This window comes from Nematostella vectensis, chromosome 15 (assembly GCF_932526225.1).
Source record: "Nematostella vectensis chromosome 15, jaNemVect1.1, whole genome shotgun sequence".
Classification (NCBI taxonomy): Eukaryota; Metazoa; Cnidaria; class Anthozoa; order Actiniaria; family Edwardsiidae; genus Nematostella; species Nematostella vectensis.
In genome coordinates, this window is record NC_064048.1 from 10713431 (window position 1) to 10980473 (window position 267043).

Sequence of the window (267043 nt, forward strand, 5' to 3'; positions counted from 1 at the left end):
AGATTGTTGTGATAAAATAAGAAGTGTTGTGTACTATCTCGATCTGATTAAATAAGCGTTTATGCACCGTCATCTATAATGGATTGAATTGAAGTTGTTCAAAAGTCAAAAGTCTTGCAGTTGTAGATAAAAGCTCTTTTCTTCCGTTTTCTTTTTTGCGAACCGTTTTGTTTATGCGCGATGGAGCTTTCTTTTCGAGGCTGGAATAATGCCTTTCTAAATAACGATAAAAAGACGGTTGTGTTTTTAGCTACAATTAATCTATGCAATGAAACTACGGCAAGTACTCGAATTCTTTTTCAGATTTGATTTTCCGCGCGCTCGAAGGTTTGTTTACACATCCTCCGAAATTGTCTAGAATAAGATTTCTCCTCTACGATGATAGTTTAGGAGATGGACATATTACTGTACACTTTTAGTGTGTTTTTTCTTGAGAGATACGGAGATCTCAAGGTCATTACTCCTTTTTGCTGCGGGTAATAAATTATTTTTGTGCTTCTGTCAAATCTTGAAAATGGCGCCTTTGCGAGTGTGATCCTCTCGCTTACAAAAACGCGTGAGTAAGAACTTCTGCTCCCCGGCTAATATGTGGAAATGGCATGGTTTCGGAGTTTTCCAGCTCAGCCTTTTTTCCGTGAAAGGTGGCGCACAGTCCTTTCTTAGCGTATTATATATAGTATAGATGATACAGGAATTTGTACACTTATTATTTGTCCATCTATCGGAGTCTTTTAAACAAGAGTAGACATCGTGAATAATAATGAAATCACTCGTGTTTTTTTTCACTACTTACTTTCATACATTTCTTGCAGATCCCGACACTATTTTTGCTGGTTTGGTAATATAGATATTTAAGCATGCTCAACTTTTGCTGCAACTAAAACAGTGTTCGCGAGCTACCATTGCCACCAATACAGTGTTCGCGCGCTACCTTGGCCACCAATACAAAGTATTCGCGCGCTACCATGGCCACCAATACAAAGTATTCGCGCGCTACCATGGCCACCAATACAGTATTCGCGCGCTACCACGGCCACAAATACAAAGTGTTCGCGCGCTACCATGGCCACCAATACAAAGTATTCGCGCGCTACCATGGCCACCAATAGAAAGTATTCGCGCGCTACCATGGCCACAAATACAGTGTTCGCGCGCTACCATGGCCACCAAAGCAAAGTATTCGCGCGCTACCATGGCCACCAATACAGTGTTCGCGCGCTACCATGGCCACCAATACAGTGTTCGCGCGCTACCATGGCCACCAATACAAAGTATTCGCGCGCTACCATGGCCACCAATACAAAGTATTCGCGCGCTACCATGGCCACCAATACAGTGTTCGCGCGCTACCATGGCCACCAATACAAAGTATTCGCGCGCTACCATGGCCACCAATACAGTGTTCGCGCGCTACCATGGCCACCAATACAGTGTTCGCGCGCTACCATGGCCACCAATACAGTGTACGCGCGCTACCTTGGCCACCAATACAAAGTATTCGCGCGCTACCATTGCCACCAATACAAAGTATTCGCGCGCTACCATGGCCACCAATACAGTGTTCGCGCGCTACCATGGCCACCAATACAAAGTGTTCGCGCGCTACCATGGCCACCAATACAGTGTACGCGCGCTACCTTGGCCACCAATACAAAGTATTCGCGCGCTACCATTGCCACCAATACAAAGTATTCGCGCGCTACCATGGCCACCAATACAGTGTTCGCGCGCTACCTTGGCCACCAATACAAAGTATTCGCGCGCTACCATGGCCACCAATACAAAGTATTCGCGCGCTACCATGGCCACCAATACAGTATTCGCGCGCTACCACGGCCACAAATACAAAGTGTTCGCGCGCTACCATGGCCACCAATACAAAGTATTCGCGCGCTACCATGGCCACCAATAGAAAGTATTCGCGCGCTACCATGGCCACCAATACAGTGTTCGCGCGCTACCATGGCCACCAAAGCAAAGTATTCGCGCGCTACCATGGCCACCAATACAGTGTTCGCGCGCTACCATGGCCACCAATACAGTGTTCGCGCGCTACCATGGCCACCAATACAAAGTATTCGCGCGCTACCATGGCCACCAATACAAAGTATTCGCGCGCTACCATGGCCACCAATACAGTGTTCGCGCGCTACCATGGCCACCAATACAGTGTTCGCGCGCTACCATGGCCACCAATACAGTGTTCGCGCGCTACCATGGCCACCAATACAGTGTTCGCGCGCTACCATGGCCACCAATACAGTGTACGCGCGCTACCTTGGCCACCAATACAAAGTATTCGCGCGCTACCATTGCCACCAATACAAAGTATTCGCGCGCTACCATGGCCACCAATACAGTGTTCGCGCGCTACCATGGCCACCAATACAAAGTGTTCGCGCGCTACCATGGCCCCCAAAACAAAATGTTCGCGCGCTACCATGGCCACCAATACAGTGTTCGCGCGCTACCATGGCCACCAATACAAAGTATTCGCGCGCTACCATGGCCACCAAAGCAAAGTATTCGCGCGCTACCATGGCCACCAATACAAAGTATTCGCGCGCTACCATGGCCACCAAAACAAAGTGTTCGCGCGCTACCATGGCCACCAATACAGTGTTCGCGCGCTACCATGGCCACCAATACAAAGTGTTCGCGCGCTACCATGGCCCCCAAAACAAAATGTTCGCGCGCTACCATGGCCCCCAATAGAAAGTATTCGCGCGCTACCATGGCCACCAATACAGTATTCGCGCGCTACCATGGCCACCAATACAGTGTTCGCGCGCTACCATGGCCACCAATACAGTGTTCGCGCGCTACCATGGCCAGCAATACAAAGTATTCGCGCGCTAACATGGCAACCAATACAAAGTATTCGCGCGCTACCATGGCCACCAATACAAAGTATCCGCGCGCTACCATGGCCACCAAAGCAAAGTATTCGCGCTACCATGGCCACCAATACAAAGTATTCGCGCGCTACCATGGCCACCAATACAAAGTATTCGCGCGCTACCATGGCCACCAATAGAAAGTATTCGCGCGCTACCATGGCCACCAATACAGTGTTCGGGCGCTACCATGGCCACCAATACAAAGTATTCGCGCGCTACCATGGCCACCAATACAAAGTGTTCGCGCGCTACCATGGCCACCAAAGCAAAGTGTTCGCGCGCTACCATGGCCACCAATAGTGTTCGCGCGCTACCATGGCCACCAATACAGTGTTCGCGCGCTACCATGGCCTCAAAGCAAAGTGTTCGCGCGCTACCATGGCCACCAATACAGTGTTCGCGCGCTACCATGGCCACCAATACAAAGTATTCGCGCGCTACCATGGCCACCAATACAAAGTATTCGCGCGCTACCATGGCCACCAATACAGTGTTCGCGCGCTACCATGGCCACCAATACAGTATTCGCGCGCTACCATGGCCACCAATAGAAAGTATTCGCGCGCTACCATGGCCACCAATACAGTGTTCGCGCGCTACCATGGCCACCAATACAAAGTATTCGCGCGCTACCATGGCCTCCAATACAAAGTATTCGCGCGCTACCATGGCCACCAATACAGTGTTCGCGCGCTACCATGGCCACCAATACAAAGTATTCGCGCGCTACCATGGCCACCAATACAGTGTTCGCGCGCTACCATGGCCACCAATAGAAAGTATTCGCGCGTTACCATGGCCACCAATACAAAGTATTCGCGCGCTACCATGGCCACCAATACAGTGTTCACGCGCTACCATGGCCACCAATACAAAGTATTCGCGCGCTACCATGGCCACCAATACAGTGTTCGCGCGCTACCATGGCCACCAATACAGAGTGTTCGCGCGCTACAATGGCCACCAATACAAAGTATTCGCGCGCTACCATGGCACCCAAAACAAAGTGTTCGCGCGCTACCATGGCCACCAATACAGTGTTCGCGCGCTACCATGGCCACCAAAGCAAAGTGTTCGCGCGCTACCATGGCCACCAATACAAAGTATTCGCGCGCTACCATGGCCACCAAAGCAAAGTGTTCGCGCGCTACCATGGCCACCAATACAAAGTATTCGCGCGCTACCATTGCCACCAATACAGTGTTCGCGCGCTACCATGGCCACCAATACAGTGTTCGCGCGCTACCATGGCCAGCAATACAAAGTATTCGCGCGCTACCATGGCCCCCAAAACAAAGTGTTCGCGCGCTACCATGGCCACCAATACAAAGTATTCGCGCGCTACCATGGCCACCAAAGCAAAGTGTTCGCGCGCTACCATGGCCAGCAATACAAAGTATTCGCGCGCTACCATGGCCACCAATAGAAAGTATTCGCGCGCTACCATGGCCACCAATAGAAAGTATTCGCGCGCTAATATGGCCACCAATACAGTGTTCGCGCGCTACCATGGCCAGCAATACAAAGTATTCGCGCGCTACCATGGCCACCAATAGAAAGTATTCGCGCGCTAATATGGCCACCAATACAGTGTTCGCGCGCTACCATGGCCACCAATAGAAAGTATTCGCGCGCTAATATGGCCACCAATACAGTGTTCGCGCGCTACCATGGCCACCAATACAAAGTATTCGCGCGCTACCATGGCCCCCAAAACAAAGTGTTCGCGCGCTACCATGGCTACCAATACAAAGTATTCGCGCGCTACCATGGCCACCAATACAAGGTATTCGCGCGCTACCATGGCCCCCAAAACAAAGTGTTCGCGCGCTACCATGGCCAGCAATACAAAGTATTCGCGCGCTACCATGGCCACCAATACAAAGTATTCGCGCGCTACCATGGCCCCCAATACAGTGTTCGCGCGTTACCATGGCCACCAATACAGTGTTCGCGCGCTACCATGGCCACCAATACAGTGTTCGCGCGCTACCATGGCCCCCAAAACAAAGTGTTCGCGCGCTACCATGGCCACCAAAGCAAAGTGTTCGCGCGCTACCATGGCCACCAATACAAAGTATTCGCGCGCTACCATGGCCACCAATACAGTGTTCGCGCGCTACCATGGCCACCAATACAAAGTATTCGCGCGCTACCATGGCCACCAATACAAAGTGTTCGCGCGCTACCATGGCCACCAATACAAATTGTTAAAGAGCGTCGCGCGCAGTACAGTATGTTTTTTTCTTTACAATGTTATTAACATATATTATGTGACACCACCCAGACTTTAATGTAAGCCTTTACGACTGTTTATCGTAATGAACAGCAAAGAATGTAATTAGACGGCTCATTACGTCCCTCCACGTATGATAAATAGACTGACACGTCCAGATTCTGTTTGGAAGCGCGGGTGGCGTAGTGCTTGCCTCTCACCTCTGTGTAGGGTCGAGTCCTGGCTCTGACTCGGTGGTTTTTTTTGGCTTGGTATCTAAGTGGGAGGGTTTTCTTTCTTTTGTGCTTTCCAGTCCGTCCAATTTTTAGGGCGCACCCTGCCCCATCCTAAATATATTATCCACCCATACCCCAACCCAACTGTTAACACGAAAGTGAAGGATAAGTGGCACAAACAAAAACTGTATCACCGCTTTGATTTAACAACTTCGATGACGGCACACCTCACATGACTGTTTATACACCCTTGACATGACTGTTTATACATCCACCTACATGACATTCTCCAAGTGTGGTTTTCCGACGATGTTTCAATCATGAGAATGAGTTTTTTCGTCCTTAGTTAAATTTATGGTTATTACATTAAGCGTCGACTGTTCTTACATTAAGTGTTAAGTCCGTTATTACATTATGCGTTATTTTTTTTTACATTAAGCGTTAACTGTTTTATTACATTAAGCGTTGATTTGTTGTTACATCAAGCGTTAGTGTTACATTTAGCGGCGTTTTTTTTTTGTTACATCAAGCGTTAGTGTCACATTTAGCGGCGTTTTTTGTTACATCAAGCGTTAGTGTCACATTTAGCGGCGTTTTTTGTTACATCAAGCGGTGATACACAGCCTCTACAGCAGTTCATACATGTTGTTCCACTTTTGCCAAATCGGAAAATTTCAAACCGTCCCCTGCGGGGACAATCGTGGACAACTCGGTGTCCTTGATCACTGCAAGTGAGTGGTCAGCGGCCGCCACATCCATACTCACAGTCCTCTGCGGCCATCGACAACACAGGCTCTCCCACAAGGCCTTGAAACCCGCACGATAGTTCTTGTTAAACAGGAAATAAACGCAAGGATTTAGCACACTGTACGCGTAACCAAGGAAGAACGCAGCGAACCATGCGCCCCTCATGTGACAAGGAATCAACCAATCCCAGTCGTAGAATAACAAAAGGATTAACACGTGGACTGGTAACCATGACAACGCAAAGGCTGCCACGACGGTGACAGTCATTTTGAGGATCCCTCTTGTGGTGGCGTCTTCGCGCATGCGCTGTTCTGGTAGGACGTCGCCGGGGATGATGCGGTTGCGCAGTAGGTGTAGCGTGCGCGCGTACAGGGCCGTGATGAGGAGTAGGGGAAGGACGTACAGCAAGGTGAACAAGCTCATCTGGTATCTCTTTGTCGTGGACACGTTCTCAAAAGCCGGCTCCCAGGAGCTGTAGCAAAACAACTGGCTGTTTATCTCGTAGAGGCGGAATGTGTAGAGATGAGGGGCGTGAACAGCGGCCGCGATTACCCAGGTTAGCGGTATCACGAGCGCGCGAGCCCGCGCACTCTGGTTCGCTTTCAGCGGATGCGAGACGGCATAGTAGCGGTCTATCGCCATGGCGACTAGGCTCTGTATAGACACGGCTGTGGAGACGTCTAAAAGGAAGTACATGACCTTGCAGAGCACGAGTCCAGTCGTACCCTTCACGAGCCAAATCCGATTGGTACCCGAGAGAATATCGATTATGTTCGTAGGAGCGACGAAGATTGGGATTATGAGATCGGAGCACGCCATGTTGGCTATGAAGTAGTTTGTCGTGGTGTGCATTTGCCGGTTGCGGCAGATGATTGACAACACCAAGCAGTTGCCAATCAGAGACAAGATCATGAGCGTCACGTAACACGTGACTTTTATAGCTGTGATGGCGGCGGACTCGGTGTGGCCACAGGATCCCTGTGTTACGTTGGACGAGCTATTTCCAGTCTCCATCCTATAAGAAAAAAATGTCTTAGGACAAGTCGTCCGCGATTTAACTGCGATTTTCAATGCTGTGCGTGTTCTTGTAATAACATGCAGCTGCGAAAAAACCTTCTGACTTATATTTGGTAGATTTTGATTGTCCAGCCGATATTACTTGTCTTTAAAGACTCGTTTTTGGTCCATTAAGAAAGCAATCAACAAAATAATCAGAATCATCGGAGATAGTTCTGTTTTGTGTTTGTTTTTTGTGCGACCTCCCGAGAGACTTATCGCTCTGTAGTCTTGAGGTTATCGTAACAGCCGACTGGTCATGTCTTGGTAACGCGTACTGTAAACTTGCACCGTGAGAATCCAAGCGATTTAGCCCATCGTTCGCAAAATGTCGAAAGCCACAATAACATTCCAAAGCGCTAGGATCTGAGTATATTTTCCAAGACGGATTGTTGTTGATGATGATGATGATGATTTATTCATGCAAGTTTTCGTATAATTTATCGACTCACACAGTTCAAGGGCGATGGAAAAGAAGAAAAAAGCAGACCAAATATATAGGGGTTGACCGAGGTGTGCAAACGACATACGCGTATCTAAGGGATGACCCGTCTTTGGCAATCTAGCTCAAAAATACATATAGTATTTTGCAGAGCGATAAGTCTCCAGAACAAACAAACAAAACAAAACTACTTCCGATGGTCTTAATTATGTCTTTGATTCTTATCTTGATAGCAGATAGTCTAAAAAAGACCTCCTTAAAATCAAGTCGAGATAAAAATGCTTTCAATAAAACACCTTATCGTAGATTCTCAATGTCAAATCTCCGAAGCCTACGTACAAGGGGCTATTGAAGCTATTGCAGGGGGCATTAGGATTAAGCACGCTCTGGAGCTAGAGTTCCTTATTACCAAAATTAAGATAAAATAACTATAATAGCTCGTAGGGATACCAATAATTTCGCCATCGTTGATAGCCCAAAAGCAAAGCTCGCTGACCACGAAACGATGAAATAATAAGACTGCCCAAATAACGAGGAAAATAAGATGTTTATTATACAGCTTTTGAAAATATATTTCTCATCGCAAAATGTTGTCGTTTGGTGATGTACGACCAAAATCTACCAATGAGAGCGCGCGTAGCACTGAGACTATGATAAACTCTTTAGATGTCGTTTTTCCCCTCAATAAGACAAAATAATAAACAAAGCAGGTTTCCTATGCAGAGATCTGTTTAGCGTGTTTCTTTCCAGGCTAGTTCAGTGGCTAATCGATTGATAAGTGTTTTTCCTCGTATCTGTCTTAGATCATTCTAAATTGGAAGAGGAAGAAATAAAATAAAATGAAATAAACGCACATGTAGCAGACTTTCCTCACTAAAATTAAACAAAACGGGAAATTCATAGAAGAGAAATGACATATGAAAAGTTGTTATTGCCGCTTATTACTTTCAGCGTGCTGGTAAAGAATTTGCCTGCTATTTCAAAAGCGCTAAATTTAAGGCCGATTATAATCACTGGAAAATAAGAAATCTGAGAAAGGTATTATAATAAAAGAGATCCACATCCAGTACATTAAAAGACGTTACCACAAGGGGTAAATTTAGGCGTTTATAGCAAATGAGCGACATCTCCTTTGGGAGATAAAGCCAAAATTCATGTTTCTGATAAACTTTAAAGAAGGTCAATTATTCAAATAATCACGTGACTTTTTCGGAGGCAAACTCCCGCGCGCCCCGACTTTTGGCGGGAAAGCAACAACAACAGAAGGCAACTAACTTATTCAGCGCTTTCGAATCAAGACCATTTAGGACCGCAGCCATTTATCTTGGAGTGAGTCACGTGATTTTTAAAATGTTAAGAAAAAATGAAAACATCAGATATAATTTCAGAAATTTGTTAAGCTGAGTGAATCTCTCTTATTCAGTATGAAATAGGCTGTACGCATGCGCTTGTCTTGTGCTTGTAAAATTCCAGTGAGCTGAAGGAGGTAAGAGCAATTTTGACAGCGCGCGTAGAACCCTGGAGTCCCATGCCCCTCCGAACGCGCGCCACAGGACTCCCGAACTCTATAATTCATATGCCCATCATGTGTAAAATAAAACCTGTAGCCTGATCTAGTAAGCAAACCCTTTCCCGGCTTTTGGGATAGCATATCGATAGCATATCTGATCTGCTATTGTTGACTATTTCGCAAGACAAAACACTTTTTTTTTTCATCTAAATCAAGCTGCTTCTAGTATGGGTCAGCGCACCTAACGCGGGGTTAGAGGTGTTTGTCTTGACAAAAACGAGTCCTTATCCCGAGACTATAGAACGACCCAAGTGGGCGAAAGGCTATCCTTGGTGGACCCAGGATTTCTTTTAGAGGGTGCCTGACCGGGCTCAATTTTTTAGATACCAGAGTCTATTAAGAGCTCTCACTTAACTTCCTTTCCACCCTATGCACCAATTTGCTTGATTTTTTTAAGCTACGAATCCAGCGTCCTTGTGAAGACGTCGTTTATACAAAAACTCAAGTTTTAAGTTATTCGTTGTATTTCGTTTTGCACTCAATCTACTTGGTGGTTGGTTAATTTTGTAAAAAAAAGGGTAAACACAATGAACCATCTTTTTTTCGATGACAGAATGAGTAGCCATCTCAGACATACTGTACGCGACGTGAACCCAGCCATCGCGAACACTACACCACCCTCATCTTTCTTATATACACGCTATTATCATCTGCGGATTTTAAGTTTTTTATTTCTCGTACTGAGAGGCAAATGTTCCAGGCTTCCATCGCTAAGTGCTCTTAGTGAGGATCTTTTAACCCGGGGCGCAGATAACGGACTAATTAAACGCAGTATTTGAATCCATTGGACCTTAAAAATTCTTATAATCTTTTTTTTTTTTATATATATATATATACGACTCCTATTGAAGCCCTTTTAGCCTATCACGGTTCAACAGCAATTCATGATATTACGATATAGGTTGAAATATTACAATTCATGCTCAGAAACAAACGGCATTAGGTGAAGCCAACTTTAATTCAACGACGGCGCGGGGATTTCGAAGGATTTTGAGTTAAACATTACCTCCCCGTTTACTCTACCGCATTTGAGTATCGTTCGTGTATTCTTGTTAGGAGAACGCAAAGCTCTATGGCCAAACCTACCTTCTTAAACCCTCTATAAATCCGGGTAGTTCAGGGTAGATTGTTCCTGCTTGAATCCTACTCAATGAACTTTATCTGTAGAAAAGAAAAAGGAATAAAAACCGCTTTACATCAGTTAAGCTTTCCGTGGCAATGCACGCTGCGTTGCAATATGATATTTGTTTTTCTGGTAAAGTTATACCTTAACTGTCAAACCTGGTCATAATATCTGCGAGGTTCACTAGCGTTTTAAACAAAGCTAAACTAAGCGATTGCAGATGGAGCTAAAGGCAATTTGCGACGTGTATCTGCAAATCCGATGGATTTTAGTTGTATAAGAGGATATGGCTCTCTCATATCTCTATCATCGCTCTAACAATAAGGCAATGCTTGGTAGAGTCAAGTGGAAGATTGACGTGAAACCCTATTAACGGGAATTACACTCTGAATGTCATTCAAGGATTTTTACTGCGATTTGCAATATTCTGCGAGCTCTCGTCAACAAATTTTTATGTTAAACCTTTTTCTGGCTTCCGTCATTCAAACTTATTGAATTACATTTGACACTTTTTCATTGGTCAGCGCCTTGCGGGGAGGTGGCGTGATCGAAAACCGTTTCAGTCCTGGCCAATAAATCTGCCTCAAGGATTTTGAATGACGGAAGCCAGAAGCGATTTAGTGTTGGAAATTTTCAGCCAGAATTAGCAGAACACTGAAAGCTGCAGTAAACCGTGCACACTTTCCATCTTCGACAAGAGCTTTCAGTATAAAAGGGATAAGGCCCTCTGTTTCGTACATCTCAGTTCTACCATTCATTGGCGCCGGTAACTAGCTATTAGGAGCAATTATCTTGAAAGACCCGTTTAGCAGGCAAGCCAACGTCAACGCTAGTGTTATAACTAGAGTCAGGGGGAAAATATTCTAGATAGCTAATACATAAAGACCTGCTTAACGGACACTGGAAAGTTACTTTATGTTGGTATCTTGCACTGAAAAATCTGTTTTTATCGACCACCTATTATTTTTAGACAGAACAACCCATCTTTTAGGTCAGCAATTTTGAAACAAAGTTAATTGCTAATCTTGCTCATTTTAGTTATCAATTTAACCTATCAATGTCGACCATTAAACCCATCTATGTTGACCGTCAAACTTGTCCTTGTCGACCGTCTAACCTATCTTTGCCGACCATCCAAAATATATATGTCAATCATCAAACTTGTCTACGTCGACCGTGAAACCTATCTATGGCGACCGTCAAACCTATCTATGACGACCATCCAAAAATATCTATGTCAACCATCAAACATGTCTATGTCGACCGTCAGCTTGTCTGTTATTATACCTATCTATGTTGACCATCAAACCATCGCCCGGGAAAAGTCACCTCTCGGCTGCGTTATTCTCTCGGTCTGTTTTTGTTCCGATGCGCCCACTCGCCCATACAAAAACGAATACTTGGATACTTAGATATGGAGACGAAGTTCTTATACGGAAAATAAAGTTTTGTCTTCAAACCGTATGCACTAGAGCAATCCCGCAGGTGCTAATATAAGTATGTCGACGCTTAGTCTACGAGCAATGCTGAATGTGTAGTTCCAGAAAATATCCATACCCCCCTCACCCCATTGAGGGGATTGGAAATTCCAAGGGGTATGGGGTTCAGACGCCCAGGAATTTCCAGAGGGGAGAGGGGTAAAATGCCTCTTACTGTATTGATCTTTTTCCGGGTTGGAAATTCCAGAGGGGTGGGGAGTCATCCTCCGACCCCTTCAAAGGGGGGTTATGGATATTATCTGAAACTACACAGTGCGCTAAAACAAGAACATCGTCGTTTAATCTACAACATATCAAACATATTCCCCCCGGATAGTGTCCTTCGTATGTATTGCCTTATATGGGCATAGATGCCCATATTTAGAAGACCTAAAGTTTTCCCGCTCCCCGATCTCCAGAAAACATGGTGAAAAATACTGATTCCTGTCAATTTTAGACTCGCGGCAAAAATTATTAAGCAAAACTTGCTCGCTTGGTCAAATCTTTTTCTTACTAATCCTATAAACTTCTTAGAACCAGGCCTCCAAGAGATTGACCGAGCGGGTTTTAAGGTCACCCAAATATTGATATGGGAATACCGAAGGTGCTAATATATGTATATCGACGCTTAGTCTACGAACAATACCGAATGCGCTAAACAAGTAGGGTCAGTACGGAGCCTTTACAAGCTGCAATTTGATAGGGCAAATGGACAATATCCGCACCTCGACACAAAGAACGAGAAGAATAGAGACAAAAGAACTCCTTTGTAGAACAAAGATAATAGGAGACAAAGCAGCTGCGTACTTACTCAACAAGAACGCATGCACTAGACGACGCACTAGCGAAATAGTCAAAGGGCCTCAATTGTGCTATCCTAGCAAGTAATACAAAGTGCAATAAAGCATCCATTTACATCGACTTATTTAGAGAATTTGGTTAATGAAATATAACAGGTTTGTTTCTAGGTGGTTATTTCGAATATTTAACAATACCATAAATCTTCAACTATTCGTTCTTAAAAGGGCCCAATACTAACGATGTACGGAAGCTCGTCACACTGCTAGCAGAGCAGAGAGTTTGTTTCTATCATTTTACTTATCCGTGTTGCGTCTCTCTTCTTTCGCCTACTTGTTTGTTTGTGACCGCAAAAGAGAACGCGAAAGAACACAGACGCTACACGGATAAGTGAAATGATAGAAACAAATAGGAAGAAAGGCTCTGTTATAGCAGAGTAGAATCTGATGGGGATGACGTTGGTTGTAGGGGTGGTTGTGTGTGTTTGGGGGGGAGGGGGTGGGGGGAAGGGGGGTTGGAGAAACCTTTGTAATCTTGAATTATAAATATCCACGAAAAATCATGCAAACGGGAGTCGGGGAGTGCAAGCACGGGCTATAGGATAGCTAAGTTATCATTTTCTCGAACTTCATTTTTCACAGTGGGTATCAACGCTCCTCTTTGTAATTTCAGTTTTTTTTAGAAAACGTTTAATCAGGTTAGAATGCAAAGTTTAGTATGTTTTTTTATATGGTTTGAATGTATTTAAGCGAGGATAAGCAAACTTTGATCAGTCATGCAATCCGTATAAAAGCGTATCCATCCATACCAAAAAACAAATTCAAAACTACAAAGTTAATGGATAACGCAAAAAGTGTTGCACCATAAAATGTGCTTTGAATTTTATTATATATTGTGATGATACATACAAAATGGAGGTCTTTCGTTGCTAAATCGTGATGTTATTTTTAAGATGAGTATGCCTCTCAAAATAATCGAATATTTTATAACATGAATTTTACTTACCGATCTTGGGATTAACTACGTCTCCAAACTGAAAATTGAGATGGGTGCAATTCCGTATAAAAGGGAATACAATAGTTCAATCTGTTGGTTCCCACAGTGACAGTATAACCATCAGTGCTCTCTTCGATTAATCTCTATAAAAACATATGGAATTCATTCCTTTTTCCAAAAAAATATAATTGTATTCAAAGCGATTTTTACTCGATTTACCTCGCAATGAAAAAAACTTATTATGATCTCTCGTAGCATATTGAGAGGTCTAACTCACTTAATAGCTTAATTAAAGGCTTAAGGTGTACCAGACCTGCTAACGAATTAGCTTCATATCATAATCTACCGACGTATGACGTGCTTTTTGGAAATTGCAGGCAAAAATGGCATAGATATTGTTATCTTAAGTGTATGTGTACTCCTACTAGCCTATTTTCCTGCCTCAGTAATAGCAAAGGGGTTATCTTAAAGGCGGGAAAAAGCTTTTCTAGAGGTAAAAAGGATATGTAATGATTACTGCTTTTAGTTCGGTCGATATACAAACAACTAATTAAAATACAAAAAAATGGGTAGATCATATTCTCACCGAAATCTCCAAAAACAAAGTTCGAAACTTCGCGGCGATCAATAGCTTTGGTATTTTTTTTCAGTTTTCAGCTGAAGACATTTCAATAAAAAAGGGAGCAACAAAAAGCTGTTTGAAAACACCATTACTTTATTAAAGAGTGATTGAAATAAAAAAAAAAACATAAAAAACAATGGGTTGTTCATATTCTCCCCGAGATCATCAACAGCAACAACAATATCGCCAATATCGCCGACCCTCCCCCCCCCCCCCCCCCCCCCCCCCCAATGGAGTGGATTGGAAATTCCGGGGTGTGGGGGTTTCAAACGCTCAGAAATTTCCAGAGGGGAGGGGGGGGGGGTAAAATGCTCTTTTTCCTTAACAGCTACCGTTATAATTTTTTCTTCAGAAATTCAAGAGGGGTGGGAGGTCATACCTCCGACCCCCTCCATGGGGGGGGGGGGGGGGTGGGTATGGATATTTTCTGGAACTACACAATCTTAAGTTTTTTTTAGTTGTCAGCCAAAGATATTTCAATAAAAAAGTGACAGCAATAAAAGGGCCACAAAGCACCGTTTGAAAGTACCATCACTTTACGAAGTGATATCTTCTGTGTGTGGGCAATTGATAAATAATATTTTTAAAGATATGATTGCACTTGTTGTCGTTTGATTTATCTTGATATAGCTCATGAAAAATAAATCAAATCCCCGCATTTTTAGGCAAACAGAAGATAATACTGAAAAAAAAAAACAATTAGACGAAAAGTATTCACTCAGAAGAGCACTTTTGAAGTTTGTACTTTTTTAATATCAAATTTTTTAATTCAAGCAGCAAATCTAAATTGACGTAGTGATCTAATAAACGCACGGGGCGTCCAAGGGGAAGCGTTGCAATAGATAGAGGGCGTTTATTAGAGAGGGGCGTTCTTTACAAACTATAACAATATAGCAAACCCAAGTGTAGTGGGGTTCTCATCTCTGTCAGGATCACGTTAAATTATACCCTGCGTGACATTGAGCAAGTGTCACCCAGTAGAAGCCAAGCTCAGATTAAGCAAGGCAATTTAATTGGATTTCTATGACCGGAATTCCTATGTCGTTTGTTTTTAAGCTGTGAGGGAGGGTAGTGTAGGGGGCAGTTAAATAGAGGGGGGCGTTTATTAGAGAGGGGCGTTCAATAGAAACTTGTAAGCTCGTGGGGGGGGGGGGGGCGTTCATTAGATAGGGAGCGTTAGTTAGATCATTTACGGTAGGAGTGAACGACTTAAATGTTCGAAGCTTTGCTAGTGCTACAAATGCTTTTTTACTAGTGCTGCAAATGATTTTTACTAGTGCTGCAAATGATTTTTACTAGTGCTGCAAATGATTTTTACTAGTGCTGCAAATGATTTTTACTAGTGTTGCAAATGATTTTTACGTGAATCGAGCGCCTGTTCCTGTTCCGTACGCTTTAGCTACCTGTTGAAAGTTGGATCTGACTTCACGAGTAGGTAACTCTAGGTATCATCTAGGTCTAGTGAAACTCTGGTATAGCCAGGTTCAAATCGAGTGCAAAAACGATTGGAATGCTTCCAATCATTGTGATCACGCTTGAAACTTGCCATGCGCACTAGCAAAGCAAGCATCTAGTGTGTTACCTCCGTAGTCAATAACATCCCAAGCGTCTTCTGGTTGGTACGGAACACTAGCAATAGGCTGAAACACCTATTGCAACATCTCAAATCAAAGCTAAAACACTCATGGTATGGAGATCATTCTGGAGAAATAAGTCATTGTTTACTTGCTGTTTCACAGTAACTTGCAATTAGGATGTTTTTTTGTTGTATATTTCCTCATGATTGAATAGTTCTCTTCTGGTTGGTTGTATATATCCTTCCGAATTTATTGCTTCTATTAAGTTTTCGTAGTAAGTTGTGTGTAATACTAATATAGAAATGTGCATCACCCTGCCCTTGGTCATCACTTGTCTTTTGGTACAGCCTCAAGGCCTCTTTGGAATGTTCTATAGCCTACTCGTATTTACCTTGCTGGTAGTGTTTATAACCAATAAGGAGATTTAACTTCCACTGCCCTTGATCATCACTTGTCTTTTGGTACAGCCTCAAGGCCTCTTTGGAATATCCTCTAGCCTCCTCGTATTTACCTTGCTGGTAGTGTTTATAACCAATAAGGAGATGTGCCTTCCACTGCCCTTGATCATCACTTGTCTTTTGGTACAGCCTCAAGGCCTCTTTGGAATGTCCTCTAGCCTCCTCGTATTTACCTTGCTGGTAGTGTGTTTTACCAATAAGGAGATTTGCCTTCCCCTGCCCTTGATCATCACTTGTCTTTTGGTACAGCCTCAAGGCCTCTTTGGAATGTCCTCTAGCCTCCTCGTATTTACCTTGCTGGTAGTGTGTTTTACCAATAAGGAGATGTGCCTTCCCCTGCCCTTGATCATCACTTGTCTTTTGGTACAGCCTCAAGGCCTCTTTGTAATGTCCTATAGCCTCCTCGTATTTACATTGCTGGTAGTGTGTTTTACCAATAAGGAGATGTGCCTCCCCCTGTCCTTGATCATCACTTGTCTTTTGGTACAGCCTCAAGGCCTCTTTGTAATTTCCTATAGCCTCCTCGTATTTACCTTGCTGGTAGTGTGTATTACCAATAAGGAGATGTGCCTCCCCCTGCCCTTGATCATCACTTGTCTTTTGGTACAGCCTCAAGGCCTCTTTGTAATGTCCTCTAGCCTCCTCGTATTTACCTTGCTGGTTGTGTGTATTACCAATAAGGAGATGTGCCTTCCCCTGCCCTTGATCATCACTTGTCTTTTGGTACAGCCTCAAGGCCTCTTTGTAATGTCCTCTAGCCTCCTCGTATTTACCTTGCTGGTCGTGTGTATTACCAATAAGGATATGTGCCTTCCCCTGCCATTGGTCATCACTTGACTTTTGGTACAGCCTCAAGGCCTCTTTGTAATGTCCTCTAGCCTCCTCGTATTTACCTTGCTGGTCGTGTGTATTGCCAATAAGGATATGTGCCTTCCCCTGCCATTGGTCATCACTTGTCTTTTGGTACAGCCTCAAGGCCTCTTTGTAATGTCCTCTAGCATCCTCGTATTTACCTTGCTGGTCGTGTGTATTGCCAATAAGGATATGTGCCTTCCCCTGCCCTTGGTCATCACTTGTCTTTTGGTACAGCCTCAAGGCCTCTTTGTAATATCCTCTAGCCTCCTCGTATTTACCTTGCTGGTTGTGTGTATTGCCAATAAGGAGATGTGCCTTCCCCTGCCCTTGATCATCACTTGTCTTTTGGTACAGCCTCAAGGCCTCTTTGTAATGTCCTATAGCCTCCTCGTATTTACCTTGCTGGTGGTGTGTATTACCAATTTGGAGATGTGCCTTCCCCTGCCCTTGGTCATCACTTGACTTTTGGTACAGCCTCAAGGCCTCTTTGTAATGTCCTCTAGCCTCCTCGTATTTACCTTGCTGGTAGTGTGTTTTACCAATAAGGAGATTTGCCTTCCCCTGCCCTTGATCATCACTTGTCTTTTGGTACAGCCTCAAGGCCTCTTTGGAATGTCCTATAGCCTCCTCGTATTTACCTTGCTGGTGGTGTGTATTACCAATAAGGAGATTTGCCTTCCCCTGCCATTGGTCATCACTTGTCTTTTGGTACAGCCTCAAGGCCTCTTTGTAATGTCCTCTAGCCTCCTCGTATTTACCTTGCTGGTCGTGTGTGATACCAATAAGGAGATGTGCCATTGCCTGCCCTTGATCATCACTTGTCTTTTGGTACAGCCTCAAGGCCTCTTTGTAATGTCCTATAGCCTCCTCGTATTTACCTTGATGGTCGTGTGTGGTACCAATAAGGAGATGTGCTTTCCCCTGCCCTTGATCATCACTTGTCTTTTGGTACAGCCTCAAGGCCTCTTTGGAATGTCCTATAGCCTCCTCGTAGTTATCCATGTCGTAATATTTACGACCCCTGCCCATGAGCTCTTCAGCTTGATCTCTCTCGTCACCAGATTCCCCGTTATGTGTCTCTCTCACCTGCCCGTTGCTTGGTAACGAATGTTGACTGCGCGGCTCTATAACAAACATATATTTAAAAATTAGACTACGAGTTCGAGTTTTCTATGAGTCAAAAGATAGTCAATGAGGCGCGTAGGGGGCGGGACGTTGAAAAGAGGGGGCGTTTATTAGAGAGGGACGTTCAGTACATACTTTTAAGCTTGGGGGAGGGGCGTTCATTAGATAGGAAGCGTTAGTTAGATCATTTACTGTAAAAGTGAACGACTGAAATGTTGAGCTTTAATGTAAGAATAAAGTGAGAATATTTCATTTTGAAACACGTTTTGTGGTTTAATAAGGATGAAATAATGATGAAAAATATAATGGAAAACATAAGTGGATGAAATATAAAGAAATGAAAATGGGCATTAATATAATATATTAAAGAGGTAACCAAAGATTGATGAAATAAAAAAATTAGCTATAAATTTTTCAGAAAATACAGAAAACAACAGCAAAAGGAGGTTGCTGTGAGGTTGCTTGCATGCTTTGTCATGTAAATATCATATGTGGGTATAATCTAATACGCCATAAAAAGAGAGTCGGGCCAGTGACGGAACGCTATAGCTATACACACATCGACCAGTGACGGAACTGTCACGCGGGAAATTACGTGACGGGCCTCGCTATTTCATCATTTTATACAATTTACCGCCAACTTACCTTAGATATATGGTTATCAAAAAGATAACAAATATAGCTATCCTTAACTGAAAATGATTCTTTGCTATAGGACGGTAAACCATTAAATTTTGGCTCCTTAAAATGTTGGTTCGATCCACGTTGCTCTGAAACAAATGTTTTCATTACATAACAACTAGAACAATCGGTTCCTATCCAAAATGATGAGTTTCAAGCTTTGAATTTATTTGTTACTTTCGTTGTTGCCACTGATATATAAAGATCTTTCGAATAAAACGAAAATGTTTGATTGGAAGTCCTCAAGCTATAATGATAAACACAATAGCCTACGTTCTCTTTCCGTACAGAGGAACAGCTATAGCAGCGGCGGATCCACAAACCGGTAGAGATTTAAATTTCTTCTAAAATTTCGATTGTGCCTTTCTGGACGTTCCACCCCCAACAACCCATCCCCCCCCTCCCACACCCCCCACCCTCTCCCCTGGATTCATAACTGAGAGAGGATATGCAAATGATCATGTAAAGACAAGAATATACAAGGGTGCTTCGGACACCGTCGGAAAAATTACCGCAAACTCCAAAGAAATATATTTCTGAAACTCTAAAACAAAGGGAAAATGAAATATTAATAAAAATTCAAAGTAGATTGACATCATATGTTACTATTATGTTACTAATTAGTCCTATTTGGACTTAAGTTCACAAACTTTTATCGGTATAAAATGTGAATGAATGAGTGATAAAAACGTGCCGTGCAAAAACGTAGTTCCATGACATACCTAAAAGGTCTATGAGTTCTTCTAGCCTGCCTCTGAGACCTAAAACTTCTTCAATGCCCGGTTTGAGTTTTAAGAATTCTTCAATGCCCGCTTTCACCTCCTCGTGGTGTCTGGCTGCTGTTGATGCCATATCATGCAACTTCTCAAGAATTTTACCATCTGACGCCACCCACTGTTGTATTACGCTGGTGTAATCTTTAGTTCCGATGGGACGCATCTTATAATCGTCTATTTTAAACTTATTCAACCCTAGCGCACCCAGTGCACTCGAAAGCTTCTCCCAAAAGATTTCAAATTGTGATTCATTGAGACGTATAGTGGTTGAGTGTGCAAAATCATTTCTCAGCATTCTTATCCTTACCAAATTAGCTTCATCAGAGATATTTGCGTCAGGTGGATAAGTGCTCCAGAATGGATCATTGGGAGTCAGGATGCCGCAGATATTTCTGAGCAACGCAGACAACAGAGAAATGTCGAATTGCTTCGACTCTGGATTTCCACTTGCAGGATAGAGCTTACTCCACTGAGTAGATGATAAAATGCCTTTATTCACCAACTGTTGGAGCTGTCTCTGTTTTGTAGTGAGCACCGTGGCAAGCGTGGCCGGGGGGTGTATATTGTCGAAGAACTTTCTAAGCGCAGTCGTTCCTCCCTCCACCAGAAGTTGTTGAAGCCGTAAGTGACGCTCCCGCTCGATGTCGGTAGAATCAGGAACGGAGCAAGCCATTTCTCTAAAAGAAAACGCCAAGATAACATTTTATATGCATAGATATATTGGCAAGGCACACCAATGTACAACGCTTAAAATATCTTACAGGAGACGACACATTAAGACATTCTCATGGTTTTCAGTTTTGGCTCGCTTAGTGCACACCGCGCATGAGCAGTACGGCCTTTAGTTCTATTCTAATTATTAGTTGTATTTTAAAAAGCGTGCACGCGTGAATGAACCCCTCGACTATTATTCATCGGTCCAAATGAGGTTAGGGCCTCCCTCGTGAACTCAATCTAAGTATCTCAAACAAAGGAACTTTTAATATGAGGGTGCTTGCGTGCAGTGCAAGGTAATGCGATGGTGAATAGAATGGTTTTGTTATCCTGCGATAGTATGCCTTCAGAATGTAAATTATTTCCCGAGATAAAATATTTCGGCATCATTGGACCCGAGCTGAAACACCTGTCTACTTTCACAAGGCTGGGGCCGGCTGTACACAGCCCATATCAATATTTGGGCGACCTTCAAACCCACTCGACCGATCTCTTGGAGGCCTAGGTTTAAGGGCACTTCTAGAGAAATGAGATAAATATTTGACCAAGCGACCACGTTTTTACTGCAAGTCTCAAATTGACAGTAATCAGTATTTTTCACCATTATTTCTGGAGATCAAGGAACATTTTTTTTCCTAAATATGGACATCAATGCTAATATAAGGCAATATAAACGAAGGACACTATCCATGGGGAATTTGGTATAACTAGTAACACTTTAAAGACAAGCTGTAGAAAAACTAGATGGTATGACTAGAAAGACTACAGACAAGCTTTAGAATAACTAGGTGGTATAACTAGAAGGATTACAGACAAGCTGTAGCCAGACTAGATAGTCTGCGTATGCGTAGTGTAGACAAGCCATAAATCAACACAAGGTCGAAAAGGTAAATTGAACGCCACAAAAACATTTTTTTTTTCAACCGTGGGGGTATGTTTGATATATGGACAGGGGCGGCGGATGGGGAGGGCCCTGTGCCTTTTAAGCCAATATGGCTATTTTTACATAAACGCGTGTCACAATTTATAAAAATCGTCATTTTTTAAAAAGTTAAAGAAAAAGTTAATGTGTCGTAGAGCATCCTATATACTCGACATTTACATCCAAAACCCTAATACACGCATTAAGAATAGCCCATCCTGGAACTGAGGAACACAAGCTTCTAGTAAGCTCAAATACGTTAAACAAGTCAAACTTAGGGCCGAGAAACAGAAAGATACTATCCATGTCTCGACCGGGAATCGAGCCCTTTCGAGCAGAGGTGAGATGCCCCATACGCTGACACGATAACACACTGGGACACCCGTGATCCCAGCGGTTTGAGCATATTACACACTCTTCGCAATTATGTAACCAAAAGATGGAAGAAGCTAAAATAATTCCTTTTTCGTGCGCTCTGAATCGATAAAATGAGCATTTTCTAGAATTTCTGGAGCAATTTCTGGAGTTAAAGCCACACTTTTGTTTAAAAGAAGTTATTAATACGAGTTGCATGTTTTCTTTGGTAACGGGATTATTGAAACATCAGTCCGTTATAGTTTCAACAGTTAAAGCCACACTTTTGTTTAAAATAAGTTATGAATATAAATTGCATGTTTTCTTTGGTAACGAGATTATTGAATTATCAGTCCCTTATCGTTTCAACAGTTAAAGCCACACTTTTGTTTAAAAGAAGTTATGAATATAAGTTGCATGTTTTTTTGGTAACGGGATTATTGAAACATCAGTCCGTTATCGTTTCAACAGTTAAAGCCACACTTTTGTTAAAAAGAAGTTATGAATATAAGTTGCATGTTTTCTTTGGTAACGGGATTATTGAAACATCAGTCCGTTATCGTTTCAACAGTTAAAGCCACACTTTTGTTAAAAAGAAGTTATGAATATAAGTTGCATGTTTTCTTTGGTAACGGGATTATTGAAACATCAGTCCGTTATAGTTTCAACAGTTAAAGCCACACTTTTGTTTAAAATAAGTTATGAATATAAATTGCATGTTTTCTTTGGTAACGAGATTATTGAATTATCAGTCCCTTATCGTTTCAACAGTTAAAGCCACACTTTTGTTTAAAAGAAGTTATGAATATAAGTTGCATGTTTTTTTGGTAACGGGATTATTGACACATATCAGTCCGTTATCGTTTCCGATCGTACGGTAAAAAAAACTGCGGTCGTTTTTAAACATTGGAACTAGTCTTTCGAGATCAATGCACAGAAAGGACGGTAAAAATGAATGGAGTGGTCGCTTGAAAATAGTTGAAAATAATTCATTGCTGCTGTTCAGACAGCGTGTAACTGCCGACGCAAGATTCTGCATATGCTAATTTCATCAGAATAGTTGGAAGTGTTACGCTCTGACGAGAAATAGCGTTTTGTGCTCAATTCAGCACAAATCGAAATCATCAGTATTGATGCACTAACGGAACTATAGTGTTGCTTTTCATTTATAGATCGTTTATGTTGTTATAAGAAACTGGTAAAGAAGATTAATCATTCTGTGTGGATAATGGCTTGGGGCTACAGCAGCATCGACTAAACAATGTTAACATCGACCAGCGAATGAGTCGCAATGTGACCAAACTTTTTCCTATCAGCAAGTTTTAATAGATCAATTTTGAGATCTCAGATCCATTCGATCCACTGGATCCTAGTGGGGAAGGGTTTATTCTCTTTCAAGGCTTTGCAACGATTGCAATCTTTGAAAGAGAATATACCTTCCCAGCTAGACCGGACAAGATAAGCAATGACACGATCTGTGGCAACTCTCGCATTATTTTGAATTTTGCTGTCAAAACTGTAGTTCCTTCTACCTTTGGGTTGAGAACTATAAGCGGCACCTCTACCTTGCAATCTCAATTCACAGCATGATTTGTAAACTTCATGTAAGAGCAAACAGAAGGCCAAATTCTACTTTATTTCCTGTTTGTTGTGTTGTGATTTTTGTCCAATGAAATTTTAATTCAACATTAATTCTGACGATGTGTGCTTAATACATCATCACTTACCGTAGCAACTTGCTGTAAGACAGTGTGATCCCTTATATGCAAAGCTTTTAAAGTGTCTTTTATACGACAATCAGACAAGGAACAATCTTTGCTGGGTGTGCAGAAACCTTAACTAAAGCTCAACTATTCTAGATCATGCTAGCTCACTGGGGATACACGATGACCACTCCCCCGGCCTCTATTGGTTCCTACAGATCACGTGATGACCTTACTAAAGCTTTATTGGCTCACTGGGGGAGGGGGCGCCCCCAGCTCGCGGCCATAAATCCAAGATGGCGCCCAAAACACGAGAAAACGGGGTTTTCGTCGCCGAAACACCAACAAACGCCTACTTGTAGGCTAGTCTATATTATGCTTAGATTATTATTTTGATTGGGCAAAATTTATTATTTTAAGAATTCAAATTCAGCGAGGAGAATTTCAAAATGATGAAATTGGGAAATGCAATGTATCACTTCAGCTTGGGTTATGATGCTTTGCGGTGAAAAACTATTTCTCCAAGAAACATAGAAATATTGGAATAAATACTTCACAAAGGGTTTAGAGTCTAAAAGTAGATGATCTAGTGGTTGATAAAGGCGAAAATTACTTCAGATTCAGTTGGATTGTACTCAGTCCACGGATCTCGACGAAAATGACGGATTTGGAGCGTTTTGTCGAGTGCGCGCAAAGAAGTAGTCTCCTCGCAGCCGCTAGTTTCGGTCACGCAAGGAGACTCGCAAAGAAGTGGCATTCAGCTATCGAGTTTTCTACACGCTTGTCCCAAATGAGGTAACCATGCGATTACCATGTGATTACCATGTGATTACCATGTGGTTAACATGTGATTACCATGTGATTACCATGCGATTACCATGTGATTACCATGCGATTACTATGTGATTACCATGTGATTACCATGTGATTACCATGTGGTTACCATGTGATTACCATGTGGTTACCATGTGATTACCATGTGATTACCATGTGGTTACCATGTGGTTACTATGTGGTTACCATGTGGTTACCATGTGGTTACCATGTGGTTACCATGTGGTTACCATGTGATTACCATGTGGTTACCATGTGATTACCATGTGGTTACCATGTGTAACTATCAAAAATCAATACATGTGCTTTGTTGACATGCATCATGGGACAACCATTTTTTTTAATTGGGCAGCCATTTTGTTAAGGTACCATTATCCCCCCTACCCTCTCCCCCTTGAATCTTCTTATACAATAAAGCGAATTCCAATAGGTGATCACGTGCCGGTTTGGGTAGTAAACTCTCGCGCTCCGGCGATTGACAGCAAAATAACAACAACAAGCAGCAACTTCTTCGGCGCTTAAAAATAAGCCAGAAGAATTGATTACCATTGAAATATTATATTTTTCCGTCGCTCTCTTGTGCGACGACCACATCAACACCTGCATATCAAACATATTCCCTATGGATAGTGTCCTTCGTTTGTATTGCCTTTTATGGACATTGATGCCCATATTTAGAAGAGAGAAGTTAAACCGCTCCCTGATCTCCAGAAAACATGGTAAAAAATGCTGATTCCTGTCAATTTGAGACTCGCGGCAAGAATTTGTCAAGAAAAAAAAATGATCCCTTTGTCAAATCTTTATCTCACTAATCTTGAAAAGCCCTGAGACCCAGGCCGTCAAGAGATTGACCGAGCAGGTTTGAAGGTCACCCAAATATTCATGTGTTTATTTTCGCGATGGTTTGCCACTCAAAATGTCACGTGATTTTTAGTGCAAATTAGTACAATTAGCTCAACATCCCCTATGTTATTAAAGAAGGCCAATCACGCCGCCATTTTATGCTCCCGCTCAATACCGAGTCACACAAAGCATCCATTTCCACCGGCTAATTCAAGCGAGTAACCAAGATATTTAATCAAATATCGTCAATAACGTATCAGACTTCATTCGTAGACTATTATTTTGAAGAATCCTTGCAAATTAAACGGTGATAAACAATAACATATGAGTGGATGATCGACATTCTTTAAGCTTTTGTTTTCATTGAAAGATTTGTTCTTTCGCTTTTGGTGTGACTGTCGCAGCCATTTTGTTTTTTTCGCTATCTATTTGTTTCATGGGAGGGGAGGGACAGGAGACGGGTGAAAACAGGTAACTGATTGATATATTTACAGCCAACTGACTCCAATAAATAATACATGTCTTGTGACCGGGTGTCAAGCCATTTGCATCTTCGATGACAAATCACCGTCCCAAGCAGGACAAACGTCCAAGCAACTCACATGTGAATCCTCCTACAATGAAGGTAAAAGACTTAGTTTTGCTGAAACATGGATATAGCCATGTCTGTTATATATTATGCGTATGTTTATTTATGGTTTAAGTTCATAAGTACAAGTATTGTTTAGTAAACAAAAGAGCTTGAGTTTCGTGTGAATGACCCGTGACGAGCTTTTGGTCATCAGCCGTTACAGAAAGGTTGACCTTGAATGAAGATTTCACTCCATAAATCACTCAGATCATAAGGCGTGTGATGTTTCAAGCTAGAGAAATGTATTTGGTTATTTCTTAACTCAACTACTAGAGAAAACACTATATTTTCATGTTTCTATTCCAGGATTTTTATAGTTATCTTAGCCCATTGAACTATTTAGAAAAAACACTACCTGCGAATAGAAAAGTGAAGAATAAGGCAGAAATGTTACGTTCTATTTAAGTCCTGACATAACGTAATGTGTTTAAAGAGTACAAAGTACATACCAGCATTCGGACACTCTTGTGACCGGACCGGTCCATATCCGGAACACCATAAAAAGCACCGTTTTACCTTGTAATTAAATACGGGAACAAAAGTGTTTTTTTATACATATATATAGAAATTCTGACGTAAATTAAAAGGACGTCCTTTGGTTCAATCCCATTTAAAACATGGAAGGGATAACTAAAGGTTATATTGTGACTGTATAAATAAAGATCCATATGATCACAATCATATCATCAATCAGTGGCATTCGTTTTTCTAAATGGTCTAAAAGAGCCTGGGGCGAGCGCGCGGGAGACCTGTGGTGTTCTAATAACGCTAGGGCCTGGGCTTTTTTCAAAATGGCGGCCTGCAAAATCGTAGTTAACACAAATTTCTGCAAGTTTACGTGGAAGTTCTCGAGCTACACAGTTCTAGGGCGACAAAAACGCAAGAAGATGATTAAAGCGGATTTCCAAATATGGTGAGCGAGCTTGAAAAACGAAAGTTTTCAAAACAAGATTGATTGATATGGAAATCAATAATTGCACAATTTCCACAATACCTTGTATCAGCATCTCTTTGTCGTAGGTGTAAAGAGTGTCTCTGATATAGTAACTTTATGTGATGTTACACTCTATTACACAGAGCCGGTCAGGCCACGTAAGATTTGGGGGGGGGGGGGGGGGGGGTGACATATTGAGAAAATATTTTTTTGGGAGCACAGCCACGCCCCTACTGGTTATTACCTTATAATTTTTAAAAATATTAAGGGAGAGGGCACATGCTCCCAGTGCCCCATTGTCAGTAACACTGTTATATCTGTAAATGCTTCGAGAGACTCACAAAGGACCTGCATTTTTAGAGATTCACAATTTGATTCACAAAAAGATTCACAAATTTCACAATGACATTCTTTTTTTCCAGAACCTGCGCCTCTTGTTCCTCGTTTTTACAATAACATTCAATTACCCATCATGCATAGAGGGCAAGCACAAGCCAGAGCACCATGCAAAAGGTGAATATTCTATATCTATCCCTATATTCTATTTATATCCCTTTGTTCTATTTGTATCCCTATATTCTATTTATATCCCTGTATTCTATTTATATCCCTATATTCTATTTATATCCCTATATTATATTTATATCCCTATATTCTATTTGTATCCCTTTGTTCTATTAATATCCCTATATTCTGTTTATATCCCTATATTCTGTTTATATCCCTATATTCTATATATATCCCTATATTCTGTTTATATCCCTATGTTCTACTTATATTCCTGTATTCTATTTATATCCCTGTATTCTATTTATATCCATATATTCTGTTTATATCCCTATATTCTATTTATATCCCTATATTCTATTTATATCCCTATATTCTATTAATATCTCTATATTCTATTTATATCCCTATATTCTATTTATACCCCTATATTTTATTTATATCCCTGTATTCTATTTATATCCCTATATTCTATTTATATCCCTATATTCTGTTCATATCCCTGTATTCTATTTATATCCCTATATTCTATTTATATCCCTATATTCTATTCATATCCCTGTATTCTATTTATATCCCTATATTCTATTCATATCCCTATATTATATTTATATCCCTATATTCTATTCATATCCCTATATTCTATTTAGATCCCTATATTCTATTTATATCCCTATATTCTATTTATATCCCTATATATTATTTATATCCCTGTATTCTATTTATATCCATATATTCTATTTTTATCCATATATTCTATTTATATCCCTATGTTCTACTTATATTCCTGTATTCTATTTATATCCCTGTATTCTATTTATATCCCTATATTCTGTTTATATCCCTATATTCTATTTATATCCCTATATTCTATTCATATCCCTAAATTATATTTATATCCCTATATTCTATTCATATATCTATATTCTATTTATATCCCTATATTCTATTTATATCCCTATATATTATTTATATCCCTGTATTCTATTTATATCACTATATATTTTTTATATCCCTATATTCTATTCATATCCCTGTATTCTATTTATATCCCTATTATCTATTTATATCCCTATATTCTATTTATATCCCTATATTCTATTCATATCCCTGTATTCTATTTATATCCCTATATTCTATTTATATCCCTATATTTTATTTATATCCCTATATTCTATTTATATCCCTATATTCTATTTATATCCCTGTATTCTATTTATATCCCTGTATTCTATATATATCCCTATATTATATTTATATCCCTATATTATATTTATATCCCTATATTATATTCATATCCCTATATTCTATTCATATCCCTATATTCTATTTATATCCCTATATTCTATTTATATCCCTATATTCTATTGATATCCCTATATTCTATTTATATCCCTGTATTCTATTTATATCCCTATATTATATTCATATCCCTATATTATATTTATATCCCTATATTATATTTATATCCCTATATTCTATTTATATCCCTATATTCTATTTATATCCCTATATTCTATTTATATCCCTGTATTCTATTTATATCCCTATATTCTATTCATATCCCTATATTCTATTTATATCCCTGTATTCTATTTATATCCCTGTATTCTATTTATATCCCTGTATTATATTTATATCCCTATATTATATTTATATCCCTATATTATATTCATATCCCTATATTATATTCATATCCCTATATTATATTCATATCCCTATATTCTATTCATATCCCTATATTATATTTATATCCCTATATGATATTTATATCCCTATTTTTTGCTCATCATCACATACGTACATGCGATCTTTTAACGATTCTATGTTATTTTGTTGTTTCATTATCACGCACGTGCACGTGCTCGTATTAACACGACCCTGTTAATTCTTAGCTCATCATGGCACACAGAAATGTACTCTTATTACAGTCTGTTTTTTAAGGTCGTCATCAAGCACGTGCGAGCCACGCCCTCTCGAAGAAACAGTTCATTCCCTCCATATACAACGGTTTTAGACGAAGCAAAGCCCCAAGTACGTACTAGGGCAGCCTTCTTCTGGAAATACATCTCCGTTTTACTTCTCAGATTTAAGCAGAAAGTGGTCGCTGTAATCAATCCTGTCAGCACTATAGATTAGATATAATCAACACTTCTCTTTACAGAGCGCTGTGACCCGTCCTGCCAGCACTTCTGTACGCCAGACTGTGATTTCGCCTGCTGCATTCCGGCCCCGCCCAAACCCGCTACCCGGAGGAGAGAGGAGTGTGCTTCCTACTGTCCGCGCTCATGCTACCCGCAGTGTAAGCCTTCCTGTTGCAACGTGAGGCGTTCCTCAGCCTACCGCAGCCACCTTCCCGCCCATTTTGGCTATGTTCGCCCTCCTCCCGCCCTTGTCCAGACAGCTTCCTTCTCTGAATCTACGCCCCCGTCCTGCCCGGCGAACTGTCCCTCATATTGCTATCCTACTTGTTCGTACTCTTGCTGTAGTCCTCGTGCAGCTTCGCTCCGTAATTCCCTTCCAATCCGCCGCACAGAGGATCCATTCCGCCGATTTCAAGGATTGCAGAGCTCATTTCGCGCGGTCGTACCTCAATATGCTCCCGCGGGAATGGCTATTGGTCAGCGGCGGTGTCCAGAGCCATGCGCACGGGATTGTTTCCCAACATGCACTCCGGCATGCTGTCAGTTGCCGGCACAGCAAACTTACTCTCAACAGCCTTACCAATCTTACGCACCCCTCCCCCCAGCTGGTCAATCCGCCTTCATCCCCCCCTCACCAATGAGCGAGGGATCAAGGATCTCAAAGGTCATACTCCCCCACCTCCCTCCCCCTGCGTCTTGTCCGGCCTCCTGCCCTGCGCAGTGCGCCCCTATATGCTCACCCTTCTGCTGTTCAGAAGCCCAACCACCTCCTCCACCCCCACCCCCACCCTCTGAGGGACCGTCATGCCCTGGGAGCTGCGCACAGTCGTGCTACCCACAATGTACTCCGAGCTGTTGCATGACTCAGCCCCCACAATTCCCACAGGGGGCACCAGTGTCCGTTCAAATACCTCCCCAGTCCACCCCTCCACAGTCGACACCCCTTTCGTGTCCAGGCTCCTGCTCGCTCTCGTGCTTCCCACAATGCACCTCCAGCTGTTGCTTACAAAACCAACTCCAGCCACCCCTCCCTCCCGCGCTCCCACCCGCTCTCCCTCCGGCTGCTCCTCTGATAGTACTAATCCCCCGCCCTCCCCCCGTGTGTCCGGCGCCGTGCCCCCCCTCATGTTACCCACAATGCGACAAGGCGTGCTGCTGCATGAAGAGCAAACGGAAGCGGAAGCGATCGATACAGAAAGTGCAAAGCCACCACAAGCGATCATTGGAGGAGGAGCTAGACAGGCGGGCGAATATTGGTATGTGCGCCACGGACAGATGACGTCATCTCCAATCACGTGACTATTTGCCGGAATAATGATATATTTCTGAACATGTGATCATGAGGCGCATGAAAATTGATGAGCAAGATAGCAGGCGACTTGCACACAGAAATCACGTGTGTTTTTTTTGCGTGGAATATTCAAGCCAAAATAAATCGGTGAAATGGCTGTTCCTGTCACTCCAGAGAGGGACGAAAATATAAAACCTTTTAATGAAAGCATGTCCTTTTTGGCAAAAATAATTTCTTGCTGATTTGTAAGCGCTAAATAAGTTTTTTTTTGTTATTTCGCCGTAAAAACCTTGAGCATGCGAGTTACTTAGTGCAAGGTGCTTATTGCAAGTGAAACCAGGATACACATGCAATCTAGAAGAAGACGAAAATGTACGAGTGGAGGAGACTCGATGCTGATTGGTAGAGAATTATTTATAGTACCAAAGACATCATATTGAGAAAAAAAAAAAAAGCATTTTACAAACATTATAAAGCCCGAACCCTGCGTTGACAACATAGCTAGAGGGGTATTTTGTCATTTGTTTGGGTTTGTTAAAAATAAAAATATAGATGGTATTATCGGGTAGAGTTTCTCAGTTATCAAAACGTCGCACATGTGTATCGTGTCACACAACGCTCCATTCAAGCTCCATGTTCGTGTCACGTGTCGTGGCAAGCTTGAGGTTTCACTACTTTCCACCAGTCATCCGGGTACAAATGCTTCAAAATTTCAAACTCTCCTCTCGGAAGACCTATCTCAAACGATCCAAACTTTGTCTTTGGTAACGGCAATTTGACAAGCCACGTCGGGAATGTATGATGTCTACGGTAATGTACGTACAAGAGCCATGGCTCGATACCAGTCCTCCACAATACTCCGCCATAATCTCTAAATAGAAACAAATCCACCTCAAGTTTCCCGCCGATTTTAGTAAAATGGAATTTCCCAGCTTGAGCCAGTCCATTTCTAAATTCGATCCCAGCCGCTTTAAACTTCGCTGAGAATTCCCTGAAGTCTATGCTATCAAAGTCTTCTCTTCGCATACCCATGTCTACGTCATTGTCCCAAGGGAGAGGGGCATCGTAGCGCATTGCCCCGTATATCGACCCGTACATAAGCCAATGTGGCAGTTCCATTGAGTCGAGAATGGTGTGTATTTGGAATGCGAGGTCCATCAAATGCTTCCTTTCATCTTTGCTGAAGTAACATCCAACTCTATTCGTAGTGTACCTGAAACGGTATCTGGTCAACTCGCCACCATAGCCAGCTCGCTACCACCAATGGTCAACTCGCCACCGGTGGGAAGTTAACCATTGGTGGAGGCGAGTTGGTATGTAACATTATACGATGGAAATGAAGTAGCTTGACTAAAAGAAATTAAAGTAGATGAACAAACAAACTATTCAAGAAGTTTAAAATATTTCAGTTTAATGGAGGGGTTCTTGTGTGAGCTATTTGCATAAATAAACTAGTTATTTAGGATATGAGACCTCTAGCATATTGCTGAAAAGGCAAATTTCGTAGCTGCAAAATTCGGCGGTATGTCCAAAAATCCAATATTGAATCTGGGTGGAGGGGGGGGGGGGGTATGGGTATTGACTCTAAGCCTGTCTTTGTCGAGTTATTTAGAGTTAATGCTTCCAAAGCAACATAAGTAAGACTGTAACTTGTCTATACTTTAGCGAAAACAAAAGATTGAGTTATAAACGTCATCCTCTTAGAAAGACCAGGCGCTTACCCTAGGATTGGCTAAAGTGTGTTTGGGTTGGGAGGGGGCGGGGGGTAGTCGTGCGGTCGCACGCTTCTTTACGTTGTTGTTTGGAAGAAAGAAAAACGGTTGAAATATACGAGACAGAACGCATTTCCACAGCTAAAACTCCCTAATAAAGGTAAATATTCGTTACATACCTACTATAGCTGGGGAGCTGCCCAAAAAAGAACAGAACAAGAACCAATGAGAGAAGGGCACACGAGATAAGGCGGTGCCTTATTCGGTACTGGCGGTGCCAGTTCGCTGAGCGACCCGTGTCTTTTTTCATAATCTTCTGCGTATGGTTTAGTAGCATCCTCGAGAAGGATTCCAAGAGGGAACACAAGGCAAACAATCACTTGATAGCTGCTTTGCTTTTATCGCCTGTAAGAGAATTTAATATACAGCTATTTCAAACTAAGCTGCAGAATCTTCTAGAATATCTATAATGCAAGTGCCGTATTCCGCAGTGGTTCATGGGTAATACAAATAGTTGAATCATGGCCTTGGAAAGTCATGGCGATAAATAAGAATAGTCTTTTTTCTAATTCGCTCAGTCAATTCTTTATTAGGACATTACATAACCATATTTGGAAGTCCACTTCCAATCATTTTTTCGCTTTTCATCGTCTTAATGTGCACTAAGAGAATTTAAATTTGTAAATTTGCAGGGATAATTGTTCACTAACGACCTGACGTTTCAGATCATCACATGTTTCCCGCGCACTCGCCCCAGGCTATTTCAGAACAAAAAAAATGACAGTCATTGATTGACATGACAAGCAATCATGAGTGTTTGATTATGTAGCAAAATTAAGATCTTAAAATCTTGATAAGATTTTTAACAATAACAAACTAGTGGCCCATCAACACTCTTTAAGATAGATAGATGTTTTATTGTTATATACATGGCAGCCACTAGGCTGAATTGTGTAAACAGGTAGTAAAGATTACGAAAATTCACAAGTTCTGGAAATTGCACTAGTTCAAACATTACAGTTTTGTACTGGTCCGCGCTCGACCCAGACACCACCACCCGGCTGGACAAGAATCCATTCGCCGAAATTGCACGAACTTAGTAAGTACAGAACAGGAACCATCATTCTTTTCATTACAGCCTCCAAATTCAACTAAACCAAAAACAATTACTTCTACTTACTTATCACTTTCTGTTGCTAACCTACAAGATTCGCTAGGGACAATGTTCGTTTACCTTTTCAATATTATCATGTTATAGAAAAATGTTTAAATCATGCTACAAATTCATTCTTCTTTTATATATTTTTTTTAACAGAGAGTTATTTTCTAGTTCTTTTTGTTGAATATTCAATACACTATATAAATATATAACGTCTAAAATTTCAGTTCGTGTGGCTGGGCCGTTATTTTTGGAGCAAAAATAACGATGTTCTTAAATTTTAGTGTTTATAAAAATATTATGCCCAATGAATTATTAGGAAGAGAAATACACGAATGATCAATAGCAATAATATAAGGTTGTTATTATGAGCACACTTTGGCATTTAAGAAAGCATCAGGACTAAAAAAGAAATATTTTCTGATATTTGAGGCTCGGGCATGTTCTTAGGATGTTCTTAAACATTGACGAAATCTCAGGCTGGACCACGTTCTTATAAAAAGGTTCTTATTAAAAAAATGGGTGTTATCGATATATTCAGATATTGGGATATATTTACTCAGGAAAAACAACAACAAAATATATATAAACATAATTATCTTTTTATCGACCATCTTCTAGTTTAGAGCGAATTATTTAAGCTATTTATCTAATTTTCAAGCATGGACGTTAGTCTACAAAGGAGGAGGCAATGTTATGAAGGTTTAATATTCAGTTTTCACTAGCTGTGAAAATTAGCAAATACGCAAGTTCTGGATATTAAACTAGTTAAAACATTTTATTCGATGTTGAAAATATGCTCCTATTTGTCTTCTTGTGCTCCTGAACGCGTACTCTAGGTAGCCTTTGGTAGCGGCTTTAACAGACGGTGTATCTCATCGTTACATTTGTTTACCTTTACTGTCTACTCCCTTAATTTCATGGCAGAGGAGATTCGTTTTGTATCCTTAAACTCTTTTCAAAGCTTTCCTTTGTCATCTTTAAATTTGCTGACAGTTAATTGTTATCACAAATATTTCAACATAGCTCAGCGATGGAAGCAAAGAGACAACACCCGAAGACCTCGGTTTATCCTTTCGTGTCTGCAGACCGTACTTTTTCGTGTTTTTGATGGGGGATTCGTTCCTGCTTTCTCTTTGCTTACTTTTTTTCGCCGAATGGTTTTAAAAACCGCGCGCTTTCTTTTCCGGAGACGGAAAAATCAAGCGTCCCTGTATTGGACCGACCGACCGACCGACCGATCGATCGATCAATCTTTTTTTAACACAGATTATTTTCATAAAAATTACAATATAAAACTATGCTCTTCCAAACGGCTGTGTATTATTAAAAAAATATATCTTTCTATTTACCTTGAAATTAAGAGATTTTCAAAAATTTTGGTAAGATGTATTTTTTTATATTGTTTGAAAGGCTATTCCACAGGACAGCACCTCTATATTGGAAACCGTGTTTCCCTGTTTTCTTATTTGGTGTGACCACAAACAAACTACCCGACAAATTTCTAAGATTGTACTTATGAATTTGATGCAAATTTATGTATATCTTTGAGAGGTAGTCTGGAGTTCCTCCATTTTGGGTTTTGTACATATTCATTGCTAACTGTTTAGCCCTCCTGGTCTCAAGGTTATCCCATTTTCCTCATTCAGTATATCCCTCGACCGTTGTCATAGGTCGAAAAGGTCAAAGCCCTGGCTGCCCTGTTTTGTAGTATCTGGAGGGTGTTCGACATCCCTTTGCCGCATGTCCTCCATACAGCACTGCAATAATCAAAATATGGCTGTATGAAGGGGTTGTATATTAAAATTCTAGTTTCATGGGGAACAAAATGCCAAGCCTTTCTGAGTGCCCCAACTCCTCCAGATACTTTCTTTACCATTTGGTCAATTTGATTTTTCCAGCTTAGGGTTTGATCTATCTCAACTCCCAGGTTTTTATAGCTTATTTCTCGTTTAAGAAGTTACCCATCTGCCTTCTTTTCAGTGGTGGTAGATTCCTTATGTTATGTGGACTAGCTATTATGGTATATTTTGTTTTGATTACATTTAGGCTCAATTTGTTTGCCTTCAGCCATGTACAGACTTCTCTTAAGTCTTCGTTCATGTTTTTCCCCTAAGGTGCATGGTTCTGCACTTGCCACAGTAAGGCTGGCGTCATCTGCATACATTCGAACGCTAGAGTTTAGATAGCATGCAGGAAGGTCATTGATGTAAACTATAAAGGTATAAATAAAAGCGGTCCTAATATGGATCCTTGTGGTATTCCGCATTTGATTTCACAGTCACCTGACAGAGCCTTGCCAATGCTTGTTTTCTGTTCCCTCTTTGTTAGATAAGAAGAGAACCACTTGATGCTTGTTGTACCATAACTGTATAGGCTGGGTTTGGCTAGCAATATCTCGTGGTTCATATTATTTATCAAATTCTTTTTTTTCAAGTCGGAGAATATAACACTATTTAGCAGACCCTTATCTATGTTTGTATACCATTCATTTGTTGCATCAAGGAGTGCTGTTTGTGTAGAGTGTTGTGGTCTAAAACCCGATTGAGTTTTAGAAAGTAGCTTATGCTCTGTCAGCTAACTGTAGTATTGATTAAAAAAATATGCTTTCAATACTTTTTGTGACTGCTGGTAGAACTGTGATATAGGTCGATATTTGTCGGGATTAGTTATAGCATCCTCCTTATAAATGGGAGTGACCCTGGCAGTTTTTCAATCTTCTGGATTGAAAAGTTCCATTAAAAATAGAATGGTTAAAGATATGAGTTAACGACGGGACAATAATTGATGCTGCCTCTTTCAACAATCTAGTGGACACTCCATCCAGCACACAGGTTTTGTTCAGAGGCAATGCTCTAATAAGCTTATCAACTTCAAAGATGGTTGTTTCTTTGATTTCAAATGGTCTACGTTCTGCTGGCTTTATGTAATTTGTGAACTGTCTTGTTGAAGGAGGCAGTTTAGAAGCTAATACAGGCCCGATTTCGGAGAAATGTGAGTTCAAAACATTGGATATTTTCTCTGGCGTAGTGTGGTCTTTGTTGTTATACTTCAAGTTTTTTAAAGGTTTTGAAGCCTGACTTTTACCTATCAAGGAGTTAATTCCTTTCCATGCTTTCTTGCAGCGATGACTAGAATTTCAACAGAGCGAGTAATCTAGTTTTTTTCGCACACAATTGACCTTTCAGTATTGCCTAATGGTGTTGATAACTTGTTGACAACCATCCAATGGCCTTCGACAGTAATTATTTTAATTGTTTTACCTTTAATGATGTTGATTCGCCAGTGACATTAAGTGTGAAAGCATTTAGAAATGTCTCGTAGCAGTGTTAATTTTCTAGGAAAGTTAGATAATGTCCGCCCGTGTTTTTGAACAAAAGCCATGCAAGGCGCATCAGTGGTACCAAAATCTCAGTAAAAAAACGAGGCATTTTTATAATGATAGAAGTGAAATGGTTATCGCAGACAAAAGTCAGTTGTTTAAAATAGCGTGACTGGTATACTTGTGTAGCAGGGGATATCGGGGACTATTTCCAAAGGTTTCCGAGCGGAGAAAGATTACTTTAACACACAATTTCGACGAGATTTTGCGCTGTGTAATTATCAACACGCTCGATCGCCATTACATAACTGAACATGTCCTGGCAAAGGTGCCTGGCCGGCGCGAGCGCGCTACATGAACGCCTAGGACTTTTCTTAACAAGTGACCGGAAATTGCGCTATGACACTTGCCATGTTATATAAATATCGTGTAATAAAATACACCCTACTTTTATAAGAACCTTTTTTTATAAGAACGTCCAGCCTGAGATTTCACATAATTTTAAGAACATGCTAAGAACATGACAAGGCTCAAATAGCAGCAAAATGTCGAGTTTTGTTTGTGTGGTGTATTCTAAAATGAAGAATCCAATTGTGATTATAATGCACCCTTAAATATTATTGCTACTGATCATTTGTGTGATTATCTTCCTAATAATGCATTGTTTGTCTTTTTTTAATTCATCTTGATCTTTTTGCACAGACCTCGGCCTCGGTCTGTGCAAAAAAGCCCGCGGGCTGAGATTTCCCAGTACGGACCTCGCGCTCGGTTAATAAGTAGTGTATATACACTAAAATTTAAGAACATCTTTAAGAACATCTTCAGCCTTAAATTGCACGTTCTCATAAAAGAAAAAGTGTACAAGAAATTTGCTTCTCAGATCTGTTTGTATTATCGTGGAAATATTTATTTCTGTGATTTTCACAGAGTTTACCCGGAAGTAAGATAATTCCCTGTGTTGCTGTTGCAACTGCGACGTCCATGTTATCGCAAAATATTGCAAAATAACCGCTGTTGTTGGTTTTTATATAATAAATTCCATCAGTGTCTATCATTCGACCACCCAAATACAATTCATTCATCATGAAATCACTTTAACCTGATAAGAACATATTTTAAAATGAAACAGAATAACATTTGCATTTGATGTGAAACAAGAGCATTCCGATACAAATATAGAGAAACACTTTCGTTACGCACCTTTTAGCCTCGATATCCATCAAGAAACTCGATCAAAGAAATTCACAGCAGAATGGGTAATTCTATTATACTTCGCGGACTAAATGAGTGGCAAATCTCCCACATGAAATATTCGCGCCTTCACGGACAAATAAGGAATTGTAGTTTCCTTGAACAAGCGCATTGTGAAGGGATATAAATAAGGGATATTAGAGTTATAAAGTGTTAATGATGAAACAGCTTAGACAAAACAAACGAATTGAATAATTATTCGTAAGCATTGGAGTCTATTATGTGTGGTAAAGCCACGCTGATACAGGTCGCCCGTTTATTTGCTGAAAAATATCCAAACAAAACAGTTTTTTTTTTGCTCTTTTCTAGACATACTAAAAGAAGAAACGCGATTTTTCTTTGTAAAGAGGCTTTGCGAAGTGTGTAAATCAAGTGTTGACTTGGTTATTTCATAACAAACAATAAAAAGAAAAAGCAAGCTAGAAAAAACAGTTTTTTTAAAACAAGATTACGGCCATACCTTCTTGTGGCGTAACGGTCACTCTATAATTTTATTTTTTGTGTTTCTTTAATTTCTAGTTTTCGCGATGTAAACACAGTCAAACATCTGTATGCATGCACTCAATAGGATAATTTGTCAGCGATTCACCAGCCTTAGCTTGAAATATCAATCACGTTCCCAGAGCCCAGTACCTTTCGCAGATCAAGCACGACACGGGCGCAGCAAATTGAACACATTTGTAATAACGGCCTTATTTGTAATAAGGTAGGTCACATTTGTAATAACGGCCTTATTTGTAATAAGGTAGGTCACATTTGTAATAACGGCCTTATTTGTAATAAGGTAGGTCACATTTGTAATAACGGCCGCATTTGTAATAAGATAGGTCACATTTGTAATAGAGAAGGCCACATTTGTAAAAACTAGCTATATCTCTTGAAAGAAACATCGTAGTGCAACCAAACGTGGAAGATGTCATGTAAGTGCATACCTGTCAACTTCCGAAAATCTCAGGGCTTGGAATTTTTTGGGGGTGGGAGGGGAAAAATATCTTTTTTTTGGGGGGGGGGGGTGGGTATACCCTCGCAGGCGTTTGCCGTATAGAAAGCTCTCGCTCACAAATCCACTGAAAATGTCACAAGGGTGTTAGATAAATTGCGCAAGGAAATTATTGTTTTAATTATTTAAATAAGAAAAAAACAGGCAAAACGTCGCATATCAAGAAAATTTAGCCAAAAATTGTCGTTTTTCCAAGACGCGGTCACTTCCATATATTCATTATTTAGAAAATCTGCACGATTCTTGACATTTTTTGGGGCTGCCGTACCGCAGGTGCTTCGCAAACTTTGTGAATTGTCTTCAGATGAGACTAAACAGTGACTGTGGCCATCTTTAGTCAATGGAGAAAGCCTCTGAAAAAAAAAATTCCTCTAAACCCCTAAAACAACAACGGTTTCTTCATATGGATTTTCTATACAATAATTTTTCGTAAGCAATAAATATCGCTAAAACGCTTGAGATCTGGTGCTCAACGCGGGAGGGAGGGAGAAAGGGTCCAAAATCTTGAGGCTCCCCCCAACGGGAAAGGTATGTAAGTGTAAAGGGGGGTGCAACGATATAGACACGTGGGTGATGTCGACACCCCTACCAATTGGTCGACCTATCGATTTGGTGACGTCAAAGATGACGTCACATGTCAAATAAACATCTCGTTGCACACTTACATGACACCTACCAAGTCTGATTTCGTACGATGTTCCATTCATGTGATATTAAAATTTTTGTTTCTTCGCCTCTTTCCCCTGCGTCATTTTCCTCCTCTATTCGCCTCCAGGAACCCCGCATAAAAAAGAAACGATTTTCTTTCTGATGAGAAAAGATGCCTGGTGAGGAGGCTACAGTCAAGAGCCAACTTGGTAATAAAATGCAAAATGGTATTCAGTAGTCTTTGAGGGTTTAACGGTCTACTTACATCTTATAATGAACTTGCCTAATAAATAGCGCGTCAGGGTTTCCTTAATTGCCAAACACTAAAACGTGCTGTATCGTGATACGTTAGCGTGACGTGACCGTTAACATGGAATAACCCAGCATCCGCTGTCTTAACATTAACTGTAGAAAATGATGTTTACAATGGTCTAGCGTTCGGCATGGAATACCGTAAATGTTAAAGAATGTCGATCAACCAATCCTTTATTATTAAAAATACAATGGTTATTTGCAAGAAAACTATCAAATATCAATTTACGAATGATGTCTTATTAGTTATTGACAATAATGACGCGTGCGCTAACAAAACCTGACGGTGCAGATCTTTTTCACAAAGTGACGTCCTTTAACGAGTTGACAAACGCTATGATGAGAGTTGAAATACAGCGTGACGAAAACAGCTCGATTGCGTGCCAGTTAACACCACCAAAATATAAAAGAAATGAGTGTTAATAAATATTAATTTATCTTTAAGTTAATGATTGAACCAGCTATACTGAGTTTCACAAACAAGAATAATTAAAGGCAATAAAAATAAAAGGAAGAAAATCCTAAGATATTAATATAAAACGACGTCATTCTTACCAACGTTGATATAATTGTTTTTGATAGTGTAAAATTGATATAAAACGACGCAATTCTTACCTCTGGTGCTATATAACTGTTTTTGGTAGCTAAAAATTACCCCAGTAATGCAATAAAATCAAACGAAAAAAATCCTTAGATATTAATATAAAACGATGTAATTCTTACCTCCGGTGCTATATAACTGTTTCTGGTAGTTTGAAATTACCCCAGTATTTTCCAATCGCGCTTCTAAGGCTTTCTTCGTTTTGTAACATTTAATACGTATCAGCTTGATTATTCTTTGCGTCTAGCACAACGCTGACTTCTAAACGACACATAGTAAGCTTTATATTGAAACGTGAATAAAGGAACGTGTGAGACATTTTTTTTTTGCAAACCTTAGAAAATATTGCTAAAAACCAGGTCGTGTTACTTTATTTGTGTTACCTTACTGAGCGGCTTTGATGTTTTGTTGGAGACTTAGCAAGAGTTGACGGCCAAAAGCTACAGAGAGGTATACGGCCAATATCTTTGTTTTTCAAATCACATCAGTAGTATGTAAATTTGTAGTTTCCAAAACACTTGAAGCCCTTGTCTCATCCGCCGTCTGGGTCGCATGTAGAAGCTAAGTCGTGGTGTCTATTTATAGCCATGACACCTTCGATGCCTCGAGGGAAGTTATCGCTCAAAGCACAGTTTGAAGGGGTGGGAGGGGAAAGGAAAGGGGGGAAGGGAAAGGGAAAGGGCGTGGTGTAGATGCCTATTCAAATAACATTGAGTTGATAACAGCAGTCAAGCGCGCCCCTTAGGGCCGATTCCTAAGTAATTCTATATACCTTTTTTTTTACTGTTTATCAAATTGACGTCTTGTAATCTCGTCATATCAATATTTGGGTGACCTTCATACCCACACGGCCGACCTCTTGGAGGTCTGGGTCTACGGGCTTTTCAAAATCAGTGATAAAAAGATTTGACCAAGCGATCAAGTTTTTCTAACAAATTTTGGCCGCGAGTCTCAATTTGACAGGAATAAGCATTTTTCACCAAGATTTCTGGAGATCCGGGAGCGAAAAAACTTTAGCTCTATAGGACACTATGTGGGGAATATGTTTGATATGGGTATTTCATTTATGTTTTCGGATGATAATATTTAATCGTCCGTATTTGATGGGCTACTGTTTTATCTTATTTATCGGAAACCGATTTAAGTGAGGGTTAGAAAATGGATGCGAGTGTTCTATGGGATTAAGGGCACGAATTAACAAAAATCAGCGATAGCATTTGATGCATATCTTTGCATTTCAAACGCTGCTCGCCAATATAACTACTCCCGTAACTTCTGTTACAAGTTGTTTTGAGCACAGAGTTTTCATCGAAAAAGTGAATTGTTGCAGGATTCAAGTTACTAATCTTATCTAAAAACACATTGGTTCGATGAAACCACGTTCTCTGTTGTTGTCGATTCAACACGAGTAACACTTATCTTTTTATGAGATTAGCAAATCTAATATAATGATGGTTTTTTTTTATAGAAGTGCTTGGGACGTCCGCTGGGTGCACAACTCCACCAAGAACAAGTCTCTGTCGAATTTCAGCAACATATGTACTTGGCATGATCAGCTTTAGTGCTCAACAAATCCCACAACATCGGGCGTTATTTTTGGGCGTGGGTACGCTGACTTAATGCATTTCGCAAAAAAATTATAATTCTCGTCAAATTAGCAATCTCGTTTGGCGAATGTGACGGTGAGATGGACGGTGTAGGTACAAAACTCTTTTACGATAAATGACTGGAAGTTTACATCCGCTCTGGTAAACGCCCCCTCTACTATTTTTTTGAACATGTGAAATCGGTAGCATTTTACAATATGCCCTTGGCAAAATGTAAGGAACAAATAAGATTCGTTTTCCAGAAAGCGCAAGAGGGTTGCCGCTCAAAATTCAAACGTTTCAGAGATAAATAGTGAGCGTTTGCGAAGGTTTAAAAATACGATTGAGCGAGCTGCTTTCCCACGGTCGTTTTTCATTGGCTGAACTTTTTCTTAAATGTTTACGGTGTTCAAGCCGAATCTGATTGGTCAAAGTTGTTCAGCATGGCCCGCTTTCTGTGTCCTCACTGTAACAAGGCAAATATCAGGGTTCTTTCCTGATTGAAAAAATTCCCATAATGGCGGCCACCTCAAATTATTTCAACGTGAATTGTTATGCTAATGCGTTTTCCAAACGAGACTTTTGATTGGCCGCCAAGAAATAGCCCTTAGCGATCATTCGCTATTTCAGTGTATAATACAGAAGATTTACTATCCTATTATAGTCCATAGGCCAGGCAAGATTTTATTATCATTTCGGGGACTAACAATCACTATGTCCAATGCGAAGAGGACACTGAGAGGGTTTAAAAAAAATGTATGATAGCCATTTTGAAAATGTAGCTAAATTACTTATTTTTATGATTGAAATATAAAAAATGCGATGAAAACGAGGCTCTAGATAAAAAAGCGACGAAATAATGAATAAAATGGTATTTATGAAAAAAACAAACGAAATTCAGAAAGAACAATTAGAACAGACTGCAAATCCAGTCTTTCTCTGCGAAAAGGGATTTATTAGGTGCAAGAGACTTGCTGCTTTTGCAGTGCATTCTGGGTAATCAAGATGGCGGCGGCCATGCAAGGTAATACAATTCTTTTGTTTTCATCGCTATTTTTTTTCTTTTGGACATAAAGCTGTTGGTTTTAACATGGACAGGGATATGTCTGAATGTGTCTTGCATAATAATATTGACATTTAATGCTGCTAACAGTTCAATTGCGATAGAAAAGCGGTCTGAAGTTTGAGCCTAGATGTTGGTCAACGACAGGGTGAACCCTTAACAGATCTTGAGAGACCTCCAGGACTGCAGCACGTTTAGTGCTTCTGCCGCATGAACAATCTTGTGTTTTCGCCCTACGGCCAATACAAAGGGTCATCGTGTACTAATTCCCTCTCAATCGGGTCTTAATTTTAAAGAAATTATAAAAACTTCCGACATTAAATATCTATTTTCAAAGAAAAACTATACCATGAGAATAATTATATTATAAGTATAATGTGTCCACATACTTTCTAGATTTATACTGAATCAATGACATGATTATCGAGAGCCGCTAAGCACTATTTGTATGAGAACCTGTTTTCATCACGTATAGTCATTTATGAAAACGAAATGTCTGCAAGATCAAAGTGGTATTGACAAGGATGAAAAATCTGTGCATTTAACTCAAAATAACTGAACCAATTCTAATAACGTTGATTTTTTATCCTAATTGTGTAGAAATATATATCTCTAGAAATCTATAGTGGTATAAATTCCTTTTTATCTAAAGTATGCATTTTTTTTCGATATTTTAATGATTTGGGAACCCTGTGGTTTTTCATACAAGCCTTGTATCGGGAAATGCGATCCCGCTTTTCGGGGTGCTTGCGTACTTCGATTTTTTTTTAATCTTTGAGTATGTTATAGAGGAACACTTTCTGTGTAAGAAACCGCTAAAAAACCTTGTGCTGCAATTAGTCCGACGTTGGCCCCTTTTTTGACGTAGATTGACCGGACTAAAGAGGTCTCCAAGGATAACGTGGGCTACTTACCGACAATTGATGCACCAGCATCAAATATGTCAACAGTGAGGTCCTTTGCCAGCCGCTTAAGATAAAGGACGCCCTCCATCTTAACACTATCGTAGCTGTCTTTGATCAAGCCCTTAATGCGAAGGCAATTGAGATCAAATGGATAAACAAAGTGAAGTTCGAACACATAGTTCTGAGAATGGGGGCATTCCATACGATCTGTACATTACTAGGGATTTTTGGCAAAAGATTCCGAGACGCTGGAGTGACTGACCTGTGCGTTGAATCGCAAATTCTCGCAGAAGGATCAGTAACTGGGGTCATGGAAGGACGGAGGTACAATCGGGCAGTGCGTATGCATAATCTTGTGTATGAAGCTCTGATGAGACAGGCATGGGGGGCTTCATAGAGGGGATAGGCAAAGAGAAGAAAGCCGTTGTAGAAAACACTAGCAGGGATGAAGAGCTTGTACGATAATGTCTGCGAGTCTGAGTTTAACAAACAAATGAGCGATCAAGCGTTTCACGAGGTTGCAGAACTTTTCAAAAGATACACTCTTTTCCTTCGCAACGATAACGGAAACCTGTCGGCATTCTGGATGAGTTACCTTGACCTTGCCGAGATTCTCCTGGCGCTGGTCCGATCTACAAGAGAAGGTGACTGGGCCTTACATCTGACAGCCATAAGAGATATGATCCCTTGGTGTTTCGCCTATGATAACGTCAATGTAATGTATTTGAGAAAAACCTTAGGATCAAAACGAATAAACAGTAATGGCGGACTCTCGTTGTTTATTGCTGTTACCCAGAAAACCTTGCGGTCATACAAACAGGAATCCCAAACATTACATACTGCCCCACCCAAGTTTACAACTAAAAGATACTTGCTTGCTGAGGCCAGTAAAACTATCAAATTTATACACACAACATGTCAATAAGTAAAAAACAACAACAATGTCCATGACAAGTTCTTGACAAGTTGTCAATCCATCAGATCCGGAAAAATGTACACAGTGTGTGATATGCTGCTTAAAATTAACATACATAGTCTTTGAGGTGAGTAGGTGTGGTTTTGAGTCGAGTACTTCTTCGCAGAGTACTTGCAGGTTCAGAAGCTGGAAGCTCTGTCTTCTTCGGTTCCAATGAAGGTTCTGGAACTGTGATCTCAGGTTCCTTAAATTCCTCTGGAATCTGCTTGGGTACAGTTGTTTGCATTGGAACTTGGGCCAATTCTGTTGAACTCTGAAGATCATTGGCGACTGTGGGTGTGCTTGTCCTCAGGCAAAGATGTTCAACATGTCGTCGAAACACTCCACCTGAACTGAGTTGAACGACATACGAAAACCGGTCCTGACTGTTGAATAATTGTTCCACATAACCACTTTGGACCATATGAAAAATTCTTGACAAATACTGGGTCATTCACTTCTGGATGGTTACTGCAGCAGTACTGGAGTTTGTCTTGAATACCTCGATCCACTTACTATAGGCATCACCGATCACCAGGAACATGTGTCCTTCGAAAGGTCCTGCATAGTCAATATGTATGCGAGACCAAGGTCTAGACGGCCACTCCCACGGATGTAGGGGTGCAGTAGAAGGTGCCTTAGCATTACTTTGGCAGCTTGTGCAATCTTTCACCTTTTGCTCAATATCCGCGTCCAGGCCAGGCCACCAGAAATAGCTTCGGGCTAACATTTTCATGCGAACCATTCCAGGATGTCCATCATGTAGTTCCTGGAGAAGCTTGACTCTTCCTTGAGGAGGAATGACTACGCGAGAGCCCCAGAGTAGACAGCCATCCTGACAGCTAAGTTGGTGCTTTCTATAAGAGTAGGGCTTGAACTCAATGCGATCATTTGAATTGGGCCAACCGGACATTACTTGGTGTCGTACTGCACTAAGAATAGGATCTTTTGAGGTCCAACGCTCAATGTCCTTGACTTTAACGGGTGTGTTGACTTCAAGATGATTCATTACAAACATAATGTCGCCAGGCACTGGAACATTTCTGGTTTCATTTGGCAATGGCAGCCGGCTCAGGCCATCGGCATTACCATTTTTCTGGCCTTCTCGATATACTAAAGTGTATGAGTAGCCTGACAGGAATACCGCCCACCTCAATATGCGTGGTGAGGCTGAGGTCGGTATTTGTTTAGTTGACTGTAGCAGACCCAGCAGGGGTTTGTGATCAGTGTAGATGGTAAAACTCCGTCCATATAAGTATGAGTGGAACTTCCTCACCCCGAACATGATGGCTGCTGCTCCTTTGTCGAGCTGTGAATAGTTCTTTTCGGCTGGGGACAGAGTACGTGAGGCATATGAAATAGGACGTTCAGTCCCATCATCCATCACATGTGAAATAACACAACCAAGACCATATGGTGATGCGTCACAAGCAAGGGTTAACTCTCTTTCCAAGCTGTAATGCACTAGAAGTTGTGAAGAGTGAAGTGTGGACTTGGCTTGGTTCCAAGATTTTTCATGTGCTTCACTCCAGTTCCAAGGTGTGTCTTTGACTAACAGCTGATGTAAAGGAGATAGTATTGTAGTGATGTTAGGTATGTAACAAGCGTAATAGTTAAGCATGCCTAAAAAGGCTTGCAGTTCTTTCAGATTAGAAGGTCTCGGTGACTCTTGAATTGCTTTGATTTTCTCGTCAAGGGGGTGGATACCATCTTTGTCTATGCGGTGTCCCAGGTAAGTGACTTCAGGTGCTTGAAAAATGCACTTCGAACGTTTAAGACGGACGCCAGCTTTGTCCAGACGTGACAGGACTTCTGTTAGACTTTTGAGATGATCTGCTGATGTCTTCCCGGCAATGAGAATATCATCTATTCGTACTACAACATTCGGAATACCCTGCAGTAAATTTTCCATTGTGCGTTGGAAAATCCCAGGGGCTGAGGCAATGCCGTAGCACAGTCTATTGTACTCAAATAGGCCTTTATGAGTGGTGATAGTGGTGTACTTCTTTGATTCTTCATCTAACTCAAGTTGTTGATAAGCTTGACTCAGATCTAGTTTTGTAAACTGCACTCCACCTCCAAGTTGAGCTAGCAGATCCTCTGTTTTAGGAATTGGGTAATTGTCAAGTTTGCTAACTTGGTTCAAAGTAACTTTGAAGTCTCCACAAATGCGTATAGACTCATCAGATTTGACAATGGGCACAATGGGTGTTGCCCATTCCGAAAATTGAACTGGACGAATTGTTCCTTCTTCTAACAAACGGTCCAATTCTCTCCCTACCTTCTGACGTCGTGCATATTCTACCGTGCGAGGTTTGAAGTACTTGGGTTTGGCTTGAGGATCAACGTATATCTTTGCTTTCACTCCTTGAATTGTCCCTAGTCCTTCCTTGAATAAATTTTCATGTTTCTTTAGCAGGTCAGACACATCAGGGGATACAACTTGAACTAGGAAAATCTCTGGCCATGACAACTTAACATGTTGTAACCAATCTCGTCCAAAGAGACTGGGCACCTTGCCTTGTACAACTATAACTGGCAAGTGTTCAAAGAAGTCCTTGTACTTGACTTCCACTACAAGCTTTCCTAAAACTGGAATTGTCTCCCCGGTGTATGTTTTCAAGGTTAGCTTGGTATCTTGCAGATTGAGAGATGAACCCTCAATGTTCTTCAATTGATCAAAAATGTCCTCTCCGATTACTGAAAGTGATGCACCAGTGTCCAGTTCCATTTGAACTTTAAGACCATTTAATTCAACATCTACTACATACGGATTTTGGCGGTTGCCTTGACTGACAGCAAACAATGGATATATATCTTCATCTTCTATTTCTTTATCAGTATCCAAGACATGAATTGCTGGTTTCCCTTGTTTTGGATGGTGGTTTGAATTTGGCTTGGTTGTCTCGGACGACTTTTTTGCTTTTTTGAGACATTTGGCAACAATATGTCCTTTCTTTTTACAATAATGGCACGTGGCCTCCTTGAAACGACATTTTGACGGGTGGTGATTTTTTCCACAACGATAACACTCTTTATTTTCGCTTTTAGAACGCGGTAAGGGCGAAGAACTGACCTTTTTTACAGATGCAGACGTTGAACTTAACGTAGAAGGAGCAGATTGAAGATCGGCCATGTGCTGTGCGGTCGTTTCCATAGACGAAGCAATGTCGTAAGCTTTTTTGAAAGTTAAGTTCTCTTCTGATAGCAAACGCCTTTGGATTCTTTCATTGTTAATTCCAGACACCAGACGATCACGCAGCATATTTTCCAGACTGCCACCAAAATTGCAGTATTCTGCCATGTTTCGTAGAGCCGCTACAAAGTCAGACACGTTCTCCCCGCTCAATCTGAAACGGTTATTGAACTTGTGCCGTTGCACGCTTTTACTCGGTTTTGGGTTGAAATGGCTCTTTACCAAGGTGCACAAGTCAGCATAAGATTTCTCTCCAGGTTTCGCTGGGGCCAGCAGATCAGACATTAATTTGTAGGTTTTTTTCCCTACCGAACTGAGGAGGATTGCACGGCGTATTTTCAAGTCATCGTCAGACGTAGTTACTCCATTTGCTTCAAAATAGAAGTTTAGACGCTCGATATACTGTTCCCATGAATCAGAATCTCTGTCGAATTCGTCTATTTTGCCGTAGGTTGCCATTTCCGAAATCCTCGTCGCCAAAAAATGTAATGTATTTGAGAAAAACCTTAGGATCAAAACGAATAAACAGTAATGGCGGACTCTCGTTGTTTATTGCTGTTACCCAGAAAACCTTGCGGTCATACAAACAGGAATCCCAAACATTACAGTCAACTATTCAAGATACCTCTCATCGTATCTGTCAAAAATGTCTGGTGGATTTTCTGTCCAAGTCGGAGAGGGGAATCCTTTTGGGAAGATACCAGTAGACCAAGCATGTGAAAGACGGTAAACAAGGACACCCAAACATCTGGTGGCACTAAAGGGTTCAGCCTGAAAGCCAAAAGCGGTAAGCAAGTTTTACCTCATTGCGGAATACAGAAGCATGTTCTAACGAAACCTTAAAGAGATCCTTCATATCTGCAGAGCGATTCAAGTTCTCAGCATACTGACCTTCAGCAGAGCAGGATCTCGAAAGATGAAGCTGACGTTCAATCGCTGTCAACGGGTAAACTGGCATCTGAAGAAGTTAAAAGGGATCTTATGTCTGCTCTAGATGTCGGCGAGAAGGCCTTCCGGAAATTTTGGCAAGAGAGGTTGGAGGCAAACCCACCAATAGTCAAGTTCCACGATACCCTGACTAAGGCAAAAGTAAGAGAGAGAGAGAGAGAGAGAGAGAGAGAGAGAGAGAGAGAGAGAGAGAGAGAGAGAGAGAGAGAGAGAGAGAGAGAGAGAGAGAGAGAGAGAGAGAGAGAGAGAGAGAGAGAGAGAGAGAGAGAGAGAGAGAGAACTGGATATACGCACGCTAAGAATGGACCATTCCTTCAAATTTCGCACTTTCAAATTCAAGTTATGGAGGGACAGGCACCGCCCCTCTCCTCTCGCATGATGTAGATGTCAACGTTTTGTGTTAGGGTTAACCCTATTCAGACTGGGGGGGCTCTTTAATCCCCCACTCCTCTCGCATGATGTAGATGTCAACGTTTTATGTTAGGGTTAACCCTATTCAGACTGGGGGGTCCCTTTAAGCCCCCCCCTCCTCTCGCATGATGTAGATGTCAACGTTTTGTGTTAGGGTTAACCCTATTCAGACTGGGGGGGGGGGGGGGCTCTTTAATCCCCCACTCCTCTCGCATGATGTAGATGTCAACGTTTTGTGTTAGGGTTAACCCTATTCAGACTGGGGGGGGGGGGGGGCTCTTTAATCCCCCCCTCCTCTCGCATGATGTAAATGTCAACGTTTTGTTTTAGGGTTAACCCTATTGAGACTGGGGGGTCTCTTTAACCCCCCCCCCCCCTCCTCTCGCATGGTGTAGATGTCAACGTTTTGTGTTAGGATTAACCCTATTCAGACTGGGGGGTCTCTTTAAGCTCCCCCCTCCTCTCACATGATGTAGATGTCAACGTTTTGTGTTAGGGTTAACCCTATTCAGACTGGGGGTTCTCTTTAAGCCCCCCTCCTCTCGCATGATGTAGATGTCAACGTTTTGTGTTAGGGTTAACCCTATTGAGACTGGGGGGTCTCTTTAACCCCCCCCCCCTCCTCTCGCATGGTGTAGATGTCAACGTTTTGTGTTAGGATTAACCCTATTTAGACTGGGGGGTCTCTTTAAGCTCCCCCCTCCTCTCACATGATGTAGATGTCAACGTTTTGTGTTAGGGTTAACCCTATTCAGACTGGGGGGTCTCTTTAAGCTCCCCCCTCCTCTCGCATGATGTAGATGTCAACGTTTTGTGTTAGGGTTAACCCTATTCAGACTGGGGGGTCTCTTTAACCCCCCCCCCCCCTCCTCTCGCATGATGTAGATGTCAACGTTTTGTGTTAGGGTTAACCCTATTCAGACTGGGGGGTCTCTTTAAGCTCCCCCCTCCTCTCACATGATGTAGATGTCAACGTTTTGTGTTAGGGTTAACCCTATTTAGACTGGGGGGGCTCTTTAAGTCCCCCCCTCCTCTCGCATGATGTAGATGTCAACGTTTTGTGTTAGGGTTAAACCTTTTTAGACTGGGAAGGGGGTCTCTTTAACCCCCCCCCCCTCTCGCATGGTGTAGATGTCAACGTTTTGTGTTAGGGTTAACCCTATTCAGACTGGGGGGTCTCTTTAAGCCCCCCCCCCTCCTCTCGCATGATGTAGATGTCAACGTTTTGTGTTAGGGTTAACCCTATTCAGACTGGGGGGTCTCTTTAAGCTCCCCCCTCCTCTCACATGATGTAGATGTCAACGTTTTGTGTTAGGGTTAACCCTATTCAGACTGGGGGGGCTCTTTAAGCCCCCCCCTCTTCTCGCATGATGTAGATGTCAACGTTTCGTGTTAGGGTTAACCCTATTCAGACTGGGGGGGGGGGGGCTCTTTAATCCCCCACTCCTCTCGCATGATGTAGATGTCAACGTTTTGTGTTAGGGTTAACCCTATTCAGACTGGGGGGGCTCTTTAACCCCCCCCCTCCTCTCGCATGATGTAGATGTCAACGTTTTGTGTTAGGGTTAACCCTGTTCAGACTGGGGGGGGGGGGGGGAGGGGGCTCTTTAAGCTCCCCCTCAGGGAAAATTGGTATAACTTCTGAACCATAGAAGCTAAAAGGCTAAAACTTGATGTCTTTTTCAAAAATCTATCTGCGGACGTTTTGATGACATTGACAATTCGAGGAGACGCTCCATGTTACCATGGCCATTACCATGGCCATACCATTTATATTTTGGTCCTGTTTCTCAGATTTAAATGCCTCTTTTGACTTTATAAGTTTGTTTAGGTGACAAGTTTCACAACAGCGCTAGAATTTTTTACCTCGGATATTTGTGGGGGAGGGTTGGGTACATTTTGCTCCCTCGAAGCTTGCTAAAAATGTCACTAGATGTATTAGATAATATTATGCATTTATCATTACTAAGAGCAGTAATACATGCATGCAAATACTTTTTTGTAATGATTACATATTTTTTTTCTTTTGCAAAAATCATAAGAATCCAAAATTTTTCCAAAAAATTGATCATAAACGTTTTTTTTTTGCATTGTAAAGCCGTTAAAAGGTTGATTTTGACATATCTAAATGATGTAAAATGATATCAACCCGATTTCAACCCGATATAATTTAGGCAATATTTGAAAGAATATCTAGACATCGTATTTATTCATTATTACGTCATAATTGATTCGACCACACCTAAAATAGAGCGTGACGATTCGTTGCATGTGGTGATTATTGTGTGTACGTTTGATGGTAATAGCCTAAGCGGTTCATGAAATACTTTTAGCCTCCCCCTCCCCCTCCAGTCACAGACAGCTCAAAATAACCCAGTCTGAATAGTGTTAATGTAATAACTGCCGCTTAATGTAACACTAACGCTTAATTCAGTGTAACACTAACGCTAAATGTAAGAACAAATCAACGCTTAAGGCAATAAAACAGTTAACGCTTAACCCTATTCAGACTGGGGGGGGGAGGGGGGGGGGGGTTAAGCCCCCTTCCGAGAAAATGGCTTTCTGAACAATAGCATAGCTAAGAGGCTAAAACTTTTTTTTTAAGGTAAGTTTTCCTTAAAAAAATGTTTGCGGTGCGTATCGCATGTTTGTGGTGCGTGTCTCATGCATTTCTTAGCATACGCTGCAATAAAAGTAAATACGACTGTTTGTTGTGCAATAAACCTTATTGGATATAGAATTTTATAATCAGCTATTTACAGGTTCCCTTATTCTCATATTATTTGTGAAGTTTGGACCTATTCCAAATCCTTCTAAATCTAGTACAAAGTCTCTAAAGCTTATGGAAATGATGAAGTTTTTGTATTGATAAATATGATGAAAAGGCCTGAATACAAGGGTAAACGAAATAGGCCAATATGATGTCTGTCTGAGTTATCACTCGTTCAATTTCATTGTTTGATGGCCGTTCATAAACAGTGTATGTATCACTAGGGAAGATGGCGCGATAGCTCAATGGAATCGTCTCTATCTCTCACGCAAGAGGACCAGGGTTCGAACCCGGGTCAAGTCAGCTTGGTAGTGTAAAAACCTGAATCTTCATATTGGGCACTGTGAGCCCCTCGTCTTCTCGGATGAGGACATAGAGGTCCCGTCTCTCACCATAACATAGAGGTCCCGTCTCTCACCATAACATAGAGGTCCCGTCTCTCACCATAACATAGAGGTCCCGTCTCTCACCATAACATAGAGATCCTGTCTCTCACCATAACATAGAGGTCCCGTCTCTCACCATAACATAGAGGTCCCGTCTCTCACCATAACATAGAGGTCCCGTCTGTCACCATAACATAGAGGTCCCGTCTCTGACCATAACATAGAGGTCCCGTCTCTCACCATAACATAGAGATCCCGTCTCTCACCATAACATAGAGGTCCCGTCTCTCACCATAACATAGAGGTCCCGTCTCTCACCATAACATAGAGGTCCCGTCTCTCACCATAACATAGAGGTCCCATCTCTCACCATAACATAGAGGTCCCGTCTCTCACCATAACTTAAAAACCTGTATTTGGAAGTGAAAGTACCGCCATGGATGCTGGTTTCATCGTACATATCTTCTTCAAGAGGCAGTTGGTGCAAGAGGACAGGAGACTCTCCACAATAGGGACAGTGGATCCCTCGTCTAACCCCTCGTCTTCTTTTATAAGGGCGTTAACACAGGGTTTTTGTGTCGCACCGCAACTCATTAACCTGTATTGGACGTGAAGGCATCACTATGGACGCTGGTCCCATGGTACGTATCCTATTCTTCTTGCTTTTATGGATAAATAATATAAGATTTTTACTGCCGTTCTCTGCTTGCACAGAATGCATTTTATGAAACAGTTGTATGTTCATAGTATTTCTTGGGACTCAAAGTAATAGCCGGTTTGCACCTGGCAGATTAGTTACTTTTTTGAGTGGCAATTTCAAGCCAAAATATAGATAGACATGGCTGCGCCCGTCACACCTTAGTCTTTCTCAGCGCCAAATAGGTAGGTTTTTGTTGTTATTTTGTCGCAAATGATCCGCGCTTTTTCGCCCAATAACGTTATTTCTTAGTGCGAGTTGCCTATTGTCAATTGGACGTCGTCGTTTCCCTACATGTTTTGTCATCACATAGAATGGGCCCCATTCCTAGTTCGAGTCTCCCCGCTTTGGGAGTTCCCACCTTCAGTACCCACCACAGGGTGCCCAATCCTGTCTAGCTCCAATTCTCCCGGCTCCAGTCTTTGTCTTTGTTGACATGAAAGAATCTTGACAAATTCCCTTCTGAAGGAGCGGTTCAGCGCACCATAGACGAACGGCGTGCACGCACTACTCAGGGCGACAAGGCAGTTCAAAACACGTGCGGCGATTATCGGCACTGAGCCCACAATCGCACGGACGATCAGCAGTGCTACGGAGACAGGCAACCAGCAGATGAGAAATGCGAAAACGAGGGTGAATAAAGTGCGGGTGATTTTCACTTCCTCGACGCTCAGCCTGAGCTCGCTGCGCTGATTTCGCACGTTTAAGGAACTCGTGACGTTGCGTCGATGTTTGCGCACGCGCAGAGATACGGCGGTGTAACAGAATATGATGAGGAGCATGGGGAGAGCGATGAACACCAGGGTGGCGAAGAGCGTGTATGGAGACTGCGCGCGCATGTTGTAGAAACTCATAGAGCAGCCAGCGGTCTGGGAACTAAATGTGAACTGCGCATACCCAAGAACAGACGGTAATAAGCGGACGAGCGCTGGGAAAACCCAAATAAAAGCCAAGAAAATGAAACACTTCCGAACCGTAAAATGTTTTCTGTACACTTTCGGGCGACAGATTCTGAGATAGCGATTCAAGGCAATGAGTGAAATAGTGTATATTGAGACGTACACGAGAAACTTGCTGCAGAATCCGTATAACTGACAACCGAGGCTTCCGTATACCCAGCGCCCGAGAGCAGACGTCCCGGCAGCCATTGGGAGTGTAATGCATGCTGTCAGGAGATCAGTGGTCGAGAGGGCGACCACTAGCATGTTAGTGATACTACGCATGCGCGGGTTGCGATACACGACGATACAGATCAATAGATTTCCTACGAAGATGACGATGTCTAGCGTGACGTATGCAGTGGTTTCTATGACAACCCAGGTTAAGGAGCGAGGTTGTAGCTCCAGTGACATTGCGGGCTCGCTTTGTAACATGGCTTGTTGCTTGGTTCAGTTTTGATTGATTTTTCCGGTTTCCGCTTTTTCCACTTAAAGGATTGTTTGGGTTCTTCTCTTTCCTTCCAAATCTATTGCTCCTCACACCATAGTCCACCGTTATAAACTTTTTAATAACTTCAGATGTCTTCAATGATAATCCCTGTTTAACATAGAAAACTCTATTTTTCCCTTTGATTGTAATCTCTCAACTTCCGTCTTTCTAACTTTTTTTTCCAACGTCCCCTTTATCAGTTCATTTTTGATGTTTCCGAAATTGGCTTATATAACAACTACATTTCTCATCATAATGTCACAATAAGTTTGGTTTCAACCGTAGTTTTAGGCCACTTTATACTGTTTACCTTGATGATATCTTCAACGACACCCAAGTCCAGATATTTGCTTTCTCGATGTCGGTCTAATTGTCTTTGGTTAAATGGGTGAAATCTTATCTACTTTTTTAGTTTGTCATCGACTTTTTCTATCTTCTTTTCTTCTTCTTCCTCTTTTTCTTCTTCTTTTAATCCTTCTTCCCCTTGGTTTACTTCTCTTATTTTAACTATATCTTCTTCCTTCAGATAAAAAGCCCTAAGTCTATTTCCTGAGCGTTATCCAGAGTACTTATCATAACAATGGAAATAGATGGCATTAAATAATCCTTTTTCCCCCGAGGCAAATATAAATACGTCGTGAGAAGTACAAACTCTGCCCGCTATTGTCAAGTTCACCAAAGAAACGACGCGCGTGCCGAAAATCACCCAAATACTCCAAGGAAATCAGGCACTCTCTGACGATGTTAAGAGAAACAAGAGACTTTCAAGGGATTACACCACACGATAATTTGCATGAAATTGGCATCGTTATTTGAGAGGTCTGTTTGTTGGTAAGTATTTAATCTAATTTCTTGACGACGCTTTTGCGTCGAAGCTATCGCGGCAAAATGTTCAATATTTGAAGGTCATTTCTCGGTAGCCTCTCCTTAGCTGAATTTAGTTTTAACTTGTAGTTACGGTAAACACTGGAGTACACCGTTTCTTTGTATTCATGTGTAACCGATTACTACTGTTCTTCCCAAATGTAAGTATTTTCTTTCCTTCCGTTTCTACTCACTTCAAAAGCAAGTTTCTAAAAACCAAGAATTTCTCAGACACTCAATTTCAAATCAATTTACCTCCAAGCACTTTGCTATAATTTCCAGAGTTTCGGGTCACCCTTTTTATCCTCGAAGATTCGCTGGATCGAATTCCTAGAAGATTGTCCTCCTCTTTTCTTAGAAATTCTTCGCGACCACTCTTTCTTATTCTTCCTTACGGAGATATGGCAATGACTCTTGGGTGCGAATACGCACTGCTCTTTGGTTGTTATGTCTTTCCCTCGACGAAACTTCAATTTTAAGTACCACTTTGTTAGGCACTGCAAACTACGTCTCCCTTAAGATCAACCACTTCCTAATTTAAAACCCCAATTGCATTTTATCCAATTATTTTTTCCCACTTCCTTTGATTCTCACGGTTGTTTCTAGCTATATTGTCAAGCATAACCACTAAGCAGGCGATATTTAATTGTGCTTGCATGAAGAAATATCTGATTCCAGTGTTTCTCCGGCATCGTCGTTGATGAACGTTCGGGTTCTTATGAAATCCTAGCTTTCCCTTGGTTTTTGTTTCTCGCCCACGTCTTGAAAACGCCGCATCAATACGCTGAGTGCGAGTAAACGTGATGCGTGATCTCTTAAATACTCTGGGGAAAAAAAAGAGAAACAAATCTTACCATAAAATAAGGGTGCATAGAGCGATTTTTATTAACCTGTATAACGCATTCATTTTATTAAATTCTTTCGATCTCTTGTGTTTTCCAAAGTAGAAATTAATTTTGTTTCAGTTTATTAAACCTTCCATATATACATAGAAAAGCATAACGCATTTATTTTATTACATTATTTTGATCTCTTGTTTTTTCTAAAGTAATTAATTTTGTTTCAGTTTATAAAACCTTCGCTATAATACAGAGAACAGCATTACGCATTTTATTTTATTACATTACTTTGATCTCTTTTGTTTTCTAAAATGATTACTTTTTTAGGGTTATTAAACCTTCGCTGTACAAAGAAACCTTCGCTATTATACAAAGAAAAGTATAACGCATTTAATTTTATGCATTACTTTGATCTCTTGTGTTTTCTAAAGTGATTGATTTTGTTTTAGGGTTTATTAAACCTTCGCTGTACAAAGAAAAGCTATCGGGTATTTTTTATTTGTATGATGTAACTGGTTATAAATTTAAGAATTGCATTCTACGTAAGAATCGGCTGCTTGTAACCAAAAGAGCCTCCTCCCCCCCACATACTCATGGTGTATAAAGCTCCCTCCCTCCCACATACTCATAGTGTATAAAGCTCCCTCCCTCCCACATACTCATGGTGTATAAAGCTCCCTCCCTCCCACATACTCATGGTGTATAAAGCTCCCTCCCTCCCACATACTCATAGTGTATAAAGCTCCCTCCCTCCCACATACTCATGGTGTATAAAGCTCTCTCCCTCCCACATACTCATGGTGTATAAAGCTCCCTTACTCCCACATACTCATGGTGTATAAAGCTCCCTCCCTCCCACATACTCATGGTGTATAAAGCTTCCTCCCACATACTCATGGTGTATAAAGCTCCCTCCCTCCCACATACTCATGGTGTATAAAGCTTCCTCCCACATACTCATGGTGTATAAAGCTCCCTCCCTCCCATATCCTCATGGTGTATAAAGCCCCCTCCCTCCCACATCCTCATGGTGTATAAAGCTCTCTCACTCCCACATCCTCATGGTGTATAAAGCCCCCTCCCTCCCACATCCTCATGGTGTATAAAGCTCTCTCACTCCCACATACTCATGGTGTATAAAGCTCCCTCCCTCCCACATACTCATGGTGTATAAAGCTCCCTCCCACATACTCATGGTGTATAAAGCCCCCTCCCTCCCACATACTCATAGTGTATAAAGCCCCCTCCCCACACATACTCATGGTGTATAAAGCTCCCTCCCTCCCACATACTCATGGTGTATAAAGCTTCCTCCCACATACTCATGGTGTATAAAGCTCCCTCCCTCCCACATCCTCATGGTGTATAAAGCCCCCTCCCTCCCACATCCTCATGGTGTATAAAGCTCTCTCACTCCCACATCATCATGGTGTATAAAGCTCCCTCCCTCCCACATACTCATGGTGTATAAAGCTCCCTCCCTCCCACATACTCATGGTGTATAAAGCTCCCTCCCACATACTCATGGTGTATAAAGCCCCCTCCCTCCCACATACTCATGGTGTATAAAGCTCTCTCCCACCCACATAGTCATGGTGTATAAAGCTCCCTCCCACCCACATACTCATGGTGTATAAAGCTCTCTCCCTCCCACATACTCATGGTGTATAAAGCCCCCTCCCACCCACATCCTCATGGTGTATAAAACTCCCTCCCTCCCACATCCTCATGGTGTATAAAGCTCTCTCACTCCCACATCCTCATGGTGTATAAAGCCCCCTCCCTCCCACATACTCATGGTGTATAAAGCTCCCTCCCACATACTCATGGTGTATAAAGCCCCCTCCCTCCCACATACTCATAGTGTATAAAGCCCCCTCCCTCCCACATACTCATAGTGTATAAAGCCCCCTCCCTCCCACATACTCATAGTGTATAAAGCTCCCTCCCTCCCACATACTCATAGTGTATAAAGCTTCCTCCCACATACTCATGGTGTATAAAGCTCCCTCCCACATACTCATGGTGTATAAAGCCCCCTCCCTCCCACATACTCATAGTGTATAAGGCTCCCTCCCTCCCACATACTCATAGTGTATAAAGCTTCCTCCCACATCCTCATGGTGTATAAATACCCCTCCCTCCCACATACTCATGGTGTATAAAGACCCCTCCCTCCCACATCCTCATGGTGTATAAAGCCCCCTCCCTCCCACATACTCATAGTGTATAAGGCTCCCTCCCTCCCACATACTTATAGTGTATAAAGCTCCCTCCCACATACTCATCGTATATAAAGCTGCGATACTGAAAGGTTTTTGGTTGTATACTAGTTGCAATAAAAGCCAATAGAAAGCAAATGCCTACTTCAGATGAGGCGGCTAGCATTAAAATAGGCAATGTCTATACATAGCGCAACATTAATACAAAACCATTTATTAAATTCAGTGCTAACTTTTATATAATACTTTTTTATTGCTCTCCCGTATTTTTTTCCTTTTTTTACGAATAAGTATTTTACATGCATTGTCTCTTCAATTTACTAATAAAAGAAAAAAGGACATTGGCCTTTTTTCTATTACAATATAGGGGTTGATAATGTGTTGATTATAACACATTTTAGAAACAATATGGAGATGCCAAAAGCAATATGGAGGTAAGTGGGTTACCGCGATTACCATCTCTTTAACCAATCAGATTGCAAGGGATAAGTCCCTTGAGTCTGGTAGTAAAATTTACTCAACAGGAGCCAATCACAATTGACACTTTGGTAAGTAACCCAAACTTAAAACCATATGTTTTCCAAAATGGGCCGATTGCTTCCTTTTTATCTCTTTTTATCTCGAAAATGTGTTTTATACGTTTTTTTCATTGTTATATTTACTATTATTATTGATATTTAATCACAATTACTAAAATGGTGCAATACCAGATGGCAATGGCCATCCACAGGAATCCTGAAGAGGAATCCGACTCCTCAAATCGCTACCTGACTCGCTACCTAACGCCCGGCGTCTGGGCACGACACTACATCCCAGAGTAAAATTGCGAGCAAACAAAGCCGCGAATAGAATATCTAGAGCAGGAAAATTATTATCATCGTCATCGTCATCGTCATCGTCATCGTCACCGTCACCGTCACCGTCACCGTCACCGTCACCGTCATCGTCATCGTCATCGTCATCGTCATCGTCATCGTCATAGTCATCGCCATCATCATCATCATTATGAATTTAGGCTTGGGTCCCCCTGACACCTTATATAAGTGCTCCAAGACTGATATACTATAGCCTTCCTGTAGCCTGTAGATTCCCGGCACGAAAACCCCGAAAACACAGAGTTCGCATATCACGGCCGCTATTTTTCCTCCCCCTCCCCCTACGCAGCGGATAATACAAGATGGCGGCCGTGTGATATGCGAACTCCGTGTTTTCGGGGTTTTCTTGCCGGAAAAACTACTAAAGCCTAGAGGCAGGCTAGATATTACTATTGACAGAAAGTATCAAATATTTTAAAGCGCACTTGAATATAAGTGCCTTTAAACTAGATAAATACTATCCGTGTTATGAAATATACCATACCCGGGAGAGGGCAAACATGGTCTTCAATATCAACCAGATATCAAGCAGAGATTTTAAGGTTCATTTGTAGAGCATAAATCATTCCTGTAAACACGGGATATTTGAGCGGCGTAGTAATTTGGGCGTTTAATTTACAATTTAGAAATATATAATGGTTATGGCATTAAAGCATACAAAGGTATCTAAAGTACCACTATCTGTAATATGTATTTAGAATAATTAATCATAAGTTTAAATCACGACCAACCGACTTTATATCTCAACACGACAGGACTTTTCACTCAAAGAGAATTTTAAATCCTTGTAGGTCGTAATCGACTCAAATTACAATAAAAGTGAGTAATTTGAACTGATTTGCAAATGTTTGTGGTGATTATATACTTACATGCAAGGCGAAGTTGGTCGCCGTTTGATCGAAAAGAACGCGTGAATCAACGGTGGACTGTAGAGAAGAACTGGCTTAGTCTCTTAGAGCAAGGAGCGCTTGGGCGTCTTTGTAAAGAAGCATCTAGAATATTGCTTAAGAAATCGGAAGTTCATATTCCATAAGAGAACAGGCGGCTATTAGCGATAAGAGTCTTTAGATGGCACGCGTAAAACATCTAAAGGAAGTCTCATCTGATTGGTTGACTTTTATTTAGCAAAGAGGTTCTTGTGACTTCATGCAATATTGTGTAAAACATCTTAAGATGCTTCTTTCTGGTTAGCAAGTGTCCGTAACGACTACTTGTTATTGAATAAGGGCAAAAAGTACAGCTTGTCTGAGTAAAACGAAGAAGTCGAAGCAATGGATGGAACATAAAGAGGGCAATTGCCGCTAAATGGCGCTCTTTTGTTTAGTCAGACGAATCCCAAGCACATACGCTTAAATGAGTTAATAGACCTCATGTGTCCTCTGCCTTTGTTATGGCATAACTTAGCTTTCCAGGGTTTGAATAGAAAAAAAAAAATATAAAAAAAGCCTAAAGGGGAAACCCGAGAAAAGAAATTAATAGCGATTGAAGTTAAGATTACTTCTAGCTTTCTGCACGATAGTGACAGAAACAAACGCTTTTAAAAAAGGTCAAGACATATTGATACGCTTTAAAAGAAATTTTAATGTTTTTTAATGTTTTTAAAAAACAAGAGCTGTTAAGTGTAAACCTTCATCAAGATTATCGGTGGTCTAAATGCACAAATACCCTGATAAAGCAACATTCACACCATCTGATAATCTCACAGCTTTGCAAAGTTTGGTGTTGTATTTAATGTGCAAGTTGATTTTTTTAAAAAAAGGCAGCGATCCTTTGATAAACTTTATCAAAGAATCAAAGAATTTGATTATTAACACGGTTAAGTTTTATTTTTCAGTCAAAAATCTGTCAAACAACATCGATCATCTACAAGAGAAAAATATACCCGGAGCTTTTATCTCATTTTAATCCTTGGCTGCTATTGAGTATAAACAGGGCTCCCTGTGTTTTTCATCGGATTATTTTTTAAGCGCACACTTCCTTATTTGTCTCGTTTGCTCGCAGCGTCTAATGTTAACTATCTTTTTTATTCTGTTAATCAACTTTTGCGAAGAGCCCAAAGAGAATTGTCTATTTACGCAAGCTGTTCACGCTGAGCTGGGAGGGATTGAGATATTTAATCTTATAAGATTAATATTGTATTTGAATTATGAAACTTTTTAGTTTCGTTGTTGTAAAAAAAAAAAAAAAAAAACGAAGGCGCGGCTTTTTCGAATTATTGGATTCTGTCCTCATATCTATCTTCTTCATAGTGGGTAAAAGCGTAGAAAAAGGCGAGCTCGTTCACATTTTTAATCAGATAAGTTACTCTGATCAGAAAAAGAAAAACACTCATGATGACAATAAGTTTTGCTTGCTACATTTACATACATGCATAGACTCTTTTTGTAATTTTCGATACTTATGATAGCACTTACTGCGCTAGTAATTTAGATAGATACATGCATATCAGTGCATGTATTTTTACAAACCCTCTCCTGTCCACTCTAGGTGAGCTTTGGATGAGTAACATGCCCTGTTCACGTGCACTATAGGTGAGTAACATGCCCTGTTCACGTGCACTATAGGTGAGTAACATGCCCTGTTCACGTGCTCTATAGGTGAGTAACATGCCCTGTTCACACCGTACACTGTAGTTAGAAAAAAAAGCTCTGTTCACGGTAATGTAGGTGGGTGTTCACGTGCACTATAGGTGAGTAACATGTCCTGTCCACGTGCACTATAGGTGAGTAACAGGCCCTGTTCACGTGCACTATAGGTAAGTAACATGCCCTGTTCACGTGCACCATAAGTGAGTAACAGGCCCTTTTCACGTGCACTATAGGTGAGTAACATGCCCTGTTCACGTGCTCTATAGGTGAGTAACATGCCCTGTTCACGTGCACTATAGGTGAGTAACATGCCCTGTTCACGTGCACTATAGGTGAGTAACAGGCCCTGTTCACGTGCACTATAGGTGAGACACATGCCCTGTTCACGTGCACTATAGGTGAGTAACATGCCCTGTTCACGTGCACTATAGGTGAGTAACAGGCCCTGTTCACGTGCACTATAGGTGAGACACATGCCCTGTTCACGTGCACTATAGGTGAGTAACATGCCCTGTTCACGTGCACTATAGTTGAGTAACATGCCCTGTTCACGTACACTATAGTTGAGTAACATGCCCTGTTCACGTGCACTATAGGTGAGTAACAGGCCCTGTTCACGTACACTATAGTTGAGTAACATGCCCTGTTCACGTACACTATAGTTGAGTAACATGCCCTGTTCACGTGCATTATAGGTGAGTAACATGCCCTGTTAACGTACACTATAGTTGAGTAACATGCCGTGTCCACGTGCACTATAGGTGAGTAACATGCCCTGTTCACGTGCACTAAAGGTGAGTAACATGCCCTGTTCACGTGCACTATAGATAAGTAACATGCAATGTTCACGTGCACTATAGGTAAGTAACATGCCCTGTCCACGTGCACTTTAGGTGAGTAACATGCTCTGTTCACGTGCATTATAGGTGAGTAAAATGCCCTGTTCACGCGTTCATGTCCCTTGAATTGTAACTATTCTGCCTCGGGATCACCAACTAAATTATAGGTGAGTAACATGCCCTGTTCACGTGCACTATAGGTAAGTATTATGCCCTGTTCACGTGCACTATAGTTGAGTAACATGCCCTGTTCACGTACACTATAGTTGAGTAACATGCCCTGTTCACGTGCACTATAGGTGAGTAACAGGCCCTGTTCACGTACACTATAGTTGAGTAACATGCCCTGTTCACGTACACTATAGTTGAGTAACATGCCCTGTTCACGTGCATTATAGGTGAGTAACATGCCCTGTTAACGTACACTATAGTTGAGTAACATGCCGTGTCCACGTGCACTATAGGTGAGTAACATGCCCTGTTCACGTGCACTAAAGGTGAGTAACATGCCCTGTTCACGTGCACTATAGATAAGTAACATGCAATGTTCACGTGCACTATAGGTAAGTAACATGCCCTGTCCACGTGCACTTTAGGTGAGTAACATGCTCTGTTCACGTGCATTATAGGTGAGTAAAATGCCCTGTTCACGCGTTCATGTCCCTTGAATTGTAACTATTCTGCCTCGGGATCACCAACTAAATTATAGGTGAGTAACATGCCCTGTTCACGTGCACTATAGGTAAGTATTATGCCCTGTTCACGTGCACTATAGTTGAGTAACATGTCCCGTTCACGTGCACTATAGGTGAGTAACATGCTCTGTTCACGTGCATTATAGGTGAGTAAAATGCCCTGTTCACGCGTCCATGTCCCTTGAATTGTAACTATTCTGCCTCGGGATCACCAACTAAACTCGGTAAATCGTTTGTTGTCGAAGTTCGACCTTGGGTCCTAACAACTTTACGCGACCAGACATTATAGTCTTTATCTTGAAGTGTGAATGCCCCCGGTAGGATATAGCAGCCTCCTTCATTGTCAACGTACGCCGTGTACTCAAGCATGGGAAAACGGGGAGTTTTCTTAGTGGGTTCCTGTGTCTGTTCTGGCTTAGCATTTTTAGGTTTTACTTGCTGTTTTTCTTGCTTTGCCTTCGCTGTGTTCTCGGCACTTTGAAATTTGTATCTTACTTTTGTTCTTTCATTTATTGCTTTTAGATTCTGTTGTCTTGTCTCTTCGATTTGTTTTTTGCATTCGTCACAATGCGGTCCCTTTGATGATCTTTTTGCTTGCGGAAGATTGTCGATGCTTGGGAAAAATGCGTTTCTTACATCGTTTCTTTTCTCGTATTTAGCACAGAGGAGACTGTTCCCGCCATTTTGCGTTTCACGCTCGCGCGCGAGCTCTTTGCCGCCAATTTGTAATTGTCGCTCGTGTAAGCGCACGGGGCATGTGCAGAATGTTTGTCCATCTTCGTCAGAACTTTCTGACGATTTATACTCCACCGATTCTCTAGTACAAGCCAAATGAAAAGACTTGGCTCTTTCACTTTTCCTGGTTTTACTGCGATTTGATTTACCGTTCTCTGCATTTCCAGAACCGTCTTTCACTTCAACACATTGAACCCTGATAAGATCATTTAATTTCGGCCCATCTTCCTTGGTGCAATACGTCCCAGTCCCGGCTCTTAAAGGAAGCTTTTGTCCAGTCTTATACGCCTTTCTCGGGATTCTATCAAAACTTTGTTGCCTTTTGAGCTGATTCAAATTCTGCTCACTAGAATCAGCTTGAATCAAGTTTGTTATTCCTACGCTGCTTGGACAATTGATCTGAGACAATCTCGACAATGCAAGACCGTCTGGGCTGACTTCAAAAAAGGGCATTTCGCCCTTTGAAATGATTCTTTTCTCTCTTCGAAGATGGTCTTGAAACCCATCTATAACTTTTCCGCCAACATCTCTTGTGTTCTCAATAAAAGGGCCCAAAATAGATGATTTACATTCGAGATACTTTGCCGTATTTAAGCTAGCGTGTTTTGCACGTCTTTGGTAGTCCTTAAGAGTTTCAACTTCCGATTTCTCTTTGCGTAGATCTACGATTTCTTCCTTCAACTTTTGCGTCTTTAGAAAGCGTAAGTGCGATAGCTCTTCCTCTAGTATTTGATTCACGTGGCCAAGTCCGTATCTCGTCACAGGGGCATTGCTCATGTCAAATACTTGGGGAGGGTAATGTTCCATGATAGGTCTTCAGCATAATTTTAGCAGCCAAGTTCAATAAATATCAACTTGTCAACCCCAAGGTAATACATATATAGCGAAACAGATCGCTTTTCCTCTTCTCTTGCGATGAAACGGCCAGATAAATAGTATTAAGGAGTATCAAGGATTGATATATTTCAGATAGAAAAAAAAACAGTCGCTCTTTTTCTTCACCGTCGAGAGAACAAATCAGGGAAATTTTCATAAAAACGACGATTAAAGCCGAAGTAATCCAAAAAGTAGAACAAGTCTCTGCTTCGCTTCCTTTCCAACTAGCACAATAGCCCAGAGATCTGGAGCAAGGCGCCTAATTTAATTCTCGTCCGCTATGCTCGAATTCGCCTGGATTTGACTGAAAGCCGCCTTTGTCAGAATATCCAACTGTTAGGCACGCGCATATGTTTCGATACAAATAATTCTGAGAGAATTATTATGCAGTTGGGAGGGCTTCCGCGTTGGCTGGTGTCTCAATAGAGACCTTTGTACATCCGAAATTTCGTAATGTACATATATCCTCGTCTGCTGCGACAACTTAACAAGAGTCAAGAGCTAACTTCTGAATCTATTAGCGACAAACCATAAGAGAATTCAATTATTCGACCATCGCTAAGCCTCCAGTAATTGTGCTTTCAACTACAACTAATCCCTTTTCAATAAAACTAACTGTTTACTGTAAGGGGACGCCGGTTATGTAAACACAACAAAACAGAGAGTTCTATTGATCAAAAGCGATGAATATTTTTAAGGTGTTGATATGTTTCGTTTGCCAAATAGTACAGTCGAAAAAATGTAAGGGAAAGATAGAATAGACTTTTGCGCTTGAAAATTGAGCATATACATAATGTATAATGGGTGAAATTTTCAATTAGATTTTTGATCATTTGTACAAGTCGTGTACTGTGTCCTTCGTGTTTTGTTTACTTAAGGATTTTAACTAATATTAAGACTGTATGTCTGTAGTGATTATTATGCTGGTGTGAAGTTGGCTTTAAAACTCCACAATGGCATGAGTTTGATTATCGAATCCACGGCTCATTTAAAAAAGAGCGGTCACCGACTATAATAGGATTGCACTAAAAATACTTTTTTTTTAGTACAACTTTTTTAGTATTTTAATCTAAAAAGCCACGTGCATTTTTGGCGCGCGCTTCGGCTTTTGGCAGTAAATAACAACAATAAAAAGCAAATTATTCATCGCTTACAAATCAGCAAGGAAATTTATATGCCAGAAAGGGACTCTTTTTAATGAAATATTTTATTTCCCCTCGCTTACTTGTCGCAGCCATTTCTCTGTGTTTGTTCCACTATAGAAGAGATATGTTTTTTAGTGCATATTTTTTTTCTCAGTTGCCTGTTACATATTCCATATCAATATTTGGGTGACCTTAAATCTCGCTCGGCCAATCTCTTGGAGGCCTGGGTCTAAGGGCTTTTCAAGACTTGTGTGATAAAGATTTGACCAAGCGATAAAGTTTTTTTGACACATTTTTGCCTCGAGTCTCAAATTGAAAGGAATCAGCATTTTTCACCATGTTTTATGGAGATCAGGGAGCGGGTAAACTTTAGCTCTTCTAAATATGGGCATCAATGCCCATATAAGGCAATGCATACGAAGTACACTATCCGTGGGGAATATGTTTGATATGTTTGATCTAACTGTTTTATGGAAGACTGGACCACACGCCAATGCCTGCGCATTGTAAACGAGGGATCCTTGGGACTCGGGCCTATTCTAAATGGCTGCCACAAAAGACAACTACGCTCCTTCCCCTCAACCTTCCTTCCGTTAGCTAGTGAGATAGTGACCAAAGATGTTAAATCATGATGGCTTTTTTGACGATCATTTATGAAGTTATAAATAATTATAAATTGTTAACACAGGAAGCCAAGTACTGTAAAAAGGCGTATAATTATCAATGGCTGCTGTTTCTCTAAACGGTACATAAATGAGCCTGGGTCGAGCGCGCGGTAAGCTGTGACGTTTGGGTCTCGGCCTTTTTATTCATTTTGTTTTCATTATGGCGGCCTGCAATATAGTAGTAGTAATCGTAGTTGAAGTAAACACAACTTCCAATATGTATTGTTCTAATAAGGAATTGACCGAGCGAGGTAGAAAAAAGACACCTTACATAACAAGATTGATATGACACAAATATCTTGATACACCTTTAACCCCAATCATCATCATCATCATCATCATCATCATCATCATCTCTCATCAATCATGTCAATATAATTGAAAATTTTAGCATGTTTATTATTGTTTTTATCAAAGTTAAGCTGTAGCAAATTTTTTTTTCATAGAAATTCTCACGGTTGAAAATCGACCCCGCCCTTTTCAATTGGAAATAAGAATTGGCACAAAGATTGTAGCAACTCGAGCACAGAAAAAATGCTTTGTTACTCACACAAATGGTGTCAACTTTGGCGAGAAGAACTAAACAAATGCTTAACTCAAACACAGACGGTCGATTTTGCATATTCAATTACTTGCAATTTTCCCGTGTTATTAGAATACCCCAAAATTTATATTGTCTATATAAATAAATCAAAAACCTTTTATAATTTACATTTTGAAATAAGAAGGAAAAAGCTCAAAATGAAAAGGAAATGAAAATGTTTCAAAAATATGTTTTGTTGGATGCTGTAGCTTTTTTTCGTGAGATATAAAGCCTTTTTTATAAACAATTAATATTTAAGGTGTTGTTTCATAGAATACTATACTTATGAATGGCTACTACGCACAGGGCTCACGGCCAGAATAGAAGATCTAATAAAGGGCGAATAGCGAAGTTAGAGAAATTAGTTTTGCTGTACAGACATATGCTATATTGGCCAATTAGGACATGGGTTAGTAAGACCGGCAACCATAAATGTCTTTATGAAAAAGTCAGGATATTTGACCAGATTTAGGCAAACTAATGGTCGCTTATAAACCCTGTTAAATCTTCTATAATCAGAGTGAGCCTGGGCTACCTGTGGCCTGTATATCATAATCAAGAAATCCACCGAATTGAGGGAAATTGTTGTTTCCCAAATCAAGTCATTTTAATTTATGATTATAGTTCTTAAAAGAGTTCTGCGGCAGGTTCTATGTTGTTTACTTTATATTTTAAATATTTTATTATGAAAATAAATAAGTAAGTAAGGAGCAGACTGTGTATCTTTTCCCAACATCTGGCATTTTTATTTACAAAAAATAAAAAAGGGGACCACACAGGAACTTACTGACCTGAAGTAATTAAAAAAATCGACACTCGATAAGTCCCCTATTGATAACGCGGTATTAATTAGACAATTATGCAACGTTATGTGGAAGTTTTTCATCGCGAACTATTAGTAGTAGGGTAGGTATGGTAGTAATATAGGCAGGTTATGTTTAACGTTCACGCTAAATTGACCTACGGAACTGAATAGCGGTCCTTCGACGGCCGTCGGATGAATAGAATAGATGCGACGGACGTCGGATAGAATAGATGCGACGGTCGTCGGATGAATAGAAAGATGCGACGGACGTCGGATAGAATAGATGCGACGGTCGTCGGATGAATAGAATAGATGCGACGGCCGTCGGAATAGTCGCAGCTGGACTATACGACGGCGGTCGGAACTGAACGCAAGATAATGTATTCACCCGCAAAATTAGTATTCCCCCGCAACAGCCAGGCTAATTCCATACCTACCCTACTACTACTATTGCCTTGTTTAGGGTTGTACAAAAATGTAGGGCCAGCTTCGAGTAACGAGAGTGCGCGGGCGCCGTAACTATATAATGAATCTATTATCAAAATCCAAAGGTTATTTTTTGATCAAGCATTTGCCCCATTTTCTCTCGTTCCTGCCCCTCCGAAATAGCAGGCAATACCTGAGCTCTGGTTATAAGCTACAGTACTACTATATATCATAGAACGTATTTTTTTATATCAAGCCATTTGCCCCGTTTTCCTTCGTTCTTGTCCCTCCGAAATAGCAGGCAATACACTGACAACAGTCTTCGCCTGAGCTCTAGTTTTCGAGCTACTTCTTCTAATAAAGTTCCTTTTTCTTGACCAGCGGTTGTAGTCATAGAGCTGCAAAGCCACCTCGCCGGGAACAGAGTGCATGCATCCGGTTCGCTTATCGATAACCGCAGGCAAACTTACTTTCGGCTCCGCTCCACTTACTTCCCGCGTTGAATTGATGTTGATTTTGGCAGCTGTCTCTGCTCTTGTGGGGCAATATTGAAGCCTTGGACTTAGGAAAATTAATGCTTCGTTTGCAGTCCTTTTTTGCATATTTTTGTTTTTCTTCGGTGGCTGTTTTGTGAGTTGTTGTCTAGATGTCTCACTCGGCGTAGTTTGTGTTGTTGTTTGCTCGGTTTTCACCGCAGGTAAAGTTAAGCCTTTCGAAACGGAATGATTCTTTCTCACAGCTTGAGAAAATACATTCTTTGGGAAGTTGTATTCATGATTTGGTTTTAATTGCTTCATCTCTGTGTCTTTGTTTTTCAAGCTTATGTTCAGCCTACGCGCTCTTAGTTTACTCAACTCAAACGTCAGAGATTCGCTGTCAGTGAACCGTTCTTTGACAATTCCAAGACCTTTAAGTCTCAATTCTCTTAAATATCCGATAAACTGCCTCTGAGCCGAGAAATCATCTTCTTTTGGGGTGAGCACTTGCTTCAAAATCTCACCACTCGAAGCAGAACTTTTCTCGCTTTTTTCCTCAGCGTCTATTTGCTTCTCTTTTCGTTTCTTCCCTCTACTTTGAAGAAAATTTCTCGCTCGAAAATTTCCCATAAATACACCAGAATTTTCCATCTCTCGCATAGAGCGGCTTCGTATTCCTCTATCTAGTTCATCGCTTGGCAACGACGACGCCAGATCAACAATTCGCAACTTTTTTTCTTCGTTTTTCCCTGCTTTAGGTTTCGTAGCTTCGGTCGAGCTCTGCCCAGCGTCTCTGCTTTTTCGTGAGAAGTACATGTTGGAAGCGATTGGGTTTAGGATTCTGTTTTCCGTCCTCATGCCGAAAGCAAATGGCCCTATTTCAAGACCCTTCTCTGATATTACATACATAGTTGCTCGCCCACAAGGGATTTCGGATTTCGAAAATTCATTCATGGCGACCTACTTACTCACTTCTTGGATAAAATTGAACCGGCGAATTCCTTCCTCGGATATGAGGTCATTTAACAGCGCGTCAAACACATACAAGTCAGACAAAAGATTGTTTTCTTGTCTTTGAAATCCCGCAGATTTTATAATAAATTCAGCGGCTGCGATGCATGTATGTCACTGTGTAAATTGCAATTCACAGATAATTTTCAGCTCGTTGTAAATTAAGCTCTTCACGCATCGGATCTTGTTTCGGGTTGCTTACCCTTTTACTAGGCGAACCTAGAAGTCCTTATTCAGCAGGTTCCCACGGAGAATAATAAATATATTTGCTCTTCTCGACATCCAAAGTCTTCTCTGTACACATATACACGTCTTCGGCCACCCGAATCGCTAAGAACCTTATATTTGATGTCGCTTTAAGAAATTGTCAAAGGGGAGAGAAAGTTCGAAACACGACATGTTGCCCGTGTCTTCTTTAAGCTCAGTCGATTTGTCGTCGCCGGCTTTATCTAGGCTTTCCTGTAGCTTAACGTAAACTTGCCCCTACGTAAATCCACTGGGGGATGGACACATCTGCCAAAACCAGGAGATATTTGATAATTTCACTCTGCGTCTCTACGGCCCACACAGAAAGAAAAAAAAAAACTCAGTTCTACGTCTACGCGTTAGACGATTATCTAAACCTTTCTGTACATGGATTGAAAAATCGCCTGAATAAATAGGTGCATACGGGTGGCTATTACAATAAAGTCACTTAGTCCTATTGTTGCGGGCTATTATCGCCATAAGAACATGTTTATTATCACGAAATTATCGTAGGCTCGATTAGCGGCGTGAATAACTCCTAGTGAGCCGTGAAAAAGAACAAAACGCAGTTGAAAGCTGCTTTTGTTTTGGAATTTGAGCAATTCTTTTGTGCCAAAAATAAATAGACACATTTTAGACTGGTTGTCGCATTTTTACAACGATCCAAATTCAATAAAAAGTGGAACCTTATGACAAAGTCATCCCTTGTGCGTTGGTCGGCGTACTACTGCTTTTTTTATATTTAACCCAAAAAAGCATTCCCTCCTTCCATTCAATACCAGTCTTTAAAAAAAACCGGAAATGTTCCACCTCCTTGAATTCACTCTTTCACTTCATTATTACTTGCGCAACCTGTTGGCAGCGATTATACACCCATTTTAAAAATGCAAACGGCAAAAGGTAGTTCTACGCCCGAAAGGTGCTTATGGGTAATAATTATTCCTAAAACTTAGGGGCTGAATAAAGTCCAGGAAAGTCAGAGCCAAACCGCATAATGGATGGCTCATTGCTTTTGTCCCCTCTCCTCCCCTCTTCCGGCTTCCGGTTCAATTCGCCACTAGAACCCCAATTCACATAAATACTGAAAAAGTAAAAGACAGAGACTCGAGATGCGTGCGGAGGAGGCTAGAGCTGAATAAAGTTCAGGAAAGTCAGAGCCAAACCTATAATGGTTGATTGTATGATATATTCATATTATCTAGCATTTGGTAGAGACACATGGTTTCCTTCGTTCATAGAACTGCCGACTTTAAAAGCACACTAGCATACACACATTGGCACCAGTCGGGACGCTAGCACAGTCTATTACCCGTGCAGTTCGGCAACCATGGACAGCTGTTTCGTCCTTATTAGGACTCATCAGCATGACATAGCCGGTTTGCCTCAGTTAAACTTCATCGGCAAAAAAACTGCAGGGCGACTTCGACTCGAACGAAGTGCTTTAAACCACAGCTTAGATCCATGTGGGATCTAGAGCTGCGACCGGACTAGCGTGATGCCAATAATTGTGCGGATCACGCATGCGACCTTTGCTAGTCTAAAACTCCGTCGGATAGCCAAACTATTCTTGCGAGTATGTATACATAAATGTGGACTTTAAAAGCATACTAGCATACACACATTGGCACCAGTCGGGCCAAGACGGGACGCTAGCACAGTCTATTACCCGTGCAGTTCGGCAACCATGGACAGCTGTTTCGTCCTTATTAGGACTCGTCAGCATGGCATAGCCGGGTTTTTTGCCGATAAAGTTTAACTGATGCAAACCGGCTATGCCATGCGGCTAATAGACTGTGCTAGCGTCCCGTCTTTGCCCGACTGGTGCCATTTGTATGCTAGTGTGCTTTTAAAGTCCACATTTACAGAACTGCCATTTGCAGTTCTGTTCTCTTGCGCTGCGCTTAGACGAACAGAAATAATTTCCAATGTACCACGCACAGGAGTTGGAGAGGACCTGCCAGTAATCTTAATTAAATACTTACATAGCGTAACGCATACATTTATAGTATTATAGAAATATATGGAATATGTGTATTTATCTTACATATCGTAACATTATGTAATGGTATATATAGTAATATACAGAAAATATCATTTTTTTGTTCTTATTGCTCATTTAATTTAAATATTTTATATAATTTTAAACAGAAAAAAAGACTACTGATAGGTGTAAAGTGATGCTAGGGAGGGATGGAGTGGTTTATATATCACATCTTACAAGGCTGTTAAACTTTCGCCATTATCATCAAATGTTATGGATTTGATAAGAAGCTAGAAATCGAAGGTGAGTCCAATCCAAGAGTTCCATAATTATGTTATCGATCTGTTTTTCCTCGATGATTTTCCGAGGCTCAAGCAACGAAGACGCGAGCGTACAGCTATTTGCCTGCACATCGAAACACGTACAAAGTACCTGTTATGGGATACCTGTGTGGGTGGTATCCCTGTGTTGTTGTGACCGTTGTAAAAAGGACTGGGTTCTCGGTACTAGAGACAGAACACGAATAAAACATGGTGTCAGTATACCCACCATTTTTAATTTCAGAAGCAATCGTGAAAAATAAAAAAACAACATGGGCAAATTCGCGTCCTGTGCCCCAGATGATGCAAATGACAGGAGATTAAGCCTCCAACTGAGAGATATTCAGAGACAATAGAGACAACTATGTAATAGCTACAGAAATGAACAAAAAACGAATGCTATTATAGTTGCTACACTATTCACAACCGTGGGAACTGAATGCTACAAAGTTCTCAAGAACCTCACTCTCACAGAGCCATAAAGAGCAGATCCAAAAGCTACTTTAGACAAACTAAGAGAAGAGTTTTAGGCCAAAAAATCATTATTGAAAGATATATCTTCAATTCCACTGTTTTAGAGCCGAATGAAAGCTTTTATCTCTTTCTCTACAAAGTTCAACCTGCCCCCCTAATATTTAAATAATATTTATTTAATTTTTCTATAATGTGCCCCACCCCCCACACCCCCCCCCAATCTTACGTGGCCTGCTAAGGATCTGAAATGATAAGGGACAGGCTTGTGATCGGTATAAAGACACCAGGGAGAGACTCCTCAGAAAAAAGCATCTAACAATCGACTTGGCAATAAACATGTTCCGCACAAGCGAATATGCTGCCATACAACTAAAGAAAATGGAAAACAATTCTAAAACACTGCACTTTACCAAGTTCCACTCTAGGAGCCCCAGAGAAAACAAGGAAATCACCAACTGCAAGTATTTTGGGATGATCACACTGGAGGAAACTGCAAAGCTTATGGCTTGACATGTGCAAAGTGCCACAAAAAGAACCATCTGGCAAAGGTTTGCTTGAGCTCAAAGAGGGAAAGGCCAAGAAGAAATATCAGTACTAACAGGTTCCCAAACAAGCAAGACATTTGCTATACCCTCGAGCCAAACATGTCAGATGATCTAAGCAGTGATGTAAGATATATGTCACCACTGGCTATAAAGATCATTTTTTATCCAAATTTTCACCAGATGATATAAGAAAATATAAGAGTATCATGAGATGGGGAAGATTATTCTAATAATGCATAGTGAGGGGTGCACTATTCTATGAAGATGTATCTATCACGCAATATGCTTTAATGCTTTGCGTGAAAGAAATTGACAATACTGACAGCCTATATTTTTTTATAGATATTTTCTTTACTCTGAGGGGTGGGCGGAAGGAGGTCCCTCCCTCCTTAGATCCACCCCCTAGTCAAATTGTCTGTTTGTCAATTCAAAAATTAAAACTTTTTACCTGATGCTTGTATCACTTTCTATCAGTCCCTGTCTTGTATCGAGTTTCATGGAGAAGTCTTTCTTGTTATCCCTAAGCTACTATTTCTGGTCTCAGATAGTCTCGTATTCATGTACCTGCAGTCTCGCTATCTTCCATTCTAGTCCCGTCATCTTGCTGAGCTCTCATCTCGTCTCTAACTTCCATCACAACCATTGCCATTGTATTCTCACCTATGATCCTCCCGCTCGCTTTATCCAACCTGGCAGTCCAAAAGTCAGGCTGTCCACGCATTGGGATATGCACTAGTAATCTATTCCCTGTCTCAAGTAACAGGCTTCGAAATGGCTCTTTGGAGAATTTTACCCTCAGAGCTTTTTTCATGCGAATTTTCGAAGCATTTTGATCGAGTGCATCACCGACAAGAGTCAAACCATGCTTTGCACTGCCGCTTTTTGAACCTGCAGACTTCGCTACGATACCTTTAGATACTTCCACAGGCCATGAACTCTTAGCGAGACTATCAAATTTACCACCCTTTGTGAAATGTTTCCGGTCTTCTGGTATGAATTTCATTCCTTGGAAATAGTGTTCAACCGAAGGAAAAACGCCTTCTTGCATATCAAGATCTACTTCGTAAAAGTTGGACAGTTTGTTGTAAGGTGCTTTCACTCTTGAGTGAAATATTATAGGAACCTCTGCCATTGCCGTTTACCTGATTTGTCAGTGCTCGCGCAGATTGTCGTGTCTTTCTTTCACCAGTTCGTTTTGATTTGTTTTGTTTCATTTTGTGGTGCAATTTCGCCGCCATCTTGGACGTGAAGAGTCTTGGGGACTGGATTAAGGGGGAGGGGAGGGTAGGGGCTTCTGAAAAAAAGCTTTAAAAAATAAAAGAATTTTAAAAAAGCACGATTGTTTATATTAAAGCTCTCACAAAACAAATATGCAAAGTTTGGCTTGCAAAAAAAAAAAAAAAAAAAAAAGAGGATCGTTGGGTTTTTGACTGTCCAAATAGCCCAGCGCTAGGCCTTCCCCGAGTTATGCTACAATCTGCAACGATTAACGGGGACGATCTCCCTTCACCCTCAATCAGTGTTGGAGGGAGAAAAATTACCTAGGGGCTATTCGCATCATCACATCCTCTAACTAATATTAATCGGGGGGAGAGGGATGGAGGTTATTCGTGTGCGAAGTGTCCCAATTTTATCGTGGATTGTAGCATTTTTTCGGCATTTTTTTGGGGAAACGAGGTTTCTTTTCTTGTAAGAAAAATGGTTGGTCCCTTACCCTCCCCGTCAGATATCAAATGGTCGGTCCCCTACCCTCCCCGTCAGATATCAAATGGTCGGTCCCTTACCCTCCCCGCCAGATATCAAATGGTCGGTCCCTCACCCTCCCCGTCAGATATCAAATGGTCGGTCCCTCACCCTCCCCGTCAGGTATCAAATGGTCGGTCCCTTACCCTCCCCGTCAGATATCAAATGGTCGGTCCCTTACCCTCCCCGTCAGATATCAAATTGTCGGTCCCTTACCCTCCCCGTCAGATATCAAATGGTCGGTCCCTTACCCTCCCCGTCAGATATCAAATGGTCGGTCCCTTACCCTCCCCGTCAGATATCAAATGGTCGGTCCCTTACCCTCCCCGTCAGATATCAAATTGTCGGTCCCTTACCCTCCCCGTCAGATATCAAATGGTCGGTCCCTTACCCTCCCCGTCAGATATCAAATGGTCGGTCCCTTACCCTCCCCGTCAGATATCAAATGGTCGGTCCCTTACCCTCCCCGTCAGATATCAAATGGTCGATCTCTTACCCTCCCCGTCAGATATCAAATGGTCGGTCCCTTACCCTCCCCGTCAGATATCAAATGGTCGGTCCCTTACCCTCCCCGTCAGATATAAAATGGTCGGTCCCTTACACTCCCCGATAAGATATCAAATGGTCGGTCCCTTACCCTCTCCGTCAGATATCAAATGGTCGGTCCCTTCCCTATCAGATATCAAATGGCCAGTCCCTTACACTACCAGATCAGATATCAAATGGTAGTTCCCTTACCCTCCCCGTCAGATATCAAATGGTCGGTCCCTTACCCTCCCATGTCAAATATCAAATGGTCGGTCCCTTACCCTCTCCGTCAGATATCAAATAGTCGGTCCCTCACCCTCCCCGTCAGATATCAAATGGTCGGTCCCTTACCCTCTCCGTCAGATATCAAATGGTCGGTCCCTCACCCTCCCCGTCAGATATCAAATGGTCGGTCCCTTACCCTCCCATGTCAAATATCAAATGGTCGGTTCCTTACACTCCCCTATCAGATATCAAATGGTCGGCCCCTTACCTTCCCCATCAGATATCAAATGGTCGGTCCCTTACCCTCCCATGTCAGACATCAAATGGTCGGTCCCTTACGATAAAAATAAAATAAATATCCATATAAAACAATATATCAATTTCAGTTAATTATATTTAAGATAAATTTCAATGGCGGTATGATACCCTAAAATTTACCAAATTTGAATTAATTGTGAAAAAAAATATTTTCGTCTCAAAGTTACCGTTATTTATCCTTGAAATGTATGCCCTAGTGTAATTTAAATGAAAATATATTTTTTCCTATAGTATTCAGCTTTTAAAAAATGTTGGCGAGCCGTTGCTAGGGGCAACCGGTCTGTTTGCAATTTGTTTTGATCTAGAAGTCGGATTTCAAAGGGCCTATTTCGATGGTGTTTTCGATTTTCTCTTGTTTGGGTTCCCTGTGTTTTATCCACGTGACTGAATAGATCACTAACAAGAGAGTTTACATGCAGTACCTTCCTAAATATCGATCTTCACATTTCAACATCAAATTAAAATACAACCTTCCATTTTACTCTTCAAATATGCCTAAATTCGCTAACCAGAGACGCAAAAAGCGGCGTTTTTGTGGGAACCGCTTTACAGGAAGTCTCAATTTAGAGGAAAGCGAGTATAAGAGAGTTGAAAACAGTCCTAATGAGTCGAAACGAACCGAGTTGTTCGACTGACATGGAGCCTGTTCAAGAAGGCAATCCTGCAAAATCTGCTTCTTTTCGAAAGCTTTCGAAAACCGCTGTCGAGGCAGATACAGTGCCTAAACCTTCCCAATCCACTGCAAAGGTATCTGATGCTAAGGTGACCGGGTATCGTTTCGTGGATATGGTCATTCTTAGCAATATTTTCGCTTTGCTACGATGTGGTGACTGTGGCGAGTTCTGCCTCGTGCTCGGGGAAGACGAGCACAACCGGAAGGGTTGTGCCTCGAAGCTACGTCTAACCTGCCAGAACTGTGACTGGAAGCATATCACTTATACTTCGAAAGTTCAAGGGCAAAGTTATGAAGTGAATCGCAGACCGGTTTACAGCATGAGAATACTCGGAAAGGGACATACTGGAGCCAGAAAGTTATGTTTACTTATGAACATGCCGCCACCACCTACTACGAGGGCATTCACTAAAAACTCGCGCACACTGCTGAAGCATGTAAAGGAAATTGCAACCAAAAGTATGGGTGATTCTGCAAAAGAGCTTAAAGCAGATACATCGGATGGGCCAACCAATTGCGGTGCTTCATTCGATGGCACCTGGCAGAGAAGGGGCTTTTCATCTCTGAACGGCTGTGTCACCGGCATCTCTATTGACACAGGGAAAGTTCTTGATGTAGAGGCCCTTACGGTGTCCTGCAAACAATGCAAGCTGCATGATCATCTAGATAAGGATAGCGAGGAATACAGTTTGTGGAAGGCAGATCACAACGACTGCAAGGCCAACTTCAGGGGTTCTGCACCTGCTATGGAGCCTGAGGGTGTACAGCGAATCTTTAATCGTTCTGTAGAGACCCACAATATCCGTTACACTGAATATTATGGTGATGGCGACTGCAAAAGCTTTAATAGAGTTGAGAAAGTCTATGAGGCTGACAATATTATAGTTAAGAAAAAGGAGTGTATTGGGCACGTACAGAAGAGAGTTGGTGACTCCCTTCGAAAACTGAAACGTGACACCCCAGGTCTAGGCAGCAAAGGCAAGCTAACCGATGCACTCATTGACAAACTACAGAATTATTATGGCATTGCCATACGTTCTAATGTTGGAAACTTGGAGCAGATGCGTAAGGCAATTCATGCTAGTCTTATGCATTGTGCTTCTAATGAAGCCAGAGTGCTGCATGACCACTGCCCGACTGGAAGCACAAGCTGGTGTAAATATCAGAAAGACAAAGCAGACCACACCAATACATTTAAGCACAGTGCTGGTCTGCCATTGGAGATACTGGCCAAGGTAAAGCCAGTATATGTTAGGCTAAGTGAAGCCAGTCTGCTGGGGAAATGCCTACATGGCAAAACACAGAACCAGAATGAGAGTTTGAATGCAATGATTTGGCAGCGAGTGCCCAAGGAGGTGCATGTCGGCAGGGATATTCTGGAATTGGGCTTGTATGATGCTGTATGTCATTTTAACATGGGATACAGCTTTGTACTAAGACTGTTGGAAGCCCTCAAAATCCCTGCCGGCAAATATACGGAAGCAGGCTGTGGCCTTGAGGATACTTCTAGAGTTCGGCTTGCAGAGTATAAAAGTAAGGAGGCATCTTAAAGAAGGAGAAAGGTCCTGAGAGGCAAAAGAAAAAAGAAAGATGACAAGAAGAAGCAAGCTGAGGGCTCTCTGTATGATCCTGGTGGATTTTAGAAAGTATGATCTGAACACTGCCCTCATATTATGAATTTACACATTTACGTTATCTTTAACTTGAGATTTCTCAAATTGTGAGATTTCAGTATATTAGTAATACTCTAACAGTGATATCTTCCAGAGAATTTGTTGGAATTGGCTATTTTTTTCAGGGGATGTGCAGTATATGTATTCTTATACAAAGACCTAAAGGATAAACATTTGCTTTAAATCTCAAATTGAAAATAATTTTCAAACCTGACAAACAAATATCCAAATATTAGTTTCTGACAAAATATTCCTCTAATTTGAAAAATATCACCAGGGTAATTTCTATACTTCATTGTATGCATATGTTGTAGTAAAAGATTTCCTAAAAGTTTGGTGGCTATTGATAAAAAAATAAAGGAGTTGTCACTGTAAGACTGGATACCATGATTTCGGGGTAATTAAGCCCCCCCTGGTTGCCATAGCAACGCAATGTTTTGTCAAGTATGTCAATAAATTTATCTGATCACATAGGTTGTATGTATGTTGGTTAAAAATTATTCTAGTGCTTTTCAAAAAAAGTCACCCCTCAGGGTCTCTAACCACCTTAATGATATTTTTTATTAGATGTAATGATTATTTTCTTATTTTCCAAGTCTTTTAACATGCCAAAATTTAATGACTAAAGGCCTCTGGATGCGACTATGTAACGATATTACTGCCCAAAAAATAAACCTATTTTGTGTGGGCGTGGTTGTCAAGTTAACGGGGACGAATGCTTTTCAGTCGGTCATTGGGGAACTTCATCTCCTCTGGCGTCGCGTACCACCCCGGTTCCTCGGTCTTGACGAGTCCTTTGTACTGAGTCTCGGTGAAGAGTTCCCATTTCTTGGTCTGGTTGATTATGAGGGAAGAGGCGCCTCCGATATCACCCGGGGGAAATAGAGCGGTCACATCCGGGCATCCGTAGTCATCGAACGCCTGGGGAATTTGTAAAAAAATATATATATTTAAGATTGTTAGACTCATTTATTAATCACAGAATAAAAGATCAACGAAAGCAAAGAGGATAAATATTGATCCGTCGGGCAACAAAGATCATCAAATGCATTGAGAATTTTTGAAATGCGATTGAGATTAAGGGAACGAGCAAGGAAAGGAGAAAAAGAGGAAGTAAATAAAGAAAGGAATAAGCAAGAAATAGGGAAATAAGAAGGAGTCAGAAATAAAAATAAGCATGAAGCAAGCAAGTTATCAAAGAAAGGAATGTGGACTTTAAAAGCACACTAGCATACACACATTGGCACCAGTCGGGCCAAGACGGGACGCTAGCACACTCATGTGTGTATGCTAGTGTGCTTTTAAAGTCCACATTTAAAGAAATGAACTCTGCAATCAAAAAAAGGAAGTCGTCCGCAATCAAAGAAAGGAAGTCCACAATCAAAGAAAGCCGAAGCAAGCAGGCAAAATAAGGAAGCAATCAAAGGAAGGAAGTCCACAATCAAAGAAAGGGAGCAAGAAGTCAAAGGAAGGAAGCAATCACTGGAAGGAAGCAATCAGGCAAAGGAAGGATGCAATCAAAGAAACCAAGCAAGGTCAGCAAGCAAAGTAATCAAGAAATAAAAAAAAGAAAGAAAGAAAGCAATTAAAGAATTAAGTAAGCAACCAAGGAAAGAAAGGAAGAAATCGAAGGAAGGAAACAATTAAAGAAAGGAATTAAGCAGGCACTTCAAGAAAAGAAATAAACCAAAAAAAAAAGAAAAGAAACAAGTAAGCAATAAAAAGAAACAATCAAAGAAAGCAAAACGCAAGCGCAGCAATAAGATGTCTACCTTTCGCGATCCACCGTAATACGCATGCTCGAACACAACGGCCGTCTGTCTCGTTGTCGGGACGCTGTAAATGGAGCCTGGGTTAAAATTGAGGTCCAACTCGTCCCCAGGCTCCAATATCTGGATGTTCTTCTGGACAGAGTCTCCAGCCTTAGGGTTGTATTCTTTAGTCTGAGTAAAAGAGAATCAATAAAAATCAGGAACTTAAACTATTCAAAACAATGGTCTGAGAGAGCCTTTAATGAGAGCGCGGGATCCCTGTGGTGTCATAAAACGTTAGGGGCCGGGCCTATTTTTCAATGGTAGCCTGCAATATGTACGTGGAAACCCTCGCCGTACACAGATCCAGGCGCTTACGCATGGGAGGGGGGGGGGGGTGCTCGCAGTCCCCCCCCCTCTTAGCGGCCAAAAAAATGGGGAATTTCTTATTAAGGAACATTTAATTTCTATGTTTTTTCATGTGATACCTATGAACCGTGTGTGTGTGCGTATGACTGGAACCGTGTGTGTGTGCGTATGACTGGATCCGTGTGTGTGTGGGTATGACTGGAACCGTGTGCGTGTGCGCAGAACTGGAACCGTGTGCGTGTGCGTATGACTGGAACCGTGTGTGTGTGTGCTAATGACTGTGCAACTTACGGGAGATGGTCACCAGGGTGTGAGGAATCAACCGGATTTTGTTCGGTGCTGTCTGAATATACCTTGACTTCGCAGCGACGACGTAAAACAATCAATCGCCTCTCGTGGCTGCTAAAGGGGAAGGTTCTTGAGCCTGCACCCCTAGTCCCTTAGCCTGCACCCCCCTAGTCCCTTAGCCTGCACCTCCCTAGTCCCTTAGCCTGCACCCCCCTAGTCCCTTAGCCTGCACCCCCCTAGTCCCTTAGCCTGCACCCCTAGTCCCTTAGCCTGCACCCCCCTAGTCCCTTAGCCTGCACCCCCCTAGTCACTTAGCCTGCACCCCCTAGTCCCTTAGCCTGCACCCCCCTAGTCACTTAGCCTGCACCCCCTAGTCCCTTAGCCTGCACCCCCTACCTGCACCCCCCTAGTCCCTTAGCCTGCACCCCCCTAGTCACTTAGCCTGCATCCCCTAGTCCCTTAGCCTGCACCCCCTAGTCCCTTAGCCTGCACCCCCCTAGTCCCTTAGCCTGCACCCCCCTAGTCCCTTAGCCTGCACCCCCCTAGTCCCTTAGCCTGCACCCCCCTAGTCCCTTAGCCTGCACCCCTAGTCCCTTAGCCTGCACCCCCCTAGTCCCTTAGCCTGCACCCCCCTAGTCACTTAGCCTGCACCCCCTAGTCCCTTAGCCTGCACCCCCCTAGTCCCTTAGCCTGCACCCGCCTAGTCACTTAGCCTGCACCCCCCTAGTCCCTTAGCCTGCACCCCCCTAGTCACTTAGCCTGCATCCCCTAGTCCCTTAGCCTGCACCCCCCTAGTCACTTAGCCTGCACCCCCTAGTCCCTTAGCCTGCACCCCCCTAGTCCCTTAGCCTGCACCCCCCTAGTCACTTAGCCTGCACCCCCCTAGTCACTTAGCCTGCACCCCCTAGTCCCTTAGCCTGCACCCCCTAGTCCCTTAGCCTGCACCCCCCTAGTCCCTTAGCCTGCACCCCCCTAGTCCCTTAGCCTGCACCCCCCTAGTCCCTTAGCCTGCACCCCCCTAGTCCCTTAGCCTGCACCCCCCTAGTCCCTTAGCCTGCACCCCCCTAGTCCCTTAGCCTGCACCCCCCTAGTCCCTTAGCCTGCACCCCCCTTGTCCCTTAGCCTGCACCCCCCTTGTCCCTTAGCCTGCACCCCCCTAGTCCCTTAGCCTGCACCCCCCTTGTCCCTTAGCCTGCACCCCCTAGTCCCTTAGCCTGCACCCCCTACCTGCACCCCCCTAGTCACTTAGCCTGCACCCCCCTAGTCCCTTAGCCTGCACCCCCCTAGTCCCTTAGCCTGCACCCCTAGTCCCTTAGCCTGCACCCCCCTAGTCACATAGCCTGCACCCCCCTAGTCACTTAGCCTGCACCCCCTAGTCCCTTAACCTGCACCCCCCTAGTCACTTAGCCTGCACCCCCCTAGTCACTTAGCCTGCACCCCCTAGTCCCTTAGCCTGCACCCCCTAGTCCCTTAGCCTGCACCCCCCTAGTCCCTTAGCCTGCACCCCCCTAGTTCCTTAGCCTGCACCCCCTAGTCCCTTAGCCTGCACCCCCCTAGTCCCTTAGCCTGCACCCCCTAGTCCCTTAGCCTGCACCCCCTAGTCCCTTAGCCTGCACCCCCTAGTCCCTTAGCCTGCACCCCCTAGTCCCTTAGCCTGCACCCCCTAGTCCCTTAGCCTGCACCCCCTAGTCCCTTAGCCTGCACCCCCCTAGTCCCTTAGCCTGCACCCCCCTAGTCCCTTAGCCTGCACAACCCTAGTCCCTTAGCCTGCACCCCCCTAGTCCCTTAGCCTGCACCCCCCTAGTCCCTTAGCAGGCACCCCCCTTGTCCCTTCTCCCCTGCTTCTTCTCTCACCTTGTAAGCGATCCAATATCCGGCCTTGACACTTGCACTTGTGAACACGACGCCAAGAGTTGTCAAATCTCTGTCGGATTTCTCCAGGTCTTGGCGGAGACCATCGGCAGTAAAAAGTGAAATGTTCACTTCCGACATGATATCGATCTGAAAAAGTTTATTGATAAAATATCCTGCAATGCAGTGTTTTTTAGAGATGTTTGGTAGGAAGTGTTTCTTTTCTTTTATTAAATTGCGGTCGCACATATTAAATAAATTTTTAGTTAAAAGCGGGTATTCGTAGCATGGCACCTGGGTGGGTGGATGAAAAAAGGGTTTGGGGGGGAGGGGGGTTGTTAGTGGAGAGACGATCTTAAGGGCAGAAAAACTGGCTAGAGAGCGAGGAGTGGAATTGTCTGTATGGTTGGGTCTGAATTTGAAAAAAAACGAGTAAAACAGACTTAAAAATTAATCCCAAGGAAATTAAACTCAGAGTTATAAGGGATATCCGGGTATGTGTTGGCGAGGTGCTTTTCTACATTGAAAATCTTATCTATAAGGATCGATAAGGATAAGCGATAGACGTTATCTGATCATTTCTTAGCTTGTACAAAGAGCCAGAAGTCGTGTATGAACGCAGACTTACCAAATAAGAGATTGTTTCTCTTGTTTGTTCCTTCTTGAGCTTGAACTGATTAACCAGTCGTGACGCCTCCTCTAATGATTGTTCCGATAGGCAGGCAGGGCCTCATATACACAACTACGCTCTTTTCCAAGAAACAGAAGGGATGAGAACTGGCTTGAAATTCTTTGAAATCCTTTTGAAGTTTAGCTCGTGATTTTATTGTGACTTTAAATTTAGCTTTCTGCGAAATGCCAAGGGCCGGAAACTATCTGAAGCGGAACAAAGTGACAGAAATACTCGTGGTCGATAAAGAATAACAACACGTCACAGTGGAAGTCACAAGATAATTCAAGCTTGGCAGAAATATCGTTCTGCTGAAAGGCCCTGTCTCTCGCATCCTTTTTATTGTTTTCATAAGATTTTAAGGGATATATAAAATATTGAAATAACTATCTGTCTATATTGCTCGACTAGAGTTTATAGTCGAGCAAACCAATTTTTGAAAATTGAACTCAATTTAATCGTCTCTAGGGGGGGTGGCGGGGGCACGCTTGACCTGGTTGACTGTAATACCTATTTACCAATGTAAATTATTGCGTAAGAAGAAAATATGTAGTAAGCAAGATTACGAAACATCCTCACAGAAAGCCATATCCCTGAATGGTTTGACTGTTTTATTTCTTTGAGCGGAAAAAGCAAATCAAGAAAAGAGAAAAGTAGTGCAGAACGATAACATTCATACTATTTTTTATAAGAACCCTTTTATAAGAACCTTTTTATAAGAACTTTTTATAAGAACCTTTTTATAAGAACCTTTTTATAAGAACCTTTTTTTATAAGAACGTCAGCCTGAGATTTCACCAAATTTTATAAGAACACACTAAGAACATGCCGAGGCTCAGATAGCAGAAAAGATTTTCTTTTTTAGTCCTTGATGCATTCGAAAATGCAGAATTAAATTGTGCTCATAGTAACATGGCTATTATTGCTTTTGATCATTTAGTGTAATTCTCTTCCTAATAATTCATTAAGAACATATATTCAGCCTTAAAGACTTTTTCTTCGTTTGGGAATAGCGCGTAGTCAATCAATCCAAACAATCGAAACCAGACGAATAACCCCCGAAGCTTGTGTCTGACTACGCGCTATTCCCAAACGAGAAAAGGATTTTGGATTCGCCGTGGTCTCGTAACAACTACTTTGGCTGTAAAATGTTAAAAAAAAGAACGGCCCAGCCTCAACTGAAAATTGGACGTTCTTATAAAAAAGAGTGTACAGTACTTACCCGCTTATAAGAACCTAGAATTTATGAACCTGTTAGCCTAGAGAAATACCAATTTAGTACCCCGTTAATGTCACTTTACGCGTGAAAAGGAAATGCCCGCTTTGCAACGAAATGAATACACTAGGCACGACTATGGCAGAATATGGGGGGAGACACACCGATCGAAAGCGAGTTAGCGTGACGTGAAGACTAGCGCGTGACGTAGCAACTGTAGTGTAAGCATATGACCTTTAGGCCTCACTCATCTTCCCTACACTCCGCGTGAAGGATCGGACGAGAGTATTGGCTGGTCCACAAACGCACAAACTCACCTTATAGCAAACAAACCCCGCTTGGGGAAGTCGTCAGACAGAACTTACCGCAGACTCTCGGAGATACTCCACAGTTTATTTCAATAATAAAGCAATGACTAAGTTAATACTTGTTTACAGTTGGTCTCCAAGCTAACACTGCCTGTACACACAAAGAAACCTGTCAGTAAAAGGGAGGGAGGGTGGGCAAATGTTTCTTTTCAGTACCCGTAGCTTATTAAGCGAAAGAGCGAATGAATTTACTTTAGGTGTGGCGCTTTATATAGATAGCGACCAGTGAGGTATCTAACGTGAAACATATTGAGTCATACCTGTGCTACCGTAGCATGATACGCGTACCCGTACAATATGATTTATAAGTGACCTTTGAGCCTGGCTCCGGCTCCATTAACTGAAATTACCGTCCCTGGTGGTGACGGTAATTTTGGATTAAGAACTTGTTTAGCCTAAAATTTGAAACAGGTTCTTATTAAAAAAAAGATGAGCTATTAAGATCTCCCAGCAATGATGAAAATCATGATTATCAAGCAGTAGACTGCATTAACAAATTTGAGCAAGTTAATAAGAGTTAAGATGTATGTTAAGGGGTCTTGGCCACATATTGTACGAAGTCCAGGCCATGATATTTCATGAATCTAGATACCACACTTCTACCAGCCATCAGTATATTTACTTTTCTTTAAAATTAAGAACCTAGTTAAGAACCAAGTAGCCTAGAATTTAAATAGTACCCGTTAAATAAGAACCTGTTTAGGCTAACCTGGGAAAACCTAGGTTCTTATAAGCGGGTGAGTACTGCACAATAGTCAAAGATATCTAGAAACATTCTATGACATCCGTCTTTCTACATTGTTAACTCCAAATCCTGTCCGATAGTTTTCGTGTATAGCTAGCGTAACCAAGTCCCACAAACCGCAAATCCTAGTTCCCAGTCCCTGCTTTAAGACTTTGTCAAAGCCGTCACCCAGGAATCATCATCTCATTCCCAGGCCACTGCACAATGCTCGGCCATGGTAAACATAGTTTAACAAAAAAAAAAGAAAAAAAGGAAATCTTGAAAAGCTTAGAGTGATTTTCATTAGCTCGCGAACTAAACTATAGCGTATTACACTTTATTGTGATCTGATTCTTTGTTCTCCTTTGTTCTCCTACTCACTATATTACCCTTTCACTATCACACTTTGTTTCACGGGTTAATGAAAACCACTCTAATGGCCATTTTAAAACAATATGGTTCGATATACTCTTGAAAATGACTTAATTATCGTCGACAGGGAGAAAAGCCTCCCTGTTGTCGATATTTGGGTTTGTCTGTTATCCCACCTGTATTTTAGCTCTCGTGATTTCGTTATGACGTCATGAAAGTCGAAGGCAGCGAAAAGAAATATGGAGGAAACTATTCATGAAGCATTTCAAGATAAATGAAAGACTTTGGGGGAAATAATGAGAGAGAGAAATAGAAGCTGAGAGACAGGGATTTTAAGGTGAGTGCGTTTTGATCTTTTGTCTTCGCTGGTGGCGAGCACTGAAAACAATGGCTGACATAAAATTTAAATATGACAACCTTGCTTCTGAATCTTTGATTTTAACTGTTAAAGTGGCTACATTTGCAAAGGCAAAGACATTTTCTAAAGTGATGGTAGCTTGTTATAACACAGAGAAATAGTAATATATGAAGACCACTGATTTGAGTGTTTTCTCGCGTGTGTGCGCAGTTCTCTAGTTAGCTTGTGGCCAGTTTATAAGAAAATAAAAGCCGTGAATTTCTCTAAAAGGCACACAATAAACACTGCTTTGTGATGATAAAAATGTGAAATTGATTAGTGATAATCCATTTATATCTCTTTGATACTCATTAGTATTTTGTGAATGAAATATCACTTTGGGACGCTATCTTTCTAAGACAACTTTTTAGATTGTTTTCGTTAAGTACAATTTTACCACAGAAAGATAAAAGCTATTTGCCAATTGGTAAGATAGATACAACCGTCCTAAGATCAGGAGTAAGCGCATAAAAAAATAGTTATTTAACGCGCGTCTTCAAGACAAAAGTCGACAAAAGAGAATGAAATTTCTTTCGCAAAATCATTGACCCTAAACAAACAATAAATTTGGAAATAACAAAACTATTATCGAAAACTGCTCAACTATATTTAACATTCTTTGAAAAACCACTGCACATCTAGAAAATTCTACTGCCCCTTGCACGTGCACTGCACTGCCACTGCACGTTGACAACGAGGGCTAAATCAAATAAACAGTTTTTTCAGCCTTTTTGTGGGCCCTTCTTATTTGTTGCAGTAGCTAACGGAACAATTTTCCATTTCGTGCTGGGTTCGTCCTTATTAGTAAGCCCCAAGACCAAGCTTGCGGAATTTTAAAGAATTTTAAAAATTCTTAAAAGACGAAGTATATTAAAAGCGACTAATCTTTTCACCAAGATTTTAGCATCACTGGTTTCCAGGACAATCATTCAGCGCGCCATGCAGCCTGGCCTGTTCTGGCTACTCCTGCTCTTCTACTCGATACTAGGGGCCTGGGCCGGGCTTACAGGTAAGTTGGCTCTAAAACTAGCGGCCGTTTAGTGTTCAAATAGCAACAAAATTAGTTTTGATACTTCCTTTTATACGAATTAAGTTTATTACCATATTTAAACATATGCACACTATTTCAATTAAGGATGCACCCGCGAATCAATGTATCATGGCCCGCAGTGGGTCGTGGGTAACGTATAAAAGGCTAAATTGGTATCTGAACGCCGTGTGAACGGTACATAAACAAGATTTCTAAGGCTTTCTAAACCTCTGTTTTTTATTTACACAATTTTGTTTGTATTTAATACCCACTAAGCACTGCGGGGTACGACCCATAAATTCTCCAAGTGCAATATTTGAGAATCCAGGTGACGTAACCCGCAGTGCCTCATGAGAATTAAAGAAATAACAGTAATTGCTTTTGAGAAACAAAATTATAACTTTTGTGTATGTAAACATTCACACGTTGTATTTGCGCTCTCGTAATCCAACATCCCAGCAGGCATTGCGGTGATTAGCTCCCAAAATTAAATTAATTTATCGCTTAATATACCTCTCTCCTTCCAGTCGATGTTAATCAAGTTGTCTACATCGGCTTTGATCGCTACAATGGCGAGCATTTATTCGACAACTCCCCCCACCATAACAACGCTACGCTACAAAATGGCACACTTATCAGCAAAATCAGGGGGAGTTGCGGACGGTGCTTGCAGCTTCTTGGGGGAAACGTCAAGTTCAAGGGGAAGTCATTTGAGGGTGAGTAGCCTGTGGTAGATCTACTGTATAGGGTAAGCATGGTGCGCGTACATCCCTCTTCCCAATTTTCTCAAAAAGAGGCCATTTTTAAGCTATAATAACAAATTATCGTCAAATACTACCTATTTCATCACCCCTCCCCCTCCCCGTCAGAAAAAAAAAATTATGCGTCTGCCATATAAGTTTGCTAAATGTTGAAGGTTTATTCTCTGTAGTGTATTAGAAAACATAAAGATTTATATATCTACTATAATTATTATCAAAACATGTTTAAAAGTTGTTGAGGTGGTTCAAAACATGTGACAAATTCAAATGCATGGTATCGAACTACAATAAACCAGAGAATATATTATTTTCATATTATTCGCTATGCTTGATATCTAAGTTTTCCATAAATGTATACTTTGCTTTACTTTGGATAAATAATAAAAAAGTTACAACACTAAAAGCGCAGTATGGCTTCAATGACCAAGTGTAGGTTACCCTCTCCCCGATTTTATGAAAGTGTAACCACACAACGGTCTTCAGTATCTAAAACATGATCAATGTACACAAGTTAATCCAAGTTAACTTGCAGGGGATCTTGTTCCCTTATTTACACCGGTTTTCGTGATATAAGGAATTCGTTCCAGGTACGCTCATTTTCTATTACCACAGGCATTCGCTAGCTCTCGCCCCAATCCCCCTCTAGACGAAGGGCGATATGTTCAACATGTTATCATTCACAGGGATCCCATATATTGCGGTGACGGTGATGATGATGGTACAATTGGTTGACACTAGCGGTACGTTGGATCTGTTCCAGACAATGGGCTCCCCTCCCACATCCTTCAGCAAGTTTGGTAAGCTTTCATTCCTCTACTAGCCATTTCGTAGGCTTTATTTGACTTTCATAATACTAGCTTTCTCAAATCAGCCGATGATAATGGAGGCTTTTTCTTGCACTTGGTATTTTTTCTGGTAATGGCGACTAACAGAGACTAGTGTTAACTACAACAACATAAAATCAAAATCTGCACTTTTGCTCTTACGTGATATTTTCTTAGTAACGGTATAAAACGATAGAAAAACATGGATCATTTGCCTTCCTTGGCCCTTGTTCTAAATTTGTGGTTAGCGGTATTTGTACCTTGATATAAGATCTGGTCATTTACAAGAAATAATCTGCTAGTACGCCTACGCTTTTACGGGAGTTTTCTTAATTTACCCTATGAATTGTCATTTTGAGTTTTCATTTTTTTTACCGATACGCTTATTTAAAAAAAGCACGGATATAACCATTCTATGGTCTTGTCCATTTGAACTTTTTGGAGATCAAAAGCAGTCTCATTTTGTTTAATCATGGTCCATTTCGACAATCTGCGAATAACTGGACGTAACTTGTTGACGAAATGGACGATTACTTGCAGTCTCTTGACCTGGTTGAATATAGTCTTTTCTGTAGCTATGTGGTTAATTTGATAGCGTGTTGTCACCGCTTGATATCTATATTAAGCATAACGGACTTATCGACCGCTTGAAGGGTTTGTTATAAAACCATTGACTCAAAGTGGACTATTATCAACTTTTATTCAAGAAGACCATAATGTATACATACTATTTATATAAATTTTATCCTTGCTACTCCAAAAAAAAGCCCCCACAACTATTCTCCGATGCTCCCCGTAAATTTACCATGCTCTCTGATGCTCTCCGTAAAGTTACCATGCTCTCTGATGCTCTCCGTAAAGTTACCGTGCTCTTTGTGCCCTTCGTAAAGTTACCACACTCTCTGATGCTATCCTTAAATTTACCATACTATCTGATGCTCTCCGTAAAATTACCACGCTCTCTGGTGTTCTCAGTAAAATTACCATTCTCTCTGATGCTTTCCGTAAATTTACCATGCTCTCTGATGCTATCCGTAAATTTACCACTCTCTCTGATGCTTTCCGTAAACTTACCACGCTCTCTGATGCTTCTCGTAAATTTACCATGCTCTCTGATGCTTCTCGTAAATTTACCACGCTCTCTGATGCTTCTCGTAAATTTACCATGCTCTCTGATGCTTCTCGTACCAACAGAGTAAATTTACAGAGAACATCATTACAAGATAAATTTATGAGGAGCATTGAATAGATTCACGAGGAGAATCAGAGCAAGGAAACTTACTGGAAGAATCAGAAGTGCGACGCACTCCGAGCTGCTTATATCGCTGGCGAACGAACAACGCCGACGCGCTAGCCGTGGAACAACATACGGAAATAAAAAATAAATAAATCTGACACACGAAAACCTTCTGGCTGATCCGTAAGAGCTGGATAAGTTGCTTTTTTGTTGTTAATTTGAGCCAACAGCCGGAGTGCGCGCTACTTTGGCACCCAAAAAGTTATGTGATCAAGGTCAGTGCAAGTTGCCCATCATCATTAGCTAGCTAAAGTTAGAGTTCAGGTGCTTCAGGCTTCTGTAGTTGAAAGGTGAAAATCCTAGTCACATGACGGGAGTTGCGTGACAGATGCTTGAGTCTCTGCCGCTGATCTTCTAGGGTTGGTTCTGGGAATAATGCATCTTCGTCTTGTCTCTCATAGCAACATCTAAAAAAACGTTTTTAGAACCAATATCATTTAACTCTTTTTATTAGTAATAATTAACGGGAACTAGGTTTGAGCGTATCCTTCGACCCTGAATGACTGTGTCTCTTCACATTTTATAAACTTATTACATGAGCTTGAATTGTGACATAAGTAGTTTCAATGAAAAAAATATTGTAGACAGTGGTTATCACTCTATCTTTTAGGTTATAAAATCCTACCAACCGCTATCCCTTATTGGGTATTCAAATGTGGATCATGATATCCTAATAGAACAACTGCACATGAAAGTTGTCAGATAAGAGATGTGCAGTATTAAAGAAAATCAGGAAAAACTGAAGAAATGCTTTTCAGTGCTTTTAACACATTGACCCCTCAACCGACCTGTACCGGCTTTGGGAAGTACCCACAACCCAAAAAATTCATAAATGCAAACTAAACACAACAAGATGAAGAAACTCAGGCATCAGTCTAAGGGATAAATGGTCTTGAAGATATGCATCCAACCAAGGTGTTGGCAACTACTCTTAGGCCAAATAATAGCACAGGTTCTTTGACAAATTTCAAATCGAAGAAGGAAAGAAAAGCAGAATCACCCCTCTCAATAAAACGCTCAAAATACAACACAAGGGAGAGAAATCAGCAAACACAGCTCAAGACACAAATAGATACCTTTATTCTGATCCTCCAGGTTCATTTCCATGGCCTCAAAACACAATGTCCACTCTTTGAAGGCTTGTAAAACCACGAAGATGCCTTTACGGATTGAAAAGCATTCTGGGAGATCCAGGGAAAAATTCACGAGGGGAGGGCCAGTCAACACTCCTCTCCCCAAAGTCAGATGTTTTTTTATAAGTCTTTTCACCCCTAAGCCAAACAAATCAATTGCAGGTTATACAGACCCAGAATAGCAGTGTAAACAATTTTGAAATCAATTTGGTTTCAGAAAAGACAGCATTTAGGAGAGCTGTGGTGATTCATTAGAAAATTATTTTCTCATCCAGGCAAAGCCAAACAAGAAATAAATCATCATGAATCCACCTTTGCTTGCAAATATCCATAAGCAAAGCACTCAATTACGCCCCAAAAGACTTCATGAAGTCCTGAGACACTCTCCTAATATGCTCATAGCTGTATTTTTTATGAAAAATACAAGAAACCATCAACTTGTGCTGGCTTCAGTACAACAACGTGGGATTAATATAGGGGACCGCAAAGCACTGTTGGATAGCTTGGATACCGCTGACTAGGTGCAGCTGTGTTTGACTTTGACGGGCTGTATAAAACTCAGAATAGGGGGGGAGGTATCTGTTTTCAGTCTGTTTTTTGTAAATTCAGCTCAAAAATAGCCAGGAGTCAATGGGTTAAGCACTAAGGTTACAAATTGCATGGACCACTCCCATCTATCAATAATTAAAAAGTTGCTGTTGACCACACCTAAAGAGTTAAAATTGATTTTGCTGACAATCACTTATCCCTGTTTGCTTTTATGGGAGTCCCCCCATCTTCTAAATAAACACAAATTAGATTACTGCCGAAAAAACTAATGAAAAAAGTGTCCTCAATTTGATGCAGTCATTTTCATGTACACAGGAAATAATTAAGGAATGCTGAGCATATATCCATTTTTTTCTAGAAAAAACGATCATTATTGTTTTTGTCTATTTTTCAATGCTATAATGATACTTTTTTTATTGAAGATTGAAAAATGTGAGGCAGGCCTTTGAAACTTGTTAGTAGATCTCTGCCTAATAAATACAAAGGCCTATTAAATTATAGCATCCTTTTACAGTAAATGAAAGTCTGTTGTTTACGCAAGTATGAAATGATTTTACCTGGTTTACTTGACGCAAACATCCTGCAGCAAGACTCCTGCCATTCAGTGTTTCTTTTGATTTCATATTATCTTTCTCTAAAGATTTGTGCCAAGTCATTATTATTGATTTATTTAGCTTTGCTTCTTGGCCAATGGTTTACATGGACCATTTTGCATTCATTGACAAATATAAGCCAGTTATATTAATAAATATATGTTTAACTTCATAAATCATAAGAACAGTCCTTGACACATAATAATCATAGTGAATTTTACATATCGCACCTAAATGTATATTAGCTGAGCTGTTCAAGTTTGTCACATTTTCATATATTTGTCCAACTTTGATATATTTGCATCTCCGATGATTTTTAACGGAAAACGCGAAAAATATTTCAAAATATTGAAAGCAGTGTGTATATTGCAAGTTTCTTCGAGGATGTGATTGGTAATTTATAGCGGATGGCATGTTAAATATCTCGGATTCTGATAGATTCTTTTGTCTTTAACGGTTGAGGTTTCCGTCGGACCTCCAGAAGCAGCATGGTAAATTTACGGAGAGCATCAGAGAGCATGGTAAATTTACGAGAAGCACAGAGAGCGTAGTAAATTTACGGAGAGCATCAAAGAGCATGGTAAATTTACGGAGACCATCAGAGAGCATGGTAAATTTACGGGGAGCATCAAAGAGCAGGTGTATAAAATTTGGCCAAATCGTGTATTCATTAAGTTAATGTATAGCATAACCACATGTTATACAAACGGACAAATAAAATAACACTTGTTTCATTTAAAAGAGTTCCGGTTTTGATAGTTGTCAGGATTTTTAACGATATTCACATTCCCAACCGCCCCAAATAGCCATTTTAATAAACATGGCTATAGACTGTGTGATTTTGGCCATTTATCAAGGAACCAGACTCTGGATAAGGTACGCAAAAATGGCTTAGACGAACTAATATTATAAAGGAGCCCTCGATTTAATGAGTAAAGGCCATTTTTAAGAATGTTTGCTAGAAACTATAGCTTAATTACCCCTTCTGAAAGGTGTAACATAGTGCATTTTTAAATGGCATTCCAAAAAAAATAAAAATGCCCGTTTGACTTACTAAAAATAATGAAAGGCCAGATTATTCCCGTTACTTAGCCATTTTCTAAAAAGTGCAGATTTTGATTTTTAGTTGTTTACTTGTTATTAACTTTGCAGTGACATTGTGGCGCATAGCGATCATAAACTCAGTCACCTCTGCCACCAAGATCTAAGCAGAAATAAAATCTGAGATCGGCACGCTCTTTTACCGCGCCTGTTTGCCATACAACAGATCCAGAGACAGATTTATTGTTAGTCACTGTTTAATGACATTATTTGTACATTTTACATATTTACATTTTTCTCTCTAAAACTTTTTATAATTGTAATACTATTCACATAGTTCAGTCTTATCACTGCAAGGTGTTTTATTAATAAGCGATCTAAAGAGTAAAACTTCGCTTTTCAGCCCAATTCCAGCTCCAATCAGACAATGGTCGAGTCAAGTGGTTCCACAGGAACGAAAAAATGAACACGGTGTTTAGTATAATAACGGATATGCCCGTACTGCACCCTGGGAATTGGTACAATGTGGCGGTCACGTACAACGGGCTCACGGGGACCTCACAGGTGAGGAATAAGCTAAACTGCCAGCTCTTCTTACAGACAACCTTTAGTAGGCGGTTAAGCATCACTTACAGACAATCCTAAATAAGCGGACAGACCTACTGACTCGCATCCTTAAATTAGCGGGCAGTTCTTATTTACTAACACTCTTAAAATAAGCTGACAGATCTACTTACAGACATCCTTGGATAAGCTGTAAGCTCTAATTACAGTCAACCTTAAGTAGACGGTAAGCGTTACTTACAGACAACCTTGAATAAGCGAACAGATCTACTTATAGACAACCTTGAATAAGCAGACAGATCTACTTATAGACAACCTTGAATAAGCGAACAGATCTACTTATAGACAACCTTGAATAAGCGGACAGATCTACTTGTAGACAACCTTGAATAAGCAGACAGATCTACTTATAGAGAACCTCGAATAAGCAGACAGATCTACTTATAGACAACCTTGAATAAGCGGACAGATCTAGTTATAGACAACCTTGAATAAGCAGACAGATCTACTTATAGACAACCTTGAATAAGCAGACAGATCTACTTATAGACAACCTTGAATAAGCAGACAGATCTACTTATAGACAACCTTGAATAAGCAGACAGATCTACTTATAGACAACCTTGAATAAGCAGACAGATTTACTTATAGACAACCTTGAATAAGCAGACAGATCTACTTATAGACAACCTTGAATAAGCAGACAGATCTACTTATAGACAACCTTGAATAAGCAGACAGATCTACTTATAGACAACCTTGAATAAGCAGACAGATCTACTTATAGACAACCTTGAATAAGCAGACAGATCTACTTATAGAGAACCTTGAATAAGCAGACAGATCTACTTATAGACAACCTTGAATAAGCGGACAGATCTACTTATAGACAACCTTGAATAAACAGACAGATCTACTTATAGACAACCTTGAATAAGCAGACAGATCTACTTATAGACAACCTTGAATAAGCAGACAGATCTACTTATAGACAACCTTGAATAAGCAGACAGATCTACTTATAGACAACCTTGAATAAGCAGACAGATCTACTTATAGACAACCTTGAATAAGCAGACAGATCTACTTATAGACAACCTTGAATAAGCAGACAGATCTACTTATAGACAACCTTGAATAAACAGACAGATCAACTTATAGACAACCTTGAATAAGCAGACAGATCTACTTATAGACAACCTTGAATAAGCAGACAGATCTACTTATAGACAACCTTGAATAAGCGGACAGATCTACTTATAGACAACCTTGAATAAACAGACAGATCTACTTAATAGACAACCTTGAATAAGCAGACAGATCTACTTATAGACAACCTTGAATAAGCAGAAAGATCTACTTATAGAGAACCTTGAATAAGCAGACAGATCTACTTATAGACAACCTTGAATAAGCAGACAGATCTACTTATAGAGAACCTTGAATAAGCAGACAGATCTACTTGTAGACAACCTTGAATAAGCGGACAGATCTACTTATAGACAACCTTGAATAAGCAGACAGATCTACTTATAGACAACCTTGAATAAGCGGACAGATCTACTTGTAGACAACCTTGAATAAGCAGACAGATCTACTTGTAGACAACCTTGAATAAGCAGACAGATCTACTTGTAGACAACCTTGAATAAGCAGACAGATCTACTTGTAGACAACCTTGAATAAGCAGACAGATCTACTTGTAGACAACCTTGAATAAGCGGACAGATCTACTTGTAGACAACCTTGAATAAGCAGACAGATCTACTTATAGACAACCTTGAATAAGCAGACAGATCTACTTGTAGACAACCTTAGGTAGGCTGTAAGCTCTACTTACTATTGACTCGCATTCTTTAATTAATTCGGACAGTTCTTACTTACTAACACTCAGAAATAGAGGACTGCTCTAGTTCCAACATAAAATAAGCGCGCAAGTCTACTCACAGAGAACCTTAAATAAACAGACAGCTGTCCATCAGAAACACCCATAAGAATGATGACATAGTTCTTCTGCTCAAGGCCTGGGTAGTTTGCTCTTAGCATCGAATATAACTTTTTGCCTTAAACTTTATTAACGTCGCCTTTAATGTATTCTTTTTGGCAAGATGATTAAAGTACTTCTTGCTGGTGATGACGTGACATCATGGATCACGTGACAAAATAGTTTTTTTTTTGCATTTCCGCCGGTGGGGAAAACAGCTTGGACAAAGGTGTTTACTAATTTAGTGTTGACTTTATGTGTGTCATATGATAGCGTTTTAGCATCCGGAATTTTCTCTGCCGTTAACAAGATATTAAATATTTTGTTAAGTCACGTGACCTGCTGCGAAATAAAATGTTGATTTGTGACCGAAGGGCTGAACTTTTCTTGCCGGTTAACACATCAGTGTGCAGACGTGTTTGAAAGGAACAAAAAAACATGCGATGTTTTTTTTTTTTCATAGCGTATCCACCAGCAGAGAATTTTTTGAAATATTGATTTGCAAAAGTCACGTGATCGGCTGGACGTCATCACTCAAAATAAAATATTACCAATCAGCTAACATTGCCGAGTTTGATGTTTTGACCAAAAATGGTGCATTTAAGGTAATGTTAACCCACTTTAAGGGAACTTTCAAAATTTCAGCTGTTTTAGCTTAGGATCCAAGCCTTAATACACTTGAGTGACTATCACCCTTAAATTAGTGGACAACTTTACTGACAGGCAACCTTGATTTTTAATTATTTATTTATTTATTTATTTATTTATTTATTTATTTATTTATTTATTTATTTATTTATTTATTTATTTATTTATTTATTTATTTATTTATTTATTTATTTATTTATTTATTTATTTATTTATTTATTTATTTATTTATTTATTTATTTATTTATTTATTTATTTATTTATTTATTTATTTATTTATTTATTTATTTATTTATTTATTTATTTATTTATTTATTTATTTATTTATTTATTTATTTATTTATTTATTTATTTATTTATTTATTTATTTATTTATTTATTTATTTATTTATTTATTTATTTATTTATTTATTTATTTATTTATTTATTTATTTATTTATTTATTTATTTATTTATTCAAGAGATCAGATTTTACTGCGAAAACTGCATGTCAACTCATCTTTAGTCAACCTACCATTGTCCTTTTTTTTTCACCTGTTCCACCATATTAGCATATAATCAATTTTCCATTTGTCTTCAGATATTCGTTGATGGAAAATTAAAGAAGGAGGAAACCGCTGACCCGGGAGTGTTTCTCTCAACGGACTGGAGCGAGTATGCAGGTAACCAATCCCATGATGCACTACTGCAGCTGTTAAATCCTGAAGTTGGGGACTGGGGCAAACAAGGCCTCTTTATTTCCATGTAATAACGATGTTTCCATGTACTGATGAACTTTAATCTCTTTAGATAAATTTTTTCGTACCCCATGCTTGTCGGTGCATAAAATGTCAAGGCAGCGCGAAATGCTATTAACACTGTCCCATTTGTCTAGAATTTACATCATCACTTCGACGACTATCGATATTATCATTCCCATTTTTATTATCATTATTACTCCGTGATTGCAGGTATCGGTCGCCCGGGCGGTGACCCCAGGTTAAGAGGGTACGTGGACGAGTTTTACGTCTTCAATAAATCCTTAAGTACCATGGAAATGGAGGCGGTGAACAGTGTATGCAAAAGCAGCGTTGTTTTCCATGCGGGATTCGAGCAGAAGAATCACAACGTCTTCAAGGACGACTCGGGTCTTCTTAATGACGTCACGCTGTCTGTTCCTCCCAAATTTCCAGGAAAGAAACAAGAGGACCCAATACGTGAGTAAATACACTGGGATTGGGATTTTTTTCATAAAGCTTGACGTCACTCGTAAATCGCACGCTCTGATTGGTCAAGACTCCTGTGTTACGTGAGGACACACGCACGCGTGCGCTCCAAAAAACTATAGTACTAGATTGTTCCCAAAAACTAAAGTACTAGATTGTTCCCCAAAACTATAGTACTAGATTGTTCCCCAAAACTATAGTACTAGATTGTTCCCCAAAACTATAGTACTAGATTGTTCCCCAAAACTATAGTACTAGATTGTTCCCCAAAACTATAGTACTAGATTGTTCCCCAAAAATATAGTACTAGATTGTTCCCCAAAACTATAGTACTAGATTGTTCCCCAAAACTATAGTACTAGATTGTTCCCCAAAACTATAGTACTAGATTGTTCCAAAAAACTATAGTACTAGATTGTTCCCCAAAACTATAGTACCAGATTGTTCCCCAAAACTATAGTACCAGATTGCTCCCCAAAACTATAGTACTAGATTGTTACCCAAAACTACAGTACTATATTGTTCCCCAAAACTATAGTACTAGATTGTTCCCCAAAAATATAGTACTAGATTGTTCCCCAAAACTATAGTACTAGATTGTTCCCCAAAACTATAGTACCAGATTGCTCCCTAAAACTATAGTACTAGATTGCTCCCCAAAACTATAGTACTAGATTTTTCTCTAAAGCTACAGTACTAGATTGTTCCCCAAAACGTTTTCTGTTCAGGAAGCGCTGTGACTTCTGTGCAATTAATATAGGACAGACGCGCGCAAAAAAATAAGATCTATTTGTTAAGTATATGGGCAGGATAACAGCATCACTTCTACCTGCCAGCTGTTCCTGGTACCTGCGGCGATGGTGTCCAGATCACCGGTCCGATGAACGACCTCAAGCTGGACGGACGGACGTTTAGGAACAAACCAGTAGACGCTGTCACTGTCGCGCTCTGGGTTAACGTCAGTAGCATTGCGGGGAAGCATTTTCTATTCGTCACCATAGGGGGGCACTCACAGCACAAGGTACGCTATTCTTGGTTTGCAAACACGTGACCTTATCGTGTGCAAATTACTTAATTTGACCTGGTTCCCTGGTTTCCTTACAAAAATTCAATATGGCGGCCGCACCACCACCAACCGTAGCGATGTGTATCTTTTTCCGTCTATTATCAGGAGAAAATGGGTACAAGTGATGAGAGAGTCTTAAAGGAAAGAAGCATTTTATGTTTCTCACCCATATGTACCAAAGCTTCGGGTTTGCAAGATACGTTTCCTTTGTTTTCTTGTAAACTACGGACATTGCTACCAGACATTCCTGTTGGGCGATCGAGATCGTTTGTAAACATCTTTCGAAAAACATGTAGGTTTAGATAACTTCTTTATCGCCGAGACACGGAGAAGATAAGGGCTTACTTGAAATATTGTTCTTTTGGCTTTAGTAGATGCATATAGCTGGTAAAGTTTTCATTTACTTTGTCTTCAAGTTTTATTCGCCTCTGCCTTACTCTGGATCAATGGGTAAACAGGATAGTTTTTGGCAATTGAAGTAATTTACTTACCTCTGATAAATATGGATGTAATGGATTTGCTTTTTGCTCACTTTAATATTTAGATGTATAATTTCATTGTGATTCATCTGTGTAATTCATATCAATACTTCATTGGTATTATTTACTTAGGTATGTATGTTTTATATAAGCTTACAGTACACTTGCTGTTTTTTACATTATTTTTTACATTATTTCAAGAATCATCATAGCAATTTGTAAAAGCAAAACTAAGAACATATGTAATAAAAAAAGAAAAATTTAACTTTTAAAAAAGAGATGAAATAACTTACTTGATGAAATTATCGCAGAAAACTAATCTGTTTTGGTGGCTGGTTGTTAGTTTGGATCCCCTCGACCAACCACTCATTCCTGACTTTTTTCTCAATTATTTAATCATTCTAAAATCCTTTGTCATCAAGTGGATATACATATGGGTAATACAAGTCCTTTAAATTTCTCGGGGTCTTCATTACTCACGACTTGACGTGGGAGGTACATTGTGACTCTATAGTGAAAAAAGCAAACCGGCGCCTGTATGCTATAAGGCAGCTAAAGCGCTGTGGCGTGTCTACTGATAACATTATAGTGGTTTATCGCTCCCTTGTGCGATCCACGCTCAAGTACGCAAGCGTCGTTTTCGCAGACCTGCCACGCTACCTTTCTGATTCATTGGAGAGAGTCCAGAAACGCGCCCTCGCCATTATCTATCCGGGCTTGGATTACAAGGAAGCTCTAACTAGGTCATACCTAGCCACCCTTGAAGATCGTCGGACTGATGCCTGCTGCAGGTTTATCTCTTGTTTGACGCCACAAAATCCAGTGTACCGGCTTGTGCAAGACCGCATTGAGGCTACTACCCATAGCTACCAGTTAAGAACGCGCACTGGCAATCACATCAAACCTTTTGCGACCAATAGATTTGGCAACTTTGTCACAAACAAACACGCGCTGGCCTTGGGTATCTGACTGCCCATACTACCTTTATATTTATTATATTGTATCAGATAATCATTATTTATTATATTTGATATTGGAATCCTGTAAATTAGCTTTTAAGGCTACGAGAGGACTAATAAATGAGTATTATTTTTGTACAGCTATAACAATAGTATAACAAAACGGCCCTTTTGTTTGTTTTTGATGAGTTTGTAATCAAACTTTCGAGCGAAATGTGTTTAGACCTCCAACATGGCCGCCGGGTGGTTATGCTAATGAGCGTGACGTCACATGCAAACCAAGAATTGGAGAAATAAATCAATGCGCGGGTTGAACCAAGATCGCGTGATTTTTCGAGTGGCAAGTTCGCGCGCGCTCCGGCTTTCAGAGGCAAAATAACAACAACAAAAAGCGCTTATCGATTAGCAATAAAGTATATGTGCCAGAAAGAGATAATTATTATTTAAAGATTCGATTTTTGAGTAGCTTTTTGGCGTGACCCTCACAACCATTTCTGATTTCATGATTATTTTGTTTTAAGGCCCTGTCACACGTGATTTTTTCCTGCGACTTGAAACAATTTGTTGCAGAAAGTAGAAGAGCTTTCAACTTTTCGTGCGACTTTGAGAAATGCAAAACAAGTTGCAAAGGGGGTGTCACACACGCAAAAAAACGCGCGTGCGACCTGCAACAATTTTTTGCGAGACAGGTCGCAAGAGAAAAAACGTACGTGTGACAGGGCCTTTATTCTGTATTTTCTTTTTTCATATCTCTTTCATATGCAAGCAAAGTATGTTCAAGAAATAAGCGGTTGACAAATTGACTTTTGCTGGGGGGAGGGCATGGTGGTAACTGGCATCCATGTACCTTTATCATGTGGGTCTTTTGTCTCCAAATCTACCACCCCCCCCCCCCCCCCCCCTCGGGTGTCTGCGCTAATTCTGTTCCTTCTGACGTCCCTAGCATGACCAGTACGAGTTTTCCCTTGTTGAGGGAGCTGTTCGCTGGATTCACAAGAATGAATACGAGAAGACGATATTCAGCGTGCTGACGGATCCTATCATAACGGAGAGTAAGAAAAAAAATGCCGTATTTCTTATTCTGCGTTTTCTATTGTTTTACTTATTTTCGCTTCATTTCAAACACATTTGTTTAATTACCATTATTTTCCTATTAAGCTTTCTTCAACTTACTCTTGTCATCCTTCGTCTTTCGCGGCACTTATTTTTAATAGGGCCTAGGACTCCTCGTTTTTCACTACCACAGGTCCTTCCTCCTGCCTGCCCGTTTGAGCTTCGACCATAGAGCTGCCCGGCTGGAACGTAGTTTCGAGCATCTCATTACTTCCATTTCGTGCGCAATAAATGGCGTGCTAACGTCGCATTATCCGTCGAGCTTTTCTAAAACAGCTCGATAATAATGCCACTCTTAATCTAGGGGCGCATTTTTTTACTCGTGATTCCGGAATGAGGATGGTCGGAATAGAAAAAGCGCGCATTCGTTTATCCTGCGTTTCACCTCCGGAATGGAATGAAGGCCATTCCACCCATTCTGCTACCATAATCACTTGAATGCCATTCTGAACCAACCATTCCCATTCCAGAATGAAAGGAAAAAAACGCGCCATAGGCCTTCTATAGACAAGTAAAGTATCATTTTCTTAATAGAGCGCTGGGCGCATATCGTGGGGACATACAACGATGAAAGCAAGAGGGCTAAAATCTACGTCAATGGCAACTTGAATAGGGTGGGGCCAGGGTCCGGACACTTGTCCGAAGATTGGGACGGCTATGCCGGTTTTGGCAAGCATCAGGGAGGAATGATGGATTACGATCTGCTTGACGAGATTTACATGTTCTCGAGGGAGCTGTCGCCGTTCGAGATCAAGATGTTGTATGAGAACTGCAATTTTGGCAACGCGAGGATGCGTAAGTGATGGGTTATGATGATGATAATAATGATAATGACAAAATTGATTTAAAAAAAATTGACTTTTATGGTGATGGTGATGGTGATAATCACCTCATTGTTCTATTTGTATTCTCATTCATCGCCTGTTGTGCATCAATGTGGTGAAATCTTCTGAAATCTTCTAAATGACCCTGATGATATCTACTTTTTTTTCAGCCCCGAATACTTTCCAGAGCGTCGTGTTCTTCGGGTTTGACAGAGATTCTGGTCACACAGTTTTTGATGACTCAGGAAATGAAAACAATGGGCAAATGAGCCAAGACGCTAATGTACTGGAGACCAAGACCTCCTGTGGGAACTGTCTAGTTCTATCTGGAGGTGAGTATCATAGTAATTAAAACAGATAAGCCAATAAGGTAATGTAGAGGAGAACAAGATATCGGGCATTGTTTAGTTCTATCTGGAGGTGAGTATCATAGTAATTAAAACAGATAAGCCATAAGGTAATGTAGAGGAGAACAAGATATCGGGCATTGTTTTGTTCTATCTTGAGGTGAGTATCATAATAATAGACAGATAAGCCAAGAAGGTAATGTAGAGGAGAACAAGATATCGGGCATTGTTTTGTTCTATCTGGAGGTGAGTATCATAATAATGGACAGATAAGCCAAGAAGGTAATGTAGATGAGAACAAGATATCGGGCATTGTTTAGTTCTATCTGGAGGTGAGTATCATAATAATGGACAGATAAGCCAAGACGGTAATGTAGATGAGAACAAGATATCGGACATTGTTTAGTTCTATCTGGAGGTGAGTAACATAATAATGGACAGATAAGCCAAGACGGTAATGTAGATGAGAACAAGATATCGGGCATTGTTTAGTTCCATCTGGAGGTGAGTAACATGATAATGGACAGATAAGCCCAGAAGGTAATGTAGAGGAGAACAAGATATCGGGCATTGTTTTGTTCTATCTGGAAGTGAGTAACATGATAATGGACAGATAAGCCAAGAAGGTAATGTAGAGGAGAACAAGATATCGGGCATTGTTTAGTTCCATCTGGAGGTGAGTAACATGATAATGGACAGATAAGCCAAGAAGGTAATGTAGAGGAGAACAAGATATCGGGCATTGTTTAGTTCTATCTGGAGGTGAGTAACATAATAATGGACAGATAAGCCAAGAAGGTAATGTAGAGGAGAACAAGATATCGGGCATTGTTTAGTTCTATCTGGAGGTGAGTAACATAATAATGGACAGATAAGCCAAGAAGGTAATGTAGATGAGAACAAGATATCGGGCATTGTTTAGTTCTATCTGGAGGTGAGTAACATAATAATGGACAGATAAGCCAAGAAGGTAATGTAGAGGAGAACAAGATATCGGGCATTGTTTAGTTCTATCTGGAGGTGAGTAACATAACAATGGATAGATGACAGCGCTTACCCAGGAGAAGAGAGGTTGCGCAGTCATAGGTATCATATGGAAAAAGCATAGTATTTGGATATTCCTTAAAAAGGAATAACCCGTTTTTCGGCCGCCATTAGGGGGGGGGGGGGGGTGAGAAGGAGGATGCACGCACCCTGCGTACCCCCCTGTGTACGCGCCTGGCAAAAAGCCAAGTACTCGCCTGCCAAATACTCTCGAAAACGGATCCGCATAACTATTATACGGAAAATCCGGGTCCGCGTTTCTGCGCTTTCCTTATATGGTTATCGTCCTTTTCCTTATAAGGCGATTTACTACTGGAAGGCTCTCACATCAAGCGCAAGCCACTTTTCAGCATCACCGTTGCATTATGGGTAAAACTGGAAACCAATCGAGGTGAACAGACAATATTTATGACGTCAAATCCTGGTAACCCTGGCAACCGTCACGTGCAGTACCTGCTTCTGATTATTGATGGCAAGGTCAAGTGGTTTCATAGCAACGAGAAATCCCAGGTGAGTTTTAGAATACAGCCTGTATGGCTGCTGCGTCTTTTCGCTTTTAAAAGTCCGTTGATTCGACATGTTTGAAGTTTGACGCATGCATTAGTAGGCTATCGAATACTACGAAACTTGGATACTCATTTCAATACAGAAAAAAAAATCTTCTTCTCCTCGGTTCAATTCAACCAATCGAATTAAATTGAATCAATCCTCCTTCAACAAACGAATTAAAACTGCTTCAAAATTGATAAAGTTTCTGATAAAATATGAGACATTTCGTGGGTTTAATGAACTACAAGCTGATTAAAGGGGCAGCGTCATGGTAAGAGCTTTGTATAGCTCTCATGCCCTGACACAATGAATTTCAGTCAAATTCTAATATTGACTAATGAGCCCTTGGTACATGTGGGAGACTTAAATTCAAAGGAAATGACCACAAACTGTCAATAGACATATTTTTCAATAAGATATTGCATTGTCTGTTCCACTGTTTGTAGACAATTAAAAGCCTACAATAAACACTGAGACCAGACATGCGCAGTACCATGACGCTGCCCCTTTAATGTTGGTTACATCCCAAATCCAGAGACCCATATCCCGTCTTAGTCTTACTATTAAATAAAAGATAATTGTATCTAAAGTTTTTTTTAAAGCTGTTCTGCTATAAATAAGTTAAGGGTCAGTCTTGAACCCTATAACCTATGAAAATTAAAATTCATATTCGTTGATTATTTGCCACATGTGTGATCATCTTGTATTGATCATTCACATTTATATAAATAATAAAATAAATGGGCTAAGAGCTAGGAAAATATATGGTAATTATGGGCCTGGCTGTTCTTGAAAGTTTTCCCCAAACTATTTAACTCCAGATTCTAGAATGATGCCTTTCTTCCGCAGACCGTATTTAGTGCCGAAACCGAATCCGCGGTTGTGCCCGCGGGCACATGGACTCATATCAGCGGTACCTACACATCGATGGGAGGAAAGTCCCAGATTTTTGTTAACGGGGACCTGAAGAAAGAGGACTTCACCGGCTCGGGAACATTATCACAGGTGCGTCTAAAGCCCCGGCGTTTTAAAGGCCGACTAGATGTGACAGTATTTTTTGCTCAGATAGTCCTGCAAAACATAACAGAGAACCAGGCTTTCCATTTATTATATGAACTAGACTTGGCATTTTGATAACAACAAAAACATTTCAGTTTCCAAACGGCGGGAAGACCAAATAAAAAAAATATTTACCGATCTCATTAATCACATTCCATCTGTTCTTTTAACGGCGTAGGACTGGGGCGGGCGAGTCAGTATTGGAAAGTTTTTCCGTAAGGATGCCGGTAAATGGCTAGAGGAAAGACCGCTGTACGGAGAGATTGACGAGTTTTACATGTTCGACCGCGCCCTACCCCCTACGGAGGTGACACTTCTCATGCAGTCATGTGACTTTAAAAGGTATGTTTATATAAGGAACATAACATATTCTTGCGTGATTACCCCTTAAAGAATGTCGATCAACCACTCCTTGGTTATTGGTTATTGTTTATCATTGAAAATACAACGGTTTATTTGCAAGGAAACTTCAAAATAACAATCTACGAATAAAGTCTGATACGTTATATCTTGGTAACTTGATTGATTTAGCCGATGGAAATGGATTCTTTTGTGACTCAGCATTGAGCGGGAGAATAAAATGTTTGGCCTCCTTTAAGCCCTGTGTTAACAACGCTGTTGTTAACTCGACCAATAACCAATAACCAATAACAGCAAGCGTTCGAAGCTTTGTTATACGCTAAGCTGCAAGACGCCAATCAAACCTCTCTGGGTGAATAAGAACGCACGTTCTAGGCGCTGTTACAAACTTTGCTGCAAGACTCCAAAGTAATTTTCTTGTCCTATCAGAGCGCGCGTTTTAAACACCAACGGGACCTGCTTTATGGCCCTGTCACACGTAGACTTTTCGGCTGCAACTTGTCTCGCAAAAAAAATTGTTGCAGGTCGCACGCGGGCTGTCACACGTGAAGTTTTTCCTGCGACTTGAAACAATTTGTTGCAGAAAGTAGAAGAGCGTTCTAATTTCGTGCGGCTTTGAGGAATGCAAAACAACGTGCGACCTGCAACAGTTTTTTTTTTTTGCGAGGTCGCAAAAGAAAAAACGTACGTGTGACAGGGCCTTTAGGCAAGCTGTTATTTGACATCACTGAGTGCAGAGCTCCGAGACCAAAATGCTACAATAGAGTTCTAGAGTGGCCGATAACACACTATTGAAGCAAACATAGCCTTATCAACAGCTGTTTCTTGAAACAGAACGAAAAATGGCGAGGATTGGATAGAATTTGAAGCGATGAATATTTCAAATTCGTTGTTTGTACGCGCGAGCACTATAATGACGCCATTTCAACAAAGCACGCGCGCGCTGTTTTTGAATTTTATTTTTCAATTCATACGAGCGCGCTCTGTGTTTGATTTCTCAAGTACAATTTTTGCTCTTGTTTTTGTAGAGAATGGACTCCAAACACTTTCCCGAATATTCCTTATAGCTCTTTAACACTCTTTTGTACTTAAAAGTTGTCGTAGTTTTGTCGTACGGCTTTACTTTTAGCATGTTATCTTCCGGCGGTTTACAGACGTCCGCACTCAACGAAGTCTAGTTGTGAATGACGATGACTTGCGTGAGAGTTTGCGAAAAAGGGGGCGAAGCTTTCCCTTTTATAGCGCGCGGTCGTGTTTTGAAGCTCTGTTATAAACTAAGAGGTATGACGTCAAACACTCTCGTCTAATCATAGTGGGCGTTCTAAGTTGAGCAATTGTTTGTGTCACCACAGGACTGTGCTTCACTTTGGGTTTGAAGTGTTTGAAAAAAAGACTGCGTTCGATCAATCAGGTCTCGCTAACAATGGACGCGTCCTGGATGCGACTGGCACGCCCGCGGGCAAGTGCGGCAAGGGCCTCAATATGACCGCAGGCGGAGAGATTGACCTAGACGGGGTCCTTTTTAATATAACGCACTTCAGAGAGAAGCCACAAAAGGCGATATCTGTGACAGCGTGGATCAACCTTGCCACTAACAGGTAAGGAAAGGGAGAAATTACTTAAAGCTGTGACAGCGTGGGCGTGGAAGGTGCGCGTAACCCCTTTTTGTCAAATCACATATGCTGAATCATATTTTGCATATTAATTATAACTGCCTCCACCTGACCCCTGGTAACGCATCTCAGTACTCAACACATAATTAAAACATTTTCAATTTGTACACTCTGCATCTCCGGCTGCAGGCGTTTGGACTAGAACAATTAGCATTCAGACGAAAGCGCGCTGTTTTTATTTCTGAACTACTTTTTCCTTGTTGCTTTTAGAGGTCACCACGAGCTGTTTAACACCATCGGTAGCAGATCCACGCACAAGCATGACCAGTACCATCTCACCGTGGAGGACGGGAAGGTGGTGTGGTACCATCACCAGGAACAGGACCGGAAAGTGTTCGAAGTGCAGACTTTACCAGTCGTGCCAGCAAGGTACAGTTCTTGAAAGTGTTCGAAGTGCAGACTTTACCAGTCCTGCCAGCGAGGTAGAGTTCCTGAAAGTGTTCGAAGTGCAGACTTAACCAGTCGTTCCAGCGAGGTAGAGTTCCTGAAAGTGTTCGAAGTGCAGACTTAACCAGTCGTGCCAGCACGGTAGAGTTCTTGAAAGTGTTCGAAGTGCAGACTTAACCAGTCGTGCCAGCGAGGTAGAGTTCTTGAAAGTGTTCAAAGTGCAGACTTTACCAGTCGTGCCGTGCTCCTTAAAGCCTCATCATCAAAATCAATCATCGTGTGGTGAATTAAATAGTTATAAGTAGTGTTAGACTGATATCGTGAACCGCCAAGGGAATTATGAAACATAGAGTAAGGGTCACGGGACACAGAAGCACCTCAAAATATGTGTGGGGGTGGGGAGGGTGGGGGAGGGCAGCTCTTGCACGGGTGTCAAAATGTATTTTTAAACATCTAAAACAAACGGAAATAGAAGAAAAATATAAGCATTGTAGGTTTAACGAGCCCCATATAAAGCATTCCTGTTTCTATGTCAAGGTAAAATATAGTACTCGAGGTGCAAGACTTGACAAAATGTCGCAGATTGCACACGTTCGAGAGACATGAGATCGCAGAAAAAAAAACTTGATAGATAATAAACTGGCTTCCCCTATTCTAGGAACTGGACGCACATCGCGGCTACATATAGCGCCGAGGAGATGCTCGCCAAGGTTTACGTGAATGGAAAGCTGGTAAAGGAGCGTTCGGCGTACGGGTATCTATCTCAAGATTGGGGTCACTTCGCCGGGGTAGGAAGAAGATTCTACAAGGAAGACGGCTATTTACGAGGAATTCTTGACAACTTCATGATGTTCAACTATGCGTTAGATGAGGAGGAGATAGCCGTACTCTCTGCAGGGGATTGTCCCAAAGGACTTTAAAGAGTATTTCTCAGCCGCCATCTTGTTATCCTAGCAAAATACCAAGTGGGAGAAAGCATCAACTTTCATCGACTGATTTGGTAAAGCTATTGCGATACTTTTGAACAAATTTGGCAAATAATATGTATAAACCTTTGCTTTAAATTGGTATTTTCTTAAATGAGTTTCTAAAATAATTTGTCATCCAATTTTGGATAAAGCAGTAACAAAGGTGTGGCGGACGAGGGGCAGGCGCGTAGACCGGACTGGGCGCATCGCTCAACCCCCTCCCCCTCAGCATATACTTGCAAGGTGCTTGAAAGGGGGAGGGGCTAGGGTACCCCTAAGAATATTCTCAATTCCATAGTCAGGGATTGCAAGGGCGGTGTACTGGAATGCTCGGCTTATGTTTGAGGCCTGAAATAGATTTTTTTAAAGACAAAGGTTTGGCGATCTTTAACGACTTTAATATGTATACAATGTTGGGACTAATAATAAATAGAATTTCTTTAATTTTTAATTTCAGCATAATTGCAATAGTTCTGTACATAATACTAATAGTGCAATAGGCTTTAGGGCTGCTAAACTTAATTTTAAGCGTCACTTAGATCGGCTTGATGTGGGACTAACGGCACCAACGAGCAGAGAAATTATAAATAGGTGACTTGCACTAAAACCTAGTGACTTATTGAGTGTCAAATTCACAGAAATGCCTGCGGCCGTCACGCCAGAGAGACAAAAAATATATATTTCAAGAGAATAAAGCCCTTTATGACAGAGAAACTTTCTGGATGATTCGTGAGGGATGAATTATTTGCATTTTGTTGTTGTTGTTTTACCGCCAAAAGTCGGCGCACGCGTAAGTTTGTTACCAAAAAGTCACGTGATTCTTTATTGCAAGTAGCGTTTTGTTCTTAGAATGAGTGAGTGATGGTTTGCTTCACTTATCCCTATATCTGGATGCCTGTGGTCGTGCCCTCGTGTTGTTTGTGTATCAGTGAAATCAGAGTCCGCTGGTAAGGCCTAACAGGATTGGCTAGATCACCTCATTGTTCTATTGTATTCTCGTTCTTCGTCTGTGGTGCACCAATCCTGGTGGAGAAACCTTCTGAGGGCTGCCCCAGGACCCGACATGTGTTGTTATAGGAATCATCAATGCGGCTTTATGGGTCATTGTCATATTGATGGACTAGTATTGTAAATAAAATCGGAATAACAAAGAGTTTACCTAAATAAAAATCAGTTAAAATATTGAGCTGTGTTATTAGTATAGTAACAGACTGGTCCCGGGCGTTCTTACCGGGTTTCCTGTGTTCAGCCTAGTTCCAGGCATTCTTACCGGGTTTCCTGTGTTCAGCCTAGTCCCGGGGGGGGGGGGGGGGGGGGGGTTACCGGGTTTCCTGTGTTTAGCCAAGTCCAAGGCGTTTTTACCGGGTTTCTTGTGTTTAGCCTAGTCCTAGGCGTTTTTAACGGGTTTCCTGTGGATGGTAAGAGTTGTGACGTCAAGGAAACCGTGAACTCGTCCCAGCCCCCAGGTTACCTCACGGTTCATCTCTGAGCACAGGGGACCCGGTAAGAACTCCTGGGACTAGGCTGGTATAGAAAGTAAAGGTTCTGGCTCGAGTGGTGGAAAGAGGGCCGAGGTAACATCATCGCTATTTAAAGACACACATGACGTCATCAGCTTTGCCAAAGCTCATTGTCACGCAATAAACCAAAGGAGCAATAGACCATTTTCTCGATGTTACCCGCGCATCCAAAATGTCACAGACTGGCGAGCCACCGCTGATACAAAAAGGCGTACAAAGTGGAGCTTACAGACGAAACTATAGGAAATGCTGCCAGAGTGCTATTGTCAAATTGGCGCTAGAGTCAAATACCCATCGCTCGCATTTTGGATCAGCTGTGGCCCGCCAGTCTGTGGCATTTTGGATGCGCGCGCAACATCGTGAGAAGGATCTCTAAGTGGGGTAGGATAGAGATATTTGTTTGTGTCTTCCCATGTGTGATATTCCTTGTAAGATTTCTATAATACACTACCAATACAATACAATACAGTATTTATTTGCATTAGTCTTTATTTACAATGCAATACAGTAATCTTATTATAGGGGGTTATATAATACTTCTTAAAAGTTTTCTAACTCATGGCCCTCAAAAGTGGGTTACAATTATTACATTTACACGTTTTTAATCAATGGCCCTCAACTACACTATCGATGGCAAATTATATTTTGAATAAAGAAGGCTTATTGGCAAACTATATAAAATTCAAGGATTGACTAAGCTACCTAAACCTATAGAGGGCCAAACATACCACGAGCCGTATGAAAGAATTCATGTGGCTTCAATGTATAGTTAGCGATAAGCCAAACATTACGTGCAACAAGCTTACCTATAGCTCACTATAAACCTATATTTCTCTCTATAAAGCTAAATTTACATACGTGGAACTAAGTAATAAGCTGCTTGCTGAAATGGTTAATATCTACAACTATCTTGAACTATCTACCCCGTATGTACCGCTATGTACCTCGAATGAACCCCTATTTACCCCGTATGTACCGCTATTTATCCCGTATGTACAACGTATGTACCCCCGTATATACCCCGTATAACCCCTATCCATCCCATAAAGCCCCTATGTACCCCTATATAGCCCCCATGTACCCCTATATAGCCCCCATGTACCCCAATATAGCCCCCATGTACCCCTATATAGCCCCCATGTACCCTATATAGCCCCCATGAACCCCTTAATAGCTGCCATGTACCCCTATATAGCCCCTATGTACCCCTATATAGCCCCCATGTACCCCTATGTAGCCCCCATGTACCCCTATATAGCCCCCATGTACCCCTATATAGCCCCATGTACCCCTATATAGCCCCCATGTACCCCTATATAGCCCCCATGTACCCCTTAATAGCCCCCATGTACCCCTATATAGCCCCCATGTACCCCTTAATAGCCGCCATGTACCCCTATATAGCCCCTATGTACCCCTATATAGCCCCCATGTACCCCTATATAGCCGCCATGTACCCCTATATAGCCCCCATGTACCCCTATATAGCCCCCATGTACCCCTATATAGCCCCATGTACCCCTATATAGCCCCCATGTACCCCTATATAGCTGCCATGTACCCCTATATAGCCCCCATGTACCCCTATATAGCTGCCATGTACCCCTATATAGCCCCCATGTACCCCTATATAGCCCCCATGTACCCTATATAGCTGCCATGTACCCTATATACCCTATATGTTTCGTCTTTGCAAACGATTTCACCTTCGTTGAAAGCTATTATCTGAAAAGAATAAGTACACCGAAAGCAACCAATCGACCTCTTAATTATTCACGTAATCCAAGGGAATAAGACTAATCAGATCCACAAATGACGTTTTTTATCAATAGGCCATTCCATTCCGATTAAGTGACTTGCATAGGGTCTAAGATAGTTGCACGTAATGTTTTGCTGTTTGGCTTGTCAGCCACACCTTTGTTATTGTTTTCAACCAAATATTGGAGGAGGAGTTATGAGAACAAATCTAAAAAAAACCCAAAAGATAAGTCTCATGCTTTAGTACCGAAAAAATCGCAACAGTTTCCCCAAATTAGCCGAATCGGACGCTTTCTCTCGCACTTAATATTTCGCTACGATGACAAAATGGCGGCTGACAGAGGTTCGATATTGCCTAGCCGGACGACATTGCATGAGTTTCTCACGACATGTTCTGTTGGCGACCGGGTACAATTTTACCGACGCCTCTCTTAAAGTCCGGCATTCTAAACATATAGACAACAACATTAATTGCCGAGTTGAGACCCTTCAAACAATTAAGCACGAGATATAAATCCCTGGCGTACCGTTCTTCCTTGCACGTTACACAGTAGTTTAACACTTCTACGTAAACGCCAAACGGCACCCACGTGATCAAGGAGAGAAGCGTGACAATCAGAAGAGTGATGGCCAGCTTCCTGTCACGCAATAACTGCCCGTTACCGACCGACATCACGCGACTGCCGTACTTGAGTTTCGCAACGAGGGCGGTGTAGCAGATGAAGATGATGAGTAAGGGGATAGGAATGGTGATTCTTGTGTACGTCACCCAAACAGATGGCAGTACTTTCAATTTCGTGAAAATCACTATCATGAAAATCACGGCCGCGGAGGCCCATGGGACGCCAAGCAAGACTGCGTAGGGAAGGACTCCGAAGATTCGATGTCGCAGTGGGAATACCGTGGCTATGAAGCGTTCGATGGAGATCGCTGATAGGGTAAACAGAGAAGCGGGGCTGGCGAGGAAGTTTAGGACGCTGAAAGTGTTGCTGTTCTCGTTCGCTACGGCGGGATACCTCATCTGGGCGGTCCTCTCCGCACAGCTGATACCCACAAGTGCGTCCGCGATACTCAGACTGACCAGCAGGTAGTAGGCCCTCTTCCTCCTCATCTGCGGAGTACGCAGGAAGACCACCAGACACAGCAGGTTACCCGCTATGATCAGCACAGACACTGAGGCGTAGCTGATCACCTGCCAATAAAAATATCATACCAAAATGAGACGCACTTTTTATTAGGACGTCCAGTCTGAGATTTCGCCAAATTCCTAGAACATTCTAAGAAAATGGCGAGGCTCAGATTGCAGCAAAATTTTGCTTTGTTAGTGTGATCTAAAATGCAGAATCAAATTGTGTTTATAATAACAACCTTGATTCCATTCTAATAATTTATCGGGTGTCATATTTTTATATAAATTTACTTTTTATTAATAAAATAAGGGCTTTGCGCTCCGCACCTTAACCCTTCCGCGCAACATCGAGTCACTCAAAGAATCAATTCCCGTCGACTAATAATACACCTATTTCAATTAAGTTTAACAATAAGAAAATGGAAAAGGGAACAGTTTCACTAACAATGTTGTTTTCCTTGCGTGCATTCACTACATGGTCCTTACTGGAAACCAAGATAGCCTCACTGAATGCCAATAACAGGACCTGTATTCTCTAACGAGTAGTGTAAGGCGCTTGTCATTTCCCAATTTTAAAGTCAACATTGATTGGAATAGGTGTATAAGCAAGGAACGGATAGAATCAAAAAGCCCAAACTGTCGCGATCTCGTACCAGAACAATGAATACAATACACCAAAAACTGGAAATCGACTCTGCCAAATTTTCGTCTTTAATTTTCGTCTAATTTTAATTTTCGTCTTTATTTTCGTCTTTAATAAGACTTCTTCAGGGCAGTCTTATTAAAGACGAAAATTTGGCAGAGTCGATTTCCAGTTTTTGGTGTATAGCAAGGAACGGAGATACTCTCAATAAAATGTCGGTAATAAGGTATCAGAGGGGAGGGGTGTTAAGGTGGTCACGTGACGTACCTTGCCGATGTATGAGATAGGTTTTTTTGTTGTTGCTGTTGTGATGCTTTTTGTGTGTGAATGGGGGGAGTGAGTGGGGAGGGGGAGGGGGAGCGGGGAGGGAGTTGTTCAGGTGAACAGGTGACGTACCTTGTTCAGCTAAAAATGGTAAGGTGTTGTTTGTGGTTGTTGTGATGCGGTGTAAGTGTGTTAAGAGGGGTTGTTCAGGTGATCACGTGACATACCTTGGTCAGGTATAATGAGGTAAGGTGTTGTTTGTGGTTGTTGTTGTGCGGTGTAAGTGTGTTAAGGGGGGGTGTTCAGGTGATCACGTGACGTACCTTGGTCAGCTAAAATGAGGTACATTATTTTCGGTTTCCGTCATTTCGGTTATTTCTGCCTTTTTGTTCCCCTTGACCTATCAATATTTCCTAGTTTACTGTTCCACGCACGAGCACCTATACAGGGACAGGGAAATGCTCGGCGTGTTTTGCCGGCCGAAGGAAGTATCTAAGTAACTGAGTAAACGTAGGAGTTGAGGTGGCCAGTTGTTTCCTGGAATAGAGTTAGCAACATTAACGAACTTGTTTGACACTTTTTAACCCGAATAAGTCTAATAGAGAACGGAGTTCTCGCTTATAAGCTTATACACCATGAATGCGAAAAATACTAGAATACTTGCGAACAAAAATGTTTTTAAAAAGTATTTGAATACTTAGGACTGGGGTTTCCGCCATTTAGGTAGTTTCCGCCGTTTTGTTGGCCGTGACTTATAAGTATTTCCTAGTTATTGTTCTAGGCACGTTTACGAGCCGTCACACCTATACCGGGAAATATTTATTATCCAAATTATTGCCTTATTAGAAGGGCCTTCTTTTTCTTTTTTTCTACCAAACTACGATTTCCATTAGTGCATAAAGACGGTTTGAAAAAAAATAATAAAAACTAAGCAGCGCCTTAATATGTTATATGTTGTGTCGTTTGAATCGCATGGTTCAAAAGGACATTCTTAAAAAAACGAGGCAACACAACAATATCATTTTCACTTGTCATTTCAAAGATTTTCACCTAGAAGGTTTGAACAAAATGACATTCTTAAAAACGAGGTAACACATCAGTATTATTTGTTGTTGTTTTGTCCGCACGTCGAAACAGCACGATTGAAATAGGTTGTTTCCGCCTTTTTGTTCGCCGTGGCTTTTTAGTATTACCTTTCAAACCTTTATACTGCTCCAGGCACTTTTACAAGCTATCGCACCTAGACAACTGACAAAGAAGTGACTGCTTGGGTTATCATTAACTTCACGATTTTCCTAGCGCATATAGACAGTGTATAGGCGGTTTGAAGAAAAAGGCATTCTTAGAAAAACGAGGCAACGCATGCATCAATAATATTTGTGGTTGTGAATTTCGCATCTCGAAACAGCACGGTTAAAAAGGGCATCCGTTAAAAGAACGAGGCACATAGCAATATCATAATCCTCTCGGAGAACTAGCTACCTATGCTTCCAAAGGAATTTACCCTTTTAGTAAGTTGCATGGGACTCAATGGGCTTAATTTTTAAGATAAATCATTTGAGTGGGAAGATATAACACAGTTTGTCTTGAAGGCGATATCATTAAATTCTATATTGATATTTTAGAAAATAAACAGGATATTAATTGAGAAGCATGCTTCGGTTGACATTCTAAGGTGAGAACTTCTAACGAAATCCACCATAATCCACCATTTGTCATAGGTACTTAGAGTGCCGAGTATCTGCTAAGTATAGGGGACCACATTTCCCCCTTACTTTTCACCATATCCACCATTTGCCACATGGTACTTGCAGTGTTGACTGTCTGCTATAAGTATGATGGACCACCCCTTCCCCTTACTTTTCACCATATCCACCATATCCACCATTTGCCACATAACCCTATGCGTTGGCCATGGTACTTGCAGTGTTGACTGTCTGCTATATGTATGGCGGACCACCCCTCCCTCTTACTTTTCATAACTGTTGCCATAGCTTTGTCCCTTAGCCCAGATACTTGCAGTGCTAAATGACTTTTATGTATTGATCTCAGTGCTATCAGATACTTTCAGTGCTAAATGACTTTTATGTATTGATCTCCGTGCTATCAGATACTTGCAGTGCTAAATGACTTTTATGTATTGATCTCCGTGCTATCAGATACTTGCAGTGCTAAATGACTTTTATGTATTGATCTCCCTGCTATCAGATACTTGCAGTGCTAAATGACTGTTATGTATTGATCTCCCTGCTATCAGATACTTGCAGTGCTAAATGACTGTTATGTATTGGTCTCCGTGCTATCAGATACTTGCAGTGCTAAATGACTGTTATGTATTGATCTCCGTGCTATCAGATACTTGCAGTGCTAAATGACTGTTATGTATTGATCTCCGTGCTATCAGATACTTGCAGTGCTAGAAAAACTGTAATGTTATTGATTTATAGGACCTTCCCTCCCCTTGAAAGCCGCATCCTACTGCATTATATTAACATTTGGCCATTTGCCACTAGCGCTTGACAAATGGCCATTCCAAATGACAAATGGCCAATATGAGACAATGTTGGACAATATTGGTTGTGTTGCGGTGTGAGTGTGTTAAGAGGGGTTGTTCAGGTGATCACGTGACATACCTTGGTCAGGTAAAATGAGGTAAGGTGTTGTTTGTGGCTGTTGTGATGCGGTGTAAGTGCGTTAAGGGGGGGTTGTTCAGGTTGTCACGTGACGTACCTTGCTGAGGTTGAATGAAGTCGGTGTCCCTGTAGATGTTGTGGTGCTTTTGGTTTGTGGTGGTGGTGCTGGTGGTGGTGGTGGGGGGGGTGTTGGTGTTACGTACCTTTGTCAGGTAGAACGCTTCGTCTTGTTCCGGTGCTGTGCTGTTTGTCGGGGTGATTGTGATTGTGGTGTTTACCGATGGCATATGAACGTTTGACATCTTGATACTAAACAAATAGCGCATAAGAAAAAAGCGTTAAGGGTCATTGTGAAACAAATCAACAAAATATATCATTATATGATAACAGGGAGTTGTGTCCCAATTCCCAGATGATATAAAGTGTGATACAAGGTGATACAAAATTATAAAACAGATTGCGTCACCGGTTTTGAAATCGTATTTACCAACACGCGGTGATAACAAGTTTTAATCAAAATGAGCCTTCAGTATTTTCTTGGGCATCAGAAAGATTTCATATAGTAAACAGAACAGTACATGGCCGCTTGTGGATACGTATTTTATTTTTTCGTGTCGATATACAAGCATCTAACACTCGCTCGCTTCCCGCGCTGCGGACACTCGGAGATGGAATCAGGGGGTGCAAGGCCTCGTTCCGGAATGTAACTTATCCCGTCATGCAACAGTCCCTGACATTTAATGCAAATACTTATGGACAATGGGGATAAATGGAACCAATGAAAGTGGATTGTGATAGCAGACATCAGCTTGTTATGTAGTATAACGTGATAACTTCGTTGTCTCGAAATCGCGGCTCGGCCAGTGCTGTGGGGCTATCCTCCCTTTTGGAACGGGTTTCATTTCTGGCCAAGACGTGAGCTTGCTAAAGCTGGAATCCCTACATATAGATCACTTCCCGGAAAAGAACTTGTAGAATTATACCTGTAGATAGTCTGCGTGCTGATCTTTGCTAATGGTAGTTCAATGAATGTCTTCTATCTGTAAAATGATATTCATTTTGTTAGGCAGAGGTGCTATTGCTTACCTATTATTGGCTTACTAATTATTATTTTTTGTATGTATTTGCATTTGGGAAAATAACATTACACATATTTTTAAGCGTGAATAAAAGCAATTAGGGTTTAAAAACATATGGTAGAAAAGAAAACTCTCCGTGACGGTGACTGACTGCATATATATAACATCAATACACTGTTGAAAACCAGCACTCCCTCTGCAGGCCCATGCAATGACGGTTTTAACCCGCTAGTGTAATTAATTTCATACTGACCAGGAAGCCGAATGATCGCCCATATATATTTTTGTGAGGCGGTAACCTGTGTCCATGTGGGACACAGGTATCTATTTATGACTCGAGCATATTAACTGTGTTTGCTTGTCTGTTATTGCTAGAGCAGTGTTTCGGCAGGCCCGTACCCAGGGGGCATCCCTCTCTGGCATATAAACTTTCTGGGTGATTCGTAAGAGCAGAATATATAATGACTTGCTTTTTGTTGTTGTAGTTAATTTTCCGTCAAAAGCCGAAGCGCGCTAGTTTGCCACCAAAAAGTCACGTGATTTCCTAGTGCCAGTCTCCTGCTGCGCGAAACAACTAAAACAAATTTTAAAGGCAGCGGCTTACATAAAAAGTCTTGTAAATGTGTTCAAAAAGAACACATCAATAAATTTTGCCATATAAACATGGATGATAGAAAAATATAAATATGGCCACCGTTGTCGAGTATGTGTTGGAAATGCATATGGTATAAAAAATTGCCGTAAATTTAAAACGAATCAAGGTTGATGCAAGCTATGGGAAAACCTTGAATTCTTTATGTTTCTCTTAACATCTGCATGACTTTCAGATCGAAATTTTGTGCCTATTTTGCTTCGTCCATGATGCAATGCGGGCTACGCCATATGGATTCTCCATGCGCAACCTTATTTGAAATAGGTGTATCACTACTTGCTGTGTACGCTGTAAAACACGCAAGATAATTTAGTAGACGTGATGTTTGTTTAAAATCGCGTGGTAGCCGTTTGATTTTTCCATATTGATTGATCACGTTGCCAGTGACCCCAGCTGTCGCCAGACCTGGTTAATTATCAGCATCTACCCACCCAAATCTCAAATTATTTCCCTCATTAATCTTATCGGTTTCATGAAACTTTGCTGTTGATAATGTTGATGTTATATCAAAGTAAAACTGTTTTATGTCTAACATACTATTTTCTATGTTTAAAATTATCTTGTTTACCTTGTCCGTTTAACATAAATTTCTAAATTCTAAAAATCCAAAGCGGACTTCGCAAATATTTACTACTTATTTAGAAATTGAGAGAGACAAAATTAAATACACAGTTACTCAGGACTTACCTTATAATTCCATCTTCAACGATTATTTCTTTTTTGTTTCTTACTCTTACTTGAAGCTCCTCTCTCAACTACTTGTTCAACGCCTAAGATCTTAATTATATAACGAGCTGGGACAATGTACTGATGTCTAGCAATAGAGGCTTTATTGTTTTCCCTTATTCTTGTTTTCCGTTGCCTTCCTTTTCAAGTGCCATCACCTGAGAGGAGTCTTATTTGTTTTCAGCACGTATAATTGCCCTTCCATACCATTACTCCCACCACCCATTTTCCTCTTTTATTCGCTATGCCAACATCTAATTGTGGAATTGCCTTTATTATGTAAGTTTTCGGGCGAAGTTTTGCATTTATTTGAACAAGTTTAGAAAAGAAAAGAAAAGGGTTTTTCCTAATCATTCGAAAAATGATTAAGCAATTTGCCTTGCTCATTATATTGGCTGCCAAAAAATATCGATATTCGGGTTTCTTGATATGCTCATTGACAAAACAAAGGGCCGACCAAATACCTATGTCAATGAATTTTTTTAGGTAGTTGAACGGCATTTGTACAAGGCATTTCTCCCGATTGGTGATGGTTGAATATCCGGCTACTTGTCAAAGGGAGATTTTAGGTAATTTAGCACTTTTTATCCAGGATACCTTTCCCGGGATGAATATCCGGCTACTTGTCAAAGGGAGATTTTAGGTCATTTAGCAATTTTTATCCAGGATACCTTTCCCGGGATATTAGCAAGAAAGCATGCATTAATGGTCGCTTTGCAATCGTCTTTAAACACCCAATTAAATTCTAATAGTGCCAACTAAATGGACTAAATTTCCGCCTATTTGTCATGGACATTTTAGGGAATTGAATGGGTTGCCTTGGGAAGGATGTTTTAACAAAACCCTGAATGGCAAAAAACACCAGGATACATGTTAAGCAGGCAAGTCGATACGATCGATTGGAACTCTTATCATATTTGGGCAGCCACATTTCAAAGAATAAAACATTTGCTTTTTTCTTCAATTTCCATGGAATGACTCCTGTGACACGTCTTTATTTCAGAAACTGCAAGGAATTGTTAAGTTCTATTTTCCGCTACTGTTAACGGGTTACGATCAAAGGCGGCAAAATGCACTACATACGCGTCGATGTATACCATAACAAAAAAAAAAGAATTTAAATGAGTTGTTCAAGTTGTGAGGAGATGTGGTTGGCACCATTTAATTTATTTACTTACAGTATAGAAATCATAAAAAATGGCATAGAACGAAAACGTTTTGCCACTTTCAGTGACAATTAAAGGAAAGAGTTTATTCGTGGCAATATTGATTTCCTGAAGCAACTCAATTGATGCCATATTGGTCGGAATAAGGTTATATTAAAAAACTGATACACAGCCAAAAAAAAATCATACACAGTGCTTAGTAACGTATAAAGAACAATTGTCTACACGGAACAATATGAAGTAGCGAATTTGAATTAGTCTGCAACTTTAAAAAAGTTTTGCCTTCCAACTTGAAGCCCAAGGCCTCGGCGAGTGTAGGTTTAATACAGAGTTTGTATGAGCAAAAAATTCGTTGAAATAAATATTGATTTGAAAATAGAACAGTAGTTTGACGTTGCTGCTGCTGAATCCCGCCATTCTTTGCCATTCTAAGCTGTTTGCCATTATTTGCCATTCTGATCAATCCGTACAAATTCAGGGCCGCGCAGCAGACAATAAACAAGAAAACAACATAAAGATGAGACCAATGAGGGCTTGGCTTGCCCACAAAAATATCTCATATCAAAATATCAAGAAAATTTTGCCGAAAATTGTCGTTTTTCCCAGACGCGGTCACTTCCATATAAGGAAACTAATATATTCCTTATTTGGAAAACCTGCACGATTCTTGTCATTTTTAGGGCTACCGTCCCGCAGGTGCTTCGCAAACTTTGTGAATTGAATTCAGAAGATAAAAACAGTGACTGTGACCATCTTTAGTCGATGGAGAAAGCCTCTGAAAAGAAACTAAAATTCCTCGGTACCACCCCTCTAATAAATCTAGGCCTGCTACGGCACTGAGAAATAGGTGAACTTTCTTACTAGTTCGGTGATTTTTATTTTAACATAAATATTTCAGTGAAGAAAAAAAAAATGATCGTGAAAGTGTGTACTTCAAATATCATATGATAGTGATCGTGATATGATAGAATGACCAGAGACTGGCGTTGCAGTTACAAACCTATGATAAATATTCTCACAACATGTCCAGAAAAGAAATGATGTCAAATTATTTTTCTTGCGAACGCGCTGTTATATAGTCTGCGTAGTAGCAAGCCAAAAGGGTTCAGAAAAAAAGACGTGCTTGATACGCAGACTAGCTGTTATGCAGAGTCGAACATAAAGCGCGGCAAACAAATTTGAGGGATTTTTAGCGATACTTGTAAATAAAGGTAAACCGTCGCTCCTAAATCCATCCCTTGCGAGCCTCATGTTTCTGTAAAGTAAAACAAAATCCGTCTCGCTGTTAAACATTTTGTGTTTGGCTAATGGTTGATTCACCTTTGAACTCATCCTGAAAACGTTTCCTACCTCCTATAAACAACTGTGTTCTACTCCCTTAAGACTAATATCGAATGGGCGGAGATTCGGGGCATAACATTTTACTGGAAAAACCTTCCTGTCCAAAAGGTTTTCAACTCCCTAAAAGTTTTGTCAAAAATGAGCGGAAATTCGGGGGCATTTAGTTACGGGTATATTAAGACGATTTCAAAGACACTATATATTAGTGTTATTATGTTTAAAGGTGATATCCCCAGAAAGGTGTCTAATACGAAAACTTTAAAACTTCATAAAAAGTTCCAATACAAATAACCGGAAATTCAAGACGTGCCGAGGGACAAGGGACTAGCTCTTTTCAGGTATCTGAGCTTTTTGAAATGGTCTCTCTCTGCCTTTTATATGTAAAAAAGGATAATGCCAAAATGCGCCTGGAAACATTTTTGTCTTTTATTTCAAAAACAACTACGTGAAGCTGTCCGCAATTATGCGATGGAATAATTTGAAGAGAAGTGAAATGGAAGGCAATGGAGGATAAGAAAAAGTGAAGACAAAAACCCCATAATGCATGACATCCGTACATTGTTCTAGCTCCATATAAAACCATGTTCTTAGGCGCTAAACAAGTGGAGAGACGATTCGAGAGGAGCTTGAAGGGACTAATAAAACAAAAAGGAAATAGTTGGCTTTGAGGAAATTCTAAGGTAAGTCCTGAGTAACAACTGGGTATTCTATTTTCATTTAACCCTTTTAGGTGAACCAAAATATACAATAAATACGTCGCTTTGAATTTTGTTTTTTCAATTTGTAAAAATATAGAAATTTATGTTAGGCATAAGTTAATTCTGAAAATACTCCCCCAAAAAGAGCAATTTTAACGGACGCATCTGGTTCCCTCCGATAATACAGCGCCTTACAGCCAATGAAAACAGCTGAAGGCTTTCGGTTGACGGGAAACCGAAACGTATTAGGTCGCTTGGAATTTATGAGGTTGAGCTCGCATACTACTTAAAATCGCAGTTAATCGTCGCCTATATTTTTCATTTTTTGTCCTAAAAATAACCAAAACCTTGAAGCAAAGTTAAGATTCAATTGAATAAGAAAATAACAGCAACTTTGGGTTAGTAGACGCTGACGACATCACTATGATTACCCCGGTCTGCTGACAGCTGGTAACTTGTTATTAGTGGTAAACACTGAACGGCTACCTACTCGAGAAAGAGAGCATAAGCTATCTTATGCTCTCTTGCTCTCATAAAATATCTTATGCTCTCTTAACTCGACATAGAAAAAAACACTTGCTATCATGTCTTACAGTGTTCGCAGAAGGCACAATAGTATATACTGAAAACGGGCTATACACCACAGACGATGCTGACTTAGAGCTGCAGTAATTTTGACAGTTGGTCAGGGGGCATATCCCGTGGGAAATCACTGAAGAAAGCAAGCGACTTTGATAGTTGTGTTCAGGAGACTTCAAGTCATAAGAAAAATGATGTTGCCAAGTTTGTAACTTGCTCTGGGAGTATGAATTGAGACATTTTGTAAACAGCACAGGGTACCCAATTCAGGCAGATTGGAACTTCCTTTGAAATAACACCTCACAATCAAACATGTAGTAGTTAGAAAGGTTTTCTATACTTGTTATAATGCAACCTATAATCTGATAAAACTCACCGTCAAGTCAGTGCAGTGCTCTAGATCTTACGCGCAACGAAACGTTTTGCAATCTCGTTCCCGGAGCCCACGTACCATTGTGCCAGCCGTAAAGTACAAGTCTCTGAATAAACAATTCTTGGAGTGATTCTTAATGGCTATCTAGCTTGCTTCAGTGAGCATGCGCAAATGAACGTGAAGTTAAATCAATTGGACAGCTCCACGAAACATGTGTGTCGCATGTCGCATGCCCTGGAGTGTGTCGGCGGCGAGGCGAGCTCAAAGACTGTCAACTCATCACTCATGTCTCACATCAACATCACAACAGTGGGCGGAACTAGGCAGGTTTTCAAACAATGGAATCCAGCGTTTGGAGTTCTCAAACGAATCAGGCAGAAGTTTGTTTGGCAAAGGCAGGTTTTCAAACAATGGAATCCAGCGTTTGGAGTTCTCAAACGAATCAGGCAGAAGTTTGTTTGGCAAAGAGGGATTAGTCTCATTACAGCGCAACCAGTAAAACTGTGAACACCTAAAATATGTATGGAATGTTTATTGTCTTCTGACGAATCAGACTCGAGAATTCAGACACTGAGACTTGTTGAGACATGTGATTGATGATTGGTCGGAACAAAATTCCATACATATTTCCGGTGTTCACGGTTTTCTTGGTCGCGCTGTAACTTAAAAAGTGATCAAAAAACGTTTTTTCTCTAATTTGGAATTTCTACGATATGAAACATCGTATCATCATGCAAATCTTTTTCGCTTCAGGACATGATGATTGCATATAAAAACTTTGCTAAGATACTTAAAAGCATGCTGAGAGTCCTCCTGAAATGATTTTTCTTTCTTTGTAAAACGTTAACGTAGATCGATCTTTTTCTTAACTTCACACATTTTCAAATGACTAATGAGGGGGGCGTAAGGGTTTGCAGTGATGCGGTTTTGCCTTAAATCTGGCGCGGTTTTTCCGTTTTCCTTATTTTATTCCGCGGTCTTGCGGTTTTCTCTAGACTGCGCGGTTTACGGTTATTGACTTATTTCGAGGATTTAACGGTTTTTGGCGTTTTTCTGTGCGGAAAAGTGCCATTAATCCGTGGGCAAGTGCAATGTTAGTAAGAAAACAGCACGAGAGAAGCCACGAGAAGCTGTTCCCTCACCTACACTGGTTAAACATATTAGTTGAAGACCTATTAAACCTCATCTCGCTATCTTTTTTCTTGTAGAAAAACCTAACATAGCCATGGTAGGCCTCAAATTATTATCATATCAAACATATTCCCCACGGATAGTGTCCTTCGTATGCATTGCCTTATATGGGCATTGATGCCCATATTTAGAAGAGCTAAAGTTTACCCGCTCCCTGATCTCCAGAAAACATGGTGAAAAATGCTGATTCCTTTCAATTTGAGACTCGAGGCAAAAATGTGTCAAAGAAACTTTATCGCTTGGTCAAATCTTTATCACACAAGTCTTGAAAAGCCCTTAGACCCAGGCCTCCAAGAGATTGGCCGAGCGAGATTTAAGGTCACCCAAATATTGATATGTTTTTTTGGAGGGGGGGGGGGGGCAGCCACACCCCTGCTAGTCATTTCCTTAAATTTTTCATAATATTGAGAAGCACCTGCCCCCATGCCCACACCCTGCTACGGCAACGCTAAACCTTTATATCCAAGATGGCGGAAAATCTTGCAAACTATGTCGCTAACACATTATAACATCTTTTTATTTTTAATAAATAGATTAAAAAAAACAAAAACAATAATTATCAAAGACCCCAAAATATGATATCTAATATGTCCTTATAAGGAATTGAATGAGTCACCTAATAAGACTACCGTTTCTATACCAAAATTGATAGTTATGCTTTTTATTGTCTAGAAGAACATTCTATAGTGCTTGCCAGTTATTCTGTTGTACAATCAAGTTTATTCGCATGTTTTAGGTTTGCTTCAACTCTCTAACTTGTTTCTGATGATAACGAATTGAACGACCTTCAAAAAGACGAGACAAAGAATGATGAACAACACATCGAACTCTTCCTCGAACCACACCCGGATTTACATGTTCACCCCGGTACCAGTCTCCACCAAAGCCGCCTTAGCCACTGCAAGTGCATTTATGCAGTGCTTGGAATCTTTGGTAATACCATATTGCTGGTCTTTGAGGGGAGGAAACGTAGAGATGCAAATACGCCGGCAAAGCCCAGGGTGCTTGAGCGAACGCTTACCTTATACTTTATGAAAAGCTTGGCACTGACTGATCTGTTTTGTCTGGTTATTGGAGTTCCGCTGCTTCTTATCCTTGTCTTTGCGGACATCTTCAGAACTGTATTGTCCACAACTTCCCCTTCTTTTGCTTCCCATTTATAACAATCATGAATCTAGTCGTCATCAGTGTGGAGAGGTACATGGCGATATTCTACCCACTTCGAGCGCCCTCACGCCAACGCGAAAAAACAAGTCATTGCCGCGTGGATCGTGGGTGGAACTCTCGCAGCCATTCTCAACCTTCCAATGAAACACAAGTACATAGAGGTAAACGAAGCCGTCTACACGTACGCCTGTGTGTCTAGCAGCGAAAAAACGTGGGAGAAAATAGTGTTCGGCATTGTCACGTTCATCGTTTACATAGTGCCTTTCTTTATCATGTTTTTCACCGCAGCTAGCTTGTCTGGGTTCCTGCAGAAGAGAAAGCGTGAGATAAGAGCTAATAAGAACATACATTGGGACACTCCCGCTTTAAGGATGTCCAAAAGTTCGTGAAGGTCATCATCGCCTTCTGCATCCCCTATTCGGCCTTTTTCCTCTACAACTTGGTCAAGCGTTTTGCTAATCTGAAGTTAAGCTATGAGCTGGACTACACTGTGCGGATGCTGACAGGCGCGTTAGCCATCTCCAACAGCGCTCTTAACCCGATCATCTACTTCACGTCTTCAAGAGTCTTTAGGTCACACCTTAAGGATATTGTATTCCCAGGACAGGACGTATCCACCAATGCAACGCAGTCTCCCGGATCAAGCAAGCTGACTTACATAGCCGGCGGACAGGAAGGTGCGGATGGGATGACAGGTTTGTCTAGCAAAAGAAAGCTTGGCAAAGGCTTTGTCCTGGAGAAATACTGTCAAAAGGCTATCGGAAACAGAGGAAAAGTATAGGGCTAATAACTTTAGTACTTCGACTAAAGAACTCTCGGTGTAAAGGGAAACAGCTCTAGTGGAATAGGCTAGAAGAGATAGATTTTAGGAAAATGTTGCATACCCCTCTGATCAGACTTGTGGCACGGATGTAGCATACATTATACTGTATCAAAGGACGTGAAACTGTTTGTACTGAAAATATACTGTATGTACTGAATACACTCTTCTTGCACAAAAATAGATCATGGGAATAATAGCCTGCTACATAACTGCTCAATTTTCAATATTCTCCTTACTCTCGTTTTCCCAAGGACCCTTCAAAGCAGGCGCCTTCCTTCATTGAATGCTCAGGAGCACACCCCTTCACTGAACTCTTGGAATCACGCTCCTCCTGGACTCTTAGAATCACGCCCCTCCACTGGACTCTTAGAATCACGCCCCTCCACTGGACTCTTAGAATCACGCCCCTCCCCTGGACTCTTAAAATCACGCCCCTCCAATGGACTCTTACAATCACGCCCCTCCCCTGGACTCTTAGAACCACGCCCCCTCCACTGGACTCTTAGAATCACGCCCCCTCCACTGGACTCTTAGAACCACGCCCGCTGGACTTCTCAACATAAACCTTATGAAGATCATCCCACTTCTCCCACTCCATCCCCTTCAATGAAGTGTTCTAAGAGTAAAAGAAAGCAAGGCTTGATAGAATCTTTGTATCTTCTCTAATATTTACATGTTTACAATATCGTACAATGAAGTGGCAAATATTCATACATTAATGCGTCCTCCAAGTCAGAAAATAGTGGAATACTGAGCTGAGGTCTGCTATCAAGCTTCCTATCTTCTACTTTTCTTTCTTATCTGTTTCTTCGTGTTTATCCTCTTACGACTCAACTACCTAATCCTTCGTCCCTAGTGAAATGTCTACTTAACCCTATTCAGACCGGGAGGGGGCTTTTGAGTCCCCCAGCACCTTTGAGCTGTAATAATTTTTGAACAAGTAGGGCTAGAGCATTGAAATTTGATGACTTTTCCTAAAATTTATCTGGGATCAGTTTGGTGTAAACAAAATTTTGATATTTGTACCCTGGTAACCATAGTAACCAAGTTTTGAGACATAGGTTTAATAAAAACTAGGCAAAACGCTTTAAGTCGTTAAGATCAACTATTAATACGACGTGCTCAACGTAAATCCATTTTATATAAACGTTTTATACCAAGTTTTGAACAAGCACAATAAAAATTTACATCTCTATTTTAGGGGTGGTGGTGTTTTTTTTTTTTGTCAATTTTTGATATTCTTGAAATAGTGCTTGTAGAAATAGCGAAAGACATTCATATCCACCTGAAATCATTAATACAACTTGAAACGAAGATTAAATATTGTCAAAAAGCTTCAGATTTTGCCACCCAGTTTTTATTGATTAAAATAAATAACTTTCATTAAATCCAAGATGGCGGATGCTGATGTCACATAATTAGCTAGAATTCGCTGTTTTTTTAACTAACATCTAAATTTGTCAAAATCCTTTTTATATTCCTCTATTTTAAATAAAAAGTAGAAAAAAACATTTTTGGGAAAGATATTTAAATTATTACTTTAATTAAAGTCCAGTTGCAAACTTATGCTATATTAAAGGTATCATGCCAATCAATGACGTCACAGGTGTCATATATTGTTGTCATAGAAACAGTGTCACTAATAATATATGTCTACTGCAAGATTATCGAAAAAAGACATACAGAAATACACATCTAACAAAAACAGAAATATTGCTCGTTACTGCTCACTTAAGTGACGTCATCGTGACGTCACAAAGACATTTTTTTAAGAATATCGGTCGCATTTTGAATACGTGGCAACACAATATATCATTTTGGTTCTCTTTGTCAGATAATGATTCTTTGAAAATTTGGTCATATTAGCTCTAATGGTTCAAAAGTTACGGACGGGGGGCCGAAAGAGGCCTGGTTAGAGGAAACCTCAAAAAGCCCGGTCTGAATAGGGTTAACAGCTCTGTAAGCATCTCATGTCTCAGGACCGCAGTAGGCACCCACCCCTCCATTTTAGACACAATGGCACACTACGTCTTCGCTTAGCTCTCCATATCCGCTCACTTCGCTTAGCTCTCCATATTCGCTCACTTCGCTTAACTCTCCATATCCGCTCACTTCGCTTAGCTCTCCATATCCGCTCACTTCGCTTAGCTCTCCATATCCGCTCACTTCGCTTAGCTCTCCATATCCGCTCACTTCGCTTAGCTCTCCATATCCCCTCACTTCGCTTAGCTCTCCATATCCCCTCACTTCGCTTAGCTCTCCATATCCGCTCACTTCGCTTAGCTCTCCATATCCGCTCACTTCGCTTAACTCTCCATATCCGCTCACTTCGCTTAACTCTCCATATCCCCTCACTTCGCTTAGCTCTCCATATCCGCTCACTTCCTAAGTGAAAAAAGGACGGTAGTCTTCATTTTCTGTGGGATTTTCTATGGGAGAGTCGTCTATAAAAGGCGGGGTCTAGGTCAGACACCACGTGATTGGGTAAGGACGAAATTGACACTGAGCGGCACTTGTTTTCATCAAGCTCCTTGACACAAACCCATTCATCTTGTAATCTGAAAAATCACAAAATAGTATTTAATGTGCACAAGGAAACTTTTAAAATCGGTGCTATATTCTCTAACGATTGATTAAAAAAATAACATAAGGCAGCAGGGGTGGATACAGGGGGGTAAATTAAGTGGAAATCCATGCTCCTTTTGGAGTCATTTTGATTGGAAAAAATGAATGTCTGAGGGATGGGAGGTACTGTCCATTTTACTTCGCCTGCTTGGCTTTGCTTACGCCAAAAAGTCAATTCAGCGTGAAGTATTGTTAGATCTATGTAGCGACCTGACAAGAACCAATTGATCAGTTATAAGCCGTCTATCTGGACAATTTAAGAGTAAGTACGCAGCTGCTTTGTCTCCTATTATCTTTGTTCTACAAAGGAGTTCTTTTGTGTCTATTCTTCTAGTTCTTTGTGTCGAGGTGCGAATATTTTTCATTTGCCCAATCAAATTGCAGCTTGTAAGAGCTGCATACTAACCCCAATTTGAGGCAGGCTCATCCTAAGTATTTTCATTGAGGGAGGGGGGTCTGTCATTCTGCTACATGAAACTTTTTTCAGATTCCCAGATCATGGATTTGGAGTCAGAGTAACAGGGACCCTTGGCACAAAGCACATAGGCTTGATCAACAACCTTTTTGAAGGGCATTAGCTTCATGCAACTAAGAAGGCAGTTTCACCCCTGATTCGGCTAGACCGTGGCTGGACCATGGCTGGCTCTCTGCAAGGTCAAATAACCACCTACTGCCGATTGCCCCACCCCCCCCCCCCCTTAAAAAATAAGTAATATGTGGGATACTTACATATCTTCAGGAAGCCATCGTAGTAAAACTTCTACCTTTTCCGTCTTATCAAGGGTCCTTCTTCCCATAACCTGTCAAGAGTGTTGAAAGATGAATAATAATGTTTATTTACGCTATTATAATGTTTATTTACCATTATTGTAATGTTTATTTACCACTATTTGTAATGTTCATTTACCACTATTGTAATGTTTATTTACCACTATTGTAATGTTTATTTAACACTTGTGTAATGTTTATTGACCACTATTTTAATGTTTATTTACCACTATTTGTAATGTTTATTGACCACTGTTGTAATTTTTATCTACTTCATTATTGTAGTTTAAAAGTAGATAACAGCGAGATTCAGTGCCCTGAAATTGACAATATTTTGAAAACAGCATTTTGAAAACCCTTGAATGTGAAAAAAGGAAAAATATGTACTAATATTCTGTTTAACAGACTACAGTAACATAAAACATATTCATATTAAGGCAAGCCCAGGAAAGCTCATTTACTGTCTGTTAATTATCCTTAGAAAGATCAGACTGTTTCACTGGTGCAGGGCTTACCTTGCTGTAAAGAGTGAGTTTTGATCCATTTATACCCACGCGGCAATGGGACTCAGGCATCATCTTTGGCAGAGACTTCTTTATACTTTCCATACTTTTGGTATCTATAAAATCTTCTTTGACTTAAAATAAAGTACAATATGGACTTTAAATGATTGCGTAAGATTAGACAGGTTACAACGCTTCCAGTAACCACAGAAACGTTAGCAAAAAACGAGTTTGGAGTTTGAAAGTTTTTTGACAGGAGCATGTGTCTAACTGGGGAGCGCAGTAATGTAAACACTTAATTAAACTCTTCTAAATTTCACAAAAATGGTGAAATATGGGGGAATCCCACTTCACTCCATTAAGAGTTTACAAAGAATTTTCAAAATACTATCTCAGACACCAACCTCCTTTAAACTTGATAATTTAAAAACAAAATTTAAACCCCCCCAAGAATTTTTGTGTGCATCCCATGATGTCTGAGCCACAAAATGCACAAAATCCCAGCTAAACTCAAATCAATTCCAGAAATACTGTACGCTGAGGGCATATAGACTGCTATAGATTTTGTTATAAAAAAGTGTGTTTTTATCTATTTGATTAATTAGATGTATATGATTTCACACCTAAACTCACTACTGACCTGCAACTGGAGGTCTGTGTCTCCTCTGCACAACTTTCATCTTTTTTTTCCTCCCCGCCTTGTGTGGAGAGTGTTTGTTCTCCCCTCGTGGCCTCTTTGGGACCTTAGGTTCATTGAAATGCTGAGAGACGTGGCGGGAGAGACCCTCACAAGATGCAAAGGACAAACTACAGCCGCCAATAACACACTTCCAGGGTTTATCCCCTGTGTGAGAGTTCATATGCTTTGAAAGCCAAGAATGTGAACAGCTAGGTTTATTGAAAACCTTACATCCTTGCCAAAGACACACATAGACATCTTGCGTAACCATCGGCTCAACGTGAGATTGATGGACATGTTCCGAGAGATCTGATGTGCATGAGATGTGCGCTGTACATTCATTCCATTTACAAAGGCTTGGCTCTCTGGTACTATTTTTACTGGTCTTAGAACACTCAGAAGTCTCACTTTTTGATCTGTTTGGAGAAGATTAATATCATTCAGTGGCAAGGATAACAAAAAGGCAAAATAATAAACTCAAAAAAATATTTTGGTTGTTGTAAAATCTTATGCCTGGTGCACACTAGTGACATAACAACATGGACGTGCGCACTCTTATCTTCGTATGTTCAAGTGTAAATGGTTTGACAGTTTGACATAAGCCAGATATAATGACATGGACATAATAACACAAGAAAAAGCATGTTTTCTTTTATGTCATCATGTCCATGTCATTATGACAGGCTAAACAGAGTGTTATGTCATCATGTCCATGTCATTATGACGGGCTAAACAGAGTGTTATGTCGTTATGTCATTATGACGGGCTAAACAGAGTGTTATGTTGTTATGTCATTATGACGGGCTAAACAGAGTGTTATGTCGTTATGTCATTATGACGGGCTAAACAGAGTGTTATGTCGTTATTTCATTATGACGGGCTAAACAGAGTGTTATGTCGTTATGTCACTAGTATGCACCAGGCTTTACTAGGGATAAATTCCAAGGAGCATCTGACGTAACATATTATTTGGTTTGAGCATGTGTTCTAACTAATAGTACCCCTGGGTACAGATTAGAGATAGAGCACGCGTTTTATAGTTATAAAGAACAACAACTAAATAATATCAACAAGTTAAACAATATGTGAAGGAAACTGTACGCGGCCACACAACAACAACCGTTATTTTATTTAGACATATTCCTCCTTAATACTTACCCAAAAGTATCGTGGGTATCTAAATTAAACTCAGAGCTAGGCTGTTGCTTCTTTTCCACGAAAGATCTCAAGAAACCAGTTTTTAGCTGCGGTGAGTCCGAACGAATTAAATTAGAACTTTGTTCATTATTTGAAACGATTTTACGAGGATTTTCATCCTTCGCTTGTCCATTAGTTAGTTCATCACAGCTAGAGCTCCCTTCTGTTTTAATGTTGTTGTCTATCGTTGTTTCTGAGTCTGCTTTCTTTCCCAAAATTTCTGACGCGGCCGCCATTTTGTTCAAAGAGTATTTTCAGAAAGTCACGTGACCAGATTTGTCCAACCACAAAACATTGCACATTTTTCCAAACTCATTCTAATAATGATAATAGCCTTTAAAAGTAAAAACGAAAATAGATTGCTATTTTGGAAGCGACACCATAAAAGCGTTCTTTTTTCACCAAAACAAATGAATAGTATTTTTTTATACACAGATCACAAAGACAATGCTATCCCGTATATGGGCATCAATGCCAAATATGGCCTCATGGTTTAATCACCGCGTGGTTGTCCGCCATTTTGACTTTGTGCTGAAAGCGAGTCGTGCTGAGAAGTTTGTCGCTTTTTCTCGCTGTAAAACGTACTGTTTCAAGTATTTTTCGACGAATCTCCCCAAGGACAGAGCGATAAGGAATTCAGGCAAAGTATGCGGCGTTTAGTGTAGAGTTTTAGTTTAAACTTTTATACTATTTCGCGGCTGTAATTTCTTTTGTTCTGTCTTGGGCATTTTGGCGTCCTCGAGAATTCACAATGTCAAATCTTTTATTCTTCATTACAAACTCTATAGTATGAATGACAAATGTTTCAAATCGACAGGAGACTTGAGAAGATCCTCTTTTTTAATGATCTGATATTAATAGAGTTGAATCCGTATATTTTATCAGATGGGAGATTTTGGATTTCTAACTTCTTTCTCATCTTTTATGTTTTAGGGAGTGGCGTAACAAGTTTTCATTTCACTACAATTTTAACGCCATTCGAGTGAATATTTTTAGTTTCTTATTCAAGTATTGGTATTCTTCAATATGATTTTGGATATTTTTTGCACAGGTCTGAAATACGATACTGAACTTTTTGCTCTGATAATAAAATTTGTCAAAGAGATGGGTGGTGAAATTCCTTTAGGTTATATTTTATTCCCTTATTAACTTCATGCGATTTTGTACTATGCAGCTTCCTTGCGGCGTGCTACAGCGGCAGCAGCAGCGTGTGCGAAGGATCCACCTTAGCAACCAGGAAGCGCAGCGGCAGTTCGATATTGAGAAAGCGCAGCAGTATACGCAGAACATTACCAAGCGTCCTAGACACAGCGCAGGCGCATTTAACAGCATAGACATAAGCAATTTGCTCAGAACTTGAATTAGACTGATAACGTAACTAGCCATGTCTGATAGCGGTGCTTTAAAAGAAGAACAGCAAACTCCGAGTGATACCAATAACAACACTAACGGGTCTAGTGACAGTGGTGGTGGTGGTGCTGATGAAAACAACATTTGTCGGGATTACCAGAGGGGCGTATGCAACCGAGGTGGCAAGTGCAAATTCCGACACCCAGAGGGGATGGGGATAGAGCTCCAGAGCCCTCCCATGATCTGTCGGGATTACCAGAATGGCAAGTGCAATCGTTCAACCTGCAAGTATATGCACATTAGCAATGATGACGAGAAGGTGTACCTACGCACCGGGGTGCTGCCCCCAAGGGCGCGGTTCTCAGCCGCCCCCATGCCTCCTGCACCCATGATGCGACCTGCTATGAGCTATCCCCACTTTGGTCACCCGACTAGAGCAGGCCGCTCCGATCCCATCTGCAAGGATTTCCTGAATAACAAGTGCTCAAGGGGGAACCTGTGCAAGTTTCGCCACGCCTTTGAAGATGACAAAGGCTACGGAGGAGGCTATGGTGGTCCCATGGACGACTTCAGTCGTAAGCGCCGACGTGATTCATCAGGGGAAGGAGGGGACTACCTCCAACTTAAAGATGAAAATGAGAGGCTTCATCGCCAAGTAGCTGATCTCCAAAAACAGATTTCTGATTTGAAGGCAACCAATGAGGTCCTTCTAGAGCAAAATGCACGCTACCGGAACCAGGCCAACTCGGCAAGCAGTAGTTACTACAGTGGCTCCAAGTCTCCAGCCTCCTCAAGCTACCCTCCACGAGATACCAGCTACAACAGTGGCACATACTCCAGCAGCGGCGGGGGCGGCGGCAGCAGCAGCTCATATGGCGCTGGGGTTGGTGCTTATAACGCTAACGCTTATAACAGCGGATCCGCAAGCTATACATCTGGCACTGGTTACACTAAGTTTGAGTAGGAACTTTTCAAGTTTAACAGGCTTTTTCCACATGAAGTTCACTAGAGCATATGTCAGTTCCAAAAGACTTCATGGTTACTGTGACTTTGAGTACTCTGAAAACTCTCGCCAAATTTTTAAGATTCCCAAAATACAAAGATTGATTAGAATTCTGTCAATCAAGTTTTGATTTTTGCCAGAATATGTTTTGCACCTTCATTTTGGTCAATGTATTGCAGGGCGATAGATTGGTTGGAAGCCATCAAATTGTTGACCAATGAAAACAGTTCAAAGCTTTTGGCTGACAGCAGCCTAAAAGCATTTTGTGATTTAGAATTTATATGGGCGAGCTTGCAGAACTTTCCAGATTCTCAGTAATGTTGATGTTGAAAACTTTGATAATTTGTACAAAATGTCATTCTCCATGCATTATTTTATACTCTTATAACAGCTGAATGAAGCTGTGATTCCAAGTCTTTATGGACTTAGAATATTTTTTTCATCAAAGGCCATGATAGACATATGAGGCTTGCATCCCAGGACTTCTCTTTCTATGTATTTTTGTTTTCTAAGGACTTCTGCATATGGGTTGTACACTATATCAAAGGGAACTGCCTTTACTGACTGCATTTTTAATACAGCATGTATATGTCAGTCTGTCCATAAATAACATTGATGGCTTGAATTGAACAGATATCATAATTTTATTCCTATAAATCCTTCCAGGATCCTATCTATAACAAGTGGATTCGTGTCTCGTTGATTTGCTTAAGTACTCAGAACTCAAGAAAGCAAAGTATATTAGTTTGATAGATGTATGTTTTGTAATGTCTGCCCATTAAGTTTTGGCTTCATTGTAACACATTATAATATTGTGACACATGAACTTACCTATAAAAATGAGATTCTCTGTTTTCTTTTGTTCTTGATCAGATATGGTTTGGTATAAAATTGTTGGTTTTTCTCCTAGGCCAAACAGGTTATTTTGGTATAAATTTGTTGGTTTTTCTCCTGGGCCTAATATGTTGTTTTGGTATAAAATTGTTGGCTTCTTCCTGGGCCAAACAGGTTATTTTGGTATAAAATTGTTGGTTTTTCTCCTGGGCCAAATATGTTTTGGTATATAAAATTGTTAGCTTTTTTCCTGGGTCAAATATGTTATTTTGGTATGAAATTGTTGGCTTTTGTCCTGGGACAAATATGTTATGTGGGTATAAAATTGCTGGCTTTCGACCTGGGACGAATATGTTGTTTGGGTATAAAATTGCTGGCTTTTGTCCTGGGACAAACATGTTGTTTTGGTATAAAATTGTTGACTTATTGGTGACTGATTTTCTTTCTATAAAATATCGTTAATAAGGTATCGTTAAATAGTTCAATCATGGGTGGTTATTCTTGCAAGTAAGCCGATGAGTCTATTTTTCCACAGCAATGTCCAGTCCAGAACTATAACTATGATTGCAAACCATTACCCAAGAAATAAAACAAAGATGATTGCTACATTATTTTAAACCAAGGCAAACACAGCCACAGAGGAGACACAGGGATTCTTTAGAAATCAGTGGGCTTCAGTGAATACTGCAGTGTACTTACATGCAGAAGCTATTGTTAGAGAGAAGCAGGAAATCATAAATTCTGTATAGATCCGTAATCTTTTCAGTAGCTATTATCGTGGCCACCACTTAGACCAAAATAGCTTACTGGGTATGTAACGGCATGCAGCTCGGGGTGGGCACACGGGTTGTGTCCCTTCCACTCAACCATCAAAAAGTAGTCTTTTTTTAAATATACTTACTTTACATAATATCTATACTGCACATCACCCTTACAGCTAATTAGATTGTTTGTTATGGTTTTCAGACTTTAGCTTTCCTTTTCTTGACATACAATGCCTTTAATTAAATAATTTCTTTTGTTTAATAAAATAAAGTCTACAAACAATTTGTTTTGGTTCTATTTCTCTTATAAAAAAAAAAACAGAGAAACCATGAAACAAAGGGTTAATGATCAGATCTTGGAGCCCACGTCTTTTTGCAGCATTTTTTTCCAATCGGCATTTGTTTTTTTTCTTTTCTCGTCCTATATCTCTTAATAATATAGAATTTCATACGTTGTGTTTCATTCTTTTTGACCTTCGAATAAATTGAAATTATAATTCAATAAACTCACTAGGTATAAGGATTATACATGGTAAGACTTTCTAGCCAAACGAGTCTTCGCTATCAAGCTCTTACCTTGCATATCGAGTCAGATAAAATAGCAAAAAAAAGAGAAGCTTCTTTGAAATCTCCCACATTTGTTAGAATGTTTTTTAAGGTTCTGTTGAAATATTCCACAAAACTAGGACATCTTTAGGGGGTAAGCACTTATATAGATCCCATCTCCTGAATTTTAATCGATGGTTGGTATCTCTGCCTATATGTGAACACAAAGAGGAAACAACCATTTTAGTTGTTTCCTCATTCACATTATATTTTATTTTGGAGATGTCCATCAAATTAATTATGAAAGATTTATCTATTTATATACAATATAATGTTACAGTTTATATATTGATCGATTAAACATTTTTATCTATTTATTTGTTGTTTTATTAAGTCTTAATAAAACAACAAATAAATGAAAGTTATTTCAAGTTTGTGACTTCTGTTGTACAAGTAAACTTTTTGGTAATTTTTTCTAAAATGATTGCAAAGGGCATTATAGCATTCATCATTAAAAAACCTTCAGCATGAGCACTTTTGTTTTATTTCAGAATGTAATTTCTGAAATAAAACCATTGGCGCTTGGAGTCAGCATGCTCACATAATAGCCAGAAACGTTTGGCTTGAGTCTTCCCCTAAAAAGGTCATATCACTTCCCCAAATGTGATGTCGTCCGGAACAGAATAGGGCCCACTCTATCCAAGAGACTGGAGACCCTGCAGAGCAGACGAGCAGTGAAGCTAGTGACGCGTGGACGAGAGCAAGATCCAAGCAACTGCGATGGATGTCACTGACCGACAGGCGTAAAATGCATGTCTTGGTAATCACATACAAATCTCTCAACAAAAATATCAAGAGAACTAGATATGTTCAATGTGATAAATCGCATTATCTTTACAGCTTTTTCCCTAGAACCATTAGAGACTGAAATTTTTTACCTAGTCATATTCAGATCATTCAGAATACCCCATCTATTTTATCTTTTAATGAACACTGCACCGCAACCAATAGACATGAATGGTTTAATTTATTATTATTATTTTATTTATTATTATCATTATAATTAATTATTTATTTACTTTTAACAGCGCAGATCTTTTTAAATATTCTATGTATATATGTAATGTTTACGTATTATTTATATATTTTTGTTATACCAACTCGATGAAAGTAGATGTAGATAAACGTAGACAGCTATGCCACAAAAGGTGAGAGCAACACCGTCTAGCTCTCCCCAAAACTCGAACTGAATTTTATAAAAAAAAAACTGAGGTTGATGGAGCCAAATTGTTTAATAATTTGCCTGCAGGGATGATCACTTCTAGATCTCTTAGGTCATTTAAAGACCAAGCAAAAAAAAAAATACACTTTTCAAAGAATAGTTACAGTAGTGGGGATTTAGATGTTAAATTTTTAAATTTTAGGTTGTTTTTGTATTTTTCAAATTGTAAAATTGTAGCATATACTTTTTTTTGGGGGGGGGAGGGATACATTTTTCTTTTTCCTTTTAAATTTTGCTATCCAGGTCACCCATTAATATCATATTACCTAGAAAAATATTATTAAATGAATAAATAAAAATGGAAATAACAGTCCATAAGTCCACCCTCTTGACTGTTTTGGAGAATGGGAGTTCAGATTTCAGTTATCTTGGCACAAGTTGCGTATCCACTTAGAACTCAGACAGTCTCTTCTGTAATGCTTGGATATCTATTGCAAAGTTGATCTTTTGTGCCACCTCTAGTGCCATTTTCCCATACACCATTGCTTGCTGGTACATCTGGTGACCATTATCTGGCCGTAAAACTAAGTTCCCCGGATGTTGATCGCGGGACTTTGAGCTAAGTAAACAGGATTATCATTGCTGAGAGTCATACTTAATTTGGAATTTTAACCCCGTATTTCGTCGTGGAAAGATTTGCTATTCGACACGAGACGGGGAGACTCGATTCTCCCAACTATTGTACTGAAGTGAGTTACATACTAGCCTGCGGGGGGACTGGGGAGGGGGACTGCTTCAAGGTTTAAGTCAAAATGCTCTGGGTGTTTGGGAATAAACTAGAGGTAATCTTAATGCCTATGCCTATTGATTTCATCTACTCTAACCCTAAAGTTTGGGTCCATTCTCAATATAAGTTAAACATTTTGTTCTTCACAGTCCTTTGTTGCTAATAATTAAACTCATGCCTTCCTTTCATTTTTTCTTTTTACTGGGATACCTGTGGTAGCCCAGTCATATTAATGCAACTGGTTTATTTTATTTTATATCTTTTGTCAACCCGAGAAATCTGCAATGTGCGATTTATATTTAGTGTTCTCACTATGATCTTACCGATACAAATTGCATATGACAGAATATCGACTATTGCGTGAAATAACAAAGCACATATGCGCTTAGTGATGTTGTCTTAGCATTTCACAACGGGATGTTTAATCGCCTTGCAGATTAGAAAGGAAATAAATGGTGATCCTAGTATGACATCTCTACCCCTATAACTAAGCGAAATATACTGGTTCCGCCGGTTCCGCTGCCGCAAGCTGAGGTAGTCGCCATCTTGGAATTTAGAATTTCATATATCTACGATTTATGTATTTGTGCAGAATCAAGGCCTAATTGGCGATTTAATGGCTGAAAACTTTCCATAGCTTTACTTTTTCTAAGAACACATGCTTTCTTTAGATAAGTTTTGTTTTCTTCCTAAAATACCTTTATTCCTCATTGAATGCCATTATGGAACAATTTCATGGAGCAACTAGAGAATTGTGTTGTCTTTGTAGTGTTGCTGGTCTTGATCCTTGAAAAAAATGTTCCCTCTACATACCTAAGGGATAGTATTTGGTAGAATTTTAAACCGTGAAAAATAGAAAATCACCCTGTCTACTTTCAATGAGTACCCCCCCCCCCCCCCCCAACTTGGAGAGATGATGCTTCTTACCTTTCTTGCCCGAATCAATGTTGCGATATTTACAACGAGACTCAAGATTATACATATATTTTTATTACAATCAAAGGCGGTGTTTTTATGACAGAAAAGTCTTTGTCTTACAAGTGACAATACATGGGCCTAAACAAATTGCAGATGCACATTCAATCCCTCAGGTATCCCAGTCAACCCTGCGCGCATGGTCTAGTTCTTTCTAAGATAAAACCTCTTTTTTATTGAATATGTTTTTTATGAAACATTTGCAATTAAAAAAAAAAAAAAAAACTAGAGGATTCAAGTTCTTCTTGTGTTGGTGGGGTTTAAGATAACATTACAGAAAACACATTTAAGATTTAATTACTGAATTCTATTACAGTTCCAGCTCTGCTGTGGCTTTGTTCTCTATGCTAGCCTATGCCCTCTACTCCCAAAGAGATGGCATACATGATGACACTAGACTTTTCATGAAATATATCCTGATATATTTCAGGATTTCTATATAGCCCTCTCATTTGACGCCAAAATATTTTTGTCTAAACAATATAGGACGTTTTATAAAAGAAATATTTTCAAAAAAGAGTGTTCTTGTAATTCTAAACCATTCTACTTCTATCGGGGCTTCCCCTGCTCAATGGACCGTACGACTTCCGCTCTGTTCGCATTAATTATCTAGCTCGCAATATTACTTTAAAACCGAAATTGTGGCAAGCGGAAGTTAACGCTTCTACTGATTTCACGGTTGTATGCGGAAGTAGAGCAAATTCAGAAGACACTTTGCACAATGTAGATTTTTAGATAGTCATTTTTGATAGCGATGGAACGGTTCAAGCACCGTTCAAGCCCGTTTAAGAGCTGCGGATTGTGTTTTCTCAGACTGGTCACACAACGCCTGCACAATGATCAAGACAATGGAAACAGGTGACGTCAAATGACTAAATATGGAGAGTTGTATATAGCACCGTAGGAGTCAAAGATTGACTCAGTTTAGACACGGTGTACGGTGTGTAAAAGCAAGCACAAAATCGCGATGAAGTTTGCCGGAATTCATTGCACAAAGAGAGGCCTGAGGAAATAGCAAAGTACTGGATGATATATATGTTGATTACTGCTGAAGGTATGTTTTGTAGAAGCTATGCAGCTTCGTTGCTTTCGTTACACTTTGGTAATTACTAATTGCGAATACAAACAACTAGACGCCATGTTACACCAATTAATAAGATGTGTTCTCTATTCTTTAGGTTATTTATTTATTTCGGATACTGGAGAATTCTATATCATCTACTTGGGCGTAATACTAAGCCCGATCACGTCGAGTTTTGTTTATTACTAATTAATAGCGGTTGTTTTGTGCACCTCACACCATATGATATGGCTTACAAGAAGCGCGACATAGATGTCTTTTTGAGGTCACCCCTTTTCGATCTGCTTTTGCGGAATATTCGGCTAGTTCGCATTCCTTCGTGTTCATGTTTCACGGGTCTGACTGCCCCTGCTGTATTTCTACTCACGTTAAAACTTGACAAGTCTCGACACATAAGCTCACCCGGAAGTAATCGAATATCCATGCAAAATTTAGAGGCTGTGACGACCAGGTTTGTGGTACCCTCCTTTGTAAAGCGGCAACCCACACAACAGCTATTTTATCCCTACAATTTAGATCAGTTATATGTGCACAACGTCTGAAGCAAATCGGTTTTGGCAGCAATCGTATGGATTCCCGCCTGAACCATTCCGAGTACTCTTGTTGAAAAGAGCTGATGAGACAACATGGAGTCGCTCAAGCAAGAACGAACTTCGATCCATTGTTTGGCGTGATTTTGCTATAATTCTGTAGCTTTTTGATGGATAAATTGCATAATAGTAAGAAAAACAAGTGACATTTAAGGTCTCTATATGCAGAATCATCTTTATTTTGGCATAAATTTATTCAGACAGACAAATAACAAATAAAGCGCAGACAAAAGTGCAATTTACAGTGTGTTGCCCCCATTACGGACGGTTTTAGCATTTCATAGCTTTTTAGGAATAAAAAGAACACTTTTGATATTTTGCCAGTAACAAGATCGGACCTAAACCTAATGAAATACTCATAATATATCTTTTTTTTTTCAAGTTTAGGGCGCCGTGCTCGAAAAGTTTGTGTCACTGATTTGCCCTAATCAACTTCAGCACTATTTTCGTAACTTCTGCAATATATTACCAAATGCTTATAAAATTTAAATACGAATTTATCTTATTTAACTATGCCAACTTAAATTATGTGGATCTTCGAAGAGTATTTGTTTACTCGATAATTGCGCGCTTCTGAATCACAAATTCATCCGTTTGAATCCATCTAGACTTTCGTAAAAAATAATCATGAAATTTGGCATATCACAGTAATCTTATAGTAGTTTTACTGGTTCAACTTAATAAAAATGCAACAAATCCTTTTATAACTTCCTCTTGTTTTGACCTTTTGCCGTAGACAGACGGCTTTGCAACAATATCTGTGAAACGTAGCGGCGTATGTATTTTACTTACTTCTGAATGGGTTCCCCCCCCCCCCCCAAAAAAAAAAAAAAAAATGACTGAAAAGTCACATTCAAATAATTATTGTAACCTGATAAATAAAGTATCTAGAAAGAAGCAATAGTATATCCCAAAAGTGCTTAAAGACGCGGAAATTTATTGTTTTGTCTGTCTGCCATTAGAATGTGTTTAGAAAGTTTAAAGAACTAAATATTTGTAAAATTTTTACAAGCTGCTAATTATGTTGCAAATTTGGCGAGCGTTGTCTTTATGATATGATTTCACAAATTGGCACAACGTTTATATGTACCTAAATCCCTTCAAAATTTCGTTTTGATGCAAAAACGAATTCCCACTATCTTTTTAAACATATTTCCAATAAGCAGTCTATTTGTGTCCGTGTTTAGGCACACTTCGTGAACAACAACTGTAAATTTTCAAAACGCTTTCATTCTTCTAAATTAGTAGCGAGATCAAAGAACTTCTATTCTAAGAGTATTTTACAATGCTCGATTGTTGGTATTTTCCTAACTCTAATTTACCAAAAGGACTGGTTTATGTGAAGCGTTAAATTTAAAAAGTTTGACTCACCTTCAAATAAACTTGAATTTTCCCGCTGTTAATAACGCCAGCTACTTAATTGCTACAGCACACGTGTGTAGTGTATAAGAGTTAGTTACTAAATAGGTAGATTACTAAACTATTTCCTTCATATATTTTAAACAGGCTTTCGATGCAACCTGTCCGGAATTGGGTACCATCCGTAATTGGGGCAACACACTGTACACTTGATATCCCCTTTAGAATGATTATATTTTTTATAATTTTTTTCAAATATTGTGATTGTTAGTAACAACATAAGTATTAATGATAATGAGATTATTTTAGATAATGTAACCATAAAGTTGAAATAAATTCACTAAACCCAGTTATTTGCAGCAATTTGTAATGCCTGTTGTATTTGGATTATCATGTGAAAGTTTTTAGCTTTACGAAACCTCCCACTCTACAGGTCTATAATTTAGTAATTTAGACCTTTTTTGTCAATCCAATGTATGACAAAATCTGAGGCTGGGGGAACTGGATTGCAGAAAAAAGAAAACATATATATTTAGTATATTTTTTCCTCTTCAATTAAAAAAAAAAAGTAAAATCACTATTTTCTCACTTTGTCTTTTTGCAGGTTTTGAAAAAGATGTACAGTCACCAGTCTGCAGAATCCGGGATTGACACTGATTATGAAGCAAAAGGTACAAGACCATACCAAGAGGGGTGGGGAAAGTGCATGCTTCCACCCCCCATCCCTCTGTTAGTCTGTCCAATACTTAACTTTTTCCATGTGATTCCAATGGATAGTTACCCTCTTTCATGGTTGCTCTAAAGTGGGTCATTTCTATTGAAGGTCTATCAAATATTAACCCTATTCAGACCGGGCTTTTGGGGCTTCCTCTGACCGTAACTTTTGAACCAGTGAAGCTTTTATGACCAAATTTCAAAAGAATCATTATCTGACAAAGAGGGACAAAATGATATATTGTGTTGCCATAGTAACACAATATGACGTCATTATGACGTCATTTTTAAATGACGTCATAATGACGTCCTTAAAAGGACATATAGTTATAAATATCCTATCTTTCGAGATCTTTGCAAAGAACATCCAAAATCCAAATAAGTTATCATAATCAGTTCTTATTCAAAAAGCGACCTATATTCTTCAAAAAAATTGTCTTTATGACGTCAGGATGACGTCACTTAAGTGAGCAGAAACGGGCAATATTTCTATTTTTTTAAGATGTGTATTTCTGTATGTCTTTTTTCGATAATCTTATTATCTTGCAGTAGACATATATTATTAGTGACACTGTTTCTATGACAACAATATGACACCTCTGACGTCATTGATTGGCATGGTACCTTTAATATAGCATAAGTTTGCAACTGGACTCTTAATTAAAGTAATACATTTAATATCTTTCCCAAAAATGTTTTTTTTTTACTTTTTTATTTAAAATAGAGGAATATAAAAAGGATTTCGCCAAATTTAGATGTTAGTTAAAAAAAGCCAGGGATTTTTAGCTAATTATGTGACATCAGCATCCGCCATCTTGGATTTAATGAAAGTTATTTATTTTAATCAATAAAACTGGGTGGCAAAATACGAAGCTTTTTGACAATATTTAATCTTCGTTTCAAATTGAATTGATGATTTCAGGTGGAAATGAATGATTTTTTTGCTATTTCTACACGCACTATTTCAAGAAGGTCAAAAGGTCATAAAAACACCACCACCCCTAAAATGGAGATTAAAATGGAAATTTTTATTGTGTTTTTTCAAACCTTGGTATAAAACGTTAATATGACATGGATTTGTGTTGAGCATGTCATATTTATAGTTGATCTTAACGACTTAAAGCATTTGCCTAATTTTCATTAACCCTCTGTTTTAAAACTTTGATGCTATGGTTATCATGGTACACATATGAAAATTTTGTTTACACCAAACTGATCCCAGATAAATTTTAGGAAAAGTCATCAAATTTCAATGCTCTAGCCCTACTTGTTCAAAAATTATTACAGCTCAAAGGTGCTTGTGGCCTCAAAAGCCCCCCCCCCCCCCCCGGTTTGAATAGGGTTAAGTTTTTTTCATGCGATACCCAGGCCCGTACCCAGGATTTTTTTTTCTTGGGGGGGGGGGGGGTGCGTAATCCGAAAAAGTGGACCTCATTTTTCCGGGGGGGGGGATTGGTTGGAGGAGTGAGCTCTCTATAAAAAAAAACGCCCCCGAAAGAACAAAGAGAATTTTTTTATGCCTTTGCAGCATCTCCGCAGGACGTTTATTGTCGATTTGGCCATGTAGCATAGTGATTTAGCTTATGCTTTATAGTTTTGGCTACAAATAGCACGTTTATTGCGAACCGATAGCGGACCAATGACCGTTGTGTGTGTGCACAACTGGTGCACCCCCTGCACTCCCCTGGGTACGGGCCTGATACCTATATGACTCACCCCTCCCCCCTTAACAGAAAATCTCGGCCAATGCCTGAGGTATTTTAGTGGTGGTGGTTAAAGGGGAAGGGGTATGAATACATGAAAGTTGACCCCAAATTTTATGTTGTTAGAAGGTCAATTACCAGACTTTTACAATTAAGATTTCAATTCCTCCTAGAACTTAAATACCCCCAGCAAGCTATTTGATTTAAAGCTTGTTTCTTCAGGCCCAGAATGACAATGATTTAATATAAACATAAACAAGATAAGAATATCTGATATTTTCTTTTCTTTTTTTTCAGAAAAGCCATCATTTATCCATGTAATACCAGATAAGATAAGATATGATGTAAGTATACTTATGTAGTTCATACAGTGAAATTTCCATAGATCTACAATGAGCAAAGCAGGCAGGAGAAGGGACGATCTTTTGCTTAATAACTACATGAAGCAATATAAAAAAAATAGTGGAGAGGACTCCTTGCTTAAAATCATTTTCTGACCTCTCCTTCTCTGTGGATCTACCCTATTTTTTTACCTCCTCGCATGGGATGTGAGTGAGTATCGAGGCGTGCACTCTATCCATGTGGCCCCCCTTGATGTTGGGTACCAGACACGGTTGGGAGAGGCAATCTACTCTATTGACCTTCACCCAGCATTTTTTTTTTCACACAGGTTTTTACTGCATTAATTTTTCTCTTTTAATTTGTAAGTAAGGGTAGCAGGTGCTAGTTCTTTCTCTTATTGAAGGATCTTCAAACATTATGCTTTTTACCATATAATACCTGTGACTCTGCACTCCCAGGGGATATCCACCCCCTTTTTGAGTAAAAAAAGTCAATTTGTTTAAAGAAAATAAATGTCTGAGGGATAGGTTGTAGTCACCTACCATGAACCAAATGATCAGTTATATGGCGTCCGTTATCCACCCACTATTTTGAAATCCTGGACCCGCCCCTGCACCCCTCTCAGCCAAGGGTATGTACCTGACTAATAGGGTATGTACCTGACTAATAGGGTATGTACCTGACTAATAGGGTATGTACCTGACTAATAGGGTATGTACCTGACTAATAGGGTGTGTACCTGACTAATAGGGTATATACCTGACTAATAGGGTATGTACCTGACTAATAGGGTATGTACCTGACTAATAGGGTGTGTACCTGACTAATAGGGTGTGTACCTGACTAATAGGGTGTGTACCTGACTAATAGGGTGTGTGCCTGACTAATAGGGTGTGTACCTGACTAATAGGGTATGTACCTGACTAATAGGGTATGTACCTGACTAATAGGGTATGTACCTGACTAATAGGGTGTGTACCTGACTAATAGGGTATGTACCTGACTAATAGGGTGTGTACCTGACTAATAGGGTATGTACCTGACTAATAGGGTATGTACCTGACTAATAGGGTATGTACCTGACTAATAGGGTATGTACCTGACTAATAGGGTATGTACCTGACTAATAGGGTATGTACCTGACTAATAGGGTGTGTACCTGACTAATAGGGTATATACCTGACTAATAGGGTATGTACCTGACTAATAGGGTATGTACCTGACTAATAGGGTGTGTACCTGACTAATAGGGTGTGTACCTGACTAATAGGGTGTGTACCTGACTAATAGGGTGTGTGCCTGACTAATAGGGTGTGTACCTGACTAATAGGGTATGTACCTGACTAATAGGGTATGTACCTGACTAATAGGGTATGTACCTGACTAATAGGGTGTGTACCTGACTAATAGGGTATGTACCTGACTAATAGGGTGTGTACCTGACTAATAGGGTATGTACCTGACTAATAGGGTATGTACCTGACTAATAGGGTATGTACCTGACTAATAGGGTATGTACCTGACTAATAGGGTATGTACCTGACTAATAGGGTATGTACCTGACTAATAGGGTGTGTACCTGACTAATAGGGTGTGTACCTGACTAATAGGGTGTGTACCTGACTAATAGGGTATGTACCTGACTAATAGGGTATGTACCTGACTAATAGGGTGTGTACCTGACTAATAGGGTGTGTACCTGACTAATAGGGTGTGTACCTGACTAATAGGGTGTGTACCTGACTAATAGGGTATGTACCTGACTAATAGGTATGTACCTGACTAATAGGGTATGTACCTGACTAATAGGGTGTGTACCTGACTAATAGGGTATGTACCTGACTAATAGGGTATGTACCTGACTAATAGGGTATGTACCTGACTAATATACACACATGGTACTGACTTTTTGCTTGCAGAGTCAACAAAAGATTGCACTTTTATTTGACAAAAGCTTGCCAAACAAAGGGACCTTCCGTGTGGACTTTAGAGGAGAGAGGCGGAGTGCTATGCAAGTGAGAGCACAAAAAGTCAACGCATGTACTCTAGTGGTGGTCGCACCAGGTAAATCATGTCCAATAAGCACCCTCCCTTCCCTAAAGTATGATCAAAAAGGCACCCCTTCCATCCTCCAAAGTATACTCAATGAGCACCCCTTCCCTCCCCTCCTCAATTGTAGATAATAACAAATGGGTTGTTGATCGACATTCTTTAATTTGTTCGTTACTATTCTTTCTTCCAACTCATCATCTGTAACTGCTTTTGTGTCATCCACAGTTTACTTTCCAGCTGAAAAGGTCCATATCATTGCCCGCCATGAAAGCCACGAGGGGATAAAAAGCCTGGGGCGGCGCCAATTTGAGTTCCAGCCAAGAGACAGTATTTTAGCTGAGCTGCTCAGCAATGCAAATTGCGCCGTGAGCTTCATGTGCGAGTCCCTGGGCATCTCTCCACTCGACATTCAACACTTGGATGAAGCACTCGCTGTGACATTCAGGCGGAATATGCCGCGAGGTTTCAATTTGATTGGACTTCATAATAACAATGTTGACGAAGGTACGGCGTGCCATGATTCGAATTGCACGACACTAGGACTAACCGACTTGACGCTAGGAAAGTACTCGACTTGCGTGACGCTAGGAAATCGTACTCGACTTACGTGACGCTAGAAAATCATACTCGACTTGTGTGATGCTAGGAAATCTTACTCGACTTGCGTGACGCTAGGAAATCTTACTCGACTTGCGTGACGCTAGGAAATCGTACTCGACTTGCGTAACGCTATGAAATCCTACTTGACTTACGTGACGCTAGGAAATCCTACTTGACTTACGTGACGCTAGGAAATCGTACTGGACTTGCGTAACGCTATGAAATCCTACTCGACTAACGTGACGCTAGGAAATCGTACTCGACTTGCGTAACGCTATGAAATCCTACTCGACTTACGTGACGCTAGGAAATCCTACTCGACTTACGTGACGCTAGGAAATCTTACTCGACTTGCGTGATGCTAGGAAATCGTACTCGACTTGCGTGACGCTAGGAAATCGTACTCGACTTGCGTAACGCTATGAAGCCAACAGGCGTTAGCTTGGATTGGACAAAAATGAAGAGTTTAGGGGAAATTCCCTCGGCCGACAAAAAGCGGTGTTTCTGTGTATGAATGATTCCCGGGTTTTACTTCTTCCCTTAGCCAATCCTGGCTGCCTACTTGCTGGCCTTTTTATACCCGTTAGATTAACTTGTGTACTGCCTGTAATCCCGCTGTAAATGCTTTACGATTCTACTGATTATTAATCATATATCACATCCCCTTGGAACATTCCCTGATCTTACAACCAACTCAATGCTCTTTGAAAATAGATATCTGTCTTTTTATCTTCTCAGAAGCGTCCAAGTCTATGTACCCTACCCTCCTACATTTCGCCGCAGCCTTCGGTCTCCATCAACTCGCTACCGAGTGCCTTCTGGAATGTCCTGGCGCCAAGGAAGCCTCGACGCTTCGGGACTGCCATGGAAGGACGCCCGTAGATATCGCTAGGGAGGGAGATTTTAACAGCCTGGCTGAGAACATTCTGGTATTTCAGGTAATGACGTCACATATGAATAAGGTTAACGAGGAAGCATGTCACTAAAGATGGTACCACCGGCCGCCAGTGCTCAATAACGTATGCGCAAGCGCGTGTTCTGGCAAAAACAAACACTCGTTCGAGTAAAGGTACGAAATGAAGACATCAGTCGTTGTTTTGACTAGCTGTACAGCATTAAAACTAACTGTAAAAAAGATGACACATTATTTCGATAAGGAGTCATAAATAAAATGATAGCCTTAGGCTTGGTCTAGTTTCCTTAGCATTCGTCGAAATGTGACAGTTCGCCGGTAAAACGCCGCCATTTCAAAACAAAAAAGCCAGTTTAACCGCGCGGTACTGGAACTAGTCTTGCGTTTTTCAGCAGTTCCCACTGGCCAGCGTCCTCCGTGATGTTCCTTACGTGCTATTCCGAGAATTCTGAGAACTCTTGCCGACGATTCCCAACATGATGCTCACAATGCTTGTTTTCTGAAAAAAGAGAAATGCACGAATATTCGTTTTTTTACTTTTTCTTTTATTTCATTTTTTTATTTAACTAAAACAAGCAGATTACCTATTATCCTCCAGTAAAATTTGGAAATTTGTTTGTGTTTTTTAGCTCGTTGCTCGCCATCCTCGAAGACCCAGGGCGTCGCGAAAATGGGGCACACATGGAGGGCGCGATGAAAATGAACTCCTTATTCTTTTTCGCGCGCTCCCTGTGTGCCCGATCTCCGCGACGCCCTGGATCCCCAAGGATGGTTGCTCGCCAACTGCTTTTATTTTTCAAACATGCTTGCTGCTCGCATATGACAAAATCTCAAAGTGCTCGTGCTAAAAAGAATAAAAACTATATTCCGTTCTTGCATGACGCCACCATTTGCCACCTCTATTCCTGGAATGGCCAATTCGTCCCTCTAAATGGCTTGTTACCTACACAGGAACAGTGCTGTGGCAGCATATACGAGCAGATGGAGAACCCGGATGAAGAGGGTCCAGAGAGCGCCGGGTACATCGACATGCGCCCAGGGTACATCAACATACAGCTGTGGGGACCTGGTGGTACCTCAGCGGTGAACACCATCGAGGGAGGTACGTAACTTCCTGGGAGGCTTGTGTATTGAAATGTATGGAATACAACATACAGCTGTGGGGACCTGGTGGGCCCTCCATGGTGGAAACTTGTGTATTAGGTACATCAACATACCTGCTTGATGTGAGACTTGGGTGAGTGAAATGAGTGTTCCTTGGACCTTGGGCCTAGTCAAATAGGTTTTCCGTAAGATATCCAACCTTTCTCAACTAAGACACTAATTTAGGTATTCTTCAGTCTTTGGTAATGAATACAAACATTACCCATGTGCTGATGTGTTTTTTTTTTGTTTCTTAATTAGAGCCAAAGCAAGAACAGGAACTTTTTTATGAGGACATGAACAGAGGTAGGGAGGCGTACCCGAGCTAGTCCGCGCCCTCGGTATCTCCTACCTTCTGTTGACTCGAAGCCTTGGTATCTCCTACCTACTGTTGACTCGAAGCCTTGGTATCTCCTACCTTCTGTTGACTCGAAGCCTTGGTATCTCCTACCTTCTGTTGACTCGAAGCCTTGGTATCTCCTACCTTCTGTTGACTCGAAGCCTTGGTATCTCCTACCTTCTGTTGACTCGAAGCCTTGGTATCTCCTACCTTCTGTTGACTCTAGGCCTTGGTATCTCCTACCTTCTGTTGACTCGAAGCCTTGGTATCTCCTACCTTCTGTTGACTCGAAGCCTCGGTATCTCCTACCTTCTGTTGACTCGAAGCCTCGGTATCTCCTACCTTCTGTTGACTCGAAGCCTTGGTATATCCTACCTTCTGCTGACTCGAAGCCTTGGTATCTCCTACCTTCTGTTGACTCGAAGCCTCGGTATCTCCTACCTTCTGTTGACTCGAAGCCTTGGTATCTCCAACATCCCACAGACTCCGAAAACCGCGACTCGTACCCACCGCTCACTCCAATCCTTATTACCCAAACCTTCCCCTAATTTAAACCCATTCAAACCCACTAAAACCCCCAAACCCGTGCAATTTTTAGACCACAATTTTTTACATTTTGTATAAGGCAGCGCAACCATGACGGATGGCGTTATCTTCTTGTTTAATTATTCCTCCGGTAAAGCCCGTAGTGAGAAGGCTGTTATGCTTTTGGTTCTCTGTAATTCAGAACTTTAATAAGTAACGCAATTTTCACAAACAGGGAAAATAAAAGTATTTTCGAAATTTTGTAGAAGAATTTGTAACATGAAATATATATTCCTTAAAATCTGGAAAAAAAAAATAATCGCGACAGACTGTCAAAAAAGTCACCCCTCCCCCCTTCTTAATCCTAGAACCGCCACTGAAACAATATGATGTTCATAATGGTTCAAGTGTGCGATTTCAGTAATGTTGTGTTATGTTGTACACGACCCTACACTGTAATTCAGACTTTTTTCTGCGAGAGTGTCGTAATAAACTATTTAACTATTAATGAACTCGGATAAACTCAAAACCTTTAAATATGCTCTTTATCGTTACTCGATAATTCCAAAATTATATACTGCGATTTGAAAAAAAACTGAACTCTTCGTCAACAATTTCTGGCTCCCGTCATTCAATCTACGGAATTCCATTTGGTGCTTCTTATTGGTCAGCGCCTTGCGCAGAGGTGCAGTCTCAGGAGGCTTGATTTGAAACCAGTCTTGCCAATAAAAACGGTTTAAAGATTTAAAAAGAAGAAGTCAGAAGGCGAGTTAGCTGCTGGTAACCGTCTGCGAGAGTTCGCAGAATATTGAAAACTGCAGAGTGAAAATATCTCAAATTTCTTTTAGATCAACAAGACCAGTATTATGAAGACATGCAAATAGGCGCGGAAGAAGACGACCCCGGATATGTCCACACTGAGCCAATCAGCGACGAGCACTCACACTACTACACACATGCCGAAAGCATTGTCCCACAGCCTGGGGAGGAAGTGTACGAGGATATGAGCGAGGATAAGCCGCACTATACGGATGTGCCAGACTCGGGCGAGGGCGAGGTCTACGAGGATCTGTCGGGACAGGAGGGGATTCCAGATGAGCCGCTGGAAGAGATGCCAGGTTTGTAGCTTTTGTGTAGACTTTTGTTGGCCTTGTATATCTTTATGTATTATCTGGTAAAATTTATGGAAGACTTATCAAATTAATAGACTTCATAGACTAAGACTATATCAAATTTGTGAATGCATGCACAAATATGGCAGACAGGAAAAAAGACAGAGACAACCAGACAACACACAGACAGACAATAATCAGGGCGGACGAATAAACAGAAAAACGGATAATTATTGTTTCAAAAAGGCTAGTTGTTCATAGCCAAACCTTCTTTGCTCTCGTAATACTTCATGACTCACTAATCCATTCCTTCGTTTGAACGAGTAAATATTGAAGCATAAACTAACTTAATAACTTTTGTAATGTAACCCTTTGCTTCTGTTTGCTTACTCAGGGGGCTATCACTCAAGGCCTTCCTATGCAATCTATGACACTCCTTCCAATCTCCCTGCAGCGAACTATCCGTCCTCTCGCTCCGCTAGCATGTCCATCAAGCGTCCGGCACGACCCGAGAGGAGTACAGCAGGTACCGGACAATCATGTGGGTAATTGTATGGTGGTGATGGTGGTGTTGAGGTGTTGATGGTGGTGTAGATGGTGGTTGTGATGATGATGGTGATGGTGGTGGTGGTGGTGGTGGCGGTGGTCTGGAGAATGATAACTGTCTAGCTTTTTCGTTTTTTTTTTTAAAAAAAACCCGAGTTTTATCTTTACATAGAATGAAGACCGGTTACAATCTTTATTGAATATCTTGTTATAATTTCAGCACCATCTGCTGTCACCACCTGTAAGGTATGGATTGATAATTTCCTTTTTTTAATTTTATATCAAAAGGTATTGAAAATTAAATGTTAATTATTTTTAGCGCCCACCGCCGCCAGTAGCGCCAAGAAACCCACCACATCAGGTAAACATGTGACAAACACGTGACATCAGGTAAACATGTGACAAACACGTGACATCAGGTAAACATGTGACAAACACGTGACATCAGGTAAACATGTGACAAACACGTGACACCAGGTAAACATGTGACAAGCACGTGACATCAGGTAAACATTTGACAAGCACGTGACACCAGATAAACATGTGACAAGCACGTGACATCAGGTAAACATGTAACAAGCACGTGACACCAGATTAACACGTGACAACACGAAGAGCTGTATCAGGCCTCAAAATATTGGGGACGCAATACATCATTTCTAAAATCCTTGTGAAATGTTGCAATAAAGTTGACTTTTTTTCATTGTTTAAAGATCCATCGAACTGGCTCAATGTCTTCAAGAGTCAGTAAGTATATTGTTTTTTTTTTCAATTTTGATTTAACAAAAAAATACTTGAGGTAATGAATATACTCCTGCCTCTTGATGATAGATTATCCCGTCTGTTTTCGCGCCCTTTTTATACCGCTCTATGCCGCGCCAGACCTCCCGCTACCATTGCTTTCTTAAAGCTTAAAAGTGCTGAGTCCAGTGTTGCATTTGTCTATTTGCAGGCAGCACCAGCACTGAGAGCTCCTCGTCCGCCGCCAGTTCCGTGACCGTGGCGAGTGATACAGGCTACCAGGTAAACGCTAAGTTTTGTTTGGTTATTCCATGTTATGTATGGGAACCCTGTGTACATCCGGGACCTGTTATGGTCCGCCATCTTGAAAATGTGTTTCAACGTCTCAACACACAGGAAGCCCAAGACATTTTACTGTTTATACATAGCACTAACTATTATTGTCCACTTTTTACGCAGGCCGACCAAGAACAGGACTTACTTATGTAAGTGCATTTATTAAGGACTTCGAGGTCAAGTAAATAATAAGTAAAGCAGCTATTTTTATAATTCAGAAATGGTAGGCTACTTCAGTAGGTGGAAGAAAATAACTACGGCCACGCCTCTCCCTCTTCCTCCCCCCCCTCCGTTGATATTCATTTAATATTTTTTAAATATTTTTTAGGACTCGTGAACAACTGCTGGAAAGCATGAAAGAGGTAATTCTTTAATCTATTCGTAATTCCTTTTGCTTGGTTCATGTCATAAGTTCAACAGTAAAAGCCACGGACAGCCATCGGTTTCTGTCAGAGGTCGCCTTTTTAGGGAATATCAGGTCGCTCTATTTAAAGGAATATCAATCCCTTTTTCATCCATCGGAGGTCCACTTTCTTTTATTTATAGCACCTTAGTACCAATTTCACTCGAGACTCATGTGTTACCAAAAGTTGCATTCGAAGCGCTGAGAGATTTGTATCTCACTTACCTCGGCTCTTCATTTCGCCTAACCATGTCAACGTTAGAGTACATCCATGTGGGACAGTGTTTCATTTCGGTACGCATGCGTGTCGTAACGTCACAGAACAAACCTGTAGTGATATATCTACATCCCTTTACAATTTACAGGGTTTTCTTTAAAAAATTATCTGTTTATTTTTGTAATCTTTTGTGATATCAGATGAAATCGCCACCAGAACCGTCGCCCCCACCTCTACCCCCCCAAGATTACGAAGAGGAACGCTCCCTTCAATCCATTTCATCACGTGAGTGCTGCTATGGCAACATAGCATACTAGAAACCTTGCCCCATCTCCACATTTCACTCGTGTTGTAATCGAAATACCCTGTGACACTTCTAACCAACCGAATCCAGGCGTTCTTCTTCCTTTGGTCTCTAATCAGGTTTCCTGTGGTCCCAGACCCCAAGCTGCCTCAAGGTTCGTCTTTTAGGCAGGAAACCCGTTAAGAGCGCCTGGGCCTAGATTGACTTCTAACTACTATTCTTTTGAAGAAAGCCTCAACGTATTCTTGCTCCCTTGTCTATTTGTACTGGCGAAAATATGAATCGGGGAAAGAAACGGGAATGTAGATACTTACCCCGAGTGCGAGGAAAGTGAGAAGGACACAAACGACAACGGAAGGAACTGAACGGATCTATTTTTGCATTCTTCTTTTCTGCTTTATCCTTTCGTGCGCGTGTGGTTCAACGCTCGTGTAATCTCTGAGTCTCTGCTTCCTTTTCTGTTTCCTCTTCCCTAATGAAAAGCCGGTTTAACTCGATTTAAAGAGTCCTGACCAGCCGTACCTTTTTTATTCAATATTGGAAGAGAAATATGATATAATCTCTAAATAGCCATCATCTTAAAGCAAAGTTGTACACTTTATTTGCCAAATTTAATCGAAAATATGGCAAAGGCTTTCCCAAATCAGCCGATGGAAATGGATGCTTTTTCACTCTTGGTATTTTGCTAGGATGACAAAATGACGGCTGGCACTAAGCACTAACCACCAACCCTCCTGTCCCTCTAGTTCATAACAAACGTAAGGTTCGTCCCAGGCACGAGCGATCAGCTACTGAGCCCGTGTGCATGCAGGATGTTCAACAAGCAGTACAGCGGTCTTACCCAACCTCTTCTGCAGGGACCGTGAAGTCAAGTCAAGGCTCGCTCAAGACCAGTCCCCGTCCGCCACCACCCCGGCGGGCAGCTAGCGATCGTAAGTACAACTTCTAGAAAACCTATTTCTCTTCTGCCATAAATGTATACACCTATTAAAAAACGTTGTCAGAGCAAACGGCAAATGGCGATTAACAAATGGCAGTTGTACGACCGAAAGGACCCATGGATCCCAAAATATTTGCTTTAAATTCAGAAATATCTAGATAAAACGTGCGACTATCAATTAAATGTAATTAAAATATGGTATATATGGAATATAAGGCCAGGGCCGAAGCAAATATTTGTTTGAATTATAAGGAAATGACCTGTAGGGGTGTTGCTGTGTGTGTTGGTCATTGTGATGTGATGTGTGTTGGTCATTGTGATGTGATGTGTGTTGGTCATTGTGATGTGATGTGTGTTGGTCATTGTGATGTGATGTGCGTTGGTCATTGTGAGTGATCATGGATCATGGCTTGTTTTGTTTCTCTTCTCTCTTCGTAGTGCGCGTGTTCAAGGGTTTTTTTTTTTGTTATGTCCATGATACACGCATATTTCCTTAATTATATATTATTATTTACAGACCCATCCATTTCTTTAGGGAGCCTGCCTCGACGACGAAGCAGTTCCGGGGTAAGTTTTTCAGTTCTAATAAACCCGCAATAGGCGTCTTGCTCTTAGAGTGGCAAATTCAAGCCAAAAATTTTTGCTCCCTTCTCGCCAACGAGTAGCGAAAAATATAAAATGTAGATAAGCCCTTTATTACAAAGAAACTTTTTGGCTGATTCGTTAGCACTTGATAAATTGCTTTTTGTGAGTTTACCAACCACAGAATTGACACGTGATTTCTTAGTGCAAGTCGCCTATTGACACAATATTTCTTAGTGCAAGTCGCCTATTGACACGTGATTTACTATGTGCATAAGTCGCTTATTGACACGTGATTTCTTAGTGCAAGTCGCCTATTGACACGTGATTTCTTGGTGCAAGTCGCCTATTGACACGTGACTTTTTAGTGCAAGTCGCTTATTGACACGTGATATCTTAGTGCAAGTCGCCTATTGACACGTGATTTCTTAGTGCAAGTCGCCTATCGACACGGGATTTCTAAGTGCAAGTCGCCTATTGACACGTGATATCTTAGTGCAAGTCGCCTATCGACACGGGATTTCTAAGTGCAAGTCTCCTATTGACAAGTGATTTCTTGGTGCATGTATAGCAACTCGCTATGGGCGAAAAAAAGGTCGACGATCTTTGAAGCAGTATAGCGGTTTCATATTTTCACGAAAGGCTAAATAAATCGGCAAGTAAATCACCCTCCTTGCACCTTGCAACTTAAATGCTGAATAAGAAGGGCGTAGATACAACTTTGTCGAGTCAAAGGCATAGAGGGCGCCTCAGGCAGCCGCCATAATCGCATAACCTAAAGCTCCCCTCTGATTGGACACTTAGGATCCATCTTGCAGGCCTCTGATTGGACACTTAGGATCCATCTTGCAGGCCTCTGATTGGACACTTAGGATCCATGTTGCAAGCCTTTGATTGGACACTTAGGATCCATGTTGCAAGCCTTTGATTGGACACTTAGGATCCATCTTGCAGGCCTCTTGGGTGACTCTTCATAAATGTAGATGGGTGTGGTCGTCATTTTTTAAGGTTACAAAATTCTACGAATTATGCTATCCCTTAGGGATAGATCCTGCAAGCCTTAGATCGATTGCTATCACTTCCTACTATTTTTCAGAGAGTCTACCCCCACCCTTCCCCCTCCCTCTGGCAACTGAGGCACATTTAAAGCCATGTTCCTCGCTAAAATTCGCTCGCCCGTGTTTCTTCATGGAATCATGAAACCAAGTGATGATAAGACATCTAATGGCTGAGTCAACAAAATTCTCATCGCTATTTTCAGGAGGAAAGTACCATTAATAGACGAAGCTACATCGATCGCCCCCCTGCTCCACCCCCCTTAGAAGAGAAGACGCCCTTGGACAAGCGCGCATCATTACCCCCTCCAGCAAGCGGCCGTCCCCCAGCCCCCATTCCTTCAGGAACTATGGGTAGCGCGGTACCGAAGAGCACTATGGGTAGTGCGGCACCAGAAAGCATTATTGGTAATACGGAACCGAAGAGCACCATGGGTAATATGGGTCGCCGTGGCAGCCACGGGCAGGTCCCGACGCCATTTCTTGCCGCAATGACTTCGGCAAATATCGGTAAATTTCGATACTCCTACATTTCAAACTGCTCAATTCAAGTCTTTTAAGTATAATTAATGCAGAACAATATTATTATTTGGAAATTGACAACATTGTCACGCAAGTGGGATCTACAGACTTAAATTCTACGTCTAAAATTAGCCAAATAATTGAGCTCCTAAAATCAGTATTATTTTGATGACAGATGACAACCCAATCCCACCCCCAGTCCCACGGAGACTGGCATCGTCGGCAGCCACTCGATCCAGCCCTCCGCAACCTGCTGCTAGGCCTAGGCCCGCTCCTCGTCGATAAAGAAAGCAGGGCAGATGACGCAAGCTATGGGCATGGTTCCAAGTATTACGTCATTGATGTTTGATTTAAAGTTGGAACCAATTTTGCACGCGAATCAGCGGGCATGTTTCTTGGAGACCAAAAAGTGTCCTCTTGCAAATATAAAATCGCGAAGAGCAATATTCGTACAAACTGCGGACAATTGCTGTTTTCATACAACTGACGAAAAGCGAGAGCAGATCGCTACAGTGGGTAATTCTGCGAACCAAGTCCAATAGTCCGCGACATAAGTTGCCTAAAGCTGCATAAAACTCGAGAACTACAGGTGAACAAGTGCGAAAAAACTAAAAGTAAAGTGCAACGATATATTTTTATATGCCTACAGACAAGTGCATGCAAAGGGCAAACAAGATACGTACAATATTCGTGCGTTCCTTCTAATAGCGTGTTCGCAAAACGCAAACAGATGTACAGCCTTTTTAGACAAGCCTTATTGTTTTTATCAACATGCATAAGGTTGTAATTAGAAAGTTATCACATATATTTTTATAGTGTGTAAAGTATCTAGGTTTTCTCGTGTTTTAGCGAGTATTTCGCGTTCTATAGGGCATTCGATGTTATAGCGAATATTTCAAATATTTCGTGTTTTAGGGAGTATTTAGTGTTTGAGAACACTGCGTTGTAGCTGATTCATATATTAGCTAGTTGGGACTTTTATATTGGGAGAGACAATACACTCCAGATAGACATGTGACTCTCAAATAAAACCAAACAATTCCAAAGAGGTTCAATCAGTATTTACCAATGCGAGGGTTTTTTTTTCTCTATAAAATATTTAGTGTTGTGCGAACAACTGAAGGCAGCGTCTACCTCGCCAGGTATTTTAGCGAGTTTATTCTAATTTATCCTAGATTTTCTAAATCGCCAGGTATTTTAGCGAGTTTATTCTAATTTATCCTAGATTTACTAATAGTCCAGCAAAGCACCGATGACGTCAGCATGCTAGGGGCGGGGCCATAACCTCGCAAGAACAAGCGATTTGATTGGTTGAGAAACTTGGGATAAAATGCAATATACAACTCCTAGGGGGTGAACATTTTCCTGCGCCCAGAAATCAAGAAAAATGGCGGATGTAACAGCCAATTTCTAAGTGTTTCCGAGAGGAAAATTGCTCTTAAGCTCGTTTTATGTACTAAAACAATTATACCATTTCTATTTTGGCGAATAGTGGCTTTAAATATATATCTACTTCTAGCCGTCGTCTCTCGGTAGATATTTCGCCACTATCCACCTCAATGAAAATGGTAATTGTTAAATATTCCATGGTCTTCCTGATATGTTTATATTTGAAGGAAGGTGGTCTGGTGCGACGCAACCTTGACAGTTTTTTTAGAGTTGGCCAATGTAAATAACACACTATTGATTGACAAATTACCAGCCGATCAGCGTGGCAGGAAAATGCTTTACTGAGCTTAAGAACCGAAGAAAGTCTTATAGCCTCATGTTTGTGTCGATGTGATTCCTCGCGTACTGATTGGCCATTCTTTTAAAGCTTTGACATTAGTCATAATAACGCGCGTCTTCTTGTTTTAATGTGACGTCATAAACAAATTCGTTCACCTGTCACGGGGGTAGATTTCCATTGACCATTCTCTTGCATACCTCTTGTTTGCTTGGTTCAGTTTGCCCCTTGTGATGGTTGCATATCATCAAATAGGGGCAAATGGAAACTCCCTATTCTACGTCCGTGCGACGCGCGCAACCGTGGCCACCACTACAAAGATTTGATGCGCTAGCCAATAAGCATGCCAGAATCTTTTCTGAACCTAACTTCATAGCTAAGAGGATTTTAATATCCACTGAGGTATTTATTTGCCTATCTGGTTTGCTAGTGGATCTGAGTTATGTTTCTCGCACACTTGTTAGCTTTACCAAAACTGTCAAGGTGGCCACGGCAGCTCGCGTCGCCCTGTAAATGGTACTTTTCATCAAATGATTGGTATGCCATATAAAATATTTCGTATTGTATCTTTAGTGTTCGAAATGTTACTCTAGGTAGCCCATTACCAAATTTTGCCAAAAATAGATGTGTATCTTAAATTATTATTTTACCCATTATGATTTTTTAATAAATGATGTTGATCAGCCAATTATTTTGCTATTGTTTTCACGTGAAAAAACAGTCATTTAGTCACGGTCACAAATAGAGCGACTCGCAACATGCAACAACAGAACGATATCATATGTATTGTACGCATTAGCCATTACTGATAAGAACAGTATAACAGTGGCATGTTTATTAATTAGAGCTTCATTTGGTAACCAACTGTTAAAAAACAAAGAATCAGTTTTACACTTTTCCTTTGTGTCATCTCAATTTGTTTTAAAGTCAACCTTCAAAACATAGCCATATACATTTTCATTAAATACATTCAATCGAATTTCGTGAGTTCTGGGAAATTCTTCCAAGAAAATGCTGCGACTTTTTTTTGTTTAGCCCTGCTTGCCTTCGTAGAGTTTAACAAACTTATATCAATCCCTGAGACTTCTTCTATAATAAACGTTTGCATTCTTAAAACTTTGCCAAAGTATACCATTTTTCGAAGACGTTTAAAAGACATGCTTGCATGATTAGAGTTCTGCAGACTTAGATACTTCTTCTAAAATGTTCAAAGAATTTAGATAATTGATAAGGCTTTTCCTATGTATGCTTGCAGTCTAAGAATTCTGCAATATTACGAAGGATTTTCCCAAAGAGATAGTTATATTCTAAGAATTCGGCAAACTGAGAACATTCTTCAAAGAAGTCTCTAAGAATTTAGGCCATGTCCTCAAGGCTTTGCCTATATGCTTGCATTCTAAGAATTCTTAGAACTCCACTTAGAACCTCACTTGCCACGACGACAGCACCTTTGGGGGCACCCAGGCGCACACGAGAAATTAGGGGCGGAAGGCTGGCACATTGGTGGACAACCCGAACCGAAAGCCGACTGCATGGGGTACTGGTAGGGTGACATCTGGGGCTGGTAGGAGGACATCTGGGGCTGGTAGGAGGGCATCTGGGGCTGGTAGGAGGGCATCTGGGGCTGCTGGTAAGAGGGTGTGGCGTGAGACATGGCGGAAGCTGCTGGAGCGGCGATCTGCTGGGGGTTGATCTGGATGGTGGCGCAGTAGCCGGTGGGGCAGGAGCTCTGCCTGAGCAGCCGGATGCCTGTAGGGAGGGACCAGCAGGGGCGACACTTGGATAGGGAGGCACCCGCCTTCATGGTAGACTTTGACCCCGGGGCTGACAATGCTGAAAGGAGGGATACGTTGTCACGTGTTACATTGTTATAGTCAGGTGTTGGTGATGGTGATGGTGTTGGTGATGCTGTTGTTGATGATGATGGTGTTGGCGATGTTGGTTGCTGTTGATGATGGTGGTGGTGGTGGTGGTTGTGGTTATGATACAGTTGGTGATGCTGTTGTTCATGATAATGGTGATGGTGATGATGCTGGTGATGGTGATAGTGATGATGGTGATGGTGATGGTGATACTGTTGTTGTTGATTATGATGATGGTGATGGTGATGCTGTTGTTTATGGTGATGGTGATGATGCTGGTGATGATGGTGATGATGGTGATGGTGATGGTGATGGTGGTCTTGAAAGTGAAGATGAGGGAGATGGAATGAAAGGGTGGTCCAGGTGCTAGATTGTTTTAACGGAGGATTATTGTGATAATAACAAGGGCGTAGCCAGGGGAATGGTGATAATGATGATAAGGATGATGGTGGTGGTGTTGATGACGATGATGATGGCGATTATTATATAGGGCTCTTGCTGTTTCGTCATATACTCACGTGACTTAGGGTACTCTATTTTAGACACTGGAATAGATCCGACATATTTGGAGGCGACGGCTTTTTTTAGAAGCTTTTTGGCCTCGTTCTGGGGTAACTTGACACGAAGCTTCATGAACGCAACCAGACTTCCCTTCCTAGATGCTAGACAAGAACATTAAATGACCACAACATTTTAGAGTCTGTAATACATTGCTTTTCGTCTATAGTCCGAGAGTCCTCCTCTGAGCGTACAAAATCAACATCTCAAGCTGTGTTCCGTGGTCTGGTAACTCGCATGGCCGCAGCTCAGTTTATATATTTTTTTAACTTCGATTAACACGGAGAACTTAACCAGGTAGATGATGGTTGTCAACCAAAACGTCCTCCTTGCTTTGCGATACTACTGAATCCAACAAATTGCCAACTCAGTGGGGAGAGGCACGGACAGTACAGAAAGAAAAGCTCTTGTGCCATCCAGTCCACCCCCCCCCCCCCCCCCCCCCCACACACACACACACACAAACTGCGCTCCGGTCGCTTGTTTTGCAGTTCTGCAGCTTCCCTGTTAGAAAGTTCATCTTTCTACTTTTTCCGCCCTTCAGCGCCCCATTGTTAAAATCCCTCCATTTCTTAATATGAAGCAAAGAATTCCTTACTCAAACTTCTGAACTTCGCATCCGAGGAGGTTTTTGGACTCCAAAGCGGACTTCAGCTGGAAAAAAGGGATAAACTCGATTAAAAACTGTTTGTATACACTTTTTTTTTTCAAAAAGGTTACATTTGGAAAATCCATTCCGTTCCAGACAGCATTGCGCGCAGATTAATCATGAAGGCATGTTCCCCTTGACGTTAGGGCTGCCTGCGGTTTTAAAAGGAAATAAGGACAGCTGAAACTACCACGTGGCATAGGGATTCTGGTGATTCTCTTAGTGTGCTTGCCTTGACATTAGTGCTGCGTGCGCATTTATTAAACGAATGAACCGCTGTTGACTTACCGCGTGGCAAAGGATTTCGGTGATTTTCTTGGCGTGCTCGCCCCTAACGTTATTTAGGTCTGACTCGTATTTGAACTTTGTTGTTAGTTTGATGTAGAGGGAGCTCACTGCAAAAAAATATAAATATTTTATCTCGCTGGCGAAGGGATAGGTCTGACCGTATACATTTGTTAAATAATTATTTCAACTTGATCAAAAAGATCAAAATAGAAATGCTTTGGAAGGTAATCACCGTACTTACAAGTGTAACCTTGTCTGCTTGCGGTTACAAAGTCCCTTCAAAATTTGTCTTAACTTATAGCGACATACTGTAGCAGAAGGCTAGAAGCTTTCACACTCACACTTTAGAGATGAACTGTCGCGGGATTTCTTCCACTCAGGAACTGTAAATTTTTATTTGAATGCGGATTAGAACATTCCTGCCTAATGCTTCCTTGTAGCCAGAGTAGCCAGACGACTGGCCTATCCTACAGCCCGAGAACTAGAAGTGAATTACCAGCCTAGGCGCTGGCGTTTCTACCGGGTTGTCTGTGGTGAGGAGCAAAACAAAAGTGTGACATCACCTCGTCCAAGACCCCGCGCGTCGCCGCGGTATTCTACCAAGCACAGGAAACCCGGTGAGAACACCAGGGACTCGTGAATTACCTTGGTTCGGGGATGCTGTGGTGGTGGTTGATGCGGAGGTTGGTTTGGGCATGGGCCGTTTGCGAGATGCCGCTGCCTTCCCAGCGGGCTTTGCGGCTTTCTTTGCAGCGATATTTGCGAGGATCTTAGCTGAAAAAGAAACGTTTTACCGCTTAGTAACGGACGGACCATTAGAAAAGTGAAGGGGACGGGAATGAGTAAATGCAGGTTTTCATCGGAGCTGCCCTCCCCAGTCCCCCTCCCCCGACCCCCTCGGAAAATGAATGCTTTTTCACTCTCGGTATTTTGCTAGAATAACAACATAACAGGGACTCTACCCCTACCTGCCCCAGCAGCGGCTAGCGGTGACACAGCAGCTATACGTGCCGCCTGCCTAGCAGTTTGCGCCGCCGCTATTTGGGCGGCAGCAACGACTGCATCAGCGGCTTTCTTGGCGGCGTCCGACGCTTTTTTGGCGGCCGCAGCGGCGACAACAGCGTGTTCCTTCGCCTCTTTTGCAGCCTTCATCGCGGCCTCGACTACGTTTGCTGTCGCTTTCGCTGAGGCGTCTTCCCATCTCTGGTGGTCGTGTGCTCGGCTCAGTGGCCTGGGGTGGTGCACTGCAACATAAAAAAGCGGATTGTGCAGCGAGGAGCACATTGCAGCACTGCTGGTCTAAGTAAGTTCGTGTTGCGTGATGCTGCATGTTGCGTGATGCTGCATGTTGCGTGATGCTGCATGTTGCGTGATGCTGCATGTTGCGTGATGCTGCATGTTGCGTGATGCTGCATGTTGCGTGATGCTGCATGTTGCGTGATGCTGCATGTTGCGTGATGCTGCATGTTGCGTGATGCTGCATGTTGCGTGATGCTGCATGTTGTGTGTGTTGGAAGGCGTACTTATGCTGTTTTTATAATGTTGTTCGATGGTTGTACTGTTTGAGCGTTGTTGTGTGATGGTTTATACCCTGGATACCAGGGGCTCCAAGCTTCGCAAATCGTTGTCGCCGCAAAAAGTTTGGAGGGTACCCAGGGTAGATAATTTATGTGACTTGAACAGGTTGTTGTGCTGTTTGTTGCCCATGTTGCAAGATGTTATTTCATGTTGTTGTGCTGTTTGTTGCCCATGTTGCGAGATGTTATTCCATGTTGTTGTGCTGTTTGTTGCCCATGTTGCGAGATGTTATTCCATGTTGTTGTGCTGTTTGTTGCCCATGTTGCAAGATGTTATTTCATGTTGTTGTGCTGTTTGTTGCCCATGTTGCGAGATGTTATTTCATGTTGTTGTGTTGTTTGTTGCCCATGTTGCGAGATGTTATTCCATGTTGTTGTGCTGTTTGTTGCCCATGTTGCGAGATGTTATTCCATGTTGTTGTGCTGTTTGTTGCCCATGTTGCAAGATGTTATTTCATGTTGTTGTGCTGTTTGTTGCCCATGTTGCGAGATGTTATTTCATGTTGTTGTGTTGTTTGTTGCCCATGTTGCGAGATGTTATTTCATGTTGTTGTGCTGTTTGTTGCCCATGTTGCGAGATGTTATTCCATGTTGTTGTGTTGTTTGTTGCCCATGTTGCGAGATGTTATTTCATGGTGTTGTGCTGTTTGTTGCCCATGTTGCGAGATGTTATTTCATGTTGTTGTGCTGTTCTTAGCCATTTATAGCATGATGCTGTTGCTCTGTGAGGTAGCTTGGAGTCGCTACCGCGATTTCATATCTAACCGTGTCTTTTTCCTTACAACGCAACCAGTCCGTTCAGTCGCATCCGTCATCAATGCAGGTACCGTTTTCCCCGGTAGATAAAAAAGGAATTGCTGGCGAGCAGCCTTACAGCACCTCCCAACATGACAAACATGATGTGCAAACAGTTCCAGCTCTACTGGGCCTTAAATACGTGTAAGCTACACTGAGATGAATACCTCGTGTAAGCTAGACTGAGATGAATACCTCGTGTAAGCTAGACTGAGATGCATACCTCGTGTAAGCTAGACTGAGATGCATACTTCCTGTAAGCTAGACTGAGATGCATACCTCGTGTAAGCTGGACTGAGATGCATGCCGCGTGTAAGCTAGACTGAGATGCGGACCTCGTGTAAGCTAGACTGAGATTAATACCCCGTGTAAGCTAGACTGAGATGCATACTTCGTGTAAGCTAGACTGAGATGCATACCTCGTGTAAGCTAGACTGAGATGCATACTTCGTGTAAGCTAGACTGAGATACTTACCTTGGGTGAAGTCCTTGGAGAAGTCCGCGTCGGTTGTGTAATCAGCATCATCCTCGTCATCGTTTGATTCCGTGCTGTATTTATCGATTTGATCTACAAATGGTAATCACCATCACCATCACCATCACCATCACCATCACCATCACCATCATCATCATCATCATTATCACCTATAATATCACCACAATCATCGACATAATCACCATCATCATCATCATCATTATCATCTAAACATAGTCGTCATTTCCTTGCTAAGAGAATACTGGTTGACTATGAAAAAGGACTAGATCTGTTATAAGTCCTAATGTACAAGTTTTGAGAAAATTTCAAGATTTCTCAAGAGATTTCAAGACAGTTTAACATAGTAAAAGTACGACTTACCTCCTAGAATCCCTTGCGAAGCAAGTGCCAACACAAATAGCGTGAGCCACATCTGTCAAGAGAAAATGCGACACAAAAAGAAACAGTCATCTTCTTTATATTTTTTTCTTTTACACTTTTCGCGGATTATAGATTACATATTTGAATTTGTAATTAGAATCTCACAAACTTGTAGTTAAACCATCTAAAAAATAGCTTTATTCTTCGCTTGCGAAATTAGTAAAAAATGCAAAGTATTGAGTATGCAAGTGAAACATAATATATTATATATTCAACCTATTTTTAGAACAATGGTTAATATTACAAATGGTATTCTGTGATATTACTATTTATTTCTTCTAGCAAGTCTGGGAAGCATATGCAACCAGCAAAACATGATTATTCCGTTCTTTTTAATGATCATTCTTCTAGAAACACACGAAAAGTTACCTATTGTTTTTGTTGTAGTCGGCCACTTTTTTTAATAGTAATAATATCTTAGGGATTTGTTATAACGGACGAGAAATGTAAGAACTAACGTCAAGCTTTTAAATTATAGTTAACCTGTATTTTTAGGGGGAAATTCTGTCGACAATCATAAATGGTTTTATTTCCTTAATCGATGTACCTTTACATTTGTGGTTTGAATAATTACATATTTTTAAAAGTTCAAAAGAAAAAAATGCTTATTAGCAAATAACAAACCACTAACCTTAAAATTTCCTGTCGATCCCAGACAATCCTGACCAATTTGTCGGTAAAAATGTTTATCTAAATAAGAAAAATAACATTAGACCACCAGCGCTAACAAGTCACAGATTGCAAGTTGATCGTAAACACACCCCGTGAGTCACTTGGAAATGAAAAGCAAAATATGAAGTCATCTTTAACGATAATAAACATATTCGAAAAGGAGCCCATGACCACAGGGTTACCAAACGACCAGCAAACTACAGAGACAGCGAACTGCTACCAAGGCAACCAAGGGTATTATTACACAGGGATACCACCAAGGGCGATAGGTCCATGATGCAGTGCGAGTTTGATCTGTGATCTCGTGATCTCTACAGAGAATATATAGTCGGGTCGCTTAGCGCACAAAAAAAGCTCAATCTATACAGAGTGGACAAAAGCACCAAAATTGTTATAAACGTAGCCTAGAGGATGGTAATCAATATTGATCCATAAATAAAGAGCAATTATTTTTTTTAGAAATCTAGTGTTGCGGGTACCCTGTGGTAAGAATTTCATACGTTTTCAAGACACAAAAAAGATCAAAATGCACATATTTGAAAACGATTTCTATCATTTCAGCTGTATTCTATCGAAATTCGGGCCAAGAAACATATAAATAGCTATAAAAGCTACATTTGAAGAAGAAGGAAAACCTACTGGAACCCAGGCCCCACGCGGCTTTATTTACATCGCTTTTGCTAACATGCAAATATGACTGATTTTTATTCATTAAATAAGCACAAATGTGGTGCACATGAATTTTCCCAGAAATTTTCTTTCAATGAGTTCTCTAAGTATTATATTAAGAGCTATAGAGCTTTAATTAATTTAACCAGCGCGGCTGAATTGATAGGCCCGTCAGCAGGAAAAAAAAAAAGCTACCGATGAGGGAGATTTTTCATAGCCTATTGTGCGTTGATAAATTATACCATGACAACTCGGATCATTTGTTTATCTTTTCGCTACGGCCCTATGTTATTTTAAAATCAAAGTATCACAATTGTTTCCGAGGCGAGAGCCTCGCTCTACCCCATGCTAGTTATGGGTCAAAGCGGGGGATCCGGCAGACGCCCTTGACTTCCAACCACTCGGTCGTATGGAGCCGAAAACCCTAGCTAATAGCGTTCCATGATTTATATTTTCATTTTGTAAAAAAAAAAAAAGAGGATATCGAACTAATATAGATCGGCAGCGGTGGCTGGCGTCTACAGATATGGCGCTCAAAACCTTCTGATCGTTAGAATAATAGAATAATTCTGGCTTTCGTCAGGTTTTGGGCTAAACGTGTCCTCTCTTAAGGTTGACGCTAGTATCGTCAACACTAGAGTTTTTGAACACTTGTTTATAGCACCGTCTTTTCTTTGGCACCTCGAAGAAAACGTCCCTGAGAAAGGAAAAAATCCTTTGTTTGGAAAAGAAATCCCCGCGGACCCTGGGCACATGCTAGCGTACGCGCATCATTCTGAAAAGTATCTTTCAGTTTGTTTCAGAATAACTTTCTCCCCTTTATTACAATAACGGTCCGCCGATCACTGATCCGCATCTTAGAAAAAGCCTCGAAAACTCTTTCCTTTAGTAGAAAATGGTTAAAGGATTTCTCATTCCCAAAATATCCCAAGCGTGTCTCATGTACATTGTGGAGCTCGGACATCAGAAAAAGGAACGTACCATTTTCAACAGCCTCCACTTATATATTCTGTTAATATATTCTATAAGCCTGACAAAAGCTCTATACTTTTTTTATCATCCTCTCTCTCTTCCTGGGGACCTTTCCTTTTCTTATGCTCCACGACCCTTTCCATCCCTGAGGTCATCATTAAGACATCTTTAGGATAATAAAATAGTCTCCTATTGGTGCGGCGATTCATCACTTTGATGCACACGTAGGTAGCAATAAGCACTTTTTTTTTCGTAGTGCCTCTGCTGGTCAGCTTTTTTTAAAGTGCTTTCGAGCATTAATACCGCAAATTTGTGACAATTCCTGTGCCATTTTGCGCTATTTGCGCGACAAAGTTTCTACAGATGTTTCTTCTGCAGAACATCCAAATCTTCTAATATTCTCAAAAAAAGAATCACAACCTAATAACTTTGATTAAGGAGGCATATCTAAAGCATCTTATTGGTCTTTGGTGTCTAGTCCCCCTTATTAAATCCATCTCTCCCTCTTTTTATTAAGCCAACGTCAAAATACCCGATAATCGCGATTAATAGCAGATTTAGAAGAAATAAATTTAAAATCAAGACAAAATTTCATATTTAGTAGGTTATAGACATTGTACGTCCTTGATACATAAAGAATTAGCTTTTTTTACCTAAAATACGCGATTATGAGGTACTTCCAGCATATACAGTGCCAATATAAGCCGCCATCTTGAGGGGGATTGGGTCTAGCTTTGAAAACGTTTTCTCTTAAATAAATCATTTTAATGCAGCCAACGACAGTTTTATCTTGAAATATTAACAAATACTGTTATATTTCCCCCACCAAAAAAAAAAAAAACAATCAGATATTTCGCCTTAGTTTTGGAAATACAAGATCTTTTAAATTTCACCACAGGGAGCCCGTGATAGACGCTTTTTTTCTAATTTTTATTCCGTTACTACACAAAATCCTCAAGTGGTACCGGTGGGCACCGGTCTTAATATTAATTAGCATCCTCTTGGCTATCTTTATGCCAAGTTTGGTGCTTTTGTCCGCTATGTATAGATTGAAACACTAAGCGATCGGAATAATAATGGAAAAGTGCAAAAAGATGGCCCTGGTATAATAGTTACTAGTTACTGGCAAAGTGGTCCATCCAAAAAAGCACCGAAGTAAGACAAGGGTCTCATTTCTACTTTAGTAAACACTGATAGTTTTCTTTGCAGTGTACACGTGCCCATGTGTTTTCACGTTGTAATTTGGTAAAAAAAAACCTGCTAAATTAGCCACTGATTGTATAGATAGCATTGGTTCTAAAATTTCCTTCTCCCACACAGGATGACCATACCTCTTTTAGATGTTGGGTAGCCTGTGGTGTTCCGTATATCCATGCAAAAGAACAAAACATGGCTGCGGTTAGCTGAAGCAAAAAGTGGGCCCTCGAAAAATGGCCAGGTCTATCCTTCTGCGTTATCCTGAAGCATTGAAAATCATCCAGGATAAGGGAGAAATTGTTCTGCTTAGAACTGCAACATAAAACGACAATCAGTTGACAGTTTCAATTTGAAATTTCAGTTTCGAGTGACGAATATTTAAAAATCTGGAAACCGCTTTCTGTCTCCTGTGTCGGGATTACAAAATACATCTGTCTTTCGTGACCGCAATCTATTATCCGGCAATTCAAGGACATCGCAGGCCATTAGCACAATAGATAAGAAAACAAATATACTGATAGTTAAATACAATGAGTAGTGGCATGAAGTCAGATGGGGGCAAGCAAGTCAGAGAGGAGAAAGAAAACCTAGAGCCAAACGACGTGGACGAAGACATGAGAATTGAACGATTCGGGGAAGATTTGAACCCTCTCAAGGAAGACCTCGCAGAATGGCTATCCAGAGTATTAGAAGTTGAAGTCCAGGCGGATAATTTCATGGATTATTTAGATAATGGTGTCCTCCTATGCAAGCTTGCACAATTAATCCAAAAGGCCGCTACAGAATGGATAAAACTTGACAAGGCGATGTCTGTCACTTTGCCGAGTCTTGGTTCGAGATTTCACCAAAATGCGAAGTCTGGGACCTTCTTTGCTCGGGATAACGCGGCTTATTTTCTCAAATGGTGCAAAGGAGTCGGTATTCAGGATTCCGTGATGTTCGAAAGTGATGGTTTAGTTTTGCAAAAGCAACCAAGGGAAGTTCTGCTGTGTTTGCTAGATGTTGCTAGATTCGCTGCAAATTTCGGGATCGACCCTCCAAACCTTGTAAAATTGGAAAAAGAGATTGACGAAGAAATAGAACAAGAAGTAAAACCGCCTAAAAAGGAAAAGAAACCTGCAAAACCTCTTGCTGTTGATGACGAGGTATGTAAGTCTTTTAAAATGTGATAATTGCAAATGTGATAATTGCAAAATTGAATTCATGGTTGTGTATCTATTTTATTAGTTGCTGACCTAATTATTATTTTCGTTTTGATTGTTTAAATTTTCGTCTGAAAAACTATAATGGACTGTGTATTATCATTTATTCTGAAAAAAAGTCACACCTTGGAAATATTATTCTAAGCTTAAAGTAAACATCCTATGTTGTATATTGAAATTGAAACGGGAAACTACATTTGGATAACCCCTGGGGCGAATATTAAGACTGTTTGTAACAATCCCTTTTTTTTTAATTCACTGCTTTCAAATCCTTCAGTATTGTTGCTTTCTACATTTATAACAATATATTTTTTAATAATATATAAATATTTTATTAGTAGGGCATACATGGGTGGAGCATTCCACTACTCCTCCCTTTTCTAAATTACATATTTTCATTCCACATATCTTTTACAACAATCATAAATACAATTGATAGTTTAGATTTTGGTATTACAAGCACATAGACAAAGTGACGTTTATGAGACAGACTCAAACAGATGAGCTAAGTGTATAATTTAGTGAAAGTGTTGCTGGCCCACCTTTTTAATAGAACGTTAGCTTTTGTTGTAATTGTTTGGTTTTTAGACTGATAAAAATAGAAACCCAATGCCACAAAGTGGTAAAAAGCACTTTGTTGCCTATAAAGACAGATGTTTTGTAAGGGTATCAATTTCAAACATCATGTTTATTTTTCATCACTTTTAAAACACTAACATTTTATAAAGTCAAAGTGTTTTGTAAGCTTACCTTTTGTGACCTTTTTTGAGTCTGTATTAGGGATCTCATAAAGTTAAAAAAATTCTAAAAATCTGATAAAAAAACTTGATAGATGTGACCATCCACCAACCTCCATTTTTTTCCCGAATAAAGATCACAGGTCATGCTCGCCCCATGCTCTTTTTAGACTATTTAGAAAAATGAAAGAATAAACACCTTGTGTCATTCTTACTTCTGTGAGAAGAGTAGTTAGTGCATTTCATTGCTATTTGCCAACAAATGCACAACAAATGGTACAGAGATGTACTCTAGACCAGCAATATTTTTTTATTTTCCCATTTTTTTCTTTTTTTTTCTGAGTTGCCCCTACCACCCTCTTCCATTTTTTTCTCAGATTTTTTAACATTTTAAATAGAAATATCCCAACCCATAAGGCACTTAAAGCAACATTATGATTTCCATGCCATAAAAGCTCTCATTACAAGCCCCCTCCACAACAGAATAAAAGTGTTTGTTAACCAATGTGCTGCTGTCAATGAAAAATACTGACTCAACTGTAATGTTTGCATTTGATTAAGGTATTCAGACTTGCCAAAAAGTACAGTGTGAAGATAGAACGGATAAAAGAAGGCCGCTACATTGTGGAGAACAAGATCAACATTTTTGTCAGGGTAAAGAGTCGGTCATACCAACATGTTATGTATATTATAACAGTGGTATAGGGGTGAGAATGGTATAGAGTGGGTAAAAGAAGGCAGTTACATAGTGGTAAACAAGATCCAATATTCTAATCAGGGTAAGGTGTTTGTCAGTCCAATGTTTTAAGTTGAATACTGCAACAGGGCCCATAGCTTAGTGCGGGTGCACATATCTCCATCCACCCCCTCCCACCTGCAGCTATCAACAAACAGCCGGTTATTCAAGTACACTCTATTTTCATAAGAATGTCTATGTTTTCAGCTGGCACTGGACCATTCTTATTTTTGGAAAATGTTTGTAAAATTGTTCATTAGATTTTAGTGTATATGAAAATATAATACCCAGTGAATTGTTAGGAAATGATTACACAAAATGATTGATAGCAACACATTGTGAACACAACTTTATACTGCATTTTAGAATGTATCAGACTGATAGGCTATCTCAGCCTCGGCATGTTCTCAGCATATTCTTAAAATCTGGTGAAATCTCAGGCTGAGGGTCTTAGAAAAAAGGGTTTTTATTTTAAAAAAAGGTGCATTGAATAAGGACAACCCTAATTACAGGGCTTCTGGAATTATGCACTTGTGCTAAAGCGCATAATTTGGCTTTTTCCGCGTATCCACAAATTTCTGCGTAACCCCGCGTAATTTGGCTAAATTTTGAAAGACAAATAATTTAATTGCACAGCTGATGTGTTCTTTTAGGGTTCTTACCTCTATTTCGAACTGAATTTCGAAAACAAATAAAATGCCTAGGCGTTGTTTGCTAAACCGCGAAAGCCTAGGACTAATAATAAAATACCTTTTTTAATTGGCTGGTGGCTAGGAGCCAATTAAAACTTGCCTAAGATATTTTCATGCAAAAAAATAACCTTTTCAAGTTATTTCGTGCTTTCCTTTGGTACAAAATGTAGTTTGGGTGTAACAGTTGATATTCCTTGTAATTTAGCGCGTAATTCAGTAAAGAATCCCGCAAAATTTTGATTTTTAAAGAAAAATATATTGCAAAATCCCGCATAATTTAACGCGTAATGATTGATTTTCCTTGTAATTTAGCAAAGAATCCGGCATAATTTTGAGGGTTTTTTTTCGCGTAATTCCAGAAGCCCTGTACTCACGAGAACGGTTCCGATGTTTCTTTTTGATTAAAGTAATTATGCAGTATATGTATTATGACAGTACATTCTAATAGTGTCTGATGCCTGGTTCGTATGACTCAAAATTTTAAGGGCCTTAAAATGTTTTTTTTTTACTCAAATTCCAGAATTTCTAGCAAATATTATAATGCTTTGATTTATTTATTTGAGTTGTTACCAGTGAATTGTTATATTGTGCAAGCTCACGCTAAATTCTCAATTTACTGTTGTTCTGACTGTTCGGCCGCAGGAGCCATGTTATTTCAGAATATGGACTATAAAGAGCTTTCTACCAATATTTTTCCTAATTGCAGATTGTGCGTAACCATGTGATGGTCAGGGTAGGTGGCGGGTGGGACACCCTGGAGCATTTTATCAGCAGACATGACCCCAAGAAGCTCGGAAAGATTCTCACCTGTAAGTTACATAGATCTCATGTAAACGAGCCTCACAAGGGTTTTACAATGACACTTGTAAATCACACTCTCCGTGTGTTATTAGAGGATACAGTACTTGCTGGCTTGGTGTCAGCACGTGCGCCTGCTTCCCAAAACTAGATAGTAAATAGATAGTTTTCTTTGTTGTATAAAAACAAATAGATATCTTGTTTTTGTGCGTAGTCCTCAAATGGATCCTCAAAAGCACTACAGCCTGGAACGATAGTCATGCAACTCAACTACCTCTTGTTGCATTTTTTTTTGTTCATGACATGCTGTGAAGTCATCTGTGTTAATTTCTATAAAAAAATTGAAACCACTGGAGCAGATGTTATTGCTTTATTACAAATCACAGAGAAATTTCTCACTAGCCTGAAAAATAGTGTTCAGACAAATCTGGAACTTATGGTCAAATAATGGCCTGTTTTTTTGTGGATGACCAGTTGTTCCCTGAAGAATTGGGGTTACACCTCCTCAATTATTCCCTGTATCTGCTAAGGGGGGGGGGGGGGGGGGGAGAGATTTTCTTTTGTAAAATTTTGGTTCTACTTGGGAGGGGTGGGGGGGGCTGGCAGCACCCCCCTACTACGCCCCTGTGATAGCTTGGCTCTACCAGGGGCGGATCCGGAGCCCCAAAAAGGGGGGCAGAAGCAAGGGATTTCCAGAAAGCGGGGGGGGGGGGGGACTATTCAATGTTCTTCCGTGTATTTCCTTACAGTATATATTTTTTGCCATTTTTAAGCCAAAAATCTGAAAAAAGGGGGGCCAGGCCCTGCCCCCCTCTAGATCCGCCCCTGCCCCCCTCTAGATCCTCTCCTGCCCCCCTCTAGATCCTCTCCTGCCCCCCCTCTAGATCCGCCCCTGCCTATCATCAGTGCCCATGTGTTATCATCTGTCTTTACTCGTGTTTCAGCCACTCCTGCCCCTTGTCCCAACCATCACCATGGCGACATTCAGTGCAAGGGACACTGCGTAGCATCAACATGATCTCAATGGATCATTTGCTTATCATTAAAAGGGTATATCATACTGGTTGTTTTGGTAAAGCTAGAGTGGCAACATTTCTGGTGAGAGGTAACCTGGAGACGGTGTTAACTGTAGACCAGGGTAATTACAAAATCCTTTGGGATATTTTTATTTCAAACACTATAGTGGGAAAAAAGCTCAAATTTCAATGACACAAATAGTTGAATCAATTTTAAAGAGTTGCATTTGATATTTTGTTTGCTATTCCTCACTAAAGTACTTACATAGACAGAAATGTTCTGCCTTATTAGATGTGAAATGTGCTTATTTGAAGTGTTATGTCAAGTTTTTTCACCATGTCCACCTGATGTGTTATCTTTTACGATGTAAAATTGCTGTTTACCACATTTTCTTTTATCCCAGGGTTGAAATTTATTTTGAATATATCAACCATGTCTGTTTTTTATGGATAAACTCCAACATCTATTGAACTACTGTATCTGTATGTTTTTTTTTTTAGTGTTTGATTATATTTATTGAGGTGTCAACTACAAGTTGTCAATAATATGCTTGTAAAGATTACAATTGTTTTATTTATTGTGATCCTTTCTGTCAGACAATAAGGACATAATTAAGCAAATATGATGGCAAGAAGGAAGAATATGACACTTAAAATGATCTTGCTTAGTAAATAGTTTTGAATTTTTTTTTAAATGCAACTTTTATAGCCCAGAAAACATAAAGATGAGTCAAGAACCTTATTTCTAACAAACAATGATTGTATGGTTTTTAGCGTACAATTAAATTGATGTAGGTAGTGAAACCTTTTCATGTTATATTTTGGAGGAAAACTGATTACATGCATTAGATAGAGTGTATTCATGTCTAGGTCTTCAAATTTTCAATTGCTTTCTGCCAATGCCATTCCCATTGCCATCATCCTTGCTTAAGTCCCCAAATACTTTTTTTGAAGACAGCTGTTCAAAGCTAAAAAAAATAATTATATTTTTGGAGTAACTGTTTTACATCTTTGCACCTAGAGAGTGTTTGAAATAAGTAATTTATATTTTGTACAATACTTTTTAAAAAGTGTGTGGTATATTTATTTAATGAAAAAGAAAGTGAAAGAGTTGCTTTTAAGCTTTACAAAAAAAATCTCAATAAAAAGACAAATTTGAGACTATAATGACTGGCTGTTTATCATCAGAAGTTTGAATTATCCCACTGTCCACTGCAATAAAAAATAAGCCATTTTAGATACAGTATCATAAAAGTTAACAGCATAACATAATTCAGCACAAAAGTAATGTTAACAACCTGTAAATTTTGCAAATTGCCCCAGTCACACCCTATCCCTCTAGCCTGCTAGCCGGAGATTCGGGAGGCGAGAGGAGGTATCCCAAGGAGGATTCACAGGAATCCCGAATCTCCGGAGAGCCGGCTAGCAAGCTAGATCTCTCTTAATCTTAGCGCTGCCCCCCCCCCCACCTCCAAACAGGGGCCTAACCTGACCCCTCCCCTCTTACCCTTAGCCCTACCCCACCCCCCTTAATCTTAGCCCAATCTTCCACATTCTCTTATACCTCTGCCATACCTGACATTTAGCCAAAGCCAGCCACACACCACACCCATCTTAGCCCTACCTACCCCCACCTCTTTTGCCTTTAATTAAGGGCCGGCTAACAAAAAAGCTGTTGTTGTTGTCTCTTTGTCAGAGGCACCATTTTGTGATGACAAGCTTTGTTATTTTTTTGTGTTGCCACTGTTTAAAGGTATTACGGGCTCATCGCATGGAAAACTTGTCAAGGTAAACATGCTCATGTAGACAGCATGTCTACAAAAATGACTAGAACTGTCAAGAAAAACTTGTAAAGTAAAAAATGCCCTTGTAAACGGCCCTTTAGTCTCACCACACCCCACCCGTCTTTCCCTTCGTCCCGCCTCTCACACCCTCTTCTACCCTTGCCTCACCTAACCCTTCCTTCTAATCTTAGCCCACCCCACCTATTTTACCCTTAGTCTCACCACACCCCACCTCTTTTACCCTTAGTCTCACCACACCCCACCTCCTTTACCCTTAGTCTCACCACACCCCACCTCCTTTACCCTTAGTCTCACCACACCCCACCCTTTGTACCCTTAGCCCCACCCCACCTCCTTTACCCTTAGTCTCACCACACCCTACCTTCTTTACCCTTAGTCTCAGCACACCACACCCCACCTCTTTTACCCTTAGTCACACCACACCCTACCTCCCTTACCCTTAGCCCCAACCTATACCTCTTCAACCCTTAGTCTTGTCACACCCCGCCCCTCTTACCCTTAGCCCTGCCTCCCCCTGAGCTTTTGCGGCTTTCTCTGCATTTTCTCTCTTCTGTTGCTGCCTCTTTAATCTCTCTGGGTCTTTTATTCCTTTGCCTTCAGCCTGAAAAATTGTTTGTGTAGCAGCATAAAAGACATGCAAGAGAGGATTGTTTTCTAAACCTCAACAACAAGGCAATAGGCTCCCAGGTAAGTAAAGTATAGTGTATAAATGATGGGTCAAATCACTTATCATATTTATTGTAGTGACACTTGCTCACTGCTAAATGAACACGGATTAGTAAACAAAGTGCTGCAGATAATGGTTTGTTTAGAGGTAAAATAAGGGATATTTTCTACCTGTTGCTGCTGGCGTGCTGCAGCTTCTGCTTGTTGCTGTCTCCTTGTTTCCTTGAGAAGGAAAACATCATCATTTTAACAAGAAAATACATTTTCAAACATTTAGCGAAATGGAAGGTAACCAAGTGGACGAATTAGACATTCGCATCACTAGCCAGCCTGAAGGCAACCAAAGCATATCTGTGTTGCCATATGATTCACAAAACATATGATTTAAGCTACATGACATGAATAAAGCTCAGCCTTTGCCATGGTGGTTAAAAAATAGCAAGTTGCATTATGGGGTGGTAAGCATTGCCCTTTAAAGGTTCAGTAAAATTGTTCAGTTTATTTTGCACTATTTTTGGATACAGTTACTTTGTTACAAGCTACCGCATAACTTAGAGTCCACACTATGAGCTAAAGATTTCTGTTGAAGATCTCGCAATTATCATAAAAATATACTCAAATAGTTGGATATAGAGTCTAAAAGATAAAGCGAGAACTGCTTTTCACTGCTAACCTCGTCTGGTGTTACGACAGTTGTTGCCGGTTCCTGGGGACTCAAGCAATCATAGCAATTCCCCATCGCATCGTAGCTTCAAAGAAGACAGTCAACACGGCACTTGGTGTCCTAGAATACCGCCAGAAACATTCACAATCCGCGGATTACACCTGTGGTTGTGTGATCAAGTGCTCGAATTGTTTTGATCAGATGTTCTTTGGGGTGCGTAAACCGCTGGTTCTTGAACTGTGGGCAATCATTCCGAGAAAAAGTCGAGGATATCTCAAGTATACTAGAAACTAATAAAAGCATTGGATGCTTTGAAAGAGGCTTCATGATCGATATGAAACATTGTATAGAGAGGGTATTTGATTAACTCGTAAAAAATTATGCTTAAAAAAACTCGAAGATTTGCTTTTCTACTCTCCGACAATTTTCCGAGTAAAAGCCGACTTTTGCGTGGCATTCTGGGTACAGGAAATAAAAATGGCGGACAAAACATCCGAGATAGGGACAAAGCAAAAACTTCGCGTTTTATCTTTAAATTGTTGGTAAGTTTCCAAGTGAAATAGCCCATGTATGAGAGAATGATATTATCTACAGGATATCCAACTGTGATTTTGTCTTTCTTGTTGTTAAAGGGGTTTCTGAGCCATTTATTTGGTTTTGTGCAGGTGGCTAAACTTTACATATGATCAATTTTGTATAAGTACTCACTCCCGTATTGTTTATGTCCTTAATATTATCTAAGCAAATCTCGTTTATTGGTATATAATAATCCTGATCCTTTAGTAGGAAGTCCTAGTAGTCCGCATAGTTGCCAACGTTGAAATCTCAGAAACCGGGAGATTGTGTGCTTCAAATACAAGAATTGTATAAGAAATTACGAATTTTCCCGGGAGATTACAGTAAAAGTATAGGAAGTTTCGATTTTTTTAACGGTAGGTGAATGCTAAAAAACCGCGAATCTCCCGCGAAAACCGGGAGATGGATCTTGGATCCTGTATATGTTTTATGCACACAAGAAAATAACTAGAAAAACAAATTTGCATTCACGAGTTGGCTCACAGAGCCCTTTGATTAGATCTATGTCCTAAACAAGGATCACGATTTAAGCTGATCGTTACCTTGAGCTAAGGTCACTAGGAAAATTCTGTATAATTTGCTGCAGGAACGCATTGTTGTTTTTTCCAAAGTCTGAGAAATTACTCGTATACCCAAGCCTTAAATAGGTTGTTAGGGGGTGGTGCATGAATGCAAGGTTTTTTACTCATTGTATTTTAAACTTTGGGGCTTTTATCTGTAGATGTGAAAGTGAAGCTTTGGAGGCTCTTTTGACTAGCATGCTCAGACCCAGTGGAGCAGGGGGGGGGGGGGGTGGGGGATTAAGGGGCAAGGTCCGCCAATTTTTTTGTATAATTCATCTGCTTGAATCCTTTAGTTTGAAATACTGAAATTGCAAGAAAACATAATCCGCACAAAATAGTAAGGGGGCGCTTTCTAAGCTGGGGGTTAGTGCTTTCCTGCCCCGCCCCGCACTTATTCCCCTTCTTATAAATTACAAAATTGTTATTTTTCTTCAGGGGAATACCTTTTATTTCAAAGCAAGTAAAAGAAAGATTTGGACACATTGCTAAGGAATTAGCTTCTGGAAAGTATGACATTGTCTCACTACAAGAGGTAAGCCTTGGTCACTGTGATTTCCTCATCTTCTCTGATGAAAGCAATAAGCCAGAGCCCTGTGTAGAGGGGGGCGGGGATAAAGAAAGGCTGGGGACCCTGTCGGGTGGTACCATTTTCAGTGACAGTACTTACTCTCCCTCATGACAGTAAACTGCATGGAGCAGTCTGTCTCTACCCACTGACAAGTGTCGGGTATTTAATTCATTGACAGGACTTAAATGCAGTTTCATGTGTGCTACCATGGAAACCACTGCAAAGTCTTTAGAATGTTATTCAATGTTTTTTAAATGAAATATTTGATCTTGAAAGAAAATTCACCTTCATCACGTGGTCACGTTAGGAATAAAATTCACAAGAACCTAGAACTACTCCATCAAAGATGTTATTTAGTTAATTTTAGGGATCAATTCCACTTTTTTTAGGGATCTATTCCACTTTTTTTAGGTCTCTATTCCACTTTTGTTCTCAGGTGTGGAGTAAGGCAGATTATGATGTCCTTCGCAGCAATGTCTCCAAGGCACTACCACACTCAATGTACTTTTACAGGTCATTAAAAAACTACAATTTAAAAATAAAAAAAATATAGCTTTACTTAAATATATTTTTAACATGGGCACCTAAGGTTGATAAAGCCTTAACTAAAAAAACACAAGTATAATTTAAACACTTAAATCATTTTTAAAAATCATAAAAATCATTTTTTCTCTTATTTGATTACTTTCCCCTTTCTTTTGCCATATCTTTGATCATGTTGCTACTACAAAGAGTATGAAGTACCACTAAAACAGGATCTAAATTGTATTTGTTGTACAAAAAAAACCCTTTTTTTGTGAGTAATCACATGTACCATCTGAAACTAAACTCAGACTCCCAAATTAAAATAATTTTCTATGTGTAACTATTTTCTTGTTATACTTTAAAAAAAAGTTACATTTGTATGGATGTAAATCATGAAAAGAATCATGGTTTATGATTATGTTGAGTGTTATAGAGAAATAATCACACATAGTGGAGTCAATAAACCTTTGGTAGTCTAGTTGTTTGGTGCCCCCCCCCCCCCCCCCCCCCCCGGAATGTGCATCAGGAAAAAAGTTGTTGGATTCGTAAACACTAGACATAAGAGAGTACAAATGGGAAAAAATCTATTCAGAAATGTGAGTTTTAAAAATTTCCATTTTTTTGGTTTCTCATGTGGAATTCATCATATACATGCACTGATTTGTCAAGCAGATTCTCTTATTAAAAGAGTGTTCAACAGAGACAAGGAATACTACAACCCCTTGCCAACAATTATGACCCCTTTTGTACTCGTTTTCAGTCACACATGCACCCAGTTTTAAGTCTACAAGTTACTGTATGGCTGGTTGGTCTGACCTGCACTGCTTACAGTTGTAAACCAAACAAAACCAACACAACATCATTAGTATATCACCTCCCTACTGCAAGTTGTTAAATAAACTTCTTATTGCCCCTGAGCTAAAAGTTGTTGTTGATTTTTTGGGTATTTGTGTGATGCATCCCTTGTTTGCTTTTAATAATCTTTTAAATGCAAAAATGGCTTCTGCCACCCAAAGCCAGTTACAACTCGGAATTGAAAAACGCAAGGTGCATGCATGGATACATATTTATCTGTACACTATTTTTTTATTAATAGTGGAGTTATTGGGAGCGGGGTGTGCGTATTTTCTCGCTACCCTATCATCGAGTCCTTCACCTATCGATATACTCTGAATGGCTACATGTACAAGATAGCGCATGGTGATTGGTTTGGTGGAAAGTCATCAGGCTACTGTGTTATCGACCACCCTTTACAGCCTATACATTTCTTCACAACCCATGTAAGTGGACATACTACTGTGTTATTGGCCACCTTTTATGGCCTCTGCATCTCTTTACAACCCATAAGGGTTAAATTGTGATTATGACAAATTAATGAGTGTCCCAATAGAGGAGCAAAAAAAGATTTGCCAACAGTAGTCTTAACTGGACCTTCTCATGAGACAGTTACAGATCATTCATGCAGATATTTGCACGTTTGATACAGTTTTGCATAAAACCAATGATGGACGATAATGAAACTGACAATGATAAATTTTAGACTACAAAATGAAAATGGCAAACAGAATTGTAATGAAAAGGGCAACAGCAAAAAGTAAAACAAAAATATGACAAAATAGTAAAACACACTTTAAATCTACTGTAAACCGTGGGCAGGGCAGATGGCAGACTTATCCATATATTTAGTATGTACATTCTTTGTACCCCCCTGCTTTTATCATCATGATACATTTTCACTCCTAGCCCCCCTACCCTCCCCCTACCCTCCCCCTACCCTCCCCCTACTCTCCCCCTACCCTTCCCCTACCCTCCCCCTACCCTCCCCCTACCCTCCCCCTACCCTTCCCCTACCCTCCCCCTACCCTCCCCCTACCCTCCCCCTACCCTCCCCCTACCCTCCCCCTACCAAAATATGCTGCATAACCACTGAACCAATGCTGTGTTATGTGCATCAAGGTAAAAACTCTATGCAGATGGCCATAATCAGATTGCTGTAGATAATAAATCAGTACATTTGTACGGTTTTCTTTTGGTTGCCTACCACCCAGACACCATTCTCTACCTTGTTTAAAGTTACATGCAGAATATAACCGCAAGAATGACGAATACCTCGCTCACAGAGTTACCCAAGCTTATCAACTCGCCCAGTTCATAGAACACGCCACACAACCATCAGACTGTGTCATTGTATGTGGTGACATGAACTCTGAGCCAACCGACATGTGTTACCGCATCCTCTGTTATCTACCTGGGCTTACGGACACTTGGTTGGAACAGAACAAAGAGAGTTACCATGGCAACACATGTGATGTCAGTCATAACTCGTACACAGGCTTTACTCTGCCACAGGAACTGAGAAAGGGGACCGCAGATGGAAAGAGGTAGAGTTTCTATCAAGTACTACTTTAACAAAGTTTCCCTAGTGCATCCCATGTGAATGGTACTAATCTGGCATACCATAAATGCTTGTTTTAAAATCTGTGAAAAATGCTTGGCAAAACCCTGGGTCAAAAAAAGACACACTCACTATCCTCCTCGGTAGCTTAGCCTGCGAGAACTTTGGATTTTTAGTGAAAGGAAATCTTACTACGCCTTTTTTTCATTTCTAGAATAGACTATGTGTTCTATAGAGCTGACAGGAGTGTGATGGAGCTGTTGGATTGCTGTGTTACAATGGGCAAAATCCCAGGAGAAGATTTTTCCTACTCAGACCATGAAGGTGTTTTAGCGACATTCTCAATAAAGACAAGTGTTGTTAAATCAAGTGAAAAAGGTTAGTGTGCATAGTCAAGAAATTGTCTGGGGTATATGAATGCAGCAATCAAGTTTGAAAATTGTTGTCTGCATATAATCAAAAAAGCAATGAGAAAATAGTCATGGATTGTTTTTCAGTCACTTATCAAAATAGAAGTTTTAAGACACAAATTTATTTTTATTTTTATTTTTCCATTTCTCTGGATGACAAAAGGCAACCATAATTTTTGTGCTAGAAGGTATCATGTCTGGGCCATAGCCAGTCGGGTTCTGGGTATCGGAAGAACCCCCCACTCGACTGGGAGGTCCGCTCTCATGAAGGAAAATTTTAGTTAAAAGCACCACTGCAAGCTAGGACGAGCTACCTAGTAGATAGCCTGCTTGTAGGCGTCTACCCGGTGTCTTTTTTTCCGCTATGCGCTGAGTCGTGGTGGCCATCTTGTTTTTGGCTGCGCTAGCCTGGAAAATGTTGCTATCTCAATGAATGAGGAAAGATCTTACCAACACCTGAACAATGTCTTTATTACACTTCGAATTTATGAGCAAGCGTTAGGTTAAATTGCACATATTTTTTTTTTCTTTTTTAATGGCCTCTTATAGCCAAATTTGTTGTTGCGCGACCTCCCAGAATCGATAATTAGCGGGTTAATCAACCAAACAAAACAATCAAAACCAGACAAACCGCCCCCAAAGCTTTTGTCTGACTACGCGCTATTCCCAAATGGGATAAGGATTTTGGATTGTCAGCAGTGGTTGTCACCAGTGGTTGTCACCAGTGGTTGTCACCAGTGGTTGTACCAGTGGTTGTCACCAGTGGTTTTGTCACCAGTGGTTGTCACCAGTGGTTGTCACCAGTGGTTGTCACCAGTGGTTGTCACCAGTGGTTGTCACCAGTGGTTGTCACCAGTGGTTGTCACCAGTGGTTGTCACGAGTGGTTGTCACCAGTGGTTGTCACCAGTGGTTTTGTCACCAGTGGTTGTCAAAAGTGGTTGTCACCAGTGGTTTTGTCACCAGTGGTTTTGTCACCAGTGGTTTTGTCACCAGTGGTTTTGTCACCAGTGGTTTTGTCACCAGTGGTTGTCACGAGTGGTTGTCAAAAGTGGTTGTCACGAGTGGTTGTCAAAAGTGGTTGTCACCAGTGGTTTTGTCACCAGTGGTTTTGTCACCAGTGGTTTTGTCACCAGTGGTTGTCACAAGTGGTTGTCAAAAGTGGTTGTCACGAGTGGTTGTCAAAAGTGGTTGTCACCAGTGGTTTTGTCACCAGTGGTTTTGTCACCAGTGGTTGTCACCAGTGGTTGTCACCAGTGGTTGTCACGAGTGGTTGTCACGAGTGGTTGTCACGAGTGGTTTTGTCACGAGTGGTTGTCACGAGTGGTTGTCACGAGTGGTTGTCAAAAGTGGTTGTCACCAGTGGTTTTGTCACCAGTGGTTTTGTCACCAGTGGTTGTCATCAGTGGTTTTGTCACCAGTGGTTTTGTCACCAGTGGTTTTGTCACCAGTGGTTGTCACGAGTGGTTGTCACGAGTGGTTGTCACGAGTGGTTGTCACGAGTGGTTGTCACGAGTGGTTTTGTCACCAGTGGTTTTGTCACCAGTGGTTTTGTCACCAGTGGTTTTGTCACCAGTGGTTGTCACCAGTGGTTTTGTCACCAGTGGTTGTCACCAGTGGTTGTCACCAGTGGTTTTGTCACCAGTGGTTGTCACGAGTGGTTGTCACCAGGGGTAAAAAACGTTTTGACCCCTGCTCGCTGTTCGTGTGAAAAGTTCGTAACTGAGCGTAGACTAGTTCCCAGTTCTCTCACGACCAAGGGCAACCTGGGTGATGGAAACGAAGCTCTACCGTTTCTCGCGGCCAGAACAAAACAAGATGGCGGCCACGACTAGGCGCATAGCGAAAACAGCGGAAACGAAGCGAAAAAAAACATCGGGTAAACGCCTGCAAGCCGATTCGCTGTCTAGGCAAACGAACCCCCCCCCCCCCCCTCCCGCTCAAAATCCTAGCAACGGGGCCTGCATATGTAAGACTATGTGGTAAAACCAATATGTCTTCGTTTATTTGGTTGGAGCAGAAACTTTGCACGGAAGAAATAGTCTGCTGGCTTAGAATACAAGATGAAGCCCGATCATCGAACGGAAGGGGTTTTTCCGCGATAATAACACCGAGTACCGCCTGCAAGCAGGCTACGGAAGAAAAGATGTTAATTTTCCATTGGCTGTCCATTGTTCTAAAACGGATTTGCTAATCACTCTGTGCAATCTGTTAACTTGTTATCATCTCAATTTATTGTTTGACAGCATGCAAGACTGGCAACGACAAAGTCATAGAAACCCTCAGTGAAATCTCCTCTCTAATGAACAGCAAGCTGGATTCCCCACCATACCACCATCGCTCCTCTGCACTCATCGCCCTGCTCTTAATGTTTATCTTTCTGCCTGTGTTTCTTCCAGAAGGGACTTTCCTTTCCCTAAGTCTGCACACTTATCTAGGGGTTGCCCTTTATTTAGGCCGGGTCTTGTGTACTGTGCTGGTGACGGCCCTGGTGTTTTATGTTGTTCTCAATGATAGGGACGAATACCATGCTTACAAAGATGTGTATGAGGCTGTTAATCTTAGATTATTACATAGCAAGACTCGTAAAAATTCTTGAATTATTTAAACTATCATTTTTTATCAGCAAACATTGAATATATCAATCAGATTTAATCGTCATCGTTATTAATGTTATCGTTATTAATGAACCTTCTATTTTATTTTATATTGGATGAAAAATCAGCAATGAAAGAAATTATTGAATTGTGTATTTTACTAAATTTTACATTAAATTACATGCAATTATATCCATGAAGTTTCAATTACTGTAGTAATAAAAAAATATTTTGCTGTATATTGCTTATTGGTTAATCTCTAAGAACGCCCGTAGTAAGTTAATCACCTAGAACGCCCGTGGTAAGTTAATCACCTAGAACGCCCGTGGTAAGTTAATCACCTAGAACGCCCGTGGTAAGTTAATCGCCTAGAACGCCCGTGGTAAGTTAATCGCCTAGAACGCCCGTGGTAAGTTAATCACCTAGAACGCCCGTGGTAAGTTAATCGCCTAGAACGCCCGTGGTAAGTTAATCGCCTAGAACGCCCGTGGTAAGTTAATCGCCTAGAACGCCCGTGGTAAGTTAATCTCTAAGAACGCCCGTGTTAAAGTTAATCTCTAAAAGCGCCCGTGGTAAGTTAATCACCTAGAACGCCCGTGGTAAGTTAATCACCTAGAACGCCCGTGGTAAGTTAATCGCCTAGAACGCCCGTGGTAAGTTAATCGCCTAGAACGCCCGTGGTAAGTTAATCTCTAAGAACGCCCGTGTTAAAGTTAATCTCTAAAAGCGCCCGTGGTAAGTTAATATCTAAAAGCGCCCGTGGTAAGTTAATATCTAAAAACGCCCGTGTCAAGTAAATAGCTAAAAACGCCCGTGGTAAGTTAATCTCTAAAAGCGCCCGTGGTAAGTTAATATCTAAAAGCGCCTGTGGTAAGTTAATCTCTAAAAGCGCCCGTGGTAAGTTAATCTCTAAAAACGCCCGTGGTAAGTTAATCTCTAAAACGCCCGTGGTAAGTTAATCTCTAAAAACGCCCGTGGTAAGTTAATATCTCCGTGGTAAGTTAATATCTCCGTGGTAAGTTAATCAGTGTTTTTTTCGTAGTGCCTCCTCTGCAAATTTGTGAAAATTCCTGTGCCATTTTGCGCTATTTGCGACAAATAGTTTTTACAGATGTTTGTTCTGCAGAACATCCAAAAAAGCCCCCTTATTAAAGCCACCTCTTTTTATTTAGCCAATGTCAAAATACCCGATAATTGCACAGATTTATAAGAAATAAATGTAAAATCAAGACAAAAGCTCATATTTAGTAGGTTATAGACATATAGTCTATGATACATAAAGAATAAGCGTTTTTTTTACCTTTATACGCGATTTTATGAGGTTCTTACAGATGCCAATATAAGACGCCATCTTGGATAACCGTGAGGGGGATTGGGTCTAGCTTTTAAAACTTTTTCTCTTAAATAAAGCGTTTAAATGCAGCCGACGACAGTTTTATCTTTTAATATTAACAAATACCGTTATATTTCCCCTACAAAAAAACACAATGGTGGTGGTTACAAAGGGGAGCTTTTGGGGGATGAAGGGAGAGGTGGGGGGGGGGGGGGGCTGGAAGCAGCGAAAACAAAAAAAAATAAAGAAGTTCAACGCACGCTTGGCTACCTGTTGTGAACCTCCAAAGATACTGCAACGCTAGCTACCATATTTTAATTTTCTTTATATCGATTATCGAACCGGATTTCTTTATATCTATATTAAATTATCTGATTATCGAACCGGATTCTTTTCGACCTCCCCTCTTTTAAATCATGTGACTCTCACTTGAGTAGCTTCCTATAATTCTGATTGGTCAACCGTGTCCAGAATGACATCTATGAATCGTAGGCCTGAACGTGAAACGCTCTCATTCTCGGCCTGGTTTGACATCGCTTAGAAGTCCCTCAGTTTTCCCCCATTTTCGCCATGAAGATCCTAATCATAGCTCTTCTAGCTGCTGCAGGTAAGAGTAAAAGTGATTTTTTTTAAAGTTTAGCTCTAGACTTCGATGCTTGAAAGCTGCATGTGTTATTGTTGTGCTGTGTAAGAATTTTTTGTCACACGCTAGTCACGAGACATGTGCAATCAACCATTCCAAATAATTATTATTTCCGTAAAATACGGCAAATATTCCTGTGCCGAATGTAGAACAAATATATTACACCCGGGTCAATAGTCTGGTTGGACCGATCTTATCTGATTGTGTTCTAGATGGTTTCGAAACAGAGAATTCGATACCAGTAGCTTTTTGCGTCATGGAAACTTATCCCCTCAAAAGGTTACTAAACTGTCAAACCAATCTTAGTTGTCATTCTCGTGCGAATGCAGCTGAATATGTGCAATTTATGTGTATTTGTTTCCAGTAATGTGATTTTGAAATGTTTCTATAGCCTTATTAACCCTATATAATAGTCTACTATCCCTACCCTCAGAGAAAATTATAACCCTATTTAATAGTCTACTATCCCTACCCTCAAAGAGAAAATTATAACCCTACATCTTAGAGCAAACTACTATATATCTGCCAGCTACATAGATCTACATAGATGGGAAGTTATGGACCCAATAATGTTTTTCATTGTTTGATGGACCAAGAGCTTGCACACCGTAAAGTGGTAGAATTATTTTAGGTTACATAAGTATGTCCCAAGGGAAAAAGATATTTATTATACAGCATTTTGAGAAAAAAATTTCATTGCAACATGTTGTACATGTATGTACAGTATTATCACATTGAACACCCAAGAGTGGGAGTCCTATAGGTCTCTTATCTTTGTACCAGTTTATGTTAAATCTCTTCACTACCGAATCAAATAAGCACCTCCTTCTAATCGCCCCTCCCCTTTGACCTTGAAGTTCAAAATAGCCCTACCCCCACCTTATAAAATGCCCCTTGAATGTTAAACTAAGTGGCCCCTCCCCCACCAAAATTGTCAGCTAAAGCAAAACAAAGTGTAATTTATTGGCCCTCCTTCGTGGGTATTATCCCTTTAACTTCTGCTTCCATTGGGACAGAAATTTTGTTGATCATGATTCAAAGAGAGTTTTGGATCTGTCAGTAGAGAACTGTCCATATTCAAGTATGTTTGTATAAGTTGACTTGGTTCTGTTTGTCTTGTTGCAGTATCTGCAGGGCCTGTCATGTCCCCGAAGGTAGGTAAAACTTGGCTTATTTTGTGATTTATTGTAAATATGAAATTGGCTGCAAATGTATTATTGGATAGACCAAACTTTGAAAGTTGAAAATGCAGCTAACATGTATATAGTAGGGGCTGCTGAAATTGGCTATGCTGTTGTTGCTACCGGGCCTTTGCCCTGTATTCACTTAGCCAAACCCCCCTTTAGCGAAAAGCTAGATCAGCCCCCTGTTTCATCACTTGTGTGCATGTGTGTATTTGCTGCAGACAAATAAAAAGAAAATACAGATAGTTTTGTTTTCCTATTTATTTTTTAAGTATTGCGGGGAAAGTTTTCTATGCCTGTGCACCCCTACCCCTCTCCTTTGGCCCTACAACATGCTGGGCGTGGCCCTACAACATGCTGGATATGTCTGTCTATAGGCGTGGCCCTACAACATGCTGGATATGTCTGTCTATAGGCGTGGCCCTACAACATGCTGGATATGTCTGTCTATAGACGTGCTTCCCCTGTAAAAATCTTCTCTATTATATGCATTGTAATCTATTTTTTTTATCTCAGGATGAGTGTACAACATGTAAAGAATTAGTCAAGACCATCTACACCATGGCCAGCGATCCTACAGCTCAGGTAGGTCATGCAATATATACATACTGTACAGGGGCAGTAAGGGTTATTTTCGTGATCCGCGAACTGCCTTTTTTGTTTATTGGGAATCGTGAAAAGTACAAATTGGATCCTGTGATCTGTGATTGCTATCCTCGTCGTGATGCATGAATGGCGAAATTTGATCAGCGTGAATCGTGACCTATTATCTTAAAAATCGTGAAACATGATTATCCAGTAAGGCTTGGTCCTTGTGGTCAGTTTATTATGAAATGTGATTTCCAATTTTGGAGCTCGTACAGCATGATTATCCAGTAAGGCTTGGTCCTTGTGGTCAGTTTATTATGAAATGTGATTTCCAATTTTGGAGCTCGTGAAACATGATTATCCAGTAAGGCTTGGTTCTTGTCGTCAGTTTATTGTGAAATGTGATTTCCAATTTTGTAACGTGCAGGTACCCCCCTTACCTCTCCTGATTGTAGATTTGCCATCCACAAAAATAGCCTCATCCTAGCAAAGCATTCCCAAGAATTTCCCCATTTCCCATGAGAGCACTTGTAGCAAACTCATTGAAGAGAAACAACCGGCTATGTAGTAATTCGAGTGTCCATGTTTTATTAAAGCATCATTATTCCAGTACATTGCACTTTTTATAAGCAGAATTTAATCCATGTTTACTTACAAAAGAATAATATTGAAGAACTGAGTTATCATCTCTTCTTTGTTTTAGAATCAGATATTGTCTTTGATTAAAGACGCCTGTACATTTCTTGGTCCAGAGGCCTCCGAGTGTAAAAGCCTGGTTGAGACGTATGGCAAGGCCATAATCCAGCTTATTCTCTCGCAGCTGGTATGTGTCATAGTATTCATTGGAACAGGCACCCTCTGTGTGAATCTACTTTATTCAACTTTTGTATCTTTGTTGTTGGTTGTATTATGGATGTTTTGTATTGTAGTTCTCTGTATAATTCCATTTTCATGTGTTATGGTATACAATATATGCTTTATATGCAGTGCAACACACATTTGGTTGTTGTTTGTTGTTGTTTTTCTCATGTACAGTAAATACATGTTTTGTTTTGTTCAGAGTAATCCTGACCAGGTCTGCAAGGAGATTGGATTGTGCACTTCCAAGACTGAAATGCTGAAGAAGATTGTGATGCGACACTTACACAAGACGCGTAGGTCATCTTATAAATATCATTGGGCAGCATTACTTCAAAATGTTCAAACATGACGTAACAACAGGGAAGATCAAAATTATATATGATTTATTGTAGTCCCAATTTTCTGATTTTAGTTATTATTTAGATAGTTATATTTTAAGAATTATGAATAGCACTCTCTAGAGCATGCCCGCAGATGTGTTCCATTTGGGGACAGGCATTTTTCATCAGATATTACCTCTTTCCGAACAGTCCCATGTAAGCAAAACGTTTCCCACCCATCCCCACCTGAGCCACGTTTGAACAACCTAGTGAGTGATAGGGTACCCTCACCTTCGCTGGGCAACATGTTCAAAGTGTATTGTTTATATTCATTAAACCAGCTATCGCGCCCCCGTGGCACATAGCCATTTAAATACCAGCCTGTGTCCTATTGCCTTTGCATACAAGCTCGCGAAAACTATTCTATTTCTCATGTGTCATGCAAGAAGGGAAAGGGAAGGCATAAAAGGGCATTTTTGTCAATGTATTCTTTTTTTTTTTTAACTGCAGCTATTACAAAGCCTGGTATAAGATCCCCCAAGGTGAGAGATGTTAAATACAGGATATGATTGTTGTAAGGCTTGTGACAGTTTGTTAGGATGAGTGCTTGAGGTCAAGTTATTGAGGTTCCAGGGTAAATGTCTTCAAGTTCAAGCAATAAAGCTTCCAATTTAGCTTTATCTTTTCATTGTTTTGGTAAAGTGAATGTCTGAGGTTAAATTATTGAGGTTCTACTGGTAGCTTTTGAGTGCTTTATTAGGATTAGTGTCTTAGTTCAAGTTTATTGCAGCTCCAAATAGCTTTTTATAACTGATTTGGTAGAATGAGTGTCTGAGGTCAAATTATTACTGTAACTTGTTATTGTTTAGGATGAGTGCATCACTTGCCAGGAGGCTGTCAACACAGTGTATAAGTTTGTTAGCAACCCTGCAATTGAGGTATGTACATTAAAACCAATACAAAACATCAGTAAAAAGCAGTGAATGGTAAATAGCATTTCCATGGTCAAAAGGTGCTTATGAGTTCTATTATTCCCAAATATTGAAAATGAACTCTTGTTATACCAGAGCTATCTATAGTTTCTGATACTCAGGCTAATTATTGTGTGATACATAGATCTATTATCCTGCATCTGGTCGTATTATCTTGATCTGGTTGTAATATGATGAGACCCATGGATTAATTTGGGTAACCCCCCTGTTCTCTGACTGATCACTCCTTAACTACTATAATGCCTTCGGATGTTTCAGGGAAAGACACCCCTGCTCTCTGATTGTTAACTCCTAAGATACTATATGCCTTTGGATGTTTCAGGATGAGATTGTTGCTCTTCTGTCCAAAGTCTGCTCAGAGTTTGGTGCTGAGAAGGCCACATGTGAGGCTGTCGTCAACACATTTGGCAAACAGATTGTGCAGACCCTGGTTTCTTTGCTGGTGAGATCTAGCAGACTTATAAATAAGTAAAAATACATTTGGAAAGCTAATCCTCCTCCATGTAGTCTCCTACGCAGTCATTCTGACCGATGTCATGCAAGGCACTTAACTGAGCTCACTGCTCACACACGGATAAACTACCTTGGATAGTTATTTTGTTTATTCCACTTTCCAAAATGAAACTGAGATCTTCTTCACACTTTTTCTATTTACTGTATGTACTTAATAGATGAATCTATCTCTTTGCAGAGTGATGGGAAGAAACTCTGCACTGAAATTGGTCTGTGCACAGCTAACAAAGTCAAGGCCATGTTAGTTCAAGCTGCCGCATCTCACAAAGTAATGTTCACCCCCAAGAAGCACGTCCTTAAGGCAACGTACCCCGTCAAGACCTCCACAGAGTGTGTCCTGTGTGAGTTTGTAATGAAAGAGTTGGATGATATGCTGTCCAAAAATAGCACTCAGGTACATATACCACATTATATTTCCAAAAGATAAAAGGTAACCCCTAGATTTTGACTGTTTTTGAGCTTTCCAACATTACACCAAATCACTCTTCACCTGTGCAATAGCCCCGTAAATGTTGCAACTTAATCAGAAGATCATTAGTGCAATACCAGCATTTTGAGCTTCGGGACTGATAAATGGACATATGTGAATTAATCTCCTCATCATGCAGCCTAATTAAGCAGTTTCTTTTTATTGATTCATGAATATTTATGCTTTCATTTCCAGCAAGAAATCATTCAGGCTGTTGAAAAGGTCTGCAGTATTCTTCCATCCACCATCAAGTCAAAGGTATGTTATGCAAGTTGTGAAATATAATAATAATGTGTACACTATGTGTACATATTCTTAAGCACTAAATAGAATAAACTCTAAAAAAAATAACAATATTTTCTTCATCCTGATATTTTAAAACGAGAATTTTAAAAATACCTAATTTGTTCGCCAATCTTGGAGCAACAAGTTTCCCATTCCTCTGGCAATAATTGGTTGAGAAGACCTTGAACTGATGTTTATCGCAATTTATTATTAGTTCTAATAATAATGATGATGATGTTTGTTTATTGAAATCCCTTTTTGCGGCGCTGAACGCTTAATCACATACCCTGTGGCCACCTACCCACCCCCTGCTAAATTAAAAAGGTAGAAAGCATTAAGATTTACAGCTTCCGGTTTGCAGGGTATGCTAACAAGGTGTGTCAGCGAAATGTTTAAACACTTACTTATCGATTTCTGATTGGTCGTTAGCTGTAATAAATGATGACGGGATTTACTATTCACACAATCCTTGCAAGTTCACTTGAAGCGATAGATGCGAATAAGCCCAACTCCGTCTGCAAATGATGGTTCTCAATTTTTAACAAAATTTTCTATGCTTGCAAAAGCTAACCTGGTTCCAGAGCCTTGAACGTTTCGCTATGTAACAAGGGTATGCCAAAGCACACTATCGTCAACAGTGACTATAGGCGTATATCCGACATGTTAGTTAGGCTGCTTCCGACGAAGGGTTAACGCTCAAAACGTCAGCGCAACCACTCTGTTTCACAGAGGCGTTTAACATACCTTTTCAACCTTTTGTTGGTTCATACCTTGTTAACACTACGCCTAGGCAGACCATCTAGTTTTTCTACAGCTTGCCTGTAGTCTTTCTAGTTATAGTGTTACGCTAGGCTGGGACATGCTACAACACAGGAGACATATTCAGGACATGACTATGTTTTCTAAGGTTAATTTAAATTTACTCCTGGTTACATCTCCGCCAGATATCTGCCTAACCGCCCTGTCTACTCAACCAGAGCCAGCACCGTAACAACTTCCAACTTTCTTTACCACATTCCAGTATTAATGCCCATAGGTTTTCTGTTTTTGTCCGATCTATATCTATCTGGAACAGTCTCTCCAGTCTTTTGCAATCCTTCTTCTGTAGCATTTTTTTTTCAATCAAGGCTCCCTAGCGAGCTAATTCGGTAATGACGGTTATGTGATAATTAGTGTATTTATTATTTATTTACTTATTTATTCGTGTCTTCGTCCTTTGTGGTAGCATTTCACAAACCACACATTGCCGGATTTGCTTGCCAGGGGCAATTATTAGATTTAGTTAAAGTTAAACAAGGATTGTGTGGTTTTCAATTACCACACCTCAGGCTGCAAGCCCTTGCTTACAGGTGCTCTTGCGCTCACTAGAACAATATGCCTTTTCAAATGAGCGCATGATTTTTTTTCCCTAGTGTGACCAGTTTGTTCAAGAGTATGGCCCAGCTCTCATTGAGATCCTGGAGCAAGAGGTGTCTCCCAAGCTGGTGTGTACAACACTTGGTCTGTGCGCCAACCGTGAACACAGAATCGGTGAGTAAGGCGTGCCACACCTACCTTTACATAAGGGAACAGCCATTTATTTTTTTTAGGGGGGAGGGCGGGGCTAGCTTTTTGTGAGAAAAAAATCATTGAAAAGAAACTTGTTAGCTGGTTCCCGTGAAAAGAAATCATGCTCAACAAAAAAGCCCCTCCACCTCCTCAAAACTTAAATGGTCAACCACTTTTAAGCCACCTTTGAATAAAGATTTTCTTGACAGTTTTAATGACTTGTCTGAAGAAGACCTATAATTAATGATTTCGCAAAGCAGAGGGCCCTGCTTGTTAGAGTGACTCTTTGCTAAGTGATGCCTGTCTGTCAGCCGCCATTTTGTCATCTTGGCAAAGTACGAGTGCAAGAAAGTATTTATATGGACATCTGTTGAATTTGGGAATCTTTTGTAATATTGTTTGTTGAATTTAGTTAAGAAATATACGTGTATGTGTTGACTGACAAGGGCTTACCTACTGAAGCCACAAAGGGGGTTCGTTTACCCATTTAGCCAATCATTTTCTCTTAGGTATCTCGTCCTAGCTCCCAGTGGTATATAATTTTCCTTCATGAGAGCGGACCTTCCAGTCGAGTGGGGGGCTCTTCCGATACCCCGAACCCCCCCTGGCTACGGGCCTGTGGACCCATTATTTGGTGGTCTGTAGAAGTGAAGCCCCACCACATTTAATCCCTACCTCAGTAGCGGATCTAGGGGGAGTGTTTAGGGGGTTTAACCCCCCTCCCCCTTTGGGCTGCCAGAAAGCCACATGCAACCCCCTTTGTCAATGAGCCAAACCCCCCTTTTGCAAAAAGCTAGATCCACCCCTGTACCCCTAGCACCTCCCAGGGCTAATCCAACATTTTGTACTTAGCCATGAGGCGTTCCCAAGGCTAATCCAACATTTTGTACTTAGCCATGAGGCGTTCCCAAGGCTAATCCAACATTTTGTACTTAGCCATGAGGCGTTCCCAAGGCTAATCCAACATTTTGTACTTAGCCATGAGGCGTTCCCATAAGCTGGTGATTGGCAGCAATGAGACTTGCGAAATCTGCACCACGGTCATGACTTACCTGAAGGCCTTCCTGAAGAATAATGCCACTGATGTAAGTGATCTATAATAGAGTACATATATGACCAAAACACATATATATACAATGCCACTGATGTAAGCGATCCATAATAGAGTACGTATATAACCAAAACACATATATATACAATGCCACTGATGTAAGTGATCTATAATAGAGTACATATATAACCAAAACACATATATATACAATGCCACTGATGTAAGTGATCCATAATAGAGTACATATATAACCAAAATACATATATATACAATGCCACTGATGTAAGTGATCCATAATAGAGTACATATATAACCAAAACACATATATATACAATGCCACTGATGTAAGAGATCTATTATAGAATAAAATATGCGCATACCCATATACATATATATATATATACAATGCCACTGATGTAAGTGATCCATAATAGAGTACATATATAACCAAAATACATATATATACAATGCCACTGATGTAAGCGATCTATAATAGAGTACATATATGACCAAAATATTATATACAATGACTTACACTTATATACAATGCCACTGATGTAAGTGATCTATAATAGAGTACATATATAACCAAAATACATAGTGTTGGTTTGAGAAAAATACAAACTACATAGGTTTCCCTACAGGTCTGTTTCGTGGTTGCCCACTCATCAGGGGATTTAATGAGAATATTCCTACCATCGTATATATACTATTAACATTGAAATTTGCATAATAATAGACTGATAGTTTTAGCTAAGGCGGTAAGAGGAACAATAGCGAGTTACATTAAATATGCGGGGCGAAAGCTAACAGTGCGGAACGTGTGAAAAATTGATAGCGCGAAAATTTAACGGTGACGGGATTAACAGTTCTAATTGTTTCGTAGCAGGGCTTTGTTTCTGTGGCGGCACGAGGACACGAGTTCATTTCGTTTATTTAGAGTTGATAGTTCGCAGATGATCGTCAGCGTTTCCTTGAGGCAGAGGTTGCAACGCTTAGTGGTACTAAATAAACGAAATGAACTCGTGTCCTCGTGCCGCCACAGAAACAAAGCCCTGCTACGAAACAATTAGAACTGTTAATCCCGTCACCGTTAAATTTTCGCGCTATCAATTTTTCACACGTTCCGCACTGTTAGTTTTCGCCCCGCATATTTAATGTAACTCGCTATTGTTCCTCTTACCGCCTTAGCTAAAACTATCAGTCTATTATTATGTAAATTTCAATGTTAATAGTATATACGATGGTAGGAATATTCTCATTAAATCCCCTGATGAGTGGGCAACCACGAAACAGACCTGTAGGGAAACCTATGTAGTTTGTATTTTTCTCAAACCAACACTAACCAAAATAGATATATATACAATGCCACTGATGTAAGTGATCTATAATAGAGTACATATATAACCAAAATACATATATATACAATGCCACTGATGTAAGCGATCTATAATAGAGTACATATATAACCAAAATAGATAAATATACAATGCCACTGATGTAAGTGATCTATAATAGAGTACATATATGACCAAAACACATATATATACAATGCCACTGATGTAAGCGATCTATAATAGAGTACATATATAACCAAAATAGATATATATACAATGCCACTGATGTAAGTGATCTATAATAGAGTACATATATAACCAAAATAGATATATATACAATGCCACTGGTGTAAGTGATCTATAATAGAGTACATATATGACCAAAACACATATATATACAATGCCACTAATGTAAGCGATCTATAATAGAATACCAATATACGTATAACCAATATACATAAATACAATGCGGCTCGCTACGCAGGCTAATACAGTGCCACTGATATAAGCTTGGCAGATGATAAATATAGTGGCATAATCATACAAAGTAATTTAGATATTTTATGCCTTCATGCCTGTTGCTGCGTGTCTTTTCTTAGGAAGAAATTGTTAATTTCTTGGAAAAAGTTTGCAACTACCTGCCGTCCCAGATTGCCAGCGAGGTAAGTAGCCATCCAAAGTTTTCTAATTCGATAATAAATATAGCACTGAACCTTGCTTCAATACTGTCCCCGGCCGACCTCTTCACACATGTGAACATTCCCTATTTGCAGTGCAATGCGATTGTCAGTGAGTATGGCTCTACTGTGCTGCAGATAATTGCCAACACGGACCCCACCACACTCTGCAAGGTATGTACTGAAATAGCAGTGGACCAAGACGAGATCCTTGAGGGGCACCATATGTAGTGAAATAGTAATGAACTACATATGGCCTTAACTCATTTATGTATACAGCAGAGAAAAAACTTGAAGTGTGATTTATACAGTCTGATTTGGCCCTTGAAAACATTAAAAACGTTATGTGAAACCCGTCTCGGCAATCAGAGTACGTTTCTAGAATAGATTAAAATACTTTGGCCATAAAAAGAAGTAGGTGTTATTTCCAGACAACATCGCATGCCTAGAAAAACAAATAGATTTCGCCTAACTGATAGATTGAAACTTCACCAAGACAAAACAAAAATTCTATAAACTTTTTAAACAACCACCATCAGTGATTAGAAAGTTTAAGAAAACATTAAATGTTTTATAAATGCGGTGTTTTGTGATCGCAGGAGATCGGTCTATGTTCTGCCAACCAACACGTCATGAAAACCAAGATCTTGTCCAAACACATCCTGAAAGCCAAGATCGTGGCCAAGCGTGACGACCTGTGCTACCTTGGGGCTCCGTACTGGTGTGCGGACCGCCGGAATGCCGTCAACTGCGAGGTCAGTAGTGCAATGAAAATATACACCTATAAAAGTGTTGTCAGTGCAATGGGCGAATGGCAAATGTTAAAATGGCTGTTCTACGGCGCTGGTACGATGTGATATGGGTGGTAAGAGGTGCTTATCGGTCAAGCATAAAGTGCTTACAACACTTACTAACAATACGCTCAAGGGGACACTTAAATTGGAGCCTAGGTGGCCTTGGCGCAAATCAAAAAAAAAAATAATAATAACTGATAAATACCCCAGCGACGCCATATTTTCAACAAATACTTGAAGTATTGTATCCAAATGTAGACAATAACAAAGAGTGCTTAAATTACGTATTAATTCCATTTTTCCATCTTTCATGACAGGCCGTCCACTTCTGTGAGAAGCACGCCTGGAACTAGACCCAAGTGCATCACTACCATTACGTCATTCTGAGTTTCCATTAATTAACCGAATCTTTTACGTGCTTCGCCGACTTCTTCACGATCTTAGTCCACTTATTCCACGAGAATAACCGAGTTCTTTAAGTGCCTATTTTTTTCGCGAGGCTAGCCGACCTATTAACGAGGTTACCCGACTTCTAAACCGTCTCCTTTACAAGCTTACCCTCCAATAATTGCTGACTAGACATCGCCGTTACTTAGCAACCAACCCTTAAATTTATAATGTTCTCTAATCGAGTCCGACACACGTTATGATTAACTATAATGGCGTTTGCCATCATAAATTGTACTCAAAATATCATTTTTCGTGTGTTTTTTTATACAAAATAACATTCTGCAAATGAAAATAATACATATTGTGACAGTGTCAGCGTTCGTGTTTATTCACCCGATTACCTCCCTTCCCCTTCTCTTCGAAATGTATGGGATCTAATATTCACAAGTTTTATGTATTGGTGTCCTCTCCTTTTGGTCGGTGCCCCCCCCCCTCTTGCCTTGTCCCCCTCCCCATTTCCCCCCTCGCCTTGTCCCCCCCTTGCCTTTTCGGAATATCTTGGCCCCGCCCCTGTCAGCGGTACCGCCATTGTCCTGCCACCCTGACCTTGTCGAAATGTCTTAAATACCATAGCCATCTTTCGTACCCTGTCTAAGGCGAAAACATCAACTTTTATACCCTGTTTAGAAGAAAGAACAAACGATTACAGAAAACGATCATAGGGGTGCATGCACTCCAAGGGACCTTACGCGGCGGCATCTAGAACGGCGAGCGCATTCGCGAATGTTCCAAAACGAACATTGACGGCGTGCGTAAAACGTGAAAATAGGGAAATGCCGTTCCAGATTTGCCGTCTCGGACGCCAATGTCGTTTTTGAGCAATTTGTGAGCGCGCGCAACGGTTTTTACTGCCTTCGTCGTTCATTGACTCTGTCCCCTGACGTGAATGAGAAACGATGGAAAATTCATTTTTTTGTTTTTTATCTTTAAAGGTTTTTGCGTCCACATCAAGTAGAAAATCAAGAGAAAATAAGTATCATTTGTCTTAAAGATGGACCTGCGGTGTAAAATACCCATGTAAATATAAATGAATTTATTTTGAATTTTTGCGCGCGAGGCGTCTTTGCAAGTTTTTGACAATGCTGAACAAAGACTTCCCTCTTTTTTTTTTTCCCGCTTGTTTTGAGCCGAAAACCTAGAACCTAGAATCGCTCAATGGGTTTTGCCGTGAGTGAATCATTTTGAAAGTTCAATCAACTTTTATGGAATCCATCAAAGTCCACTGAATTCAGAAACTGCAGGAAGAAACGGTTAAAATCCTATATTTTATATTAATTAGTTATCTTCGCATGCTGATGAAAAAAAGGTTTCTGATAAAGCTAAAACGAGGATTTTCCTAAAACTTTATTGACTTCTCCAAAAGACCTATGCACTTGATTATCTAGCTTGAATGGGAAGAAAAGAAGATTAAAAAGGCAAAAAAGTAAGTCGCACTTGATGATGAGTTGATCAGTTGTCTTGCGTATGACATTTTGTTGCTCTATTTGTGGATCTAAATGATTCAAAAGTTGTGAATAGTTCGCCAGCACAGTATATTCTTATGAAATCCCCTTTTACATTTTATAGCATATTGAGGAAGTCCTTTTTCGTAGTTTTGATGGAAAACCGGAAATAAAAGTACTGTATCTTACCAGACTAACCGCTCACGGAAGTGATTGATATGTTTTGACAGATAAAATGGCTCTGTTTCACCAACTTAATAATTCATTTTACCGGCTATTTTTAGTATTTTGAAACATCGTTAGGTGATGTTGATGCATGTTGATGTTATTTGGGACTGATTATTATTATCCTTTGATAATACGGAGTCATTTTATGGGCTTTTTATCTATTTTGAGATAGAAAACCGAAATTAATAGTTTCGTTAATGTTAGAGGCTCCGCACAGCTCGAAGGTCTACGGACAACTAAAGCCATTTTGCCCATCGACACTCGCCTTATATACAGCAGGTCCTTCTTTAGGCATTAGCCTAGTTCAAGCGGATGGCCAAAATATTTTCAATCAAATTTTGTCAATTACGTATTAGAGTTAATGGATTGTTATTTTGACATTTTCTTGCGTATAAACCGTTGTATTTTCAATTATAAACAATAACAAACTGGTTTCAGATAGAAATTCTTAAAAGCGGGAATAGCTAGATACAGGTGAAATTTAATATGCTCATTTCTAGAGAAGCATAGCTATAATTATCAGGTATTTGACTCGGACCTAGAAAAAAAAGCTTCATTTCGGTATATCAAGGATGCTAATAATTTGTAGAACTCCGCAAATTGCTTGATTGGTTTAGTACAAACCCACACCTGCCCACAAGGAACCCGGTGAACTATTGAGGGATTATACAAGGTATAAGGCCAAAAAAAAAATAATAATAATACCTAATTGAACGTTGGCCCCTGAGCCAGTCTCAGACGCATCTAAAAACTTGTGAAGAAAAAAAGCGATGTAGAGAAGATTTGTGGTAAAATTACGAACGTTTTGAAGACTTTATCTGCAGGCACAATGTAAAAATATTTGGTTCAGGAAAGTCGCGGATGTTAAAGTGGTAGAACTTGCGCTTGGACAAGCACCTGCAGCATCAGTTGCACTGGTAGAGAAATATAGGAAACACTGCGTGCTGGGGGAAAATGTCACCAAGAAAGCTCCAAGTGTGTATCACAAGGGTTTTCTACAAGGATTTTTCTACAAACCAAGAACATAATCAGGGGCGGTACGATCCAAGAGCGCAAACTAGAACCAGGTTTCAGCCTGCGCCAGTTCCACTTAAAAAAGCATCTGTTGAAACTGGCCGATAAAAGACGAAGAGAAAGGTGCGGGATAACCTCGTTTACCGATAAAATCGAATCAAATTTTAGCTAGTAAGCCTTCAAGGTGTTTAGCTTTACACAATTATACTGGTAGAATAAGCAGATAATTCGAGCAGTAATCACATAAGACGAATTCAAGGGTGAGAAAATTGGACTTGAGAGAAACTAGCTTCGTCCATTTCCGCGAGGGAAAAAACAATTTTTGGGGGCGTATCTCAAAGAGAAAATTAGCCATAAGTTCGCTAAATGGGAGAAACTTGCATAAAATAGAATTGCACAGGTGAAACAAGTTAAAGAACGGTACACCCTTTGCGTGAGCAAATCAATAGAAAGTCTTCACAACTGGAACGAATTGTGCGGTATGCTTTGAATGTGTGCTAACAATCAAAATACGTGCCTGTCATTAATAAATGCACCTGCTGCTTGAAGAAAAAAATACAAAATACGTGCACCGTAACAAGAGAAAAACAAACAAAACGCGCAGCGCCCCGATTGGGACAGGAATTGAAGCAAAGGAGAGCGATGGAGACACCGATAGAGATTGCGGTACCCCTTGGAATTTTATCATTTCTTGTCATCATAGAAAACAGCGTTGTGTTGTACTTGGTATTGGCGAACCGACACATGAGGACTTACACAAACGGATTCGTTGTATCGCTTGCAAGCTCAGATATCTTGACTGGGCTGGTGATATTCTGCCAGTATCTAATCGGGTTTCAAAACGCCGCGGTTATCAATGTAGCTTATGCTGTTGTTTTGATAAGTGGAGCGGCAAATATAACGTCGGTTACTTTGGATAGATATCTTGCCATTACAAAGCCCTTCAAGTACACAGATTTAATGAGGAAGTACTTTAAGTACATTACGTTTATTACATGGACAACTTCGATACTTCTCGCCGTTTTGCCTCTTGGTTGGTATGCAGGAAACATTACAGAAGTTTTCCACAAAGTTTACGTTTTTATTACAATCGGATTAGGGGTGATAACGCCGTATTTCTTTGTACTTTTTGCGAATATTAGAATATACTGCATTGTGAGAAAATCAGTGAAGAGAGAGAAAAGGACATTGTCAAGTGTTTCGCAAGAGCAAAGTAGCCGCAGAAGAGCACCGCTGAAAATAATAGTCTCAGAAGCGAAAGTTGCGCGAGTTTTCGCGTGCACTGCTTTAGCGTTCGCAATCTCATGGTTCCCGGTTCTGTATTACACCATCGCAGCAGTTCTGGGGAGCTTCAATTCTGTGCCAAACATCTTAGTAACACTATCACCGTTTTTCATCGTGATTGGGTCACTAGCGAACCCATTAATTTACAGCTTCATGAAGCCGGATTTTAAAATAGCAAGTAGAGCACTGTTATGCAAAATCAGGCTGGTTGGACTGAAACGGGACATGTGTGTTGCTTACACACCGGCAAAGAGTCTGAACGGAAAGCCCTTGGTAACGATTGTGGCAGGTACTAAATTAGAGACTGCTAGTATTCTGAAAACAGAAAATACCTGTATTCTAAAAACAGAAAATACCTGTATTCTAAAAACAGAAATGGTAGAGGTATGATAGATCTCAAAGCTCGTGACCCTTTTGCTCGGAAAACCAGCAAAAAAGTGATAATTCCTTTGGGTACCAAATGTTTAGCTTCTGTTAAGGTCGGTTCTCACCATGAGCGTAAAACAAAGTGAGGATCGGTCACAAGCGCAAAACAAATCTAGCATTTAGGTTCCTATCTTTCGCTTGTTCGCGAGAATCGGACAATTACGTGCGTTACGCCCGGAATGTGAGGTACAGGAAATTACAACAGGAACAGAAGCTTGTTTTAGTTTGCCATTAGTAAGATGATTTGTTAACTAGAAATACATGTGACAGGTACAATTTTGCTACCCGAGAAATCGAGCAACATCCATAATGGGCCCCCGAATGGTCTTTGGCGAGCACTTGAGAGCTTGCAAGCACCCCGTTATTATACAAGACCGAGCATTGTTAGTTTTTTTAATTAAATCGAGCAGTAAGCACATCAAAAAATACAATGCGAGCACGACGGAAAAATTGCGCGAGCATAAGCCGAAAACTGCGAGCACATCGAAATTTCGGGGGACTTATTCCCAACCCCTCCAGATGGCTAAAAAGGTTTCTCTTTTCTTCTTCTTCTTATTATTATAATATATTTTCATCTTATTACAAGTTTACATTTTTGGCTCTTTTACAAATAACCTAATACAAAGTTTGAGATTAATTTTCCTTGAATCTATTATAAATACCATCTGTTTAGGGTAAATCGTTGGTTAAAAAAAAAAGGGACGCCAAAAACTTAACGGGTTTTATCGAGAGACGAAGAGACTTGTTGTTAAAGTGTTTATTTCCTATGTGCAAAACATTTTTTTTCTAGTAGCTGTTTACTGTCTTTCAAAAGCACTTGCAATTCATCGAATTATTTATGTACAAAACAAATAAAACAGGTTCCACAATGAAATACAGGCGTTTTGAATATAGCATTTTAGTAGCAGGAGTGGTTTGGGACGAGTTTGTTTATAAAGTTTCATATTCATCGTTTACACCTAACAACCAACATGTTTTAAAAGGGGAAGAAACTGGACAGGCCTCAGGAAATAAAAACAGAATATTATTTGAAAGTTAAAGCAATTAGTAATATGGCTTTCGCAATGACGTTGTTTTGTCAGCATGGGTCAAAAACCCAATTGATAAGGAAAGAATAGAACATGAAGAACAAAGGGCTGGTCCCTTTTAGAAGAGAGCAGTGGTTATGAGCGCTGAGCACGTTGTTACTATTCATCTTTTACATCAAAAATATTTTTATTTAGCTTTTATTTGTCAAATACTGATGTATTACATGTATAGATATGTATGTCATATCTATAACTAATAAAACAGATATCAAATTTATGTATTGCACGATAAAAATATGATATTTATCAAATTAACTATTTTGACAACAAGCATAGTGCCTTCTGTTTCTCCGGAAAGACGACAGCGAGGCATAAAACATAACATTTGAGCTTGGTGTAGATTTATCTTTTAATATTTGTTGAAAAAAAAAATGGACCCTCACTAGAAAGAAAGATCTACTCTTAAAGTAGCCTGCGTGTGGATTCAAAATTCAATTTGAACAATAAATGGCTGAATTGAATTAGTAGTGTCAGCAAAATCAAGCAGGCGAAGGCACATGGACTTACCTCCCGTCCCTCAGACATTTATTTTCTTAAAAAATAACTTTCAATGTTTTCTTTTTTACTCAAACAGAGGGGTGAATATGCACCCAATCCACCCCCCGCCCATGATTTTCTTCTCTAGTGTATTGTTATTCAATATGATGAATTTTGAAACCGGATGCACAACACAGGCTATCAAGACGTTTAAAAACTTAAAAAAACAATCCCTCAATTTGTAGAATTTGGGAGAGGGAAGGAAGAGAAACCTCTTATAATATAGTCATGACCCGGCGCGTTCCCATGATCCCATGATTGGTCGAACGGGGGGGGGGGGGGGGGGGGGGGGGGAAGGGTGCGCAGTCATGGGTCTCATATGAAAAAAGCGAGTCTTTGAATATTCCTGAATAAGAAAAACGGAAAAACGAGACTATGTGTTATGTAACGCGCTAACCAACAACCAAAGAAGCCATTCCTATTCAAATTGAGGGCACGAGACTCGTGTTATTTAACACGCTATAAACCATACAAAGAAGCCATTTCCATCCAAGTAAGGCCATTGCTTGTGTTTTACGCCTTAGGTGTCAAGTAAAGCGAAAACAGCTAAAGCAATTTGCTAGCTATTATCAAGGCCAAGTTCAGATATTTCTGAATAAAAGAAAATTAATTTTTAACAAATTACTTTTATCACACGGAAGGAATCCCGTGTTGCGGGAGAATTTCTAGTGTTTTCGTTTTGCATTTGTTTTTATAGTCCTGTTTGTACGTATACAAATTAATTTGACACAATATATGTAGTGAAATACTGCGGTTTTTAATATTCTGGGAATTCTCGCTAACAATTTCCATTAGCTAAATCGTTTCTGGCTTCCGTCATTCAAAAACCTGATTTGATTGGCCAGCACTGAAATGGTTTCAAGCCATGTCTTCGAGGCGCTTACGTCAGCATGTTAAGTTTCAATTACAGAGAAGCCAGAAAGCCGTTTAGCAGTTGGGAAATTATCGATGAGAGTTCGAAAAAAAAAAATATTGAAGCAGCAACTGGCTAGAACAAACTGCCAGAAAATAACCGACCAATATAGAGATTTAGGCATTGCCTTAAAGCGGGGCTCCAAACGACTAAATCTTTGCTTCATTCTCGCTTAATAATTTAGGAAATTTTAAATATTATGGGTAACCTCCATAAAACGAACCTTCGTTAGTAGGTAACCTCCATAAAACGGACCTTCGTTAGTGGGCATTATCCAATAGACCAGATACTCTTCAAAGACGCCTTTGCCCTTTAACATTGTTAAATGTTAAAACCTTCATTCACTAAAACACGCAATAGAATTTCCTGAATTCCTAGCTTAGTTTAACAGGGGCGCACTTATCATTCGAATAATAGAATTTGGGTACCTCCATATAAGGGCACCATCTGTATATAGGACCTATTACCGGGCGCACCTGGTGTAGGTTGCACAGACCATCACCTGATTTCTAAACATCGGTAAAGTTTGTCCACCACCACCACATACACGAGTAATCCCTCACTTAGAAAGACAAGAGACAAAGCTCATGGTCAAGTGGCAGGTTTATTGGGCCACACAGATCTGATCTATGTACAGTCATTACGACCACCGAGCTATCCTCAGCTTAACGATTCATAGTTCGAAAACAAGTAACAGCTTTATTGTCTATTATCAAGAAAAACCAACGACTTTATAATCTACCATGAAGATTTTTCTATGGAAAAATAAGATCTGCTTAGCAATTCTAATTAATTCAAAGAAAACATTAAAGTTATATAACTAATTCAGTTAAATCTAATAACAGATCAGTAATTGTATCACTACATAAGTAATGGAATTCAGAAGCAACATAAAAGTCGCAGTATTCAAACAATTTAGAGGCTTTCCGTCAACCATAAAATAGTGCTAGCATTCTGTGTTTACTTGAATATTCACATTAATCAATACATTTCTCCCATCATAAAAATAAATAGATACCATCCACTATTTTGAATGGATTCTTTCAATTCTACGGTGGCTGCAGAGTAATCAATCTAAAAAGGTGGATGGAACATTGTTGTATTCTAAGTATAATGCTGTTATACTAGGAGTGGGGGTAAGGACAAATGGGTGTGGCCCAGTACTGTGGCATAGCCTACCAGCCTCAAACCTCGTCACTAACAAAAATGGCAGGGGCAGTCAAATCCAACCTAACCCACCCCCCCCCCCAAAAAAAAAAATAATATTAAGTATCTTCAAATTTTATCTTCATCTTCACATGAATAATTGGCAGCCACCACCTTTAAAGAACAAGGTTTGCAAAGAATCATGGGAAGGTCCAAATTCCAATAGTGAATTGCATACACCTACCCATGATGCTTTGCATGTCTCTTTTAGAACTTGAAATGAGTCTGGAGACCGACCACAAAAAAAGAAAAATTTACACTTTCTCCTAATGATTTTTTTTTCTTTTAGGGCTCTCAACTTTTTTCACTTGTAGTTCAAATGTTAAAGATATTATTCATGAATTACAAAAATGATATCCATGAAATACTACAAATGATAATCAACTTGGTTCAATTGCGTGCATTTGTATTAAGTGCAGCTAATGGATAATAAAATGATACAACTTAGCTTTAGTTACAGCTAGTTAGGTTTTTCACGACGGATTAACATAAACTCTCTTAATGGAAAATATATGTACAGAGGGGAAACTATCAACAGAAAATTACACATTACATTTATATATGAATAGTAAGACACTATACTCACATATTTAATAAAAATCTAATTATTTTTGGTTTTTGTGTAATCCACTTATTCACACCAAAGATGGATACTTTCTGGATGTAACTCAACCCTCGGCAACTGCTAAAACCTTAATTCAACATGAGATAAGTTTTGTAAAAGAGAAAGAAAAGTGTTAAAAGGTTATTGGGAAATGGCATTCAAACAATAATGCTCATTTTCCCCAAAAAATCCTTGATTTCCAAAATACCACCACATAAAAAATTATAATTTCACAAATTAGAAAAGTCAGTTAGTATGTACTTCATTTTTTATAGTATCTACTGTTTGTTGCTCAAGCTGCCAACTTTCCCAAACTCTTGATACAACAAAGGTTGTGTAAGCACATGCCATAATCACATTCAAATGGCACACAATTTGACATGCTAAAACTGCTTCAGACACACAACCTTTTTGCAGAAAAAGAATTTATGAAAATCAAGGCATCTGAGAGAGCTGAGAATTTTTACATTAGCAGTTAGTTATCGTTCCAATCACTAAGAGATATACGATTTTTTAAATGGCAGAGATGAAAACTCTAATTTCAACAGAATCATATCTAGCAGCACCAAACAGATTGAGTACACAGGGAGACCTTATATTTACAAACTTTCTGGGCTTCCTTCACTCGGTGATCACATGACTTTCCGGGGATTGATGTTAATTGACATTGAACCAAATTACCAGGTTTAGAATGATCTAGATGTCCATCTGAAATTGGGGTTCCTCTCCATCTGTAAGAAAAAATAGAAATAATTGCATCTTTTGTCACAGCATACAGTTGTTTGACAGCTGGTTCATTGAAAAACGTAACAAGGAAATATCTACCAAATGTAATAGCAGACAGCAAGGAGAAGATGGATGCATGCCATCTTGGCTGAGATTTAAGTATGATGATAATGATGATGAAAATGATGAAAGATGACTGAAATTAAGATGTCTAAAAATACCAGATTTTTACATGCTTAAAAAAAACGACTTACTCCCAATTATTCCATGAATCTCACAGTGCTATATCTATGATTCATAAGAAGTTAAATAGAAGTATTCCAAATACCAATCCTTTTGCTTGATATTTAAAAAAAGTCTTCTTTTTAACTCTGGGTAATACATGTTGTGCCCCAAAATATAACTTAACATCACAAACCCAAAGCAAACTTCTTTTTCCAAAAGTCACATTTGATTTTGCTTTTCATAATTGTAAAGGAATCATGTTGAATGAGGTTATTTGAAATATTTCCCTTCATGCTGTTCTCTTACCTCCTTCGCCTCTGGCACCAGGGAGTGCAGTCACTTCTGGCTTCTCTTCTGGCTCTGGCTTTCCATTGTCTTCACATGTGACACCAGGGATCACCGGTAGGTTGGCGGGAGGACTCTTGGCTAAAGGTGAATTGCGCAACTCAAGTAGAAATTTCCTCTCATAAATAATACGCGTGCCTGGAAAAGCAAGAGGTTGAGTAAGAATCCAGAACTAAAAGTCTACTTTTGGAGATAAATTGTTCATTTAGCTTTATCCTTTACTGGGGAACCTGGATTAACCTGCAGTTATATTAAAAGAGTCATTATATAATAATAGACACTCCATATAAAACAATTTTTGGAAAAGACTTGAAAAACCAAAAATAATTAACACTGGGAGGACGACACAGAGACATATAGAAGACTGGGTATGGGGGAACCACGCCCCTACAGGTCATTTCCGCAGGCCCTATTGTACAACAGTACCATTAATACCGCTTAGAAAAATATGATGTTTGAACACAACCTTATCTGAAGAATTTGTATAAACAATAAAACAATACAATCACCTAAAAAACAGATACTATGACAAATTCCTTAGCAACCCTTATGAAGACAGTTTGGGTGATAATTATAATCCTACAGTAATGCATTTTCATTGTTACTTAGTTAAGGAACTTCGATTATTCGATTTGTCTGGCAATGGAAATAATGTATTTTAAATAAGAAACAATTTAAAAATCCAAATTCCAGTTCTGGCTAGACCAGAAGACTAGGCTTCTAGATGCAGTGTAGGTGTGTGCTGACTTCAGTGAACTGTCGATGGACACGTTCAATTTGTTCGTGACGAAATTCCACTTGTGACATCGCTTGTTATTTCATGATTGGCAGAAAAAAGCGAGTGTTGAGTCATTTCTGTTTTAAATTTCACCCAGGATCCGTATTTACGCGAGAAAAATACTAGTTACTACGATTCGGGTGGTGTTTTGTAATGTCAACGCTTTCAATACAAAGAAAAAGTTCTAGGAGTTCAAGTTGAAATCTATTTTATTTATACATTACGTATGCGAGGTGTAACACGTCTATGCAAATTAGTTCGTCCTTAGCACGTGGTCGGGTCTGTGTTTACATCCCCAGAGATCAAATACGCAGCTAAACGCTACAACAAAACACAATAACACCGAATAAAACAACACCCTAACAACACGAGCAAAGTCCATGCATCTGATATATAAAAATGCGAAACTGAGTTCTTAGGCGGGCAGGAGAAACGATAGTTTTGAATCGAACGGAAATTTCACTCGAACTCGATCTGATCACGTCTTCTTTGGTGACGCATTTCAGGACTTGTACATTGTGTACATATGAGCTAAAAAGTCGAGCAAATTCTGGTTTATACATTTGCTCAAGTTGTCAGCTATTGTATTGTAAGGGTTTCAGTGAGAAACAATGATGCATTTTAGGAAAATGTGTAGCTGGGTTTCGGAGCGTAAATAACGGAACACATCACGAGGTTTCTCAGTCTCATTAGTTTGAAGGTTGTGACGCATTTGTTATTAGAGGCTCTAGCCGTATTCCTTGCACAAAATACACATAAAGCTAACAACCCCAACCTCATAGACGTTAGCATTTTGTTACACACTTCAGCTAAGCACACTGAAATAACATTTTCCTACGCTTTTTCTTTAGAATTTTGCAAGGAATATCAAACTCGTGTTATGGTCTCCATTTTGCAAACATTTGCATTAAAAACAATACACAATACGTCCAGATAAACAAAAAACTCACTCAAAAGCAAGGATATTAAGAGTCGTGTTCAGATCGAATAAACCTCGGTTAGGGATCGTAATAACTCAGTTATCGGATTTGTTCACAGTCGCTCTATGCATACCTCCTGGCGTTGTGCTGTAGATCGTTCCCCCAGGAGTTGTACTATAATCCGAGGGCATATGATTCGGATCATGTACAGGAACACGTCTGGAAGGGATTGCTCTTGCAAGGGGGCTTCCTCGTTCAGCTTGTGTTCCATTCATGGCTCTAAATTCGTTCGTTGGAGCGAGATATTTACGATTTTGTCAGCCTCAGTTGTTACAACGACTGCTTTCGCTCGCCTTCTTCCTTCCAGCAAAACACAAACTCGCACAGTGCGCATGTCACGATGAACCTCTTGCGTCAGCCAGGTGGTCACGTGACCGCTATGATTTCATTTCCGCTCTTTCGATGGGTGAATTTCCTTTCAAGGTCAGGGTTGTTTGGCTTTGTGCCTCCATTTTTATCGAAACAATAGACGAAACCTTGTCGCTTCGTAGAACTAGCATAGCTTCAGAAAAAAAAAAGGCTCCAGAACAGACTAGATGACTTTAAAAATGCTGTATGAAAAAAAAACTATATTTGTTCTCGCAGATTTTATCCTCTTGTTTTATATTCTTGAAAAAAAAAATAGATAAGTTTCAATCATTATAAAAGCAACATCAACTACGTTTACAAGTTTATCTATTCTGTTTGATTTTTCGCCTTTGTCAGTATGTCATTGACGAGGTGGCCGAGTGGTTAAGGCGATGGACTGCTAATCCATTGTGCTCTGCACGCGTGGGTTCGAATCCCATCCTCGTCGAGTTTTCTTTTTTTTAATCGTTGATTTCACTATTTCTTTTACGCTTTCCTGGATTCTTTCATTTCAGTCTTTTCATGTTTTTTGTTTTGTTTTTAAAATCTAAATCTCGCTTACTCGAAGTCATGTCTATCTTACTATTTTCAACGAGAATGAAAACCCAGAAATCACGTGACATTTTGCGGGTAAAACTTTGCCTTTTGCGCGGCAAACCATAACAAAAAGCGACTTATTAATCAGCCAGACGGTTTCCAGTTAGAAAAAACTTATATATTTTCATTTACAGTATTCATTCTATGATGAATCTCTGGCGTGATGGCGCAGCCATAGTTATGTGTTTTCCCCCCATAAATTTGCCACTCAAAAATAAGTGTGATATATCGTGTTTAGCTGTTGGTTGTGTTTGACAAATAGATCTAGTTTTTGCGTGCGTCTGTCCTCTACTAGATGCGCAGATGACGTCACAGCGTGTCCTGAAGAAAGTACGCAACAAGAAGCAGTCGAGTGACTGTTTCTTATGACACACTGTGACGCCTTCTACTCTGTACATCTATTAGAGGATAGACTCAATGGGATCAAAACAATGGGATCTATTTGTTTTATACAACAATTTTAAAATGTTTTCTTACGTTTCAATCTTGTTCTTGTGAGCGCACGCGCATGGTCACCCTTGACCACTTGCGACCCTGCGACCCTTGACCAATCAAAGCGCGCGATTTACGAGTGTAGTTGTATAATTTCTAATACCCTGTTGTCCTTGGCCTGTTATAAAGCCCTGCTAAAATTATTCCTACTCACAAAATAGCGATGACAGAAAGTCTACGACAGCGCAAAGTCAGATATTCGGGCGCTGCTACCTTTAGCGCGCTAAAAAAATCTGACGAGTACTGCGCCTTCGTCGACTTTTCGCCGGTGTAAATCTTATGCGATGTGAGCACTGCTAATACAAGGTGTAGGAGCCTGCGAGTGTTGGCTAAACCCGCGAGCACTGCGAGTGTTGGCTAAACCCGCGAGCACTTCGAGTGTTGGCTAAACCCGCGAGCACTTCGAGTGTTGGCTAAACCCGCGAGCACTGCAAGTGTTGGCTAAACCCGCGAGCACTTCGAATGTTGGCTAAACCCGCGAGCACTGCAAGTGTTGGCTAAACCCGCGAGCACTGCGAGTGTTGGCTAAACCCGCGAGCACTGCGAGTGTTGGCTAAACCCGCGAGCACTGCGAGTGTTGGCTAAACCCGCGAGCACTGCGAGTGATGGCTAAACCTGCGAGTGTTGGCTAAACCCGCGAGTGTTGGCTAAACCCGCGAGCACTGCGAGTGTTGGCTAAACCCGCGAGCACTGCGAGTGTTGGCTAAACCCGCGAGCACTGCGAGTGTTGGCTAAACCCGCGAGCACTGCGAGTGTTGGCTAAACCCGCGAGCACTGCGAGTGTTGGCTAAACCTGCGAGTGTTGGCTAAACCTGCGAGTGTTGGCTAAACCCGCGAGTGTTGGCTAAACCCGCGAGCACTTCGCTTGAGGAGAACATCCGGGACTCCTAGTACTGTGGTAGTCTTGGATAAGTCGCTTATATTTTAACATATCTCAGTTGTCTTGTGTTGTTTCAGCAGAAAAAAACGACATATCAACGTGCGCGACAGAGCGATGGCTCCCAGAAGACCAAACGCGGCAAAATGGACTCTATTCACAGCTTACTTAGCATGATGACGACATCACTATGACAACGCATCAAATCCCAGGAGTACCTCAGGTTCCTTTGTGTTGTACAGTGCACCAGATAGCGGTGCTAAGGCCGAAATCTTCAGCCTAGCCGTAAAGCTTTAAGCTGCCATACGACGTTTCAGCGCATGTCTGGAAGTATGGTTTTTACATTTAATCTGATATGGTTTGATCCCCGGCCATGAAATTTCTCTTTCTTTTTTTTTTCTTCTTCGTTCTTCTGTTACCAAACATTTCCTATGGCTTTTTTTTAATATTCTTTTAATAACCCGATCAGCCTAGTTCCAATTGCTCTATCGGTCCTCTAATTCTATTAGTTTTAACTAATAAACAAAAAACCGTGAGGAGGTGAGGGGTCTGAGACTAGCCTACCTATACAACGAAAGGGAAAGAAAATTCACTGTGCCGTCACGACTTTTGCTCACCACAGGAAAGCCGACCACAACACCAGCAACAACACCCACACAGGGGCTGAGTACCCGAGTCCATCACTCCGATTTTACCCTCCCCCCGCCCTCTCCTTGCTCACCTACACCACTGCAGAGTACATCGTGCCGTGTTGACCATCAAGTTCATCTTCGTTCTTCTGTTACCAAACATTTCCTATGGCTTTTTTTTAATATTCTTTTAATAACCCGATCAGCCTAGTTCCAATTGCTCTATCGGTCCTCTAATTCTATTAGTTTTAACTAATAAACAAAAAACCGTGAGGAGGTGAGGGGTCTGAGACTAGCCTACCTATACAACGAAAGGGAAAGAAAATTCACTGTGCCGTCACGACTTTTGCTCACCACAGGAAAGCCGACCACAACACCAGCAACAACACCCACACAGGGGCTGAGTACCCGAGTCCATCACTCCGATTTTACCCTCCCCCCGCCCTCTCCTTGCTCACCTACACCACTGCAGAGTACATCGTGCCGTGTTGACCATCAAGTTGACAAAATGCTCAGTTTTGATTAACTAGATGTATTATCAGTTTAAAAAAGAAAAGATACACAGTGGCGCATGGGCTTTCTGGGCATTGCGCAATAATGCACGTTGTTAGGAAAACGACGAAAAAAAACCAGTTGCATTTTATAACTGGGCTACAACAGGTATCCCAGTAACAATAAATAATAGCTAAAAAAAGGTATTCTCTTGACGTAAAGCTGAGAGATGTGTGGCGCGCGCAAGGAGATTAAAAGATCGAGATAGGCCGCCTGTCAATACGCATGAGAGAAATTTAATAAGAGCAAGCTCAGGAGTTAAGACTCCCGTCTTTCTAGCTCCCACCACAGAGTTATCAAACGAACTTATCGCGCAGAAGGTCACAGCTTTTGCGCAGAACGTCGAACGGGAGAAAAACAGCAACAATTCCCCAAATAGCACAGGACTAAGAGACACCCGATATAGCGGTTCCCAAAGAAATATTGTCTGTGGCTTTCGGGAGTCGAGTCTTTTGACGATAGATGTACAAGGCAAATTGTCATTGAGTAAAGAAACCAAACAGAAAATGGGTCGCAAACCGTGCTTGTTGTCGTTGGGAATTTCCTTACTGTTTGTACTATGCGCAAGGGTCTCTGGAGTATATGGCAGCCGAATTTCGACTCAAAATCTTCCAGGTGAGAGAGATTTGTGTCCAGTTTGACTCCATTAATGGATTGAATAGTTATTAATAGCTATATTATCGTTAATATCTCAATTACAAGAGCTTAGATTGGGAATACACTGCGGTTTTTTAATTCTTTAAAAGAGGTATTTAAGGAGAGTTAACCCCGGACTCTCATAACCACCTTACGTTTAATTTCTAATAAAGGTTTTGCCACTGAAATCAACTTGCATTTTTTCCTAGGATAAGAGAGGTATTTGGATTTGTAAGGGTATCTTCACCGATTAAACGTGATACTAGCCAGGGCTTTTGGCGTAGATATGGCACGCGAGATAACCTGAAACGATATTTCCAGATGAGCACAGCGTTCAAAAGATACAAGAATTGGGGAGAGCTGCTGGCGTTAAAAAACAAAAAAAAAATGGAAGAAAAAATAATCTAAAAGTAAAAACGCGAAAACATAATGAGGATTGCGGTATGTTAATAAAGCAAAATACAGATTTTCGGAGCCTTTTTGGGGCGGAACATTTGGAGCTGTTAAAATTAGCAGCCCATATTCAATTGTATCATTCCAGCATTCCGGCAGAGGTTTGACTTAGCACCTGAATTGCAGCGCTTAAAAGTGAGGAATGACTGCTGAATGGGTCATGACAACAAGAGGCGGTACAGGCATTCTCTCGGTGGAGTTGGCAATCTCTCGGGTATCCCTCGGGGTGGAGTCGGGTATCTCTCGGGGTGAAGTCGGCTATCTCTAGGTGAGGTCTGGTATTTCTCGGTGAAATTGGGTATTTCTCGATGAAGTTAGTTTTCTCTTGATGAGGAATAGTATCTCTCGGTGAGGTCGGCAATCTCTTTTCCGTCTCTCGGTGAAGTCGGTCATCACTCGTGCATCTCTCGGTGATGTCGGCTATTCCTCGTCTGTCTCTCGGTGATGTCGGTTATCTCTCGTCCATCTCTCGGTAAGGCCGGCAATCGCTCTTCCGTCTCTCGGTGAAGTCGGTCATCACTCGTACATCTCTCGGTGATGTCGGCTATTCCTTGTCCGTCTCTCGGTGGTAGGTCGGTTATCTCTCCTCCTCTCTCGGTGAGGTCGGGTATCTCCCGGTAAGGACGGCGTATCTCCCGGTTTAGGTCGGCCATCTTTCGGTGAAGTCGGGAGTCAAGGAACGACCTTAGAATATAAGTAACTATGATATACTATAACTTGTATAATAAGTGCTATTGACTTTTAGGTTAGACTTTATTAGTCGATGTTTTCGCTATGCGCCGAGTTGTGTCTGCCACACCGTTTTGTTGTTTTGGCCGCGCACGAGCTGGGAAAGACGAGGAACAAAATGACAAGATGGCATCTCATCCCCATGTCCCCTGGCTGATGGACGTTCATTGGCTCAAATTTTGCTGATATATGTCTATCACGGCAAAAAAGTCCGCGTTTTCTGTTCGGATAATGCGAGGAAAATTCGCAGAAAACGCAAAATACCTTGGCATTTTCCTCGAATTATCCGATCGGAAAACGCGCGTTTTCCTCGGCATTTTCCTAACAGTTTTCCAAGTTTGGAGTACGTGCCGTTTTCTTTAACGTTTTCCAGAATGGGAAAATTCAGGAAAATGCGAGTTTTCCCAGCGTTTTCCTTCTGAGGAAAACTCGCGTTTTCCCAGAAGGAAAATGTAAGTTTTCCTACTTGATCATTGTAGGATCATTCGAGGATAATGCGCGTTTTCCATACAGGATTATTCTAGAAAATTCCAGTTTTCCCAGCATTTTCTCTATAGGATTATTCAAGATACTTCGAGTTTTCCCAGCATTTGCTAACAGGATTATTCGAGTTTTCGAAGCATTTTCCTTTCAGGATTATTTCTTCAGAATTCGGGTTTTCTCCGCTCTTTCCCGCTGGATCATCAACCTTTTACCTTCCTCTCTCAGAGTTGTCTATGTATTTAAAGATAACCAACACATTATGTTGATAAAATTCAAATTTATTTAACATGTCACATCGTATCGTAATTTTACAACATAGCACATAAATAGTTTCTTGTAAACGTTCCCTGCTTAAAATCCTATCTACTATAAAAATAGTCTCATACTTTGAATAAACAGCATGTCATTAAAATCGTTTATATTAAATAACAGCTTGTAATCGCTCTCAAATAAATAAGTATTAAAAACTATTATAAACTATTATAACTCGCAAAAACAATTGGAACGTAAAAGAATAAGCGAAGAAAATGCGACCAAACGGTGTTATTTTACGGGTTTAATTTTCCATGCGTTTTCTGGTCAGAAAATCTTTGGATTACTCGCGTTTTCCTTCTCGGTAAACGCCGGTAAGACGCGATGGATTTTTCCATAATTTCCCTACCAAGGAATATGCGAGGAAAATGCGACCAAACGGTGTTATTTTACGGGGTTAATTTTTCATGTGTTTTCTAGACAGGAAAAACTTTTTGGATTACTCGCGTTATCCTTCTCGGTAAACGCCGGGAAAACGCGATGGATTTTTCCACATTTTCTTGCTAAGGAATAAGCTAGGAAAATGCGACCAAACGGGGTTATTATACGGGGTTAATTTTCCATGCGTTTTCTGTTCAGGAAAAGCTTTGGATTACTCGAGTTTTCCTTCTCGGTAAACGCCGGGAAAACGCGATGGATTTTTCCACATTTTCTTGCCAAGGAATATGCGAGGAAAATGCGACCAAACGGGGTTATTTCGGGGTTAATTTTCCATGCGTTTCTAGTGAGTAAAATCTTTGGATTACTCGCGTTATCCTCTCGGTGAACGCCGGGAAAACGCGATTGGTTTTTCCGAATTTTCCTACCAAGGAAAATGTGAGGAAAATGCGACCAAACGGGGTTATTATACGGGGTTAATTTTCCATACGTTTGATTGTCAGGAAAAGCTTTGGATTACTCGAGTTTTCCTTCTCAGTAAACGCCGGGAAAACGCGATGGATTTTTCCAAATTTTCTTGCAATGGAATTTGCGAGGAAAATGCCTGGAATGTCTCAGATTAACGGAGCCTGAAAATGTGAGATTATCTGATGTGGAAAATGCGAGGAAAACGCCATGGAAAATCTCCAGTTTTACAAAGACGGGAAAATCCAAAGAATATTCAAGATTATCGCGGATTTTCTATACGTTTTCTCACATAATAATGGAAAACACGGACTTTTTTTGCCGTGTATGCTATGCCATTTTTATATTTTTATTTGTCGCTTAAAGAGATTGTCCAGAATATATTTTCCATATCAAACAAATTATGAGATTGTTGATTTTTGCTGATATATGTCTATGCTATGCATTTTTATATTTTTATTTGTCGCTTAAAGAGATTGTCCAGGAATACATTTTCCAAATCAAACAAATTAAGCATTTTAACTTGCATTATTGACCTTACTTTGGAAGTCTCATTTCAGGAAAATATCCAAGCTTACCAAGTCACGAGGAAACTGCAGAAAAGCTGACAAAATTCTTTTTCCGCTCCGACCACGGCCCTCGTAAACTTGTGAAGAGACAAGCATTGGCGACGTTTTTTGACATTATGTACATTCTCGACAGCTCAAGCTCTGTCAGTGACTGGGAATTCCAGCGAGCTGTTCAAGCGATACAAACAATGGTGGCAAAATCCAAACGAGATAACCGCCATGCCGTCATCACCATAGCAACTCGCGCCAAAACCTTCATGAATTTTAGCTCGCGAGCGGACGCTGTTCGAAAACTTCGCGGGATTTCTAGAAGTGGCGGGAAAACAAATACCCAGGATGCTTTGGAGCTGGCTTTTCAAATGTTCACAACGTCCAAATATGGTTCTACGCCGGGAGGTCTGGCTCGAGTTCTGGTTGTGACGGACGGCAGGTCGAATATTGAAAAACATCGCACTGAGAGGAAGGCTTTCAAGTTGAAAGCGAATGGAATCGAGGTGTTCGTGATTGCAATCGGGGATTACTTAGAAGGGATGGACGAGCTGGCGAGAATGGCAAATACGAAATACGCGCACATGTACCGAGTGGAGGACGTAAAGGGACTGGCACGAGTCGTCAAGCTCATTCCCAGACTCCAAGAGAGAGAGGCGACGAATTACTATGGTGGAAGACCGCCGATAGAAGGAAACGCTGCATCGAACGCAAAGTTACAACGTCATCAGTAAAAGAAAAGGGCAAGCGAGTACACAGGGAGGGGGGGAGGGGCACTGTGTGCGCGGGAACCCCTTGGCGCCAATAAGCGGATTATTTCTTCTTTTAGATGACCCCCCCCCCCCCCCCCGAATCGTTGGTACGCGCCAACAGTGCAACGCGGTCACAGTGTAGTACTTTTTACAAGAACCTTTTTTAATAAAAATGGCCAAGTTCAAATAGCATAACTAGAAAGACTACAGAGGAGCTGTAGAAAAAAAAAAACTAGATTGTCTGCGTAGGCGTCGTAAGCTATGAATTTCAAACGCAAGGTTGATAATGTGCGCTGTACGATATTGTATGCTCGTGAACATTCTTTTCAAGCTGATGTTGATTTTTAGCAAGGCTCGAATAGCAGGGACAAACCATTTCTTTCTTACAGAGATGCGTTGTAGAATGCAGAATCAAATCGTATTGATGACAGAAATTAAAATATTATAGCTTTTTATCATTTGTGTAATATTCTTTTTAATGTATGGACCCCCTATCGGCCCCCGAGATTTCAATGTGCTCCAAGTTTTCAGCTTATGCTCGCATGCCGCCGCAAATGGTTTGGCCGTGACTTGATTCATTTTCGACTTGCTTGCTGCTCGATATTTATTTAAAAAATTAAAAATGTTCGGTCTCGCATGAGAAAAAAAAAATCCGCGGTGCTCATTCATGCACACAAGTAGGGCCCCCGAATGGTCTTTTGTGAACACTTTCGAGCTTGCGAGCATTATTTTTAGGCGGAAATGAGAAGGCGAGCACGGCGGGAAAAAATTGCGCGAGCATGCGAGCACATCGAAATTTCGGGGGAACATTCGGGGGCCCTACAAGTGTTCGCCAAGGGCCTGTACTGAATTAGGATTAGAGAATGGCCGCTCATTAGAAATATAAAATACGCAGTGTTTGAGTGACAATATTGAAGAAAATGCGATTTGATTTAAGCCTTGAACTAAACTGACAAAAGGCCCCACACCCTCGATGAAATTGCATTCTACTTCTTGGGGTGGAGAATGTACATGCAGGGGCGCTATGATTTACACCAAGTTCACTTTAGCGAGTAAATTTCAGGAAGTACACTTTAGCGAATACACTTTATCAAGTTAACTAAATTTTAGCGAGTATACTTTAACGAGCACACTTTAACGAGTACATTTCAGCGAGTACACTTTAGCGAGTACACTTTAGTGAGTATACTTTAGCGAGTACACTTCAGCATGTACACTTTAGCGAGTATACTTTAGCGAGTTCACTTAAGCGTGTATACTTTAGCGAGTACACTTATCAAGTTAACTTAAGCAAAAATACTTAAGCGATTGCACTTTAGTGAGTCCACTTTTGCGAATACACTTTAGCGAGTACACTTTAGCGAGTCCACTTTAGCGAGTACACTGTAGCGAGTACCCTTTAGCGAGTACACTTTAGCGAGTACACCTTAGCAAGTACACTTCAGCGAGTACACTTTAGCGAGTCCACTTTAGCGAGTACACTTTAGCGAGTACACTGTAGCGAGTACACTATAGCGAGTACCCTTTAGCGAGTACACTTTAGCGAGTACACTTTAGCGAGTACACTGTAGCGAGTACACTATAGCGAGTACCCTTTAGCGAGTACACTGTAGCGAGTACACTATAGCGAGTACCCTTTAGCGAGTACACTTTAGCGAGTACCCTTTAGCGAGTACACTATAGCGAGTACCCTTTAGCGAGTACACTTTAGCGAGTACCCTTTAGCGAGTACACTATAGCGAGTACCCTTTAGCGAGTACACTTTAGCGAGTACCCTTTAGCGAGTACACTATAGCGAGTACCCTTTAGCGAGTACACTTTAGCGAGTACCCTTTAGCGAGTACACTGTAGCGAGTACACTATAGCGAGTACCCTTTAGCGAGTACACTTTAGCGAGTACACTATAGCGAGTACCCTTTAGCGAGTACACTTTAGCGAGTACCCTTTAGCGAGTACACTGTAGCGAGTACACTATAGCGAGTACACTTTAGCGAGTACCCTTTAGCGAGTACACTATAGCGAGTACACTTTAGCGAGTACACTGTAGCGAGTACACTTTAGCGAGTACACTATAGCGAGTACCCTTTAGCGAGTACACTTTAGCGAGTACCCTTTAGCGAGTACACTGTAGCGAGTACACTATAGCGAGTACACTTTAGCGAGTACCCTTTAGCGAGTACACTATAGCGAGTACACTTTAGCGAGTACACTGTAGCGAGTACACTTTAGCGAGTACACTTTAGCGAGTACCCTTTAGCGAGTACACTTTAGCGAGTACACTTTAGCGAGTACCCTTTAGCGAGTACACTGTAGCGAGTACACTATAGCGAGTACACTTTAGCGAGTACCCTTTAGCGAGTACACTATAGCGAGTACACTTTAGCGAGTACACTGTAGCGAGTACACTTTAGCGAGTACACTATAGCGAGTACCCTTTAGCGAGTACACTTTAGCGAGTACCCTTTAGCGAGTACACTGTAGCGAGTACACTATAGCGAGTACACTTTAGCGAGTACCCTTTAGCGAGTACACTATAGCGAGTACACTTTAGCGAGTACACTGTAGCGAGTACACTTTAGCGAGTACACTTTAGCGAGTACACTATAGCGAGTACCCTTTAGCGAGTACACTTTAGCGAGTACCCTTTAGCGAGTACACTGTAGCGAGTACACTATAGCGAGTACACTTTAGCGAGTACCCTTTAGCGAGTACACTATAGCGAGTACACTTTAGCGAGTACACTGTAGCGAGTACACTTTAGCGAGTACACTATAGCGAGTACCCTTTAGCGAGTACACTTTAGCGAGTACCCTTTAGCGAGTACACTGTAGCGAGTACACTATAGCGAGTACACTTTAGCGAGTACCCTTTAGCGAGTACACTATAGCGAGTACACTTTAGCGAGTACACTGTAGCGAGTACACTTTAGCGAGTACACTTTAGCGAGTACCCTTTAGCGAGTACACTGTAGCGAGTACACTATAGCGAGTACACTTTAGCGAGTACCCTTTAGCGAGTACACTATAGCGAGTACACTTTAGCGAGTACACTGTAGCGAGTACACTTTAGCAAGTACACTGTAGCGAGTACACTATAGCGAGTACACTTTAGCGAGTACCCTTTAGCGAGTACACTATAGCGAGTACACTTTAGCGAGTACACTTTAGCGAGTACACTATAGCGAGTACACTTTAGCGAGTACACTTTAGCGAGTACATGTACAGATTACTATGAGGGTAACCTTTTAAAAATAATCATCTTGCGCTATTAAATTATTTGTTATTTGTTGCGCAAGTCTGATAACATAGAAAACTCTGTCAATTTCTTCGTTCATAAGGTACTTGCACCTGTAAAAAATGATGGCGCGCAATTAAAAAAATACTACTCAACTGGTTTTGGATAACCATCTATTTTTCATCTATGCTATTCACTTTTCTTTACATCAAAAAGTTCTCTCGCTAAAAGCGAGTCAAAACTCGCAGTTTTTGTGGATGTGAATCATTAATAGCTTTGCACATTTTTCAACACTTAGATAAGGTCATGCTTGTTCAACATCAAAATGTAAGTTTACTTAGTATTTAAGCGAAAAAGGTCGAATGTGGACCCAGTTATACATCCATAAGTGCTCAAAGCCCTCACGTTGTCCCCACACCACCGGGACCATGGGGGTTGTTTTCTTTCCCTATTCCCTCCCCCTCACGTTTTTCGTGTCTAATGGTGTATTACTGATGGTCCGTTCCGGTTTCATCATCGTGTAAGCTAAGTAGCTCATCACGCGATTTGGTTGTTATTCGACGCAAGCCACCAAGCAATCCGACGAATAACATCACAACCGATACAAATTCTCAAAAGTAGGTAAGTTAAAAAGGTTTTTTAGTCGCTTAACAATAGGATTTTTGAGCAGGCTTGCGTAGCCCCATGTTCCTGAAGTAGAGATTTCAATTTCGCAAAAGTAAAACATGTATATTGTAGTTTCGCAACGTAAAACTTAAATTGTTTTCTTGGCGTCAGGAGAGTTGAAGTAATAACAGATCACAGGCATTCCATACGACAAGATAAGAACTGAAACAATAAGTAGAGTAAAATCTATTACTCCTTGAATAGTCCTCAGGTATAGAATCGCAGATTATTTAATTTGGTTTAAACTAACAAAGCGATAATTCTTAACTTGATATCTGTCGAAGATTATTTGAATACTTTATTATTTATTTCGTTAAAATATTGTTGATATTTACCCTTCTCTAAACATGTCATGTTTTTTTTATTTATTATCATTTTGGTGGAGTCATTATTTGGTTGTTAAGCAGGCTGGAGTGAAGTAGATTCCTTAGGATATTTTCATTATCATTACTTCCATGGGTGAATAAGTTTGAATAACAAATGATAGCGTGTCACTCTAAGACTTGTAGAGGTTTGATTGGCAGTTGTTGATAGCGTGTCACGCTAGACGTGAAGAGGTTTGATTGGCAGTTGTTGATAGCGTGTCACGCTAGACGTGAAGGGGTTTGATTGGCAGTTGTTGATAGCGTGTCACGCTAGACGTGAAGAGGTTTATTGGCAGTTGATAGCGTGTCACGCTAGACGTGAAGGGGTTTGATTGGCAGTTGTTGATAGCGTGTCACGCTAGACGTGAAGAGGTTTGATTGGCAGTTGATAGCGTGTCACGCTAGACGTGAAGAGGTTTAATTGGCAGTTGTTGATAGCGTGTCACACTAGACGTGAAGAGGTTTAATTGGCAGTTGTTGATAGCGTGTCACGCTAGACGTGAAGGGGTTTGATTGGCAGTTGTTGATAGCGTGTCACGCTAGACGTGAAGAGGTTTGATTGGCAGTTGTTGATAGCGTGTCACGCTAGACGTAAAGGGGTTTGATTGGCAGTTGTTGATAGCGTGTCACGCTAGACGTGAAGAGGTTTATTGGCAGTTGATAGCGTGTCACGCTAGACGTGAAGGGGTTTGATTGGCAGTTGTTGATAGCGTGTCACGCTAGACGTGAAGAGGTTTGATTGGCAGTTGTTGATAGCGTGTCACGCTAGACGTGAAGAGGTTTGATTGGCAGTTGTTGATAGCGTGTCAAGCTAGACGTGAAGAGGTTTAATTGGCAGTTGATAGCGTGTCACGCTAGACGTGAAGAGGTTTGATATGTGTGTCACGCTGAGATTTAGAGCATCATGCTATGACGTGAAGAAGTTTGAAGAACAAATGATTGTTATGTCACGCTAGATGTGAAGAGGTTTGATTGACAGTGGATAACGTGTCACGCTGAAACTAATGCCTAGTGCACACTAGCAACATAACAACATAACGACATGGGCGCGCACACTAAGTTAAGCCCGACATAACGACATGGACATAAATGACATAAATTTTTCTCTTAAGTCGTTATGTCCATGTCGTTATGTCGAAGAAAAGAATTCGCGCGCCCAAGTCGTTATGTCGATATGTCGCTAGTGTGCACTAGGCATAAGTGAATCATGCTATGATGTAAGGAAGTTTGATTGACGGTACTCAATCTACAGTTTAAGATCGGACTAATTGCAACACAAGGTTTTTCAACGTTTTTGTATTAATTAGGTCCCCTTTACATACTAAAAGCCAAAAAAAAAATCGGAGCACGCAAACACCCAGAAAACCACATCGAATTTATTTCCCCGTACAAGGCTTGTATAAAAAACCACAGGGTTCCCAAATCATGAAAATCAATAAAAGAAATTAATAATCAAATTTATATCACTATAAATGATAAGAAATATATATTTCTACAAGATCTGGACAGAAACCAACGTTATCTGATATAGCTTATCTGTTTTGGGCAAAATTCACAGTGTTCTAGCTTAGCTATGGGTATTTGTTTGAGAGGTAAGTTTCTATGCTTGGTATATTTTATGTATAGAACTCAGGTTTGGATATTTTTTTTTGGGGGAGGGGCTAATTTGAGAAAAAGTCCTTATCGCAAATGCTTATTTTAGCATATTATGCCCTTCTTTTTACCCCTCTTGTACCAGGTTTGATTACTAGGCCTTGGAGATTCAAGGAGTATGATTGTGCAGTCATAGATATCATACTGTATGGAAAATAAATATTTATATTTGGTGATACTTCAGGCCCATTTTTTTCTCAGTGCCTATTGCACAGAGTTTGTTTGTTGTCTTTTTTATAAAAATGGAATAAAATTGATTTGATTTAATATGCAAAACTGAGAGTTGAAGCTCCCTTATAGAAAGATTTTGTATGCTTGGGCTATAGAATTTAGGTTTGGTTATTTTTTTTTGGAGGTAAGTTTCTAAGCTTGGTATATTTTATGTATAGAACTCAGGTTTGAGCAGGATATTTTGCTATTTTGGTCACTTTTTTGCGATGCGACGTCTCGCTAAAAAAACAAATTCAAGTTTCAAACTCCGCGCAGCCATTATGAATATTTGCATTATAAGTAGGTAAATCGATATTACCAAAAATGGTAATGTGCTGCATTGCTGATATTTAACTGAATTGACCTGGATTGCGTTTTATGGTTTGCAGTCTTCTAGTACTTACTGGCATCCTAAGAAGGGTACAAAATTAAGTTATCCCCCCCCCCCCCTTGCTTGGCATATTAAACAATATTGTTTTGAGAACTGTCGTCTTTTTAGCTCGGTCGGTCAATCCCTTAAAAGGACATTACATTCCAATAGCTCTTATTGGCTTTATGTCACCCCAGAATTGTGCATGTCTGTCAACGTTATTAACGTGCAGGAATTCGTTTTTTCTATGTTCTATTTTGAAGGCCGCCATTTTGAAAATAGACCCAGGACCCCACTTGTCTAGGATATCAGAGGTTTCCCGCGCTAGATAGCCTACTTGTAGGCTTTGATAGTTTTTCCGGCACGAAAACCCCACGGCCGCCATCTTGGATATCCAAGATGGCGGCCATGGTATGCGAACTTCCTGTTTTCGGGGTTTTCGTAGGCTACGCGCGAGAGTCCAAGACTCTTTGGCCATTAAAAAAACGACAGCCAATGATTGGTGAGCAAAAAGCCCCAACGCGCGGGTGTTTACTGTATATCTTATTTGCTTAGATCAGCACCATCATGGCGGAAGAGATCGAAATGGAGGTGATTGAGCAAGTTGTTGAGCAGGCCGTGGAGCAAGCCATCGAGGAGGCCGTCGAGGTTCAGGTCGAGGCCGCGGTAGAGGAAATGGTGGAGGCAGCCATAGAAGACCAAGTCGAGGTACGTGAGCTAGTAAAGATAGGGGCTACCTGTTGTAAGTTGACAGCGCGCGCTCTAGATTAAGGCCGCGGTCGATAAAGCAAATCTAGTAAAGCTGGAGGCTACCTGTGATAGTGTTGTCCACAAGAAAAAAAAGCGAAGGGGAGGGTGAATTCGGATATTAGACATTAGACATTAGACATCAGACATTAGACATCAGGATATTAGAGGGAGTAAGGGTTCTGAGGCTGAAGGCAAATTATAACAGTCTGCTATATTTCATATACACTTTGTGTATATGTAATGGGTCATCATTATAAGCGTCTTGATCATCTTATTGGTCGCATCACTCACTAAAATATTCCCCTTGTCCCACATGGACTAGAATGTGGTGGAGAATGCGGTAGAGGAAGTGGTGGAACAGGAAGTCGAGGAGGTCGTGGAACAGGAAGTGGAGCAGGGAATCGAGGCTGCTGTTGAAGAAGCTGCAGAAAACGGATTCTGGAGAAATATCATCACTACAAACATCCTGCCAGGTATCAAGCAGGCTATGCCAGCCGCCATTTTTTATTCCAGGGAAACCATCTATTAGGAATTTAAGTTCTCACATCTAGAATTGTTTCATACCTCGAATAAAGTGTGTTGCTAAGAGTACTACAATTATGTGGGGTTTGAAGTTAACCTTATGTTTATTCCAATAAGTCGGTAAAATTTTGTGACCGAAAAATAACGGTTTTACAAGGTATTAAGGTAATTAATAAGATACCAAGATAACTGTAATTTCAAAACGAGGGGTGGGTCCATATACAAACTAGCTGTGCCACATTTCATAGATGCTTAATGTTTGAAAAATGTGTTGACTTTTGCAATGCGTCATTGTTGTGGTCGGTTCCTTAAGTCCTAAAGTCCCTGTTGTTTGTTATTGTGAAATGACAATAATACAATTCTTCTGTAATTTGCCTTTGTGTTTTCAGCCATCATAGCAGGCGTCGTGGCGGGAGTTTCATCGGGCTTGATCATGGATAACATTCACAAGGCTGAGGAAAGTGGTAATTGTGACGAAAAAACGAAAGGTAAGATTCCAATACAAAGTGACAAGGGCGGATCCAGGAGGAAGGGGTCAATCGGTGCCCCCTCCCCCATTAAAACAAATGTCCTGTACATGTTGTGTTATCAAAACAATATATACGCGCATATGTTGTTTTACAAGCGGATAATACTTTGTGTTGTTATTCTGTTGTTTTCATTAAATCGTAGTCTCTCAGGAACTCAATAACTTGACTCAATAATATTCACTATTTTAGTGGATGTTCTTGTTATCCTATCTATTCTATCTCCAATAAATGAAACGCGACCCCGTTAAAGATATTGCTACACCATAGTGCACAATTATTTTCCGTCTTCTTTGCTATTCCGAATCTTCTAAAAGCAGCCCTGTTTCTTGATGGCTAAGAATCTGTAGTCCCTTACAGTACAGATAAATCGCTAAGACTTAATTGATTATCAAATCTTCTTTCCAGAGACTAACCTCAAAAGTTTTATTTAAAGTGTGGCGGATGGCCTGTAATATCACAAGTGGGTAATACTTTACCTTTGTTTTCTGCAGAGTCCATGAAAGCTGCTTCCAAAGTATTGCAAGTTGTGAATAATATCACTGCCCGATGGAAGGAGCGACTCGAGCAATACGAGAAAACCAGTACAGGGCTTGGAACATTCCAGTACAAGGGGGAGGCAAAGGACGCCGGGAAGACGATCGGCGTACTCGTCACAAGAATGAAAACGGTATGCAGGGTTACAAGAATGAAAACGGTATGCAGGGTTCGGGGGGGGGGGGGGGGAGGGGGGATGGTGACAATGGTAGAAGTGATAGGGGTAAGCATGGAATTTTCCTCATCGTTTTGTTTTCCACAGGAGCTGGAGGAGGCACAGAATATTGCAACACAAAGCACAGCGAATGATTCCTGGGACCAGAATATAGATACTTTCATGTGGCGGACAGCAAACGCTTGTGAGGACCTACTCGCTGTGTTCACTGTCAAACAGACCGGGGATCAGCTCCAGCACCTGGATTTCCCTCTCGATTCGGACGAGGCTGAGTTGAAACGCGTGCTGGATGAGCAAATGCCTGGATATAAAGAGATCATCAAAGCAGAGGTATGTTAATTGTTTAATTCGAAAATAAACATAAAATTATTACAATAGGATTGGGGTATTAGAAGCAAACAGGGAGGGTTTTATCATTATGAAAATCATCCTCATTTTCAACACCCCTATCATTGTCTTTATCAACAATAACAAATCATCAATTATTACAATTGTCAACACAATGTATCGTCATCATCATCAAATGTCATCTTCTTCTTGTACTGTACCATGACAAATCATCAATTATTACAATTGTCAACACAATGTATCGTCATCATCATCAAATGTCATCTTCTTCTTGTACTGTACCATGACAAATCATCAATTATTACAATTGTCAACACAACGTATCGTCATCATCATCAAATGTCATCTTCTTCTTGTACTGTACCATGACAAATCATCAATTATTACAATTGTCAACACAATGTATCGTCATCATCATCAAATGTCATCTTCTTCTTGTACTGTACCATGACAAATCATCAATTATTACAATTGTCAACACAATGTATCGTCATCATCATCAAATGTCATCTTCTTCTTGTACTGTACCATGACAAATCATCAATTATTACAATTGTCAACACAATGTATCGTCATCATCATCAAATGTCATCTTCTTCTTGTACTGTACCATGACAAATCATCAATTATTACAATTGTCAACACAATGTATCGTCATCATCATCAAATGTCATCTTCTTCTTGTACTGTACCATGACAAATCATCAATTATTACAATTGTCAACACAATGTATCGTCATCATCATCAAATGTCATCTTCTTCTTGTACTGTACCATGACAAATCATCAATTATTACAATTGTCAACACAATGTATCGTCATCATCATCATATGTCATCTTCTTCATGTACTGTACCATGACAACTCATCAATTATTACAATTGTCAACACAATGTATCGTCATCATCATCAAATGTCATCTTCTTCTTGTACTGTACCATGACAAATCATCAATTATTACAATTGTCAACACAACGTATCGTCATCATCATCAAATGTCATCTTCTTCTTGTACTGTACCAAGACAAATCATCAATTATTACAATTGTCAACACAACGTATCGTCATCATCATCAAATGTCATCTTCTTCTTGTACTGTACCATGACAAATCATCGATTATTACAATTGTCAACACAATGTATCGTCATTATCATCAAATGTCATCTTCTTCTTGTACTGTACCATGAGCTCCCCGAGCTGGGTAACCACCCCTCACGTCATCGACGTAAAATAAATTCTTGTAAATAAAATTTTAAATTATTGTTATTATTCACTATTATCAATAACAACGTCATCATCTTCATCATCATTATCATCAACAACAAGGTTATCATCATTATTATCATAATAAGCATCAATATAATCATTACAATAAGGTTAAATGTAATCTTAATTTACAGCAACAAAGCATACTGTATTACTCCTGACTGCTTTTGCTCTACGAATCACTAGCTTCAAAAGCATCTCGACAGTGCAGTGAGCTCCATCGCTAAGAAAAAAGCCACCACAGCCGTCAGGGCCTTGATCAAGCCCCCTATGACGTCACAACTGAAGTCATCATTTAACAAAGACGTCAAACCAGATATTGTGACGTCAGCCAAAGAAGCCGCGCGTGCGCAGACGACAGTCGTGATGAATCACTATATGTCTGATATCAACAAGCACGCGGCGATTCCTGTGTACGGCTTGGCCACTCTCAAGACGTGGATGGAACATCACGTGGCGCCTACGGCTAAAAAAGAGGCTACGCAGAAAGGTTTGTGACGCCATGTTGTTACCATAACAACCACCTACCACGTGACTAGACAGTATAACATCAAAATTGTTGCCATTTTTTATCGTTTCTTGTTCTTCTTTTTTAAATTTTTATGCCTTTTTTCTTCTTTTTCTTTCCTTTTTCTTTATCATAACAACCACGCACCACCACCATCATCATCTTTTTCATCATCATCATCATTTTGTTCATTACAACCAGATTCTTATTAAAATGCGCAACCACCATCACCATCATCATCTTTTTTCATCATCATCATCTTTTGGCATTATTGTCACGATTTCAATCAGTACAACCAGAATCTCATTAAAATGCGCCACCACTACCATCATCATCATCATCATTTCAATAAGTACAACCAGGATCCCATAAGCAGGTATAGTCATCTGTATTACATTAATTCCACGACGCTCTCAAGGACAAGTCTATGTTTAGATGCGCACGCTCGGGTTGTATTCACGGCGGCGTTAGATGCCTGTCACGCGCGCCTTAGTGGATTTGCAAAAAAGTAACTTACAAAAAAATAATCTGTATCTCACAACTTTTATTGTCATAAGATTATATTCATGTCGGCTCGAGTTGTATTCATGGCGGCTTGTTGTCACTTGAGTTTGAGAATACTTTCTTGTCTTTTATTTCACAATCTTCTTATTTTGACGAAAAAGGCTTGTAGGCGAAACGAACATGCTTGTCGTCGAACTGGTTTGTCGGCCAAACCATCTGATATTGTAGGCTCTCGGACGGTCCAACTGGTCGAGCACGAGTGAGGCGAGGCCGCAGAAGGATAATATCCTGTGAATCATCACCATCAACATCTCCGTTGTCTTCATCATCAGCGTCATCGTCATCAGTACAACTTAAAATACCATTGAATACTTTTTTTCATTCTTTTTGCTCCGAAATTGGTATGGATTCGGTAGTCTTTTTGTTATCTCCAGGACTGACCTCAAATTTACATAATCCGTTTTATTATCATAACCATCATTTCCATCATCATCATTTTCATCACCATCGTTTTCTTCATCATCATTTTTATCACCATCGTTTTCATCATCATTTTTTATTATTATCATTTTCCTCATGAAAAACTTCATCCTTTAAAAAATACCCGTCTTTTTTTACAGCTTTAGAAGCAGCAAACGCCACGCTCCAGTTACCACCTGACCAGGTTAAGATCATGAAACTCTCCAAAGACGCCCGAGAGAAAGTGATGCGGGAATACAACACTAAAATCAAGAAAGTCGCGAGAGACGAGGTGGAGAAAGTCATCCAGAAACATGTGTGGAAGAACGGGAAACCCGATAATACGAAGAATTTGGCGTATGCCCGTAGACAGCAATCATCTAACTCCTGCTTGATATTGTAGAAATGAGTTCTACTGCCTTGTTAACTTGTTTATCTACGGTTAAACAATTATCATCATCAGCCATTTTCTTGTTATTGTTTTTCTTCCTTGTAGCAATCGTTTTTAACTATCAGTAGTTTTGCTTCTTTAGGGTTCTCTGGGGCTTGCAGTTTTTCCTTTTATTCTTTTTTACCATTCTATACTTTTTTTTATTTATTCTTATATTAAAACTAGGCTTTTTAGAAAAAGGATTCATCTGATCAGGGTACTATTATGACACTATTGCGCGATCGATTGGATGTTTTAGTCCAGTCAATCTGTGGTTTCAGGTGGAACTAATTGCAATAGAATTTATATCAACACGGATTTGGAACAAGTGATATAACCTAGTTGACATAAAAGTCTCCAAAAATCCCTTTAGTGGAACAACCTGACATATCAAGAAAACGTTGTCGTTTTTGGGGGTCTGGTACCGAGGAATCTTAGTTTCTTTTCAGATTCTTTCTCCATTGACTAAAGATGGTGATAGTAACCGTTTAAGTTATAAAGTTTACGAAGCACCTGCGGTACGGGGCAACCTTAAAAATGACAAGAATCATGCAGTTTTTCCAAATAAGGAACATATTAGTTTCCTTATATGAAAGTGGTCGCGTTTGGCAAAAGCGATATGAATATTTTCCATGAGTCGGAGCAAAACCACAGGGTACCCGCGTCGCTATAACGGACAAAAATCTATAAAAAAAATTTCATCGATTGACTGGACTATTTATGTTTTGTCATCTCTCGTTACCAGGCTATCAGGAGCGCAAAAATATCAAAAGTCAAACTCCCGATTCGCATGAGATTCTTGAAGAAAGAGAAAGTATTAAAAAAAAGTTGCATCACAGGAATTTACTGCGAAATGGCTTCCTGTCGTGACATACCTTACAAAGAGAGAAAAGGGATGAAACTCTTTTTACCTGCGCTAGAAAACACGCCAGAAAAATTCCTTTTTTTGAAATTTATCGGCCCAAAATTCGTACAAAACTAGAAGAAAGGTGGCTCTTTTACTTGATCATGTCAAGAATCAAAGAAACACGTTCTAAACCCCACAATACAGCATCTCGCAAATCCTTGATTTTCTGCCGCTATTCTGCCGTTTCATGCGAAGCACATGCGGACGGAAGTAGATGCATCAATGAAATTTTACTTCCGTTTGCATACTAATAAGCGAATCGCGCCAGCCCATGCTTGCTTCTCTCGCCTACGATGTTTGATTGAGACAACTCTTGAAATAAAAACATGTAAGTTTGTACACTTCTCTTTGTTTCTACTAGTCTTTTTTATTAAATTTGTTTGTCGAAAAATATTTTATTCCTGTTTTAAACCTTTTTTAAAACATATTCTATGCGGTACTTTTAAGAAATGTTTCCGAATTTGTGTTTAGGAATGAACATTCGTAACAGATTGAAAGAGAGCCGAAGCCATATTTGAAGATTTAGTGGCTCTGTTGCCGCCGTTGAGTTTTTCAAAAGGTGACGTCACGCTTTGAAATTACTTCCGGTAATTTCACTTCCGTCCGCATGTGCTCAACACGCTAGCGGCAGAAAAATTAGCCAGAGTTTCATCCCTTTTCTCTTTTTGTAAGGTATGTCGTGACAAGGAAGCCATTTCGCAGTCGAGACGACAGCCGTTAGACCGCTAACCAATGAGACAAGCGCCAGACAGCGCCAGGCAGACAAGCGGCACATACGCAGTAAAACAACAACGGAACGCGGTTCGGAACTTTATTTAAACCGTAGAAAGGCTCCGAAAAAAACTAAAACTGCTCAGACTGTGGAGGTGAGCTCTCTGTGGGAAAAGGTTCGGAACTCGCCGCCGTTCGTGTGATAAGTTCGTAACAGAGCTTATACTATAGACATAATTAGTTGATGTCTGCGTGGTCGGACGTGTTCTACAGAGCTCCGTCAATTTCTACCAAAGACTATTGAAATCAAGTGAAAACACTACGAGAAATCATATTTTATTAAGCGGGAGGACATCGTTTTTTGGACCAAGTCGTGGCTACGACTAACGTAACTGATTTAGAAAGCATTTTATACACGATTTTGCAGAGACTGTAGAGACCAGAGCCTCAGACGACATTTTCTACAGCTATATTGGAACTCCTGGTAAACCACAACCATTCTTGCTCTTGATGCTCTTATTTATTTATACTCCTAGTCGTTACTGTGCTTTTACGTGCGCTCATAATTGATTGCTTTACCTAAGTTTGTCAGTTTCTTTTAATACCCGTCTATTTAATTTTCCCGCCAAATACTTCTTGACTTGTTTGTACGCTCTGGTGATCAACAAAGCTTTGTGAGCTGCCTAGGCAGCCTGTTTGATAAAGTCTATGCTTGTGAGGCTACACTCTTTTGATTGATTCTTTCTCGTTGCCATTTTCTGATTGATTTTCTGTGTAATTTTATTTTCATTTTATTTTTACTAAACTTAATTAATTCACCGCCCTAGCAATATTTGCATATTTGATTGCGTTCCTACCGCATTGTTCTTTTTGAAAGTCAGCAATCCAACAATCCAAGCAAGCCAACAATCCTCAAATGTGAGGGGCAGGCTGTAATTGGTAAAAGTAAAGTGCGTCACACTCACTGTGTTTTCACCGTACAAAGTATAGGTCTTGTACATTTACAAATTACTTATTTGTACTTTATGTTATTCATCTGCGCGCTAATTGCTGAAAATTGCAAAAGTACGTACATAAGTACAAAATAAAGTTAAACTAAATGTATAAAAGTTTACAAACGTTAAATGGATAAAAAACAACTAATTGAACTAAAGTAAATGAACCAGTTTGACAGACTTTATAAAATCTTATTTATATTTTAGTTTTTAATAAGTAATAACAAAGTATATAATAAGAAAGTAATTTTAGTCAAAACTTCTTATTTTCTTGAAACACCCAATTTCCATCATCAAGTACAAATATTTTTTCTTTCTGGTTTCTGGTGCGCACAATGAGGAGCAGCCTTGCACTTGTTTTCTATGTTTTACTTATGCTGGTGCTGGCGTCTTCGAAAGCGCCTGTTTCCTCCGAGGTTCGATGGATAGGACATTGCTCCACTCGACCGATTTTCTGTTCAAGAGTACGAATCAGACGACAGAAATGCCCTTGCATGTATTATAGCAACAGGAGTGCCACCTTTCACCTCCCTCTTGAAGGTGACCTAGTTTTCAAACTGAACCCTGGACCTGAGAACAGCCCCATTCCAACAGTTGTTTCATCTAACTCTAAAGTTCGTAGTTCTACATGGACTCGGACACGAAACGCTCGTAATCTTATTGATACTCAACAGTCGCAGCTAGAAATGAACAACCCTCAGCACCTTCATCGAACATATAACTTTTCGATGATGAACAATGTAAGGCAACCCATCCCTGTTCTTGTCAATAACTATCCAGCAAATGATAAACTGGTGGAGTCTCAATCTAAACGAAAATCGGTGAGATCAAGTAATTTAATCCCGATCCCTATTGTCAATACCAACAAAGATAATATAAACAAAAAGATCAGACTGCGTCTGTCTCACCTTGATGATGTTAGATCAGCAAATAATAAAGCTCCAACTATAAAAGACTTTACGGTGGACAATGCCATAGATATATTGGCAATCACGGAGACGTGGTTTAAGAATGGTGATTACAATTCTGCCGAAATGGGTACCCTTTGTCCTACAGGATACCGTTTTCTTCACAGCCCAAGGCTAAATGCAAGAGGTGGTGGTGTTGCACTGCTCTTTAAAGATCGTCTTGAAATCAACAGCCGGATTTGTGAACATTTCAACACGTTCGAGTTCATGGATGTGCGGCTTCGTGATTCTGTCCAGCTCAGGATTTTTGTTATCTACAGACCACCTGAATCCACATACACATTGTTTTTTTGATGAGTTCTCGATTACTGGTGCAGGTTCTCGCTGAGTCTAATGGTCAGCTGTTGTTCATTGGTGATTTCAATCTCCACATGGATGATGCTAATGACAGATAGGCTAAAAAGTTTTCCAACACATTAGATGCATTCGACCTAAAGCAGCACGCCAAAGGCATAACGCATAAAGATGGCCACACCCTAGACCTTGTAATAACTAGGTCTGATGATGACATCATCAAAGGGATTTCTGTCCGGAACCCGATGATTTCTGACCACCATGCCATACACTGTGAACTTGACCTTTGCAAACCACAGTTTGCGAAGAAAGTTGTGAATTTCAGAAAGCTTCGATCGGTTGACATAGACCAACTTTCTGAAGACCTTCTCAACTCTGAACTTTTTCAAAACCAACAAGTGAATATTAATAACCTGGTTATAAAGTATGACAACACCCTTAAGGCACTGTTAGACAAGCATGCTCCACTAAAGGCGAAACTTGTTACCATCCGCCCAAAAGCTGCCTGGTATACACCCGAGGTCTCTAAGGAAAAGAGAAAGAGACGGCGCTTAGAGAGGAAATGGGTTTCCACTGGTCTCCCAACTGACCGTGCTAATTATGCTTACCAGTGTGGGGTAGTCTACAATCTTATTGATTCACTAAAGACCTCATACTACACATCGATCATACAGGAGCATTCTTTGGATCAAAAGGTTCTTTTCAAAACCATTAACAAACTTCTTGAGAAGAAGTCAGTTCAATATTACCCAGTTGCCTTCTGTAGTGAGGTATTAGCCAACAACTTTGCTGGTTTCTTAAATGAAAAAATATCTAAAATCCATCTAGATCTAATGGAACAGCAAACCATGGTTGGCCCCAACCCTTATTGTGACCATACGTGTACAGTAGAAATGAGTGAATTTGATGTAATTTCGGAAGATGATGTTAAAATCTTAGCTCACAAGCCTATATCGAAGTCTTGTAATCTTGATCCTTTGCCGGCCTCCCTCTTAAAGGGATGCTTTAGTACACTCCTTCCTAAAATAACCAGGATTGTTAATGCCTCGCTTTCATCAGGTGTAATGCCTGATCCAATGAAAGTTGCTGAACTTCACCCTTCATTGAAAAAGCACAATGCCAATCACCTACTTTACCCTAACTTTCGTCCAGTCTCTAACCTACCGATGGTTTTTAAGGTGATCGAAAAAGCTGTTGCTGAACAATTGACAAAGCATATAGTTAGCAATAATTTGGATGTTTCCCTCCAATCTTCTTATAAGAAATTCCATTCCACGGAGACAGCTCTTATTAAGGTGCTGAATGACATCTTATGTGCCATTGATGGTGGAAACTCGGTATTGATGCTACTGCTTGACCTGTCGGCGGCATTTGATACCGTTGATCATTCCATTCTTCTTTCACGTCTCTCATTGAGTTATGGCCTGACTGGCAATGTTCTCGCTTGGTTCCGCTGATACCTTACATCCCGCAAACTGTATGTACGGGTTGAGGACTGCAAGTCATCTTTGCGTAGCCTGGAACGAGGTGTTCCTCAGGGCTCTGTCCTAGGCCCGCTACTCTATCTTGCCTATACTTCGCCCATTGCTCAGATAATAGCACGACATGGCATTCTATACCACCTTTATGCGGATGATTCACAACTTTACGTTTCTTTTCGAGGTAATTCACACGATGAACCTTTGATGGCTAAAACTAAAGTTGAATGTTGTGTTCATGAGATCAATGCCTGGATGGTGCATAATGGGCTAAAACTAAATCATGATAAATCAGAACTTATTCTTTTTTCCTCCAAGTTCTGTCCTGCCCCAAGTCTTGATCATGTAAAGGTGGTTGATGAAATCATCAAACCTGCCTCCGCTGCGTGGAATCTGGGAGTAATTCTTGATAAGTATCTTTCTTTTGAAGATCACCTCAAAACGGTATGTAAATCTGCAAGATTCCACCTCATAAATATTGGCAAAATTAGGAAGTACCTTGACAAGAATTCCACAGAAATACATATACATGCCTTTATCACTTCAAAACTAGACTATTGCAATTCCCTCCTTTATGGATTACCTGACTACCAAATTCATAAATTACAACTTATTCAAAACACAGCTGCTCGTATTATCAGCTTAACAAAAAAGACTGAGCCTGTAACACCTATCCTGCAAGATCTCCACTGGTTACCAGTAAAGTACTAAGATAATTTTTAAAATTTTACTGACCGTTTTTAAATCTCTCAATGAAATGGCTCCACTATATAATTAAAGATCTATGCAAGTATAAAACTCATTCCCGGTCACTACGGTCTGCTTCTCAACAATACCTTCAGGTCAAACGGGGCAATTTGAAAACTTATGGTGACCGCGCCTTTTCGATTGCGGCTCCTAAACTATGGAAGAAGTTGCCATTTCACTTAAGGACAATACAAAATCTTAATACTTTCAAGCAATGCCTTAAGACTCACCTTTTTAAAGAAGCATTTAATTTATAATTAGTTTAAAATTCATTTTTTTTAATATCACTGTTAATTATACATTATATATATATATATATATATATATATATATATATATATATATATATATATATTTTAATTATAATACAGATTTTTATAAATGTAACATTTCTTATTAGACACAATGTATTGCCAGGGTGATTTTTAATTTTTAATTGTGTAATGTTTATTTAATTGATATATAATTGTAAAGCGCCTAGAGCAATTATTGATGAGGCGCTATATAAATGCTGATATTATTATTATTATTATTATTATTATTATTATTATTATTATTATTATTATTATTATTATTATTATTATTATTATAGTTCCCAGTTCTCTCACAACCAAGGGCAACCTGGGTACCCCTTGTCTTCGTCATCTAGACGCCATATTGAAAATTACCCAGAACACCCTGGGGACGAGGTAGGGACATCACCAACGTACGCCATGTGAGGGAAGCACTAGTTTTGCGACGTTTTACAGGTAAATTAACAACTATGGGATAGCTGTTTCTCGTGTTGTATAGTTTTATTTGCATACTCTACGCTTGTGTTTTTTTCTCGTATGTTTGGTGCAATAAATTCTCGTTTCGATAGAGCAACAACTGCCTTTGATGAAAGGTCGTATTGGACCGCTCTGAAGGAATTTATAACTTATAACTTAGGAATTTATAACTTATCGGGAAGAAAGTGTACCTCACAACTTAGTAATCTGGTAGTCTTAGTTGTTAATAAGCAAGCAAGATTTGCCAAGTCTTTTCAATTTTGGTGGAATATTGTTCTCAACACTAGCAGCCAAGCAAATAGAGAAGAATCAACGAAGCAGAAATCAGTAGAAAAGTTATATATAAGTTAACTTATTACTTTACTTAGAATGCGAATTTCTTAGCATTTTCTCGCAGTAATATTTTGCTACATTTATCTGCTTGAAAGCCACTCTTAATGAACTATACCCAACAGCTGATTTTACCAAGTGTTAATCTAAGTCTTTTTTGCATTTTTCTTGCCTTTGTTTTGAACAAAAGAAGCAATCATTCGTGACACTTGCATGCGTTCAAACTAATAGATATTCTATAAATGCATTAATGTATTTTGCAAGTCTAATATCTGCAATAATGCATTGCAGCACATGCAGGAATGACCTTTTTAACATGTTGAATCTGAAGCCAATGAGGGCACGAGAAATATGAAACATGAATGCAACCAGCAAGGCGAAGAAAGTTTTTAAATGCAAATCATCATAGCCCATCAGAATCCTTCTAGCTATAACAATTGTGTTATTCAAAACTGTGGTATTCTAATTGGCTGTGTTTTTAAAATGTTGTATTGGTGGCCAATGGCTCATCCACACTAAACATCCCAAAAGACAAGCAGGTCTAGAGCACGCTAACCACGCCAGCATTGCGGGTCAAAAGTTTTACTTTGATATTGGGTGCAACACTTTATGTAAATTAACTACAGGATTATCCTGTCCTCTGATTGGCAGTATTTTTTGTGTTTTATATCCAGGAAAGCATAAAGAGCATTTCCCCTGACTCCTAATTGGGTATACCTTCTGTGGCATGGTAGAAATTAATTTATCCACTTGGTTTGGGCATTCTTATTTTACATCCAGGAAAGTATAAAAACAGCTTTTCTGTCCTCTGATTGGTTTTATTTTCTGGGCATTATTGAAATTAATTTATCCAATTAGTTCTTTCACTTTTGGTATGCACTCTTTAAAATTATAAGTATCAAAGATTCTTTAGCTGATATGTATATCCTTGAATTTATCTGCAGGAATGACAAAAACATCAAGATCATGGGCACAACATGGTGTCAGACAATCATGACCTTGTCCTGATTTTCATGGCTTCACATTGCCCCTGGTGTGCAAAACCAACAAGAAACTTCAAGCATTTCCATCTGCCACCACTTGCTGCTATAAGATCATCATAGGAAGGCTTTGCCATCCAAGGTAGGGGCAAAACCAAGCGTAAATCATTATTATCTGCTTAGATATGGTTTTGGTATTTGGGAGCTGATGGATTTGTGCAAGGGCTGGTTGTCCCAATAAGCAACTTGCACTGAGAGTTTACATTATTTTTTTGAGTGTCAAACTCTGTCAAAATTAACACAAAAATGACTGTGGCCCTCACTTCTTTCAATTAAATTCAGCCCGTTCTCAGTACTTTAAAGAAACTTTCTGCTTGATTCTTCACCGCTGTATATGTTGCTTATTTGTTGTTGTTATTGCCATGAAAAGCCGGAGAGTGTGTGAGTTTGCAATCCAAAATGTCACTTGATTTTCGTAGTCCAAGTCACCTATTCAAAAGCCTGGATGATGGACAAAATGTACAAGAAGCTGTGCTTTAGCTCTAATGACAGCTCTATGGTGAAAATGGGGAATGTACTGAGAGCAAGAATCTAAGAAAAAAAATTTTTTTTTCCTGTTTTTAAAGAAATGTGTATCTAGGTTTGGCACCTTCACAATTTTGTAAACAAGTCAAGTAAAAAGTTTGTTTGGTTTCCAGTCCAGTTGATTTTCTTAAGAATCCCTTCATTTGCTCTAAGTAAAAGAATAACCAAATGCTGTACATAAGCTCCAAAAGTATAGGCCAATTATTTAAGACATATTACTTTAGCCATCATGTGCATACATATAGATACTTATAGTCACCTTTACCTGTTATACCTGGTCTTACATGTTACAGTAGATGGTCACACTAGTATGGCGTAGTCATCTCCTCACCATTATTTCAATTTTCTTCTTGCAGCCTTTGTTTGGATGGCAGGCAGGTTCCCAATCAATAGAGACTCGGAGAACTTCTCAAGACTCTCGCGTCTTCTCATTGATGGCGGGACAGAAGCGCTTAGAAGCGTGTTCAATCGGCTCCACCCTTCCCTTAGCCATTCCTTGAGTCTCCACAGAACAACCCTGTGTGGCTTATGGAAACCTCCAAGAGGCAAAAAGAAGATACTCTATGATAGTCAGTGGTATAAACTATACCCACCCACTGGATCACCAAGCCTACAGGATTTTGACATCACTCTTCTTTTTGTCCTCTTGAGGAGCATTTGTCCCTCCCTGTCGCCTCCTGCTACAGGGTGGGATACATTGCCGAACACGACCGATAGCTCTCTTGAAGCCAACCTTGTTAGAATCAAGTTCTACAGGAATGAGCTATATGGGCACGTTGATGCTGCAGCTTTTGATGATGCGGAGTTTGAAGACTACTGGAAAAAGATATCTCTCCCTCTCATCGCTCTGGGCATCAGTGCAGATGAAATAGACGATCTTAAGACACGCCCATCAGGAGCTACCGACTACGTAGCATTACTTGAAGAATGGAAGGAGGCGGATGTCGAGCTGTCCCGAGAAATAAAAGACGAGAGTAATCGTGTTTGCAAGAAAGTCAAGGAAACCGGTCAGAGTATCAGCAAGGAAATCCAGGATTCAGAGAAGAGTATCAGCAAGGAGATCCAGGATTCAGAGAAGAGGCTGATCCGGGATTTCAAGCACAGTTTGATTAGACCCATCCACGAAGTCCATCAAAAGCTCGATGATGTGACGAACAAAGACCCGGATGAGGCTGAAAGGGTTGAGCTTGCCAAACAGGAGAAAGGTATGTGTTCACCCAGAGTACTCGATAACACCTAGAGTATATCGTGTCTTATGATAAGATTAGGCAAGACTAGGCCTCTTCAAATTGTAATTCCTTCGTCAGGTAAAACCGGGCTTATATTGAGCCACCTTCACCCCCTCTTCCCGTCCACAAAGCACAGAATTAACAACATGAGACACCGTTACGTCAGAGCCTTCTACACTTTCAATGTTAACATTTCCAGCAGTTGTATAATTAATTGGGTCAATCATTACTCATTCATCTAGGCATTTTATTTGAAAGCAATTGCAATAAAACACACCACTATAACTTCAACAAAAGGTTTCCCAACCAATTTCGACCGAACTACCCATTTATGACATACTAAACATCAACGCTTATATATCAATTTGGGGATTATCGTTCGTCTTTGCATTTTTTTTTATAATTTATTTCAGCACACTTAGTTTCTGGTGCACAAAACACATGACAAATGCTCTTATTAGTCAATTCATGTTTGCAATTTCCGTACTCTGTTAGCCATGTATTTTTTACCTAAACAGAAACGATCCTTCCACCAATATGTATGTTACTTTTTGCGGATTACGCTAAAAGTTTCGAATTAAAATATTGCCATTGACTTTTAACAGTAGCAGATCGAAAGGTAGGGTTTAGGGGGGTTAACCTCCCGCCTTTTCGCTGCCAAAAAACTATATGCAACAAAAAATAATTATCCCCTCCCCCCTTTGTCCCCCCTTTGGCAACCCCCCTCCCCTTAAGCTAAAAGCTAGATCCACCCCTGTTTTAAATTATACCTGAATTTCTTCAAAAGGGACTATATGTTTAAACAATGTGAGGTATTACTTTTGCATTCACTAAAGCTAAGTGTGCTAAAAATAAGTTAATCATAGAATTTTCAAAAATTTCACTAAAAGGATACCTTGATATGAATTTGAACATTTGGTTTAGCATATTCGATTGACCAATATGCTAAAGAACTAACCTTTTGTTGTAATTAGTGATGGGTCAAATCATAAAATGCCTGGAATATCATATAAACCGGTGTTGAAATTATATTTAAAAAAGTTTTCTTCGATTTTATTTTCTGCAGCTGTGAACGATTGGAAGGAGTATCTTATAGAGGAGTACACATCTGGAGATGCCTCACATATCACCCCACTGCCCTGGCTTGAATTTGAACCTTATTTTTCAATTGAAAACATGTACAAGGAGCCGTGCATTAGGTCTCATGATGGTTCCACAGTGAAAATGGGGGACTTATTTAAGTCGGGGTCAAAGAGTAAAACCCGTAGAGTACTCCTTGAGGGGAACCCTGGAGTTGGGAAGAGCTCACTTTGTAAGAAACTGGTGAACACCTGGGTGATTGATCATGAGCACCCAAAGAGATGCGGTAAGCAAATCTACATTGTGCATCTCTTGTTCTTTGGCAAAAGTTTATAAGCTATATTCTGTTGGCAGTTGTTATCTCTTCTCTTGCATGCTAAATTTAAATAGCAATAATCTGTATGTTTTTTTAAAATAATCTTTATTGCTAGTGGGTACCCGTGGAACATTAACGTTAATCATAAACTTGACACAGTGCAGTGACTGATCCATTAGAGTTGTACTTTAAATGCGTACGATCCTTACTTTTTTGCTCACATTTTCCCTAGAATTATCTTAGTTGTTCGTGCCTAAATTTGCTTTGGCGCCCTGTGGACTTCGTAGGAAAGAGCGTCTCGCGCGCTCCACAATATTTTTCTTTTTCACTGGTGAATATCAATTTCCCATTGCCTATCAGGTTAAGTGATATCTTCTGCTTTTTATTCACTATTTATTTTAAGCACTTCTATGTGATTCTAGTGCTAAAAAGGTCTGAACGTGAATGGTGCTTTCGGCTAAGTGAGACTTTCTGAGCTCGGTCTCGCTTAATAAAATGCCTGAAATAGAGCTTTTTTTGCATTGTCGGTTGAAAATAGTTTTTGGCTAAGGATTGAAATCAATTTTGAAGTTCTGAAGTTTTCAATTCTTCGTATTCCGTTATGAATATTGTATTAATGGCGAACCAAAGAGTGTCAATCTCTGTTTGGCGGCCATTTCCCAAATTAGTAAATATCTTTTGAATGATTTTGACTCCTGTGTAGGAGTGACGAAAGCATAGGTCTTGTGTGTATATTACCTTTATATTAAAGCCATGAAAACAAAAAATAATCTATCATTTTTTTTATCATTTCAAGTTTTAATTCGCTAAAACCTAGATTTTAAGTACTTAAAAAAATATATATGCCTTTTCGAGTTACTCATTGCCGTATTTTTGTCTCACCAGATACTAGCAGTTCATCTGGTACATCCTTCTACGGTGCATTTCCAGACGAAGTTGAAGTCGTGTTGCTAGTGCAGTGTCGTGATTTAGAAGATGCCAGCGACTGGAAAGATATTCTGCGTCAAACGGTCCCTTTGAGTTATTCAGACGAGGACAAGGAGCGAATAATCAGATACATTTGCGGTAATGAAGAGCACATCGCTTTGATTCTCGATGGGTACGATGAGCTTCCGAGTTCTGCAGAGAAGTCACTTCATCCTATCCTTATTAAAAAGGCTCTACCAAAATGCTACACCGTTGTTACGAGCCGTAAGAATATGATGCGACAGGAGTTGAAGAACCGTTTTGAGAAGACACTTGAAATAAAAGGATGGAGTGTGGAAGACGCTAAACAATTGATTTCCGACTACTTCAGCTCATCGCCTGATGTAGCCGATAAGCTGTTGTACTTAGTAGAACATAATGACCATGTGCGGGAGGAACTTGTTCTTAACCCACTGCATTCTGCTATGCTTTGCCTGGCCTTTGAGGACAACAAGGAAATACCTCAAACAAGCCTAAATATCACTTCATTGTACACAATTATTGTTTCCCTCACCACTAAGAGATACAGGAGTAATAGAGGGCTCGACATTGAGGACAGTGGGATTGAAAACAGGAAGATTAAGGAGCAGCTATTAGAATTGGGAAAGTGTGCTTTTACAGCACTTCTGGAAGACAAATTAAGCTTTACAGTGGAAGACCTACCAGAAGAACTTAAGGATATGGGTTTCCTGTTCAAGAACAAGTTCGCAAAGAAAACCCAATGCCAAGTCACGTTTTCCTTCGTGCATAAGTCGATTCAAGATTATTTGGCGGCCCTATTTTTTGTCGAGGGCTTGGCTAGAGGGAACGCTAACGTGTTTGTCGATAGACTATATAGAAACATCTTCTTTCGCTATGATTTAGCCCTAATGATCGGTCCAGACAGGGCTTGTGCTGTTGTCAAGTGTCTCGCTGGATTACTGGTATCTCGAGGATGGACTTTCCCTCCGGCCTCTATTCCTTTTGAGAAATTTGGGTTTAGGTTCGATAATCAGGCTATAGTATACTTGATTTGTGAGTTTCTACACGAGGCCATGCGTGTGCATAAGTCTATTCTTGCTGAGGTCATCCACCTTCTTCCACAGCTGATTGAAATCCATCCTAACAGGATGTCGTCGAATGCTGTATCCGGTCTGTGTTACTGGCTGTCGTACCGACAGCCAGTAAGTGGCTCGGTGCCACTTACTGGAAAGGAGTTGAATGATAACCCAGGTATTAGAGAACTACACCTATTCAACGTTACTAGTGAAGCATGTACTACCATCTTGTCATGTGTTAAAGAGAGTGTTTCACTAAGAACTCTGCGGTCAACAGAGTTTTACACTTATCCATTTTTTGGCACCTGCTGTATTAGTGACGGTTTGGCAGATGTATTAGTCCACAATCAAGTGCTAGATAGGTTAGATTATGAAGTAAGCTCTGATTGCACTACACTCCTGCTTGGCTGGATTACCGCTGGTCTAAAAGAAAACAAGTCCTTGAGAATCCTGACGCTTGACAATTTGGGTAACTGTAGTGAAGATTCCTTCGTGGCTTTTGCGGAGGTGCTATCAGGCAATATGGGACTGGAAGAGCTAACACTTGGAGGCTTGGACTCTTGGCAGTTGGCTGTTCTTGCAAGAGCCTTGAAGGGGAATCTGTCTATCAAGGGCCTCACCCTACGGAATTATGGTCCTATATTTTATGATGATGCCGTTGCTATGGCAGAGATGATATCTAAAAACAAAGTCATAGAAAAACTGGATTTTAGCCAGGATTTCAGGCGTTTCTTTGATGGAAAGAGTGTTGTCAAGCTTTTTGACGCCATGATACAAAGCACGTCCCTAAAGTCACTGGGAAGCATTGATGTATTTAATTTTGATGACGATATTCTTACTAAACTCTCCGAGCTAATAAGAAAGAAGAGAACATTGATAAACGGGCTGCGACTTTTTGGGTGGTGGAGGCCAACTCGTGGATGTCAAGTCTTCGCGAATGCACTTGCTGCCAGTAACATAAGTACATTAATGCTTACCTTTGCATCTGACTTTGAACCTACAGTTTTAAGTTCGATTATCAAGACACTAAAGACGAATACATCAATCACGACCTTCAATTTGGACCTTCAAAGCAAAACATCCAGTGCAGATTTGGCGGATCTGTTATCAGAAAACAAAACGATCGAACATCTAAGAATCTATGATTTACATGGCAGCATTGCCGCCATTGCTAGTACACAAATGAAAAACCCTTCGCTGAAGGCTCTACATATTCGTTGTCCAAATGAAGTATCGAGCGAAGATGCTGCTGCCTTTGCAGAAATGCTATCACACAACCAAGTGTTAAGAGAACTTTGCTTAGAAGGAAATATTGAAGTCGAGGGTGCAATTGCTATAGCTAGCGCTCTTAAGACAAAATCTGTCCTCAGAGAACTTAGTCTCTATAGTAATAATATCGGAGACAAGGGTGCAATAGCTATAGCTAGCGCTCTGAAGACAAATTCTACCCTTGAGAACCTAGATCTCCGACGTAATAAGATCGGAGACGAGGGTGCAATAGCTATGGCTAACGCTCTGAAGACAAATTCTACCCTTGAGAACCTAGATCTCCAAGAGAATAATATCGGAGACGAGGGTACAATATCTATGGCTAACGCTCTGAAGACAAATTCTACCCTTAGGAGCCTCGATCTCCCACATCTAATAAATCGAAAAATAGGAGATAAGTGCGATGTTGCTTTCGCCGACATGCTTTCCTGTAACTCGGTGATAGAAAATGTGAATATTGGAATAGGTCGTCTAAGATTTTCTTGTAAATTTGGGGGCATTCAAAGGCGTCAATCTTCCCGACGGTAGAGTCGTCTGTAAAGCAATATAACTTGAATGTTGTTACAAGAAGCAGCCCTTAATTGACAAAGAAAGGTAGGGGAAGTGTAGAATAAAGCGTTAAAGAAAATAAACAAACAAACAAACGGTGGATGATTGAAAAAAAAAATAATAAGGGAGGGTTTATTAATTACGAGAGAGAGGGGGGGGGGGGGGGGGTCGAGGGAAGATTTTTACTCAAGACACCTTAAAATTTCAAAGCCTCCCTTTCATTGTAAACATTTTTCCGGTGCCGAGGGGGGAAAGGGAAGATTTTTACTCAAGACACATTAAAATTTCAGAGCCCCCCTTTCATTGTAAACATTTTTTTCCGGTGCCCCCCCCCCCCCCCAATAAAACCCAAAAATTTTCTTTTTCTTAGAGGACCTTTTTTTTGGAGCCACCTCTTTTGGTGGTTAAAATTTTCGGAGCCTGACACTCGTAAGCGGACAGCTCTACTGACTGACACTCGTAAGCGGACAGCTCTACTGACTGACACTCGTAAGCGGACTGCTTTACTGACTGACACTCGTAAGCGGACAGCTCTACTGACTGACACTCGTAAGCGGACAGCTCTACTGACTGACACTCGTAAGCGGACAGCTCTACTGACTGACACTCGTAAGCGGACAGCTCTACTGACTGACACTCGTAAGCGGACAGCTCTACTGACTGACACTCTCGTAAGCGGACAGCTCTACTGACTGACACTCGTAAGCGGACAGCACTACTGACTGACACTCGTAAGTGGACAGCTCTACTGACTGACACTCGTAAGCGGACAGCTCTACTGACTGACACTCGTAAGCGGACAGCTCTACTGACTGACACTCGTAAGCGGACAGCTCTACTGACTGACACTCGTAAGCGGACAGCTCTACTGACTGACACTCGTAAGCGGACAGCTCTACTGACTGACACTCTCGTAAGCGGACAGCTCTACTGACTGACACTCGTAAGCGGACAGCTCTACTGAGTGACACTCTCGTAAGCGGACAGCTCTACTGAGTGACACTCTCGTAAGCGGCCAGCTCTACTGACTGACACTCGTAAGCGAACAGCTCCTGACTGACTGACACTCGTAAGCGGCCAGCTCTACTGACTGACACTCGTAAGCGGACAGCTCTACTGACTGACACTCGTAAGCGGACAGCTCTACTGACTGACACCCGTAAGCGGACAGCTCTACTGACTGACACTCGTAAGCGGACAGCTCTGCTGACCGACACTCGTAAGCGGACAGCTCTGCTGACCGACACTCGTAAGCGGACAGCTCTACTGACTGACACTCTCGTAAGCGGACAGCTCTACTGACTGACACTCTCGTAAGCGAACAGCTCTACTGACTGACACTCGTAAGCGGACAGCTCTACTGACTGACGCTCGTGAGCGGACAGCTCTACTGAGTGACACTCGTAAGCGGACAGCTCTACTGAGTGACACTCGTAAGCGGACAGCTCTGCTGACTGACACTCGTAAGCGGACAGCTCTACTGACTGACACTCGTAAGCGGACAGCTCTGCTGACTGACACTCTCGTAAGCGGACAGCTCTACTGACTGACGCTCGTAAGCGGACAGCTCAACTGACTGACACTCGTAAGCGGACAGCACTACTGACTGACACTCGTAAGCGGACAGCTCTACTGACTGACACTCGTAAGCGGACAGCTCTACTGACTGACACTCGTAAGCGGACAGCTCTACTGACTGACACTCGTAAGCGGACTGCTCTACTGACTGACACTCTCGTAAGCGGACAGCTCTACTGACTGACACTCGTAAGCGGACAGCTCTACTGACTGACACTCGTAAGCGGACTGCTGTACTGACTGACACTCTCGTAAGCGGTCAGCTCTACTGAGTGACACTCTCGTAAGCGGACAGCTCTAATGACTGACACTCTCGTAAGCGGACAGCTCTACTGACTGACACTCGTAAGCGGACAGCACTACTGACTGACACTCGTAAGTGGACAGCTCTACTGACTGACACTCGTAAGCGGACAGCTCTACTGACTGACACTCTCGTAAGCGGACAGCTCTACAGACTGACTCTCGTAAGCGGGCAGCTCTACTGAGTGACACTCTCGTAAGCGGACAGCTCTACTGACTGACACTCGTAAGCGGAGAGCTCTACTGACTGACTCTCGTAAGCGGCCAGCTCTACTGACTGACACTCTCGTAAGCGGACAGCTCTACTGACTGACACTCTCGTAAGCGGACAGCTCTACTGACTGACACTCGTAAGCGGACAGCACTACTGACTGACACTCGTAAGTGGACAGCTCTACTGACTGACACTCGTAAGCGGACAGCTCTACTGACTGACACTCGTAAGCGGACAGCTCTACTGACTGACACTCGTAAGCGGACTGCTCTACTGACTGACACTCTCGTAAGCGGACAGCTCTACTGACTGACACTCGTAAGCGGACAGCTCTACTGACTGACACTCGTAAGCGGACTGCTGTACTGACTGACACTCGTAAGCGGACAGCTCTGCTGACCGACACTCGTAAGCGGACAGCTCTGCTGACCGACACTCGTAAGCGGACAGCTCTACTGACTGACACTCTCGTAAGCGGACAGCTCTACTGACTGACACTCTCGTAAGCGAACAGCTCTGCTGACTGACACTCGTAAGCGGACAGCTCTACTGACTGACGCTCGTAAGCGGACAGCTCTACTGAGTGACACTCGTAAGCGGACAGCTCTGCTGACTGACACTCGTAAGCGAACAGCTCTACTGACTGACACTCGTAAGCGGACAGCTCTACTGACTGACTCTCGTAAGCGGACAGCTCTGCTGACTGACACTCGTAAGCGGACAGCTCTACTGACTGACGCTCGTGAGCGGACAGCTCTACTGAGTGACACTCGTAAGCGGACAGCTCTACTGAGTGACACTCGTAAGCGGACAGCTCTGCTGACTGACACTCGTAAGCGGACAGCTCTACTGACTGACACTCGTAAGCGGACAGCTCTGCTGACTGACACTCTCGTAAGCGGACAGCTCTACTGACTGACGCTCGTAAGCGGACAGCTCTACTGACTGACACTCGTAAGCGGACTGCTGTACTGACTGACACACTCGTAAGCGGACAGCTCTACTGACTGACACTCGTAAGCGGACAGCTCTACTGACTGACACTCGTAAGCGGACAGCTCTACTGACTGACACTCGTAAGCGGACTGCTCTACTGACTGACACTCTCGTAAGCGGACAGCTCTACTGACTGACACTCGTAAGCGGACAGCTCTACTGACTGACACTCGTAAGCGGACTGCTGTACTGACTGACACTCTCGTAAGCGGTCAGCTCTACTGAGTGAGACTCTCGTAAGCTTACAGCTCTGCTGACTGACACTCTCGTAAGCGGACAGCTCTACTGACTGACACTCGTAAGCGGACAGCACTACTGACTGACACTCGTAAGTGGACAGCTCTACTGACTGACACTCGTAAGCGGACAGCTCTACTGACTGACACTCTCGTAAGCGGACAGCTCTACAGACTGACTCTCGTAAGCGGGCAGCTCTACTGAGTGACACTCTCGTAAGCGGACAGCTCTACTGACTGACACTCGTAAGCGGAGAGCTCTACTGACTGACTCTCGTAAGCGGCCAGCTCTACTGACTGACACTCTCGTAAGCGGACAGCTCTACTGACTGACACTCTCGTAAGCGGACAGCTCTACTGACTGACACTCGTAAGCGGACAGCACTACTGACTGACACTCGTAAGTGGACAGCTCTACTGACTGACACTCGTAAGCGGACAGCTCTACTGACTGACACTCGTAAGCGGACAGCTCTACTGACTGACACTCGTAAGCGGACTGCTCTACTGACTGACACTCTCGTAAGCGGACAGCTCTACTGACTGACACTCGTAAGCGGACAGCTCTACTGACTGACACTCGTAAGCGGACTGCTGTACTGACTGACACTCGTAAGCGGACAGCTCTGCTGACCGACACTCGTAAGCAGACAGCTCTGCTGACCGACACTCGTAAGCGGACAGCTCTACTGACTGACACTCTCGTAAGCGGACAGCTCTACTGACTGACACTCTCGTAAGCGAACAGCTCTGCTGACTGACACTCGTAAGCGGACAGCTCTACTGACTGACGCTCGTAAGCGGACAGCTCTACTGAGTGACACTCGTAAGCGGACAGCTCTGCTGACTGACACTCGTAAGCGAACAGCTCTACTGACTGACACTCGTAAGCGGACAGCTCTACTGACTGACTCTCGTAAGCGGACAGCTCTGCTGACTGACACTCGTAAGCGGACAGCTCTACAGACTGACGCTCGTGAGCGGACAGTCCAACTGACTGACACTCGTAAGCGGACAGCACTACTGACTGACACTCGTAAGTGGACAGCTCTACTGACTGACACTCGTAAGCGGACAGCTCTACTGACTGACACTCGTAAGCGGACAGCTCTACTGACTGACACTCGTTAGCGGACTGCTCTACTGTCTGACACTCTCGTAAGCGGACAGCTCTACTGACTGACACTCGTAAGCGGACAGCTCTACTGACTGACACTCGTAAGCGGACTGCTGTACTGACTGACACTCTCGTAAGCGGACAGCTCTACTGACTGACACTCTCGTAAGCGGTCAGCTCTACTGAGTGACACTCTCGTAAGCGGACAGCTCTACTGACTGACACTCTCGTAAGCGGACAGCTCTACTGACTGACACTCGTAAACGGACAGCACTACTGACTGACACTCGTAAGTGGACAGCTCTACTGACTGACACTCGTAAGCGGAAAGCTCTACTGACTGACACTCTCGTAAGCTGACAGCTCTACTGACTGACGCTCGTAAGCGGCCGGCTCTACTGACTGACGCTCGTTAGCGGACAGCTCTACTGACTGACACTCTCGTAAGCGGACAGCTCTACTGAGTGACACTCTCGTAAGCGGACAGCTCTACTGAGTGACACTCTCGTAAGCGGACAGCTCTACTGACTGACACTCGCAAGCGGACAGCTCTACTGACTGACTCTCGTAAGCGGCCAGCTCTACTGACTGACACTCTCGTAAGCGGACAGCTCTACTGACTGACACTCGTAAGCGGACAGCTCTACTGACTGACACTCGTAAGCGGACAGCACTACTGACTGACACTCGTAAGTGGACAGCTCTACTGACTGACACTCGTAAGCGGACAGCTCTACTGACTGACACTCGTAAGCGGACAGCTCTACTGACTGACACTCGTAAGCGGACTGCTCTACTGACTGACACTCTCGTAAGCGGACAGCTCTACTGACTGACACTCGTAAGCGGACAGCTCTACTGACTGACACTCGTAAGCGGACAGCTCTACTGACTGACACTCTCGTAAGCGGACAGCTCTACTGACTGACACTCGTAAGCGGACAGCTCTACTGACTGACACTCGTAAGCGGACAGCTCTACTAACTGACACTCGTAAGCGGACTGCTGTACTGACTGACACTCTCGTAAGCGGACAGCTCTACTGACTGGCACTCGTAAGCGGACAGCTCTACTGACTGACACTCGTAAGCGGACTGCTGTACTGACTGACACTCGTAAGCGGACAGCTCTACTGAGTGACACTCGTAAGCGGACAGCTCTACTGACTGACACTCGTAAGCGGACTGCTCTACTGACTGACACTCGTAAGCGAACAGCTCTACTGACTGACACTCTCGAAAGCGGACAGCTCTACTGACTGACACTCGTAAGCGGACAGCTCTACTGACTGACACTCTTAAGCGGACAGCTCTACTGACTGACACTCTCGTAAGCGGACAGCTCTACTGACTGACACTCGTAAGCGGACAGCTCTACTGACTGACACTCTCGTAAGCGGACAGCTCTACTGACTGACACTCGTAAGCGGACAGCTCTACTGACTGACACTTTCATAAGCGGACTGCTCTACTGACTGACACTCGTAAGTTGACAGCTCTACTGACTGACACTCTCGTAAGCGGACAGCTCTACTGACTGACACTCTTAAGCTGACAGCTCTACTGACTGACAATCTCGTAAGCGGACAGCTCTACTGACTGACACTCGTAAGCGGACAGCTCTACTGACTGACACTCTCGTAAGCGGACAGCTCTACTGACTGACACTCGTAAGCGGACAGCTCTACTGACTGACACTTTCATAAGCGGACTGCTCTACTGACTGACACTCGTAAGTTGACAGCTCTACTGACTGACACTCTCGTAAGCGGACAGCTCTACTGACTGACACTCTCGTAAGCGGACAGCTCTACTGACTGACACTCTCGTAAGCGGACAGCTCTACTGACTGATACTCGTAGTGGACATCTCTACTGACTGACACTCTCGTAAGCGGACAGCTCTACTGACTTATACTCGTAGCGGAAATCTCTACTGACTGACACTCTCGTAAGCGGACAGCTCTGCTGACTGATACTCTCGTAAGCAAACAGCTCTGCTGACTGATACTCGTAAGCGGACAGCTCTACTGACTGACTCTCGTAAGCGGCCAGCTCTACTGACTGACACTCTCGTAAGCGGACAGCTCTACTGACTGACACTCTCGTAAGCGGACAGCTCTACTGACTGACACTCGTAAGCGAACAGCTCTGCTGACTGACACTCGTAAGCGAACAGCTCTACTGACTGACACTCGTAAGCGGACAGCTCTACTGACTGACACTCGTAAGCGGACAGCTCTACTGACTGACACTCGTAAGCGGACAGCTCTACTGACTGACACTCGTAAGCGGACAGCTCTGCTGACCGACACTCGTAAGCGGACAGCTCTGCTGACTGACACTCGTAAGCGGACAGCTCTACAGACTGACGCTCGTGAGCGGACAGTCCAACTGACTGACACTCGTAAGCGGACAGCACTACTGACTGACACTCGTAAGTGGACAGCTCTACTGACTGACACTCGTAAGCGGACAGCTCTACTGACTGACACTCGTAAGCGGACAGCTCTACTGACTGACACTCGTTAGCGGACTGCTCTACTGTCTGACACTCTCGTAAGCGGACAGCTCTACTGACTGACACTCGTAAGCGGACAGCTCTACTGACTGACACTCGTAAGCGGACTGCTGTACTGACTGACACTCTCGTAAGCGGACAGCTCTACTGACTGACACTCTCGTAAGCGGTCAGCTCTACTGAGTGACACTCTCGTAAGCGGACAGCTCTACTGACTGACACTCTCGTAAGCGGACAGCTCTACTGACTGACACTCGTATACGGACAGCACTACTGACTGACACTCGTAAGTGGACAGCTCTACTGACTGACACTCGTAAGCGGAAAGCTCTACTGACTGACACTCTCGTAAGCTGACAGCTCTACTGACTGACGCTCGTAAGCGGCCGGCTCTACTGACTGACGCTCGTTAGCGGACAGCTCTACTGACTGACACTCTCGTAAGCGGACAGCTCTACTGAGTGACACTCTCGTAAGCGGACAGCTCTACTGAGTGACACTCTCGTAAGCGGACAGCTCTACTGACTGACACTCGCAAGCGGACAGCTCTACTGACTGACTCTCGTAAGCGGCCAGCTCTACTGACTGACACTCTCGTAAGCGGACAGCTCTACTGACTGACACTCGTAAGCGGACAGCTCTACTGACTGACACTCGTAAGCGGACAGCACTACTGACTGACACTCGTAAGTGGACAGCTCTACTGACTGACACTCGTAAGCGGACAGCTCTACTGACTGACACTCGTAAGCGGACAGCTCTACTGACTGACACTCGTAAGCGGACTGCTCTACTGACTGACACTCTCGTAAGCGGACAGCTCTACTGACTGACACTCGTAAGCGGACAGCTCTACTGACTGACACTCGTAAGCGGACAGCTCTACTGACTGACACTCTCGTAAGCGGACAGCTCTACTGACTGACACTCGTAAGCGGACAGCTCTACTGACTGACACTCGTAAGCGGACAGCTCTACTAACTGACACTCGTAAGCGGACTGCTGTACTGACTGACACTCTCGTAAGCGGACAGCTCTACTGACTGGCACTCGTAAGCGGACAGCTCTACTGACTGACACTCGTAAGCGGACTGCTGTACTGACTGACACTCGTAAGCGGACAGCTCTACTGAGTGACACTCGTAAGCGGACAGCTCTACTGACTGACACTCGTAAGCGGACTGCTCTACTGACTGACACTCGTAAGCGAACAGCTCTACTGACTGACACTCTCGAAAGCGGACAGCTCTACTGACTGACACTCGTAAGCGGACAGCTCTACTGACTGACACTCTTAAGCGGACAGCTCTACTGACTGACACTCTCGTAAGCGGACAGCTCTACTGACTGACACTCGTAAGCGGACAGCTCTACTGACTGACACTCTCGTAAGCGGACAGCTCTACTGACTGACACTCGTAAGCGGACAGCTCTACTGACTGACACTTTCATAAGCGGACTGCTCTACTGACTGACACTCGTAAGTTGACAGCTCTACTGACTGACACTCTCGTAAGCGGACAGCTCTACTGACTGACACTCTTAAGCGGACAGCTCTACTGACTGACACTCTCGTAAGCGGACAGCTCTACTGACTGACACTCGTAAGCGGACAGCTCTACTGACTGACACTCTCGTAAGCGGACAGCTCTACTGACTGACACTCGTAAGCGGACAGCTCTACTGACTGACACTTTCATAAGCGGACTGCTCTACTGACTGACACTCGTAAGTTGACAGCTCTACTGACTGACACTCTCGTAAGCGGACAGCTCTACTGACTGACACTCTCGTAAGCGGACAGCTCTACTGACTGACACTCTCGTAAGCGGACAGCTCTACTGACTGATACTCGTAGTGGACATCTCTACTGACTGACACTCTCGTAAGCGGACAGCTCTACTGACTTATACTCGTAGCGGAAATCTCTACTGACTGACACTCTCGTAAGCGGACAGCTCTGCTGACTGATACTCTCGTAAGCAAACAGCTCTGCTGACTGATACTCGTAAGCGGACAGCTCTACTGACTGACTCTCGTAAGCGGCCAGCTCTACTGACTGACACTCTCGTAAGCGGACAGCTCTACTGACTGACACTCTCGTAAGCGGACAGCTCTACTGACTGACACTCGTAAGCGAACAGCTCTGCTGACTGACACTCGTAAGCGAACAGCTCTACTGACTGACACTCGTAAGCGGACAGCTCTACTGACTGACACTCGTAAGCGGACAGCTCTACTGACTGACACTCGTAAGCGGACAGCTCTACTGACTGACACTCGTAAGCGGACAGCTCTGCTGACCGACACTCGTAAGCGGACAGCTCTGCTGACTGACACTCGTAAGCGGACAGCTCTACTGACCGACACTCGTAAGCGGACAGCTCTACTGACTGACACTCGTAAGCGAACAGCTCTGCTGACTGACACTCGTAAGCGAACAGCTCTACTGACTGACACTCGTAAGCGGACAGCTCTACTGACTGACACTCGTAAGCGGACAGCTCTACTGACTGACACTCGTAAGCGGACAGCTCTACTGACTGACACTCGTAAGCGGACAGCTCTACTGACCGACACTCGTAAGCGGACAGCTCAACTGACTGACACTCGTAAGCGGACAGCTCTACTGACTGACACTCGTAAGCGGACAGCTCTACTGACTGACACTCGTAAGCGGACAGCTCTACTGACTGACACTCGTAAGCGGACTGCTCTACTGACTGACACTCTCGTAAGCGGACAGCTCTACTGACTGACACTCGTAAGCGGACAGCTCTACTGACTGACACTCGTAAGCGGACTGCTGTACTGACTGACACTCTCGTAAGCGGTCAGCTCTACTGAGTGATACTCTCGTAAGCGGACAGCTCTACTGACTGACACTCTCGTAAGCGGACAGCTCTACTGACTGACACTCGTAAGCGGACAGCACTACTGACTGACACTCGTAAGTGGACAGCTCTACTGACTGACACTCGTAAGCGGACAGCTCTACTGACTGACACTCTCGTAAGCGGACAGCTCTACAGACTGACTCTCGTAAGCGGGCAGCTCTACTGAGTGACACTCTCGTAAGCGGACAGCTCTACTGACTGACACTCTCGTAAGCGGACAGCTCTACTGACTGACACTCGTAAGCGGACAGCTCTACTGACTGACTCTCGTAAGCGGCCAGCTCTACTGACTGACACTCTCGTAAGCGGACAGCTCTACTGACTGACACTCTCGTAAGCTGACAGCTCTACTGACTGACACTCGTAAGCGGACAGCACTACTGACTGACACTCGTAAGTGGACAGCTCTACTGACTGACACTCGTAAGCGGACAGCTCTACTGACTGACACTCGTAAGCGGACAGCTCTACTGACTGACACTCGTAAGCGGACTGCTCTACTGACTGACACTCTCGTAAGCGGACAGCTCTACTGACTGACACTCGTAAGCGGACAGCTCTACTGACTGACACTCGTAAGCGGACGGCTGTACTGACTGACACTCGTAAGCGGACAGCTCTGCTGACCGACACTCGTAAGCGGACAGCTCTGCTGACCGACACTCGTAAGCGGACAGCTCTACTGACTGACACTCTCGTAAGCGGACAGCTCTACTGACTGACACTCTCGTAAGCGAACAGCTCTACTGACTGACACTCGTAAGCGGACAGCTCTACTGACTGACGCTCGTAAGCGGACAGCTCTACTGAGTGACACTCGTAAGCGGACAGCTCTGCTGACTGACACTCGTAAGCGGACAGCTCTACTGACTGACACTCGTAAGCGGACAGCTCTACTGACTGACTCTCGTAAGCGGACAGCTCTGCTGACTGACACTCGTAAGCGGACAGCTCTACAGACTGACGCTCGTAAGCGGACAGTCCAACTGACTGACACTCGTAAGCGGACAGCACTACTGACTGACACTCGTAAGTGGACAGCTCTACTGACTGACACTCGTAAGCGGACAGCTCTACTGACTGACACTCGTAAGCGGACAGCTCTACTGACTGACACTCGTTAGCGGACTGCTCTACTGTCTGACACTCTCGCAAGCGGACAGCTCTACTGACTGACACTCGTAAGCGGACAGCTCTACTGACTGACACTCGTAAGCGGACTGCTGTACTGACTGACACTCTCGTAAGCGGACAGCTCTACTGACTGACACTCTCGTAAGCGGTCAGCTCTACTGAGTGACACTCTCGTAAGCGGACAGCTCTACTGACTGACACTCGTAAGCGGACTGCTGTACTGACTGACACTCTCGTAAGCGGTCAGCTCTACTGAGTGACACTCTCGTAAGCGGACAGCTCTAATGACTGACACTCTCGTAAGCGGACAGCTCTACTGACTGACACTCGTAAGCGGACAGCACTACTGACTGACACTCGTAAGTGGACAGCTCTACTGACTGACACTCGTAAGCGGACAGCTCTACTGACTGACACTCTCGTAAGCGGACAGCTCTACAGACTGACTCTCGTAAGCGGGCAGCTCTACTGAGTGACACTCTCGTAAGCGGACAGCTCTACTGACTGACACTCGTAAGCGGAGAGCTCTACTGACTGACTCTCGTAAGCGGCCAGCTCTACTGACTGACACTCTCGTAAGCGGACAGCTCTACTGACTGACACTCTCGTAAGCGGACAGCTCTACTGACTGACACTCGTAAGCGGACAGCACTACTGACTGACACTCGTAAGTGGACAGCTCTACTGACTGACACTCGTAAGCGGACAGCTCTACTGACTGACACTCGTAAGCGGACAGCTCTACTGACTGACACTCGTAAGCGGACTGCTCTACTGACTGACACTCTCGTAAGCGGACAGCTCTACTGACTGACACTCGTAAGCGGACAGCTCTACTGACTGACACTCGTAAGCGGACTGCTGTACTGACTGACACTCGTAAGCGGACAGCTCTGCTGACCGACACTCGTAAGCGGACAGCTCTGCTGACCGACACTCGTAAGCGGACAGCTCTACTGACTGACACTCTCGTAAGCGGACAGCTCTACTGACTGACACTCTCGTAAGCGAACAGCTCTGCTGACTGACACTCGTAAGCGGACAGCTCTACTGACTGACGCTCGTAAGCGGACAGCTCTACTGAGTGACACTCGTAAGCGGACAGCTCTGCTGACTGACACTCGTAAGCGAACAGCTCTACTGACTGACACTCGTAAGCGGACAGCTCTACTGACTGACTCTCGTAAGCGGACAGCTCTGCTGACTGACACTCGTAAGCGGACAGCTCTACTGACTGACGCTCGTGAGCGGACAGCTCTACTGAGTGACACTCGTAAGCGGACAGCTCTACTGAGTGACACTCGTAAGCGGACAGCTCTGCTGACTGACACTCGTAAGCGGACAGCTCTACTGACTGACACTCGTAAGCGGACAGCTCTGCTGACTGACACTCTCGTAAGCGGACAGCTCTACTGACTGACGCTCGTAAGCGGACAGCTCTACTGACTGACACTCGTAAGCGGACTGCTGTACTGACTGACACACTCGTAAGCGGACAGCTCTACTGACTGACACTCGTAAGCGGACAGCTCTACTGACTGACACTCGTAAGCGGACAGCTCTACTGACTGACACTCGTAAGCGGACTGCTCTACTGACTGACACTCTCGTAAGCGGACAGCTCTACTGACTGACACTCGTAAGCGGACAGCTCTACTGACTGACACTCGTAAGCGGACTGCTGTACTGACTGACACTCTCGTAAGCGGTCAGCTCTACTGAGTGAGACTCTCGTAAGCTTACAGCTCTGCTGACTGACACTCTCGTAAGCGGACAGCTCTACTGACTGACACTCGTAAGCGGACAGCACTACTGACTGACACTCGTAAGTGGACAGCTCTACTGACTGACACTCGTAAGCGGACAGCTCTACTGACTGACACTCTCGTAAGCGGACAGCTCTACAGACTGACTCTCGTAAGCGGGCAGCTCTACTGAGTGACACTCTCGTAAGCGGACAGCTCTACTGACTGACACTCGTAAGCGGAGAGCTCTACTGACTGACTCTCGTAAGCGGCCAGCTCTACTGACTGACACTCTCGTAAGCGGACAGCTCTACTGACTGACACTCTCGTAAGCGGACAGCTCTACTGACTGACACTCGTAAGCGGACAGCACTACTGACTGACACTCGTAAGTGGACAGCTCTACTGACTGACACTCGTAAGCGGACAGCTCTACTGACTGACACTCGTAAGCGGACAGCTCTACTGACTGACACTCGTAAGCGGACTGCTCTACTGACTGACACTCTCGTAAGCGGACAGCTCTACTGACTGACACTCGTAAGCGGACAGCTCTACTGACTGACACTCGTAAGCGGACTGCTGTACTGACTGACACTCGTAAGCGGACAGCTCTGCTGACCGACACTCGTAAGCAGACAGCTCTGCTGACCGACACTCGTAAGCGGACAGCTCTACTGACTGACACTCTCGTAAGCGGACAGCTCTACTGACTGACACTCTCGTAAGCGAACAGCTCTGCTGACTGACACTCGTAAGCGGACAGCTCTACTGACTGACGCTCGTAAGCGGACAGCTCTACTGAGTGACACTCGTAAGCGGACAGCTCTGCTGACTGACACTCGTAAGCGAACAGCTCTACTGACTGACACTCGTAAGCGGACAGCTCTACTGACTGACTCTCGTAAGCGGACAGCTCTGCTGACTGACACTCGTAAGCGGACAGCTCTACAGACTGACGCTCGTGAGCGGACAGTCCAACTGACTGACACTCGTAAGCGGACAGCACTACTGACTGACACTCGTAAGTGGACAGCTCTACTGACTGACACTCGTAAGCGGACAGCTCTACTGACTGACACTCGTAAGCGGACAGCTCTACTGACTGACACTCGTTAGCGGACTGCTCTACTGTCTGACACTCTCGTAAGCGGACAGCTCTACTGACTGACACTCGTAAGCGGACAGCTCTACTGACTGACACTCGTAAGCGGACTGCTGTACTGACTGACACTCTCGTAAGCGGACAGCTCTACTGACTGACACTCTCGTAAGCGGTCAGCTCTACTGAGTGACACTCTCGTAAGCGGACAGCTCTACTGACTGACACTCTCGTAAGCGGACAGCTCTACTGACTGACACTCGTATACGGACAGCACTACTGACTGACACTCGTAAGTGGACAGCTCTACTGACTGACACTCGTAAGCGGAAAGCTCTACTGACTGACACTCTCGTAAGCTGACAGCTCTACTGACTGACGCTCGTAAGCGGCCGGCTCTACTGACTGACGCTCGTTAGCGGACAGCTCTACTGACTGACACTCTCGTAAGCGGACAGCTCTACTGAGTGACACTCTCGTAAGCGGACAGCTCTACTGAGTGACACTCTCGTAAGCGGACAGCTCTACTGACTGACACTCGCAAGCGGACAGCTCTACTGACTGACTCTCGTAAGCGGCCAGCTCTACTGACTGACACTCTCGTAAGCGGACAGCTCTACTGACTGACACTCGTAAGCGGACAGCTCTACTGACTGACACTCGTAAGCGGACAGCACTACTGACTGACACTCGTAAGTGGACAGCTCTACTGACTGACACTCGTAAGCGGACAGCTCTACTGACTGACACTCGTAAGCGGACAGCTCTACTGACTGACACTCGTAAGCGGACTGCTCTACTGACTGACACTCTCGTAAGCGGACAGCTCTACTGACTGACACTCGTAAGCGGACAGCTCTACTGACTGACACTCGTAAGCGGACAGCTCTACTGACTGACACTCTCGTAAGCGGACAGCTCTACTGACTGACACTCGTAAGCGGACAGCTCTACTGACTGACACTCGTAAGCGGACAGCTCTACTAACTGACACTCGTAAGCGGACTGCTGTACTGACTGACACTCTCGTAAGCGGACAGCTCTACTGACTGGCACTCGTAAGCGGACAGCTCTACTGACTGACACTCGTAAGCGGACTGCTGTACTGACTGACACTCGTAAGCGGACAGCTCTACTGAGTGACACTCGTAAGCGGACAGCTCTACTGACTGACACTCGTAAGCGGACTGCTCTACTGACTGACACTCGTAAGCGAACAGCTCTACTGACTGACACTCTCGAAAGCGGACAGCTCTACTGACTGACACTCGTAAGCGGACAGCTCTACTGACTGACACTCTTAAGCGGACAGCTCTACTGACTGACACTCTCGTAAGCGGACAGCTCTACTGACTGACACTCGTAAGCGGACAGCTCTACTGACTGACACTCTCGTAAGCGGACAGCTCTACTGACTGACACTCGTAAGCGGACAGCTCTACTGACTGACACTTTCATAAGCGGACTGCTCTACTGACTGACACTCGTAAGTTGACAGCTCTACTGACTGACACTCTCGTAAGCGGACAGCTCTACTGACTGACACTCTTAAGCTGACAGCTCTACTGACTGACAATCTCGTAAGCGGACAGCTCTACTGACTGACACTCGTAAGCGGACAGCTCTACTGACTGACACTCTCGTAAGCGGACAGCTCTACTGACTGACACTCGTAAGCGGACAGCTCTACTGACTGACACTTTCATAAGCGGACTGCTCTACTGACTGACACTCGTAAGTTGACAGCTCTACTGACTGACACTCTCGTAAGCGGACAGCTCTACTGACTGACACTCTCGTAAGCGGACAGCTCTACTGACTGACACTCTCGTAAGCGGACAGCTCTACTGACTGATACTCGTAGTGGACATCTCTACTGACTGACACTCTCGTAAGCGGACAGCTCTACTGACTTATACTCGTAGCGGAAATCTCTACTGACTGACACTCTCGTAAGCGGACAGCTCTGCTGACTGATACTCTCGTAAGCAAACAGCTCTGCTGACTGATACTCGTAAGCGGACAGCTCTACTGACTGACTCTCGTAAGCGGCCAGCTCTACTGACTGACACTCTCGTAAGCGGACAGCTCTACTGACTGACACTCTCGTAAGCGGACAGCTCTACTGACTGACACTCGTAAGCGAACAGCTCTGCTGACTGACACTCGTAAGCGAACAGCTCTACTGACTGACACTCGTAAGCGGACAGCTCTACTGACTGACACTCGTAAGCGGACAGCTCTACTGACTGACACTCGTAAGCGGACAGCTCTACTGACTGACACTCGTAAGCGGACAGCTCTGCTGACCGACACTCGTAAGCGGACAGCTCTGCTGACTGACACTCGTAAGCGGACAGCTCTACAGACTGACGCTCGTGAGCGGACAGTCCAACTGACTGACACTCGTAAGCGGACAGCACTACTGACTGACACTCGTAAGTGGACAGCTCTACTGACTGACACTCGTAAGCGGACAGCTCTACTGACTGACACTCGTAAGCGGACAGCTCTACTGACTGACACTCGTTAGCGGACTGCTCTACTGTCTGACACTCTCGTAAGCGGACAGCTCTACTGACTGACACTCGTAAGCGGACAGCTCTACTGACTGACACTCGTAAGCGGACTGCTGTACTGACTGACACTCTCGTAAGCGGACAGCTCTACTGACTGACACTCTCGTAAGCGGTCAGCTCTACTGAGTGACACTCTCGTAAGCGGACAGCTCTACTGACTGACACTCTCGTAAGCGGACAGCTCTACTGACTGACACTCGTATACGGACAGCACTACTGACTGACACTCGTAAGTGGACAGCTCTACTGACTGACACTCGTAAGCGGAAAGCTCTACTGACTGACACTCTCGTAAGCTGACAGCTCTACTGACTGACGCTCGTAAGCGGCCGGCTCTACTGACTGACGCTCGTTAGCGGACAGCTCTACTGACTGACACTCTCGTAAGCGGACAGCTCTACTGAGTGACACTCTCGTAAGCGGACAGCTCTACTGAGTGACACTCTCGTAAGCGGACAGCTCTACTGACTGACACTCGCAAGCGGACAGCTCTACTGACTGACTCTCGTAAGCGGCCAGCTCTACTGACTGACACTCTCGTAAGCGGACAGCTCTACTGACTGACACTCGTAAGCGGACAGCTCTACTGACTGACACTCGTAAGCGGACAGCACTACTGACTGACACTCGTAAGTGGACAGCTCTACTGACTGACACTCGTAAGCGGACAGCTCTACTGACTGACACTCGTAAGCGGACAGCTCTACTGACTGACACTCGTAAGCGGACTGCTCTACTGACTGACACTCTCGTAAGCGGACAGCTCTACTGACTGACACTCGTAAGCGGACAGCTCTACTGACTGACACTCGTAAGCGGACAGCTCTACTGACTGACACTCTCGTAAGCGGACAGCTCTACTGACTGACACTCGTAAGCGGACAGCTCTACTGACTGACACTCGTAAGCGGACAGCTCTACTAACTGACACTCGTAAGCGGACTGCTGTACTGACTGACACTCTCGTAAGCGGACAGCTCTACTGACTGGCACTCGTAAGCGGACAGCTCTACTGACTGACACTCGTAAGCGGACTGCTGTACTGACTGACACTCGTAAGCGGACAGCTCTACTGAGTGACACTCGTAAGCGGACAGCTCTACTGACTGACACTCGTAAGCGGACTGCTCTACTGACTGACACTCGTAAGCGAACAGCTCTACTGACTGACACTCTCGAAAGCGGACAGCTCTACTGACTGACACTCGTAAGCGGACAGCTCTACTGACTGACACTCTTAAGCGGACAGCTCTACTGACTGACACTCTCGTAAGCGGACAGCTCTACTGACTGACACTCGTAAGCGGACAGCTCTACTGACTGACACTCTCGTAAGCGGACAGCTCTACTGACTGACACTCGTAAGCGGACAGCTCTACTGACTGACACTTTCATAAGCGGACTGCTCTACTGACTGACACTCGTAAGTTGACAGCTCTACTGACTGACACTCTCGTAAGCGGACAGCTCTACTGACTGACACTCTTAAGCGGACAGCTCTACTGACTGACACTCTCGTAAGCGGACAGCTCTACTGACTGACACTCGTAAGCGGACAGCTCTACTGACTGACACTCTCGTAAGCGGACAGCTCTACTGACTGACACTCGTAAGCGGACAGCTCTACTGACTGACACTTTCATAAGCGGACTGCTCTACTGACTGACACTCGTAAGTTGACAGCTCTACTGACTGACACTCTCGTAAGCGGACAGCTCTACTGACTGACACTCTCGTAAGCGGACAGCTCTACTGACTGACACTCTCGTAAGCGGACAGCTCTACTGACTGATACTCGTAGTGGACATCTCTACTGACTGACACTCTCGTAAGCGGACAGCTCTACTGACTTATACTCGTAGCGGAAATCTCTACTGACTGACACTCTCGTAAGCGGACAGCTCTGCTGACTGATACTCTCGTAAGCAAACAGCTCTGCTGACTGATACTCGTAAGCGGACAGCTCTACTGACTGACTCTCGTAAGCGGCCAGCTCTACTGACTGACACTCTCGTAAGCGGACAGCTCTACTGACTGACACTCTCGTAAGCGGACAGCTCTACTGACTGACACTCGTAAGCGAACAGCTCTGCTGACTGACACTCGTAAGCGAACAGCTCTACTGACTGACACTCGTAAGCGGACAGCTCTACTGACTGACACTCGTAAGCGGACAGCTCTACTGACTGACACTCGTAAGCGGACAGCTCTACTGACTGACACTCGTAAGCGGACAGCTCTGCTGACCGACACTCGTAAGCGGACAGCTCTGCTGACTGACACTCGTAAGCGGACAGCTCTACTGACCGACACTCGTAAGCGGACAGCTCTACTGACTGACACTCGTAAGCGAACAGCTCTGCTGACTGACACTCGTAAGCGAACAGCTCTACTGACTGACACTCGTAAGCGGACAGCTCTACTGACTGACACTCGTAAGCGGACAGCTCTACTGACTGACACTCGTAAGCGGACAGCTCTACTGACTGACACTCGTAAGCGGACAGCTCTACTGACCGACACTCGTAAGCGGACAGCTCAACTGACTGACACTCGTAAGCGGACAGCTCTACTGACTGACACTCGTAAGCGGACAGCTCTACTGACTGACACTCGTAAGCGGACAGCTCTACTGACTGACACTCGTAAGCGGACTGCTCTACTGACTGACACTCTCGTAAGCGGACAGCTCTACTGACTGACACTCGTAAGCGGACAGCTCTACTGACTGACACTCGTAAGCGGACTGCTGTACTGACTGACACTCTCGTAAGCGGTCAGCTCTACTGAGTGATACTCTCGTAAGCGGACAGCTCTACTGACTGACACTCTCGTAAGCGGACAGCTCTACTGACTGACACTCGTAAGCGGACAGCACTACTGACTGACACTCGTAAGTGGACAGCTCTACTGACTGACACTCGTAAGCGGACAGCTCTACTGATTGACACTCTCGTAAGCGGACAGCTCTACAGACTGACTCTCGTAAGCGGGCAGCTCTACTGAGTGACACTCTCGTAAGCGGACAGCTCTACTGACTGACACTCTCGTAAGCGGACAGCTCTACTGACTGACACTCGTAAGCGGACAGCTCTACTGACTGACTCTCGTAAGCGGCCAGCTCTA

At 41.3% G+C, this 267043-nt stretch overlaps 25 protein-coding genes, 2 long non-coding RNA genes and 1 other non-coding gene across 45 annotated transcripts; 14 read left to right on the forward strand and 14 right to left on the reverse strand.

The window, feature by feature from the left end:
• Positions 1-5151: 5151 nt before the first annotated feature.
• LOC5512920 (neuropeptide FF receptor 1) lies at positions 5152-14401 on the reverse strand. Of its 3 annotated transcripts, none has more exons than XM_032382417.2 (3): positions 13571-14401; positions 10253-10327; positions 5152-7113 (listed from the first exon to the last, which is right to left on the reverse strand). In XM_032382417.2, the coding sequence occupies exon 3, from the start codon at positions 7110-7112 to the stop codon at positions 5988-5990; it is 1125 nt and encodes a 374-aa protein (XP_032238308.1). In that variant the 5' UTR covers position 7113; positions 10253-10327; positions 13571-14401; the 3' UTR covers positions 5152-5987. The 3 variants fall into 3 exon arrangements, with proteins under 3 accessions (XP_032238308.1, XP_001633224.1, XP_048578558.1); XM_001633174.3 differs by lacking the exon at positions 13571-14401 and adding an exon at positions 10434-10894; XM_048722601.1 differs by lacking the exon at positions 13571-14401 and having other exon boundaries at positions 10253-10409.
• Positions 14402-15948: 1547 nt separating this feature from the next.
• Positions 15949-23530, reverse strand: LOC5499231 (tetratricopeptide repeat protein 28). Its single transcript, XM_001620810.3, has 3 exons — positions 23373-23530; positions 19602-20332; positions 15949-18197 (listed from the first exon to the last, which is right to left on the reverse strand). The coding sequence occupies exons 2-3, from the start codon at positions 20326-20328 to the stop codon at positions 16138-16140; spliced, it is 2787 nt and encodes a 928-aa protein (XP_001620860.3). The 5' UTR covers positions 20329-20332; positions 23373-23530; the 3' UTR covers positions 15949-16137.
• A 1961-nt stretch (positions 23531-25491) lies between these two features.
• Positions 25492-26369, reverse strand: LOC116618531. The gene is made up of 2 exons (XR_004296233.2): positions 26106-26369; positions 25492-25639 (listed from the first exon to the last, which is right to left on the reverse strand). It is a non-coding gene; the product is annotated as an uncharacterized LOC116618531 (long non-coding RNA).
• On the forward strand, positions 25520-31917 carry LOC116618565 (keratin-associated protein 10-9). 2 transcript variants are annotated; one of them, XM_048722885.1, is made up of 4 exons: positions 25520-25650; positions 27013-27103; positions 29042-29131; positions 29262-31917. In XM_048722885.1, the coding sequence occupies exons 1-4, from the start codon at positions 25582-25584 to the stop codon at positions 30518-30520; spliced, it is 1509 nt and encodes a 502-aa protein (XP_048578842.1). In that variant the 5' UTR covers positions 25520-25581; the 3' UTR covers positions 30521-31917. The 2 variants fall into 2 exon arrangements, with proteins under 2 accessions (XP_048578842.1, XP_048578843.1); XM_048722886.1 differs by lacking the exon at positions 25520-25650 and adding an exon at positions 26436-26569.
• Positions 30929-41161, reverse strand: LOC5512952 (ribitol 5-phosphate transferase FKRP). 3 transcript variants are annotated; one of them, XM_032382438.2, is made up of 4 exons: positions 40921-41161; positions 40660-40798; positions 32424-32649; positions 30929-31745 (listed from the first exon to the last, which is right to left on the reverse strand). In XM_032382438.2, the coding sequence occupies exons 3-4, from the start codon at positions 32579-32581 to the stop codon at positions 31175-31177; spliced, it is 729 nt and encodes a 242-aa protein (XP_032238329.2). In that variant the 5' UTR covers positions 32582-32649; positions 40660-40798; positions 40921-41161; the 3' UTR covers positions 30929-31174. The 3 variants fall into 3 exon arrangements, with proteins under 3 accessions (XP_032238329.2, XP_001633221.3, XP_048578844.1); XM_001633171.3 differs by lacking the exon at positions 40660-40798; XM_048722887.1 differs by lacking the exons at positions 40660-40798; positions 40921-41161 and adding an exon at positions 37926-38718.
• Positions 41162-45500: 4339 nt separating this feature from the next.
• LOC125560617 (uncharacterized protein K02A2.6-like) lies at positions 45501-48832 on the reverse strand. The gene has a single exon (XM_048722421.1). The coding sequence runs from the start codon at positions 48699-48701 to the stop codon at positions 45501-45503; it is 3201 nt and encodes a 1066-aa protein (XP_048578378.1). The 5' UTR covers positions 48702-48832.
• Positions 48833-52308: 3476 nt separating this feature from the next.
• On the reverse strand, positions 52309-60770 carry LOC5512950 (melatonin receptor type 1B-A). The gene is made up of 2 exons (XM_032382422.2): positions 60552-60770; positions 52309-56570 (listed from the first exon to the last, which is right to left on the reverse strand). The coding sequence occupies exon 2, from the start codon at positions 54825-54827 to the stop codon at positions 53760-53762; it is 1068 nt and encodes a 355-aa protein (XP_032238313.2). The 5' UTR covers positions 54828-56570; positions 60552-60770; the 3' UTR covers positions 52309-53759.
• A 13468-nt stretch (positions 60771-74238) lies between these two features.
• On the reverse strand, positions 74239-75357 carry LOC5512917. Its single transcript, XM_032382397.2, has one exon. It carries the CDS (start codon positions 75222-75224, stop codon positions 74649-74651), a length of 576 nt encoding a protein of 191 aa, XP_032238288.2. The 5' UTR covers positions 75225-75357; the 3' UTR covers positions 74239-74648.
• Positions 75358-77251: 1894 nt separating this feature from the next.
• On the forward strand, positions 77252-79627 carry LOC125560664. Its single transcript, XM_048722708.1, has one exon. The coding sequence runs from the start codon at positions 77510-77512 to the stop codon at positions 79127-79129; it is 1620 nt and encodes a 539-aa protein (XP_048578665.1). The 5' UTR covers positions 77252-77509; the 3' UTR covers positions 79130-79627.
• A 168-nt stretch (positions 79628-79795) lies between these two features.
• LOC5512948 lies at positions 79796-84334 on the reverse strand. Its single transcript, XM_001633167.3, has 4 exons — positions 84140-84334; positions 83515-83661; positions 81025-81195; positions 79796-80173 (listed from the first exon to the last, which is right to left on the reverse strand). Exons 2-4 carry the CDS (start codon positions 83650-83652, stop codon positions 79955-79957), a joined length of 528 nt encoding a protein of 175 aa, XP_001633217.1. The 5' UTR covers positions 83653-83661; positions 84140-84334; the 3' UTR covers positions 79796-79954.
• Positions 84335-86415: 2081 nt separating this feature from the next.
• LOC5512916 lies at positions 86416-110897 on the forward strand. Its single transcript, XM_048722964.1, has 17 exons — positions 86416-87198; positions 88156-88267; positions 88816-89004; positions 89733-89846; positions 94890-95050; positions 98263-98344; positions 98633-98878; positions 99724-99908; positions 102335-102443; positions 103039-103299; positions 103499-103660; positions 105021-105229; positions 106118-106273; positions 106506-106669; positions 108040-108285; positions 108571-108729; positions 109406-110897. Exons 2-17 carry the CDS (start codon positions 88198-88200, stop codon positions 109665-109667), a joined length of 2775 nt encoding a protein of 924 aa, XP_048578921.1. The 5' UTR covers positions 86416-87198; positions 88156-88197; the 3' UTR covers positions 109668-110897.
• A 1978-nt stretch (positions 110898-112875) lies between these two features.
• On the reverse strand, positions 112876-129003 carry LOC116618545 (probable G-protein coupled receptor 21). Of its 3 annotated transcripts, none has more exons than XM_048722733.1 (4): positions 126489-129003; positions 118646-118702; positions 117866-117971; positions 112876-114185 (listed from the first exon to the last, which is right to left on the reverse strand). In XM_048722733.1, the coding sequence occupies exons 3-4, from the start codon at positions 117962-117964 to the stop codon at positions 113376-113378; spliced, it is 909 nt and encodes a 302-aa protein (XP_048578690.1). In that variant the 5' UTR covers positions 117965-117971; positions 118646-118702; positions 126489-129003; the 3' UTR covers positions 112876-113375. The 3 variants fall into 3 exon arrangements, with proteins under 3 accessions (XP_048578690.1, XP_032238261.2, XP_048578689.1); XM_032382370.2 differs by lacking the exon at positions 126489-129003 and adding an exon at positions 124280-125100; XM_048722732.1 differs by lacking the exon at positions 126489-129003 and adding an exon at positions 120081-120260.
• Positions 129004-129286: 283 nt separating this feature from the next.
• On the reverse strand, positions 129287-133685 carry LOC5512947 (zinc finger protein aebp2). Of its 3 annotated transcripts, none has more exons than XR_007306744.1 (6): positions 133191-133685; positions 131994-132448; positions 131366-131487; positions 130812-130882; positions 129808-130015; positions 129287-129726 (listed from the first exon to the last, which is right to left on the reverse strand). XR_007306744.1 is itself a non-coding variant. In XM_048722734.1 (5 exons), the coding sequence occupies exons 1-5, from the start codon at positions 133463-133465 to the stop codon at positions 129868-129870; spliced, it is 1071 nt and encodes a 356-aa protein (XP_048578691.1). In that variant the 5' UTR covers positions 133466-133685; the 3' UTR covers positions 129287-129867. The 3 variants fall into 3 exon arrangements, 1 of the variants encoding a protein (XP_048578691.1); XR_007306743.1 differs by having other exon boundaries at positions 129287-129753; XM_048722734.1 differs by having other exon boundaries at positions 129287-130015.
• A 36-nt stretch (positions 133686-133721) lies between these two features.
• Positions 133722-136434, forward strand: LOC5512913 (zinc finger CCCH domain-containing protein 10). The gene is made up of 2 exons (XM_032382412.2): positions 133722-133874; positions 134404-136434. The coding sequence occupies exon 2, from the start codon at positions 134614-134616 to the stop codon at positions 135541-135543; it is 930 nt and encodes a 309-aa protein (XP_032238303.1). The 5' UTR covers positions 133722-133874; positions 134404-134613; the 3' UTR covers positions 135544-136434.
• A 3734-nt stretch (positions 136435-140168) lies between these two features.
• LOC125560671 lies at positions 140169-140787 on the reverse strand. Its single transcript, XR_007306755.1, has 2 exons — positions 140663-140787; positions 140169-140548 (listed from the first exon to the last, which is right to left on the reverse strand). It is a non-coding gene; the product is annotated as an uncharacterized LOC125560671 (long non-coding RNA).
• A 569-nt stretch (positions 140788-141356) lies between these two features.
• Positions 141357-161244, forward strand: LOC116618533 (serine/arginine repetitive matrix protein 1). 5 transcript variants are annotated; one of them, XM_032382341.2, is made up of 21 exons: positions 141357-141764; positions 144345-144411; positions 146455-146501; positions 148419-148563; positions 148777-149055; positions 149890-150089; positions 151016-151166; positions 151469-151513; positions 152921-153190; positions 153579-153725; positions 153951-153976; positions 154050-154091; positions 154444-154477; positions 154683-154753; positions 154931-154956; positions 155136-155169; positions 155628-155712; positions 156478-156663; positions 157207-157238; positions 158515-158818; positions 159006-161244. In XM_032382341.2, exons 2-21 carry the CDS (start codon positions 144357-144359, stop codon positions 159113-159115), a joined length of 2289 nt encoding a protein of 762 aa, XP_032238232.2. In that variant the 5' UTR covers positions 141357-141764; positions 144345-144356; the 3' UTR covers positions 159116-161244. The 5 variants fall into 5 exon arrangements, with proteins under 5 accessions (XP_032238232.2, XP_032238233.2, XP_032238230.2 ...); XM_032382342.2 differs by having other exon boundaries at positions 153639-153725; positions 157189-157238; XM_032382339.2 differs by having other exon boundaries at positions 141358-141764; positions 157189-157238.
• Positions 161245-161376: 132 nt separating this feature from the next.
• Positions 161377-170982, reverse strand: LOC116618532. 2 transcript variants are annotated; one of them, XM_048723132.1, is made up of 11 exons: positions 170846-170982; positions 167833-167891; positions 167142-167193; positions 166761-166853; positions 164882-165157; positions 164559-164687; positions 164255-164296; positions 163914-164020; positions 163575-163630; positions 162937-163073; positions 161377-162389 (listed from the first exon to the last, which is right to left on the reverse strand). In XM_048723132.1, the coding sequence occupies exons 1-11, from the start codon at positions 170886-170888 to the stop codon at positions 161983-161985; spliced, it is 1401 nt and encodes a 466-aa protein (XP_048579089.1). In that variant the 5' UTR covers positions 170889-170982; the 3' UTR covers positions 161377-161982. The 2 variants fall into 2 exon arrangements, with proteins under 2 accessions (XP_048579089.1, XP_048579090.1); XM_048723133.1 differs by lacking the exon at positions 164255-164296.
• A 45-nt stretch (positions 170983-171027) lies between these two features.
• On the forward strand, positions 171028-177056 carry LOC5512946 (GAS2-like protein pickled eggs). Its single transcript, XM_001633206.3, has 4 exons — positions 171028-171856; positions 173212-173304; positions 174785-174887; positions 175821-177056. Exons 1-4 carry the CDS (start codon positions 171242-171244, stop codon positions 175892-175894), a joined length of 885 nt encoding a protein of 294 aa, XP_001633256.2. The 5' UTR covers positions 171028-171241; the 3' UTR covers positions 175895-177056.
• LOC116609828 lies at positions 176393-179260 on the reverse strand. The gene is made up of 4 exons (XM_032370619.2): positions 179037-179260; positions 178535-178585; positions 178194-178298; positions 176393-177104 (listed from the first exon to the last, which is right to left on the reverse strand). The coding sequence occupies exons 1-4, from the start codon at positions 179100-179102 to the stop codon at positions 177090-177092; spliced, it is 237 nt and encodes a 78-aa protein (XP_032226510.2). The 5' UTR covers positions 179103-179260; the 3' UTR covers positions 176393-177089.
• A 167-nt stretch (positions 179261-179427) lies between these two features.
• Positions 179428-186898, forward strand: LOC5512911 (putative neutral sphingomyelinase). 2 transcript variants are annotated; one of them, XM_048723134.1, is made up of 7 exons: positions 179428-179569; positions 180602-180698; positions 181171-181247; positions 182356-182539; positions 183333-183640; positions 183869-184032; positions 186309-186898. In XM_048723134.1, exons 1-7 carry the CDS (start codon positions 179505-179507, stop codon positions 186659-186661), a joined length of 1248 nt encoding a protein of 415 aa, XP_048579091.1. In that variant the 5' UTR covers positions 179428-179504; the 3' UTR covers positions 186662-186898. The 2 variants fall into 2 exon arrangements, with proteins under 2 accessions (XP_048579091.1, XP_048579092.1); XM_048723135.1 differs by lacking the exon at positions 181171-181247 and having other exon boundaries at positions 179429-179569.
• Positions 186899-188441: 1543 nt separating this feature from the next.
• LOC5502352 (prosaposin) lies at positions 188442-200019 on the forward strand. Its single transcript, XM_048723136.1, has 16 exons — positions 188442-188599; positions 189761-189789; positions 190336-190404; positions 191111-191230; positions 191468-191561; positions 192099-192130; positions 192458-192526; positions 192903-193022; positions 193272-193487; positions 193758-193820; positions 195260-195377; positions 196374-196480; positions 198383-198445; positions 198557-198634; positions 199060-199215; positions 199572-200019. Exons 1-16 carry the CDS (start codon positions 188563-188565, stop codon positions 199605-199607), a joined length of 1407 nt encoding a protein of 468 aa, XP_048579093.1. The 5' UTR covers positions 188442-188562; the 3' UTR covers positions 199608-200019.
• Positions 200020-202060: 2041 nt separating this feature from the next.
• LOC5502362 (histamine H2 receptor) lies at positions 202061-205075 on the forward strand. Its single transcript, XM_032370615.2, has one exon. The coding sequence runs from the start codon at positions 203031-203033 to the stop codon at positions 204060-204062; it is 1032 nt and encodes a 343-aa protein (XP_032226506.2). The 5' UTR covers positions 202061-203030; the 3' UTR covers positions 204063-205075.
• Positions 205076-207221: 2146 nt separating this feature from the next.
• Positions 207222-211829, reverse strand: LOC5502361 (eukaryotic translation initiation factor 4E-binding protein 1). Its single transcript, XM_001623495.3, has 3 exons — positions 211574-211829; positions 209704-209880; positions 207222-209177 (listed from the first exon to the last, which is right to left on the reverse strand). The coding sequence occupies exons 1-3, from the start codon at positions 211713-211715 to the stop codon at positions 209143-209145; spliced, it is 354 nt and encodes a 117-aa protein (XP_001623545.2). The 5' UTR covers positions 211716-211829; the 3' UTR covers positions 207222-209142.
• Positions 211830-212214: 385 nt separating this feature from the next.
• Positions 212215-212296, forward strand: Trnas-gcu. The gene has a single exon. It is a non-coding gene; the product is annotated as a tRNA-Ser (tRNA).
• A 2873-nt stretch (positions 212297-215169) lies between these two features.
• On the forward strand, positions 215170-220215 carry LOC5502360. The gene is made up of 2 exons (XM_048723097.1): positions 215170-215610; positions 219012-220215. The coding sequence occupies exons 1-2, from the start codon at positions 215502-215504 to the stop codon at positions 219740-219742; spliced, it is 840 nt and encodes a 279-aa protein (XP_048579054.1). The 5' UTR covers positions 215170-215501; the 3' UTR covers positions 219743-220215.
• A 3242-nt stretch (positions 220216-223457) lies between these two features.
• On the forward strand, positions 223458-232486 carry LOC5499251. Of its 2 annotated transcripts, none has more exons than XM_048722940.1 (8): positions 223458-223615; positions 226814-226966; positions 227331-227481; positions 227920-228018; positions 228552-228727; positions 228857-229099; positions 230572-230875; positions 232018-232486. In XM_048722940.1, exons 2-8 carry the CDS (start codon positions 226826-226828, stop codon positions 232257-232259), a joined length of 1356 nt encoding a protein of 451 aa, XP_048578897.1. In that variant the 5' UTR covers positions 223458-223615; positions 226814-226825; the 3' UTR covers positions 232260-232486. The 2 variants fall into 2 exon arrangements, with proteins under 2 accessions (XP_048578897.1, XP_048578898.1); XM_048722941.1 differs by having other exon boundaries at positions 223458-223611.
• Positions 232487-236406: 3920 nt separating this feature from the next.
• On the forward strand, positions 236407-237618 carry LOC125560618. The gene has a single exon (XM_048722422.1). It carries the CDS (start codon positions 236407-236409, stop codon positions 237616-237618), a length of 1212 nt encoding a protein of 403 aa, XP_048578379.1.
• A 1383-nt stretch (positions 237619-239001) lies between these two features.
• On the forward strand, positions 239002-247593 carry LOC5502351 (NLR family CARD domain-containing protein 3). Of its 2 annotated transcripts, XM_048722924.1 has the most exons (6): positions 239058-239135; positions 240161-240197; positions 240431-240608; positions 241408-242256; positions 243347-243646; positions 244562-247593. In XM_048722924.1, the coding sequence occupies exons 4-6, from the start codon at positions 241419-241421 to the stop codon at positions 247474-247476; spliced, it is 4053 nt and encodes a 1350-aa protein (XP_048578881.1). In that variant the 5' UTR covers positions 239058-239135; positions 240161-240197; positions 240431-240608; positions 241408-241418; the 3' UTR covers positions 247477-247593. The 2 variants fall into 2 exon arrangements, with proteins under 2 accessions (XP_048578880.1, XP_048578881.1); XM_048722923.1 differs by lacking the exon at positions 240161-240197 and having other exon boundaries at positions 239002-239135.
• Positions 247594-267043: the final 19450 nt, after the last annotated feature.

What these genes read in the sequence shown, in the direction of transcription:
- LOC5512947 (XM_048722734.1), bottom strand. Translation starts at nt 133,465, where the DNA reads ATGGCGGCCGCGTCAGAAATTTTGGGAAAGAAAGCAGACTCAGAAACA. An exon ending in GATACCCACGATACTTTTGG is followed by an intron (nt 132,449 to 133,190) that starts GTAAGTATTAAG and finishes TTCTCCAAACAG; the next exon opens with ATCAAAAAGTGAGACTTCTG. An exon ending in ACACAGACCTCCAGTTGCAG is followed by an intron (nt 131,488 to 131,993) that starts GTCAGTAGTGAG and finishes CTTTATTTTAAG; the next exon opens with TCAAAGAAGATTTTATAGAT.
- LOC5502360 (XM_048723097.1), top strand. Translation starts at nt 215,502, where the DNA reads ATGGGTCGCAAACCGTGCTTGTTGTCGTTGGGAATTTCCTTACTGTTT. An exon ending in TTCGACTCAAAATCTTCCAG is followed by an intron (nt 215,611 to 219,011) that starts GTGAGAGAGATT and finishes GTCTCATTTCAG; the next exon opens with GAAAATATCCAAGCTTACCA.
- LOC116609828 (XM_032370619.2), bottom strand. Translation starts at nt 179,102, where the DNA reads ATGGGGAATTGCTATGATTGCTTGAGTCCCCAGGAACCGGCAACAACT. An exon ending in CTGTCGTAACACCAGACGAG is followed by an intron (nt 178,586 to 179,036) that starts GTTAGCAGTGAA and finishes TTCCTTCTCAAG; the next exon opens with GAAACAAGGAGACAGCAACA. An exon ending in CAGCACGCCAGCAGCAACAG is followed by an intron (nt 178,299 to 178,534) that starts GTAGAAAATATC and finishes ACAATTTTTCAG; the next exon opens with GCTGAAGGCAAAGGAATAAA.
- LOC116618533 (XM_032382339.2), top strand. Translation starts at nt 144,357, where the DNA reads ATGTACAGTCACCAGTCTGCAGAATCCGGGATTGACACTGATTATGAA. An exon ending in CTGCTGTCACCACCTGTAAG is followed by an intron (nt 153,977 to 154,049) that starts GTATGGATTGAT and finishes AATTATTTTTAG; the next exon opens with CGCCCACCGCCGCCAGTAGC. An exon ending in CAAGAAACCCACCACATCAG is followed by an intron (nt 154,092 to 154,443) that starts GTAAACATGTGA and finishes CATTGTTTAAAG; the next exon opens with ATCCATCGAACTGGCTCAAT.
- LOC116618565 (XM_048722885.1), top strand. Translation starts at nt 25,582, where the DNA reads ATGACAAATCACCGTCCCAAGCAGGACAAACGTCCAAGCAACTCACAT. An exon ending in GCCAGAGCACCATGCAAAAG is followed by an intron (nt 27,104 to 29,041) that starts GTGAATATTCTA and finishes CTGTTTTTTAAG; the next exon opens with GTCGTCATCAAGCACGTGCG. An exon ending in TAGACGAAGCAAAGCCCCAA is followed by an intron (nt 29,132 to 29,261) that starts GTACGTACTAGG and finishes TTCTCTTTACAG; the next exon opens with AGCGCTGTGACCCGTCCTGC.
- LOC125560618 (XM_048722422.1), top strand. Translation starts at nt 236,407, where the DNA reads ATGATTTCTGACCACCATGCCATACACTGTGAACTTGACCTTTGCAAA.
- LOC5512948 (XM_001633167.3), bottom strand. Translation starts at nt 83,652, where the DNA reads ATGTCGGAAGTGAACATTTCACTTTTTACTGCCGATGGTCTCCGCCAA. An exon ending in GATATTGGATCGCTTACAAG is followed by an intron (nt 81,196 to 83,514) that starts GTGAGAGAAGAA and finishes TCTTTTACTCAG; the next exon opens with ACTAAAGAATACAACCCTAA. An exon ending in ATTACGGTGGATCGCGAAAG is followed by an intron (nt 80,174 to 81,024) that starts GTAGACATCTTA and finishes CAAATTCCCCAG; the next exon opens with GCGTTCGATGACTACGGATG.
- LOC5502362 (XM_032370615.2), top strand. Translation starts at nt 203,031, where the DNA reads ATGGAGACACCGATAGAGATTGCGGTACCCCTTGGAATTTTATCATTT.
- LOC5512916 (XM_048722964.1), top strand. Translation starts at nt 88,198, where the DNA reads ATGCAGCCTGGCCTGTTCTGGCTACTCCTGCTCTTCTACTCGATACTA. An exon ending in CACATCCTTCAGCAAGTTTG is followed by an intron (nt 89,847 to 94,889) that starts GTAAGCTTTCAT and finishes TTCGCTTTTCAG; the next exon opens with CCCAATTCCAGCTCCAATCA. An exon ending in GAAACAAGAGGACCCAATAC is followed by an intron (nt 98,879 to 99,723) that starts GTGAGTAAATAC and finishes TCTACCTGCCAG; the next exon opens with CTGTTCCTGGTACCTGCGGC.
- LOC125560664 (XM_048722708.1), top strand. Translation starts at nt 77,510, where the DNA reads ATGAGTCGAAACGAACCGAGTTGTTCGACTGACATGGAGCCTGTTCAA.
- LOC125560617 (XM_048722421.1), bottom strand. Translation starts at nt 48,701, where the DNA reads ATGGCAACCTACGGCAAAATAGACGAATTCGACAGAGATTCTGATTCA.
- LOC5512913 (XM_032382412.2), top strand. Translation starts at nt 134,614, where the DNA reads ATGTCTGATAGCGGTGCTTTAAAAGAAGAACAGCAAACTCCGAGTGAT.
- LOC5512917 (XM_032382397.2), bottom strand. Translation starts at nt 75,224, where the DNA reads ATGGCAGAGGTTCCTATAATATTTCACTCAAGAGTGAAAGCACCTTAC.
- LOC5512946 (XM_001633206.3), top strand. Translation starts at nt 171,242, where the DNA reads ATGAGTAGTGGCATGAAGTCAGATGGGGGCAAGCAAGTCAGAGAGGAG. An exon ending in CTCTTGCTGTTGATGACGAG is followed by an intron (nt 171,857 to 173,211) that starts GTATGTAAGTCT and finishes CATTTGATTAAG; the next exon opens with GTATTCAGACTTGCCAAAAA. An exon ending in GCTCGGAAAGATTCTCACCT is followed by an intron (nt 174,888 to 175,820) that starts GTAAGTTACATA and finishes CTCGTGTTTCAG; the next exon opens with CCACTCCTGCCCCTTGTCCC.
- LOC5499231 (XM_001620810.3), bottom strand. Translation starts at nt 20,328, where the DNA reads ATGGCTTGCTCCGTTCCTGATTCTACCGACATCGAGCGGGAGCGTCAC. An exon ending in AGAACTCATAGACCTTTTAG is followed by an intron (nt 18,198 to 19,601) that starts GTATGTCATGGA and finishes TGTTTGTTATAG; the next exon opens with AGCCGCGCAGTCAACATTCG.
- LOC5512911 (XM_048723134.1), top strand. Translation starts at nt 179,505, where the DNA reads ATGGCGGACAAAACATCCGAGATAGGGACAAAGCAAAAACTTCGCGTT. An exon ending in CACTCAATGTACTTTTACAG is followed by an intron (nt 181,248 to 182,355) that starts GTCATTAAAAAA and finishes TTTTATTAATAG; the next exon opens with TGGAGTTATTGGGAGCGGGG. An exon ending in GGGACCGCAGATGGAAAGAG is followed by an intron (nt 183,641 to 183,868) that starts GTAGAGTTTCTA and finishes TTTCATTTCTAG; the next exon opens with AATAGACTATGTGTTCTATA.
- LOC5512952 (XM_001633171.3), bottom strand. Translation starts at nt 32,581, where the DNA reads ATGCTACTAAACCATACGCAGAAGATTATGAAAAAAGACACGGGTCGC. An exon ending in CAGCTCCCCAGCTATAGTAG is followed by an intron (nt 31,746 to 32,423) that starts GTATGTAACGAA and finishes ATACCGTTTCAG; the next exon opens with GTACACTACGAATAGAGTTG.
- LOC5512950 (XM_032382422.2), bottom strand. Translation starts at nt 54,827, where the DNA reads ATGTTACAAAGCGAGCCCGCAATGTCACTGGAGCTACAACCTCGCTCC.
- LOC5502352 (XM_048723136.1), top strand. Translation starts at nt 188,563, where the DNA reads ATGAAGATCCTAATCATAGCTCTTCTAGCTGCTGCAG. An exon ending in AGCTCTTCTAGCTGCTGCAG is followed by an intron (nt 188,600 to 189,760) that starts GTAAGAGTAAAA and finishes GTCTTGTTGCAG; the next exon opens with TATCTGCAGGGCCTGTCATG. An exon ending in GGAATGCCGTCAACTGCGAG is followed by an intron (nt 199,216 to 199,571) that starts GTCAGTAGTGCA and finishes CTTTCATGACAG; the next exon opens with GCCGTCCACTTCTGTGAGAA.
- LOC116618545 (XM_048722733.1), bottom strand. Translation starts at nt 117,964, where the DNA reads ATGTCAAACGTTCATATGCCATCGGTAAACACCACAATCACAATCACC. An exon ending in AAGCGTTCTACCTGACAAAG is followed by an intron (nt 114,186 to 117,865) that starts GTACGTAACACC and finishes TTTTATTGGCAG; the next exon opens with GTGATCAGCTACGCCTCAGT.
- LOC116618532 (XM_048723132.1), bottom strand. Translation starts at nt 170,888, where the DNA reads ATGGATATACGGAACACCACAGGCTACCCAACATCTAAAAGAG. An exon ending in CACAGCATCCCCGAACCAAG is followed by an intron (nt 164,297 to 164,558) that starts GTAATTCACGAG and finishes AAAAATTTACAG; the next exon opens with TTCCTGAGTGGAAGAAATCC. An exon ending in TGCGAAGTTCAGAAGTTTGA is followed by an intron (nt 163,074 to 163,574) that starts GTAAGGAATTCT and finishes TCTAGCATCTAG; the next exon opens with GAAGGGAAGTCTGGTTGCGT.
- LOC5502351 (XM_048722923.1), top strand. Translation starts at nt 241,419, where the DNA reads ATGGCAGGCAGGTTCCCAATCAATAGAGACTCGGAGAACTTCTCAAGA. An exon ending in GCTTGCCAAACAGGAGAAAG is followed by an intron (nt 242,257 to 243,346) that starts GTATGTGTTCAC and finishes TATTTTCTGCAG; the next exon opens with CTGTGAACGATTGGAAGGAG. An exon ending in TGAGCACCCAAAGAGATGCG is followed by an intron (nt 243,647 to 244,561) that starts GTAAGCAAATCT and finishes TTGTCTCACCAG; the next exon opens with ATACTAGCAGTTCATCTGGT.
- LOC5499251 (XM_048722940.1), top strand. Translation starts at nt 226,826, where the DNA reads ATGGCGGAAGAGATCGAAATGGAGGTGATTGAGCAAGTTGTTGAGCAG. An exon ending in CCATAGAAGACCAAGTCGAG is followed by an intron (nt 226,967 to 227,330) that starts GTACGTGAGCTA and finishes CACATGGACTAG; the next exon opens with AATGTGGTGGAGAATGCGGT. An exon ending in CACTACAAACATCCTGCCAG is followed by an intron (nt 227,482 to 227,919) that starts GTATCAAGCAGG and finishes TTGTGTTTTCAG; the next exon opens with CCATCATAGCAGGCGTCGTG.
- LOC5512920 (XM_032382417.2), bottom strand. Translation starts at nt 7,112, where the DNA reads ATGGAGACTGGAAATAGCTCGTCCAACGTAACACAGGGATCCTGTGGC.
- LOC5502361 (XM_001623495.3), bottom strand. Translation starts at nt 211,715, where the DNA reads ATGAATGGAACACAAGCTGAACGAGGAAGCCCCCTTGCAAGAGCAATC. An exon ending in CTACAGCACAACGCCAGGAG is followed by an intron (nt 209,881 to 211,573) that starts GTATGCATAGAG and finishes TTGCTTTTCCAG; the next exon opens with GCACGCGTATTATTTATGAG. An exon ending in TGGTGCCAGAGGCGAAGGAG is followed by an intron (nt 209,178 to 209,703) that starts GTAAGAGAACAG and finishes TTTTTCTTACAG; the next exon opens with ATGGAGAGGAACCCCAATTT.